The 288,358-nt window shown below is 42.4% G+C and overlaps 1 protein-coding gene across 1 annotated transcript; it reads left to right on the top strand.

Moving 5' to 3' along the window:
• Nucleotides 1–72,165: 72,165 nt before the first annotated feature.
• Nucleotides 72,166–201,871, top strand: LOC124788993. Its single transcript, XM_047256280.1, has 6 exons — nucleotides 72,166–72,313; nucleotides 147,201–147,358; nucleotides 168,789–168,945; nucleotides 174,138–174,284; nucleotides 189,643–189,789; nucleotides 200,069–201,871. The coding sequence occupies exons 1-6, from the start codon at nucleotides 72,166–72,168 to the stop codon at nucleotides 201,799–201,801; spliced, it is 2,490 nt and encodes an 829-aa protein (XP_047112236.1). The 3' UTR covers nucleotides 201,802–201,871.
• Nucleotides 201,872–288,358: the final 86,487 nt, after the last annotated feature.

The raw sequence follows: 288,358 nt of genomic DNA, 5'->3' as shown, positions 1-288,358 counted from the left end.
AGGTCGAGAAATCATCCCCGTGCTCATAAAACCAGCCGTTGACAATGTGAACAGAGCCCTGTTGTCTCCGAATACTGCGTGACCATTGGGGAAAAGTCCTTGGCAGTAATGCGACCTTGGAGAGTAACCATGGGGACCATGGATACACAAACCATCAACAATCGCCCGACGTGTTTCACACTTGCGAAGTAAACTTTGCCAGAAGACTGGTCCGACGAAACGACTTTTTTTTTACGTTGCTCTATAGTCTAGGTTTTATGGATTCAGTGGCTCGTTTTCCTGTCACGAGCATTTGCATTACAGATGAGTGGTTTTGGAATTCCAGCTTGCCCTGAAGATACCAATTTATGGAGCTCTCTTCGTGATGTTTTGGTGCTGACAGCATTCTCGAGTGCGCCAATCAATTCTGCAGTGAATTTTGCAGCTGTCGTCGTCCTACTTTTTTGTCACAATCCTCTCCAATTGCTTTTTGTCAGATTCACTCAATACAGATTTTCCTCCGCGTTGTTACTTAGCGGAAGATGATTTTGTACGTTCCCAGTCGGCGGAAAAACTCTCCAATACGGTGTCTCTCGAAATACTTCGGCTATCTTGGCTGCTGAAACATCGACCAAACGAGGTCCAACAGTTTGCCCACATTCGGAAGCACTGAACTCTGACCGAATGTCTTCACAGCTACACTGAACACAGATCTGACCACGACGGACAGTTGCAATGTATTGATATTCCACAGGTGTTGTTCGTGGTCAAATACAATTTTGGAACCTGCAGCCATGGCTAGCATCTGCATTTTTCTTCAATTACGCATTTCTCGCTGCGTTTGCATATGATTGTCCAATCCGTGTTGGTGCATTGTTCAAATGGCTCTGAGCACTATATGACTTAACTTGTGAAGTTATCAGTCCTCTAGAACTTAGAACTACTTAAACCTAACTAACCTAAGGACATCACACACATACATGCCCGAGGCAGGATTCGAACCTGCGACCGTAGCTGTTGCGCGGTTCCAGACTGTAACGCCTAGAACCGCTCGGCCACCCCGGCCGGCTAGGTGCATTGTTGCGGTACACTTCCACCACATCGGCATGGACAAATGCAGCGACGTTCCTTTGAAATACAAAAAACGAATAACCGCATGATATTCTATATTATAAATGTGTTGCCCCATTTTATTTTGGTTTTCCTTGCAGCGTGCCGCGCGGGATAGCCGCGAGGTCTGAAGCACCGTGCCACGGTTCGTGCGGCTTCCCCCGTCGGAGGTTGGAATCCTTCCTCGGGCGCGCGCGCGCGCGCGCGTGTGTGTGTGTGTGTGTGTGTGTGTGTGTGTGTGTGTGTGTGTTGTCCTTGGCGTAATTTTGGTTTGGATTAAGTAGTGTATAAGCCTTGGGACGATGATGGTTCAAATGGCTCTACAATGCGACTTAAGTTCTGAAGTCATCAGTCCCCTAGATCTTAGAACTACTTAAACCTTACTAACCTCAGAACACCACACACACATACATGCCCGAGGCAGGATTCGAACCTGCGACCGTAGCAGTCGCGCGGTTCCAGGCTGTAGCGCCTAGAACCGCTCAGCCACCCCGGCCGGCTAGGGACGATGAACTCAGCAGTTTGGTGCCATAGTAATTACCATAAAATTCCAAATTTTCCTTGCGGCGTGTTACAGTACGTTGTTGCGGGGATTTCAGTGCGTGTTCGGAGCTGTACCTCCAAGAAAAAATCTTTAATTACGTAAGTCAATTTTTTCGAGGCGATAATTACAACTTTATGATGGGCCCTCGTATTTCGGTTGGTCTGTCTTAGCTGGATAACCCTGCATAGCAGCGCAAATCGCGGCAGTCATTGCTTTTACTCCTGATGGCGATGAAGGGGAGAGCTGTCCAAGTCGCTAGAATTTTATTCGAAATAACGTGGGTTGAAAACCGACGAGACTCCCATTGTTGCCATTGCGGCGCACCCCTTGTGGCCGGCGTCGCCCTGTCCCACCGTGAGCCCGCTCCGCCGCGAGCTGTCTGGCCCGCAGGCCGTGAAGAGCGCGCAGCAGATCCACCGCCAGCCGAGCGGCGTCTCCGCCGCCGGACAATGCGTCGTCTGGCGGCGAGCTGGCGCCGGCGCCGGCGACGCTTTTTATTCATGAGCAGCGCCAGTAACGACGCCGCCGCCGGCAAATCCGCTGGCGCTGCCGGGCGTTAATAATTCTCTCTCGCGCTTGTGCTCCTGCATCTCGCAGCGCCGCTAGCACTCATTCGCATCAGCGTTCTCCTCGCGGCGCCGCTTATAACGAGGAGAAAAGGCCGAGAAAGTTCAAACATTCGGAACGTCAGTCGCGATTGTTCAGTCTTCTGACTGGTTTGAAGCGACACGCCGCGAACTTGAAGAGTGGAAATGTGAAGCGTTCCACACGGTCCACTCATATTAATGTGACCACCGCCTAAGATCGACGTCAACGTGCAATAACCTCTCGAAGACGGCAGATGGCAGCACTAGCAGAAGAACGTATGTAAAGTGAATCCAGGAGACGCGGCAAACAGTGCAGACGTTGTCGTTATGCGGAAATGAAGAGATTCATCGGACGTCCAAAAGGCCATGATCATTGGCTTTCGGGGCAAGGGTGGAAGAAATTCCGAAACGGCTAAATCTGTAAACTGTCCGCGTGCGTCCGTGGTTAAAGGATACTGTCTCTACATCTACATTTATACTCCGCAAACCACCCAACGGTGTGTGGCGGAGAGCACTTTACGTGCCACTGTCATTACCTCCCTTTCCTGTTCCAGTCGCGTATGGTTCGCGGGAAGAACGACTGCCGGAAAACCTCCGTGCGCGCTCGAATCTCTCTAATTTTACATTCGTGATCTCCTCGGGAGGTATAAGTAGGGGGAAGCAATATATTCGATACCTCATCCAGAAACGCACGCTCTCGAAACCTGGACAGCAAGCTACACCGCGACGCGGAGCGCCCCTCTTGCAGAGTCTGCCACTCGAGTTTGCTAAACATCTCCGTAACGCTATCACGCTTAACAAATGATCCTGTGACGAAATAAGCCGCTCTTCTTTGGATCTTCTCTATCTCCTCTGTCAACCAGACCTGGTACGGATCTCAGACTGAGGAGCAATACTCAGGTATAGTTAGAACGAGTGTTTTGTAAGCCACCTCCTTTGTTGATGGTCTACATTTTCTAACGACTCTCCCAATGAATCTCAACCTGGCACCCGCCTTACCAACAACTAATTTTATATGATCATTCCACTTCAAATCGTTCCGTCCGCATACTCCCAGATATTTTACAGAAGTAACTGCTACCAGTGTTCGTTCCACTATCATATAATCATACAATAAACGATCCTTCTTTCTATGTATTCGCAATACATTACATTTGTCTATGTTAAGGGTCAGTTGCCACTCCCTGCACCAAGTGCGTATCCGCTGCAGATCTTCCTGCATTTCGCTACAATTTTCTAATGCTGCAACTTCTCTGTATACTACAGCATCATCCGCGAAAAGCCGCATGGAACTTCCGACACTATCTACTAGGTCATTTATATATATTGTGAAAAGCAATGGTCCCTTAACAAATGGTTCAAATGGCTCTGAGCACTATGCGACTTAACTTCTGAGGTCATCAGTCGCCTAGAACTTAGAACTAATTAAACCTAACTAACCTAAGGACATCACACACATTCACGCCCGAGGCAGGATTCGAACTTGCGACCGTAGCGGTCGCTCGGCTCCAGACTGTAGCGCCTAGAACCGCACGGCCACTACGGCCGGCGGTCCCATAACACTCCCCTGTGGCACGCCAGTGGTTATTTCAACGTCTGGAGACGTCTCTCCATTGAGAACAACACATTGTGTTCTGTTTGCTAAAAACTCTTCAATCCAGCCACACAGCTGGTCTGATATTCCGTAGGCTCTTATTTTGTTTATCAGGTGACAGTGCGGAACTGTATCGAACGCCTTCCCGAAGTCAAGGAAAATGACATCTACCTGGGAGCCAGTATCTAATATTTTCTGGGTCTCATGAACAAATAGAGCGAGTTGGGTCTCACACGATCGCTGTTTCCGGAATCCATGTTGATTCCTACAGAGTAGATTCTGGGTTTCCAGAATCGACATGATACGCGAGCAAAAAACATGTTCTAAAATTCTGCAACAGATCGACGTCAGAGATATAGGCCTATAGTTTTGCGCATCTGCTCGACGACCCTTCTTAAAAACTGGAACTACCTGTGATCTTTTCCAATCATTTGGAACCTTCCGTTCCTCTGGAGACTTGCGGTACACGGCTTTTAGAAGGGGGTCAAGTTCTTTCGCGTACTCTGTGTAGAATCGAATTGGTGCCCCGTCAGGTCCAGTGGACTTTCCTCTGTTGAGTGATTTCAGTTGCTTTTCTATTCCTTGGACACTTATTTCGATGTCAGCCATTTTTTCGTTCGTGCGAGGATTTAGAGAAGGAACTGCAGTGTGGTCTTCTCTGTAAAACAGCTTTGGAAAAAGGTGTTTAGTATTTCAGCTTTACGCGTGTCATCCTCTGTTTCAATGGCATTATCATCCCAGAGTGTCTGGATATGCTGTTTCGATCCACGTACTGATTTAACGTAAGACCAGAACTTCCTAGGATTTTCTGTCAAGTCGGTACATAGAATTTTACTTTCGAATTAACTGAACGCTTCACGCATAGCCCTCCTTACGCTGACTTTGACATCGTTTAGCTTCTGTTTGTCTGAAACGTTTTGGCTGCGTTTAAATTTGCAGTGAAGCTCTCTTTGCTTTCGCAGTAGTTTCCCAACTTCGTTGTTGACCCACGGTGGGTTTTTCCCGTCCCTCACAGTTTTACTCGGCACGTACCTGTCTAAAACGCATTTTACGATTGCCCTGAACTTTTTCCATAAACACTCAACATTATCAGTGTCGGAACAGAAATTTTTGTGCATGGCAAAATAACGCTGTCCAAATTCGACGCCGTGGTAACTGTGGTGCTCCACGGGCCGCAGATGACAGGACTGAATGACAGCTACAGAGATGCATACGAGCGAAGAGACTTGCAATTTTCGACCAACTGACCACCCAGATGAGCCAAGGGGTTACCAATTGCATCTCCTCAACGACGGTTCAGCGAGCGTTGCTGCGTATGGGCCTCTGCAGAAGGTGACTGGTTCATGCACCCACTCTGACTGCTGTTCAGCGGCGACGAAAACTGTAATTTGCACGGTGGTGCCGTAACTGGACGTCCACTGAATGGCAACACGCGGTCTTATTAAATAAATCGCGTTTTATGGTCCATCGAACAGATCGACTTTGGGGCGTACGGCGTGAAACATCGGAAAGCGAACAAGAAAGGAGCATTGTGGTCTGTGGAATGTTTTCGTGGCATTCCCAGGGTGATATCGTCATTCTGCAAGGCACAGTAGAGCAACATGTCTATCCTTTCAGACTATGTCCAGCCTTTCATCCTCTTTGTTTTTCCTTGGCGTGGTGGCATCTACCAGCAGGACAATGCAAGGTGTCACACAGCTCGCAGTGTACGTTCGTGGTTCGAAGAGCACCAGGCTGAATTTACCGTACTCCCCTGCTCACCAAACTTCCCTGATTGAAACCCAATCGAAAATCTATAGGACCACCTCGATCGCGCTGTTCTCACCACGGATTCTCAACAGAGAAACCCGGCGGAGCTGGACACGTCAGTGGAGTCGGCATGACTGCACATCGCTGTCGATACCTTCCGCAACCTCACTGACTTACTTTCTGCAAGTCTCGCTGTAAAAGGTGGTTATTCAGGCTTTTGACAGGTAGCCACATTAACGTGACTGCACATGTAGGTGCCTAATCTCGCATTTGTCAGGAGAATGAAAATACAGTATATACCTTTATCTACATTAGTTATTTGTATCTAAATAATTTAGATGATAATATAGAATTATGATGCTCACCTCATCACTGCAAAAAATAATGAAACAAATTAGAAAATAAATAATCTATAAAGAACGTTCTATGTGCCATACCAGAGAACCGTTACGAAAGTTTTTGTTTCAGTGCTGTTAATATTGAGGCACTACGTTTAATTTATCATAATACATGTGCAGAAATACACTACTAATATTTTGACTAGTACGAATGTCGTCCAGAAAAAGCATTTCTTAGATCTTTTAAATCTCGGAACTACAGAGAAAATCACTGCTTGGCACGAGGGCCATGCGGCATCGAGTAATTAAGTCTGAAACATGATTTGTCACTTGGGGCAAGTCTAGTGACATTCTACAGAGTGTGAGAACACGACAGCACTGAAAACGCGTTTCGTGAAAAAAAAATGGCACGTAGAACGTTTGACAGTTGCACTTTTCAGTTCCTGTTTATCTTAAAACGGCTCTTGCACCCCACGTTCTCAATTATTTGTCGGACACATTCCACTCTCTGTCTTTCTCTATACATAATATTGTATGGATGTATTGTATGTTAACCGGGGACCTAGAAACGGCTGAGAGGCTCCGTCCCCCCCGCAGCCGCAGTGGTCCACAACCCCACGACGACTACCGCAGTCCACTTCACCTCTCCGCCGCCCCACACCGAACCCGGGGTTATTGTGCGGTTCGGCCCCCGGTGGACCCCCCAGGGAACGTCTCACACCAGACGAGTGTAACCCCTATGTTTGCGTGGTATAGTAATGGCGGTGTACGCGTACGTGGAGAACTTGTTTGCGCAGCACTTGCCGACATAGTGTAACTAAGGCGGAATAAGGGGAACCAGCCCGAATTCGCAGAGGCAGATGGAAAACCGCCTAAAACCATCCACAGACTGGCCGGTTCAGTGGACCTCGACACAAATCCCCTGGGTGGATTCGTGGCGGGGACCAGGCTCTCCTTCCCGCACGGCCAACCGGGCGGGCATACATAATATACTCTACAACTCTCTCCCGTACCATCGAAGTTATTCGCTGATGTCTTCATACAAGTCCACTCATCATGTCTATTTCCTCGTCCGCAGTTTTGGTATCAAGTTTATCTCCATTCTCATTTCCAGTACTACTCATTGTTTATGTTTCTCTTCGGTTTATTCTCAAAGCGATGTTTACGCTCATTAGATTGTTCATTCTGTTCAACATCTCCTGCAATTCTTCCTCACTTTCATTGGGACAGCAATGTCATCAGCGAATCTTATTATTGTTATCCTCCCGCCCTGAATGAGTAACTAGTCTAGTTACTCACCGTGTTTAGCCACGTCTCAAGAACACAGACGCCTCTGAGGCTGATGTAACAAAATGTATTGTGGTATACGACAGTTGCTTACTATAGTAAAAATGGTTCAAATGGCTCTGAGCACTATGGGACTTAACATCTGTGGTCATCAGTCCCCTAGAACTTAGAACTACTTAAACCTAACTAACCTAAGGACATCACACACATCCATGCCCGAGGCAGGATTCGAACCTGCGACCGTAGCAGTCGCGCGGTTCCGGACTGAGCGCCTAGAACCGCTCGGCCACCGCGGCCGGCTTACTATAGTACTAAAGTTTACCTCATAATTTGCGAGTACATAAAGCGCAAACTAAGAAGCAATGTACAGTTAGGATGTATATTCATGTCAGCGGCGACAAACAGCCACCCTATTTGGAAGGTCATGTCTCTTCGCGCGCCAACAGTTTTTTTGGAATTCTCCGTCAACGGTCGCATCGTACGCCATCTAAATCACCGTGGCCTGGAAGCGACAAAGTCTTCGCCCAGAGAAATCTGTTTTGTAACAAATAGAAATTTTATCAGGTTTGATTCCATGTGGAAACAGACGTGCACAGGGGTAAAGCTGTACTCTTTCCAGCCGGCCGCGTTGGCCGTGCGGTTCTAGGCGCTGCAGTCCGGAACCGCGGGACTGCAACGGTCGCAGGTTCGAATCCTGCCTCGGGCGTGGGTGTGTGTGATGTCCTTAGGTTAGTTAGGTTTAAGTAGTTCTAAGTTCTAGGGGACTGATGACCTAAAAAAAGTCCCATAGTGCTCAGAGCCAATTGAACCAATTGTACTCTTTCCCATTTGAAACGATAATCATCAGCAGCAACAGAGTAGCTGCACTGGGTATTTGCAAAAACGATCATTAATGTCCGAATGAGCCTGTTACCAGTTGGTTTTTGATATCGCTATCCAGCAGGCTTTGAACACAAGACCTCCACACTTTCTCGCAGGCACTTTGTCCGTAGCGCGGAACGCCCGACGTGATAACTCGGACTGGCCTCTTTTGCAGTCGCCCCACGTCCCTGCCTGGAAGTGTGTTGGGGGCTGAGCGCGAGACACGAATGTGTAATTGTGTGTGGTGGTAAGGCTCCTATCCGCTCTAAACTTTTTCTGTGACCATTACGTTCTATCTTTCTCCGAACTGTTCTTTAACATTTGTGGTCCTCAGCAGTGCAACCTAGAGACCACGAGAAGAGTAATGGTGAGATTATGAAATTATTCCGAGTGAAATCTATTCCGTTTAAAAGTAATACAATCAAGCAAGTGGCGCGACCCATACAGATGTCATTTGGAATTATCTCCAAATCTGCTCTTTCAATATATATTGTTTTAGTATTAATTTCACTAAATCCGCTCTCTGATCACAACTGTTTCACCTCTCGTGAGAACCATATATTCAACAGATTTATTGAAGGATCTAAAGAGTCGCCGTCCATAATTTTATTTTTGACACAGATTTCGTGTAAGGATGTTGTAATCTATGTAAGGAACTAAGTAATGTCCCTCACTGCTATTATGAAGCTACAGCCGATTTAATTGCAAAAATTCTGTATATTCTAACAGTTGCCTGTCTGCGCTCGATATTACGTTGTAAGTGCATTTCACTATGTCGCAATTACCAGAACCGATCGGTAGTGCAGAATAAACCAAAAATATTTATTCCAACTGAACTGAATGAATACTTTGGTGCCCAACTGTAAGAAAATAAAATTCTGCTCTCTTCACATTATGCGTTACGGAATGTACACTCATGCTCATAAATTAAGGATAATTGCAGAATGTGGTGCCACACAACGTGGCACTACACAAAACTGGCGCCAATAGCATAGGCACATAGGGAACACACACGACACGTATCTGTAAGTCCACGATATTGGTGATAAGTTGAGAAAACCATCCCGAAACACATGTACTACAAAACGCTACTGTTTCCTGCGCATGTACCCCGACATCAAGATGGGATATGATCACACGTACACAGGCCGCACAACGGGTTGGGATACTCTGGATCAGGTGGTCGAGCAGCTGCTGGGACCGTGAGCATCCCAGACGTGCTCTATGGGGTTTAGGTCTGGAGAACAGGCACGCCACTCCATTCGCCTGATATCTTTTGTTTCAGGGTACTCCTCCACGATGGCAGTTCGGTGGGCCGTGCATTATCATCCATCAGGAGGAAGGTGGGACCTACTGCACCCCTGAAAAGGCGGACATACTGGTGCAAAATGACGTCCCGATACACCTGACCTGTTACAGTTCCTCTGTCAAAGACATGCAGAGGTGTACGTACACCAATCATAACCCCACCACACACCATCAAACCACGACCTCCATACAGGTCCCTTTCAAGGACATTAAGGGGTTGGTATCTGGTTCCTGGTTCACAACCAGATGAAAACCCGGCGGCAGTCACTGTTCAGACTATACCTGGACTCGTTCTTGAACATAACCTGGGATCACTGTTCAAATGACCATGTACTGTGTTTCTGACACCAGGCTTTACTGGCTCTCCTGTGACCAGGGGTCAGTGGAATGCACCTTGCAGGTCTCCGGGCGAATAAACCATGTTTGTTCAGTCGTCTGTAGACGGTGGATCTGGAGATAATTGTTCCAGTGGCTGCGGTAAGGTCCCGAGCAAGCTACCTGCAGTACTCCGTGGCCGTCTGCGGGCACTGATGGTGAGATATCAGTCTTCTTGGTATTGTACACTGTGGATGTCCCGTACTGTAGCGGCTGGACACGTTTCCTGTCTGCTGGAATCGTTGCCACAATCTTGAGATCACACTTTGTGGCACACGGAGGGCCAGTGCTACGATCTGCTGTGTTTGACCAGCCTGCAGTCGTCCTAGTATTCTACCCCCCATAACATCAGCAATATGTGTTCCTTGAGCTATTTTCAACACACAGTCACCATTACCACGTCTGAAAACGTCTGCACGCTTACTCGCTGCACCGTACTTTGACATGCACTAACACACCTCTGCGTATGTGGACAACTGCCAGCGCCACCGTGCGACGACCGCAGGTCAAATGCACCGCACGGCCATACCTCGAGGTGATTTAAACCCGCAAACCGCCCACCAGAGCGTTGTTTCACCATGTATCAGAGTTATTCTTAATTTATGAGCGTGAGTGTAGATACCGGTATCAGAAGGATTGATGTAAAATGCTACTGAATGGCGGCTGTAGTTGTTTGCAATATATTGTGGGCGTCACGACGACAGAGGTCGTTAATCTGTACGCAGTCAGCTGCTTACCAAAATTCGCACCAGGCTTATACAAATGGAGCAGGTAACTGTAAACGATCCGTTAACCGACAGCCGTAAAATAATGACCTTGAGCTGGTTCCTACAAGCAAACTTAACGGCTACTTACGTTTTATTCACGAAGTGTAGTTCCTGCTGGACTTTTATTCAGAGGACAAAATTGACCCGTAACAGCTTAATAAGCACCGCTAAGCAGTCACTGCAGTTCACGGAAAGGCAAACTTCATAATCCACCTCCTGCTGGTTGAAGATACGTTTATGGCGTGGATCATGCCTTTTAACACAATGACCGTGAACAAAAGTTTCCTTCTCTGATTTATGAGCTCTTTCTTTCAGGAACTGGATCCTCTTATGTACTTTGAAAGTCACTTTCCATTTTCGCTTGAACTGTGGAAATTCAGATGAGTAACAGCCGACACGGAGTCAGTCATTACGGCTGCTTCATTAGACCATGTACGGCTACTTGTACTTTCTAGCAAATCATAACTCATCATCGAAAGAATCCAGCTAAATCGAAGCGATTCAGTCGCATAAAAACCAAACGAAGCAGAACAGAGGTCGGGCAGCTGCTGCCAAAATTGCACTTGGTGAATAAAATCTTCCCCACTGGCTGCTAAAATGCTTTAAAAAATAATCCTGTGAGCAGTCAGCTCTCATTGATATATGACGTTTTATGGTAGGACACACATTTTTAAACCCACTGTAATTCTTTATGGGCAAAGTTTCAATTTCTTGCACATATCAGCTGAAGATGCATCTCCACTGATGCGAAAGAGGTCGTGATTTTTTATTAAAAGTATTTTTACAGCCAGTGCGGAAGATTTTATTCAGAATAGGATACATTCATCGCCTACATGAAAAACTGAAAAGCCTACTACAGGTTGACCACAGGAACATTTCAGTACAGTGTGACATCTATCATCCAGTTACGTAATGATCCAATTCTAGAGTAACGATAACACCTACGGAATGTATGGCTTTAACATTATTAGCTGCAGATATGGTTAGCTACAAAATATTTAGTGAACACTAACATACGCATCTGTCAGCGGGAATCGTGATGTCCATGCAGCGTAGTCCATTCGAGAGAAATTTATGACACTGTTGCACATACAAACTACGTGAGGGACTAAATCGATATGCCAATCCGGGACTCGAACTTGGAACCTTTGTCTCCCGCGGGCAAGTGTTCTACCAGCTAAGCTCCCGGAGCACGACTCACAGCTTTGCTTCCGCTAATACCTCATCTGCATCCTTCCAAATTTCTCAGAAGTTCTCTTGCAAACTTTGCGGGACTAAATTTCTAATCAGCGCACACTCCGTTAAAAGGTGAAAATTCATTCTGGAAACAACTTCCTAGGCTGCCACTAAGTCATTTCTCCACGTTATCCTTTTTTTCGGGAGAACTTCTGTAGAGTTTGGGAGGTAGGAGAGGAAGTTCTGGTGGAAGTAGAGATGTGAGGGTGGGCCGCGACTCCTGCTTGGATAGCTCAGTCGGTAGAATACCTGCCCGTGAGGTGTGTAGGTCTCAGTTTCGAACACGGTTTGTATCTGTTTATTTGTTTAAAATATACACTATTTCAAGTTTGTTTGCACTTGATTCTAGTAAAATTCTGACACATATGCAATACATTTCATTGCGCAATATTATTATCAATAGCTTATGTCTAGCGTCTCGACTTATTCTCCACGCAGATGTTCGACAACGGCATTTTCATAATATCGGAGTTTTGATGTGTCTGATATTGTATAGTCCAAAGTGTGACGCACATCTGAAGATGACCAGTAGATCTGCGCCAAAATATCGTGGCAGGGAGTTACCAATATTCGTTAGTTCTCCAGAAATATAATGGGACTGTCCCAAAGCAGCACGTCCACACTCAGAAGTCTTGCCAGCTTCACAGCATGCGCCGGCCGCTGTGGCCGAGCGGATGTAGGCGCTTCAGTCCGGAACCGCGCTGCTGCTGCGGCCGCAGGTTCGAATCCTGCTTCGGGCATGGATGTGTGTGATGTCCTTAGGTTAGAGGTTTAAGTAGTACTTAGTCTAGCGGACTGATGACCTCAGATGTTACGTCCCATAGTGCTTAGAGCCATTTGAACCATTTCTCAGGATGCATGATAGGTAACCAGATATTAAATAGAGTCAGAGAGTAGCAGCGTCAGGAACGCAGTCCCGTTAGGACCGGCTGTATCTGACTAATCCCACTGCACTGTGATCCATCCATCCGACTGTCAGCTGTATTCGGCCGGGTTGGTTGTAGATAGTATACGCTTATCGTTGCTTTTACTTGTCTTCGACTTTATCTCCAGCTCTCTCTGCATGAACTGTCTTCCCATGAGACGCCTGCCATACGTGTCACTAAACTGCATGCGAAACAGAGATCATCAGTGAAAGTGAGGAAGAACTGCAGGGCCTGCCGAAAGGAAAGTTATAATGAGTACACACGAGGGATTGTGAGTAAGCGGAAGAAATAGCAGAGTAGTGTGGAACAGCAGAAATGAGATTAGTGATCTAATTAATATCAAAATTCAGTGTCATGGAGCAGATGAATTGAAGGAATTCTTCTACCTTGGAACTAAGGTAAGGCAAGATGAAAGAAGCAGACTATCACATGTTAAGAGGTCGGTTCTACTAACAGCAAACGCTAGCCTTAATTTGAGGAAAAATGTTCTGAGAAATTTTGGAGCACAGAAGTGTAAAACCGAAGGAATGAAGAAGGATTAGGTTTAACGTCCCGTCGACATCGAGGTCATCAGATACTGAGCACAAACTCGGATTGTGTCAAGGACAGGGGAGGAAACCGGGCGTGCTCTTCCAAAGGAACCATCCCGGTATCTGCCAGGAGCGATTTAAGAAAATCACGTGAAGCCTAAATCTGGATGGCCAGACGCGGGTATGAACCGTCATCCATACGAATGCGAGTCCAGTGTGCCACAGTAGTGTATGATACTGAATCGTGGACGGTGGGAAACCCATAAAAGAACAGTTTCGAAGCGCTAGAAATGTGGTGCTGTGGCGTGGTGTTGAAAACGAGTTGAACAGATAAGATAAGAAATGGGGTTCTCCGCAGTGTCGGCGAGGAGAAGTACTTGTCGAAATCATCGCCAAGAAGTAGGGGCAGGTTGACAGAACGCTAGTTAAGATACGAAGCAGTAACTTAGATGGTACTTGAGGGAGCGTAGAGGGTAAAAACTATAGCAGAAGGCAAATATATCCAACAAATAAGTGTAGGTGCAAGTTCTGCTCTTAGATGTGTGCCGATTTTCGGCACGATTGTGTTCCGGTCTTCAGTGTTAAGGTCGATATTGGCCTCGCCAAAGATACCGGGGCGCCGAGCTGGCGGCTAGTGGCCCTCTGGCGATTAGACAGTACCGAGCGAGGAGGACAGAACGGCAGAGGGTTGGGGTCCGGATGGTCCGTATTGTGCATTTAATAATTTTGGCACTCTGTCGTTGTGCACTGATGGTGAAACCGAGACGCTTGGGAACTCAACGCTGCTGTTGAACGATAAGCCGTGGGCTCTGCAATTGTGTGGACGCAATTACGGCGAGCTGTGGCCGATTTCGTTTGCGTGTGTTTTGCCACGGCAGATAAAGAAGACAGCGTGGGCCCAACCTGAACACGTTGTGCCGTAGCATGTTCGCCCACAATAAGGATGTCATGATATTTGAGAAGCAAGTAGTGGAATACGGTACGTGTATTAACCTTCAGTGACTTCTGCGGTGTGAGTTTGGTTAACTGTGTGGAGATTGAGCAGTAATTGCCACTTTTCAAAGGAAATGACGAGTGTGTAAAGGTGTGACCAATGCCGGCTGGGCGTTGTCATGAAGTTATTATATTTATTATTTGTCAACATAATTTTGTCATCAGGATTACTCGTTGGATAGATCTCAAATTCAGTTCTGCGCTGTAGTTCAGCGGGTCATAAATACTGCAATTTACCATATCTGCTAACTGTGACTTTTGTATATGTTTTTATATCTGCGTGTTGATTTTGAAATTTGAAAGGTACCTTTCTACCATTACGAGTCTAAGTTTTTATTTGGAAGTGATGTTGTTTGCTACTGTTATTGGCTGAGAATTTATTACCCAAAGGTACAGTTATTTAATCAGTCTTTCATTAAATGTTTTAAGATTTGTTGTTTTTTGTGAATTATTACTAATAAATTACGTAAATTAGTAATGTTGTGTACGCAGTTATTGAAGGCACCCCTCTCCATTAGCCAATCAACCATGACCATTTGGGAACTAGAGACTATTTGTTAAGTTGTGGCAACGCTAATCCTGTTGTTTGTTGTTATTTTTGAAGTATCTAGTCGCCCCTAAATTAAATAATAATTCTGCACAGATGAGAAGCGTGGCACAGGAGAAGAGATCATGCTGGGACACGTCAAGAAAACTGATGACCCAAAAAAGAAAACAGTGGTGGTCCAATAAGCCGTAACTGCGAGTCCAGTGTAATTCATTTTGAAAGTACAGAAGGCACACCATCGTTTACATTTAATTTTCTCTAAACAGGGCATTCGGCCATTTCAAAAACTGAAATACACTGCTGGTCATTAAAATTGCAACACCAGGAAGCATAGCAAAAAACCAAATTTAATTTATTGTGCATATTGCGTACTGTAGATTGAATAAATGTGTAAGCGATTTAGGAATGTACAAGGTGCTAAATGTAGTCAAAAGAGCTGCCACCTCAGGCAACCTCTGGCAACAACAACGGCCTTAACCCGGTTGAAAATCAACTGTATTCAGATGACAGATATATGCAGGTCATTCCACACTTCTATGTCAGAATTTATCATTTCTAGTGGCTGCGACGGCCGGAGTGGCCGAGCGGTTCTAGGTGCTTCAGTCTGGAGCCGCGCGACTGCTACGGTCACAGGTTCGAATCCTGCCTCGGGCGTGGCTGTGTGTGATGTCGTTAGGTTTAAGTAGTTCTAAGTTCTAGGGGACTGATGACCTCAGATGTTAAGTCCCATAGTGCTCAGAGACATTTGAACCATCTAGTGGCTGAGGAGTGGTGGCGTGCCTGTCTGACTGCAATCCTTGGCCAGTGGGTAAGAAACCTAGAGAATGTCTTATCCAGGCCAACGGACAGACCAACCGTATCGACGTAAGTAAGGACAACACGTGCAACATGCGAGGTTGCATTCTGTTGCTGAAAGAAAACGTCACAGAGACTTCGAAGATGCGGCGCAGCTATCGCCCTTAACACATCAGAAATGTAGGCGCTACTGCCCGAGTTATTGGTTATGTGAACTGGAGGTGATCATGAAGTGCACGCAATGGCACCCTCGTACCATCACGCCAGGCGCTGGATCCATAAGAGACGACGAATGCGTCTGGCAATGTTCGTTCTCTTTAGGACCTCCATACGCGGATACGTGCATGGTGGCTGCAGTTCAGGGTGTCACTAAGAAATATGAAACCATTTCACGAGCACTTACTCAATAAAGATGGTGCGAATTCTTATAAGTCAACTTTTGCAGAACTTCTTAAAATTCAAAAACACTTTCCACTGCCATCTCTGTAGCACATGGTAATTTTGCACATAGTCGACAAAGGGTGCAAAATGAATCTTTTAGTATAAGATAGATTTATAAACATTCCCGCCTTAACTCTAAGAAGTAACATCGGCGTTCCGACATATCGTGTATCCAAGCATCTTGCTTCTCTGTTGAGTCCACAAGTAGGACGGTGTGAACATCATATCAGGAACTCAGTTGATTTTTTACGTCGTTTGGAGGGACTGAGGCTGAATGACTCTGATATTTTAGTGAGTTTCGATGTGGTCTCTCTCTTCACTCGTGCTCCTCTGTCTGATTCGTTGCGGTTAATTGAAGCCAGGTTTGGTGCTGATTTAACTAATCTCTTTAGGCATGTGTTGACATCCACTTACTTTTTATTTAATGACCAGTATTACGAGCAGACAGATGGAGTTGCGATGGGTAGTCCGTTGTCTCCTGTGATCGCAAATTTATTTATGGAAGACTTCGAGGAACGTGCATTGGAGTCGGCGCCTTTAAAACCCGCCTCTTTCTTTAGATACGTTGACGATACCTTCGTTGTTTGGCCTCACGGTAGGGAGAATTTGAATGTCTTTCTAGAACATCTGAACTCGATCCACCCGAACATTCGTTTTACGATGGAGGTGGAAGAGGATGGTTGCCTTCCCTTTCTCGACGTGTTGTTTAGGAGGAAGGATGATGGATCATTGGGACATGCAGTCTACAGGAAACGTACTCACACTGACTTGTACTTACAAGCTAATAGTTGTCACCATTCGGCTCAGCGTGAAGGGGTACCTCGTACCTTGGTACACAGGGCACATGTCGTTTCTGACGCTGAGACTTTGCCAGCTGAGCTGTCCCATCTTGAAGTTACATTTCGTCAAAATGGTTATAGTGATAGACAGATTGAACGTGCGTTGCGCTATCGACCAACTGTACATCGGGTGATTGATGATAATTCTGAGTCAACACCTAAGTCTACTGCCTTTTTGCCTTACGTAGGAAACACGTCCAATAAGATCGGTCGTATTTTACGGAAATACGATGTGAAATGTGTTTTCCGACCTCCATCTAAAATTAGAGCACTTTTGAGTTCCGTTAAGGATGTTCTTGGACTGCGTAAGGCGGGTGTATATCGTATTCCTTGTAGCTGCGGCATGGCATATATTGGTCAAACTATCAGGACCATGGAGGACAGATGTACTGAGCATAAACGGCACACACGATTACAGCAGCCAAATAGATCTGCTATTGCCGAACATTGCTTGGATACTGGTCACCCCATGTTATATAATAACACCGAGATATTGGCATGCACGTCCAGCTATTGGGACAGTGTCATTAGGGAGGCAGTTGAGATTAAATTAGCGAGCAACCTCGTTAACAGGGATGGAGGTTTCTGTTTAAACTCTGTTTGGAATCCGACTCTCTCCCTTGTCAAAAAACAGAGGAACAGAGTCAATGCTGCCTCACCTGCGAATTCATAGTCTCACTATCGATAGCTCTGACTTTGGTCATCTTTGGTGGCACTAGTGTTCAGTGTGTGTGTGTGTGTGTGTGTGTTATCTTTCCTGCTTCTGTCGGAGAACCGAGGTATTAAATTTGCATGTACGCCGCCTGTCCGTTGCAGTTTGCGTTGAAAATGGCGGGGTGTTCTCCCGCCGAAATATCGGCGGTCGCTGAAAGTGTTACCTGGCTGAATTCCCGGAAGTTATTTGAAAGTTGTATACGCCAGGAGAAACTCAGGTCTCAGATTGTTTTTAGTTTGTATAGCTTCTCTGTTAAATGTTTTACAGTTAACCTATTTCACGTCCAACTCTCGTTGTGTATGATTACACATTCCAAGCTAGCTGTTCACAGATTTTAAAGTAATTTTATTTTATCGTTGCTATCCAATATGTGCTGACAACTCTTAGCTAACATAGACTTTTTTTATTTTATGACGATGTCTTCTTGGTACCTATGAATTACTTTTTGTTTTTAATGTGTAATTGCCACACGCTGACTTGCTAAAACGCCTACCAATGTTTATTAGTTGTTGTTCAGCTGCCTTCAGATACTAATGATGTTATTTTTTATACGTCTGTTTGCTTGACACTTGGTCCACGGTTTATTGTCTGTTTATATGCTTTTGTTAATCACTTTACATAGTTTTATAAGGTTTAATGCATACTTGTGCTTCAGCTGTTGCAGATTTTATTAGAGTTTATACGTACACTAGCTCTCCTACTTTGTATATAGGAGTGTTCAATGCCCTACCCGTCACCAGTATGTTGACTGACTTTCGTTGCATACGCTACGTACGATTTGCGATATGACGATTGATTGATTGTTGCTCATCGCACATATCATATTTTTAGGGACGTCACTATTTTATCGATTCTGTAGCGAAGGTATGTTGTGGTTCTCAAGCTTAACTATTTTATATTCGTTTCAACAAACTTAATTTACTTCTGCTGTTCCATCTTTGTTCATTTATTTTTAGATTAATTGCTTTCAAATGTATTTTCCGCCAATCCTTTGTAAGACACTACAGTCCTATTCTTATTCTGACGTTGCCTTACCAATGATTTGAGCCTTTTCCCTTTTGAAGATGTCCGCCCCTGGTAGCTGCGTGGTTAGCGAGACGGAATGTCATACCTAACGGCCTGGGTTCGATTCCCGGCTGGGTGTTGTGTTGTCCTTATCATCCTTTCATCCCCATTGACTCGCATGTCGCCTAAGTGGCGACAACTCGACAGACTTGCACCAGGCGAACGGCCTACCCGACAGGAGGCCCTAGCCACACGGCATTTCCATTTCCATACTTCTGAAGATCACAGTTTAAACTGTTGAAACTGGTAAAGTGAATCAAAGGTTGTCTTCTGCAGCTGACGACTGTTTACCTTTGTTGAAATATTCTGCTGCTGCCGCTACAGCTATGGGCAAAATCATGTTTGATTTTGTAGACGGAGTCAAGAGTTCACCTCTGTTTGAACCGCTTCGTCACTAGTCCTCGAAGGTGTTCTGTAAGTTTTGGAAACAGATGAAAATCCGATGACTCCAAGTCGGGACTTTATGGAGGCTGATCGACGACAGTGAATCCAAGGCTTCGGATTGTTGCAGATGTCGCAGCGTTCCTGTGTGGTCTGGCACCGTTATGATGAAGGAGAGGGTTTTCCATGCCTGGGCGAACTCTTCGAATTTGAAACTTGATTACAACACACTGTTTCTCACGCAGCGACATAATTGTGTAACACACCGCCATGCTACACGCTACTATTCGGATCCCTCTAGCGGTAGAAGACTTCAAATATGTAGACATGAAGATTAAAGATGTAGAATGTTAATTTTTAGCACGCCCTCTATGAAGCATTACATTCTTGTAACGGAAAGATCAATATAATCGCATTTTTGAAGATTTTCTGTTACTAGTAGAAAGTTGAAGTGGGTAAGGACAGCACAGAAGAAGTTACAGCGGAGAAGCAGCTGACTGTTAAGAAGTAGCACACGGTTATTCTGGACGTTGAATCAATAAGCAACAGTTCAGAATTAAAAAGTAACGGCGATCGTAATCGAAACACACGTATTCTCAAACACGGACACTTCAGTCTGTCTCAGTTCCGTGACAGGACTCAAAAAATGGCTCTGAGCACTATGGGACTTAACATCTGAGGTCATCAGTCCCCTAGAACTTAGAACTTCTTAAACCTAACTAACCTAAGGACATCACACACATCCATGCCCGAGGCAGGATTCGAACCTGCGACCGTAGCGGTCGCGCGCTTCCAGACTGAAGCGCCTAGAACCGCTCGGCCACTCTGGCCGGCCGTGACAGGAGTAACACTTCAGCATTTAATACACTTGACTTGTTTGCATGCCGTCTCCATGGTGTTCCTAAAGGCCAGCAGTAATATTTTATTTACAAAATAGTCTACGTCGATCATTCATCATTCCACGTAATTATGCATTAACAGTGCAGATGATATTGCCTGTGGCATTTCTACAGATGACAGCAGCTTCTTGCTCACTGCAAGTAATCTTGTTCGTGTCTCTTGCGTTCTCTCAGGAAAATGGAGGTGCCACCTCTTTGTGTCACCAGCGCGCTGTTTGAGCTGTCATCGGATACGCGCAAAACAGCGTCCCGTGGCGTTTCCCCCCACCCCCTCACTCAGCGGTATCTCCGACTCCCCCGCCGCTGCCCCTGGCTCTCCGCCGTTGCCGGCGCTGTTTGCACCACCCCCTCCCCTCGCCCTCTTCAGCCCACCCTCGTCCACTACCCCTACCCAGGCGCCACCCTCGCGCTTATTAAACTCATGCATTTTAAACACGGCGTTTACACGGCAGCACCCGTACAAAACGCCTTCGTTATCTCTGCCACAGGACAAAGGCTGCGGGCCAAGACGGGCTGGGCTAAAAAAGGGAGGAAGTCACTGCCAGAGAGGAGTGGAGGGGAGCAGAGCGGCTGCACGCAAGTATCGGCAAACGGACCGTTTTCCAGGAAATTCTGTATGGGTGCACGGGTCTGCTGGCGCTCGTACCGTATTTCAGCCCAACGCTTCAGTGAAATTCTCGCTTTCGACTTTTTTACGGTACTCTTTTTACTACCTCCCCTCTAGTTGTCTCCAACGCGTGCTAGGGAGACAGATTTAGGCCCATACACAGCTGTTCGAAGTACACACTCCACAAAAAATTCACGGAATCCAGGTATTGATGGCTCCGGTTATGCTTGCATCGATGTATCTGATTCTCTACACATATGGAGCCTGAAGATGGCATTATGAGGTGTCGAAACTGATGATTAAAATAAATAACTTCTGAAAACATACGGCTTGGTGGTTTTTCTTTACTATATATCTGATTGGGCGCTCTCCCATATACGTGATGGATCAACAGAGGTCTCTTGTATGGTCTCCGTACATTTCTTCTTCCAGTGCATTTATAATTGGGAGTCTTAACCGGGAGTCTTTCACCGCCAATACGATCTAGATGTTTCTTCCATTTTGTACTATTTTGCTTTATTTTTTCGTTTAGTATATAAATGTCTAAATCCTTCCTTACATCTTCATTTCTTTCACGATTTTCTCTTTTACATTATTATTCATTTCTCTAGCCTGTTTTCTACTCTCTTGGTGTATCGTTTCCTTTTGTTAAGATATTTGATTGTTAATAGTTTAGCCATTCTCAAGTGCATGGAAAAACGTTAAAATCTGCCTGACCTGTCTGCGACATGTTACCTTATCGTCAAAAAACATATTATTGCTCTTATATAACAGTTGTACTACAGTGTACGAGTACATATCGAAGGTACATAATATGGGTGACACTGTGCACAGTGAAAAACCGTTAACACACAGTACGGCGGATTTTACAGCTAATATATCCCTGTTACCTGTATTCGTCAATTCTGTCACAAATGCATGTCACAGGAACATATTAGGTGTTAAATACCCCATACTGTGTGTTAATGACTTTTCACTGTGCACAATGTCATCTATATTATGTCCCTTCGATATGTACTCGTATACTGTAGTGCAGCTGGTTTATTAAACCAAAAATACGTTTTTTTCGACGATGACATAACGCGACACAGACAGGTCACACATACTTTAACATTTCAGCGTTATTTTAAGAATAGCCATAAAGCCAAAATCATGATTCTGTAAAATAAATGAGCAAATTAACAGTCAAATGGCGCAAATTTCTTTCAAAAAATTCTATATCTTGTCCCCCATGGAGGAAGTATCATTTCTATGATAGCTCCACAAATAGAAGTAAATTTAATTTTAGGTCCTGTCCAGGTTCATATTCATACGTGAACTCGCGTCATAGGTATTTAACGTATCTAATTTCACCAATATTTTACTATTCATGAGTATTTTTTATCTTACCTGTGGTATACCCTGAAATGGCATCATTTTCGTTTGAAGTTCTCTGCTGAACTTTACATCGTAATGAGTTTTGGTGGTAATAGAGGCTTAACACGATACCTAGAATTTTACATTTGTTTGTTTGTTTGTTTGTCTTATTTGGCTCCCAGAGTATGTACTCCATGTAGCCATCGAAATCAAGTGCTTACATACACAGCATAATTGTACAGGAAAAACACAGCAATGCATATTTACAGAATTGAAAGCTCAAGCCGTCATTTTTTCCCTGTCAGTTAACATTACTTCTCAAATTTAATAGCAAGTGATAAGGATAATGAAAATATGAGTCCTATTGAAATCTACAAGTTTTTTCCTATAGTCATAAAAAATTGACAATCGCTTTATACGCTTTTTTCTTGGAAACCAAATGAGAAGATGGTGATTGAGGGACGAGATAAACCATATTGATCAAAGACTTCAAAAATTAGATCGTTCATTATCAGATTTGGAACACGAAAGTAAGTTGTGGTTTACATCAGCGTCTGACTCAGAATCACACTCACAAGCAGATGTACAGCAAATAAGACACGGTTAAAGCAGAATCGAATAAAGGTGGAAATCGTAGATCGCTTCAAATGCCTCATAAATCACGGCCTTGTAGGAATTTTAGATTGCAATGCCGCATACAATCCACCTCTCTTTTGTGGGACACATACATCTCTTGGCATTGCCTTATTTTACGTAAGTAGTCTGAATACGATAATTTCACATCGAGAACAATTCTTGTAGATACAGCTTGCTAAAACATCAACTTCCTCGTTATAGCGGATGCCAGCGTGGGAATGCACCCATGGCAAGATCATTGTCTGCAGTCTCCGTTAACAGCGAATATATCCCAATATCACATCTACAACATAACGAATGGTTGCTTTATTCGACCTTCGGCGTTTAATACACTACCGGCCATTAAAATTGCTACACCAACAAGAAATGCAGATGATAAACGGTTATTCATTGGACAAATATATTATACTAGAACTGACATGTGATTACATTTTCACGCAATTTGGGTGCATAGATCCTGAGAAATCAGTACCCAGAACAACCACCTCTGGCCGTAATAACGGCCTTGATAATCCTGGGCATTGAGTCAAACAGAGCATGGATGGCGTGTACAGGTACAGCTGCCCATGCTGCTTCAAGAAGATACCACAGTTCATCAAGAGTAGTGACTGGCGTATTGTGACGAGCCAATTGCTCGGCCACCATTGACCAGACGTTTTCAGTTGGTGAGAGATCTGGAGAATGTGCTGGCCAGGGTACCAATCGAACGTTTTCTGTACCCAGAAAGGCCCGTACAGGGCGTGCAACATGCGGTCGTGCATTATCCTGCTGAAATGTAGGGTTTCGCAGGGATCGAATGAAGGGTAGAGCCACGGGTCGTAACACATTTGAAACGTAACGTCCACTGTTCAATGTGCCGTCAATGAGAACAAGAGGTGACCGAGGCGTGTAACCAATGGCACCCCATACCATCACGCCGGGTGATACGCCAGTATGGCGATGACGAATACACGCTTCCAATGTGTGTTCACCGCGATGTCGCCAAACACGGATGCGACCATCATGATGCTGTAAACAGAACCTCGATTCATCCGAATAAATGACGTTTTTCCATTCGTGCACCCAAGTTCGTCGTTGAGTACACCATCGCAGGTGCTCCTGTCTGTGATGCAGCGTCAATGGTAAATGCAGCCATGGTCTCCGAGCTGATAGTCCATGCTGCTGCAAACGTCGTCGAACTGTTCGTGCAGATGGTTGTTGTCTTGCAAACGTCTCCATCTGTTGACTTAGGGATCGAGACGTGGCTGCACGATCCGTTACAGCCATGCGAATAAGATGCCTGTCATCTCTACTGCTAGTGATACGAGGCCGTTGGGATCCAGCAGGGCGTTCCGTATTACCCTCCTGAACCCACCGATTCCATATTCTGCTAACAGTCATTGGATTTCGACCAACGCGAGCAGCAATGTCGCGATACGATAAACCGCAAACGCGATAGGCTACAATCCTACCTCTGTCAAAGTCGGAAACGTGATGGTACGCTTTTCTCCTCCTTACACGAGGTATCACAACAACGTTTCACCAGGCAACGCCGGTCAACTGCTGTTTGTGTATGAGAAATCGGTTGGAAACTTTCCCATGTCAGCACGTTGTAGGTGTCGCCACCGGCGCCAACCTTGTGTGAATGCTCTGAAAAGCTAATCATTTGCATATCACAGCATCATCTTCCTATCGGTTAAATTTCGCGTCATCTTCGTGGTGTAGCAATTTTAATGGCCAGTATTGTACTTTTCTGAACTCTCTTGAAGTCGGACAAGATTAATTTATCATGTCAGTTTTCTTTCATTGTTGAAGTGCTATAAAGTAGACGATACGACCATTCCTCCTAGCGCCTACCTCTCACACCTCCACCCCCCCCCCTTTTCCCTCCCACGGTGGGCACTGCATTTCCCTTCAAAGTAATATTTCCTCGCACCATCAACGCCGAGCGAGCGTTCCGGACGGCGCGGCGCCCCTAACAGGCTATTCCGGTGTCGGTGGGAGCAGATTGCCTCCCGTCGCGTTCCGAAGCTGGGGCTCGGCTGTTCCCGAGACGTGTACATGACAAATAGCTCGTGCAAGCAGAGCCAGCCCGTAATCTGGCCCGCGCCGCGGTCTGTTGTCGTCCCATCAGTGCGGCTCAGCGAGCGTGGGATGAGCGGCGTAATGAGAGTCAACTCTGGGGTCAACGGCCGCCTACACTTCTCAACAGGGCAGAGTAGGCACCGGCGGGAACACAGGCGCGTAGCGTTCTGACCAGGCGTTTCATTGTGCTGGCGTATGCGGACCTGGTGTTGAGACAGGTGGTCTCATTAATGCGACTGAACAGTGGATTAATTGTACTGAAACGTGCTGTGCGGATGTATGGTTGCCATCCTTAAACGTGCCTGCGTAGGCAACTTCTTAATAACCGTGTTGAAATCAACATTTCTTTTGAAGAAAGCTCTGAAGATCTACTTACCGTTAGAAAATAATAGTAAGATACAGATCTATCATCAGCCTGAAGGTTGGTTGAACCCTACTATGTTTTACTAGGCATGGTGCTATCGAAAGTGGTATGCTTTGCTTCTCTCCGATCTTTCGCCTGAAGTAGCCATGGAATTTAACATCAAATTACGGGTCAAATCATCTTTTTTTTTTTTCAAATGAACAAACGTTACCGAAGTTAGAAGACTGATTGACAACAGTTGAGCGAGAATCGATCTCCAGAATTTTGACTCCGTAATCGGCCACCTAATAACTGTGCCATCCAATATCAGAATCTGGAATACAATCCTGGGAACAGATATAATCTCTACTATCTATTCTTTATCTGTACTCCTAAACACCTCCCTTACAGAGGTTCAGGGCTATCTCTTGCCCGTGTGGTGGGAAAATGCCTCCAAAGACAGATGAATCAGCAATGATCAACGACATGAGGACACAGAAGGTAATGGAAACCACTGCATTAAAAAATAATGTGTAGCCACAGGACATATGGTTCTAACATTCTGCGTGGTTTCCGTTGTTCTACATCGTGTCTCCCTACCACTTTCGCGCAACGACGCTCTGAGCGTGTTTTTTTAGGGAATTGACTAGTTTGAACCTGGGACCTGTTGCTGGTAAGGAGACGTCAGACCACACATGACATGTAGAGTTCAGAAGATTTCAGTGAGACTAGCGATGATATAACCAAATACTTAATGATTTCACCGAGCGAGGTGGCGCAGTGGTTAGCACACTGGACTCGCATTCGGGAGGACGACAGTTCAATCCCGTCTCCAGCCATCCTGATTTAGGTTTTCCATGATTTCCCTAAATCGTTTCAGGCAAATGCCGGGATGGTTCCTTTGAAAGGGCACGGCCGATTTCCTTCCCAATCCTTCCCTAACCCGAGCTTGCGCTCCGTCTCTAATGACCTCGTTGTCGATGGGACGTTAAAAACTAACCACCACCACCACTTAATGATTTCAGCGTCAGCTCCACCGCACTCCCTGTAAAAGAATCTTAATACTAACTAAATTTAGTGGAAGGGGTTCAAGGCTTTCCTACTTTTATTTAGCTGGTAAAATAACGTCGAAAAAGCAGTTAAGTTTACCATTGGAAATTTTATTCTACTCACAAAACATTGTTTATAAATTGCACTATTGATAAAAGGAAATGTTTTAAGACAGGATGATAAAACCCAACTGCGTTCAACAAAAATGTGAACGAATATTCCCTGGATGGGTTTCCAAGTTCTACAATGGATCGAAGGATGACCTATGCCATATCACATCTATAATCTAGGTTTAAATTAAGTTTCACAAAAGAGAAAACTATCAAAATGGTCTACAGTGACCCTCAATTAACTGTAATTACTTATCTAACTTGTCGTAAATTACAGTGGCTGATGTGGCTTCTCAATAACTATACAACAGAAAAATCATCGCGTTTCAGATTTTTACTTCAAGTGGCAAATGTGAACACCATGAGCTTTAATTGACGATCGACAGTAGTATTACGCAAACATGGGGTGTAACAGATGAGACTTCTGCAGTTCTGAGTGAAGCTTTATGCGCTGTTATGCGGCATCGCGTGCATTCATTACCTTGTCGGTGTTCGTCAGGGGGTGGCGGACAGCACAGCTCCGCTCACCTCGCCGTCTCAGAAGCAACTCTCTCCTAACTTCTCCTTACTACAATTTACTGAAGTTGGTTTAAAAAAAAATTATCTGGCTGTGTTTTCATCTGACCAATCAGGGTCTCAATGTTAACCTTAAGCTCCGCCTACAAAAATTCTGTCTATCCAATGAGAAACGTTATACTTTTCGTGGTGGGGCAATGTTTTTAAAGTTTGCAACGTAACAGAGACGCGAAAAAGTCTCACGCTAAAACTTGCGGCTGGGGTAGCCCTTTTTGTGTTATCGTAAGATCTATACTGTTCTTCTGGAGGGCTCTAGCTTCTAACCCCCCAGGTGGTCCTAGCGGTTAGCTGGCGACGTGGGTGTCCGTCCCTTATCGTAGGGCCTTCCAGCTTAACACGGTTCTGCTCTCGGCTTCTGTCGTCGTTTCTCCCCTCGGAACTGTGTCTGTCTCTCAGTGGAAAGGTATGACATGCATTTAGGCATTCTTGTGTTAGTCTGTGGTATTCTATTTGCTCACTCGTTACTCGTATTACTTTGGTTAATTTAATGTCATGATTTATTTGGAGCTATGTGACATACTACTGGATTTGCTTATCATGTCAGGGTTTTCATGGAAGGTGTTGGATTTGCCTGACTCCTTAGATATCACCACCCTTCGAACTTAATTTTTGTACTGAAGGTAGGCAATGATTGAATTGTTGTGTAAGCCAGTCAAAAATTATTCCGTTATCCAAATTTTGTTGCCTACTGTTCAGCCATGTTATTCTATTCTATGCTAGTTTGTATTACTAATTTATATTTTTATATTCTTGCACATTATTATCAAAATATGTTTATATTGACAAGGGAAGAATATTTTTATTCTATTATAATTATTATTTTTTAATTATTTTCTTTCTTTATTTAATTGTGAAGTTTGTTTTTTAAGAAGTTTGTTATCGAAAGTGAGGAGTCTTCCACATCGATTTTCTTAGAAATATTGTTTTTATAAATGTAGTAACTAAGTAAAATCTATTCCTAACACCTTTTCTAAATATCATGTACAAGTAAAATGTTTTTGTTTCTAGACACTCATTTTAACATTGTTACACTAACAAATAAGAATTATTTCCAAGAATTGCTTTGACAAAGAAATATACATACACAAGTATTGAGATATTATCCTAACAAATGGTATAAATGTTAAAAAAAAAGGGAAAACATCCAACAAGATAATTTTTTATTCTTTGTTTTTATAAGGAGAAAATAAGTAAAATATAGTTATTCTTTTATTTTTATGAGGAGAAAATAAGTGGCATGTAGTTTTAGCGTTTATTATTCCTTACTTTTGTTCTTTATATACTGTCCATTTCAGAACTAATGACTTATTTTTATCGATAGTCTATTTTTTACTTAAGTCCATAGTCAATGACTGTTATTTTGTAGTTTATTAGCTGTCTGGTGCACTTAACTTATTTAGTTTTTCACACGTTTCTTTTGCACAATTCCTACAGCACGTAATTTGATTTTACACAATCCTATGAATGTTTAGGCATGAGGTTGGCGAATGTTTTTGCATGAAGGTGATGGACTTGAGCGAGATGGATGTGGGCAAGTATTTGATGTACAGCTTCGTTCGTCGTTCCTTGTTGGCTTTGCAAGTGTGTGTTGCTGTTGTGGAGGTCCCATAATGGAATGGAGCTGTGAGTGCAGAATTTCGTGGTTTACTGGCTTTGTATGCATGAAAGTCATCGTTATGTGTCGCTGAAAGCGGTCGTTTTTCGTTGTAATACTTCGCAGACGACTAGTCTACAATAGGATAGGGATTTGGGAAGGTATGTCGTCTATGCTTCACCCATCTTCTTTCTTGGTCTCAATCTTGCGAATCTTCAACTTCTGTTCTTCCTGCTTTTTCTCTGCTTCTTACTTGCTTCTTGGTTCTTCTCTGGGCAGGATATGGAAATATTTATTGATAACTAGTCGCTTTGATGTTCTCCTCTTAGTAACAGTTTGATAAATGGTTTGGGCATGTCATTTCTACTTTGTGGACGTTTTCTTCAGTTTCGTGCATCAGCGTGCTGTTTAATAGTGGTAGTGTAACTTTTACACATAGTTTTTGCCAGTGGTGGCTTGCCCAAGCCGTCTTCTCGTCAGGCCGTTTTTTGCTCGCTCTGCTGAGTCCGGGCGTTCTGGGGTTTACGAGGGGTGAAAGTCCAGTGTTTGCTTGTCAGACCCTGCACCGGTCCCTTCTGGCGTTCGGTGTCCTGTTGTGTCTCTGCAGGCTTCCGCCACTGTGTGGTTCCGTGTTCTGTCCTAGCAGGGTTCTGCTTAGCGGGCAGATTTACAGCCCACTTCTGATACAAGGGCCTTCTGTTGGTCTCGCTGTCCTTTCCTTTCTCTCGACGCTTCTGTCTTGTAGGAATCGTGTCTTGCTAATTACGTCCTTTTCTTTCTTGATACTTCTCTCATTGCAACTAATGGGTCATTGCATCTTGTCCTTGCTGGAGTTTTTACAATGGTTCTTACAAAAAGTTTTACTTATAATCATCTAACATATGTCTAGTACCTACATAGTTTTACGCCTTCTTAAAAAGCTTTACAAATTTCGGCACCCTTTCCATGTTACAATTCTAAGATATTTTGAGTCTTAACTTCTACAAAAATCCTCAAATTCGTTTTTTTATTTTTTGTGTAATGTCGTGGTGTATAGCATTTTAGTATTTCATGCTGTTAGACTATCTACGCTTTATCTATTCACCTTAATCTATGGTACTATTGGTGTTATTTTTGTTTTTGTTTTTATTGAAACTACTTTATTTTTCCCACCTTCCTCTCTCTTCATTCTTCTTTCTCCTGACGGTCGTATCTGCAACATAATTTTGAAATATTGTGCTGATTATTTACCAGTAATAAAATTAATATTCAAACTTGTACTGAAAGTATTTAATACTGCCAGTCTTAGGTAAAAATACCTCTGCTTTATCTCGTAAAATACCCTCTAATTCTCTTTTACTGTGTTCCGAAATACCTTGAACTTCTTGCAATTTTTCGTCGATTTCTTCATGAACTTCTAACATGAGTTGAGGCGATTCCCCCTTTCGTGCATACCATTCTAATTCTTCATCCTCTATATCTCGCGTCATTCTTAATTGTTTGTTTATAACTGGTATTTCCTCTAATTTTAGCTTTTGCTCAAGAGAAGTGTGACATTCCCGAATGTTACGCTACCTTTCCCCATATCTATTATCGCTCGTCTCTCATTTAGAAAATGTGCACCTATAATCAAATTTACAGTTAGTTTAGGTATAATCACAAAGTTGGCTTCGATCTTTTGACCTTGACATGAAAGAGTTAACCTTGTTTGTCTCGTAACTTCCGCAGCATTGTTTCTAATAGGACGTCTTACTTTAATGTTACATGTTTTCAGAACTGGCAATTCCTCATTGGCATTACACTGCATGAATAAATTTTGTGAGATCGCAGTCAGTTCACTTCCGCTATCAATTACAATATTGACTGGGATATGCTTTACCATGGCCTTCACAATTGGTTGAATTTGAAAGGGTTGGTTCTGTTCTTTTTCTTCTTGCATCAATGAATCCTCCACTGAATCATACATGAGTCTTTTTAGGAATTTTTCTGTAGGATAAGCTTCGACTGCTACTTCTCTCTCTTTTATTTCCTCTTCTCTATTTCTTCCTTCATTTACGCTTTCTTCAACATCCTCTACTTTTCCTCATCCTCGTCTATCTTCTCCTTCTTCGTCGCTGCTTCCACATAATCGCATCTAAATGCTCTAATTATCGCTTCATAACTTCCTTCATTATATATGTTGGGTTGTGTGCCCACTAGTAACTTATTTTCAACTTCTGTCGACTGCGCATTATGCTCATTGAATTCGCTTTCCCTGGTTTCCATCTCAAATAGCTCTGCAATACTCATTACTTGGTCCTTTCCTCCTACATTCGTTGTGCATGCCTCTGGTAATTCATCTTCCTCGTCAGTATTCTCCGAATTAATTTCGTCCCAACACGATATTGTTATTTTCTTGTCTTCGTTTTCATCTGGTCCCTGCGGATTTGTTTCTTCCTTCTTCTCTTCTCGTGATAAGATTTTTACTTCTCTGTTCAAGGTGCTGCAATTGTCCTGGGTCAGTGCGTCATTCACTTTGGCATGGGCGCTTAGCTGTCAATTCGAACGTTTATCGGGGTTTGGTGGTCTTACCTCCACCTCTTCTATCTGTATTCTCTTTTCTTGTTCAGCTTGTTGATAGTGGTTTCTTTGTTGATAATTTGTCGGTCTATTGGTTCTCCAGTACCCGTTCTGGTTGTCGTTATTCCCTCTGTAATAGTTGTTGCCGTTCCTGGGTGAATTATAGTTATTGCCATATTTTCTTCTAATTCCATAACCGGTTCTTTGTTGAAATCTATTGTCGTTTCTTGGTGCGAAGTTATCACATGGTTCGTAATTATTGTTTCTTCGTACTGTGTCTTGTGGATTCCACTGCTTTTTGCTTTTGTTTTCGCGTGCGCTTCGTCTTTTTCTTGCGTCATTTTCCGAAAATATGAACTCTGGTTCCCTTAGAATACCTTTAAATGCTTCGACGTCATTGCCTCCGCGACCTACTAATGATTGCTGGTATTTCAATGGTAGCTTCATCGCGCATAATTTAATCAACTCTCCGTCACTGTATGGTACATCTAAGCATTGATTTTTCTTTACCATTAATTCGAAAAATTTCACGGGACTCTTCTCTCCTGAATTTTCAAAATATGCGTTCTGTAATAATTCGCACTTCACTCTGTTCTGTGCTTCGCTGGACCAATATCGTGAGAGAAACTTCTCTCTGAAATCTTCGTACGATCGGCATGTCGCTGCAACATTCTGCATGGTTTCTGCGACTGTTCCTGACATGCGTGCACATATAAAGTCTAATTTGTGTGCTATCGTCCAGTGTTCTGGTAATCCTACTCGGAATTGATCAATAAAAGTTCGTGGATGTAATGAGTTTCCTTCTCGAAAGTGTTGAAATTTTCTGACTGTGAGGAAATGATCGTTGTCGTACTTCGTCATAGTTCCATATGAAATTCGCGATTCTTCGCCACTTTTGTTTCTGATCATTTCTCCCGTCGTTCTTTCCGGTTGTGGTATATCCATTGGATATTGTCCACTGTAACTTTCGCCTACCCTTGCGTAGTATCGTTGGAGTGGTACGCAATAATTTTCTTCCATCGGTTGTGAACGTGTAGCTGAATGCATTGCACTGTACTCTTCGCGACCTGGCTTTCCATTGTCAGGTATTGGTTCGGTATCTTGTCTGGCTAACCTTGCTGCTTCATTGCACGATCCAGACTGTCTTGAAACATACATTTGTGGTTCCGCATGTGTTTGTGATGACGTTGTTCATCAAGAATTTCGAAACGTGTTTTTTGCTGTGCAGGCTGTCTGATTTCACGTATGTTACTTTCCGCCTGTGATTGGAATCGCAAATGCGTAATATCTTCGTTAATTGCTTGTTTTTCCGATGCTGTTACAGATACGGATGTGGTTGCAGACTCTGTGCTTGTTCGATCCTGTTCACTACGCTCTTCAATGGTTTGCAACAACTCTGTTCGCAATTTCTGAAATTGTCGCTTCGTTTGCGCTTCTATTTTGACTATGCGGTTATCATATCTTTTCAGCGCTGCTTTTGTGATACGTTTGTGTAACGCACTGTTTTCAACAACTTCACGCGCTGTACCTGCTGCTTGTCTAGTAATTTCGTTTATCTGTTTCTCTAGTTTCTTGACTTCTCCCTGGGTGTTGTTACGTAATGTTTTGACCTCGTCCTGAATGTCATTACGCAATGTTTGTACGTCCGCTTGTACCTTGTCAGTGTCTGTTCTCAATTGATTGTGACCTGTTATTAAGTTTCCTATCACTTCTCAAGATTCTTTTGCCTAGTCTTCAATATGACTTAGGTGTAACTGAATTTTTTTGTTTTGTTCTTTAATCGCACACATTTGTCTCGTGGTTTCTGCATTCTGAATTTTAATTTGGTTCGGTATGTCTTTATTTTGCCTTGTCATGGTTTCCGTAATTTGTTGTAATAATTCTGCCGGATTGATGGGTCCTATTGCGTTTTCTTTCGACGTCCTACGCTCTGTGTTTTCGCCCAAGTGTTGGTTCGCAACCGATTGCATTGAACTGTGCTGTGACACGTTTCTGCTCGCAGTCCTTGTACTCTGTGGTGAGGGAGCTCTGATTACTTGTACTATGGGTTCTACGTATTCAAGACGCAAGTTAGAATCCTCATCGACTGTCTCTCTACTTTCCTGCTCCTCTGTCGTATGGTGACTTACGTTTTCTATGCCTTGACGTACATTAGCCTCGTTATGGTGCGTTATATGTCCTATTTCTCGCGATACTGCATCGTCTGTTGTACTGTCCTATATTCTCTGTCCATTTTCATGCTGGGTCTCTACCTCAATTCGGTCAAGGTCTCGATTTGCCATTGCTAATCTTTCCGAATCCCTTATTTTCTGTTTTAAAAGCAATTCACGCGCCCTACTTCGAGTCAACATGCGCTCATACGATCTCACGCGTTTCATAAACTTTTAGTTCACACGACTTGACACTTATTATACCCAAGACTGACAATCCATTCACTTACTTGTTGGGTCAGAACCAACTTGTCAACGATGTATCCGCCACCTGTGCGCCTGCATTGAGGAGAAAACTTAATTCTAACAATTTTTAAAATTCATAACTTAATTATGCTATTGTCTCTGCTAGAATGTCTTACTATCTATCGCTGCAGCTACTGTTTTCAACTATTCATGCCTTTCAAAAAAAATTTTTTTTTATTACGAAAAATTTTTAACAGGATATTTTTCTACCTAGTTAGGCATGTGGTACTTTACCATCCTGGCAGGGCCGCCATTCTCTAACATTCTGGGTGGTTTCTGTTGTTCTATATCGTGTCTCCATACCACTTTCGCGCAACGACGCTCTGAGTGTGTTTTTTAGGGAATTGACTAGTTTGAACCTGGGACCTGTTGCTGGTAAGGAGACGTCAGACCACACATGACATGTAGAGTTCAGAAGAGTTCAGTGAGACTAGCGATGATATAACCAAATACTTAATGATTTCAGCGTCAGCTCCACTGCACTCCCTGTAAAAGAATCTTAATACTAACTAAATTTAGTGGAAGGGGTTCAAGGCTTTCCTATTTTTATTTAGCTGGTATAATAACGTCGAAAAAGCAGTTAAGTTTACCATAGGAAATTTTATTCTACTCACAAAACATTGTTTATAAATTGCACTATTGATAAAAGGAAATGTTTTAATACAGGATGATAAAACCCAACTGCGTTCAACAAAAATGTGAACGAATATTCCCTGAATGGGTTTCCAAGTTCTACAATGGATTGAAGGATGACCTATGCCATATCACATCTATAATCTAGGTTTAAATTAAGTTTCACAAAAGAGAAAACTGTCAAAATGGTCTACAGTGACCCTCAATTATCTTTAATTACTTATCTAACTTGTCGTAAATTACAGTGGCTGATGTGGCTTCTCAATAACTATATAACAGAAAAATCATCGCATTTCAGATTTTTACTTCAAGTGGCAAATATGAACACCATGAGCTTTAATTGACGATCGACACTAGTATTACGCAAAAATTGGGTGTAACAGATGAGACTTCTGCAGTTCTGAGTGAAGCTTCATGTGCTGTTATGCGGCATTGCATGCGTTCATTACCTTGTCGGTGTTCATCAGGGGGCGGCGGACAGCACAGCTCCGCTCACCTTGCCATCTCGGAAGCAACTCTCTCCTAACTTCTCCTTGCTACAATTTACTGAAGTTGGTTTAAAAAAAATTATCTGGCTGTGTTTTCATCTGACCAGTCAGGGTCTCAATGTTAACCTTAAGCTCCGCCTACAAAAATTCTGTCTATCCAATGAGAAACGTTATACTTTTCGTGGTGGGGCAATGTTTTTAAAGTTTGCAACGTAAAAGAGACGCGAAAAAGTCTCACGCTAAAACTTGCAGCTGGTGTGGTCCTTTTAGTGTTATCGTAAGATCTATACTGTTCTTCTGGAGGGCTCTAGCTTCTAACCCCCCAGGTGGTCCTAGCGGTTAGCTGGCGACGTGGGTGTCCGTCCCTTACCGTAGGGCCTTCCAGCTTAACACGGTTCTGCTCTCGGCTTCTGTCCTCGTTTCTCCCCTCGGAACTGCGTCTGTCTCACGGTGGGAGGGTATGACATGCATTTAGGCATTCTTGTGTTAGGCTGTGGTATTCCATTTGCTCACTCGTTACTCGTATTACTTTGGTTAATTTAATGTCACGATTTATTCGGAGATATGTGACATACTACTGGATCATGTCAGGGTTTTCATGGAAGGTGTTGGATTTGCCTGACACCTTACATGGTCTGCAGTTGAAAAGTGTAATGATGTTCTCTCCATTGGTAAAAGACTCCGGAATAGTCCCCCATTCGGATATTCCGGAGGGGCTTGCCAAGGGGGAGTTGACCATAAGAAAAAGACTTAATAACCAACGAAGGGATAACGATCTACGAGTCGGGGCGAGCAATGTTAGGATTTTGAACGTGGTAGGGGAGCTAGAAAATCTGAAAAGGAAAAAAACAAAGGCTCATTCTAGATACAGTAGGGGTCAGTGAAATGAAATGGAAAGAGGACAAATATTTCTAGTCAGCGCAGTATAGGGTAATATCAACAGCAACAGAAAATAATATAATATGAGTAGCATTCGTTATGAATACTAAAGCAGGACAGAGAGTGAGTTACTGTGAACAGTTCAGTGATATGGTTGTTCTCATTAGAACAGACAGAAAACCATCACCGACAGCGGTAGTTCAGGCATACATGTCGACGTCGCAAGCCGAAGATGAAGAGGTAGAGAAAATATATGAGGATACTGAGAGGGTAATTCAGCACGTAAAGGGATTCGAATGTGGTTATAGGGGAAGGAGTAGACGAAAGGGCTATGGGAGAATATGGGCTTGGGACAAGGAATGAGACAGGAGAAAGTCTAAGTGAGTTCTTCAATAAATTTCAGTTAGTGGCAGCGAATACTATGTTCAAGAATCAGAAAAGAAAGGAGGTATACTTGGAAAAGGCCGAGAGATACCGGAAGACTTCATTTAGACTACAACATGGTCAAACAGAGATTCTGAAATCAGATATTGGTTTGTAAGGCGTACTCAGGGGCAGATATAGGCTCAGATAACAATGTAGAAATGATGAAGAGTAGGCTGAAGTTTAAGAGACTAGTCAGAATGAATAAGTACGTAAAGAAATAGATATTAAGTACTAAGAAATGAAGACATACGCTTGAAGTTCTCTAAAACCATAGATGCTGCAATAAGGAATAGCTCAGTAGACAGTACAGTTGAAGAGGGATGGACATCTCTAAAATAGACAATCGCAGAAGTTGGAAAGAAAAACATAGATACAAAGAAGGTAATTGCGAAGAAACCGTGGGTAACAGGAGAAATATATCAGCTGATCGACGGAAGAAGCAAGCACAAAAATGTGCAGGAAGATACAGAAACACGAGTCACTTAGAAATGAAATAAATAGGAAGAGCAGGGAAACTAAGAGAAAATGGCTGCAAGAAAAAGTGAAGAATTCGAAAATGAAATAATTATCGATGGACTGACTCAGCACACAGGAAAGTCAAAACAACCTTTGGTGAATATAAAAGCAATGTTGGTAACATTAACAGTGCAAAGGGAGATACGCTGGAATACAGAGGAGAATCGGATAGATGGAAAGAGTACATTCAAGGCCGATATGAGGGCGAAGACTCGTCTGATGACGTTACAGAAAAAGATACAGTAGTCAATATGGAACAGATCTAGAACCCAGTATTAGAATCAGAATTCAGAAGAGCTTTGGAAGACTTAAGATTGAATAAGGCAGTAAGGGTAATAACATTTCTTCAGAATTTCTGATATCATTGGAAGGTGGCACCGAAACGACTATTCACGCTGGTGTGTAGAATGTGTGTATCTGACAACAGACCATCTGAGTTTCTGTAAAACATCATCCACACAATTCCCAAGAATGTAAGAGCCGACAAGTGCGAGAATTATCGCACAGTCAGCTTAACAGCTCATGCATTCAAGTTACTGACAAGAATAATATACAGAAGAATGGAAAAGAAAATTGAAGATGTGTTAGACGACGATGACGTTGCGGTTTTTAATGGAAGCAAGGCTAAAGAAAAATGAGCACACACTCATAGGATTTGTCGACCTGGAAAAATCATTCTACAATGTCAAGTGGTACAAGATAATGGAAATTCTGAGAAAAATAGGGATAAGCTATGGGGAAGACGGGTGATATGCAATATGTACAAGAACTGAGAGGGAACAATGAGTGCAAGACCAAGAACGAAGTGCTCGGATTACAAGGGTGTAAGATAGGGATGTAGCGTTTCGCCCCTACTGTTCAGTCTACACATCGAAGAAAGAATGACAGAAATAAAAGAAAGATTCAAGAGAGGAATTAAAATTGGTGGTGAAAGGATATCATTGAAAAGATTTGGTGATGACATTGACATCCTCAGTGAAAATCAAGAATAATTACAGGATCACCTGAATGGAATGGATAGGCTATGAGTATAGAATACGGATTAATAGTAAATCGAAGAAAGATGAAAGCCATAAGAAGTAGCAGGAATGACAACAGCGAGAAACTTAAAATCAGAATTGGTGATCATGAATTAGATGAAGTTAAGGTTCAAATGGCTCTGAGCACTATGGGACTTAACATCTGTGGTCATCAGTCCCCTAGAACTTAGAACTACTTAAACCTAACTAACCTAAGGACAGCACACACATCCATGCCCGAGGCAGGATTCGAACCTGCGACCGTAGCAGTCGCGCGGTTCCGGACTGCGCGCCTAGAACCGCTAGACCACCGCGGCCGGCTGAAGTTAAGGAATTATGCTATCTAGGTGGCAAAATAAATATGATGGACGTAGCAAGGAGGACATCAAAAGCAGATTATCACTGGTAAAAAGGCATTCGTGGCCAAGAGAAGTCTACTAGTATCAGACAAACGCCTCAACCTGACGAAGAAGTTTCTGAGAATGTACTTTTGGAGCACAGCATCGAATGGTAGTGAAACATGGACTGTGGAAAACCGGAGAAGAAGAAAATCGAAGTATCTGAGTTGTGATGCTACGGAAGAATGTTGAAAATTAGATGGACTAATAAGGTGATGAATGAGGAGGTTCTCTGGAGAATCGGCGAGCAAAGGAATGTATGGAAAACAATTACAAGAAGATGGGACAGGATGATAGGACATATGTTAAGACAACACGGAATAACTTCCGTGGTACTAGAGGGTGCTGTAGAGGGTAAAAATTGTAGAGGAAGGCAGGAATCAGAACACATTGAGGATGTAGGGTGCGAGTGCTACTTAGAGATGAAGAGGTTGGCACAAGAGAGAAAATCGTTGCGGGCTGGATCAAATCAGTAAGAAAGCTGTTGTCTCAAAATAAAAAATAGAATTAAAGATGAGCTGCACAGTACGTGACAGATCAGTTTATTTGATGTGGGAGTGTCACAGAGATGATCAATAAACTCCACTGGCAGACGTGAAACGGCAGGCGACTGCGGGAAGCCGCACTCTCATTGGTTAGAGTATGCATTTCCCGCGAGGGAAACGTTAGGGAAGTTCGACCTTACATATAGAGTTGCACCGACAATAGGTTTACCTCTGTACGAAACGCAAGTGGAGTGGAGGTAAGTGGATCTGGGACACCATTTACCCTTTTGCAAAAGCCATACTACTGTTTACGGAATACGGAATCCAAACAGCTGCGTTTCTGTGATCAAACGACGATTTAAATCTTCCCTCTACCTTCCCCCCCCCCCCCCCCCCCCTGTCGAAAGCAACTCCAATTTCTTCGATAGTCCCCTGTCTTGTTCAATGTCGAAATACACTATGTGTCTTTAAATTACACGATGACACGTAAAGATATAGTGTAGATTGCAAAATTCCTCACATTTGTCGTTTAAAAGTAAATTAATAATACCTACTTCCGCTGACATTGCTTATAACCTATCAAATCACAGAAAAAATACTTCGTTAGTCAGTATGTCAAGACAGTGTGTTGCGTTCCATCTGTAATGCCCCTCCTTTGATACAGCAATTATAAATAAGTTCTTTTTCTTCAAGATAACATTGCAAAATAATGTAAACCCCTAAACAGGCACATCTTTTCATGTTTAAGGAAGGTTACATCACACAAAATGTAAAAAAAAAAAAAGGTTTACTGAACTACAAGATGGCTTCAGTTCATCTAGGGGTCTGCATCGAATGAATTCCAACGATAATTCCTGGGTTGCTATTGCGACAGGCAAGAAGCAGTCATATGTATTTCGCAATACGTGATTTTATTTTCATTATTCGTAAACCAACCCACAGTCACAATCACTGTTCCATGTTACATAAACGAACTCAAAATCACCATCTCCACAGAGCTTTACTTGATGATAATGCTTTCAACAACAAAACGAGTTTAGACGACTCTGACGCAAAAGGCGCCAAGCGATGATAATAGAAGCTCTGCTAATTATTCTTGAACCTTCCAGAACGTTCTACGAGTCAAAACAGTGCTAGTGTGACCTCAGATTTTATATTATAATACAATTTTATTTTATGAGTATCAAGAGTGTCGATTCCTTTGAGGATTTTTGAGAGCAAAATCTGATGTTAAAGTTTTCAGAATACTGAAAATATTCGTAATGCTGTTGACTTTATGTTGTAATGGAACGTCAGCTGTGTGTGGATAGAACTGCAGTAAAAATACGAACATGAAAGTATGACTCGTCTGATATCAAAAATTACATGGTAAAATAATAATAATAATAATTGATAGAGTTTAGTTTTATTGTAATTGCTGTCATGCATTTACAAAATAATTTTCATAATGTATCCTCACAGTGTGTGACCATATCGACACAAAAAGGAAAATTATATTTACTGCAAAATTGCGCCCGATGACTAAAAAACTCTATGAACATCCACAGTTATGGATTTTATAATTTACGAATGAAAATGGATCCAAATCTGGCCAGAATTTAGGTGATGTCACATAGTGCCTGCATTATTACACATCCCGAGGGAAGCGGCCAGGGACAATGTTCTACTGTGGAAGGATCTCTTCTGCTGAAGATACTCCTGTTCATTCGCAGACACAGATAAAAAAGGGGATGGGGCGACTGAAATAACTGCTGTGTGGGTAAAAAGCAGAACGCAGTGGTGGGTTAGAAGAGGAGGAATGAATGAGAAGGTAGTCGTGAGCCGAACAAAGACGACAAATACACCTTGGACAAAGCGCCGTGCGTGTGCTCTTCATTGGTATTCACGAAAGCATTGTGAGGACGCGTCTCTTTTTGAAGAAGGAAAACACACACACACACACACACACACACACACACACACACACACACACACCTTGTAACAGTCAATGCCCAGCATTCTTATTTTCACCAGAAATACTTTTGTCTGGCGCTATTGTCCGGAAAAAGTTCAGAGTTACTGACTAATTCAACTACGATGCGATTCTCGTCTTCAAATACTTGTGTGTTCAGTATCATTTGTATCGACTATGTAACAAGATACTAAACAACGGCGTAATGGCACAACGATAGATGCTGTAGTGTATACTTGTAGTTAGATTACGGTTTGTTTTTAGTCCTTGTCGAACGCTGGGTGGAGTACTTTAATTGGAATCTTTAACTAAATATATTAATGTGGCCCTGTAACATCTGACACACATAAATCATCACCATCCAAATCAATGATAATGAAATTCATATGACTTCGAAATTAAAGAATAATCTCAATGAACTAAGTAAATTACACGTACGTACTCAGATTTACAAGAAACAAACTGAACGATCAGTGAAATGAGTGAACTAATGCCTTGGAAAACTTAGATAGGAGATCTAGAATGAGATTCACGTGAACGCACATCAGGACAAATACATTTGCGGAAGTCGTACTGTGTAGTGTAACGACGTATAGATTTGTTTAAATGATTTTCATTTGACATATGACCATGTGCAGACTTAGTCACCTACGTCAGTTACAACACACTTCAAAATTATTTAAACTCTTTTTAAAATTTGTCTCTGAATGGTTCTTGAACGAAACTGTAATTAAAACATCATCATTTGATTCGTATGCGCAGAATTACGTCACTCAGTCCTATTGGTTTGCGCAAACTTTTTCTCAATTTAGATGTCGTTTTGTTTCTTCTCAGAGACTCGCGATGAACGTTGTCAAAATTAATGATCTTGTCAAATAGATTATTAATTCATTCACATAATTCTTCATAAATAAATTCTCGGAACACGTATAGTAGTATACACTACTTTATTATCTTCATACATATAGACGTGAACCTGAGCCTTGACAAGATAGGACTGAACATTTACACATTATTGAACTTTCTATGACGTCATTGTTGTACAAAACATTAAAAAATCACAATTTTTCAATTTTTAGAAGCACGGCGCAACAACTCGGTTTCAGGATCTTCTGTTGCTCTTTGGCTGTCGGCCCGCGACGTATAGTGGCCAGCAATTTTCTCTCTGGTCCCGGCAACGAAGATGCTGTCTCCGTTCGTTGCGCCGCCCTCTCCGTACATGAAACATAAAAAATAAATACAAACCCACCAGATCATCGATGTTTAGCGCTGTCGGGCTTGGCTAGCAATTCGATGGGTGACCATCCGGTCTACCGGGCGATGTCGGCAAACGGTTTTCAGTCAGCCCTTCTGAGGCAAATTGAAGAGCTACTTGATTGAGAAGTAGCGGCTCCGGTCTCGGAAACCGACATACGGCCGGGAGAGCGGTGTGCTAACCACATGCACCTCCACATCCGCGTCCGGTGAGGCCTGTGGACTGAGGATGACACGGCGGCCAGTCGGTACCGCTGGGTTCACCAGGGCCTGTGGACGGATTTTACATTTTAAGTTTGGTTGAAGTGTCAAGTCACGGATTAACACTGCATCAAGTTAAAGAAAGGTTCCTTGGCGTCAAAAACATTTATTTTCAGTTGCAGCATCTGTCACATACACCTGCATCTGTATGTGACAGACGCTGCAACTCTATTTGACCCCGAGGAAAAGTCTTTAACTTCATGTAGAGTTAACCTGTGACTTGTCGCTTCAGCGAACAGGTGGTCTGTGCAGAAGTGCAAATCACAGCATCTTTTGGTGGTTCCATGATGCCATTCTTTAAATGCTTTTGAGTGTGCTGCACTGATCATACAAAATATCTTAACGCACTGAATAAAATTACTGATGTGTTTCCTCGGCGCTACTAATGCACTAGATGTGTTTGCGGATTTTACAGGTGTGTGTATGTCGCCTGTCGTCTCGATGACCTCAGTGGACAATATATCGGAACATTGTAGCGCATATGCTACAATGGAAATGAGACACTTAAAGTAGTAAAGGAGATTTGCTATTTGGGGAGCAAAATAACTGGTGCTGGTCGAAGTAGAGAAGATATAAAATGTAGACTGGCAATGGCAAGGAAAGCGTTTCTGCAGAAGAGAAATTTGTTAACATCGAGTATAGATTTAAGTGTCAGGAAGTCGTTTCTGAAAGTATTTGTATGGGGTGTAGCCATGTATGGAAGTGAAACATGGACGATAATGGTTTGGACAAGAAGAGAATAGAAGCTTTCGAAATGTGGTGCTACAGAAGAATGCTGAAGATTAGATGGGTAGATCACATAACTAATGAGGAGGTATTGAACAGAATTGGAACGAAGAGAAATTTGTGGCACAACTTGAGTAGAAGAAGGGATCGGTTGGTAGGACATGTTCTGAAGCATCAAGGGATCACAAATTTAGCATTGGAGGGCAGCGTGGAGGGTAAAAATCGAAGAGGGAGACCAAGAGATGAATACACTAAGCAGATTCAGAAGGATGTAGGTTGCAATGAGTATTGGGAGATGAAGAAGCTTGCACAGGATAGGGTAGCATGGAGAGCTGCATCAAACCAGTCTCAGGACTGAAGACCACAACAACAACATGCTACAAATTTGTAACGTAGCTACAACCAATATGGCTTATGTTCGTCTGTGAAAATGGACTCAATTAACAACCTGAGCTATCAGTAATCGGAAACTAACCTGCATAACACTGTGTGCGTGTTTCACTGTCATTTAAGCCCTCACCAGATCGTTACATGAAAAACTTAAAACTAACATTTGGACAAGCTATCTGACTGCGTATTTGAATAAGAATTTTGAAGTGATACAGAATCTGACTTATGCAACGGAGTCTACTGGACTAGAGTGCATGACATGTTGTGGTGTGTGAGTGTGTCTGTTTTGGCCTAAGTTTTGTACTCACCTTTCCCATGTGGTTTACAGCAGTTCGCAGCGGCTTGCAGCAGCAGTGGCTAAAGCTTATTGTTACTAAGAATGAATTTAATAAAAAGGAGTTTGCTTGGGTACTGCTAACTACTACATAACTTTTGAGAAGGGATTTCATTAATTAAGTCTATTTAAAACTTCAGAATCATCATGAACAAATGTTAATAATGACAATGATAAATGACACGTGTCAGTAATGGCTGGGTGCCAGATTAACAAATTATTTCAGTTTCAAAACTGCATTAACATTTAGTAACCACAGCATATTCTTTAGATATAGAGACTAATTATTATTATTTTGAGGATAAGGAGGTTTCTTAAAATGACAAGCAAAACGTGGGATTATTGCAAACTCGGACTAACAATCACGTGCCTAACCCTGCAATTGCTTTTGCGCTATGCAATTCCATCTCCAAGCGAAGTTAAGCCATCTAAATCTCTTCTGGCTATATAAATGAAATCAGGCGTTGAGTGTGCTAAGATCTGCCAATCTGCCATCACCGACGTGAGGGCAGCGTGACACGTCTTCTGTCTCAGAGCTCTTGACCGACACTACTGCTTACACTCTCGCAGACAGACCTCGTCCCACAACATTGCTTCGAATCGCGCTCACATGTTTCGCCTTAGATTGTTACTATTGATATCTGAGAGCTTACACAATGCAAAAAATAGCGTTAAGTTGGACGTCTTGTTTTATGTAATGTAGAGTTCTGACACTCATTACAACATCTAGTCCATATCGTAGTCATGACAGATTAAGGAAGGAAATTGATGGTAGCGTTTTGTAAGAAGCCATCCAAGCTTTCAACTGAAACGAAACAGGTAAATCACGAAAGACCTGATTCAAGGTGACCGGAAAGGGAATCTGGACCTTGGACCTCAAAAAGGCTCGTTTATCATCTCAATCTTTTGTTTCAGAAGTAGGCTGTAATAGGCGAACGTCTATTGTTGGTCTATGTTTATGTTCTACTTTGGATTACATGGCTCAACTATCGTTTGAAACGGCAGCAACGCCGGTGTTCCGTTCTTTTTAGGCTATCTTCCGTCCTCTTCAAAAGATATTGACCATTTTACGGGTTTCAGTAACTTTCAAAGCGGTGAAGAAAGCCATCGGTGACAGTAACAGTGCGCGAACGGAAGACAAATACCAGGGTATGTCGAATACACGAGAGGTAGGCCTTTCCGTGGGTATAGCACCATTGCTTACTGAGCATGGCATCACAACGCGGACTGCGGTGGCGCCGACTTCGAATCTCGCATATTGTGCGCGCACACGTCACATTATTTACACCTATATTTCTGCAACTCGGCTCGCAAAATACCGTTTATTTTGTCATTATTTGCAATTACGAATACATGTAATATATTTATTTTCCTCTTGGATAATAAATCTATATTAAATAATCGCAGGCGAATTGAAAACGCATGGCTTTACTTTGCCCTTCTTTCGTGAATTCCGAATATTGTCTGCTTGAAGAAAATATGTTTTCACTATTACAGTGTGCAGCTGGAAGCTATATTCATTACACAGATATTAGAAAACATGAGGACGGCGTATTCCTTACCATACAACAGTCGCTCTGCAAAGTTAACTTGTGGTTGCTGAATGTGCCGTCATCGAAGCTGGTTCATCTGTACTGTTTTTTTTTTTTTTTTAAACTGTCTCTACTGTCTCCAATTTAGATCGCCTGTTCAGATATCTAATTCGGATAAATTTCCTTGTCATTGATACTGATATTATTATAAACTGCTATTGATATTAAAAATCATTTCTGAAACGGAAGCAGACTGCATCTTTTCCTGCTCGCATAGTTGAACAGATTTCAAAGATGTAGTGTGTACCTTCTTGAATTTCAAGACTGAGTCCATAAGCACTTCAGAAGAGTCTTTTTATCCTTACGGAATCTCGGGTTAGCACATTGAAAACATCATTTACTTATTCTACAAGATCAGCCTCCCGCTCTTGAGAACAAAACGTACAGCTTCTGCAATACGCCTTGTAAATAATTGAGCAGCAATTCCGACATTTTGACGAATACGTCCAATGACATTCACATACGTTCGCAATATGTTATGTGCAGTTGATAGACGACATGCGTCACGACTCCAAATTTTTCCTCTATTAGATGCTTATCAACAATTGTTTTATCGGACAGCGAAAATCCTTCGTCGAGAAAATGGTTTCGGAGTAGCTTCAATAAGTGACGCACGTCATTGCATACGCATATTTTCCGATCACTGTCCACACGATTTGAGAAATATGTTTAGTCTATTGTTATGTTTAGCAGTTTCCACACCCTTAGAATTGTGGTCCCTATGTCTCAAGTAACGGTAAAAATCCGGTCTAGCTTTTTAAAGGTCTTTAATTATTACGAAATAAATCTCGGGTGAACAGCCTGGTACGAGTGTGCATAGGATACAATATTTCGGCAATCGACCAAGTGAAAACCATCTTCCGTCCTCCAAGCAAACTCAAGAGCCTTCTTGGAAGTGTCAATGACAACCTTGGTCTACGTAAATCTGGGGTTTATCAGATACCTTGCCAGTGCGGTAGTGTATACATAGGGCAGACCATTCGTACCACTGAGGGCCGATGCCGAGAACATCAACGGCACACTGCAACAGCCCAGTGAGTCGGCAATCGCTGAGCATTGCCTGTCGGAACTCCACAGCATGGATTATGACCAAACCAAATTCCTGACACAGACTTCCAAATACTGGGACTGTGCCATCAGAGAAGCCATAGACATCAGAGTAAGGGAGCCACAACTAAATCGTGACAGCGGTTACATCCTTAGCAAGGCTTGGGAATCCGCGATCACCCGGATTAAGAAGAAAAAGGATATTTCCCAGATTGCACCGACTTCGGGGGAGGAGGGAAGAATAACGAGGGCGGTGCCGGCAGACGCTCCTGAACGAGAAGACCTAGGGCGCAGCCCCAAGACGGCGGGAGAACGGACGCTGCACCTGGACCGCGCGCGGGGCGCGGACCGCACCGACTCATAGGAAGCGCCTGAGGGAGGAGCGGGAGGGGGATTGTCCTATATATACATGGTGCCGGCCCACCGCCGGTCAGTACATCAGCCCACCTGATGAAAGCAACGTGGTCGATTGCCGAAATATTGTGTCCTATGCACACTCATGCCAGGCTGTTCACCCGAGATGTATTTCGTCATAAAATACGCCTGGAGAAATTGAAGAATCACATCTTTAATTATCGTCTGCGGAAGCTCCTTTGTCATCGTTACGTCAAAATCGTAATATACAGACTGCTTCCATGTTGAAACTAAGCAGCCGACCATCACCACCCGAATATTCTTGTATGGACCGAGTATCACATCATCAGATGAATCGTAACTAATTCTTCCGTCAATGTTCATTTCGTCGAAACAGAGAACAGCCATCGTTTCATATGTTTTAAGCAGAACTGCTCTACACTCAATCAAATTTATCACGCCTTTCAGAATTCGCAAATCGTGTAAGATGGAATCGGCAACATCCGAACAAGAAGACACAACATCATTACACATTTGCCAGGGATAACTGCTGCACGCAGAAGGATTTCTCCACATAGTACAGAAGCAATTTTTTAGGAAGCAATTTTCGCAATTGAAATACTAACAAGGTGCATACCAACAGTAAGTTGCAAGAAGTGAGAGGCAGAGTGAAATAGACAAACCAGACTGAATATCAACAATTAAATCTTGAAGAATTGAAAGCGTTTATTGGCTTTTGTTCGTTTTAGCTATACTTGAATTAAATCATGAAAGTTGATAAGCATTGATTGCAATAGATGATAAAATTCAGGAGATACTGAAGTGTATAACGTCCTTGAAACGTATAAATGTAATTTTAGTTTGCCTTCGTTTCGATGATGCCAGAAATTGAAGAATTTGATAGAACAGCAGCCATTTCATGGATATTCCAGAAGGCTGTGAGAACTGCCAAGAAACAAATTTCATCGGCAAATCAGCATGCATAGAGGAAATGCAAAATGGATTTCGAGGAAGATGTAGATTTAAAATTTACATGTCGAAAAAGCCTAGAAAGTATGGTCTCAAAATGGTGATTTTGAATTATGCAGGAACATGCCACTTTTTAATAGATACATGTATAGTGGAAAAGGTATCGAATGAGAAACTCAAGCCACAGAAGAAAAAGAAGAAAAACATCTGGACATCCCAACGCAGCAGTAAGTGATCACTCTTCAGTCCACTTCAATCCCGGCAAATTTCAGTTCATCTGCCAGATAAGCAACACGCCTCCCTCCCCCCCTACCGGATGAAACAGCAACGATAGAGACATAAAAAAGTAGACAGAATTACGAACACCGGAAATATTCTTGAACGTATAGCGTCAAGAAAAGACGGCCTCTCTCAGTAGGTGGAGTTGGCAAATTGAAGAAGCAGTATGACTACGTCAGTCAGTCGGCCTGATGATGTGAAGCGGAAAAAAATGGATATGTGTCGGAATTTTGCCTTTTAGAATCGTTCTCAACTTTTTACCCAAGCTCAAAAAGGGTTCCATCATTAATTTTCATTACAGTCGCAACCTCACCCCCATCCCGTCCCCTCACCACCACCTTACGGTTCCAAAGCAGTCCCCTGCTGCTTCGTGAAGGGAAACGTGTATGATGTTAACATTTCCGCGGTCGACAGCTTGTGGAGTGCACTAAAAAGTTACGGGGTCGCCCAGTTCGTTCCAATCAGGCTCACGTAACGCGACCTTCGGAAAGAAAATTAGTGAGCCGACACTCGTTAGCGGAAAACCGATAACCCCGGGGTGTCGCTTGCAGAGTTATTTCCCCGGCGGGCATCGACTGGATTTCGCTGTAACCGGCGCGGCATCAGGAGCCCGCAACGCCAAGACGCTAATTGGAACGAGGCGACGCGACAGCACAAAGCGGCTCTGGCCACGCTGATACCCGGCTGAGCGGCGGGTAAAACAACGCCCTTAGTGCTGACCGGCGATGTCTTTCTTGCTGGCATCTCTGACGAGCTTTGAGGCCTGCAGGTGGGCGCTAGGTGCCTGCTGCTGAGGATACGCTGGGATCAGACGATAACAACACTGCTATCTACAGGATGACCTTAAGGAAACCGCTTGTATTTAACGTCAGTCATTACCATCAGTATCATCACATAATCGTCACCTAAAGCTGGATAAATGTCTCTTCTAAGCTTTTCCAACGCATTTGGGTCTTTACTATTGGTGCTCCTGTAATCTTTTCCTACCTCTTGCAATCTAGCAAAGTATGGAGGAAGCCAAGAAGTTTTACAAAATTGTTAAGGCTTTCGTGGCCACTTGTTGACAAACTGCCTATTGGCTTCTGTCTCGGGTTCTTCGGTTCGTCTGATGATTTTAAGGACGTTTCCCCAGCACGAGTGGCTGGCATTGTCAAAGCTTCACCACCAGCAATGGTGGGTGAAGCTTTGACAATGCCAGTCACTCATGCTGGCGAAACGTCAGTGAAATCATCAGACGAAAGTCGACCAAAGAACCCGAGACAAGTGTCAATAGACAATTTGCGAAAAAGTTTTAATTATTACCTCAAAAAAAATGAAAAGGTTACGTCTTTTTGTTTTGGCTCCACTAGCGGCATCATACGATACTGTTGCATGGAGATTTCAGTGGTTGCAGAAGAGAAAGTGCATCGGCTTACGAACAAAATATTAATTACACAGCTATTAAAAGATAATTCCATTTTCCATCGTCGCCATTATACAGGACGAATGAGCTAAAATTTACAACATAAATATTACCGAAATGGAAAGAGCTATTGATGGGCAGTTTTTGCAGAATGATGTCGCACTCAGATGCTCGTATTGTTAACCAATCAACAGACTGTAATAACACTTAGTGTATTTTTTGTGCAAACATAGACTTTTTAAATGAAACAATGCCTAACGATATTAACAAACAAAAAGTAGGGTAAATTAGAATGCCATTGCCGTTTTTTTGCAGGATTGTAGTGCGAGCTATTTACGAGTTATCGTTTGTTGAAAAGTTCCCACGCTGACACTTGTACAACACCTGTATTAGCATACACTGAAGAACAGCAGAAGTGCACACACTAATTATGTTGATTCTGAGCGGTTCTAGGCACTACAGTCTGGAACGGCGCTGCTGCTACGGTCGCAGGTTCGAATCCTGCCTCGGGCATGGATGTATGTGATGTCTTTAGGTTAGTTAGGTATAGGTAGTTCTAAGTTCTAGGGGACTGATGACCTCAGAAGTTAAATCCCATAGTGCTCAGAGCCATTTGAACCAATTTTTTTATTTTTTCTCTGACCAAGAACGAGACAACTGACCATCACAGGGTGTTTTCAAAATGACCACCGGGAGCGCCAATGCACGCTTCCAGTCTGGCTCGCTTCCAGTCTGGTATGGAACGACTGCTGTACACACGCTAGCATTTCAGAGGAGATGTCCGAGCAGGCTGCAGTAATACGCCGTTGCGTAGCATCGGGCGTAGTTGTTATATCGTCGTAGACAGCGTCTTTCAGGTCTCCTCACAGAAAAAAGTCTACAGGCGTCAAACCCGGGGGAACGGGCCAGCCAAGGTACACGTCCTCTGCGTCCAGTCCAACTTTTTGGAAACATTTTTTTAAAGTCGGTACCAGTGTTACATTTACACGATCATGATTTCGGCTTCAAAGTGCCATTATCAAGTGTTTTAAGTGTTATACAGTGTCTTAGATGGCATACTGTCGTATTTAAAATACACTATTAGACACATTGTCTAAGGGTCGATATTTTTGCCATCTTAGGCACTGTATAACACTTAAAACACTTGATAATGGCACTTTGAAGCCGAAATCATGATTGTGTAAATGTAACACTGCAAATAAAAAACAGTCTAATGGCGGTAGTGACTTTAAAGAAATATATTATGACTGTGGCCCCACATCTTGCAACAATGCTGGTTCGTGCCCGAGGAGATTTTCGAGATTGCAGGTCAAGGCTTATTTGCTCGTCCCGTAGCTCATAAGTTGTCTATTTAGCCGAACAGAATATAAGAGGGTCCTTGTAAGAAGATATCTGAGAAGGAAAATTGCAACCGAGAGATGCCAAAGCAGACAACACAAAGATTGACGTTTCGGAAGTAGGTTAGAGGCCCGCCTAATGGGCTTGGCGGAAGCCTTGTGGAGGTGGCGACGGCACCAGTCCGGCTGGGCCTGAGACAAAGAAAGCGACGGCCGCACAAAACACTGGCGCCAGTAGACACTAATGGCGGCAGCGACACCCCGCCGGCGGCTCGCCAGGCCAGCGCACCCTTCGAACCCTCACTGCCGCTCGTTAGCTGCTTTTCCTTACTTGTACGGTACGACGACGTAAAATACGGTGAAACATGTAAACTAGGATTGGGCAACCTGAAGATCACGGGTCGCCTCGTAACGTGATGTGAAGCAGAACAGCGCTCCTACTGTATAAAATCAAGAGTATAGCATCCGTGACAATGTTCCTCGGTAACGCAGCAACATGAATGGTACCCTTTCCCGACACACTACGTCAGCAAATTATGCCGTAAAACTCGCATTTTTATGTTCTTCAGCGGGCCGGATTGAAAGCCATCACGTACCGGTTGCGGCCCGCGGGCCATTAGTTGCCGCACGTGACGTAAACTACGCACCCGTTTTACTTCCCGAACGGTACGAGACATCAGGAACACGAAGTAGGTTTGCATGGCTAATACCCTTAACTCTTATATCAACTGATATATATTGAAGAAAATGTGGTTTCTGTAATGGAACGACATAGGCCTACTGTTTGTAATTCGGAATGTCTTGTAAGGACGAGTACAGGGATACAAATTTCGTTAATGTTTTCATTGAAACTTTTTGCAAATGTATCCGAAAAATGTTAAACTTGAATGGCGAGGCGGCGGAAATCGGCTAGTTCTGTGTCAACTTCGCCAAGTACGACTTCCATGCGGGGATCCGTCACATATAGCAAGAAGATAGAACAACGCTACTAAGATAAGACGTCATTCCACTCTGTCTTATTTTATAAAACGTAGATGCAGGTTCAGCTAAGACTTTTTTGTAAATGAAACTGTGCTAATTCCTAACATATCAGAAAAGTCTTAGGAAAAGTGTTTCCCGTGGTTTGTGTAGGTGGTGCAGAACAGATTTTAGAAAAGCAAAAAACTGCGTTACAAAGTATGCATCTGTACCACTATCTTTTTATTTAATTGAAGACAGTCGATTTCGGTTCAACATCAGGCACTGGGATCTCACAAGCACCCGTTACCAATTCTAATTCAGAGAGTATTCCATTACTATTATTAACTGTCTATGCGCAGTCTTTAGGCCCTGACAACATCACAGACGGCTGTGTATGCAAAGTTACCACGTTTTTAACTGAATAGGCCAAAGAGGCTGTACTGTGCTGGATCAGTTGTTGGCAACATAGCTCGGCTTGGCTAGGCTTTAGGCATGATTGGCTGACAGCCTGCCTCGGTGTATGGTGGCCACTGGGTGGACTAGTTGCTGGGAAGGCGTCAGTTCGAACCTCAGCCCATCGGTGCTGTGGCTGCATCCACAGGCATGTGCCCCTGTCAAGATGGCGGTTAAGTGATGAAGACGTCGCAGCGAAAGCGAACTCTATAGCAAACGCCGACTCGATTTGTTGATTCCATCCCCACCCTCGCTAGGCGGTCATAGCTATATACACTACTGGCCATTAAAATTGCTACACCACGAAGATGACGTGCTACATACGCCAAATTTAACCGACAGGAGGAAGATTCTGTGATATGCAAATGATTAGCTTTTCAGAACATTCAACGAGGTTGGCGCCGGTGGCGACACCTACAATGTGCTGACATCAGGAAAGTTTCCAACCGATTTCTCATACACAAACAGCAGTTGACCGACGTTGCCTGGTGAAATGTTGTTGTGATGCCTCGTGTAAGGAGGAGAAATGCGTACCATCACGTTTCCGACTTTGATAAAGGTCGGATTGTAGCCTATCGCGATTGCGGTTTATCGTATCGCGACATTGCTGCTCGCGTTGGTCGAGATGCAATGACTGTTAGCAGAATATGGAATCGGTGGTTTCAGGAGGGTAGTACGGAACGCGGTGCTGGATCCCAGCGGCCTGGTATCACTAGCAGTCGAGATGACAGGCATCTCATCCGCATGGCTGTAACGGATCGTGCAGCCACGTCCGGATCCCTGAGTCAACAGATGGGGACGTTTGCAAGACAACAACCATCTGCACAAACAGTTCGACGACGTTTGCAGCAGCTCGGCGACCACGGCTGGGATTACCCTTGACGCTGCATCACAGACAGGAGCGCCTGAGATGGTGTACTCAACGACGAACCTAATTGCTCGAATGGCAAAACGTAATTTTTTCGGATGAATCCAGGTTCTGTTTACAGCATCATGATGGTCGCATCCGTGATTGGCGACATCGCAGTGAACGCACATTGGAAGCGTGTATTCGTTATCGCCATACTGGCGTACATCCCGGCGTGATGGTATGGGGTGCCATTGGTTACACATCTCGGTCACCTCTTGATCGCATTGACGGCACTTTGAACAGTGGACGTTACAGTTCAGATGTGTTACGATCCGTGACTCTACCCTTCATTCGATCCCTGCGAAACCCTACATTTCAGCAGGATAATGCACGGCTGCATGTTGTAGGTCCATTACGGGCCTTTCTGGATACAGAAAATGTTCGACTGTTGCCCTGGCCAGCACATTCTCTAGATCTCTCACCAATTGAAAACGTCTGGTCAATGGTGGACAAGCAACTGGCTTGTCACAATACGCCAATCACTACTCTTGATGAACTGTGGTATTGTGTTGAAGCTGCATGGGCAGCTGTACCTGTACACACCATCCAAGCTCTGTTTGACTCAATGCCCAGGCGTATTAGTGTCGTTATTACGGCTATAGGTGGTTGTTCTGGGTACTGATTTCCCAGGATCTATGCACCCAAATTGCGTGAAAATGTAATCACATTTTAGTTCTAGTATATTTGTGCAATGAATACACGTTTATCATCTGCATTTCTTCTTGGTGTAGCAATTTTAATGGCCAATAGTGTACATGCCAGGGCTGGCTTGCTGTTCAGCAGCCACCCCCGTTGTCACGTACATCACTAGCCGCAACACCGTCGAAGCATTCCGGGTGACGATAATACCATTAGTAATTGACTAAACGTAGTGCTTGTTTTTGACAAGGAACCCCTTGACTTTGAGGTCAGAAGTTCAATCTTTAGGAAACCTCTTTTAAAAGTCTTGTGTTAACATTAATGAGAGGAAAAATATTAGATGCTAATGACTTGCCATGTGCATCAGGAGGAAGACAGAAAGTAAGTCGGTGATGTACAAAAATCACCGTCTACGGGATGTACGGACTACATTTCACAAAATAGGGGTCGTCGACATTCACGAAATGTTCAGAACGATTAACTTTACCAAGAACGCCGAATGAGAAATGGCGCACCACAGTGTTCACGAAGGTTCGCACCATCAAAATCGAAGGCGAAGTCCTTGAGAGCCACAAACCGTGCAGGACGTTCAGCTAGGTACCAACGCTTAAGGAACGCATACTGAACCATGTTGGAGTAACGAGGTATGAGAACTGATGGAATGTGATGGCATGCAACCGAATGCGAAACAGTCTGTCGTGGAGCTTATCGTGAAACTGGCTATCCTTTAAGGCATAGCTGCGAATAATGCGATATTAAGTTTTATAGGCAAGGAAAAACAAACATCCAGAGGCTAAATTTGTCCAGTGGTTCCAAGTGGTATGAACTGTGATGTCGCACACTTTTCGGGAGGGATAGTTAGCCCTAAAGGAGAATAAGTTTTAAACACAGACGAGGAATCAACCAAAGGTAAGTTATTTTGGCCAAAAGCAATGCTCATGCCATACTTGTTCTCTTACGCCCATTTTCCCACTTTTGCTTGCTGTGACGTAAATATTCCCTACTGCCCTTGAAAAATCACGCACACGAGGAAGAATCGAAGGAGGCAGAGCACCTCCAACTTATCGTAGCACAGTAAATAATTTTACAGCCAATTTACCGTCCAAATTAACATTCAGCATAATTGTATAAGAATGCGTTAAGGCACTGATGTTAGTTGATCTTGATACAATTCTGTTGGTACCTCTAATTTCCAGCGTTCATTTCATATACATTTCCTCTCCAAACCCTGACTGGCCGGATTTAAAGAACGGTGGGACACGTTTCTTATCTCATCTACAAATTTTCAGCCAGATTCTGCAGTTCGTCAAGTTGTCGCTTACTTTGACATTTCGTTACTGTACCTCTTCCAGTTCTGTAGCACTGGTTGAAGTTACGCAACCACTCACTGCTTCCCTTGAAATCGGCGCAATCTGTGTAGCGTGCAATTTGATATACATAACGTAGTAGATCACTATCATATACATGCCATAAACTGTATCGAGGATCCTTGAAACGGGCAAGTAGCTTACCAGTTTTTGTTATAAGTGCGCCTTGTTGTCCCTTGAATATACACACTGCTAAGTATACACGGTCATATTGCTCCGGATTTATTCGAAATCTGTTCACAACTTTTTTTTTACTGTTTTGCGGATGATCTTTCAATGTATGCAATCATGTTTAGTACCCGCTCCTTAGACAACGATTGTTCTTTACTACGTTTCTCTGGAAACGGCATCTGGGCTCCCTGTCCGACAGAGATGATGAACTACATCGCTCGACTTCTGTTTCAGTTTTTTTCCGCTTATTAAGCACGTACCATCGTCAGTGTAATCCTCACGTAGATTGTCCGCTCATTCGAACGTATACGACGCCACACATTCCACTGACTCACCCTGCAGAAACGCTCTGCTTTGTATCAACACCACTAGCATTCTTTCTTTCTTTCACTGGTGCCATGTCCCGCGCTGACGCAGGGTCGGAATTGTTAGGAATCGATGTGGCAAGGTGAGTGTAAAGGGGTGGCTGGATGCCCTTCCGGCTGCCACCCCGTACCCCCCGGGACGGAATTAGTGTACGCCTGCTGTCTGCGTCTAGTGTAGTTAATGGAATACTGCGAACGTGTCCAGACGTCTGCGAGTTGTGTAACTGAGGCGGAACGTATGGAGAGAGCCCGCTATTCACATAGCGGGATGTGGAAAACCGCCTAAAAACCACATCCAGGCTGGCCGGCACACCGACTGACGTCGGTAATCCGCCGGGCGGATTCGACCCGGGGCCGGTGCGCCTACTCGAGTCCAGGAAGCAGCGCATTAGCGCTCTTGGCTAACCTGGCGGGTTATCACGACCACTAGCATTGTAGGGAGTCAAACGTCGACTAAGCAGTTTAAGTAAGCTCACGCTTTTCTCACGCTTTTCACGCTTTTCTCACAATTGGATATCTCCTTTCCCAACCCCTGTTTCCATTAGCGCCAATATTGTGGTTGCATGGTAGTAAATATGTGGGGCGTCGAATGCCGTGAACATCATTGGTTCTTTGCGATCTCGCACTCAAGGGATCGCTTGTGACACAAGCGAGGGACGAAATGCTGCGCCAAATGGCTACGTAAAACATCACGACTATGACAAATAGTCGTTGCCTTGCTTATGTCGCTATGAAGTAAACAGTCGAAAGGATTGATACCACCATGAAGACTAGCAAGAAAGCCATCCCTAGCACAGTTTTCATCACAATAGCCGATTGAGGCCCCCATGCCATTCAGCTGCAACATATTTCTCAGACTGTTCTGCAAAAAGTTTCAAAGGAAACATTAACAACCATTGTAACAATGTACTCGTGTTATCTGCGGCTTTTGGATGACGTTAAAAAAGTCCATCGATACATTTAAAAAAACATTACTTGCTTCAATATCTCGGTAACACTGCGATATCGGCTTCGTACAGACCGTCGTAACCAGCCGAAGGATATGCAGGCCAGTCACCCACACTAAGGTGACAGAATTCATGGGGTACCTCCTAATATCGTGTCGGACCACCTTTTGCCCAGAAAAGTGCAGCAGCTCGACGTGACATGGACTCAACAAGTCGTTGGAAGTCCCTTGCAGAAATATTGAGCCATGCTGCTGTCCAAAACTGCGAAAGAGTTTTTTAGCCTTGTTTTTGTATACAATTTCTTGCAAGGCTAGAAGGGACTTTGATATTTTATTATGATTATTTTCATGTCTTCTTCTCCAGAGCTTAGCTTGCGATTGTGTCCTCTGACAAGCTCCACGAATGTGGAGTGATTTCTCCTATACTTCCAAGTTCTCATGTATTATTTGTTTCGGACTTCGAAAGTTCTACCTGTTTGCCTCACAAACCTCCTAAAACATGTACATTGTAATTATTATACACCTACTTTCTAGTATAAGTCTGAGTCTCTTGTCAGTTTTTTCTATTGTGTGTGCTATGTTTATGGCTTGCTTTTTAAAATATTGATGACCTTATGTGTGTGTTTGTGTTGGTATGTCATTGTGTAGCATATTGCACCATCCCTTACATCTTCCTGATCGTTCTCTGTTGTTGTTATGGTATAGACACTGTGTGTTTGTGTTGGATTACGTTGTGTTGTTGTTTGTGATTTTGTGTTGACTGTTGTTTGAGTTTTAATTTGGTTGTTTAGCTTTGAGATGTTGCTATTGTATCCCTTGTTTGTGTGGCTACTTGCATTATGATAACTAGTTTTTTTTACAATTTTCTTTGGTCAGTGGCGCTGTCTTTGTATCTGTGGAGCATGTGCTGAAGTGCTGCTTGTTTTCGTTGGTTTGGATAATTAGAGATTTGGTATATGAGTGTGTTAGTTAATGTGTGTTTATCATAAATTTCAAATATGTGCTGTAAGTAAGTATGTGCCTGAACATATCGAACAATATTTAGAGAGTAGTAAACTGAATGCCAAATAAAATAAATTTTTAAAAAAGAGGGTAGTAAATAGCTCCTTTATTTTTTCTACAATTTTTTCTGTCAAATGCTGAATAACATCGAAAATAATTTTTCTAGATAAATAGATAGCTAAATAGATCCACTGTCCAGAAGAACAAAATGGATAAATTAAGGAAAGGTGAGGCGAGGAATAATTCTGATTCAAGACGCCCTTTTTAGACCGAATAAACATATCCAACTACAATGGAACGGGCATGTAATGAGCTTGCAGACTACAAAAAGAGTCCAAATAAACTTGGAAAGAGAGGGGGAAGGAAAACGTCCAATAGGAAGACCTAGAACACATTAGTTGGATATGATCCAGGAATATCTCACCTTCAGAGGAACAATAATGGTGATGTTTTCTGTGACTGCTTGTACATGGACAGAAGAAAATGGAAGAGACTTATTAACAGTACAAGGGGAACGAATTATACGATGAGGCAGATGATTATAATGATAATAGATTTGACTTTTTCATTGTTGAACCAATTCTCGCTAAGAAACAATTATATGTTACTTTCTTATTTATGCATAGTGTAGGCTTTTTCTTTGCTCAGGAGTAGTGAAATCTAAATACTTTCTGGTTTTGAGACAACTTGTCTCTCTTGCGAGAGAAAGCTAGTAGTAAAAATACCACTTTTGCAGTGTGTCACGAAAACAAAGGAAACAACACATTAAACATTAAGCAGACCCAAGATCACAAAATCCATTACTGTAATAGGCGTGAATTCGTCGAGAATATGCGAACTTCCGATTTTAGCAGACAACGTCTTAATTCCATGTTTCAATGTCTCCGCAGTCTGCAGCCTACTCAAGAGCTTGCAACTACGCACTCAGCACAGACATTTGCTCACTGACGTCACTGACTCACTGGCGTAACTGGCGGTTGATTTACGCCTAAGCAGTTGACACAAACCACGAGTAGTCGATTTTGACCTGAAAGGGACTCGTGTAGAACGGTCTAACATGTATCACGGGTTGTGGGAAAAACCAGGAGAGCAGAGAAGCGAAGCGATGGGGTATAACAGAAGGATGTTGAAAATTACATAGAGTGACAATCAAACGAGGAATTGGTGAAGGGAGGAATATGAGAAACACAGACTAGAAGAAGGGACAGAATGACAGGACACGTGTTGAGACATCAGGAGTGGTATTGGCGGGAGCAATGGAGGGCTTCAACTATAGGGGAAGATCCAACGAAAGCTGAAGAAGTTGTGTGTATGTGTTACTCAGAGATAATAAATATTAAACAAGGAGAGGGAGTCGAGGGAGCCGAATTCTAACGAGTCAGAAGACTAATGAACAAAAAAGAAAACTTTATAACTACCTCTCGTGGGTAGAAATGACAAGTGTGTGTTCTGGCCCTGGAGAGCCCTTCGGCGGGCGAGAGGTTTTATTGACATAGACGCAGTGAAAACAGGAAAACGCATGTTTTTTGGCAGCGTTCCTTTCAAAAACGGTGCCGGGTGCGCGTGCCGAAAAGCTGCGTGTTGGCAAGTGCGTGTCCGCGTAATTAGCCGGTGGTCCCCGGGGGCGGCGGCGGGGGCGGCAGCGGCGGCTTCATTAGACGGCGTGGGCCGTGTGAGTCGGCACCTCGCCTCTGGGTCAAGTGGTGCTGGCTCCTCAGCCTCGCTGCTCCGCCCCCAGCGCCTGACGCTTGACGCCTGCCGACCCCCGTGCCGCAACCCGCCACGCACGTGCTAACCCATGCCGCACTGCTGACCTGGTTTCGTAAGGAGAGTCGCTTGCTCTTCCACAAGAATGCTCTGGTCAATTTCTCCGTACGTCATAACGAAAGCAACTCACAATGCAAGTCGCACTTTTGTTTTGCTTGTCACAATAACCCTGTCCTGTTGATGTGTTGCTATCTCTGCGTATAAAAGGCAATGACCCGATTCACTCACGCGCATTCATCATCGTCGAGGCAAACAATTAAGGATAGAAACGTCGGATTTGGATAGGGTGTTGATCATATACCATGGCATCGTTTGATAAGGGATTGTTCGAAGTTCCACTCCTATAGAGGAGAAGTAGGGGATGGAAGGTTTTTGTGAGAATATATCGCTATTGAGGCAATTTTGAAGCTAGAATTACAAAAGTCTGTATTTGAATTCTTTGCCAGAAATTAGAGTATATGCCTCAGGATTTCTAGAAATTCAGCCGCTAAGAGGGTGAAATATGGGATGAAATTTTTTATGAAAATATTTCAGTATGAAAGAGTTATTTACGCTAAAGCTAAGAAAATTTCTGTTCGACTTCTTAGTTAGGAAAAAAAATACGTGTTTGAAAACTCAACACTTAAGGGGATGAAAATTTTTATGAAAATATTTCGTTATACTAAAACATTTTTAAAGCTAAATCTACGAAAATTCTGAATAAATATGTGTTAGTGGATGAAAGTTTCTGTGGAAATATCACCACAAGAACTCAGACCGCAAGGATTAACAAAACTCTCCGGCTCTGCCAGAATAGCTTTTTGGTGAGAAGTAAATTCGCAAAAGAACATATTTCTATGGCCTTAATTGGCGTGCAAGGTTTAGAAGATGATGCAACTTGTGAAGAACTTAAAAATTCGATTAGAGGAAAACAAAAGAAATCTGTGCATACAATCAACGCGAACAAAACAACGGGCACTAAGCTAGTATAGGTATATAGAGTGAATCAGAACTGCACCGACAAACTTTCACAGATGGTACTATAGACCAAAACAAGGAAAATGCATACCGTAACACCATGAGCTCTTTTTCATCTTCGCAACTGTGGAACATCTCTTTTACTGAAAGCTCTTTGTTTTCCATATTTTGTGAGGTGACAGTATGGACCAAAACAAGAAAAAACTGTCCAGTAAGCATGGGCTATGAAGTGCATACCTTAAGAACTATGAGCATTTGTTCGTCTGCGATGCTGTGAAACACATGTTACCGCAAGATGAAAAAGAGAGTTAGGGAGAGAGGGCGATATACAAGTGCGTAACATAAACCCATTCCCCTGGAAATTTCTCTCTTTCATACCTTCTCTGTGTCACCACGTATAACATGTCACTCATCTCATTTGTACTAAGGTTGCAGTACATGCGAGGTGCCACTTTCTTCCACCACCCTGAGTGGAATGCATAACTTCTAATTAATGCTCGCCAACATGCAGTCTTCTATAGTTGTTGTCTCCTGCACAGAAAAACAGCATGTAGGTCTTGAATCCACTATCTTAGGCTGTAATGAATTCTTAGCTTTTTATTAGCAGAATACGAGAAACTGCACAATTATATTCCACTTTATGAGTCACGAATAATTTCCATTCTTCACACGTTCATAAGAAATAACAAAATAATGAATTCCGTATTGGCGTAGATACCATCAAATAGTTCTCAATTACACGTCCAAATAACCAGCGATTGCTCCACCCGCCATCCAAGTTAGGGGCGATCTGAAGATCTCCGAAGTGCTTTGTCTGCCTTTTCGTTTAGCAAATGTTTATTATTCTGCTGGTAATTAACAGTTTTGAAATAATGGAATGATAGCCCGCTAATGAGAGATGCTCTTAAATTAAACGCAAGTAAATACAATGTTTGTTTTTTCTAACATTAATAGCACAAATTATCATTTTGGCGCGCTACACCCGAACGTAGCAACCAATCGCGGACAAGGACTGGACAAATCATGTGTCTTCGGTACTTCACACCACATTACGTCATCATTCCACTGCTGCTTTCTCATCTGCTCTAAAGAGAACTTCTTGATGCCAAATATGATGGCTGAACCGCCAGAAGTATTAAAATCTCTTCTACTGATGTTCTCATAGCCTTTAAGGTATGCATTTGAGAGTCCATGCTTATTGGGCATTTATTTCTTGTTTTGGTCCATATTACCTCCTTGCAAAATATGGAGAGCAAGGAGCTTGTAATATAAGAGATGTGTTTCGCAGTATCGAAGATGAACTAGCCCTCAAGACCTGTTCAGAAACGTGTCGCAGTGTACCATTCACGTAAACAAGAGGTTATTAAAAAGGTAACACAAAATTAGCTTTGAGTCTCCTATGTTAGTACACAGTTCAGGTACTCGGGATAACGTCAACCGTCTTCTTGCTGAAGTTGACAACAAAGGGAAGCCGGCCAGAGTGGCCGAGCGGTTCTAGGCACTTCAGTCTGGAACCGCGCGACCGCTACGGCCGCAGGTTAGAATCCTGCCTCGGGCATGGATGTGTGTAATGTCCTTAGGTTAGTTAGGTTTAAGTGGTTCTAAGTTCTAGGGGACTGATGACCTCAGATGTTAAGTCCCATAGTGCTCAAAGACATTTGAACCATTTGACAACAAAGGAAAACACACCAGTCACTCAGTTAACCGTCCTCAGTTGAACGTTTGTTTGAGTAGAATGTACACCAACGAAGAGAATGTACAAATGCCACTCATGTATGGAGAATGTAACTCTGCATTTTCCTTTATGTCCATTATTTTACTGTCAACTCAATCGAGTAGATGAGTTGTGTTACAACTGATACCTACAATGTGTGCTAACACACGAGAGCCAAAGTTAGTTTTGCTTCACGTTTTCAATAACGTCATTTTTCTGTGAATGGTGCACTTTGATACATTTCTGAACACGTCTTCAAGAGAGGAAATGTCTTAACGAATAAAAAAAATATAGAGTGCTATTTAAAGAAGGTGTACTGCTGATGAGATATTCGTATCAAAGTTCCAAGCAAGGTGACCACTCTGGTTAGTGTCCCTCAGGAAGATAAACAAAATTTGCTTGAAATTATTTTAGGTGATCGAGATAAATGGGACACAGTGTATTTAGGCGTAAGCCCGCCCAGTAGTGAGTATTATTATTTATTTACTGCCTGATTAGTATCGGGCGCACTTGCCCGTTATCAGCAGCACCTGCATTACAGAATACAAGATAGTTTTGAAAATTGATTTATCTCTAGCGTATAGTGTTATGTCTGACTACTATGAGCCTTTTTTTCGTATATGAGTGGCGTTCAATAACTAATGCAACACTTTTGCCACGGCCAATTACCGTTGTAAAAACGCTGATTTTGTTGTGGGAAATCGTGGAATATCCCCACTCCAGCCACTAAAGTTTCGTGAATTTCCTACAGGTGGCGGCGCTATATGTATCCTTCCAAAACGGCGTCTTTAACGGAGGTGCATTCCAACCAGAGAGCTGTCGTTGAGTTTCTTTTAGCGGTAAACCAGAGCATCGCAGATATTCATAGGTGCTTGCGGAATATCTACGGTTTTCTGGCAGTGAACAAAAGCACGGTGAGTCGTCGGGCGAGGCGTCAGTGATCATCGCAACAAGATCGCGCAAACCCATCCGATCTCCCGCGTGCTGGTCGGCCGCCCAGAGGTATGACTCCTGCAGTGTTGGAACGTATGGACACTCATTCGAAGTGATCTACTGATCACCATCAAGCACTTCACTCCACAGTTGGACGTCTCTGTTGGTAACGCTGACCCACTCATCCGCAGGGTACTCAAAGGTGTGTGCCTGTGGGTTCCTTGCCGCCAACAGAAGATAATAAAGAGCAACGGAAGATCATCAGCGCAGTTGCTTGTGTGTTACAAGGCTGATAGTGACAGTTTTTTTTTGTCGAACGTCGTCACAGGAACATTTGTTTATTGCTTCGAACCGAAAAAAGCGGTAATCCATGGAGTGGCGCCGCACAATCTCTCCTCCGAAGAAAAAGTTCCAAGCCGTAGTCTCAACCGTAAAGTCATGGTGACGGTCTCCTGGGACGCTGAAGGGGTTATTCTGTTCGGTGTCCTCCCACAAGGTACAATGATCAACTCTGAAGTGTATTGTGCTACGCTCAGGAAATTGAAGAACCATTGCAGCGTCTTCGACGCCATAAAACTGCAGACGAATTGCTCCTTCCCCATGACAACGCAAGGCTACACAAAAGTCTACGCACCCGGGAGGACCACACAAGCCTTCATTGGACTGTTCTTCCTCAGGCACCCTACAGCCCAGATCGCACACGTTCCGACTTCCGTCTGTTTGGCCCACTGAAGAATGCACTCCGCAGGAAGCAGTACGTGGATGATGAGGAGGTTATTGACGCAAAACGACGTTGGCTCCGACGTCGACCAGTACAGCGTTGCCATGCGGGTACACAGGCCCTCCCAGGAAGGTGGAAATTTTGTGGTAAGGTCTTATGGTACCAAACTGCTGAGGTTGTCAGTCCCTAAGCCTACGTGTTACTTAATCTAAAACTAACTTACGCTGTGGACAACACACACACCCATGCCCGAGGGAGGACTCGAACCTCCGACAGAGGGGAACTGCACGAACCGTGACAAGGCGCCTCAGACCGCGTGGCTACACACAGGAAGATGGCATAAGGACACTGCATTTAACGAAAATTATCTTAATAGATAAGGTTTTGTAGTCAAAATAGTGGAGAATAATATGATGTATTGGAATACTGAATAAAACTAATCTGCTTTCAGGAAAAAAAGGGTTGCAATAATTATTGAACAGCCCTCGTAACCGAACTTCTCTTATATCTACATCTACATCCATACTCCGCAAGCCACTTGACGGTGTGTGGCGGCGGGTACTCTGAGTACCTCTATCGGTTCTCCCTTCTGTTCCAGTCTCGTATTGTTCGAGGAAAGAAAGATTGTCGGTTGCCTCCATGTGGGCTCTAATCTCTCTGATTTTATCCTCATGGTCTCTTTGCGAGGTATACGTAGGAGGGAGCAATATACTGCTTGACTCCTCGGTGAAGGTATGTTCACGAAACTTCAACAAAAGCCCATATCGAGCTACTGAGCGTCTCTCCTGCAGAGTCTTCCACTGGAGTTTATCTATCATCTCCGTAACGCTTTCGCGATTATTAAACGATCCTGTAACGAAGCGCGCTGCTCTCCGTTGGATCTTCTCTATCTCTTCTATCAATCCTATCTGGTACGGATCCCACACTGTGGGCGAACAAACGTACTGTAACCTACTTTGTTTTCGGATTGCAATGAATCTCAGTCTGGCATCTGCTTTACCGACGATCAACTTTATATGATCATTCCATTTTAAATCACTCCTAATGCGTACTCCCAGATAATTTATGGAATTAACTGCCTCCAGTTGCTGACCTGCTATTTTGTAGTTAAATGATAAGGGAACTATCTTTCTATGTATTCGCAACACATTAGACTTGTCTACATTGAGATTCAATTGCCATTCCCTGCACCATGCGTCAATTCGCTGCAGATCCTCCTGCATTTCAGTACAATTTCCCATTGTTACAACCTCTCGATACACCACAGCATCATCCTGAAAAAGCCTCAGTGAACTTCCGATGTCATCCACAAGGTCATTTATGTATATTGTGAATAGCAACGGTCCTATGACACTCCCCTGCGGCACACCTGAAATCACTCTTACTTCAGAAGACTTCTCTACATTGAGAATGACATGCTGCGTTCTGTTATCTAGGAACTCTTCAATCCAATCACACAATTGGTCTGATAGTCCATATGCTCTTACTTTGTTCATTAAACGACTGTGGGGAACTGTATCGAACGCCTTGCGGAAGTCAAGAAACACGGCATCTACCTGCGAACCCGTGTCTATGGCTCTCTGAGTCTCGTGGGCGAATAGCGCTAGCTGGGTTTCACACGACCGTCTTTTTCGAAACCCATGCTGATTCCTACAGAGTAGATTTCTAGTCTCCAGAAAAGTCATTATACTCGAACATAATACGTGTTGCAAAATTCTACTACTTCTACTTTTCTAGTCCCCAGAAAAGTCATTATACTCGAACATAATACGTGTTCCAAAATCCAACAACTGATCGACGTTAGAGATATAGGTCTATAGTTCTGCATATCTGTTCGACGTCCCTTCTTGAAAACGGGGTGACCTGTGCCCTTTTCCAATCCTTTGGAACGCTACGCTCTTCTAGAGACCTACGGTACACCGCTGCAAGAAGACGGGCAAGTTCCTTCGCGTACTCTGTGTAAAATCGAACTGGTATCCCATCAGGTCCAGCGGCCTTTCCTCTTTTGAGCAATTTTAATTGTTTCTCTATCCCTGTGTCGTCTATTTTGATATCTACCATTTTGTCATCTGTGCGACAATCTAGAGAAGGAACTACAGTGCAGTCTTCCTCTGTGAAACAGCTTTGGAAAAAGACATTTAGTATTTCGGCCTTTAGTCTGTCATCCTCTGTTTCAGTACCATTTTGGTCACAGAGTGTCTGGACATTTTGTTTTGAGCCACCTACCGCTTTGACATAAGACCAAAATTTCTTAGGTTTTTCTGCCAAGTCAGTATATAGAACTTTACTTTCGAATTCATTGAACGCCTCTCGCATAGCCCTCCTCACACTACACTTCGCTTCGCGTAATTTTTGTTTGTCTGCAAGGCTTTGGCTATGTTTATGTTTGTTGTGAAGTTCCCTTTGCTACCGCAACAGTTTCCTAACTCGGTTGTTGTACCACGGTGGCTCTATTCCACCTCTTACGATCTTGCTTGGCACATACTCATCTAACGCATATTGTACGATGGTTTTGAACTTTATCCACTGATGCTCAACACTATCTGTACTTGAGACAAAACTTTTGTGTTGAGCCGTCAGGTACTCTGTAATCTGCTTTTTGTCACTTTTGCTAAACAGAAAAATCTTCCTACCTTTTTTAAAATTTCTATTTACGGCTGAAATCATCGATGCCGTAACCGCTTTATGATCGCTGATTCCCTGTTCTGCGTTAACTGTTTAAAATAGTTCGGGTCTGTTTGTCACCAGAAGGTCTAATATGTTATCGCCACGAGTCGGTTCTCTGTTTAACTGCTCAAGGTAGTTTTCAGATAAAGCACTTTAAAAAAATTCACTGGATTCTTTGTCCCTGCCACCCGTTATGAACGTTTGAGTCTCCCAGTCTATATCCGGCAAATTAAAATCTCCACCCAGAACTATAACATGGTGGGGAAATCTACTCGAAATATTTTCCAAATTATCCTTCAGCTTCTCAGCCACAACAGCTGCTGAGCCAGGGGGCCTATAGAGACATCCAATTACCATGTCTGAGCCTGCTTTAACCGTGACCTTCACCCAAATTATTTCACATTTCGGATCTCCGTCAATTTCCTTCGATACTATTGCACTTCTTATCGCTATAAACACGCCTCCCCCATCACTGTCCAGCCTGTCTCTGCGGTATACATTCCAATCTGAGTTTAGGATTTCATTACTGTTTACGTCTGGTTTCAGCCAACTTTCTGTCCCTAGTACTATATGGGCGTTGTGCCAGTTTATTAATGAGAGCAGTTCTGGGACCTTTCTATAGACGCTCCTGCAGTTTACTATTAGCACATTAATAACGTTATTCCCTGTTGCATTTTGCCCACTCCTACCTTGCTGCGTCTCAGGAGGCGTCTTGTCGGGCCTAGGGAGAGAATTCTCTAACCTAAAAAACCCACTCCACACGTACTCCGCTACCCTTGTAGCCGCTTCCGGCGTGTAGTGCACGCCTGACCTATTCAGAGGGACCCTACATTTCTCCATCCGATAGCGAAGGTCGAGAAATTCTCAGAAAAAGCGAAAGACGTTTGCCATTGACATTCATACTGTAATTATATCACTGCGGTATATGATACTGGAAATAAAATTATAAATTTGGATATTGCGTAATTGTTAATGCCGATGTGATTTACATAACCTATGATGTAAACAACGCAATCATTATCTTTGGATATAATGCACACCTCCATTGACGTTTACGCAATATCTTACTTTTTATACTGACTGTTAGTGTACCTGTTATCGGCAAACGTATTTTGCGTGTTCTACGAAACTAGTAAGTGTACAACCTAATTTAAATTATATGAAAAAATAAATGTCACCTAAACTAATACGAAAAATGTGGGGTCGACGTACACCGCTGGAAGGCGCCGTAACGGCTCTACGATACGTGAATGCCATCCTCCGACCGATAGTGCAACCATATCGGCAGCATACTGGCGTGGCATTCGTCTTCACGGACGATAATTCGTGCCCCCGTCGTGCACATCTTGTGAATGACTTCCTTCAGGATAACATCGCCCGACTAGAGTGGACAGCATGTTCTCCAGACATGAACCCTATCGAACATGCCTGGGATAGATTGGAAATGGCTGTTTATGGACGACATGACCCATCACCCATTGTCAGAGATCTGCGCCGAATCGCCGTTGTGAAGTGGGACATCTGAACCAACAGTGCCTTGATGAACTTGTGGATAGTATGCCACGACGAATACAGGCATGTATCAATTCAAGAGGACGTGCTCCTTGACATTAGAGGTACCGGTATGTACAGCAGTCTGGACCTGAAGGTCTCGCTGTATGGTGATACAATATTCAGTGTGTAGTTTATAAGAACAATAAAAAGGGCGGAAGTTATGTTTATGTTGATCTCTATTCCAATTTTCTGTACCGGTTCCAGAACTCTCGGAACCGAGGTGACGCAAAACTTTTTGTGATGTGTGTATATTCTTACCACATGACTCGTATTCTGTAACCAGTGTATTGTTTGACAATTGCCAAGACTTCAGAAGGAGAACATATTCGTCAGTGACTGGATGGGAAATTCATAATTGTATGAAAACATTGTATATATGGGGCACGAGGGAGGTTTGAACACGGACCTCCCGCTTGCTGTCCAACACCGTGACCACACAACCACGACGCTGGGGTTCTTGCAATTCATTTGATGTTGCACATCTTGACCGTGGACAGTTCAATGTTTCTATTTTGCTTCTTTTTTCACGGTTCAGTACACCTTTCTGTTTTCATGCTTGATCTGAGTTCAGTTTTTGACGGGCTATCCACTGCCCCATTTTACCACTAAATCTGAGGGGTTGCGGTAGGGAGTGTCCCATGTGAGAAAACATGGCTTTATCGAAAAGCAATTTGAAAAGAGCTTGGGCGGTACGACGTCCAATATTCTGATGTGTAGTCAATAAAAGTGCACTCCTAGCCTGAGGATAATGTAGATTGGCACCTGAGATGAATGTTAGAGTCGAGTTTAAACAAAATTTAAGTGGATTAATTGACAATGTTGATTGGAATACTCTCTTTCAAATTCTGAAGGTGGCAGGGGTAAAATACAGGGAGCGAAAGGCTATTTACAATTTGTACAGAAACCAGATGTCGAGGGGTATGAAAGGGAAGCAGTGGTTGGGAAGGGAGTGAGACAGGGTTGTAGCCTATCCCCGATGTTATTCAATCTGTATATTGAGCAAGCAGTAAAGGAAACGAAAAATTCCGAGTAAGAATTAAAATTCATGGAGAAGAAATAAAAACTTTGAGTTTCGCCGATGACATTGTAATTCTGTCGGAGACAGCAAAGGACTTGGAAGAGCAGTTGAACGGAATGGACAGTATCTTGAAAGGAGGGTATAAGATGAACATCAACAAAAACAAAACGAGGATAATGGAATGTAGTCGAATTAAATCGGGTGATGCTGAGGGAATTAGATTAGGAAATGAGACACTTAAAGTAGTAAAGGAGTTTTGCTATGTGGGGAGCAAAATAACTGATGATGGTCGAAGTAGAGATGATATGAAATGTCCTCTGGCAATGGCAAGGAAATCGTTTCTGAAGAAGAGAAATTTGTTAACATCGAGTATAGATTTAAGTATCAGGAAGTCGTTTCTGAAAGTATTTGCATGGAGTGTAGCCATGTATGGAAGTCAAACGTGGACGATATTTAGTTTAGACAAGAAGAGAATAGAAGCTTTTGAAATGTGGTGCTACAGAAAAATTCTGAAGATTAGATGGGTAGATCACATAACTAATGAGAAAGTATTGAATAGAATTGGGGAGAAGAGGAGCTTGTGGCACAACTTGACTAGAAGAAGGGATCGGTTGGTCGGACATGTTCTGAGACATCGAGGGATCACCAATTTAGTATTGGAGGGCAGCGTGGAGGGTAAAAATCGTAGAGGGAGACCAAGAGATGAATACACTAAGCAGATTCAGAAGGATGTAGGCTGCAGTAGGTACTGGGAGATGAGGAAGCTTGTACAGCATAGTGTATCATGGAGAGCTGCATCAAACCAGTCTCAGGACTGAATACCACAATAACAACAACTACAAGAAAAATACATCTGGAGGACCTGATGTGTTATGAACACATGGAAGGGATACAGACTGTCCTAGTAAGAATATGATGAAGTTAGACATGAGGAGAGGCGAATAAGTCAAGAAATGCATGGAGATATTAGGCAGCAAAAATATGGCAGGGTTGTTTTTTACCACGCAGTAGATGCTGTTTGGGAGGGTTAAAAGTGACTTCTTAAATTACATTTATGCGAAATATTAACTGAAAACAGAACAAGAAGAAATCGTGTATATATCTCTAAAGAAGTGTAACATCTCCTGTAATTCACTCGGATTGTCGTCCACGTTCACGAATTCTTTCTACGATATTTGTGAGCGTATGTTATTATATTTTTTATCTGGCTTGTCGACGACACTAGCGACACAAAAAAATGCGAAATGTTTCCCTCATTTCTCACCCCACAAATGAAAAGCAATGGTTCCTACGACGTGTTAAGCTTCTTTACAGCTCACATCAAGATAGACACTTCTAAGTTATTGAGCTGTACAAAAGATGCATTTTACAGCACAGGCTACGAGGTCATTTAGACAACTATTGCTCCGCCGTCTTTCATTTACTTGTCATCAAGAGTTTCAGTCACGGTGCGAAAGGCGGGGAAGTCATATAAAGCAATATCTGGACAGTAAAGAATGCCACAATTATAAGCCGTGATTCACCAACAGGCAAGCTGTATAATGTCATATAAATTTTATCATAACACGTCTTTATTGTGTTGGTCTTGCGTGGTTTGTGTAGCAGTGAAATGCACTATGTTAGTGATTCCTTTTGATAGGAATTCCCGGGCCGAAACTCCCAGCTGGAATAAAAAGACCAATAGCTTTCATTGACTGGGAAATTACATACTTTATTCGCAGTGGCAGTGCCTCTAACCTTCCTTCAGAAGGGAGAACATCCTGAAAAAGGCAACAGTATTATGGCACTCGATCTTACATTTCGAAATGTGTGAGTGATTCGGTGAGCCAATCGTGCATACATGTAGTCAATAGATTTCCCCCCTGCTAATCCTGAACCAGCTCTTCTACTTCAGGCCAAGGATAATCATACAAAGATCTTTCCAGATTATAGCTATCATTTAACGCATGGTGACCGTGTCAGACGAGGACTCTGACCGCCCAAGACAGAAAATGAAGTTCGACTACGTTTGAATTCTAAGTAATATCTCTTTATTTAAATTTCTGTCATCGTTGCGCGTAATTTATACTGATAAATAGTTTAGAGCGCTGACATTCATTTTCAAACTAAACATGCACTAAAAGTGCTTACCAAAGCAAAATTCCACTGTCTTATTTCGGAAACGCCCACACACCACACTGTCATACAACAGATATTAAGTGATACGTTGGATAGATGAAACAGCACTCAATACTTGTACTGCATCCAGGCATCCAGTGCAATTTCATCTGTTGAAGGCCTCACGCATGTGACAAGATCGCTCCATACCTGTTGCATGACTGTGTGGTGTGTGGACGTTGCCCAAATATGAAAGAGGAGTTTTGCTTTGGTAAGCATTTTTAGTGCAGGTCTGGTCAGTAAACGAAATAGTCACCAGCGTTATTAACACGCAGTTGTGACAGAAATTTAAAGAATTATCAAATCTAAGTTGTTTGTCCTTCCCCAACACAATGCTGGAACTGCATAAAATTATATCCGTTTCTTCTGTGAGCTACTTACTCATTTTCACCTCATCAAACTCCTTTCGTGCAGTTCATTCATATAAAATAGGAATGCGCTCATCATTCGGCAGTAATTAACTGTCTCGAGTTCATCCCGGTAGCTGTAAAATAATTTACTTTAAGTTACTGTCTTGTGTGTAAGTGTACACCAGCAGCTTGCGCTAATCACAAGTGGTAGAGAAGAGAGTATCATTCATACACTACTGGCTATTAAAATTGCTACACCAAGAAGAAATGCATATGATAAACGGGTATTCATTGGACCAATATATTATACTAAAACTGACATGTGATTACATTTTCACGCAATTTGGGTGCATAGATCCCGAGAAATCAGTACCGGTATCCAGAACAACCACCTCTGGCCGTAATAACGGCCTTGATACGCCTGGGCATTGAGTCAAACAGGGCTTGGTTGGCGTGTACAGGTACAGCTGCCCATGCAGCTTCAACACGATACCACAGTTCATCAAGAGTAGTGACTGGCGTATTGTGACGAGCCAGTTGCTCGCCCACCATTGACCAGACGTTTTCAGTTGGTGAGAGATCTGGAGAATGACCTGGCCACGGCAGCAGTCGAACATTTTCTGTATCCAGAAAGGCCCGTACAGGACCTGCACCATGCGGTCGTGCAGTATCCTGCTGAAATGTAGGTTTTCGCAGGGATCGAATGAAGGGTAGAGCCACGGGTCGTAACACATCTGAAATGTAACGTCCACTGTTCAAAGTGCCGTCATTGTAAACAAGAGGTGACCGGAACGTGTAACCAATGGCACCCCATACCATCACGCCGGGTGATACGCCAGTATGGCGATGACGAATACACGCTTCCAATGTGCGTTCACCGCGATGTCGCCAAACACGGATGCAACCATCATGATGCTGTAAACAGAACCTGGATTCATCCGAAAAAATGACATTTTGCCATTCGTGCACCCAGGTTCGTCGTTGAGTACACCATCGCAGGCGCTCCTGTCTGTAATGCAGCGTCAAGGGTAACCGCAGTCATGGTATCCGAGCTGATAGTCCATGCTGCTGCAAACGTCGTCGAACTGTTCGTGCAGATGGTTGTTGTCTTGCAAACGCCCACATCTGTTGACTCAGGGATCGAGACGTGGCTGTACGATCCGTTACAGCCATACGGATAAGTTACCTGTCATATCGACTGCTAGCGATACGAGGCCGCTGGGATCCAGCACGGTGTTCCTCCTTACACGGGGCATCCAAACAACGTTTCACCAGGCAACGCCGGTCAACTGCTGTTTGTGTATGAGAAATCGCTTGGAAACTTTCCTCATGTCAGCACGTTGTAGGTGTCGCCACCGGCGCCAACCTTTTCTGAATGCTCTGAAAAACTAATCATTTGCATATCACAGCATCTTCTTCCTGTCGGTTAAATTTCGCGTCTGTAGCACGTCATCTTCGTGGTGTAGCAATTTTAATGGCCAGTAGTGTATTTTGCTAAGCAGCGTCATGCGCTTGTAAACGTTGGGACCGCGGCTGTGGCTGAGACGTGTTGTGTTGATTGCTGTCGCTGCAGGAGGCATGTGGAGCGCGGTGACGGCGGCGGCTGACGGCTCGGCGCCCGCGTCCCGCGCCAAGCACAGCGCCACGCTGCTGGGCGCCCACGTCTACCTGCTGGGCGGCCGCAACGGCAACCTGCCGCTCAAGGACCTCTGGCGCTACAGCCTCGGTGAGTTCAGTCGCCAGCCCGGCATCAAAACTGTACGGTTTACCAATCACCAACCCCAGCATTAAAATTGTGTGGCTACCTTATACCAATCCAGCATCAGAATGGTATTGTCACCAAACACCAGTCCAACGTCAAAATTATAGTCACTAGCCTCCAAACCGAGATCAAAATGGTATGGGTACCAATATATCATCAAAATGGTGTGGTCACCAAAGCAACATCAAAATAGTATCACCCCGGCCAGCAACCAGTCATCAAGATAGTATCATCACCAACCACCAACCCAACATCAAAATGTGATCACTAGCAATCAATCCAATATAAAAATGGTATGGTCACCATGCACCAATCCAACATCAAAATGGTATGATCATCAGCCACCAATCTAATATCAGACTGGTATGGCCACCCATAACCAATCCAGCATCAAAATGACAACATCGCCAGTCACTAACTCAAAATCAAAACAGCATTATCACCAGTCAGTAACACCAAAATAGCATCATCCACCACTGCAACAGCAACCTGCCGCTCGAGGATCTCTGGCGCTACAGCCTCAGTGAGTCCAAGCGCATCACCACCAGTCGTCAGCCCGGCATCAAAACTATATGTTTTACCAATCACCAAATCCAGCATTAAAATTATTTGGCTACCTTATACCAACCCAGCATCTGAACGGTATTGTCACCAAACACCAGTCCAACGTCAAAATTATACAGTCACCAGCCTCCTAACCAGGATCTAAATGGTATGGGTACCATTACCAATATATCATCAAAATGGTATGGTCACCAGTCACCAAAGTAACATCAAAATAGTATGACCCCAGCCAGCAACCAGTTATCAAAATAGTATCATCACCAACCACCAACCCAACGTCAAAATGTGATCACCAGCAATCAATCCAGTATAAAAATCGTATGGTCACCATCCACCAATCCAACATCAAAATGGTATGATCACCAGCCACCAATCTAATATCAGACTGTTATGGCCACCCATAACCAATCCAGCATCAAAATGATTTCACCAGTCACCAACTCAAAATCAAAACAGCATCATCACCAGTCAGTGACTCGACACCAAAATAGCATCATCATCCACCACCTACTCAGCATCAAAATGGCGTTATCACCATTCACAAACTCAATATTAAAATGGCATTGACTCCAGTCACCAACCCAACATCAAAACAGCATCATCAGCATATTTCCGAATTTTTTCTCGAATGGGAAAGTTCAGAATATTCACTCAGGCTTGTGAGTCCAAGCTGAAATATTATCAGACAAACACCATTCCATCATTGCCAATAGCCGTTCTGGTACTGTAATATCTCCGCCCGTTTTCAACATCATGTTAGCACATCATGCAAGGCAATAACATAACGACGGCATATCACCTAAAATCAGCCTACATTTACCAGCTGTCGATACGAGTTATGTAAGTCAGTTCCATCAACCATCCTGGCAGACAGTCAACGGCATGATTGCCATCAACATTTCTGGTCAACGAGTCCAACAGCAGTTTTCAGACGTGAAATCAAGTCAATACTAACGACACAAACACTTTCTGAACGCTAGTGTCACAGAAAACCACACGCCTCCGTAGCACAGGACACTAATGCGCCATCAGCTCTATGTGAGTAGTTAGATCAGAACTGCCCATCACTAACACCACAACATTCGTCAGTTTGACACCAGGCCAGCGCAATCACTCTCCATTCGCCACCAGACCAGCGCCACTATTCATCAGACCAGCATCACTGGTCGACCACCTTACACGAGTCTGCGTTGTCTACTGTGACAATTCCGCTTCCATAACATTGTGATGATAGCCATACTGTTTACATTAAGTTTCCACTCATCTTATGATAGAAAGAAAATATCCATGATCAGTCATGTCATTTTTGTATTAGGATAAAGGTGTTCTTTTAAACATAACATGTTACGTACATTGTCAGTTACAATTAACATAAGAAAATCTGACAAGTAATTAGGGATGATTCTGCTTCAAATATTTCGGGGTAACGTATAACAAGTTTGAAAGAAATGTTCGAATGTGTGTGAATTCCTAAAGGACCAAAGTGCTGAGGTTCTCTATCCCTACACTTACACACTACTTTAAATTATGCTAAGAACAACACGTACACCCATGCCCGAGGGAGGACTCGAACCTCCGGCGGGGCCGGGGTGGCCGAGTGGTTCTAGGCGCTACAGTCTGGAACTGCGCGACCGCTACAGTCGCAGGTTCGAATCCTGCCTCGGGCATGGATGTGTGTGATGTCCTTAGGTTAGTTAGGTTTAAGTAGTTCTAAGTTCTAGGGGACTGATGACCTCAGAAGTTAAGTCCCATAGTGCTCAGAGCCATTTTTGAACCTCCGGCGGGAGGGGCCGCGCAATCAGTGACATGACACCTCTAACCGCGTGGCCACTCTGCGCGGCATAACAACAACCTAGGCACACAAGAATGTCAGTTTCGTGAGTGGGGAGGTAAATGTCAAAGGCTCAGCAAAAAAAAATGGCTCTGAGCACTATGGGACTTAACATCTGTGGTCATCAGTCCCCTAGAACTTAGAACTACTTAAACCTAACTAACCTAAGGACATCACACACATCCATGCCCGAGGCAGGATTCGAACCTGCGACCGTAGCAGTCGCGCGGTTCCGGACTGAGCGCCTAGAACCGCTAGACCACCGCGGCCGGCAAGGCTCTGCAGAAATCTCTCTTAGTTACTATGCTTTAATGGCGCCAAGAGGGAGAGAGAGTCGTAATCATAAGCAGTACGTCTCTCAGGATTAAAAGTGATAATGAAAACGGGGAAAGTGGGTCTATAAATACTGACTTTGGTTATACTTCATTATCTCTAGAATATAAAATTAGTGAATAACTAGAACATAAATGCAGACTGTGAGACCTCATCATTAATATTTTTAAAGAAACTAAACTGTAAAACTATATTGTGAATCTGCTCAAGTTCTCAGCTACAATCATTCTTAAAATTACTTCCTTAATTAGTATCAGTCTTATGTATGTGTATTCCATGGTTTCCATAAATTATTTAAGGGACTGCTCGGATCTTTCCTTTGGGAAAGGCAAAGCTTATGTCCTACACTATTCTTGCTCCTTCGGATACTGTGACCCGCCTCTAATGGTCTCATCGTCAATACGACATTAAACTCGTTACACTCTTTTCTAGGTCTATAAATGGCTTTTCGGGTTCTAAGACTTCGATTTACTCGCTCTTTGTATCGAGATAGGATGCGGATACTCCACGAATTTATTCACACATGTTTTCCGAAAGCCGTATTGGAAAAACTGCTCTAATTCTGCAGTTTCCGTACACCCCCCCCCCCCTGATTTATCATTATCTTGTTCTTTTTTCCGGTCAGAATATAATTCCTATGATATTTCAGTGTGACAGTGCCGCAGTTTCTTCATTTATTCATGCTTACATTGAAATGTTGATACCGTAACAGAATAATTATACAGAGAGAGCCATTCAGCATGCCTCCTATTTTTGTAAAAAAGTATTATTTCAAAAGTTTAGCACCTAGTTTTTAACGGATTTCGACGTATGTTCAGAGATAAAAAAAAAATATAAAATGGTTTATTGGTTTCGGTTCTTTAGTATTTACAGTGACAGGCAACCGAAATAGTTGTACCTGTGACGTTACTAAAACAGGACCTCTGGTGCCTCGATAAATGTAACAGGAACGTGGTAACTGCGTTGATCTTGCCAGAATTTAATCTGATCGCTCCAGCGATACTCACCCACAAGGTGACGAAGACACGAGATCATATCACGTTTGATCGTGGGCAGATCACATGAAACGCTGCATTCGGAAAATCGTGCAGGCACGACTTTTCACAAGAGCCAGAGCGTAAGTACCTATAAATCCTGGGGAATCGTCACCGCCAAGGTCAACTGTCGTGGTCAGCATGGGGTAGATGCGGGTTTGGTTTGAATCAAACGATACAGAGGTGGCAGTGCCTACGACCAGTCAGTCAATGTTGAAGAAAAAAATTGGGGATACAGAGGGCAGGCTTCATTCACGAGCTCCTCTATTATCTACTACCATCATAACAGCTCACTGACGTTACAAAGGGCACAGAAACAGGCATGTTGGAACATGGAACTAGTCGCTTAGGCTAATGACTCACGGTGTTGACGCACAGCTCTCTCAAGACATGAGGCATCGAAACGCTAGTGAGTCAGTGGGTCTCTCTTTGTAGTAAAGTAGGTACAGGTCAGGCTGGTGTAGGGATACTCGTATATTCCCATTTACCTGTGATGAAGCTGACACCTCGAATGTAGGCCATTTTCGCTCGTAGACGTACAGGTGAAGGCTTCTGTGCATATTCTCTTTCGGCAGGAGCACTTCGATGAAGAATTGTTCATTCAACAAGCCACTGAACCAGTGCTGTGCTCCCTGTGACATAAATGTTGTAAGTGTGTAGTACGTGAGATGGGTACAAAGTAACCCAAATATCGCTTGCTTCTCGAAGCTCTCAAATACAATGGAAAACAGACTCCCGTGATCATAGAATGAAGGCTTTCACGGCAGGTGTTGTCATCACTTAATACTTCCGGTCTGAGATGCCGTGGTCCATACATAAGACTCTCCCCTGACGTTTCACGTTCGACTGCGGAAGGCATCTTCTGAGGACAATCGGCGAACTGCAACGAGAGCGCGAGTGAGCGCCGTATATATAAGCCATCCAGAGGGCGCCGCTGTCAATCACGTGACGTCGACTGTGCTATGATCTCTGATATTGCCAACTTATTAAAATTATTGCAGTGTTTGGCAATCTCAATGGCCTCTCTGTACATTCGCGCATTATAATGTGACGTCTTTGCTATGACGGTCGTCTCACTAAACTTTATTTCATGATCATCTTCCTGAAACACATGTTTCGAGGTGGCAGTTCCTTTTATGTTCACCCAGACGGGTGTTGACGCTTCTTTCTTTTTGTACCTATATAGACCTGTAGACGTCGCATTATTATGCGCAAATGTACAGAGAGGCCATTGAGATTGCCAAACACTGCAATAATTTTAATAGAAAAGATGACGGCATTAAGCTGGATAAGATATGGATGTCAACATTGCAGCAACAGCGTGACAATAGATTAATTTCAATTGAGAAAATTGGAAATGTCAGAGATCATAGCACAGTCGACGTCACGTGATTGACAGCGGTGCCCTCTGGATGGCTTATATATACGGCGCTCACTAGTGCTCTCGTTGCAGTTCGCCGATTGTCCTCGGATGATGCCTTCCGCATTCGAAGGCGAAACGTCAGGGGAGAGTCTTATGTATGGACCACAGCATCTCAGCCCGGAAGTGTTAAGTGAAGACTCCCTTGCGTCCACGCATAACAAGACACAGTATATTGATGTGAACGGAGCCTTGAAAAGACACAGAAGAGGAGCCAGTTAGCGTTGCTCCGCGCATATACCGGGTGATCAAAAAGTCAGTATAAATTTGGAAACTTAATAAACCACGGAATAATATACATAGAGAGGTAAAAATTGACACACATGCTTGGAATGACATGGGGTTTTATTAGAACCAAAAAAGAAAAACCATATTGCTAGACGCGTGAAAGATCTCTTGCGCGCGTCGTTTGGTGATGATCGTGTGCTCAGCCGCCACTTTCGTCATGCTTGGCCTCCCAGGTCCCCAGACCTCAGTCCGTGCAATTATTGGCTTTGGGGTTACCTGAAGTCGCAAGTGTATCGTGATCGACCGACATCTCTAGGGATGCTGAAAGACAACATCCGACGCCAATGCCTCACCATAGCTCCGGACATGCTTTACAGTGCTGTTCACAACATTATTCCTCGACTACAGCTATTGTTGAGGAATGTTGGTGGACATATTGAGCATTTCCTGTAAAGAACATCATCTTTGCTTTACCTTACTTCGTTATGCTAATTATTGCTATTCTGATCAGATGAAGCGCCATCTGTCGGACATTTTTTGATCGTTTGTATTTTTTTGGTTCTAATAAAACCCCATGTCATTCCATGCATGTGTGTGTCAATTCGTACCTCTCTATCTACATTATTCCGTGATTTATTCAGTTTTCAAATTTATACTGACTTTTTGATCACCCGGTATATGTGTGATACACCAACAGACAGCGCGATGGAGACATCGTCGCGCGCACGGCTCCCACAAGCGGCCTTCAGTGGGCAGCCCGCGGTTATACAATTGAGGCCGATTCAAACATGCACGCTCGGCGACAAAACACTCGGCGCACACACAGTAGTTGCAGGATGTAGCACACTTCTCCCACGTGCGAAGTGGACGCTCAGGTGACGGAGAAGCCTCTGGCGGCCTGACAAGATACACATCCATCGAGTCCGGAGCAGCGGCAGCAGCTGGTGCCGACGGCGGGGGGCGGGGGGGACTATGTGCCGGGCGGGCACAGGAGCAAAAGACCATAACGCGCAGGAAAGCGGGCTCTTCCGCGGCCGATGGGCCTGTGCGGCGCCCGACCACATCACCGAAGAGGAGGGTGCTAACGCCAGCTCGACGTCGTCATCAGCAGGCAGGTCTCAGTGCGGAGGCGAGGTTGGGGGGGGGGGGGGGGGGGTGGCATGGCTAGACCCATCAGCGACGATGGCTGATATGATGGACAGGGGGCCGCTGGAGGCGGCCAGACCAGAACTGCAGGCTGCAGCAACGGACCCAAGGCCAGAGACAGACTGGTACTTGGCGCCGGCAAGCTGGAACCCAGAATGTCACATCTGCAGAAGGCAGCCAGTGGGAGGGGGGGCGCCTCCACAGCAGGCGACGACGGGCTCGAGGCAGAGGACAGTGGGGCAGGCCGCGGCGATGCCGGACACAGCCGCAAACAGAGAGCTTCCGGTGACAGTGGGTGCACGATTTATCAAGGTGGTACGACACCAGCCCATCGTCCATACGGACATCACACAGACGGCAACACCGGCAGTGGACAACAGTAGCTACTATTCACTCGGGCCAGCGACCAAACCTCGCGCCCATACTGGCGATCCTGGTGCGAAGCGGCTGGACAAACCTGATCGCGGCAGAAGGTGGAGGAACATGTGTGACTGCCGGCCGTAAAGCAACTCAGCCGGGCTCCACTCCCCAATAGGCGTAAAGTGATAGGTGCTCAGAAAACGGAGAAAGGCGTCGATCGGAAAAGAACCCACAACAGACTTTTTCATTTGGGTCTTGAATGTACGCACTAGTCATTCTGCCTCGCCATTTGATTGAAGATTGAATGGCAGAGCCGTAACATGACGAATGCCGTGACAAGAACAGAACAGTTGAGAAATGTGAGAAACGAACTAGATCATTATCGGAAACTAAGGTGCAAGGCAACCTCGCAATAGCAAACACCCTCAAAAGCATACGAATTTCGACCCCAGTCGATGTCGACACACACCGGAGAATGTAAGGAAATCAGGAAGCAAGAGCCAGCAGGAATTCAAGAAGGGACCTGCAACGTCTACGTGAATGCGTTCCCATGGCTGGCGTAGGACAGGCCAGGGGGACAGAGACTCCCTGGGAGCCCCTTTTTGTCGGGCGCACTGCTCACAAGCCGCGACAAACCGGGCAATTTCGCCATCAATCCCTGGCCAAAAAACATGTCGCCCAGCTGACGGTTTAGTGATAGAAACTCCTCAGTAGTCCTGATGGAGAAGATGTAGATCCTCGCGCCGTAACGCAGTGAGAATGCCCTGGAGGAGAGGTCTTCCGCAGACAACAGTAAAGCACCGCCAAAAACATAAAGACGATGCCGTAAGGAAAATTAGTTGCACAGAGAGCTCGAAGCCTGACCCGGTGGTTTATCTGGCTAGCCCTGTCGAACAAACCGAACTACCCGTTGGGGAACGGGGTTGGCGGCAATGGTAGCTGCTATGCCCGAGCTTGTAGGCTACTTGGGAAAACCCCGAGCGCGGCCTGCGTTTCAGTGTCAACATGGAAGCAAAGTAGCTCTTCACGATCAATGGAATCAGGTCTCAAAGGAAGATGGGACATGAGATGTTTAGACATGGGTCGAAAACGGATTTCATAACTGTAGCTAGACCGGAAGAGCGCCGAGCGTTGGAGACGATACGCTAACGTGTCAGGCAAGAGAGTGCGAGGGTTAAACAGGGAAACCAAGGGTTTATGGTTAGTAATAAGGTACAACTTGGAGCCATACGAAAAAACCTGAAATTTCTTGACAGCATAGATGATGGCAATAACCTCTTTATCCGCCTTAGAGTAACGCTGCTGGGCCGCAGTGAGAGATTTAGAGGTAAAAGCAACAGGTCGTTCAGAGCCCCCGGCATATCGGTGCATTAGGACCGCGATGAGGCCATACTGTGAGGTGTCAGTGGCCAAAACTATGTGCTGGTCCGAAGAGAAGTACACTACTGGCCATTAAAATTGCTACACCATGAAGATGACGTGCTACAGACGCGAAATTTAACCGACAGGAGAAGATGCTGTTATAAGCAAATGATCAGCTTTTCAGAGCATTCACACAAGGTATGCGCCGATGGCGACACCTAAAACGTGCTGACATGAGGAAAGTTTCCAACCGCTTTCTCATACACAAACAGCAGTTGACCCGCGTTGCCTGGTGAAACGTTGTTGTGATGCCTCGTGTAAGGAGGAGAAATGCGTACCATCACGTTTACGACCTTGATAAAGGTCGGATTGTAGCCTATAGCGATTACGGTTTATCGTGTCGCGACATTGCTGCTCGCGTTGGTCGAGATCCAATGACTGTTAGCAGAATATGGAGTCGGTGGGTTCAGGAGGGTAATACGGAACGCCGTGCTGGATCCCATCGGCCACGTATCACTAGCAGTCGAGATGACAGGCATCTTAGCCGCATGGCTGTAGCGGATCGTGCAGCCAAGTCTCGAGCCGTGAGTCAACAGATGGGGACGTTTGCAAGACAACAACCATCTGCACGAACAGTTCGACGACTTTTGCTGCAGCATGGACTATCAGCTCGGAGACCATGGCTACGGTTACCCTTGACGCTGCATCACAGACAGGAGCGCCTGCGATGGTGTACTCAACGACGAACCTGGGTGCACGAATGGCAAAATGTCATTTTTTCGCATGAATCCAGGTTCTGTTTACAGCATCATGATGGTCGCATCCGTGTTTGGCGACATCACGGTGAACGCACATTGGAACCGTTTATTCGTCATCGCCATACTGGCGTATCACCCGGCGTGATGGTATGGGGTGCCATTGGTTACATGTCTCGGTCACCTTGTTCGCATTGATGGCACTTTGAACATTGGACGTTACATTCCAGATGTGTTACGACCCGTGGCTCTACCCTTCATTCGATCCCTGCGAAACCCTACATTTCAGCAGGATAATGCACGATCGCATGTTGCAGGTCCTGTATGGACCTTTCTGGATACAGGTAATGTTCGACTGCTGCCCTGGCCAGTACATTCTCCAGATCACCAACCAACTGAAAATGTCTGGCCAATGGTGACCGAGCAACTGGCTCGTCGCAACAAGTCAGTCACTACTCTTGATGAACTGTGGTATCGTGTTGAAGCTGCTTGGGCATCTTTACCTGTACACGCCATCCAAGCTCTGTTCGACTCAAAGCCCAGGAGTATAAAGGCCGTTATTACGGCCAGAGGTGGTTGTTCTGGGTACTGATTTCTCAGGATCTATGGACCCACATTGCGAGAAAATGTAATTACATGTCAGTTTTAGTGTAATATATTTGTCCAATCAATACCCGTTTATCATCTGCATTTTATCTTGGTGTAGCAATTTTAATGGCCAGTAGTGTAGCTAAACAAAGGGCCTTAAAAGTGGAGATGTGTTCTGGCAGAGGTCGAAACTCAGCCCGCATGACCTCGAACACAAAATAAATAACAGAAGGCTGCAAAAATTGATTTCGCGAGATTGTGCCGTAAGCTCGCGGTTTGCAAGTCAGAAAACAATATGTGCAGATTTTGCAAGTGATCAGCCGTGGAGGCAGGCTCTAAAAATGGTTGGATAACTGCAGGGGCGCTAACCACATCAAAAGGAGGGCGCAAATATTGATAGAGATCAAAAGGAGTATTGAGAACCAGAACTCGCTGAGATTCTTCGTCCGCAGGAACCTGCAGATGCTCTTTAGACAAATCAATTTTAGAAAGTACTGGCCTCTCAATAATTTCGCCAACAGTTCCTGCTGGAATGGGCGAGGATACTTAAGCACGATTGACTGTGCATTGACAGTAGTACTGAATTCGCCACAGAGGCGAAGTTTCCCCTACGGTTTCCGAACTACAGCCAGCCGAGACGACCATTCACTAGCCACAACAGTTGCTCCACCCCTAGAGATTAGCGTCTGTTAGTTCCGTTTTCATTTCATCTTTTACGGCGACAGGAATGGGACGTGTACGTCAAAAACGAGGCTGAGGCGTGGATTTCAAAGAAATATGATCGAAAAAATTCGTAGCGCACCATGCACCTTCCGAAAACTCATCACACAGTGTTTCCAACCGGGAATACGGTTCCTGATCGGCCGCAAGATGAACGGCGTAGGTGACAGAAAATCCAAAAGCCTGAAATGCGTACATCCCGAAGAAGTTCTCAACACTGGGATCAGCAAGCACCGAAAATGTGACTGAGCGAACCATTTACTTGTAAGAGTCAGATGCCGTAAATTGTCCCAACAGCGCAATGTTCTGTTTACTATAACTGGCCGCCTTCCAAGTGACTGGTGTCAACAGCGGAGAGCCTAAACTCACATAGGTTTGAGAATTCCTTAACGTCGCTGTAGCTCCTGTATCGACCTGTAGCCCGATCACTTAACTCGATAATTTGGGAGAAATCACGAGCATTCGAGCCTCACTATTTACATCAATTTCCATATCCTAGGTAATTGTCGATGAACGACACACAGAAGCGATGAGGCCTTTCTTGCATTCTAGGCGCTCAGTCCGGAACCACGCGACTGCTACGGTCGCAGGTTCGAATCCTGCCTCGGGCATGGATGTGTGTGATGTCCTTAGGTTAGTTAGGTTTAAGTAGTTCTAAGTTCTAGAGGACTGATGACCACAGATGTTAAGTCCCATAGTGCTCAGAGCCATTTGAACCATTTGAACCTTTCTTGCAGCAAGCATTCCAAGCAGCTCGGCGCTTAGGGCACGCCGAATGTTCGTGCTGGACAAAATAGAAAGGATAAGGCGGAAAGAGATAACTCTGACGCTGGATTTGTGGTGGTTGCCGTTGCGACTGCAGCTGCGGCTGCTTTGCCCGGCCGCGTGTTTGCCGCCGCCACTTCTGCTTCCTCGTGCAAGCTATCTGTCGCCCTAGTTCAAAAAAAGGCTCTGAGCACTATGGGACTTAACATCTTAGGTCATCAGTCCCCTAGAACTTAGAACTACTTAAACGTAACTAACCTAAGGACATCACACAACACCCAGCCATCACGAGGCAGAGAAAATCCCTGACCCCGCCGGGAATCGGGAACCCGGGCGTGGGAAGCGAGAACGCTACCGCAAGACCACGAGATGCGGGCGGTCGCCCTAGTGGGCACATTTTGTGACACGACTGCCAGATCGCACCGCGCTTCAGTTTGGTCAACCACTGCCCGAGAAACTTCAAAAGACTGTGCTATTTGCAGAACTTGAACCAACGGGAGTATTCCCAGAGTAAAGCCTTCTGGAGCATTCCTTGTCCGGAGCCAAGCAGGTATTGCGTTGCGCACCATAAAGTCTGCATAAGAGTAATTATGGGCGTCATTAACGAATTGACATTTACGACTAAGGCCGTGGAGTTCGGCTGCCCATGCCCTGTATAACGGGTTTTGTTTCTTGCGGCATCAGTAGAGTTCGACTCGCGCCGCTATGGCATGCGTTTGTTTGCGATAATAGTTGGACAAATGACACATGTGATCAAAAGTAAGGGTGCCGGTTCTTGTAAAGAGGCAAGATTACACATTAAGGTATGCACCTTAGATAGAAACCATGAGAGGTAGAAGTCTTTACACAAATTCGAGTCTGTCACACCGAAAGCGTCCCAATTCTCGGCTGAATTATCATATGGAGGGAACGCCGGTGTATTGATCGATGCAATGGTACCCTTTCTGGAAGGAGATTTTCACTCTGTAGCGGAGTGTGAGCTGATATGAAACTTCCTGGCAGATTAAATCTGTGTGCCGGACCGAGACTCGAACTCGGGACCTTTGCCTTTCTAGGGCAAGTGCTCTACCATCTTTTTTTTTAATCTCACTTTGTTCGTTTTCGTTCGTTTCATCTGGTCGGTGCGGACGTCGCAAAACACCCGTTTCAGTTCGTCGTTGATCCATTAACTCAGTTTTTTTATTATAGACGGCAGCTAACCCTCAGACCGAACACGCTGAGTTACGTGCCGGCAGCCATTTGAGCTACCCAAGCACGACTCCAGCCCCGTCCTCACACCTGTATTTCTTCTCGGTCCGGCACACAGTTTTAATCTGAAAGGAAGTTTCACATCAGCGCACACTCCGCAGGAGAGTGAAAATCTCATTCGGGAAACATCCCCCAGGCTGTGGCTAAGCCATGTCTCCGCAATATCCTTTCTTTCAGGAGTGCTAGTTCTGCAAGGTTCGCAGAAGAGCTTCTGTAAAGTTTGGTAGGTAGGAGACGAGGTACTGGGAGAAGTAAAGCTGTGAGGATGGGGCGTGAACCGTGATTGGGTAGCTCAGATGGTAGAGCACTTGCCCGCGAAAGACAAAGGTCCCGAGTTCGAGTATCGGTCCGGCACACAGTTTTAATCTGCCAGGAAGTTTCTTGGTACTCTTCCTGTTAACGGGTCTGTTAACGGGAGCCGACGAGGTGGACACAGCCAAAGTAAGCTGTTTAGTCAATGCCGGTAGCAGGCATCCATAATGAATAAACCTGATGAAACCGCCTTAAAGAATGCATACGTGGAAACTATTCCAAGCTCGTCGCCAGTTGTGTCGTAACTACGCAGTACACAAGATCGGTCCAAAGTAATTCAAATATGGCTTTATTCATGAAGCACTCAACTACAACGGGAAATAGACTCCCAAAATAACTAACGATGGGCGACGAGAGGAGGATAGAAGATTCACAATGTCAACAACGAGAAAAACATTCCTGAAAACAGAAATTTGTTAAGGCTGAAATAAAATTAAGTATTGAAAAATACTTTGTGAAGGTATTTATCTGGTGTGTAGCAGTGGGCGATAAACAGTTAAGAGAAGAATATAATCTAAGCTACTGATGGGCAGATTGAATAATTAATGAAGAGGTACTGAATCGAACAATAAAAACAGACATTTATATCACAACATGAGGAAAAGAATGGGTATGTTGATTTGAAACATCCAGAGGCCTCAAGGATTCGTCAGCAGCAACAAACTGAAGTGCGTATATTTAAATACTCGGTACCGAACAAAGAATGTACTGTTGTAACTGCGTTAAGGAAGTAATATGTAGTAATGCGGCCAGCAAAATGGCAGAGTTTGTAGAGGGAGAGCGGGGTACTCACGGAATTAGAGTTCTCGTTTTCGCAGCGTACCAAACCGGAAATGCTCCGAGCGTGAACGAGCTGCGCCTGATGGTGACGCTGATGTCACTGTCGCCATGGCGACAATTTCCGCCGCAGCATGCGAGGAGCAGACTTCAAATTCCTTCGCTATTCATTCGACATTATAATTTGCATGCTTTATAATCATACGATGGCGTACTGAAAAGTAATGCCTCCGAATCTATGTGAAAACTCTTAAAGTATTTTAAATAAAACAAACTTTATTAATGTTCTACATCATTAGTCTTCATGTCTGCATATTAATTTATCAACATAGTCACACTGGCGGTGAACACATTTCTCCCGACGAGAGATCAAATGGTTCAAATGGCTCTGAGCACTATGGGACTCAACTGCTGAGGTCATTAGTCCCCTAGAACTTAGAACTAGTTAAACCTAACTAACCTAAGGACATCGCAAACATCCATGCCCGAGGCAGGATTCGAACCTGCGACCGTAGCGGTCTTGCGGTTTCAGACTGCAGCGCCTTTAACCGCACGGCCACTTCGGCCGGCCCGACGAGAGATCAATTTGTTGATACCGTCACTGCAGAAGATCTGACTTTGTTGATGGGGCCACAACCTCACCTCTGCTTGCACCGCTTCATCATTATCAAAGTCCTCGAAGGTCTTCTTTAAGTTTTGGAAAAGGATGAAAATTTGATGGGGTCAAGTCGCGACTATATGGAGGGTGATCGAAGACACAGAACCCAAGGGGTCGGATTGTTGCAGATGTCGCAACGGTCTATGTGGTATGGCACTATCGTGCTGAAGGAGACGAACTCTTCGAATACGTGCTTTCAGTTATCTGGGGGCCTCTGACCCACCGACATCGTTACATTAAACACCGCCGCGTTACACGTACAGTTCGCAGCTCCCTACCAGCAGACGGAAATTGACCGAGTAATACGCAGGACATGAAGTACCTCAACCGATATTGACAACAGAATAAAAAATTCGGAGGCATTACTTTCCAGGACGCCCTAGCAATATCCATGTCTCCTAAAATATCATCTTCACTATTAAATACAGCTGAAACGACAGAGTTTTCTCCCTCAGGCTATTTCATATATTTGTACAACAAAATACTCACTCTGTCATACGACAGGCCCACGGCTACCTGAGTTACTGTCTCCCTTTTTATACCCACCGTAAATTTATTCCGAAATAAAGCTCGTATTACGTTTATATGCCTAGTTGTGATTCTGATTTTTGACTGGTCCATATACCGCACAGTGGTTATAGCTTTCAACCTAACTGAGTAAATAATTCTGTTTGAACTTATATTACAAAAAGTAGGGAAAATACGAAAATACACAAACTGAGTGGTTTTTCGTGTGATACGATTGACTATATTTTCTGTGCTATGAGTCTTCTTAGCAGACCTTGTAAGTTTTAGATGATGAGTTGTGGATCATACAATATATGAGCAACGTGAATTCATGAACCCTAAACAGAAAAGCTTAACTCTTGGTCTAGGTATAGTTCAAGAATGCACATCCCTCTCAACAGTACCCAGTTGATGGGAGATCGTGGGCGATTATCGTCAGACAGTAAGGGACAGTCAAATCAAAATGAGACAGATCGATAAAAAATCAGTCATATTTGTCCCAGGATTGCACCTCTTCGTCCCAAGGAAATCGACACCTCGTAGTAGGTCCCCCGGAGAGAGAGAGAATGAATTTTCGTTATCATGAAGACGTTCGTCGTGCCGAGTAAGCGATGGAGCTGAGACATTTGAAGTATGAGTCTATCTTGAGTCATGTTCGAGATTTATAACGTCCTTCCGTAGTAAGTTATATTTAAAAAGGCATAGAGTTTTTTAGTTATATTCACTAAATAAACAATTTTCAGACAGCTGTTTGAAGCAAAACCAAATGTCACGTCTTACCCTGTATTGCTTAGTGCGAACAGACTACTTGCTTCTTACATGTCCAGATTCCGTAATATTTTGTTCAAATGGCTCTGAGCACTATGGGACTTAACTTCTGAGGTCATCAGTCCCGTAGAACTTAGAACTACTTAAACCTAACTAACCTAAGGACATCACACGCACCCATGCCCAAGGCAGGATTCGAACCTGCGACCGTAGCGGTCGCGCGGTTCCAGATTGTTGCGCCTAGAACCGCTCGGCCACCCCGGCCGGCCCGTAATATTTCTAAAATGTGGTATTTAGCGACTTCTCATATCATTTTTGCCATTCAAAGTCTCCTTCGTTCTCTTTTTAATTGTTCTTTGTGCGTATTTCCTAAATATGTTTTACAGATTGCTTTCAGAAGCTGCTGTAACGTTACGACATAGTTATCGAATGGAGCGAGCTTATTCGCAAACTTCAAAATTGTTTATTTCACTAACTTTCTCTTGATCTTATTCTGTTCTTCACTCTTGCGGTGTAAAAACTAACCGGTTCAGTACTTGCTCTCTTGCTTTGAGGAGGTCACGAACGCATTGCTAATTGGGTTGCACTTGAGTTGCATGAAACCCGTTCAAGTTCTGATGGTGGTAGAAATTTCGTCAGCAATAACTGGCCGACAGTGAGTGGACACATCATCGTAATGTCCCGGATTAATTTCCAACCCTTTTCGCGATCGTTCGTATAGTTGAAGATGAAGGGGCAATGGGGGAAGGGCCGGTGGGGGGAGGGGGGGAGGGTCTAATAGTGACCCATCCATCTGAAAAAACGTTCACACCTGGATATCAAACAAAGACGTCCACTCTGTCCCAACACTTGGTCTCGTTCTGACCCCTCTGCATCGTCTTCATCAGTAACATTGCATTCCACTGCAGACGCGGACAACTCTGTTATCTGGACTCAGAAAACATACGTTTCGAAGGAAATGTGTCAGTGCACGTGGAAGAGCGTGAACCTTCCATTCTATGGCCGAGCGGTTCTAGGCGCTTCAGCTTGGAACCGCGCGACCGCTACGGTCGCAGTTCGAATCCTGCCTCGGGCATGGATGTGTGTGATGTCCTTAGGTTAGTTACGTTTAAGTTCTAGGGGACTGATGACCTCTGCAGTTAAGTCCCATAGTGCTCAGAGCCATTTGAACCTTCCATTCTACACGGCTAATACTGTCTTCCATCCACAATATCATAAGACTTTGTTATTAAAGGTCAGGTAGTGGGAGTACAGTCCCATCCCACCAAACAACGTCCATTTTTCGAGAGGCCAGGTTTGATCTCTTCAGCACTATGTTTACCTGTTATGGGAACTTGCATCACTGATTGGTGGGTTTGAAATTCCAGTTCGTCCTGCAGTTCCCTCCTTATGGAGCTCCCTTCGTGTTGTTTTGGTACTGACAGGGTTCGTGTGTGGAACATTCACTTCTGCAGAGATTTTTGCTGCTGTCGCCTCTTGTTTTCGTCACAATCCTTTTCAATGAGAGTCTATAACGTTCATTCAACACACACATTCGTCCGCGTTGTGGCTTAGCAGAGCGACGTTTTTCCACTTGCCCTGTATGCCGTGTAGATCTTCGATATGGTGCCTCTTGAAACACCAAACACTCGGGCTTCCCTGGTTACGAAAGTACGCAGTATACGGGTAGCAACAGTGTAGCCACGTTAGAAATCACTTAGCTCCGATATAAGGCACTCATAACTAGACCACCGCTGACACTTGCAAGGTATTCAGGACACTGCACACTTGCCGTTCTTGGGAGAATAGAACAGCGTCAAATGCACGCTTGGCGAGCATCAGCTTTCACATCTGTTGCTGCTGTTGTGGTCTTCATTCCTGAAACTGGTTTCATGCAGCTCTCCGTTCTACTCTATCCTGTGCAAGCTTCTTCATCTCCCAGTACCTACTGCAACCTACATCCGTCTGAATCTGCTTAGTGTATTCATCTGTTGGTCTCCCTCTACGATTTTTACCCTCCACGCTGTCCTCCAATACTAAATTGGTCATCCCAGAACATGTCCTACCAACCGATCCCTTCTTATAGTCAAGTTGTGCCACAAACTCCTCCCCAATTCTATTCAATACCTCCTCATTAGTTATTCTTCTGTAACACCACATTTCGAAAACTTCTATTCTCTTCTTTTCTAAACTATTTATCGTCCTTCGTTTCACTTCCATACATGGCTACACTCCATACAAATACTTTCAAAAACGACTTCCTGACACTTAAATCTATACTGAATGTTAACAAATTTCTCCTCTTCAGAAATGCTTTTCTTGCCATTGCCAGTCTACATTTTACATCCTCGCTACTTCAACCATCATCAGTTATTTTGCTCCCCAAATAGCAAAACTCATTTACTACTTTAAGTGTCTCATTTCCTAATCTAATTCCCTCAGCATCACCCGTCCTAATTCGACTACATTCCATTATCCTCGTTTTGCTTTTGTTGATGTTCACCTTATATCCTCCTTTCAAGACACTGTCCATTCTGTTCAGCTACTCTTGCAGGTCCTTTGCTGTCTCTGACAGAATTACAGTGTCATCGGCGAACCTAAAAGATTTTATTTCTTCTCTATAGAATTTAATTCCTACTCCGAATTTTTCTTTTGTTTCCTTTACTGCTTGCTCCATTTACAGATTGTATAACATCGGGGAGAGGCTACAACCTTGTCTCACTCTCTTCCCAACCACTGCTTCCCTTTCGTGCCCCTCGACTCTTATAACTGCCATCTGGTTTCTGTACAAATTGTAAATAGCCTTTCGCTCCCTGTATTTTACCACTGCCACCTTCAGAATTTGAAAGAAAGTATTCCAGTCAACATTGTCAAAAGCTTTTTCTAAGTCTACAAATGCTAGAAACATAGGTTTGCCCTTCCTTAATCTTTCTTCTAAGATAAGTCGTAGAGTCACATCTAGTCACATATATGTGACCACCGCCTATGTTCGACGACGACGTGCGACAACCACTCACAGACGGCAGGTGGCAGCGTATCGGAGGGATGTGGACAAACAGTGCATTCCGACTTCCAAAAGGATATGACCATTTGCTTTCAGGCTAAGGGTGGAAGCTTTCCATAACGACTAAGTCTGTAAACTTGGAGTGCCGCAGTGGTTGAAGTATACCACGCACGGCAAAATGAAGCAATCCAAATTTTTTAAATATGATACTATTTCTTCTGCTATGTAGTTGTTTTTAAATTAACAGTATACATAACGATTTAAATGTAATTTCTATCAATTTTCGTTAGGGACCTAAAAACGTTCAAAGTCTTAAGGGTGGATACAATGTACTGTACACAATTGAGGACGTTCATAGGGATATTCTGGCGGCGGAATGTACGTTCAAGAGCCGTGTTCAAATCACTGCCTATTTTCTTGAATGCTCAACGTAAAGTGCCTTCTAAACAACTTGTAGATGAGATATGAAGTAGTTGGTGTCACGGAGCCACAAGCTTCGGTTACAATGCAGAATGTATTTTAAACTGCCGTATACAAGACAGATCGGAATGCAGAAACAAACTAAGTTCGGTCTGCCAAAGATAACGACGTGGAAGACAAACCTGAGATAGTATAGAGTGTATCCTACAGACATGGTTTCGGTGTCATTTTATAGCAAGATACATCACGTTTTTACGATATACCTAAAAAGGTTTAAAGTGACTTGGATTGGTTATGTGACACACATCTCGTCTGAAGTCGATTACATGCTAAACTCAGTGGAGCATGTCAGGCGTGAATTTTCAGTTGCGAGTAGACTCTAGCTCTGAGCTCTGATAGAGAAGCTGATGAGGGTGGAACAAACTAGATGTTCTTGATGATTCCCCGAAAGAAAACGTGAAAAGGTGTCAGGTCTGGTGAGCGTGGGGGCTACGCAATTGGCACTCCTCGACTCATACGCTTATGTGGAAAGCGGACATTTAGGAAATCTCGGACGTAATCTATTTTTCTTTAAGACGACTCCAAGACTAAGTCTGTTAGTCATATCGATACGTTTGTACGAATTTACAATTTTTAAGGTCTTTTTTGATTCACCATATATAGCGCTCCGAGGAAGCTTGTTTCTTCGTGGTGCCAGCAGCTTTACGCCTCGTCCGCATGTCATTTAGAATGTGCAATGAGGTTGCGCATCCAGAAAAATGGGCACCGATTTCAATATTTAAACTGAATGAATATTCCGCCACCTTGAGTACAGCATTTTGCATCCACCTCTAAAACTCTGAACGTTTCTAGCTCCCTAACTGAAACTGAATTGTACCAGCTGGTTTAAATATAACAGGAATTCGACAGAAAAAAATATTGTTCTATTTAAAAAGTTATAATTTGCTACTGTAACTCTCTGGAAAGTAACTAAATAAACTATGTTCATAGTTCCAGAGTAAATATAACGTTCATTACTATTTATGGAATATTCCATCTTTTTAGGAGGAATATAGACATATTAAAAACTTGAGTACACAGTGTTGGATGTTCCACAATTGTATTTATTTGACCGCTCATTATCAACCGGATATCGACTTTCAAGGCCATCATCAGACAACTTAATACTAACGAGATAATCCACACACCATCAGTGAGAGTTCAGGGCTGTAAAGAAAATTGTTTCTCAAAGATATATTGCATATTACGGCTACGTATAGATAAAAATTAACAAGCATAACGCAGTTCACAAAGAATCTCTGACAAAAATCAGAAGTTATTTTACGCTCTAAGATTAAATTATAGGAATTTCTGAGCCATAAAAGATGTATACTTAAGTAATGACAGAGACTACACTACTGGCCATTAAAATTGTTACACCAAGAAGAAATGCAGATGTTAAACGGGTATTCATTGGACAAATATATTATACTAGAACTGACGTGTGATTACGTTTTCACGCAATTTGGGTGCATAGATTCTGAGGAATCAGTACCCAGAACAACCACCTCTGGCCGTAATAACGGCCTTGATACGCCTGGGCATTGTGTCAAACAGAGCTTGGATGGCGTGTACAGGTACAGCTGCCCATGCAGCTACAACACGATACCACAGTTCATCAAGAGTAGTGACTGGCGTATTGTGACGAGCCAGTTGCTCCGCCAGCATTGACCAGACGTTTTCAATTGGGGAGAGATCTGGAGAATGTGCTGGCCAGGGCAGCAGTCGAACATTTTCTGTATCCGGAAAGGCCCGCACAGGACCTGCAACTTGCGGTCGTGCGTTATCCTGCTCAAATGTAGGGTTTCGCAGGGATGGAATGATGGGTAGAGCCACGGGTCGTAACACATCTGAAATGTAACGTCCACTGTTCAAAGTGCTGTCAATGCGAACAAGAGGTGACCGAGACGTGTAACCAATGGCACGCCATACCATCACGCCGGGTGATACGCCAGTATGGCGATGACGAATACACGCTTCCAATGTGCGTTCACCGCAATGTCGACAAACACGGATGCGACCATCATGATGCTGTAAACAGAACCTGGATTCATCCGGAAAAATGACGTTTTGCCATTCGTGCACCCAGGTTCATCGTTGAGTACACCATCGCAGGCGCTCCTGTCAGTGATGCAGCGTCAAGGGTAACCGCTGCCATGGTGTCCGAGCTGATAGTCCATGCTGCTGCAAACGTAGTCGAACTGTTCGTGCAGATGACTGTTTTGACTTGTAAACGTCCCCATCTGTTGATTCAGGGATGGAGACGTGGCTGCACGATCCGTTACAGCTATGCGGCTAAGATGCCTGTCATCTTGACTGCTAGTAATACGAGGCCGTTGGGATCCAGCACGGCGTTCCGTATTACCCTCCTGAACCCACCGATTCCATATTCTGCTAACAGTCATTGGATCTCGACCAACGCAAGCAGCAATGTCGCGATACGATAAACCGCAATCTCTATATGCTACAATCCGACCTTTATCAAAGTCGGAAACGTGGTGGTACGCATTTCTCCTTCTTACAAGAGGCACCACAACAACGTTTCACCAGGCAACGCCGGTCAACTGAAGTTTGCGTATGAAAAATCTTTTGGAAACTTTCCTCATGTCAGCACGTTGTAGGTGTCGCCACCGGCGCCGACCTTGTGTGAATGCTCTGAAAAGCTAATCATTTGCATATCACAGCATCTTCTTCCTGTCGGTTAAATTTCGCGTCTGTAACACATCATCTTCGTGGTGTAGCAGTTTTAATGGCCAGTAGCGTACGTGGACAAACTGGTGTAGGTGATGATGAGGCCGAAAAAAGGGGCGGGGTGGGGGGGTGTCGGGTGGGAGCAGAGGGGAGGAAGGGGTCTATGGAACGTGGGTGTGGAACAGTTGTAACACACACATTATCTAACCGGCTGCTCCTACATCAGTAAGGGTGAAAAAAACCGGTCCATAATAAACTATTTAATAAATATTATTTTGGAACATCAGTAGAGTGTATTCAAGTTTTTAGAGATAAGTGTGTTATCTGAAATTCCCTGTATATGCACAGTTCAGTGTTTAATTCAACGTTTCGTATTCTTACGAACACTGGTAGAATACGGTTTTGTAAATGATCGATTATCCGAAAAATTAGTTACCCGAACTCTTCCATCCCCAGCTATTTCTCATAACCTGTGTTGCGCAGTACTTATAATGAGGATTGTAGTTTTTCTTCTTTGAAGTAGATATCGACGAATACCAGCCACCTCGGGATCGTGTCCCCTTACGCGCGGCATCTACGGAAGCAGATTTACCATTTTGCAGGCACGCTATTTTGGCTTCTTCGGAATTGCCTCCCCCTGTGTCGCATTGCACGGGTCTCTGCCGCAAACAGCGGCGCTGTCAGGGGACCCCATGCACGCTCTGCTCCCTGCCCGTTCTCTGATCTGCTCTGTAATCCACTTGCCACACCGTTGTGTCCTTTGATGTGATTACGGCGGAAATCAAATCTCCGTTCTCTTTCAAATAAGACGTCCTTGTCAAAGTGAGCCACTCCTCCGCTGGCTCTCCGCTGATTTCTCGCTACAACTGTTCGATTTCCGAACTTCATCAGCTTGTGCGCAAAACATGTCTGTACTGGAAAATAAGTTAGCATACTTCTATCACACATCATGTCATTATAAGCTTACAATTCATCCTTTATTATAAATTCACTGGTCGTGTGGGAGCGCTGCGGACTGGTAATAACTTTGGTACCAGGCAGTCGTGCGACCCTCCACTGCTTGCGTCATTAATGGCATTGAAGTGATCTGTATATGCCAGTCTCTCGTACGGAACCAGCGCAGTAAGATGAGGCGGAACAGGAGGGCAGAAAGAAGCTACGATCAAACCTACATCTACATCTACATTTATACTCCGCAAGCCACCCAACTGTGTGTGGCGGAGGGCACTTTACGTGCCACTGTCATTACCTCCCTTTCCGGTTCCACGTATGGTTCGCGGGAAGAACGACTGTCGGAGAGCCTCCGTGCGCGATCGAATCTCTCTAATTTTACATTCGTGATCTCCTCGGGAGGTATAAGTAGGGGGAAGCAATATATTCGATACCTCATCCAGAAACGCACCCTCTCGAAACCTGGACAGCAAGCTACACCGCGATGCAGAGCGCCTCTCTTGCAGAGTCTGCCACTTGAGTTTGTTAAACATCTCCGTAACGCTATCACGCTTACCAAATAACCCTGTTACGAAACGCGCCGCTCTTCTTTGGATCTTCTCTATCTCCTCTGTCAACCCGATCTGGTACGGATCCCACATTGATGAGCAATACTCAAGTATAGGTCGAACGAGTGTTTTGTAAGCCATCTCCTTTGTTGATGGACTACATTTTCTAAGCACTCTCCCAATGAATCTCAACCTGGTACCCGCCTTACCAACAATTAATTTTATATGATCATTCCACTTCAAATCGTTCCGCACGCATACTCCCAGATATTTTACAGAAGTAACTGCTACCAGTGTTTGTTCCTCTATCATATAATCATACAATAAAGGATCCTTCTTTCTATGTATTCGCAATACGTGACATTTGTCTATGTTAAGGGTCAGTTGCCACTCCCTGCACCAAGTGCCTCTCCGCTGCAGATCTTCCTGAATTTCGCTACAATTTTCTAATGCTGCAACTTCTCTGTATACTACAGCATCATCCGCGAAAAGCCGCATGGAACTTTCGACACTAACTACTAGGTCATTTATATATGGCGTGAAAAGTAATGGTCCCATAACACTCCCCTGTGGCACGCCAGAGGTTACTTTAACGTCTGTAGAAGTCTCTCCATTGAGAACAACATGCTGTGTTCTGTTTGCTAAAAACTCTTCAATCCAGCCACACAGCTGGTCTGATATTCCGTAGGCTCTTACTTTGTTTATCAGGCGACAGTGCGGAACTGTATCGAACGCCTTCCGGAAGTCAAGGAAAATGGCATCTACCTGGGAGCCTGTGTCTAATATTTTCTGGGTCTCATGAACAAATAAAGCGAGTTGGGTCTCACACGATCGCTCTTTCTGGAATCCATGTTGATTCCTACAGAGTAGATTCTGGGTTTCCAGAAACGACATGATACGCGAGCAAAAAACATGTTCTAAAATTCTACAACAGATCGATGTCAGAGATATAGGTCTATAGTTTTGTGTATCTGCTCGACGACCCTTCTTGAAGACTGGGACTACCTGTGTTCTTTTCCAATCATTTGGAACCTTCCGTTCCTCTAGAGACTTGCGGTACACGGCTGTTAGAAGGGGGGCAAGTTCTTTCGCGTACTCTGTGTAAAATCGAATTGGTACCCCGTCAGGTCCAGTGGACTTCTCTGTTGAGTGATTCCAGTTGCTTTTCTATTCCTTGGACACTTATTTTGATGTCAGCCATTTTTTCGTTTGTGCGAGGATTTAGAGAAGGAACTGCAGTGCGGTCTTCCTCTGTGAAACAGCTTTGGAAAAAGGTGTTTAGTATTTCAGCTTTACACGTGTCAGCCTCTGTTTCAATGCCATCATCATCCCGGAGTGTCTGGATATGCTGTTTAACGTAAGAGCAGAACTTCCTAGGATTTTCTGTCAAGTCGGGACATAGAATATTACTTTCGAATTCACTGAACGCTTCACGCATAGCCCTCCTTACGCTGACTTTGACATCGTTTACCTTCTGTTTGTCTGAGAGGTTTTGGCTGCGTTTAAACTTGCAGTTAAGCTCTCTTTGCTTTCGCAGTAGTTTCCTAATTTTGTTGTTGAACCACGGTGGGTTTTTCCCGTGCCTCACAGTTTTACTCGGCACGTACGTATCTAAAACGCATTTTACGATTGCCTTGAACTTTTTCCATAAACACTCAACATTGTCAGTGTTGGAACAGAAATTTTCGTTTTGATCTGTTAGGTAGTCTGAAATGTGCCTTCTATTATCGTGAATGAAGTTGCCCGATTTGTTGGTATATTATCGCAGACTGTGCCAATGTGTCTAAAAAGAATGGTGTACCACTCTCAGTCGTTTAACATGGCGTTAGAATAGTGGAAACACGAACCGATACAGAAAGGAAACACGTGACTATTTGGAACAGCAATCAAAACCCCCGTAGTTCGATAGCTCTACGGGATCTAGTCATCAGTGAGTGGCTTCAGTTGGTAACGGCACAGTGTCAATGACTTTCTGTAAGGTACTGACAGAGATGTGGAGCCTTGCCGATACCAGCGTCGTGGCCAGCTGCATTAGGTTTCTTGGTTTATAATCCATGAAGTGTACAGTCCTATCGCGGTGATCCCACAAATTCTCGGTTGGGTTTAAATACGGGGAGAGGGGGTTTGTGGCAAGGGGTTCAAAATGGTTCAAATGGCTCTGAGCACTATGGGACTTAATATCTACGGTCATCAGTCCCCTAGAACTTAGAACTACTTAAACCTAACTAACCTAAGGCCATCACACAACACCCAGTCATCACGAGGCAGAGAAAATCCCTGACCCCGCCGGGAATCGAACCCGGGAACCCGGGCGCGGGAAGCGAGAACGTGTGGCTACGGGACTACGGTCAACTCATCCTGGTGGTCTTCGAACCATGCGCGTACACTGCGAGCTACGTTACACTTTACATTGTTCTGCCGGTAAATTCTATCGTGCCAAGGAGAAACAAACTGCATGTGGCCGTGGCCCTCAAGGATAAATGAATACTTGTGCTGATTCACTATGCCTTCCAGAATGACGAGCTCAAACAGGTTATTCCACGAAAACATTCCCCAGAACATAACGCTCTCCACCTCGCCCCCTCCTCCACCGGACCGGACCCTTGCAGTGACTGTAGCGGGGTGTTTATTTTCTACATCTACATCTAGATCCATACTCCGCAAGCCAATTGACGGTGTGTGGCGGCGGGTACTCTGAGTACCTCTATCGGTTCTCCCTTCTGTTCCAGTCTCGTATTGTTCGAGGAAAGAAAGATTGTCGGTATGCCTCCGTGTGGGCTCTAATCTCTCTGATTGTATCCTCATGGTCTCTTCGCGACATATACATAGGAGGGAGCAATATACTGCTTGACTCCTCGGTGAAGGTATGTTCTCGAAACTTCAACAAAAGCCCGTACCGAGCTACTGGGTGTCTCTCCTGCAGAGTCTTCCACTGGAATTTATCTATCATCTCCGTAAGGCTTTCGCGATTACTAAATGATTCTGTAACGAAGCGTGCTGCTCTCCGTTGGATCTTCTCTATCTCTTCTATCAACCCTATCTGGTACGGATCCCACACCAGTGAGCAGTATTCAAGCAGTGAGCGAACAAGTGTACTGTAACCTACTTCCTTTGTTTTCGGACTGCATTTCCTTAGGATTCTTCCAATGAATCTCAGTCCGGCATCTGCTTTACCGACGTTTAATTTTATATGGTCATTCCATTTTAAATCACTCCTAATGCCTACTCCCAGATAATTTATGGAATTAACTGCTTCCAGTTGCTGACCTGCTATATTGTAGCTAAATGATAAAGGATCTTTCTTTCTATGTATTCGCAGCACATTAGACTTGTCTACATTGAGATTCAATTGCCATTCCCTGCACCATGCGTCAATTCGCTGCAGATCCTCCTGCATTTGATTACAATTTTCCATTGTTACAACCTCTCGATATACCACAGCATCATCCGCAAAAAGCCTCAATGAACTTCCGATGTCATCCACAAGGTAATATATGTATATTGTGAATAGCAACTGTCCTACGACACTCCCCTGCGGCACACCTGAAATCACTCTTACTTCGGAAGACTTCTCTCCATCGAGAATGACATGCTGCGTTCTGTTATCTAGGAACTCTTCAATCCAATCACACAATTGGTCTGATAGTCCATATGCTCTTACTTTGTTAATTAAACGACTGTGGGGAACTGTATCGAACGCCTTGCGGAAGTCAAGAAACACGGCATCTACCTGGGAACCCGTGTCTATGGCCCTCTGAGTCTCGTGGACGAATAGCGCGAGCTGCGTTTCACACGATCGTCTTTTTCGAAACCCATGCTCATTCCTACAGAGTAGATTTCTAGTCTCCAGAAAAGTCATTATACTCTAACATAATACGTGTTCCAAAATTCTACAACTGATCGACGTTAGAGATATAGGTCTATAGTTCTGCACATCTGTTCGACGTCCCCTCTTGAAAACGGGGATGACCTGTGCCCTTTTCCAATCCTTTGGAACGGTACGCTCTTCTAGAGACCTACGGTACACCGCTGCAAGAAGGGGGCAAGTTCCTTCGCGTACTCTTCTACATCTGCATCCATACTCCGCAAGCCACCTGACGGTGATTCAGCTGAAAAGACTACCTGTCGATACGTCAGCGGACGTCCAAATGCGGTACTGCTGTGCAAATTCCAGCCTTCGTCGCCGATGAACAGCAGTCAGCATGGGTGCACGAACCAGGCGCCCGCTAAGGAGGCCGAGACGCGACTATGTTCGCTAAACGGTACCCCCTTGGTTCATCTGGACGGTCAGTTGCTCAGCATTTGCACGTCTATTCGCCCGTTCACGTCAAAGTTCAAATGTGTGTGAAATCTTATGGGACTTAACTGCTAAGGTCATCAGTCCCTAAGCTTACACACTACTTAACCTAAATTATCTTAAGGACAAACACACACACCCATGCCCGAGGGAGGACTCGAACCTCCGCCGGGACCAGCCGCACAGTCCATGACTGCAGCGCCACAGACCGCTCGGCTAATCGCGCGCGGCCCCGTACACATATCCAGAGCCGTCGTTCACCCCTATCCTCTATGGCCCCTGGTGCACCATATTTGCTTCGGCTCCGGTTTTGGATTGCTTCATTTCGTTGCTGTAACTCTAGAAAAGAACTAAATAAGCAATGTTGATAGATCCCCAAAAACAGTAATGTTTATTTCGTTAACTTATAGAAATAAACATTCCTTTAACTTATTTTGTGAGCGACAGAGAAATGACCTTATCTGAAGCAGCTTCCATACTTTATATAAAAGTCTTAGAAATAACACAGCAAACTGACTGCGTACCCTATTTTGAAAAGTTCAAAAGAGCAATTCAAGTTTAGAAAAAAATTCCAAAATTTATGTTTTGTTAGTGCTGAAACACTTTTTTTGGCACCAAGTTTCACAAAGACTTTAAAGGCAGCTACTGGACAGCTTCTCATATTACTTTTTCTGAGTGGTTCAGAGCCATTTTAAGAGTGAAAAGCTTCCTTACTTGATGGTCCAGCATAGTGGTTGTCACTAGGCTCTATTTCCCCGTCGCGAGAGTCTGAGTCATCAGTGTCAATTATATCATCGCCCGCCTGTACATCACATTCGCGCCAGGCTTGCATATTTTCCTGATACCCTTCTTCTAAATCTGGAAAGTAACCAACTCAGCCACTGCGAATACAAACTTCCTAGTTACTCTTCAGCTCATCTGAAGAAAGTAGCTTATTCCAGTCTTTTGCTAGCGTAATATCGCTGACAGTAGCCCAAGTTTCTGCTTCCATATACACAGCATCATCCAAGTCAGTATTTTTTTCAGTTTCTTCTAGCATCTTCCCTTAATTGATCTATTATTTTAAGTGCATCGTAAAGACTAAGAACAAGGTGTTCGCGTTTACTCGCCTTAAGAATGGCATGTTGCATCCACCCTTAAAACAATCTGTCACAAGAGAGTGTTCAGACGTCAACAAGCAATAGCAACAGTGTGAGGGAAAACCGGCAGCGGAATTTTTCCATGGTGCACGATCAAGTTTTAAATTGCCGTCTGAAAAGTCGGTAAACCGATGTTTCGGTTGATCGATATTTGGATAATAGATACTTTTCCGTATTCTATTCGGTATAGACCTCAAGCTGCAATAGAAAAAATTCTGCTGTACTGTGAAGAATTTATGGAGGTAGTCATTCTAAAAGGATCATTCTGATTGTGGATACGGTTTTAGAAGTTGGTAGGTTAAGCGAGTGATCGATCTTCTGCAAATAACAAAAAATAATTTCGTAGAATGTATTAATTGTTTTACGATAAAGTGAAGTACGTTTTGACATACAGTGCTATACATGTGTTTACGCTACGTTGTACCGTCCCACGTTCACATGTTTTGTGGCTTGTAACGGATGTGCGTTTGTATTGCAAGATTGACGTACATGAATAAGTTGATAAGGACGAGCCGTCCGAAACTAGTCATCAGTGAATAAATAAGACTATCTACGAAACCTAAGACGGTTCGTTTAACAGTTATTGTAATCACAGACAAGTTGCTGACGTGTTCAGCCCCAGCATTCTGGAGATACAGAAGCGTGTATTTTAACTATCTATTTTTAATGAGATTTGACATGCTTATATCTTTTATGTAGCTGAAGGTGGAGGGGGGAGAAAGGAAAGGAAAGGGAAGGGAATGAGCTGACGGTATCAGCTACGTACATCGGGACTACGTACTGAATCGACGGTGACGAGTGATTTCCCTTTGCTGTGCGAAGAGAATAGGGCACTTATGTAAACGGCGAATGTAATTCATCACTTTTCAGGGAAAGTATACGTCGCAAGGTTGGCAAAACGGCTTACACTGTAGCGGAATTACTTTTGTGGAACATGTCGGTATTCTGAGTTCGGCCAGAAACACCCCTTCGTATAAGGAGATTGAGATAGTAGAATTTATATGGTTTTCATTTCCAGTTACTGTTAATTATATGAAATTCATGAAGCTAAAATCTATTTTTAATGAGATTTGACAAGCTTATATCTTTTATGTAGCTGAAGGTGGAGGGGGAAAAAAGGAAAGGAAAGGAAAGGAAAGGAAAGGAAAGGGGAGGGAAGGAACTGACGGTGTCAGCTACGTACATCGGGACTATGTAGGGAATCGACGGTGACGAGTGAAAATGTGTGCTTACTAGGCAGTCCATTGGGGCACAGTGTTTATCGCAAATACGTGGACTATCTCGTCACGCTCCCCGGCCGACTCATAATCCCAATCAGCGCCACCTATCCACAGTCCCCAGCCCAAGCCCTCTGTGCTCTCTGATTTTTAGATTCCCGCCAGGGATCGGACGAAGTGTGAAGACTATGGATTTCTTGCCCATCGAGGCGAGTTATTGGACACGTCCGAAAAAGACAGGCACCACTCATTCATATAAATAACTCATTTCTTTTGACAATAGTTCCACTATGTTTCAGACAAATGATTCAAATGATTCTGAGCACTATGGGACTTAACATCTGAGGTCATCAGTCCCCTAGAACTTAAAACTATTTAAACGTAACTAAACTAAGGACATCACACACATCCATGCCAGAGGCAGGATTCGAACCTGCGAGCGTAACGGTCGCAGGTTCCAGCCTAGAACCGCTCGGCCACAACGGCCGGCCTCAGACTATTACAAAAAATATTGATATCACACACTTTCGTAACAACAAAATATAAAGATAAAACCAACATAAGATTGGATTTCAACACTGCGTGCTGTATTTCGAAACTTCGCTCTTAAGTACTACACTACACTTCGTTTTCCGTTGCACAAGCGGACAGATAAAGTCGCATCGCAACTTTAACCATCATTTACCCGGAAACTATTGAGTGTCGGCACCTAATCTAAAACAGGTGTCACTTTAGCTCCGCCCTTCTTTCACTCTGCTCAGTTTCGCCTGTATCACAAGAAACCTAAGGAGACTTCGCCTGTCAGCTGTTTGGACGATTAAGACGCGTTCGGCAAGAGTGGATCTCCAATTCCCGTCCACCCTCCACGATGAGATTTTTCCCGTTATTTTCCTCAAGGTCAATTGAAAGATCGCTTCTTCAAGAGCACCACAACTTCGTTCCATGCTTCTGATGTTACCCCACGACGTTTTCCTTCAAACAATCGATCTCTTAAGAGTCATCAGGAATATTCACTCTGATAATGGCAGTGTGTATTTGGAATCAGCTCAAAAAATTAAAAGACTTCTCAACATGTGTTTTTATTACTTGTTACCAGCACAAGGCTTATTGCATCGCCATGTTCCAAAATGAGTGTAGAGTCATATTCAGTGTAACTATAAGTATATATGTGAACAGGAACAGCATCATACGAAGAATAACTTATGATGCAGAAGCTAGCGACTGCCGCTGCTGAATCGCGGTCGGTGGCGAATGTTGCAACAGGCTCTTTTGGAACCGCCTTATCAAATGATATTTTAAAATTGCACTCTCAGTGACGCTTTGTTTGTAACCAGAAACAAATCGACACTTTCCGTTAACAATGGGCGTCGCATTGAACACGCGAGGCGCAATATTTTCTGGACTGACTCAAGCTATACCATCCAAAAATGAAATTGTAAATATCTGTCGAAATTACATACGAGAGTTTGAACTTTAATAGTGGCAACTATTTATTTACAGCTCGTACAAAATAGATATGTGTTTCTAAGTTTTACTGACCTTCAAAGTAGTCACCAGCATTGTATATAACCCGTTGCCAGCGATGTGGAAGTCGAAGGATACTCTTAACAGTGCCAGTTGTGTTGACAGTTCGAGCGGCACGGTCTATTGCCCAACGAATTTGTAGCAATTCTAAAGCGAATGCCGTGAAGTGTTTCCTAGAAATCGAGTTGAACTCGCGAGACCTTAAGTCATGGGAGTGCAGTAGGTGGTATAGCACTTAGCAGCCTCATCAGTCAAACAAATCAATAACAGCTTGCACTGTACATGCTTGAGCATTGTCCTGCAAAATGATGGTCATGTCCTGCAGAAAGTGCCATCACTTCTGTCGTAGGTCGTAGGTTGTGTAGGTTGTGTTCCAAAATGTGTTTAGTGACGGGTTGGGTTCGTCTAGTCAGCGCAATAGCTTCATAGAAGTAAGTGCTCAATATACTCCAGTAACAGTACAAAAAATACGTTGCGCATCAAAGGATTAATCTCATTATTACGAGGGCTTGCTTTCCTACAAGAATATATCAACATAACACTTTCTACTGCATAAATTTGCGGTGTTAGGCGGCTGTAGAAGTCATCTGAATTGGCCTGAGCTACATTTCCGCTGGTGCCTCAGTTCGCCAGGCTTTTTGCAGTAGTGCGATCAGTCGCAGAACGCAGCTGTCGTCAAGTTTCCTCGTGTTCAAAATGTCGCGCAAGATGTTGAAAAATAATCCATGACAGATTTTCATTATTTCCATCATCATCTTGATTGTAGTATGCCAGTCTTCGAGCACCATGGTTTTTATATTGGGATTCCCGCCTCTTCACAGAGCCATTCTCTGCTACTTCGGTTTTTCGTCATTCAGATTTGTTTGACCGCACTGCATGCGTCTGCAGCACATTACACTGTGTCATATGATGGTACATTGATGTCCTAGACTTTTACCAACTCACCATGAATTGTTACAGCGTTGCTTTCCTTCAAATAGAGAAAACGAATTGCCGCACGCTACCGACTTCACATTATCAGTATGGCGCGTCTTGTAGCGTCGTGTTGCGGTACTGTGACGTACCTGAAAACACACAAAACTTTAGTTACGTAGCTTTATTTTTCCAAGGTCTAAATAACAACTGATTATCCGTCACATATACGCGAACACAGGTGGAGCAGAATTAGTGCTTTTCGCGGACGATACAAGTGTCGTAATTAATGGTCTTGTTGTAGTTAATCACAATTCGGAAGGAATAGCAGTTTGCGAAAATACGATACCGCAAAAAATTGGCTCCATTACTGTTCGCAAAATGCCTCCTTGGTTTGCGGAATATGCGTTGCATAGCCATCAGAATAGATGTTTGTTTATTTAGTAACATAAAATACGTAGATAAGAATCCAACTTTAAAATTAAACTCCAATCGATTTTTCTGATTAACCCATGTTCTGTAAAATATTTTTCTGTGTGTAAAGCAGAGGCATGATATGATTGTTTCCTCTATGGAGTTTTCATTATGGTATTCACTAATCTGTGAACGGCCTCGGCGTGAATGAATTATTTACAGGTATACTGGTATTCGATTTTACTCTCTTAATCGCGATACAGTACGTGCAAAATGATGTACGAAACGTGGAATTAGATGATTAGCCACGTTAGTACACAGAGTAATTTTTTCCACTGTGTACGGATTATAGGGACTGATCGCTGAGAGGATACGGAACAAAAAAGACTAATGAACTAGTCTGGAAATGCATGTTTCCGTGCTAGAGACCATTTATTCATACACTGTGACAGAGCCTGGTTCTAATACTCGTTGTACCGTGAAACCACAGTTACAGTATGTGTTGAAAATGGTTTCCATGTTTATCAATGCATGCGTGTACGCGCCATAGCAAATTCTGTCTCACATGTTCACATCGGCCAGGCTGCATCCGAACAGTGTCAGGCAGCATGAACACGCTGCTCCGTTGTCTCCACATGCATACGCGATACTTTTGAGACGGCCTCATAACCAGAAATCGCACGGGTTGGAATCCGTTGAACGAGCAGGCCATGCAACTGGACCTTCTCGCAGTCTCAGTAACAAAGTATGACAATAAATAGTCTCTAGCATTAAAACCATGTGTTTCCGGACGTAAGTTCATTAGACCTTTTTTTGTTCCGTGTCCTCTAATCTATCAATCCCCAGAGTTTGTACTCGGTGGACAAAATCATCCTGTATACTGCACCCGCTGACAAACCCGGCATTTCCCGGGTGTTCACTTTGCCAGTTTCTATTAGAAACGGCCGGCTGGTGTGGCCAAGGGGTTCTAGCCGCTTCAGTCTGGAACCGCGCGACCGCTACGGTCGGAGGTTTGAATCCTGCCTCAGGCATGGATGCGTGTGATGTCCTTAGGTTAGTTAGGTTTAAGTTGTTCTAAGTTCTAGGGGACTGAGGACCTCAGATGTTAAGTCCCATAGTGCTCAGAGCCATTTGAACCATTTTTATTAGAAACGAAAATAAAAAAATGAACTCTGTTTATAAATATCCCGGACAGTTGGACAGTTTCTATACGCTGCACGCACCTGCTTCACCAGTCTAAAACGCGATTTTGTAAACGTCTCTATAGCAACCTCTCTTCATAACTCTATAGATGGCGATTGTTATCTCTACAGCCGTTTGCGCATCGCAGTTGAACGCTGTCAAAAGCGCAGCCAGATGTCAGGAATTTTCTTGACTCGACTGTTGGAGTGTCTTAGTAGTAAAGAATAAATGTATTAAAATTTCATGCATGATGCGCCATTTTTTCACGTATCTCAGTGTTTATGACGTCATATCTCTTGAACTACATATTGTACACAGCTGGCCACCGTAAATGCAACACCCTGAAGGAAGCATCCGAATCAAGTGAAATTTACACCATGAGTTTGCAACGATGAGATATGCAACTGATTAGAATTTCAGCGCAGACGCACATCACGCGCGCCTGTGGCGCCACCTCATAGCGCCATTTAACGCTTGGCGATTTCGACGAGTGTACGTTCGGCACGTGTGTTTACCTTGTGGTTGTTTCACAAGACATCAGTTATGCCTCATAGACAACAGCGAACATCTTTTGATCAAGTATCCGAGTTCGACAGAGGAAGGATAGTGGCTTACCGAGATTGTGGATTATCATACAGAGAAATCGTTAGTCGTGTTGGACGAAACCAAACAACTGTTCAAAATGGTTCAAATGGCTCTGAGCACTATGGGACTCAACTGCTGAGGTCATTAGTCCCCTAGAACTTAGAACTAGTTAAACCTAACTAACCTAAGGACATCACAAACATCCATGCCCGAGGCAGGATTCGAACCTGCGACCGTAGCGCAAACAACTGTAATGCGGATATGTGACCGTTGGATGCAGGAGGGTACGACGGACCGACGTGGTCGATCGCATTCACCTCGGTGTACCACTGCACGTGCTGATAGGCAAATTGTGCGCATGGCAGTGACGGATCGCTCAGTGACATCCTGAACCATAGCACAGCACATTGCGTCTGTAACGCATCATCCAGTGTCTGCGCGTACCATTCGACGCCGTTTACAGCAGAGTGGTCTGTCCACAAGACGTCCATTGCTTCGTGTACCATTGACGCAGAACCACAGACGTCTCTGTCGCCAATGGTGTGATGACAGACGGATGTGGACGGCAGAATGGAATGGCGTTGTCTTTACTGACGAGGCACGCTTCTGTCTGCAGCACCACGATGGTCGGATTCGAGTGTGGAGACACCGTGGAGAGAGGATGCTGGACAGTTGCATTATGCACCGCCACACTGGTCTTGCACCGGGTATTATGGTATGGGGCGGTATTGGATATTACTCTCGCACGCCTCTAGTACGCATTGCCGGTACTTCAAATAGCCGGCGCTACATATCCGAGGTGCTGGAGCCAGTTGTCCTTCCTTACCTTCAGGGCTCGGCCACAGCCATATTTCAACAGGATAATGCGCGACCACACGTGCACGCATTGTCCAAAGGTTCTTCGTCAATAACCAGATTGAATTGCTTCCCTGGCCGGCTCGCTCTCCGGATCTTTCCCCGATAGAAAACATGTGGTCCATGGTTGCTCAACGAGTGACCCAGATTACATCCCCAGCTGCCACACCAGATGATCTTTCGCAACGTGTGGAAGCTGCTTGGGCTGCTGTACCCCAGGAACACATCCAACGTCTCTTTGACTCAATGCCGAGACGTGTGGCAGCGGTGATCTCCAACAATGGCGGCTACTCTGGCTACTGATTCTGGCAGGAACCACATGTCACAGACGTCTGTAAACGTAATCATTTGATACTTGGTCAACATGTTATCTACAAAATAAATTTTGTTGTGCTACCTCTTGTCTTTCTTGGTGTTGCATTTACGGTGGCCAGCAGTGTATAATGTTATATTTCTGTAGGTACATTCAGTGGCATATATGGATACTGTCTGCGAAATATGTTACGAATATAATTAGTAACAAAGAAGTAATAAATTTTAACGTCATACATGATGCTGCAGTTTTTCACGCGTCTACTTGTTCATGACGTCATATCTGTTGAATTATGACAGGTGGTTCTTACACGAACATTGATAGTCGCCAGACAGTAAGGGATATGTGTACCAAGTTCGGTTGAGATCGGTCCAGTAGTTTAAGAGGAAATGTGGAGCGCACACACACACACACACACACACACACACACACACGCGCGCGCGTATTTGTACAACATTTACGGATTTCCAGTGTGAAAGGTGCATGCACGGATGCGGTCAACAGCGAGTTTCGATTCACCATATTGTGCCTGCAGACAGTTTCTCAATGAAAGGGACAGTGTGAGCTGAGTTGCTGACGTCAGCCACCGCGCGTTTTGGGGATTCCCCATCGCAGCGCCAGTGTTAAAGTCGGGGCAATTTGTGGTGGAAAAATTCCAGGCACCCCTTGCGAGAGAACCGTTGTTGGGGAGAAACGTTCTACTGTTGGGGAGTAGTGCCTGAAAGGAAAAGGAACGAAATTATTAAGGACTTTAATTGAAATTCCATTCAACGGCTTTATTTACGATCATGGATCCGGACTCAGTATTGCATTGCAGGCTTTCCACAGTAGCCAAAAATGCTGGGTTTAATTTTCGGAAATGAACGTCTCTAGTTAGGAACAAAGTGGAAAGTTAGTACATCTATTACCCGCAGGCCGCCGTGTGGTGATTCTGCACAGAGAGCCACAGCCATTTTGTCCGCTACGCAAATAGCAGACAGATCACGCCAATGTGCCGCTGGCGATACGTCTCCGTATATGTCCGACTTTCTTCTAGTTTTACGAACCTGCTCAAAACACATCTCTGAGTGGAGGGGGAGAGGTGGAGGAGTAATATTGTTCTTAGAATGTCTGCCCTTCCCATTTTAAGGATGATACGCAGTACCTTTTTAACGTCAATGTAGCAGACTGACAGTATTTCTGTATTTCTGCTCATATCTTCTCTCAAATTCTCCCCCTCCTCCAACTCTATTTTGTCATATAGTTTGTGCAGATCCATAGCTAGCGAACAATACCCAGTCGGCTGATAGCCTTCCCCGCGACCTTCTGTATTACAGTTCGTTAGAGTTCTCCCACTAAATCGCAGTCTGACGTCTGCTTTGTACATCTGACTGTCTATTAGCTTACTTACCAGAGAGTATAAGTTCTGATGTTTCTGATTTATTGAGTATTTTAGTTTCATATGCCAATCTTCGACAGCATTCGAGGTCTTGTACCGCTTGTTGAAAACATTCCACGTTTCAATTGGTATACTAGGATTTACGATCCACTGATTGACCATATAGCCTGCCAATGTCATGGTATTTTCTCCACTACGTATTCCCTCCATTATAACCACCCACGCTTCATCAACACTGTTCCGTGGAGGATATGCCACTGCAGCACGCATGCGGCAAAACAATCGGACTTCTATGTCCTTTTAGTCCTTCAATAGTCCCAGTTCCTGTATTTTCTTCCACAGACTTTGACTGAAGTGAAAACTGCAACCGGAAAGGGATGTTTTGGGGAATGCCGTTTTCATAGCTTAAACTGTAGCAATTTCAAAGCGTTTTCGGTGACCACCCAAGCATCTTATTTTTCAGTCTGGAAAAAGGTTTTTCATATGTATTTTAACTTTTGGCTGGGAGCAAAGCAAACAAAACAGGAAACATCTTCCTCTCTTTTTCCGTGCTTTCCTTGTTAACGTGTGTAGTGTACAGTTGTTTGGATTGTTACGAACAATTGTCAAACGTCCCGTTACAAGAAGGGTTCCATTTTCACCCAGGATTTTCTCCGCTTCTTCACAACTGAACAGCAGGACTCTTTTTTTTTTGCGAAGAGCTCCATCGTCAGTTTTCCAAAAACTTTTACCTTCAGTAAATTTCAAAATGTCGTGATTAATTTGAATTTCCGAACTAAAGTTATTGTTCTGGATCGTCCGAATGGCTCCTCTTCTTGCTATACACAACCCATCCTCGCAGCTCTCATAATTTGGCGTATTTTCGACAATATCTAAACCTATCTATCCCAAACCTTGAAATCCCTTCTCAAAAATTTGGAAAAAAAGGCGCTGTCTTTTCCTCGCGGTCTCTTTTTCCTGCAGTTATACGTTGATTTCTTAATCTGCACATCCGCTTCGTCATGGGGGTAAGAATTTCCCTGTTCAACCATGATTCTTGCATTTCCAGTTTTTAAACAGCCTCGCCACTTACTCCTTTCAGACTCAACCACAACTAGCTCGTATGCACTTCACATTTTTTTGTGCACCTGGTAACAATGACCATCTTAAGACACGGTTTCCAATTTGTTGTTATAACTATTACCATTACCGGCAGTGTATAGAACACAAGTGGCTCAGGCTTACGAAACTATACGGAAACGAAGGCTGACGGCGAGGGCACTCCTTACAGTAAATACTATGAGTAGTAATAGGAACAAGTGCCTATCTAATTACCAGAAAAGCCTCCACGTTAAAATAGTTTTATGAAGCGATTTGGTAGCTCGATAAGCGGAATTGTCAGCAGACTATCCGCGCAAGGGTAGGAGGGGAGTTGGGTCCTATGGGACAGAGCTGAGGTTTTAAAAGTTATGCGTGTATGAAGTCACGAGTGAGCGATCCTCAGTGATCAGTATACCTCTTTTTCAGTTTTTATGATAAAGGTACCAACTTAATCATCGATAGTTCGCTGGGTGCACAGAGGCCTCTTATTAGAATCTTGAAATAGGTTCGCAAGTCACAAAAAATCATACTTCATCCAAAGAAAGACAAATTTATTTTTAAAAATTTCAAATTCTTAGTGAATTTCCTTTAAGAAATGCATTTTAACAAACGCAAGAAAATGCAAAACGTTGTCAATAAATCACTGATATTTGGAATTTAAATAATTTACAGTTAATGTTTGAAAGACTGGCTTGCTTAGAGCTTCGGGTGAAATAATTTAAAAAAAAAGCACATTATAAAATTCAGACATTATTATAACAGACGCAAAAAGATTTCAGTTGACATATGCTCCAAAGAAAAATACGAAGCCATCACTAAACAGTCGTCCGCCACCCGTAGATGAGTGATGCCGACACAGTAGCTCAGCGTGTTCGGTCAGAGACGTGGCTTGTCTCTGTAATAAAAAAGCTGAGAGAAATGGTCAACAACGAACTTCAAGGGATGTCATGAGACGTTCGCTTCGACCTAATACCAAGAAACAAAAAAAACAAAACAAAAAAACAAAAATGTGGTCAGCGGCGTGCCAGACTGTCAATCCTAAGGGCCCGGGTTCGATTTCCGGCTGGGTCGGAGATTTTCTCCTCTTAGGGACTGGGTGTTGTGTTGTCCTAATCATCATCATTTCATCCCCATCGACGCGCAAGTCGCCGAGGTGGCGTCAAATCGAAAGACTTGCACCCGGCGAACGGTCTATCCGACGGGAGGCCCTAGTCACACGACATTTACATTTTACTAAACAGTCAGGCAACACATCAGTTGATACCTGTAAGCCCAGAAAATCAAACTACCAATGGACAATTATAGAATAATGCGAAATATAGGACTTACCTAGATCAGAGAAATATTATGTGAGCTTTTTAAGTAGAATGCAGACCTCAACCTACTTCTATAAAAGAATGAATAAATAATTTTTAACAATAACGCCCATAAGGTTTCAACTAAAACAGCAAGCAGTAAAATTAATTCTGACTATAAAAATAAATTACGCAAAGCCAACAGAAGTAACATTCGTTAATTACAAATCAGTCTCAAACACAATGGGCAGGAATTACTGTGGCATAGGCAGACAGAAATCTTTAGCAATGTAAAGTAAATAAGCTGGAACCGGCAATTTCGATGGATAAATTCGGTATTAACTCAGACCTAAACCACATAATACAAGGAACCCTGTGTCACAGCGGATAGCACTGTATAATTGTTCATACTGTATGCACACTGAGGTGCTCACCAAACAAGTCCAACAAGTGCCAATGGCTACTGCTCAGTACTCCCATTTGATCCTCGAAAGCCCGCATCTCGTGGTCGTGCGGTAGCGTTCTCGCTTCCCACGCCCGGGTTCCCGGGTTCGATTCCCGGCGGGGTCAGGGATTTTCTCTGCCTCGTGATGGCTGGGTGTTGTGTGCTGTCCTTAGGTTAGTTAGGTTTAAGTAGTTCTAAGTTCTAGGGGACTTATGACCACAGCAGTTGAGTTCCATAGTGCTCACAGCCATTTGAACCATTTTTTTGATCCTCGAAATCTGTAGCCACGAATAGCAGTCTATGTCTGAGGACTGTCTTCCACCAAATGTGAGCGACATGCTTCTTGAGCATAACTAAATTGATAGAATAGCGACACACTCACCCAAAATGATATTCAATTTGGGCAGTTGCTCATAGCGTCAATGTCCCAAACGATTGCCAGGACTCTCCCCTGGATGACCGACCTCCAGTTTTCTGTGGGAGACGATTGAGTGCAAGTTCACGCTCATCGCCATTAAGTCGGCGCGGTGGGGAGAGCGCATGTCACCTAGTGAGATGCGAAGGAGGCAGGCTGCATACTATATAGCGAAAATGAAGTGAAATAATCATGTGGCCTTATTTGTCATGTTGGCCGCCTGATACAAGTCTTTTTATTTGATGCCACAACGGTGACTTGCACGTCGATGAGTGAAATGAAATGATGACGAGGACAACACACATACACAGTCTCAAGCGGAGAAAATCAGTGACCCGGCCAGGAATCGAACCTTGGGCTCTGTGATCGAGTGTCAGCACACAGCCAAACAGATTACTTCACCATTTCGATAGGATATCGTAACACCGCACGGGTTAATCCTCTTACCCTAATAGACAAACCTGTGGGGCAGGTTGTGGCTGGGGGGGGGGGGGGGGGGAAGAGATGGCCTGAGTGGCTTCCTCTACCTTTTATTGAGCTACGCTGGCCTCACAGTCATAAGAAGGAGTAAAAACATTGGCATGAGTAAGATGAACCCTATGCAGTTTACCGTTAGCCAAATTTTTAACTACGAAACTAATCGGTATGAGCATCCTTAGAATCCAACATAGTCCAAGAAAACGCGGCAATAGATTGGCGGAAAATTTTTTTCCTTCTTAGCTCTGGTCTTAAAAATTCTTTACAAAAACAAGAACTCCAATCCTCTACGAGGTATGCCGTTTACTGTTGTTATATCAGTGGACTTCCCGCATGCGTGCAAAACGAATGGTATTATCCGCCTTACTCCAACTTCTTTTAGTGGCGTCAGAATTAATTTCCGTGGGGAGGAGGTTACTTGTAGACTAATGCTTGGATATCTGAGAGTTAATAGATTACGCAAGCATTAATTTTGCAGAGGTGGTCTTTTGTGCCCCATGCACAGCGAAATTGAAAACAAAATTAAGCCAATTGATGGATTTATGCAAATGATTCTGAGACTGGCTACGAGAAATAATAAGCGCTGATTTAAGGTTCTGATTACTACGTTCAGCGAACGATGTTTGAGTATGCTATGGGGTGCTTACAATGTGCGATTGGCGCTACCATAGCAGAATTTCCTAAATTCCCTAGAAGTGAATGTAGGTGCATTAAGTAATATGTTGGGAGTGCCAAAATGAGAAAATATTTTATCGAGATGCTGAATTTTCAAATCCACAGTCAACGCCCCACTTGGAACAAGCCACACAAACTGTGCGTAAGCATCCATCGTTATAAAAATATACTTATTACCACTCTTGGTCCTTGGGAGCGGCCGTAGATAATCAACAAACCATTTTTTTCATCAGCCCCTGTCCCCGACTAGAGTGCAACAAACCACAACGAAACCTGTGAGTGGGGGCTGACATTCCTGGACTAACTTTCTGACGTCTCAATTACGAGATGGCCAAGTAACGTGCGCTTTAGTTTTCATTAAGGTCTTAAAAGTACGTAAATTACTCCCACACAAGTAGTGATGGAAGTAAATACCGGCGTGATTAACTCTTTTGGAAGACAAATCTTTAATTTATCAGTTTAGGATGATATCCAGCTCTTCCTACTAAGGAGCTTATCGTTAATACTCTTGATTGCTTGATCCCGCTTCACTTCAAATTTCTGAAAAGTGATGGAATCTCGATTAGAATAACTGCACTACGTTGATGATTATCATTTGATGAAACTCTAACTGCACAGTGTGCTTTCCTGCCACTTTTATGGGGGCCTAACCAGTACCCAGCTTAGTACCTGGTTGTCTGCTCCTGGTGAGAAGTGTCTATGCTCCATATATAATTTGAATTTCCCCTGGTGGCAGGGGTAATGTGTAGGGTGAACTTACTGATTCCCCTTACTGGCTCCACCCCTTGAGTGGCAACTCTGTTCACTTTCACCCAATCCATTTCTGAAAACGTCATCAGTTATTAATTTTTTCACGTGTATCTGGATAGCCCAGAGCAAAAGGTTCCAGTTGATTACATGTAAAACGATTTCCACTATCTTGTCCACGTTGGCAATCACAGCGACATTGAGGGGAAGAGATTCCAGGCAAGATACTCTTTTGTAACTGCTAGAGGAAACACCTTAAGTTGCATTATTGTAATCACATAAAAGTTGCGACCTGTTTCGATCCCAGCAAGCCGAAGATACAGATGTTACTCTGCTCCTCAGTAACCGTCCTTTTCTGATCAGCAAGACCAATGCTCTCTATATTTCATGCACGTTCATCCAAGTCAAGGAAACTACTGGGTTTATTAGCTACTGGGTTTATTAGCAAAAAGGACCCATGAACGGTCTTCCAGCTGCATTCCTTGCTAACGACCTGATTTTCACTTACCTCTAAACAATGGTAATTGATCCCATCTAATATTAACAACATATCTCACATAGGTTCTTTGTTGACCTTGTACCCAAAAATAATGTTTGTTTATTAATTTATTTCTCGGCCTGTCTGACCAACTTCTAGCCAACCGCCCATTATTTAATAGGTAAATAATCGGAATAAATACAAGATAGAGAATTTGAAGGGCACTGGCTTGCTGTTGTAACTTAACTGGCAAATACAAAAATTCTACATTAGTTTCATTGACAAGCTAGTAATCTCTTGTACAACAACCGTAATAAGGTTAAGTAAAGATTAAAATGATTCCATATCTCTATACCAGCACCACTCTGCAAAATACATTTAGACTCGCAGTCATCCTCTACCATTATGTGAACGTCAGAAATTTCTTCTCGCTGCAACAGGTTGGCTCGATGCTAGAGTTACCTAATCTTCTCTTGCAACTCTTTGATTTCTGCGCATTGCTTTAGTTCACTATTAATTTTACACAAATCCTGTATCCAAATAGTTAAATGACGGATTGGCATGCACCCGAAATAAATGAGATTGTGACAGATAACTATCCTGAAGTAGGTTTTTAATGTGTTGCACACTGGCGACAGACTTGAGACCTACAACAATGGTTTGACTTGCTGAGAAATGCGAGTGCGCTGCGCCAGTTCACTCACGCTGCCCTTGACCACCTGGCTGTAGATTTATAATTAATGCATCAATCTGTTTTCCTTCAGATGCCCAGTACTGACCTCATCTCTTACAGCTATAGTTGAACATGGAATCACCTGGGAACAAAAACACCTGAATGGTACACAGTACACAAAAAACTTTACTAAAAGAGTTTTGCATTTTAATGTCTTTTCTGATATGACACGTCACTTACGTCCCTGTAACCGTACTCTGATACCACTGAAACAGATTTGAAAGCAATGAGCTGGGAATGGTAAGGTGTCAGGCCATGAAAAGCGTAAGAAATGTGGAGATTTCAGGTAACTTGATAGAAAGATCCAGACTTGGTTAGGCCATAGAAGACATTGAATTCCATTCGTTTCAGTGGAAACTTGCGGTGTTTTTGTGTGTGTCCTTTACTCTTTTAACATTAGACTGTTATTAAGCCTGTATCATAGATCAAATTTAATGGTATACAGGATGTGACGACAGCTTGTAAGATGACTTCATACGATTTCCCAATGCTGTGGAAACGTTCCAATAAAAATTCACAAAACCCGTTTCAGTAATTACGACAGACCATTGTCAGTTGCGGAATGTAACAGTATTGTGACAGGCTTCTTTTTATGAAAACTAGCTGAGTACCCAGCGTTGCCCAGGCATGTATTTATTCCAGTTCTGTAAGCTCAACTCCTAGTTCAACCTCTCTCTGTCCTTCGGCTCTCTCCACTCTTTCTGTCCATCCGCTCCTTCCCCCTCTCTCTATCCACCTCCTCCTGCCCCTTCTCTGTCCCTCTCCTCCCACCTACCTGTCACCATCTTCTCCTTCCCCATTTCTACCTGTTCATCTCCTACTCCGATATTCTCTCTCCACGTTATCACCACCACCTCAATAGGAGGTTATTGGTTCTTACCCCCACAGCATTTCTTTCCAAATAGTGAGTAATACGTGAATCAAGCTTAGCTGAAATCGAGCAAGGGGTTTAGGATGAGCTTTTTACCCTTGGTTTTGATGGCTTTGTCCATGTACACATACGTTACATATACTTCATGTATATTTAAGATATTTCACACATATTTGTATACGCATTTCACCTGCATCTGTAGCGAATTTCGCCCTGCAGTTTCGTTTTCAGGCAGCTGCCACCTTCCGGTTGTGAGTTGTTACTGCATGTTGACACGGATCACAGACGTTGGTCACATTAATGTGACTGGACTGTGCGTTATTCTTGGGAGCAAGTTGGATACATGAGCTGTTAAGTTTCCAACCGATTTCTCATACACAAACATCAGTTGACCGGCGTTGCCTGGTGAAACGTTGTTGTGGTGCCTCGTGTAAGCAGGAGAAATGCGTACCATCATGTTTCCGACTTTGATAAGGGCGGATTGTAGCCTATCGCGAATGCAGTTTATCGTATCGCGACATAGCTGCTCGCGTTGGTCGAGATCCAATGACTGTTAGCAGAATATGGAATCGGTGGGTTGAGGAGCGTAATACGGAACGCCGTGCTGGATGCGAACGGCCACGTATCACTAGTAATAGAGATGACAGGCATCTTATCCGCATGGCTGTAACGGTTCGTGCAGCCGCGTCTCTATCCCTGAGTCAACAGATGGAGACGTTTGCAAGACAACAACCATCTGCACGAACAGTTCGATGACGTTTGCAGCCGCATGGACTATCAGCTCGGAGACCCTGGCTGCGGTTACCCTTGACGGTGCATCACAGACAGGAGCGCCTGCGATGGTGTACTCGACGACGAACCTCGGTGCACGAATGGCAAAACGTCAGTTTTTCGGATGCTGTTTACAGCATCATGATGGTCGCATCCGTGTTTGGTGACATCGCGGTGAACGCACATTGGAAGCGCGTATTCGTCATCGCCATACTGGCGTATCACCCGGCGTGATGGTATGGGGTGCCATTGGTTACACGTCTCGGTCACCTCTTGTTCGCACTGACGGCACTTTGAAGAGTGGACGTTACATTTCAGATGTGTTACGACCCGTTGCTCTACCCTTCATTCGATCCCTGCGAAACCCTACATTTCAGCAGGATAATGCACGACCGCATGTTGCAGGTCCTGTACGGGCCTTTCTGGATACAGAAAATGTTCGACTGCCGCCCTGGCCAGCACATTCTCCAGATCTCTCACTAATTGAAAACGTCTGGTCAATGGTGGCCGAGCAACTGGTTCGTCACAATATGCCAGTCACTACTCTCGATGAACTGTGGTATCGTGATGAAGCTGCATGGGCAGCTGTACCTGTACACGCCATCCAAGCTCTGTTTGACTCAATGCCCAGGCGTATCAAGGCCGTTATTACGGCCAGAGGTGGTTGTTCTGGGTGTAATTTCTCAGGATCTATGCACCCAAATTGCGTGAAAATGTAATAACATGTCAGTTCTAGTATAATATGTTTGTCCAATAAATACCCGTTTATCATCTGCATTTCTTCTTGGTGTAGAAATTTTAATGGCCGGTAGTGTACAACCATATGAAAACTGAGCTTGTTGGCATCCACTACTACACTAAAAAATTATCTGCTTCAGGTAATTGAAGTGCTTCCGAATTAATGATGTAATGTCCAGGACATTTTCTTCTAATTTGAAATAGATTTATTCTTTCACGGAACTGTAATCACATTGTAAGGGGAAGCCGGGAGAGCGACGAATGAACACAGATATATCTGGGGCAAGGGGCGCCGATGGGGTCCGCCGAGCCTCCCCTTGTTTTCCTTCCGCAGCTGCGGTAATTTGACAAGTCGCGCCAATCAGCCACCACGTTGCCAGTCAATTTTTTGCGAGGACACGCCGCGGCGTGTTCGCCACAGCAGAGAGGGTCGCCAGCTAATGGAACACGGAACGGGGGACGGCGCTGCAGAATAAATAAGGGGCCGACTGCTGGCCGACGGCAGCAGCCAGGCGCATCCAAAGGGCGGCGAGCCGGCGCCAGCGCCATTTCCGGCTGCTTCACTTGTCAACACAGGGTGGCGCGCCACCGCAGGTCTCTGTGGGTAAGAGAAATGCTGTCCGCAAGTCCCTTATCTGCATCAGCATCTCTGACACTTTTGCCTGCAACCGTGGATATTAGAATTTTGTAAACCACTGTAAGCCGCTCGTTGCGCTACAGGTCTGACAGCAGGCTGGCACACGATCTGAATTTTGGCTGTTGAAATTGGACCTCGAAATTTATAGTCCATAGACCAAAAAAAGTAGAAGCCAGACATGACCAAATCCATACATACCCTAATAAAAATGGATGTATGTTTGTTCCAAATCTCTTCCTAAATCACTCAATCGATTTCAACCAAATTTGGCACGCATATAAAATACAGCTTAGAAAAAAGCACTGAGGATGGGAGGGGGAGGTTAAGGACCACCCAACTTCCAAAGGGTTGTGGGTAGAAAGGAGTGTAGTTCACTATGTGGTAGCAGCCACATTATGTTTGAGAATGAAAGCACTTGGTGATTTGCAACAAACTTTACACATGCTTCCAGAATGAGATTTTCACTCTGCAGCGGAGTGTGCGCTGAATTGAAACTTCCTGGCAGATTAAAACTGTGTGCCGGACCGAGACTCGAACTCGGGACCTTTTGCCTTTCGGGGGCATGTGAACGGCTTCGTGTTGTTTCATTACTGTGTCTACTGTTTGTTGTCCACCGTTATGTTATGTTACTTCTGTGCCTTCATTGTTTTTCTCTCTTTGTACTACCTGTGGCTGAAGAGCGGCGTACAGGTGTAAAATGACAATAAAGAAAAAAAAGTGCTAATTAATCTACATAGTAGGCGCCAGTGCTGCAGTGAAGCCTAAGCACGATCCATCTTGCAAGTCGGCTATCGCAGAAGAAGCACGGTCCCCAAGGACAGGTGCGTACTTCAGTTGATCCACTGTGCCCTCCAGAATGACGAGATCACGCAGGGAATGCCACAAAGACATTCCCTAGATCAAAACACTCCCTCCTGCGGCCTGGACCCTTCATACGATTGTCGCAGCGTGTCTGCTCTCAGACGTTTCACGCTGTACTCGCCAACGGCCATCTGTCATCTTGAAAGGTCACCTGCCCCCACTCAGAGGACGTCCAGCTGCGTTATTAGTATACAGATTCCAGCCTTCGTCGCTGATGAACAGCAGTCAGCATGAGTGCATGAACCAGGCGCCTCCTGTAGAGGCCCATATGCAGCAACGTTCGCTGAACGATCGTTGAGGAGACACCGTTGGCAGCCCCTTTGTTTATCTGGGCAGTCAATTGTTCAACAATTGCACAACTATTCGCCCGTAAACATCTCCGCAGCCATCGTTAACCTCTGACATATACGCTCCGTGGTGCACCACAGTGCCTCGGCGCCGGTTTTGCCAAGCACGGTATACTTTAACCATGGCAGCACGGGCACAGTTTACAACTTTCGCCATTTCGGAAATTCTTCCACCCTTGGCCAGAAAGCTAATGATCATGCCGTTGTGGACGTCAGATAAATCGCTCCATTCCCGCATTGCGACCACGTCTACACTGTTTTTCGCATCTCCCTAACACGCTTCATATACCCTAGACTACAATACTCTTTTCACTCTGGTCAGCAGTTCAAGGTTATTCGTCCCGCACTCTGCACCTCACGTGATCACTCCCTCTGCAATGGCTTTTCTGCTTTCTCCCAGTGCAATATCCATCCCTTCTGTAGCACACACCAGGTGATCAAAAAGTCAGTATAAATTTGAAAACTTAATAAACCATGGAATAATGAAGATAGAGAGGTAAAAATTGACACTCATGCTTCGAATGACATGGGGTTTTATTAGAACCACCCCATATTGCTAGACGCGTGAAAGATCTCTTGCGCGCGTCGTTTGGTGATGATCGTGTGCTCAGCCGCCACTTTCGTCATGCGTAGCCTCCCAGGTCACCAGACCTCAGTCCGTGCAATTATTGGCTTTGGGGTTACCTGAAGTCGCAAGTGTATCGTTATCGACCGACATCTCTAGGGATGCTGAAAGACAACATCCAACGCCAATGCCTCACGATAACTCCGGACATGCTTTACAGTGCTGTTCACAACATTATTCCTCGACTACAGCTATTGTTGAGGAATGATGGTAGACATATTGAGCATTTCCTGTAAAGAACATCATCTTTGCTTTGTCTTACTTTGTTATGCTAATTATTGCTATTCTGATCAGATGAAGCGCCATCTGTCGGACATTTTTGAACTTTTGTATTTTTTTTTCCTAATAAAATCCCATGTCATTCCAAGCATGTGTGTCAATTTGTACCTCTCTATCTACATTATTCCGTGATTTATTCAATAATTTCTAAATGTGTACTGAATTTTTGATCAGCCGGTATATGTCGTGTGACTAGGCCTCGCGCTGCGCGGGATTAGCTGAGCGGTCTCAGGCGCTGCAGTCATGGACTATGCGGTTGGTGCCGGCGGAGGTTCGAGTCCTTCTTCGGGCATGGGTGTGTGTGTGTGTTTGTCCTTAGGATAATTTAGGTTAATTAGTGTGTAAGCGTAGGGACTGATGACCTTAGCAGTTACGTCCCATAAAATTTCACACACATTAGAACATTAGGGCCTCGCGTCGGGTAGACCGTTCGCCGGGTGCAAGTCTTTCGATTTGACGCTACTTCAGCGACTTGCGCGTCGACGGGGATGAAATGATGGCTAGGACAACACAACACCCATTCCCTGAGCGGAGAAAATCTCCGACCCAGCCGAGAATCGAACCCAGGCCCTTAGGATTGACATTCTCTCGCGCTGTCCACTCTGCTACCGGGGGCGTACCCTTCTCAACAAAAGTGCGGGAGTGAGCCTATGCGTTTACGTTTAAATTGTGCATAATGTCGAATCTGAGTGGTACGAGGCGACAGTCTAAGGACAGCATGTACAAAGTGTGTAAGTCCTTCAAAGCGCTGGAAAACTGCCAGGAAAAGGTTTGTGATTCTTTCCTCTGGGGAAAAAAAAAATAAAATAAAACGCAGAAGCATGTCATGTCTCGATAAGAACAATGCAATGCATCTGTGAGGAAGCCAATAAAAGTGTAACCGAAACTAAAGGTGCACTAGGGACAAGCTTTGCCTGTCCAACAGAAAACATTACACGCCAGAAACCCGTCACATCGTTAGATGGTTTCCAGAAAGACATAATTCGTCGCTCAGTTCATGAAATTTTGTGATAATGGCTATTACCCAACGCTTAGAAAACTTGAAGCAGTTTTAAAAGCAAAAAATAGACTGCGCAGGAGGTATTACTTCTTACACCCGAAACGCCTGTTAGAGCGTTAAATGATTTCCAGAAAGATGTAATTCATCGCTCAGTTCAGGAATTTTACGATAAGGGCGAATACTCAGCACTTAAAGACTTAAAGCTGTTTTAAAAGCTAAAATAGACTATGCGGGAGGTGCTACTTCCTTGTAAACGGTTTTAAGAAAGCTTGGCTTTAGATATTGAAAAGCTAATGACAGTTGGAGATTTTTGACGGAAATTATATTGTAGCTTAAAGTGCCTCGTCTTAAGAAGAATGCATGAAATAAGGATTCGCGTCGATGAAACTTGGGTCAATCAAAAACATTCTAAGAATTTTATCCGGCAGGATTCTGAAAGAAGCGGTGGTCTAAACGTCCTATTTGGTAAAGGTTCAAATGGCTCTGAGCACTATGGGACTTAACATCTGAGGTCATCAGTCCCCTAGAACTTAGAACTACTTAAACCCAACTAACCTAAGGACATTACACACATCCATGCCCGAGGCAGGATTCGAACCTGTGACCGTAGCAGTCGCGCGGTTCCGGACTGAAGCGCCTAGAACCGCTAGGCCGTAAAGGATCTCTTCTCATAGCCTGCCATACCGGAACGGTCAAACACTTGTTTCATAGAGAGGGAAGAATTGGTATTTCAATCTAAAAGCGGTGTTGATTATCATCAAGAGCCGAATAATGTGTTTATGGAATGGTTTACCGATCTCCTTCGAAGTCTGGAAGAAGGATGTGCGATAGTCATGGACCATACATGCTAACATTTCATGCTTAACGAAAAATTTCCCAACACAAATTTCAAGAAAGCTGACGTTTTAGAATGGCCATCTGTGAGTGGTTATTGCACGTTGTCATCGAACATAGCCGGTGGTCACATTAATATGACTGGTCTGTGTGCGTGATCAGCAGCATTTATTTTGACCGACTCCATCTACACTTTGCAAAAAAGAATCCGGCAATATCTGCCTAAATACCAGAGAAAATGGGTCTGACGACTCTTGTTTATAACCTTATTACTCCATAGGGTTTAGTGTAACTGTCGAAAAACCCGTTTCCCTGGCCTAATCTTATTTTCAATTAATTCTTGAGTTCTTTAACTTTCTTGTACTAGTTTCTGATACTGTTTTAGTGGCAAGTGCGTTAGCCAGGTATTGCACGTGCGTCCAGCGTTGGAATTTTTTATGGTGGTGTTGTGTCGACGTAAGTTCTACGAGGCCAAGGAGGCGGAAACTGTCAGCTGCGCGTAATGAACGAGGCCGGCGACAAAGCCGTTGCCCGTAATCAGTGTGTGCGCTGACTCCGAGGAAGGGCGGACCGGCGATGTCAGATAGCGCGCGTCGTGCCCTCGGCAGGAGGTGCTTGACCTGTCTGCAGAGGAGGCGCCGTCCCGGAGACCACCGGCGCTGCTATTGTTCCAGCTGGAGAGCCCGGCGGACGTCGCGCGCCCCATTGTCCTCGCCAGACTCGGTTCAACCAACACTCTTTTCTGTCCACTCTTCTCCTCTGCGCCTCAAAGCAGTAAGCGAGAAAAATGCGAATTGTCACTGTTGGAAATGGAAAGTGTTACACTACGTTCCTGTCACGTATTTATCAAACTTCGTTGACATGTTCATCACATAATGGACAATAAACACTAAAACCTTCATTCCATTGCTAACTAATGTCCACCATCAACATCTGTATGAAGTATGACCCCTATAAAGATACAAACACTCACACAGGTGAAGGTGTATCGAATCTTACCCATACCTATCTGTGCTGCATCCAAGATCACAGGTGTGTGTAGATGTTCAAAAAAGCAAGCATCTCTGCACAGATCTATTAAATGTGATAAGCTCCTTTCACAAATATGATACCCATGTTCAGAAAGCAATTGTCGTCGGATTGGCAAGTGGAATGGCCAAGGATATCTCAAATCAATGGCAGCCACTACGCACTAATTCATCTCACGACACCAAAGTGTCATGGTATGGTAAGCCACAAACATCAAGGAGCTTCGTGGTCGTGCGGTAGCGTTCTCGCTTCCCGCTTCCCGCGCCCGGGTTCCCGGGTTCGATTCCCGGCGGGGTCAGGGATTTTCTCTGCCTCGTGATGACTGGGTGTTGTGTGATGTCCTTAGGTTAGTTAGGTTTAAGTAGTTCTAAGTTCTAGGGGACTGATGACCATAGATGTTAAGTCCCATAGTGCTCAGAGCCATCAAGGAGCTTCACGACAGTTATAGCACGGTTGAAATTTAATCACTGGAAGTTCGACAAACGCCTCAACCTAAGCGCCACCCCTCAAAGCGTTTACGGAGAAAAAGAAGATCCAAACCATATATCCCTACTGTGTCCTCGGAGCATGTATCACATCAACGTAATTACAAGTAATCTTCGGGCTCTTGGTCATCAGTTCCCAAGTAGCCTCAAAACTTGTTAGCATCCAACGATAGAGCAATGTATAAAAATACTGTACGAGTCCGTCAACAGTGCCAACATCCCGATAGAGCTCACTGCGCTGCTACTCTAAAGCTCTTGGTAACTGGAACGGAAGGGGAAGACCAAAGCACAAGACTGACAATGTTCCCACGTGCTACTCAGCAGGGTACGGGACGCTCAGCCTAGAAATGTATGTCACTATTTGTATGTGCCTCCTCTAAGTATGTGGCTGAATACTGGTGTATCTATACGTATGGCTGTAACACCCAAATCTGGTTCCTGTGTGCTGTGTCTCAAGTTCTGCGTATAACAGGGGTATCTCACCCTTTAGCTTCTGTGGAACTCACTGGAAGAAGACGAGTATTTTTGGACCGACGTAATTTACTTGACAATAACGGTACTCGCTGAGCAAAAGCTACGTTTTCGTCTTGTTTACTCGTTTCTATATACTGTGGATGTAAAATTTGTTTTATATCTAAATCTGTCCTCCGTTAAGCTCATGTAACTTCGTACCAGAGTATCTCTTAACTAACGTATACTCTGAATTGTCAATATAAATTATAGTACAACATTTTCAGTGATGAGATGGCCGTATGGGTACGTTCCGAAAGCCAATAAATTAAAAAAGAAGAAAGATTCACAGGTGGCACGGGAAGCCCCATGACTTAGGGATTGGGGCGAGCTTTCGGAGGCTGTGGAAAAGGCGCTCAGGCAGTTATTCTGAGGAGTCGGCTCACGAAGTGAACAAGTAAAAGTCGGGGTTCGAAAGATGTTACGGCGAATAGGGGCACGAAGTAGTTATTCTGTGATGAGTACAGTACAATACTGAACAGCATATATTTCTTTACGGCGACCGGACGGAATCAAAAAGGGTAATGAATAGCTCAATGCAGTCATGGCTGCTGAGGCTGGTCCCGGCGGAGGTTCGAGTACTTCCTCGTGGCATGGGTGTGTGTGTTTGTCCTTAGGATAGTTTAGGTTAAGTAGTGTGTAAGCTGAGGGACTGATGACCTTAGCAGTTACGTCCCATAAGATTTCACACACATTTGAACATTTATGAATAGCTCAAATGAAAATGTGAATAATGTGCTTATTCATATAACCTCGGTGGATTTTAAATCGACGTACTGACCTTAAAGTGAACTCAAGGCGCAGTAAATGCAGCGTTAATCAGAAACATTGCCGTTATTGTATAGCGGGTAGAGCGCTAGGCTCCGGGTGCAATTCACGAGAGTGGATGGAGTTCTCCTCGTCCTAGTCCGTCCAAGACCGCTGCAGTTCGACTCATCCTGCTATCAAATGAGCGCCGGAGACCTTTCCCGCTGGTAAAAGACGGTCAGGGTAAAGAAGAGCAGACAGGCCAATAGTCCAGTAGTAGATTCTGTCTATGTGCGAGTGATGGACGTAAAAGTGTTTGCCGTAGACCTGGTGAGCTGCCCATACCAGAGTGTATTCGCACATGACATTCAGGTCCATGGCGTCGGGAGCCTTCAGTCACAGCTCGCTGACACAGTTGATCTTTCTGCAGGGTAAAGTAACCACTACCCCTACACTGTACAGTTTGTTATCCCAGCACTACTGCCATTTCTTCAACAGGGAGATGATTTTTTTTCAGCTGGAAAATACACGTCGCATATGGCTGCTGTGGCGCAACGTGCTCTTTATGGTGTACATCTGCACTGGCCCAAGATCCCCAGATGTCTCCCCAGTGGGACATAATGAAGCTGGAGCTTATTCGTTCTTAGGGCCTGCAAGAACCGTTTACGAATTGCAAAGAAAGGCGTAAGATTCTTGGAACAATTTATTAGGCACCTTTATGATCGCACGTTGCCGCCAGGTCGATGCACGAGTACCTTGTGTATTGATGCGACGGTCTGGGCATTCTTTTGTGAAATATGTGTGTTTCATATGGTTTGAATTTGTTATCACATACTCATGCAATGACGAATTACCTGTCACCTCACTTGTCAATAAAATGACTCCTTGAGGGTGTTGCATTTTTTGCCGGCAGCACTTCAGCAACAAAACAGCAGCAAAGAGCAATATGACTGCGCCAATGGACGGTGTATAAAATGGTCAAAACGACCTGGTAGCTTAAACCCCCATAGACATGAATGCACACATATATTCGCTCTGGCGTGGAAGCAAACAGAGCCGAATGTTATTGAGAGCAATTTCTTGTCATGTCCGAAATACGTGCTGTGTCACTTCAGCAAGATTTCGGGATAGAGGCTGATATGGGAAGATGCCTGTCTTTTCCTCGCCTCTTGCACTTTCTCTACGGTTGTAAAATCAAGGAACGAAGCTGAGCAGCCAATGATCTGTACACTCGCCAAGGCGTTTGTGGTTTTAACTGTAGTGTAGGGTCTTGCAGTATTCTGCTGAAATTGACCATTTGAGACCATGTTTGCCTAAAGGGTTTATCGATCTTACCACATACTGGCGAACATTCCTCCGCCCTTCAACAATTACCAAAGGAGTTGTCTTGTATCCAACAGCCACACACACCACGATTGCAGCAATTGCAGAGGCATAAATATCGAGAATTTCCACGGAGACGTCTACAAATCCGTTCGCATCGATGACCTCTACAGAAAGAACCTAAGTCACCGATAGGTGAACACTACATAACACAGTTCAATGGCCCAGCTGATTTTGCTTCTCCACCATGGAATTCATTTCTGTACGTTGTATATTGTTGTCGAGAGACGAAGCATGCCAACTCGAGATCTTATCTCCCAGTAACCTGTTCCCGACGACCCGTGCTAACAGTCCGCAGCTCGTGGTGTCGCGGTCGCGTTCTCGCTTCCCGAGCACGGGGTCCCGGGGCGTAAGTGAGCTTCAGCACAAGCAGGGAAAGGCGCTCAAGACGAAAACGGAATTAACAAAACACATCGAGGACTATTTCCGAGACATGTTCCGTCGAGAAGCGACAGACGACGCGGCAACTGCTGAAATCCTCCAGCAGACGAGGAGCGTGCTCACAGACGCAGACAGGGCGCTGCTGACAGAAAATGTCGACGTTGATGACATCAAAGAAATGATGGAGACCAGCGCCAGAGGAAGAGCACCGGGCGCCGACGGCATCCCGTTCGAGTTCTACCTCGCATATTGGGACGTGCTACGAGTGCAATTCACGGAGATGGTGAACGAGATACTCGATGGGGCGGAAATTCCACCGGGCTGATCGAAGTGATCATAACCCTCATCCCTAAGAAGAGTGCCGCCCGTCGCATTGAAGAGTTTCGTCCGATTACGCTCCTCAACGCCGACTATAAAGTAATAGCGAAATGCATCGCGAATAACCTGAAATCGGCGATGAGGAAAGTCATCAGTCCATGGCAAACATGTGCGGTACCAGGGAAAAATATATTTGACGCCACATGCACCTACAGGGACATAATAGCACACGCAGCCACCACCAGAAGCGCAGGTGCCATAACTTCGGTGGACTTCAACAAAGCCTTCGACAGGATCGATCACAAATATCTCGTAGAGACACTAAACAGACTCGGTTTTGGGCAAAAATTCATCACAATCATCCAGAAGATACTAAGTACTGCGAGATCGACAGTAATAATCAATAGTTGGAAAACAAAACAGATAAAACTGGACAGATCCGTGAGGCAAGGCTGTCCATTGCCAATGGCTCTATTCGCTATAGCACTGGACCCGCTGCTGCGGAAACTCACAAATGACATCAGAGGATTCTCCGTAGGAGACAAAGCAATAGCATGTATAGCCTACGCTGCGACCTAGGCATCTTTATTGAAGACCAGGAAGATATTGGGAGAGTAGAAACCATCGTGAACACATTCCAAAAAGCGTCAGGCGCCCAAACCAACCCCAGAAAAACAGTGTTACTGTCGATAGGGAATCAACGACTCAAACCAGACAGCCAGTGGTATAAAATAGCAGAAAGCCATAAAGTTCTTGGAATATATATACAGGCTTGTCCACTTAGAATGGCCGCATACAACTGGAGGGACGTGCTACACACCATAAGAGATCTCTCCAGACAGCACGCGATCCTGTCGAAAGCATGGTACCTGGCGCAAATCTTAAGCATCCCGACAGAAATTGCGCGAGCACTAACGAGCGCAGTGTACTACCTGTTGTGGCGTCGAAATATATTCAAAGTGGCGCAAGCAACGTGCTCGCTGCCAACGAAAGAAGGGGGACTAGGTCTAGTTGATATAAAGACCAAATTTGCAGCCCTTCTACTAAAACGAACGCTCGCCATCCAGGACAAAAACCCTGACAGCGTCACAGCCAAGATAATTGGAAGATACAAGCCCGCATCTCAAGAAGCGCCGGTAGACACGAGGCACATTCCCTTCAGAATGCGACACGTCAGACTGCACTACGCCAACAGAAGTTACGTTCTGGACACCGTGGCGAACCCCAGCCACAGAACAGCCAAGAGAATATACTGGGCCCTCAGGGGGAAGCCGGTAAATAACAAAACTGAACACAAACTCCCACATTACAATTGGAAACAAATATGGGGAAACGTCTCGGAAAACGTGTTGCCTAAACATGCGAAGGAGACATGGTACAAAATAGTTAACAGAACGGTTCCAACCAACCAGACTGGCGGAGATAAAACTCGTCGCAAGTGACAAGTGCGACGTATGTGGCATGACCGACACCCTCGAGCACCGATTCACCTGCGGGAATGCCATCAGCATCTGGGAAGCGTGCCAGCAGATGGTGGCCCACATCAACAGAACGGCGCCGGGAAGCATCACAGTGGAAGCAATCACTCCCCCAGACTGCAACCCATTTCCACGACCCAAGCGACTGGCGACTCTCTGAATCCTCGCCATGATGGCACACGCCATCGTAGCGAGGACGCAGACCGACCAGCTGGCCTTCCTGATGGACCTCTGGGAGGAGAACAAGACGGCCCAACAGCACAGGCGCTACCGCGAGAACTTCAGAAACTTCCTGCAGATTCCACTGCAGACAGCGATCGCCAGAGTCCTCCCCAGCCTGTGACCTCAGCACCGCCACCAGCCACCTCACCACACTCACCACAAGAATAACGTGTGCAGTGATAGTGAATAAGTGCGGCAGAAAAGATAAAGTGCTTTCTCCTCTCGCCTCAAATAGAGAAGTATAGTAGTATAAAGTGTTTCTTCTTAGTGATATCAGTGATACAAAGTGCTTCTCACCAAACATCTGTCATGCTCGCAGCCAAAGCAGTGTCAAAAGTATGCACAGTAGTACTACCAGTCTTTTAATTAATTTTTTTCATTATTTGTACTATATTGTCTAGGAGACAAGCATTACTTAGTGGAAAGTGCCAACTACTCATAATTTTTTAAAAGTGATTTCCTTTACTTTGTGCCTATAAAATTCTATTGTTTACTCACACTCTCCTTTCTGCTTCTCTTATATAATATGACAAACATTTCTCTCTTCTTCAATTTAGGTATAATCTGTAGTATATGTAAAAAAGTTCCTTCCACTTCTGCTCCATCTATCATGGTGATGTTCCGTCGTACTGTCCCACCTAACAGTGTAAACTAGAGGAAGAGATCAAACCAGAATCACAATGTGCCTGTGGCATCACAAGTGCATCACATACAGAAACATGAACTCAAAATCAAAGCGTCGATGCTAAATATAAACTGTTATGCCTGTCCTGCAATGTCTACCCAAAAAAAGATGACAAATGCCCATGTGAAAGTGTTCAAGGAACAACAATGAGAGAAAACCGAAAAAGGAAAAATATAAAAACGAAAACCTATAAAATGGCAGTAATATTAACCAACACTAGGAATATAATAGGTTAATAGAAAAAATGTCTTTTTTTATTTTAAATGCATCGTTGTTAATATATTTAAATAAATATATATGGTTACAAAAAAAAAGGTTCGAATCCCGGCGGGTTCAGGGATTTTCACCTGTCTCGAGATGACTGGATGTTTGTTTTGTCCTCATCACTTTCATTATCATTCATGCAAGTGGCGAGATTGGACTGAGCAAAGGCGGGGAATTTGTACGGGCGCTGATAACCGCGCAGTTAAGCGCCCCACAATCCAAACATCATCATCATTATCATCGTGGTGACAGCCTGTAACCTCTGGCTGTATTTTGGCTGCTGTCATCCATCTATTGGTCAGAGCCAGTCGAACAAGCCTACGATCTTTCTGCGGTGTTTTCTTTTGGAAGGACCCGTGTCTTCTCTTCTTGACTCAGAGCTGTCCTTGGTCAATCTCGTCGCCACTCGTTCTGCAGTGATTGCACAGCAGTCAGCTGTCTGTGCAATTTCCCGGTATGGTGCGCAGTCTATCTTCACTTCATCAAAGCGATACGCCATTTTATTTCGGCCACTCTAGTGGCGTGCTACGGTAGTGTGGAGGCGAAATTTTAATGTGTACCACAAATGCAGATATGTACTCAAAAAATAAAACATGAATTATGTTAACGTTATTTTTTCGACAATATGTTTAAAACTTTATTATTATTTCTCGTTAAGTTCTCTAGGTTAATTTTATTGCTTATGGAAATAGAACAAGATACTTCACGCACTATACTAGAAATGGTCGGCTTTTGTTGCGTGGCGTCTTCCTGATATTGGAATTATAATTTAGAGCAGCATATTTTTACCTTTTCCGTCACGAAAAATGTCACTGAGGCTACGTCTTCAACTTTTTTACTTGACATGATCAACTTTCTCTCACAAAAGCGGCCACGATTAAAGGTTCACTTCGCGATATGACAATAGCTGCGTTATAACTAATAAAATATATGCGGGAGATGCGAACGCCCCAGCGCAACGCCAGTAAGACGTCCGCCCACTGTCGGTCTGAGACAGCGACAGTGGCTTCATCAGTCTCAGAAAATTATAGTCCCGCTTATTCTAAAAATTCTGGACTTCCGGACTCGTCTCTCTTGCCACCTCGGCCGCTAGGAATGTTCCCCAGAGCACAGTCCCAGTAGCGACTCGCCCGCTGCACGACACACGTAGAATCCACTCTTTACCAAAGCGTTACAGAGCCCAGTGTTAAAAGTGAAATAAGCAAAAATGAAATAAAATTAGACCTGTAATATTAGAAAATGAGAATTACTCTAACGTCCCTAACGCCTACCTTCAAATCCTTTCAACTTCCACATTCCGTGCTTTTTTCTTTGGTCTTCGTTTCCATTGTACCCATCACAGATGTAATTAAGTTACTCTGACGGTTGCCAAGTCCTACAATAATTTACATTCAGCTGCACAATCTCCAGAAACGCCTATTGGGGCTTTCGTTCTACGTCGGTGGATGCGCTATGCGTAGAGCTCGCGATAACCCGACAGATATAAGTATTAAATATCATATGGCAACATATTGGCCGAATCGGGCAGGCCAGACAGAGTGATACAGACATTGATAGAGCTATGAACCTAGAAAGTGATTTGTGGCAAAGTGTATAGGACAACTACGAAAAGGCGCGCAGGGTAAATGCCTTCTTCCCCAACATCAGGTAACGATTGAGGATGAAACATGTCAATCCCAGCCTCCGCGTCGTTCATTTATTAACGGCTGTGGGTCATACCCCACACGCATTTGCTACGTGTAAACCTCGGTCAGTAGGCTAATAGTGCCTGCGGAGAGAGAGGAACCTCGCGAAGACATGCTGCTGCACTGTGACTGTTGGTCGCACAACAACGTAACACAACCACTTGGAGACCTGGCCTTGGGGGCCGATCTTAACGTGTGTGCAGGCAGAATATCTGGAGCGCTGTATAAAGAGTACTTGCAGCGACTAGAGTACAGGCGGCAATCAACACCGGCGACAAATGATGCCTCCACAGACAATACTAGCGAAACAAACGACAGCGGCACAGGAGACAAGTACAGAGTAAGGACAAAATGTATAGTCACCAGAATGTGACGAAAATAGCTGTTCATTAGTCAGTAATATTAGATTGAAAGAGAAACGAAAAAATACGCTGCCATGTAGAGTAGCCTCATGTACATGCAACATCACGCCATGTGTGGGCGAGGGGCTCAAAGTTTTGCTGAGATCCTCAGCCCTCGGATGGTAAGAATTAGTAGTTTGGGTGATGATTGCTTAGAAGAGAGAGGATCAATGTCCTTGTGAGTTACTCTCTCCTGGACAACATCAGGGGATGGCATTCTATGAGCCTAAACTCTTTCCTAACTGCCTATCGTCTTAAAACATAAAGCGTTAATTTTAAGTATCTTCGTTCCCTGTTTAACACTAAGTTTACAAGCATTAAAAGCAACAACATTTTTAAATTTTGTTAAAAAACAAGAAATAATATAAGCATCATACTGTATATACAATTTAATAATGTGAAAACACGGCCTTTCTTAGTAACTAGGCGCCAGATCACTTGTAATTGGCAGCAAATAAAATAAAAATAAATGAAAATAATAAATATCCAGAAGCCTCATATATTTTTCCCGTCAGGCAACAACTCTTCCTTGCGATATCTTCTGAGATATGACGCCACCAGGTATCCACAAAACTTAGACATCTATCGGAGTACGCTACTGGTCATTAAAATTGCTACACCATAAAGATGACGTGCTACAGACGCGAAATTTAACCGACAGGAAGAAGATGCTGTCGTACGCAAATGATTAGCTTTTCAGAGCATTCACACAAGGTTGGCGCCGCTGGCGACACCTACAACGTGGCCGGCCGCGGTGGCCTCGCGGTTCTAGGCGCTCAGTCCGGAACCGCGCGACTGCTACGGTCGCAGGTTCGAATCCTGCCTCGGGCATGGATGTGTGTGATGTCCTTAGGTTAGTTAGGTTTAAGTAGTTCTAAGTTCTAGGGGACTGATGACCAAAGATGTTAAGTCCCATAGTGCTCAGAGCCATTTGAACCTACAACGTGCTGACATGAGGAAACTTTCTAACCGATTTCTCATACACAAACAGCAGTTGACCGGCGTTGCCTAGTGAAACGTTGTTGTGATGCCTCGCGTAAGGGGGAGAAATGCGTACTATCACGTTTCCGACTTTGATAATGGTCGTATTGTAGCCTATCGCGATTGCGGTTTATCGTATCGCGACATTGCTGCTCGCGTTGGTCAAGATCCACTGACTGTTAGCAGAATACGGAACGTATCACTAGCAGTCGAGATGACAAGCATCTTATCCGCATTGCTGTAACGGATCGTGCAGCCAAGTCTCGATCCATGAGTCAACAGATGAGGATGTTTGCAAGACAACAACCATCTGCACGAACAGTTCGAAGACGTTTGCAGCAGCGTGGACTATCAGCTCGGAGACCATGGCTGCGGTTACCCTTGACACTGCATCACAGACAGGACCGCCCGCGATGATTTACTCAACGACGAACATAGGTGCACGAATGGCAAAACGTAATTTTTTCGGATGAATCCAGGTTCTGTTTACAGCATCATGATGGTCGCATCCGTGTTTGGTGACATCGAAGTGAACGCACATAGGAAGCGTGTATTCGTCATCGCCATACTGGTGCATCACCAAGCGTGATGGTACGGGGTGCCATTGGTTACACGTCTCGGTCACCTCTTGTTCGCATTGACGGCACTTTGAACAGTGGACGTTACATTTCAGATGTGTTAGGAGTCGTGGCTCTACCCTTCATTCGATCCCTGCGAAACCCTACATTTCAGCAGGATAATGCACGACCGCATGTTGCAGGTCCTGTACGGTCCTTTCTGGATACAGAAAATGTTCGTCTGCTGCCCTGGCGCCAGCACATTCTCGAGATCTCTCACCAATTGAAAGCGTCTGGTGAATGGTGGCCGAGCAACTGGCTCGTCACAATACGCCAGTCACTACTCTTGATGAACTGTGGTATCGTGTTGAAGCTGCGTGGGCAGCTGTACTTGTACACGCCATCCAAGTTCTGTTTGACTCAATGCTCAGGCGAATCGAGGCCGTTATTACGGCCAGAGGTGGTTGTTCTGGGTACTGATTTCTCAGGATCTATGCACCCAAATTGCGTGAAAATATAATCACAAGTCAGTTCTAGTATAATATATTTGTCCAATGAATACCCGTTTATCATCTGCATTTCTTCTTGGTGTAGCAATTTTAATGGCCAGTTGTGTAATACGCACTCTGTACCTCAGAAACGAATAGAGATCCTTCTTTGCCATTTGCCGATGGTCTTACGTCAACTTGCGTTAGCCTACTTAGTTGTAGAGAATATGGTTTCTTTAAAACGAGGAGGTAGCGTAGTCGCTAAGACAGTGGTCTCGTAGACGGGAGGACAGCGGTTCAGATCCCTGTCCGGGTTTTCAGACTCAGGTTTTCCGTGATTTCTCTAAATCGCTCGAAGAAAATGCCTGGATGGTCTCTTTGAATTGGATGCGGTTGGTTTTCTTCCCCATTTTTCCCTATTCCGAGCTTATGCTAAGTCTCTGGCGAAATTATCTTAGATTTCATCTTGCTGCCTCGACTCTGTATCAGTGATTTGGTTGTACTGATTTGAAACATCGTTCACGTGTACCATTATTGTGGAACCTAGTCTTCTCCCGAGTATTTTATCTTCAAATAACTTACGGTAATGCAGCCAGCTAACAACGGCGGATATTTTCAAGGAATATTAGTTTTACGTATTTATTCCCTACTCACGAGAGTAGTCTTTTCAGTCAAATTCCCAGTAGCTGGAGTGAGGCACGGGGTTCCCAATTAAATGACTGAAGCGAGTGATGTCTGTACACGGCAGTTTAAACCATTGGTGGGCGGAGGTACGCTAACAAGGAAACCAGAAATACAAAACACGTAAACGTACACAACTTACGCCACCACTCACGCAAAGACGGCCCCGAAACCAGGCATGGAACTGAAAATTTGTGCGGTTTCTTTTAGAGAATCTCGGTTGAACCCACTTGAATATGGAGGTGAAGGAGGATGGCGGCGTCTTGATGTGCTGGTCATGATAAACGATGATGGCGCTTTTGGAAATGCTGTTTATTGGAAGCCAGCTCACACTGATTTGTATCTTCAGGCACATGGTTTTCACCTCCCGGCTCAGCTTGGAGAGGTGCTTCGTTCCTTGGCCAGTACGACACACTTTATCTCAGTAAAGTTTATGTACTTACGTTAGCCTACTTTGAGGCTATCTGTCACCTGAAGTGGTTTAGTGGGAGGCAGATCAGACATACGTTGCGCTTTCGACCAACCGTGAGTCGGGTGAGTTGGGAGAATAATGAGGTAGCGCCCAAGTCTACAAATTTTTTTGCCTTACACAGGGTAGTATTTAAAATAGGATTGATCTTGTTCTGAGGAAACGCGGTATGAAATGCGTTTTCCGATCGTTTATGATTAATGTCCTTTTAAGGGCTAAAGAGGACGGTCTTTGATTGCGTAAGGCAGGTGCCTACCTTATCCCATGCATTTGTGGCATGTCATACATCGGTCAGACCATCAAAACTCAAGATGACTGGTGTTCAGAACAAACCTTCTGGCACTCTTATAACAGCTGGGTAAATCTGCTATTACAAAACATTGCCTTGGTACCAATCATCTGATGGAATATACCAACACAGTGATTCTGCTAGGCACTTTCATTTATTGGGATAACGCTATTAATAGAGATGAAGGTTTTTGATTAAATTCAGCTTTGAACCCTGCTCTCTATCTGGTTCAGCAACACGTACCACCAGTTGTTGATTAATATTGCGTTATCGAAGACGCCTGACATTGTTTACATTTATTGGTGTGGTATTGCCGGTGGTTTATTGTCCGTTTTGTCTTACTGCAAACGTCGCCTTTGGGTTTCCTGGCTAGTGTAGCCCCACTTAACGAGGGTTCAAATAGCTCTGAGCACTAGAGGACTTAACTGTTGAGGTCATCAGTTAGAACTACTTAAACCTAACTAACACACACATCCATGCCCGAGGCAGGATTCGAACCTGCAACCGTAGCGGTCGCGCGGCTCCAGACTGTAGCGCCTAGAACCGCTCGGCCACTCCGGCCGGCACTTAACGAGGGATTAAATTGCCACCGACAGCGATCTTTCGTTTCATTTGTGCCTCCAAAATGACGGACTGTTAACGAGACGAGAAACTTACGTTACCCTGTCGTATTCCAGTTATCTTTACCCTCATTATTTATTCGATCACCTTCATTCTGTTTCAACGATTTCTTCATATTGTCCCATTTCTTTTTCTGTTAGAGTGCGGCAGAAAAAAATTTAAAAAGAAGAAAGGTTAATCGCATTCATATGTACCAAGCAAACATGCAGAAGCCCAGCACAAAGTCTCAAGTGACGGGAAATAAGTACATAAGCAAGGTAAAAGAACGGACCCACAAAATTGCAGATCTATATTCCTAACTTCGGTTTGCTGCAGAATCCTTGAACATATTCTCAGTTCGAATATATTAAACTTTCTTGAGACTGAAAAGCGTTTGTTCACGAATCAGTATGGTATTAGAAAGCACTCCTTGTGCGACACTCAGCTTGCCCTTTTCTCACACGATATACTGCGAACTATGGATGAAAGGCAACAGTCAGATTCCATGTTTCTAGATTCCGGAAAGCATGTGACACGGTGCCCCATAACAGGCTATTAACGAAAGGACGAGCATATGGAATAAGTTCACATATACGTGAGTGGGTCGTAGTAATAGGACCCAGTATGCTGTCCTAGACAGCAAGTGTTCATCAGAGACAAGGGTATCCTCAGGAGTGTATAAGAGAAGTGTGACAGGACCGCTGTTGTTTTCTATACACATAAATGATTTGGCTGATAGGATGTGCAGCAATCTGCGGTTTTTTGCTGAGGATGCTGCGGCGTTCGGTAAGGTGTAGAAGTTGAGTGACTGTAGAAAGATACGACTTAAGCAATATCTCTAGTAGCTATGACGAATGGCATCTAGCTCTAAATGTAAAAACATATAAGGTAATGCGGAGATTAGGAAAAATAAACCTGTAATGTTCAGATAGACTAGTGTCCTGCTTGACACAGTCAAGTCGTTTAAATATCTGGGCGTAGCGCTGCAAAGCGATATGAAATGGAACGAGCATGTGAGAACAGTGGTAGCGAAGGCAAATGGTCGACTTTGGTTTATTGAGAGAATTTTAGGAAAGAGTGGTTCACCTGTAAAGGCGACCGCATATACACTCCTGGAAATTGAAATAAGAACACCGTGAATTCATTGTCCCAGGAAGGGGAAACTTTATTGACACATTCCTGGGGTCAGATACATCACATGATCACACTGACAGAACCACAGGCACATAGACACAGGCAACAGAGCATGCACAATGTCGGCACTAGTACAGTGTATATCCACCTTTCGCAGCAATGCAGGCTGCTATTCTCCCATGGAGACGATCGTAGAGATGCTGGATGTAGTCCTGTGGAACGGCTTGCCATGCCATTTCCACCTGGCGCCTCAGTTGGACGAGCGTTCGTGCTGGACGTGCAGACCGCGTGAGACGACGCTTCATCCAGTCCCAAACATGCTCAATGGGGGACAGATCCGGAGATCTTGCTGGCCAGGGTAGTTGACTTACACCTTCTAGAGCACGTTGGGTGGCACGGGATACATGCGGACGTGCATTGTCCTGTTGGAACAGCAAGTTCCCTTGCCGGTCTAGGAATGGTAGAACGATGGGTTCGATGACGGTTTGGATGTACCGTGCACTATTCAGTGTCCCCTCGACGATCACCAGTGGTGTACGGCCAGTGTAGGAGATCGCTCCCCACACCATGATGCCGGGTGTTGGCCCTGTGTGCCTCGGTCGTATGCAGTCCTGATTGTGGCGCTCACCTGCACGGCGCCAAACACGCATACGACCATCATTGGCACCAAGGCAGAAGCGACTCTCATCGCTGAAGACGACACGTCTCCATTCGTCCCTCCATTCACGCCTGTCGCGACACCACTGGAGGCGGGCTGCACGATGTTGGGGCATGAGCGGAAGACGGCCTAACGGTGTGCGGGACCGTAGCCCAGCTTCATGGAGACGGTTGCGAATGGTCCTCGCCGATACCCCAGGAGCAACAGTGTCCCTAATTTGCTGGGAAGTGGCGGTGCGGTCCCCTACGGCACTGCGTAGGATCCTACGGTCTTGGCGTGCATCCGTGCGTCGCTTTGGTCCGGTCCCAGGTTGACGGGCACGTGCACCTTCCGCCGACCACTGGCGACAACATCGATGTGCTGTGGAGACCTCACGCCCCACGTGTTGAGCAATTCGGCGGTACGTCCACCCGGCCTCCCGCATGCCCACTATATGCCCTCGCTCAAAGTCCGTCAACTGCACATACGGTTCACGTCCACGCTGTCGCGGCATGCTACCAGTGTTAAAGACTGCGATGGAGCTCCGTATGCCACGGCAAACTGGCTGACACTGACGGCGGCGGTGCACAAATGCTGCGCAGCTAGCGCCATTCGACGGCCAACACCGCGGTTCCTGGTGTGTCCGCTGTGCCGTGCGTGTGATCATTGCTTGTACAGCCCTCTCGCAGTGTCCGGAGCAAGTATGGTGGGTCTGACACACCGCTGTCAATGTGTTCTTTTTTCCATTTCCAGGAGTGTAGGACGCTGATGCGACCTGTTCTTGAGTACTGCTGGAATGTTTGGGATCCGTACCAGGTCGGATTAAAAGAAGACATCGAAGCAGTTCAGAGGCGGGCTGCTAGATTTGTTCGAACAACACTCAAGTGTTACACAGAGGCTTCAGGGACTCAAATGGGAATCCCTGGAGTGAAGGCAGCGTTCTTTTCGAGAAACACTATTGACAAAATTTAGAGAACCGTCATTTGAAGCGGAATGCAGGATGATTGTACTGCCGCCAACATACATTACGTGTAAGGACGACAAAAATAAGATACGAGAAATTAGGGCTCATACAGAGGCATATAGACAGTCGTTTTTCCCTCGTTCTATTTGCAAGTGGAACAGGAAAGGAAGTGGCTAGTAGTGGTACAGGGTACCCAATTCGAAGCACCGTGCGGTGGCTTGCGGAGTATCTATGTAGATGTAGATGAAACTGAAGGAGATGAAACGCCACTGATAGCGCTCTGGAGCACAGGGGCCTCAGCAAAGGGCGGTCCGCCCTTCCGCGCGTTACTTGTTATTCACGTGATAGCACTTCTCTCCAGAAGTTTCCGACCCTCTGCATCCCATCCCCCCCTCCCCCTCTCCCCCCCCCCCCCCCTGTGCACGTGTCACCATCTGTTTATTAACATCGCACCTTCCAAGTCCCCATAATGCTGTCCCCACGTAGAAGCGGTTTCTCCCAGTCAAGCACCTCAAACATGGTCGCCAGCACAGTTGGCGCACGCTCAGAAACGCATTAGTATATCCATACAGAACATGATCCTCAGTGTGATTTGCAACCGCAGCTCTTTCCTGCAGCAATTTTCAACTATGTCTGGTGGTCAAATCGCATAGTTTGTTTACGAGAATGGATAAGCGTAAAATGTCTATTTAGCTCTGTTACCGGTCGTCGAAGAAATTCTGAACACGTCGGTAGACGGAACAGCGAATTTCTGGTAGAGGGACACAGACGTGTTGCACCCCGTTCATTTCTGTTCACCTTCCCTAAGAATGATGTTACTAGTATGTTACAGTCACTACGTACTGCAACGCCATAAGAACCGCCACCCAGAATAAATTGTGAGCTCTGCATGGATATTACAAAAATAGGAAATTGAATTCGACATCATGCCTTTCCGTCGTTTGAACGACAACGTCAAGCAGTATCATGAATTCTGAAAGACATAGAAAGCGTTGGGAAGGCATGGTTTCCAACACATTACTACCGACCAGAACACAGGCATACTGATCAGCTTAAGGCCAATTCACTCTGGTCGTCACGCCACCGTCACGTCACGCCACCATCACACTGTCGTAACGTCACGGCACGTCAAGTCAATTCGGGTCACGTGGTATCTACTCGCATGGCTGTCCTCAACCCTTTTTTTTCCCGCGGGGACTGTGATCTTCGCAAGAGGATTTTCAACAGTTTTTACGCGTGAAGTTCACATACACAACGCGGTTGCTTATATACGTGGACGCTGGAGTCGACATTTGTATGAAAATGGCATTTATTTGTACTCAAATGCTTTGCAGCTTGCAGGGATAGTTTGTTTACTAGAGAAGGAAGACAGAAGTACAAAACAACGCAAAAAAAGAGTGTGGGTCCGGAAAAGGCCATTACGTGGTATAGAAGGGGAATTTCATACACTGTACAAGGAGATCGAAGAAGAGGAATCTGCATTTTATACTTATTTTAGAAAGTCGAAGCACCATTGTTTTCGTTTTTTACGTCAAACTGTAGCCAGATTTAGTGAAAGGAAGACGCCAGAGCTATGTTGGCTAACATCATTTTCATTCCAGTCCTTTCTGATATGTATCGATGATAAGGAATATCACAAAACTTGTTCTCGTTCTTTTTCTTTACTGGCTTCAGAATGATTCCCTTCCATGCTCCCCTAGTATTTGTTTATTCAGTTTCTCAATTATAAACCCTGGGTATCCATTACACGTGGTTATATATTTTATCTAACTTCCTGGAAGATTAAAACTGTGTGCCGGAGCGATACTCGATCTCGGGACGTTTGCCTCTCGCGGGTCGGTAGAGCACTTGGCTGCAAGAGGCAAACGTCCCGAGTTCGAATCTCGGTCCTGGCACACTGTTTTAATCTGCCAGGAAGTTTCGTATCAGCGCACACTCAGCTGCAGAGTGGAAATTTCTTTCTGGACATATTTTATCTGTTCAGGAAGGACCGGTGGGTAGCAGTTTTATATTTAAAAGGGTGGTTCGATGCTACATTCAGTTCATGTTTTTTGAGTGTGTTTAGGTGTTCAACGGCAAGGTTATCAGCGCCACTTAAATTCAGAACTAAATCAGTAATAGAATCTTTTCTGCAGATGTCAAACTCCACCTTGCCGCCATTTAAGGTGATCCTAAAGTCGACATATGGTAAGGCTCCGTCAATCTGTGAATTAAGCAATTGTTGAGCGGTTTCTTCATTTTACAAAATGGACTCACTCAGTTGCAGCTGCCCCATAAGAAGAATTCTAAATGTAAATGGTTCTGTAGGTTCAAGTTACAATTCCGTTAAGATACAAGCTCTAAATCTAAACGCCGTACGTTCGTTTTTGAGGTGTACCCGTCATCTTAATGTAGAAGGTAAAGCTGGCACCAACCTAATATTGGTTTAAACACCTCCGTGCTTCAGTAGGCATGGTTCTATTCGAGGTCGTATGCTTGTGCCTTCCTCCGATTTTCGAACTGGCATACCGAGCCAGAGGTGAAAGAAGCAACTAGGGATCAAACCGCAGACTTTTGGATTGGTAGTCTGTCAGTTAATCACTGATCCACCAAGACTCATATCGTCCTGAGGGTGCTCATAAAGTAGATAGTTCTGCCATCTACTTTTTGTATGTAAGCAAAGATTACACAACGGTCTTTTTATTCAAAAATCACATTTGAATGATTGTTGTTTGTGAGATCTGGCTATGCCTCATTCAAGAAGGGCATATGTCAACCAGCACTTAAAGGAATTCTGCAGTAGCAGGATCGTGGTCTCAGACTGTGAGTTATGCTCGCATTGGTCGGGGTCAATGACTGCCATGAGAATATGGAATCAGTGGGTTCCACACAAGACCTCAATGGGGCCATGCATCTAGCGCTCGAGAGCACATATCTATGTTCCGTCAGCCGTGCAGGATCATCTAGCCATTACACGCACTTTGAGTCAGCAAACGGGCTGGTTGACGGAAAGGTAAACACAAAGTGCGGCTGTCCTTGACGTGGCAACAGAGAGAGGTGCCCCGAAAGTTGGGCGCCCAACAACACTGGACACAGGAGTGGCACCGTGTTCTGCAGACTCCAGGCGGGAGTATCCGTCTGTAGAGGCTCCAAGGAGAATGAACATTGCCAGGCGGCATTCCTCATCATCGTACTGGCTCCTTACATGGCATGATTGTATTGTAGTAATTAGGTACACAGACCCTCACTTCTGGTTCGTAAAGCCAGTCTTTTGGACAACAGGCAATACATTTCTGATATGTAAACGCTGGTGCCCGTGACCTACCTTCGTGGCCTCCGTGAAATGCTAACACGAAATCTCATGCTGCCCGTTCTGTTCTGACCTGCCTCGATGCAGAAGGTCTTCGGCTGTTGCCTTGACCGGCTCATTCTCCAGACCTCTCGCCCACTGAAGACGTCTGTTCATGTAAATAACGCCTCAGGCTGTGCTGCCGAGTTGTTTCCATTTCATGCAGAATATTTCGACGGCAGGCGCAGCCGTCTCTCCATGCGCTGCGAGCTCTGCTATACTTGTACTCGCTGCCTGGACTCCAACCAGACTATGAACTATTCTTGGTCTCACGCCGCTATTTATATCCGATTTCGATTCCCGACACAACTGCGCCTTTTGATGCTCTTTTGTTTTTCAGATGTCGCACTGGTAATCAGTCAACTGCATATTCTCTCAGCGTTTTCTAGTTCTGGTGGACGTGATAAACGAAAAGATTTTAATAAATTGAGTGCCGGACTACAAGTGTTGTTTAACCTGATACTTCCCTCCCTGATAATAGGTTTGGTTCAAATGGCTCTGAGCACTTTGGGACTTAACTGCTGAAGTCATCAGTCCCCTAGAACTTAGAACTACTTAAACCTAACTAACCTAAGGATATCACACACATCCATGCCCGAGGATAATAGGTTTCCTGACATCTTTATTACCATGGGTTTCTTACTTACGCTGTCCCACAAACTTGGCGTTTGCACCACGATACTGGTCTCATCGTATTTCACTTCCTTTCATAAGGCAGTGCTTGGTTGTTTTGATCAGGCGTGTAGCTGATGTTTCTTGCATCCCTCCTCAAGTGCTCTAATGGTCTGCCCCAGGTAAGAATGCCGCATTCGCATGGAATGCGATACACACTCAGATTTCGGAGACTTAAATCGTCTTTAATATTATAAAGTATACTTTATATTTTAGTTAAAGGGAGCGAAATACACTGGATGCCATGTTCTCGTAGGAGTCTACCGATCATTGCGCATATTGGGCCAGCATAAAGTAGATAAATTTTTGGCTCCTCTTCATCGGTCTTAGTCTCAACCTCTTTCTCGGGCATTCTTAATTTTGTCTGCATCGCCTGTTCAATTTGTTGAGCTGGGTATCCATCACTTCGTAACAGTAATTCGCAGGTGTGCCGACATTCTTCGGCGAGGCTCTCCTTGTCAGAAGATGTAAAGAGTTCTATGGATAAGAGTCTTTAGCAATGAATTTCTTTCTGGCGGTTGGTGGTGCTGCGAGATGTGGCGATAGAGGTCAGCGTGCGTAGTTTTTCTATATACGCTGTGACCCTGGGATCCGTCCGTTCCTACCAAAGACCTCGAGGAAAAGTAACTAACCCTGTTTTTCATATTTCAACATGAATTTTATATTGCGGTAGCTAAAGACATCGTGAGAGATCATATCTGATCATTATTTGTCGAGAGAGTTGCACGGCAAACCATCACTATTGAAGAAATCTGGCGTGGAGTAGCATGCAATGACGTATTTTTCATCCAAACTCTGTTCGACTCATTGTCCAGACAGATTAAAATCATTATTGTTACCAGACGTGACAGGACTGTGTACTAAATTTTACACCTTGTAGCCTTAGGAGGGATCTAAAACTGGTCATAAATGTTGAAATTTTTTGCCACCACATAGCTCCGTAGCATGTTAGAAACATTGTGTCTAATTTTCAGAATTTATTTCATGCTGCAAATGACACAAAAGAAATGTAGTTTCAATCAATGTGCAGTGTCACGATACTCTTCTACGCGACCCTGTCCTTGTTTGCGGTATTTAATTATTTTCTGCCATCAGAGAAGACAGCTGTATAGTATAGAAGCCTGTGAACCCGTTTACCGTGCGATTAATTACGATTTGTTAAAGAAACGCACACATGATGGAGAGCAAAACCTGAACGAAAACTTTAATAACCTCATTTAGAAGAGACGCGCAAAGACAATATTTTGCTCATCTGCTGTTGTTAAAATTTGCTCTTATGATGCTTGTCTCGTGTTCAGTGTTGGTAACACTGGAAGAGTCTCTTATGAGACTAGGATTTGATGCATGCCGCTTCACTGAAAACCTACTGAAGAAGACTGATGATGTGCGTATTACTAGTTCTGAAATGCCAGTAAAGGATATTGCCAAAAAGGCACGTCAGAATTGTCAGACTAGCAGAGAAAACCTACACGAATAAAGAGCTATATGGAGACCAGAAAGACCATATGTGTGGTTATGGCCAACATTAAGGTACTTATTTCTGTCATAAACGCCAGTAAAATATTTTTTCTGCATTTGCCGCAACTTTAAATTTTGAGTGAATAAGGAACACTTTCTGCTTAACAACCATTGCAGACAAAAAGGCCAAATTTGCTACAAACTTTGTATAAACTATAACACAACTTACTGTGGTACAGAATTTTGAAAGTGCGTTACTGTCAAATTTATTTAAACTCTTGTGAAATAAAAAATGCTACGCATCACGAATATAAATTTAAAAAATTGTTCGAGAGTTCTAACACTGATACTAAGAAACTGGTCCACACATTTGTTTATCTAATTACTAAGAATAGCTTACCACGTTTTGAAAGCGAAAATGTTTCTCATATGATAGTATGTGTTCTAAAAGTATCCAGCAACGTCGTGACCAAATTATTTGACAAAACATTGAAAAAATAATCCATATTATAGCCAATAACATAGTGACAACATCTACAGAATTTGATTCAGTTTTCTCTCAAACAGGAAAAGCTACATTAGGTTATATATACAGGGTGGTCCACTGATCCTGACCGGGCCAAATATCTCACGAAATAAGCGTCAAACGAAAAAACTACAAAGAACGAAACTTGTCTAGCTTGAAGAGGGAAATCAGATGTCACTATGATTGGCCCGCTAGATGGCGCTGCCATAGGTCAAACGGATGTCAACTGCGATTTTTTAAATATGAACCCCATTTTTTATTACATATTCGTGTAGTACGTAAAGAAATATGAATGTTTTAGTTGGACCATTTTTTCCCGCGTTGTGATAGATGGAGCTGTTATAGTGACAAACATATGTCTCACCACTTTGAGACACAGTTGGTAACAGGTAAGTTTTTTAAATTAAAATACAGAACGTAGGTACGTTTGAACATTTTATTTCTGTTGTTCCAATGTGATACATGTACCTTTGTGAACTTATCATTTCTGGGAACGTATGCTATTACAGCGTGATTACCTGTAAATACCACATTAATGCAATAAATGCTCAAAATGATGTGTGTTAACCTCATTGCATTTGGCAATATGTGTAACGACATTCCTCTCAACAGCGAGTAGTTCGCCTTCCGTAATGTTCGCACATGCATTGACAATGCGCTGACGCATGTTGTCAGGCGTTGTCGGTGGATCACGATAGCAAATATCCTTCAACTTTCCCCACAGAAAGAAACCCAGGGACGTCAGATCCGGTGAACGTGCGGGCCATGGTATGGTGCTTCGACGAAATATGATATTCAATAACGCTTCAACCGCACGCGAGCTATGTGCCGGACATCCATCACGTTGGAAGAACATCTCCATTCTGTCATGCAGTGAAACATCTTGTAGTAACATCGGTAGAACATTATGTAGGAAATCAGCATACATTGCACCATTTATATTGCCATCGATATAATGGGGGTCAATTATGGTTCAACTGGCTCTGAGCACTATGGGACTTAACATCTGTGGTCATCAGTCCACTAGAACTTAGAACTACTTAAACCTAACTAACCTAAGGACATCACACACATCCATGACCGAGACAGGATTCGAACCTGCGACCGTAGAGGTCACGCGTTTCCACACTGAAGCGCCTAGAACCACGCGGCCACACAGGCCGGCTGGGGGTCAATTATCCTTCCTCCCGTAATGCCGCACCATACATTAACCCGCCAAGGTCGCTGATGTCCCACTTGTCGCATCCATCGTGGATTTTCCGTTGCCCAATAGTGCATATTATGCCGGTTTACGTTACCGCTGTTGGTGAATGACGCGTCGTCGCTAAATAGAACGCGTGCAAAAAATCTGTCATCGTCCCGTAATTTCTCTTGTGCCCAGTGGCAGAACTGTACACAACGTTCAAAGTCGTCGCCATGCAATTCCTGGTGCGTAGAAATATGGTACGGGAGCAATCGATGTTGATGTAGCATTCTCAACACCGACGTTTTCGAGATTCCCGATTCTCGCTCAATTTGTCTGCTACTGATGTGCGGATTAGCCGCGACAGCAGCTAAAACACCTACTTGGGCATCATCATTCGTCGTGGTTGACGTTTCACATGTGGCTGAGCGCTTCCTGTTCCCTTAAATAACGCAGCTATCCGGCGAACGGTCCGGACACTTGGATGATGTCGTCCAGGATACCGAGCAGCATACACAGCACACGCCCGTTGGGCATTTTGATCACAATAGCCATACATCAACACGGTATCGACCTTTCCCGCAATTGGTAAGCAGTCCATTTTAACACGGGTAATGTGTCACGAAGCAAATACCGTCCTCATTGGCGGAATGTTCCGTGATACCACGCAGTTATACGTTTGTGACTATTACAGAGCCATCCTATCACAAAGCGAAAAAAGTGGTCCAAGTAAACGATTCATATTTCTTTACATACTAAACGAACATGTAATAAAAAATGGGGGTTCCTATTTAAAAAAAAACGCAGTTGATATCCGTTTGACCTATGGCAGCGCCATCTAGCGGGGGAACCACAGTGCCATCTGGTTTCCCCCTTCAAGCTAGACAAGTTTCGTTCTGTGTAGTTTTTTCGTTTGACGCTTATTTCGTGAGGAATTTGGCCCGGTCACTATCAATGGACCTCCCTGTATATACAGTCGTGTATTTTCTCATACGTCGCCCTTAACAAATCTCCTACAGATTTAATCTCGTCTCCTTCCTAGAATATTCTATATGAACAATAAATAAAATTTCGTAGTTTGTTATCCTCTCTGATGTCACAGTTTTGATGGCCGGCATTATAAGATCGGTAGTAACGCTGCTTGTCTGTGTGTGTGGTGTGCAGCAGAGGGCCGGTGGACGCAGCTGAGCCCGCGCGGGGACTGCCCGCCCTGCCTGCAGGAGCACACGGCAGTGGCGCACCGCGACTCGCTCTACGTCTTCGGCGGCGAGCTGGGCTTCTCAGGGGGCACCGAGACGCCACTCTGGGTCTACCACGTCAAGGTGAGTCTATAACCCACCCCCCCACCCCGCTGATTCCCTGGATTGCGAAATTACAAGTTAACAATGCCCGTGAATTGTGAATTTTGACCCGTGTCGGGATAAGGCATCCGAATCCGAAGTAAATAAGGAAACAGGAGACGTTATAACTTGATCGGTAAATGAAATAATGGAATTAATTTGGAAATATATTTTGCCAGTGGAAATTTTGCCGAAAGAAATGATTAAGTTGTAAAAGCAATTAAAAAATCGGTCGCCACCTCAACTGATGAGTGACAGTACTGTTAAGTACGTGAATAATTGTGTCAAAAATTATGTTTACCTGTTTGTAGCGCAGCAGGTGGAACAAGAACTTTTACGTAAGTGCTGTGTCAGGCTCAGTAGTCATATAAAACAATGTCATAACAATCTAACTACACTTAAACATTAATTTTTATAATTATTTTGTTCATAATTGGCAGCGAAGTGCAATGCTGATAACACAGATAATTACCCATCGATATTTTGAATAATGGACTGTCATTCTGTCTTTAAAATTAGGTACTTTGCACAGTTTAATCTACTGATAATGAAATATATTGCCAATAATTGATTAACTATGTTTTGAATGATAATAATTCATTAATTGGGCGATTGTAAGGTGGAATAAGCTTTATAGTTTCATGAATATCTTTGAACTAACTTCAGCTGAATATGAATTGAAATAAATCGTAATAATCAAGTTTATTACTTCAGTCTATTATTAAGTTACTACAGTTGGCGTAAGCTTATTAAATGCAATGATTAACTACGATAACCAATCGTTCAAAACAGTCTGAAATTTACTCTTCACCGTCTATGCAAATAATTTGATAATTAACATATTTTCTCTTGATAATGGCGTGACATACTCGGTTCAGTAAGGTAAGGATCGGAAGGAACCTACTTGGTGATATTGACGGGTGGAATGTAACTGCAACACTTCGATTATAAAGTGCTTGTTATTAATTGTTCAACTTCAGAGAAAAGCACAGTCACTGGCAAGCCTTCTACAATTTTATCTTACGAAAATTACGTAGATCTTACTTCCCTCGTTGTCGGTAGATCGACGGAAGTCCACGGCGGCGACATAATGTGGCAGCGAGCTTTTACTGTTGCGACTTGGGCCCACAGTGAGCTTCACATTTAAGCCCTCGTTTCTGCAGCACTATGCCCATTAATCCATAACTTGCCCGGCCATGCTTCCAGATATGCCGACCATTACTTTCCCGTCGTACTTAGATCCACACACTAGCCGTTAGATGTAACACAGCTAGGAATAGCAGCACTCGACTGTACGTCTTACTCCGAGCACGGCGTCTCCCCAACTGCCCGCTGGCGCGCTCCCGCGCCCAGCGGCACGACAAAACAATCTCTCTGACTTCAACGTTAACTAAATATACCCTGACTTGCCAGTGTTAAATATTACATAATTTAAACATAGTATTTATAATACATATTTACAGTAGACAATACATCGTATACAAACAGTTTCATGTGTTAAGTAAGCGAAAAAATTCATAGCAAGGACTGCGTTGTAGCGCCACAACTCTGCCGGACGCACGAAAGCCAGGCCTGCGTCGCTTACAAACTGCTTTCTAAAAGAGCACAAAACTTTCTTCGGTCGCCGTTGGCGTAGCTTCTCTAGTACTAGGAACCTATTCCTACAAAATCTCGTTTTTCAACCTCACCTTTGTTCAATGCGACTGCCTGTATGCCCGCGTGGTACCACTCTACTCGTCGACGTCGGGGCGTCAGTAACGTACCCATCATCCGCTTACTGCTTCCTGTGGATGCATCCGTCATTGGGCCAAACGAGTGGAAGTCGCAAGGTACGAGATCTGGGCTGTAGGGCCGATGAGGAAGAACAGTCCAGTGAAGTTTAGTGGGCCCCACGCGGGTGCGCAGACTTGTGTGAGTTCTTGCATTTTCATGGAGAATGTGAAGTTTGTTTGCATTCTTGCGGAGACGACCACATTGCAGAAGTCGCACATGTGTGCGACCGGCCGGCACGTAGGAACTCGGAAAGGTTTTCGCGACCTCGTTGCAATGATGAGAGACGCCTTTGAGCCGTTTGCGGCTCGCGTTCATAGCTTGGCATCTTGTAACAGCGATAGTGCCGTCTCGTTTTCTTAGTGTGTTCACTGGCGCCACTACGTTTGCTCGCCTTGTCTGCCTGTTAGTGGCAGCAGCAGCGCTTATCGATAGCGCGCGCTGTGGATTGGCCTCTAGTATTTCCGGGTCGCCATGCGTCGAGCGAGTTGAGTTGGGACGGAGCAGTAGTGAGGTCTGGACAGCCAGTTCTCTCCCGACCGCTGGCGACACACATGCACTGTCCGACGGAAGGATGTGGTCGCGAGAGTGCATGACCATGTCAAGTACCGGATTCAGCGAGTAGCTGAATGGACCGTGATATTCGAATAGTGTGTATGTGTCCGCTCTTTGATGTGTCCTCATGGCAATAAGTTGTCAGTCGACGATTTATACTGGGATCTTTCCCGTGCCTGACTTGAGTGGGGACGACCGTTGGTTGGTCGTTCGGTCGGTAGTCGCAGCGGACGACGTGCATTTTGTGCCGACTTAAAATTCTTCCGTGTTGTTTCACAGTAGCTGGTTTTAGTATGGTGAGTTGTTGGTGGAATTGTTTTCCCGCATCCGTGTGTGTGTCTTGTGCTTTTGAATGAGCACTTCTTTTAATGCTGTCTGCGTACTGGATTTGGCGAGGAGTGGCGAACGGACATCAGGTCGGCTTCGGACGGAGCAGCGAGGAGGTCCGCAGCATGAGGGCAGGATGGGACCGCTGGCCGCGTGCAGGCACTGTCGTGAATTGGTTAGTCAGTCGGTTGGCGCTGAAGCTACCCCTAGTGTGAGTTGCCATCCTGTTACGTGACTACAACTCTTGGCTGCCTGTCTCACCGCTTACATAGCTGTAGACACCTTCCTCTGGTCGATCCAAGGAGCACTGTCTGTGGATAACTCTGTCTTATTTGGACAAGTTGCCATAATTGTTTAAAATTTACTCTAATATTTTAACATGTTGTTGCCTTCCCACTTGTAATTCCGACCTTCAGCCGTTAATTTACCTGCTTCGTGAATTTATGTTCAAATGGTTCAAATGGCTCTGAGCACTATGGGACTTAACATCTATGGTCATCAGTCTCCTAGAACTTAGAACTACTTAAACCTAACTAACCTAAGGACATCACACAACACCCAGCCATCACGAGGCAGAGAAAATCCCTGACCTCGCCGGGAATCGAACCCGGGAACCCGGGCGTGGGAAGCGAGAACGCTACCGCACGACCACGAGATGAGGGCGTGAATTTATGTCTCGCCTGTTTTTGGAATGGGGGACTGATGACCTTCGCTGTTTAGTCCCCCTTAAACATCCCAACAACCACCACCACCGTTAATTGTTTGTAACATTTTTTGTGAGCTTCAGCCGACAGATAATTTTCAATCCTGTTTTAGTGAGGCCTTCAGCCGTCACTATAGCTTGTTACGAGTTATTAAGACTATTAGAAAGGGTTTTAGTATTTTTAAAGTGTAATTGTCCACCTTATTCGTAATTCAGGCCTTCAGTCGTTGTGTATTTTTGAAACTGCTTCTGGCCTTCAGCCGACGAATAATTTTGAACCTTCTTAATCAGGCCTTCAGCCGTTGATTGTGTGTAACATTGCTTTTGGCCTTCAGCCGACAATAACTTGCATTTCTGCTAATAAGGCTTTCAGCCGCCAGTGTAGCAAAATCTTTTAAAAATGATTGTTGAGAGTTTTTTTTTTAATTAAGTGTATATGTTTTCTGTGCAACCAACGGTAACTGATTAGGCCCTGTCCACATCTTTCCTGCTTTCCCTAAGTTCCACGTCTCAGCCTCTCAACAGTTCATCATGCTTCACTTCACTGTCTGGTCTCTGTAACCATTCTCCAAGCGCCTACGAACACAAGCGATCCTCTGATTTTATGCCAAAAGTAAGTTAATGAGAGCTCTTTGCTTGGAACGAGGCTCCGTTACAGACGCCATTTTGAAGGCTACGTTTAGGATCTCTACCTATCGAAAGCGGAAGACCTCAACTTCTGCAGAAAGACGTCTTATATCTACACAAAAAAGTGAATTTTTGATCGTTACACTTCCAACCAAATCAATGAATGTGACATGTAGGAAACTTTTTTGGAACACAGTACTTACATTATTTAACCCTAGATTACTAAACCCTCATAAAATTACGATTATAGTTAGTACATCTCCGCGGATCCCGCCATTCTGGGCACATGAGTGACACATGCTCTTGATTACCTTTGTGGCAAACATTGTTGTTAACAATGGCTGTACTATTTATTGCCTGTCCCCAGCAGTTTGCTGACACTGATTCTCTTTTAAATATTATGAATGTTTAGAAATAGTGTCTCTGTTTTCCAATAGTAGGCATATTTGCTTTATTGTTTAAAATTTATCTTAGTGTGGCATCTTGGGTGAAATATCAAGAGTCAAGGTTAGAAGAGTAGTACTTTATATCACAAGGCCCCTAAATGCTAAGCTCGCCTTTTGCTACTGAATTTAGCACAATATGGATGGAGCTGAGTTTGATTTTGACACTAATATGTTGGGTGACTTGCTTGGGGAATGTCTCCTGAGTAGCAGCAACAGAACCTACAACTACCTCATTCTGTCTAAGCAAATGAAGAATATACTCCTTTTTCGAGTAGAATACGGTACTCTCCGAGTCATAATAATTATACTGTAATAACTTGTTCTAGTACATAATATAAATTATGACTTCTTTTCCAATAATGTTCTGAGCAGTAAAATTGTTATTGCGACGGGCGTTTGAAAAGTCCGTGCAAAGTACGAGAGATGGCACCACCGGCGCGTATCGAGGTCATGTTTAATTAGTAACATCTTTGGAAAGAACGAACACCAAGTTTCAGCGATTGGTCTATTTCTTTGTGTTTGGAATTCCTGTGAATCAAGGAAGTCGAGTGATTGCCAAAAAATGGACGAAAAAGAACATTACTTTACGAAAAGCAAAACGCCTCACGAGACTAAAGAAATGGAAATGAGCGTTTGGCGTCATTGGCGGGGAGGCCCTTTGTGGGGCAGGTCCGGCCGCCTTGGTGCAGGTCATATTACGTCCGACACCACATTGGGCAACCTGCGCGCCGGATGGGGATGAAATTATGAGGAAGACAGCACAACACCCAGTCCCTGAGCGGAGAAAATCCCCGACCCAGCCGGCAATCGAACCCGGGCCCTTAGGACGGCAATCCGACATGCTGACCACTCACCTACAGGGGCGGACAGAGACTAAAGAGAAGATTGATAAACAATACTTTGACTCTGCACCTTCGATTAGAACAGTTTATAAGTGGTTTCAAAATTTTCGGAGTGGTCATATAGGCACAAGTGATGCTGAACGTTCTGGACGCCCTGTGGAGCTTACGACTCCAGAAATCATTGATAAAATCCATGATATGGTGGTGGATGACAGAAGAGTTAAGGTGCGTGAGATTGCTAGTGCTGTGGGCATCTCGAATGAATGGGTACATAATATTTTGCGTAAACATTTGGACATGAGAAAGCTATCCGCAAGATGGGATACGAGATTGCTCACGCTTGACCAAAAACGGAATCGTGTGAAGCGTTGCAAGGATGGTTTACAGCTGTTCAGGAAGAAGCTGCAGAACTTTAAGCGTCGTTTCGTCACTGTGGATGAAACATGGATACATTACTATATTCCTGAGACCTAACAAAAATCTAAACAATGGGTTACCAAGGGAGAATCTGCACCAAATAAGGCGAAGACCATTCCTTCCGCCTGAAAGGTTATGGAGACTGTCTTTTGGGATTCGCAAGGGATAATCCTCATCGACTATCTGGAATAGGGTAAAACTATTACAGGTGGATATTATTCATCGTTACTGAACTGTTTGAAAACCGAGTTGCAAGAAAAACGTCGGCGACTGGACCGCAAGAAAGTCATTTTCCATCACGACAATGCACCAGCGCACACCTCAGCAGCTGTGGTCGCAAAATTAATGGAAATAGGATTCCAACTCTTTTCACATCCCCCCTGTTCTCCAGACTTGGCTCCCTCGGACTACTATTTGTTCCCCAATTTGAAGAAACGGCTGGCGGGACAAAGATTTTATTCAAACGAGGAGGTGATTGCAGCAACTAATAGCTATTTCGCAGGCTTGGACAATTCCTATTATTGAGAAGGCATCAATAAATTAGAACAGCGTTGGACGAAGTTTATAAGTCTAAAAGGAGACTATGTCGAAAAATTAGAAGGTTTACCCTAAACACGTAAGCAGTTTTTATTTTTGCACGGACTTTTCAAATGCCCCTCGTATAGGGCATAGAACAAAACATTTTGTACTGGAGATCTAATAACTGTAAGTATCTAGTGCATATCCTACAAATTAAGACTTCCTTTGAATAGAATTTGGAGTAGTACAATTCACGATGGTTTGGTAGCAATGTAACAGTTTCCCCCTTTTAGTGCCCCATGGTTAACTTACTAAATAAGCCAGGGCCGACCACGGCGTGCCGAACTTTTACGCGTGCAGCGTGTGCGGACCAAGCCCCGTCCTGTCACTCGGCTTTACTCGGTCCTTGTCGGAAGTACTCGGAACAGCGCGACGTTCCGTTTAGCTTTGCAGTGCGGCATGTTTGGGTTGGCAAAACTCTTGAGTTCGGCAGAATCCAGTGAAAGACTCTGCAGGAGAGATGCTCAGTAGCTCGGTACCGGCTTTTGTTAAAGTTTCGAGAACATACCTTCACCGAAGAGTCAAGCAGTATATTGCTCCCTCCTACGTATATCTCGCGAAGAGACCATGAGGATAAAATCAGAGAGACTAGAGCCCACACAGAAGCATACCGACAATCCTTCTTTCCACGAACAATACGAGACTGGAATAGAAGGGAGAACCGATAGAGGTACTCAAGATAACCTCCGCCACACACCGTCAGGTGGCTTGCGGAGTATGGATGTAGATGTAGATGTAGAATCGTCGTATTATCGCTGTTAGTTCGTGGTGCGAAGGTCCAGTGGCTGTTTGCACAAAAAGAGGCAGTCTAGTGACCTATCGTTACAATCCTTTAAAATGAATGGGACTGACATAGGAGAGGGGTGAGATTTCTCAGTTCGCATAAGGGACGGGTACTGCATACTGTATTTGGTATGAAAAGACATTACAGTACCATGCAGAAAGAATTTGAGGATTTAGATGACAATGAAAGAGCCAAAAATTACACCGATCGACAATCGGGATTCATGTTCTGCACATCAAGAAGTACTTTGTGCTACATTTGCTCGTATGGAGCACGTGCAGAAATTGGTGGTACTAACAGCAAAATATCGGAAGTCGCGCGCATTATTCCATTGTCATTTCTAACAGTTTGTAGTGGAACGAAGAGTAGGGAGACTTCATGTATTACTGCAAAGTACATTGGTTACGTCCAGGAACATGCCTGAAACGATTTTTCGATCTAAAACTGGCTATTTTTGAGTTCATGAAGTAAAAAGGAGTGCAGGAACGAAAATTAGAACATCCGGAATGGATAACAGACTTCGCATTGTTAGTGGGCTTACCTGCACACTGCCCACAATAACACGTTGGAAGGTAACTTTTCTCTGATTTTACGGGGGTGCATTTAAAAGGAAAATCGTGTTGTGCAAAGGACACGTTCTGACAAAAACAGTTCAGTTCCCTAACCTCACTGGCGTTAAAGAAAACACAAGGTTTGAAGAAATCGTTGTGGCCTTGAAAGAATTACAAGTTGGTTGGTTGGTTGGTTGTTTGGGGAAGGAGACCAGACAGCGTGGTCATCGGTCTCATCGGATTAGGGAAGGATGGGGAAGGAAGTTGGCCGTGCCCCTTTAGAGGAACCATCCCAGCATTTGCCTGGAGTGATTTAGGGAAATCACGGAAAACCTAAATCAGGATGGCCGGACGCGGGATTGAACCGTCGTTCTCCCGAATGCGAGTCCAGTGTCTAACCACTGCGCCACCTCTCTCGGTGAATTACAAGTATAGTTTTATAAAGATTTTGAGGACATTGTAGTCTTGCATCTGTTTTCAAGCTGTTTTAGAGACCGTTTGCCATTTCAGTTGAACTATCCCCTGTGCACAAGCTGATATAACCGACTGACCTGCAAGGTAATTCCAGTTTTAATGACAAATATTTTTACATCAAAACTGTCCAGTACGTCTACATCGCTTTCCTCAGGTAGTCTCCATAATGAGGTTACAAAAGTGCTACAATATTGCGATCGACATATTTGTGTGAACGACCTTTTTTCTGTTATGAAACTCAATAAGTCTCGATTACGTGCAAACTGACTGCGAAACTCTGGGAAATTTTGTGTGTCTGTCCGTATGTCGACGGTTCATATCAAATAAAAATTATGTCTTCGGCACATCAAAAGTAATTAAATAGCACTGAAAATTTGTTTTATTGTGCGAGCGGTTCTAGGCGCTAGTCTGGAACCGCGCGACCGCTATGGTCGCAGGTTCGAATCCTGCCTCTGGCATGGGTGTGTGTGATGTTCTTAGGTTAGTTAGGTTTAAGTAGTTCTAAGTCCTAGGGGACTGATGACCTGAGAAGTTAAGTCCCATAGTGCTTAGAGCCATTTGAACCATTTTTTTTAAATTAAAAACAAACATAAATCTCACGGTTGGTTCTGTCGCTGGTAGGGGCGTTAGTGTCGTTCTGTCAAGCACACTGACAAGGGAATGGTCCAGTCCGACATACCGAAACATATCCTGAAAGTTTTCACACAGGAAGAATACACCGAAAGAAATGCGATGTCAAAATTTTAGTTTCTAAAGTGCACTGCAAATATTTTTTTATGTTACAGTTACTCAATTTTGTCGCACGAAGAACCGCTTTTAACAGCAATTTGAGCAGCCCTTCATGCCTAGCGCGCGATTTGGCGTATAAGCAGACGCAGAGAATATAGCGCGAAGTCCAAAGTGTAACCACGCAAATTTTAAACACTTAAACCGAATCAAAAACGTCTCAGGTCATTACTTTTTTGAATAACCTGCAGTCTATAAACTGTTGCAGATGTAATTATTACACAAGTGACTGGCAGAGGAGAGAAAATCAGGGTAGTGTATGATGTTACAGGCGACTTTAATTTTGTGCTATGAAATATTTTAAAACAATTCCTGTAGCACAGTTCTTATGATAATTTTTCAATACAGTATGTTTTACTAGTAATGAAACTTTCCTTGGTTATTCGCTGTAGTCATCACTTTTGTAAACCCTCCTGTCCAGTTTTGTAAAGGCCTCGTCGATACTATTGCGGAGTTCGAGCTGCTACTGTTGTTATGGTAGGTGAGTTCGTGAAAATAACAGCATAGGCGAACGAAGGTTCTACCAACACTCCAACAAATTAATAACAAAGTCACACAAATGAGTTAAAATATTTACTTATCTTTGTGACTAGTCGAATACTGAAGTCTGTAACACTGCTTGTAGTATAACACAAAAAAGGCCCTCAATGGCTAAGTGCAAATAATCGTAGGTAAACTTCACAGTACATAGCAAATGCAACAACTGTCTGTACATTTCTAAAAGTTCACTAAACGATATTCCATGTATAAGTCAGTCCTGGACGATGATCTATAACGGGGCGAGAGCTGCTCTACTATCTTCCGAGTAGGCTTCTCTCTGTTGTCGTCCGGTCATTGGCGGATTGTACTCGGCCGGCAGTTGGCCGAGGCGAAGTCGATATCTTCATCCTCAGCGCCGCCCGTGGCGCTGGTGTGTCTATAGCACTGGCACCAGCTTACATCTTTGCACCTGTGGTGCTTTTGCCCTGGCTGTGTCTTGTTCGGACCACACAGCAATCACAAAAATGTGAAGTGTAGTACTGGATTATTGAGAGGCTGAATCACAGAATTAGTTACGGGTGGAATTCTAATTATATTAACAGAATTTTGGTCGTCTTCTTAAACACGGATGTTCTGACCAGGCCAACAGCCCAACAAAAACAGTAAATTTTTCTGCAATTTGTTCAAATCAAATGGCTCTAAGCACTATGGGACTTAACAAGTGGTTCAAATGGCTCTGAGCACTATGGGACTTAACTGCTGTGGTCATCAGTCCCCTAGAACTTAGAACTACTTAAACCTAACTAACCTAAGTACATCACACACATCCATGCCCGAGGCAGGATTCGAACCTGCGACCGTAGCGGTCGCGCGGTTCCAGACTGTAGCGCCTAGAACCGCTCGGCCTCCTCGGCCGGCGGGACTTAACATCTGAGGTCATCAGTCCCCTAGACTTAGAACTACTTAAACCGAACTAACCTAAGGACAACACACACATCCATGCCCGGGGCAGGATTCGAACCTGCGACCGTAGCAGCAGCACATTTCTCGACTGAAGCGCCTAGAACCGCTCGGTCACAACGGCCGGCTCTGCAATTGGTAAGAAGACCTTTTTGTTGTAATATTGGACATTATTCTCTCCCATCTTTTTCTGATTTTGCTGCGTCGAATACTAGGTTTTTACAATTCGACAGTCAATTTTTAAATTTTTGGTCGTAAAGTTCATTGAAATTCCTGAAGACAGATATAAAGCTGCCGAAACAATAATCCACAGACATTATCACTGGCATTGTTGTACACGAATGTGTCATAGTATTCATCGACTGCACAAGCGCCACAGTCTTTTTTCGCTCGAAATGATAAAGTGCGGTTCTTACACGAAACTTGATTGATTGGCTTTATACACAGCATTTTAAGGGGTAACAAGAAGTTTTATCTTCACCTCAGCAATAAATTTCTCTGTAGTATTACCTATTAATGACAGCACGTCTACACGTTTTATTGAAGTAAATTTCGTAATTTTATCACTCCCTTTTCCGTATAATTTCGTGACTGTTTAAACAAGCCGAAGAAGACTGGAATTCAGTCATACGCAATTCAGATGGTCCAGTCTCGGAGATCTCCCTAGGTAACGGAGCACTGACTCTCACGGGAAGTTCTAAATCTTTGGAATAATTTTTCTCTCACACTTTTACGAGTTTCATTTTGATGCGAATTTCGTACTTCATGTAAGTGTTTCTTCCATTTATACAATTCAGTCCAGATGTTACGAAACGAAACCCGCTTTGTTTTCTTCCTCGTTCGTTTAATCAAAAAATTTACAGCCTTTTCTTTGTCACCGGAGGCTATTACTGAACTTCTTTTCTTTGCACTAGGAAGGTACTGTATTTAATTAGAACTACAATCATCATCTGAGCCACAGTTCACAGAATTGCCAGAGTCATTTCCTGTTTCTTCAATGTTTCCACATTTTCTAAAGAAATATCGACATCATTTGAATGAGTGTCCAAGAAATTAATTAGCAAACAACACATAATGAGGTCTTCAGCAGAAGTAGGTGATTTCGACTGCGTACCATGTTCTTCATGTTCTGACGAGGCCAAAAAATTGAAAACATTAACTGGATTCCACAGTACTGTGAAACTCTGGAACCTGCAGCAAGACAGATGCTATTGGCAAGCACATACGAAGAAAATACAAAGCCAGTTAATTCAGTTTTATCTCCTTTGTCAACTCTTAGCGATAACGCAGAAGCAGCTGCTAATTATTATAGATATTAAATGAGTTGCTAATTGAGCTAATAGTAACTGTGAACGACTTAGTCAACGAAGCTATCAAAGGAAAATGAAATTCGCTTTACAAATTACAATCGCGTTGTGCTGTTTTATCTGCTTACCGTTGTTGCGTCAGTCGCAGATGTGTCCCCTTAGTGTTGGGCATGTGCTGTCTGTTACAACTATGGTAGGGATGTACAACTCTCCAGCCGCCTGGCGAATTTGGCAATTTCTGGCTTTTTTTTATGCTTGCTGCGCGCCTTAGCAGCTAAACTTTTCACAGTGAATTTCTTTCGGTTCAATCACCCTGTGTGAAAAATTTCCAGGGTACGTTTCGATATGTCGGACTGGACCATTCCCTTGAATGTTGTGAATGTGGTAGAATGCAATAATTTGCACTGAGGTGACAAAAGTCATGGAATACCTCATAATATCGTGTCGGACCTCCTTCTGCCTGGTGCAGAGCAGCGTGGCGTGGCGTGGACTCAAGAACTCGTTGGAAGAAATATTGAGCCATAGCCGTCCGTAACTGCGAAAGTGTTGCCGGTGCAGGATTTTGCGCGCTAACTGACCTCTAGATTATGTCCCATAAATGTTTGATGGGGTTCATGTTGGGCGATCTGGGTGGCCGAATCATTCGCTCGAATTATCCAGAAGGTTCTTCAAGCCAACCGCGAACAACTGTGGCACGATGACGCGACGCATTTTCATCCACGAAAATTCCATCGTCATTTGGGAACTCCCAAGAAAATGATGAGCTGCAACAAATGAACGCATCAGTTTCACATAAAACAGTTTCTTTGTGCTTTGTTAAAACATATGTTTTTAACGTTTTTGAAGTTGCCTTTCGTTTTGGAAGTTTGGACTCTTGAATTCCTTTGTTGTAACATAGTTCACACCCGTTTATTGGCTGTTTTCATTCCTGTGAGACGCCTATGTGTTATCTCGCCTGCTCACACTATTCATCACATTTAGAAGCGACGGTATTCTTACCACATGAGTCATATTCTGTATCCAAAGAATAGTATGACAACTGCCAAGATTACAGATAGAGAACAAACATTTCAGTACCGAACGGACAGAATATATATAGAGGGTGAGTCAAATGAAAACAAATTTGCAATAACAAATCGAAATTTCGCCCCATTATCCTGTAAATTGGTAAGCGTGCTATAAACAGCGTGCAGAATGGCCTGTAGATGCCTGCATAGTGCAGATGCACGTATACCATCGCAGTATCAGTATGAAGATGGCCGCCCCACTTGCAACTTGCACCAGGGAAGAACAGCGTTCTGTTATTCGGTTTTTGCGTAGTGAAGATATGAAACCTATTGAAATCCATCGACGAATAAAGGTTCAGTACGGTGACTCATGTTTGTCATAGGAGCAAGTCTACGAATGGAGTAGGAAGTTCGCAAATTGTGTGACTTCAGTGGAAGATGCTCCTCGTCCAGGTCAGGCACAACGAGTTGTGACTCTACAGAACATTGCAGCAGTTGAAGCCATAGTGAAGGAAAACCGCCGACTGACACTGAATGACATTGCAGCATGTTTATGCAGGTTGCTGTCAGCAGGTGTCCTTTTGCAACATGACAATGCAAGGGCCCACACTGCCCGTACAACAGTTGCAACAATCACAGACCTGCATTTTGAGTGTCTTCCTCGTCCAGCATACCCACCAGACCTTGCCCCAAGTAATTTCCATATGTCTGGACCATTCAAAGACGCAATGGGAGGAAAGAAGTTCCGTTCTGATTAAGAGGTACGCCACGTGGTGCACGAGTGGTTGCGCGGACTACCAAAAGAATTTTTTTCTAAAGCAATTTATGCACTTTGTAAGCGCTGGAGGACTTGCATTGAGCATGGGGGAGATTATGTTGAAAAGTGTTATATAGCTTTGGACCACTTCTGCACTATAAATAATATTTTAAAAAATACTTAAAGTTTTCATTTGACTGACCCTCGTATATGGCACGAGAGAGTTTTGAACACGGCTCGCCCGATTGTTAGTCCAACACCATGACCACTTACCCATGACGCCGTTGCTGTTTTGGGCTGCCCTTTATTGCACTTCTTGTTCTTAGACTGTTCACTGTTTCTATTTTGCATTTTTTTTTACAGTTCAGTATACCTTCTTCCTGTTTTCATACTTGATCTATGTTAAGTTTGTGGCTGGCCAATCACTGGGCCATCTTACCACTAAAACTGAAGGGGGTACAATGGGGAGTTTCCCTCATTATCAAAGGCACTCGCGTCGGTCGTCTGTTGCCATAGCCCAATAACGCCAGATTTCGCCGCACTGTGCTAACGGATACGTTCGTTCATACGCATCCAGATCGCCGGAAGGATTTCCAGAGTCCATGTAAAAGACACAGCATCAGAACCATTCACCCCAGAGGCAGGCGTCCCACAAGGAGCCATATTATCTCCAGTACTGTACGCGCTGTACATACCTGACGTCCCGACCCCAAGAGACGCCAACGAAAAATTGGAGCTATATGCGGACAATACCGCCTACTGGTGAGCAGGCCTCCGGACAGACATCATACAACGAAAAGCCACAAGATACTTGACCAAACTCGAAGACTGGATGACAAAATGGAGGATAAGACCAAACCCCACAAAAACACAAACAGTGCTATTCCAGCACCGAAACCTGACTCGAAGACGACAACAAAAACATACCGACATCACCCTCAGACTCTGTAACCAACCCCTACAACTCACAGACTCCGCAAGATACCTCGGGGTATTCCTTGACAAACACCTAAACTGTAAGACTCGTCTTCAGCACCTACTAAACAAAACAAGAAAAGACAAAAAACCTCATGAGACAAGTCCATGGCCGACTTTATGGATGTTCCACCAGGGCAGCCACACACTTACAAAACATACATCAGGCCTATTTACGAATACGCCTCAGCGCAACTAGGCGGTATACCCAAGACCGTAGCGAAAAAACTATACGCATCAGAGCGACGACTATTGCGCAGCATCGCAAAACTAAAACCTCGCACCCCAAGCAACGAAGTATACGAGATCACAGACATGACACCGCTCCAGAGAAGACTCGTCAAACTCAGAGCAAGATTTTGTTGTTTTTGTTGTTTTCTTCAGTCCTGAAACTGGTTTTATACAGCTCTCCATGCTACTCTATCCTGTGCAAGCTTCTTCATCTCCCAGTACTCACTGCAACCTACGTCCTTCTGAATATGCTTAGTGTATTCATCTCTTGGTCTCCCTCTACGACTTTTTACCCTCCACGCTGCCCTCCAATGCTAATTTAGTGATCCCTTGATGCCTCAGAACATGTCCTACCAACCGGTCCCTTCTTCTTGTCAAGTTGTGCCACAAACTCCTCTTCTCCCCAATTCTATTCAATACCTCCTCATTAGTTATGTGGTCTACCCATCTAATCTTCAGCATTCTTCTGTAGCACCACATTTCGAAAGCTTCTATTCTCTTCTTGTCCAAACTATTTATCGTCCATGTTTCACTTCCATACATGCCTACACTCCATACAAATAATTTCATAAACGACTTCCTGACACTTAAATCTATACTCGCTGTTAACAAATTTCTCTTCTTCAGAAACGCTTTCCTTGCCATTGCCAGTCTGCATTTTATATCCTCTCTACTTCGACCATCATAAGTTATTTTGCTCCCCGAATAGCAAAACTCCTTTACTACTTTAAGTGTCTCATTTCCTAATCTAATTCCCTCAGCAGCACCCGACTTAATTCGACTACATTCCATTATCCTCGTTTTGCTTTTGTTGATGTTCATCTTATATCCTCCTTTCAAGACACTGTCCATTCCGTTCAATTGCTCTTCCAAGTCCTTTGCTGTCTCTGACAGAATTACAATGTCATCGGCGAACCTCAACGTTTTTATTTCTTCTCCATGGACTTTAATACCTACTCCGAATTTTTCTTTCGTTTCCTTTACTGCTTGCTCAATGTACAGATTGAATAACATCGTGGACAGGCTACAACCCTGTCTCACTCCCTTTCCAACCACTGCTTCCCTTTCATGCCCCTCGACTCTTATAACTGCCATCTGGTTTCTGTACAAATTGTAAATAGCCTTTCGCTACCTGTATTTTACCCCTGCCACCTTTAGAATTTGAAAGAGAGTATTCCAGTCAACATTGTCAAAAGCTTTCTCTAAGTCTACAAATGCTAGAAAAGTAGGTTTGCCTTTCATTAATCTATTTTCTAAGATAAGTCGTTGGGTCAGTATTGCCTCACGTGTTCCAACATTTCTGCGGAATCCAAACTGATCTTCCCCGAGGTCGGCTTCTATCAGTTTTTCCATTCGCCTGTAAAGAATTCGCGTTGGTATTTTGCAACTGTGACTTATTAAACTGATAGTTCGGTAATTTTCGCATCTGTCAACACCTGCTTTCTTTGGGATTGGAATTATTATATTCTTCTTGAAGTCTGAGGGTATTTCGCCTGTCTCATACATCTTGCTCACCAGATGGTAGAGTTTTGTCAGGACTGGCTCTCCCAAGGCCGTCAGTAGTTCCAATGGAATGTTGTCTACTCCGGGGGCCTTGTTTCGACTCAGGTCTTTCAGTGCTCTGTCAAACTCTTCACGCAGTATCGTATCTCCCATTTCATCTGCATCTACATCCAGCACAGCAAGGCCGTTTTGGTTAAAAAAGAGATGGGGCCCCTCCACGCCCGCACCAACGTGGTGACCAAACCAAAAGTTCTACTGTCACCTCCGTAAACATGTTAGTTGTCTAGTATGTGGATCACAGGATGCTGGGCTGTGACGTTGTCCGTGCGTCTGGGTAAGTCTACGCATTAACACGGTCCATCAGGTGATAGATAGTGGACGAAACGCGAGTGAGGGTAGCGATTTGAAGAGCAGAGGAAAAAAAGTGCCAAGGCTCGTGCCGTGGGAAAAAAACCTCTGCGACAGTGGGATGGGTAGTAAGAGCAGTAGTGGCTTACTAGCTGCTATAGTTCATGCAAGGTTGGATTTGTTAGTATAGGTATCATGCATCATTACCATGACAAGCGATGGCGATGTGTCCCAGTTGTTGCTGCTGCTGCATTCCTGGAACAATCAAGATCGTTATACAGTAGTGGGAGATCGGCCATAGATCATCTCACTGTGTGGGGGATGTGTGGAGCTTGTTTGCATGCAGTGTACGGTACGGCTTCCCTGTGTGGTGCCAGTTATTCGGCAGTGTACTCCAATCCAGCTGGATATCCAGTAATGGGTCTGATAAACAGGGGCTCGCCTGTGCCGTTATGTTTGCGTATGCTTGGCCATAGATGTTATGTCCTTACAAGTATGTCTTTTGGTCTTTTATGTTTCCATCTATGGTTGTGGTCGTAGTTCCCCAGATTCAGAATAAACGGGTTCTGCGAATGTCTGGAGTTTCTGTATAGTCTTGTGGTGAGTTTGTGGATTACCTCCGTGAGAGTCTCAAGTCGGTATTCCCGGTGAAGGTCCGCGATGCGTGTGTATCGTGGAGCATTGCTTATGATTTTGAGTACTTTGTTTTGTATGAGCTGCAGACGGCGCAGACGTGTAGGCGCAGCGTATCCCCAGACAGGAGCTGCGTACGTCATCAGGGGTCGGATAAGTGTCATGTACATGGACCTCGACACCCTTCTGTTCAGTGTGCTACGCCTGTTGAGCATAGGATAGAGCTGTTTGAGCCTCGCGCTAGCTCGGTTGGTCATGTGTTGTATGTGGTCCCCCCAGAGTAACTTCCGGTCCAGCCAGACACCGAGGTATTTGACTTTCTCGCGGAAACGTATTGGGCGTGCATGTAGAGTTATTGGTCTGCAGTAGCGGTGTTTGCGCAGTTGCTTCGGTCTTCTAGTGAACAGAACGGCTTCGCACTTGTCGACGTTTACTCTAACACGCCATTTCTCCAACCAAGGCTCGGCCACTCTGAGTGCAGTCTGTAGGCGTGACGTAATGTTTGATGGTTTCCAATCTTGCGCAAGGATGGCTGTGTCATCCGCGTAGATTGCCATCATTGTGTTGTGTGTGGTTGGGAGATCGTTTATGTAGAGGTTAAACAGCAGGGGCCCTAGGATGCTTCCCTGGGGTACTCCCGCATGTATACCGTGTTGTGTTGATTGTTTTCCCTGCACGTCAGTGTTGAAACTCCTGTCTGTGAGGTATGAGTGTATTAGACGCAGCAGCCCGTCAGGGAATCCCGCTTCGCTGAGTTTGCGGATGAGGCCGTTGTGCCATAGACGGTCGAAAGCCTTTTCGATGTCCAGGAACACTGCCCCTGTAGCTTTGTTTATGTTGAAGCCATGTGTTATATGTTCAACGACCCGTAGGAGTTGTTGTGTTGTGGAGTGGTGATTCCTGAAGCCGAATTGCTCCGGTCTCAGGATGTTATTTGTTATGCAGTGCCTAGTGATGCGTTTGAGAATCACCTTCTCAACAATCTTACTGAGCGAACTCAGAAGGCTGATGGGTCGGTAATTTTGTGGGAGGCTGTGGTCTTTCCCCGGCTTCCTGAACATCAGGACCTTGGCCGTCTTCCAAAAGGCGGGGAAGTGTTGGTGTTTTAGTATGGCATTCGTTATGTGTGTTAGGTACTCAGTTGCTTTATCCGTGAACTCCTGGAGGACACGGTTTTGAATGCCATCATGACCAGGGGCTTTCCTAGCAGCGGAATGCATTATAGCCCAGGAGACTTCGGCTGTGCTAGCATGTCGAATGTCGTCGCGCGATGGTTGGGCTAGAATGCGTGTAACCTCTTGGTCAGTAGCAAGTGTGAACACTGGATCTGATGGTACCAGGTTCGGTGTGAATGACGCTGCGAGTGTTCGAGCCATTAGTTCTGCTTTCTCTTCCGCTGAGTATGCAGGTCCGTCAGGCCCTTGAAGCGTTGGGGTGTATATTTTCTCCCTGGTGAAATGTCGGGCTAGCTGCCATACGCCAGGTCGTGCGGTGTCCAGCCCTTCGAGTTTTTGATTCCACTGTTGTGTTCTATGTGTTTGTATTTTATCGTGTATGATGCCCTGTAGTCTGTTAATGTGCCGTTTGAAGTACGGACGCCTGGTGCGCTGCCATTGTCTCCTGAGGCGATTCCTCATTGAGATTAGGCCCAGGATTTCCTGGGGCAGGGCCGCACTGCGTTGTTGTGAGGTGCGATCAGGTATGGTGCCTGCCATTGCGTCCCGGACGGCGTTAGTGAGGGTTTCCACTGCCTCGTCAATTTGTCCTGTTTCGTTAATTTCGTGTATAGGTGGGATGTGGCTATCAAGCGTTTGCTTGAACAATGTCCAATTCGCACGCCCGTAGTCCAACATCTTGCGTTGTTCTGTGTGCTGCAGTGTTTCCTCGATGTATAGTATTACAGGTTGGTGGTTTGAAGGCAGATCGTTTTCAACGGCAACGTTGAGTGTCGCTGTGATGCCCTTGATGAGGGCCATGTCTATCACGTCTGGCCTGTGTCCCCTCTGATAGGGAATGTGCGTCGGTTCAGCCGGCGCTAGTGTAATGTAGTTTCTACCTAGCGAATGTTCGTACAGTTTTTTGCCGTTGGGATTTCGTATGCGTGAGTTCCATTCTGGGTGTTTTGCGTTCAGATCTCCAGCGACTATTACTCGCGGTGAAATGTTGAGTAATGTGCTGATATCGCGTGTTGAGATGCCTACAGGGCTGTTGTATACCGATATCAGCGTGGTGTAGGCTCCGTTGAACTTGACTCTGACGGCCGTAGCCTCGATTTTTTCCAGTTCAGGGAGCTCTATGTTTGTGTGCTCAATGTCTTTGTGTATGACGATTGCAGTTCCACCTGCCACTGCAACTACTGAAAAGGCTGCTGCCCCTCTTCAGGAACCACACGTTTGTCTGGCCTCTCAACAGATACCCCTCCGTTGTGGTTGCACCGACGGTACGGCCATCTGTATCCCTGAGGCACGCAAGCCTCCCCACCAACGGCAAGATCCATCGTTCATGGGGGGTAGGCAGAGCAAGATATGGATCCCATATCCTCCACAAAAGACCAGACATGGAAGACATGCTGACAAACAAACCACCAACGACACGACGATCAAAATTCAAATACATATACCCAGCGCGTACAGTAGCTCACAACACCTCCAGGATATTCCCCGACCTAGCACAAACAATGACACAACTGACTCATCTTGAAACAACCCCACCACACATAGACGAAAGACCATAGCAAAAGCCAATGACATGAAGTATAACGCACCAAAATCCACATCCAAAACACCGCAACGGCTCCACACCACACAAAACACACAAGTATGATACAGAAAAACACAACATCAACACACATAAAACACAACAAAAGAGAACAAGAACAGTCATAGACTAAGGAAAATATTGTAGTACCCAACTCCGAGTACTGTAGTAAAAGGAAAGGAGAACCTTAACTGGAAGTAAGTAAAGACACAAAAATACGAACACCACAACAAACACGACACCACAACACACAACACTCCTGCACAAGCAAGCAGAACAAAAAGGAAAAAGAAAAAAACACGCACCACTCTCATAGTACTAAAACTATGATAAAAATCGCAGCCACCCTAATCCCTAATATAAGCACCCTAAACAATGTAAACCATTACTTAATGGTAAAAATCTTATTTATTTTTATTTATATTTCAATTATTTTAATTTATGATGTTACCAAACACTTATTTATGTGTTAATGAACCTAAAAAAACAATATTATGTATAGCATGTATTCAAAAATATAAGTTATGCAAAATAAATAAAATAAAGATGTAAACCTCTGGCTGAAGAAGGGCACTGAGGTAAGCCTTAAAACAGCCCGCCTTCTCCCCCCCCCCTCAGGAGAAGGAGTGAAACGTACTAAAAAAAAAAAAAAAAAAAAAAACAACGTTCGTCGTACGTACGTCCCACACAGATTTCTGTGCTTGTCCGTCAGCACTGACAACTCTATGTAAACACCGCTGCTCTCGGTCGTTACGCGAATGCCGTCGGCCACTGCGTTGTCCCTTGTGAGGGGTACTGCCTAAAATTTGGTATTCCCAGCACACTCTTGAGCTGTAGATCGGGGAATGTTGAATCCACTAACGATTTCCGAAATGGAATGTCCCGTTAGCTCCAACTCCCATTCCGCCTTCAAAATCTGCTAATTCACGTCATTAACGTTTTCACTTGAATTAGTTGAGTACAAATGACACCTCCGCTCTTGCACGGTCTTTTTATGCCTTGTGTACGCGATATCGCTATCCCATGAGTTTTGTTACCTCAGCAGTGTAGAGCAGGGATCCCCAAACTATTCTGGACAAGTGACCCCTTTTCCAAAGTGAACTGTTACCTCAGACCCCCATGGCCAAATTACCTACTTTTAAGATCAACCCCCTTATTCATAATGGTCCGCTAACTTAAAACAGCTGCTACAGAGTGTTATTTTTCATTCTGACTTTGGTCAATAGAAGAAAACAGATTGAGAATTAGCAATGCTTTAAGTTAGCAGACTATTATGAATAAGGGGACCTACCTTTAGTTTTTTCCTATTCTTCGTACACGTAACACAACATAAACAATATAGTACCTACATATCTTGAAAGTTTTAAATAAGAACTTGTGTTAATTTAATAGGGGTAGCTTTTTAGACCTCGTCGACCCCCAAAATCAGTTTTCGTTTGTGTCGACCCCTAGGGAACCGATATCGACCACTTTGGGAATCCCTGGTGTAGAACGATGTTGTCGAGGATCGACCAGGTTGACTCGTGGCGCAGAAAGTCCCCAGTGTCTGGTGTTGCAGAGGCAGGTGATGTGAGACGTGTTACCGTGTTGCAGACGAACACTTGGCGGAAGGTGCGCGCGGCCAAGGGCCAGGCAGCCCCCCGGGGACGGCGCGGCCACACGGCGCTGGTGCAGCGCGACCACATGCTCGTCTACGGCGGCTACCGCGACCTGCGCGGCTCGTCGCCCGAGCTCTGGGCCTTCCACTTCGGTAAGGCGCCGCTCCACTGCCCGCACTCTGCGGGTGCTTCGCAGGGTTTTGCGTCTCTCATGGGACGTAGTTTTCGCCAACGAGGGCCAAGTGACAATTTAAAGTCCTCCTTATTTGCCCTTTTCCTCCATTTTTCACCACGTCTTTTCTTTGTTCTTCTTCTTCTTCATCATCTCCTCCTCCTTCCAAACCCCCTCGTTCCTGTTCTCTTACCGCTCCTGCCTTGGAAATCTCCTAAATTTAACGCTTTCCTTCTGAAAATACACTACTGGCCATTAAAATTGCTACACCAAGAAGAAATGCAGATGATAAACGGATATTCATTGGACAAATATATTATGCTAGAACCGACATGTATTTACACTTTTCACGCCATTTGGATGCATAGATCCTGAGAAATCAGTACTCAGAACAACCACGTCTGGCCGTAATAACGGCCTTGCTACGCCTGGGCATTGAGTCAAACAGAGCTTGGATGGCGTGTACAGGTACAGCTTGCCCATGCAGCTTCAACCCGGTACCACAGTTCATCAAGAGTAGTGACTGGCGTATTGTGACGAGCCAGTTGCTCGGCCACCATTGACCAGATGTATTCAAATGGTTAGAGATCTCGAGAATGTGCTGGCCAGGGCAGTTAGTCAAACATTTTCTGTATCCAGAAAGGCCCATACAGGACCTGCAACATGCGGTCGTGCATTATCCTGCTGGAATGTAGGGTTTCGCGGGTATCGAATGAAGGGTAGAGCCAGGGGTCATAACACATCTGAAATGTAACGTCCACTGTTCAAAGTGCCGTCAATGCGAACAAGAGGTGACCGAGACGTGTAACCAATGGCACCCCATACCATCACGCCGGGTGATACGCCAGTGTGGCGATGACGAATACACGCTTCCAGTGTGCGTTCACCGCGATGTCGCCAAACACGGATGCGACCAGCATGATACTGTAAACTGAACCTGGATTCATCCGAAAAAATGACGTTTTGCCATTCGTGCACCCAGGTTCGTCGTCGAGTACACCATCGTAGGCGCTCCTGTCTGTGATGCAGCGTCAAGGGTAACCGCAACCATGGTCTCCAAACTGATAGTCAATGCTGCTGCAAACGTCTTCGAACTGTTCGTGCAGATGTTTGTTGTCTTGCAAACGTCATCATCTGTTGACTCAGGTATCGACACGTGGCTGCACGATCCGTTACAGCCATGTAGATAAGATGCCTGTCATCTCGATTGCTAGTGATACGAGGCCGTTGGGATCCAGCACGGCGTTCCGTATTACCCTCCTGAACCCACCGATTCCATATTCTGCTAACAGTCATTGGATCTCGACCAACGCGAGCAGCAATGTCGCGACGGTTCAAACTCGTGTCCGGCCGCCCTGATTTAGGTTTTCCGTGATTTCCCTAAATCGCTCCAGGCAAATGCTGGGATGCTTCCTTTGAAAGGGTACGGCCGACTTCCTTCCCTAATCCGATGAGACCGATGACCTCGCTCTTTGGTCTCTTCCTCCAAACAACCCAACCCAACCCAATGTCGCGATACGATAAACCGCAATCTCGATAAGCTACAATCCGACCTTTATCAAAGACGGAAACGTGATGGTACAAATTCTCCTCCTTACACGAGGCATCACAACAACGTTTCACCAGGCAACGCTGGTCAGCTGTTGTTTGTGTATGAGAAATCGGTTGCAAACTTTCCTCGTGTCAGCACGTTGTAGGTGTCGCCACCGGCGCCAATCTTGTGTGAATGCTCTGAAGAGCGTATCATTTGCATATCTCAGCATCTTCTTCCTGTTGGTTAAATTTCGCGTCTGTAGCACGTCATCTTCGTGGAGTACCAATTTTAATGGCCAGTAGTGTATCTCGTTCTGCCGCTTCGTCATTTGCTTTTATGTTGTGTACTAGCGGAAAAATGCTCCTATCAGAGCACAAAACATCCGATTATGCTCCTGTTTAAATTTAAAGACTTTGACTGAAACGTTGGGTACTAGCTGCCTCGTTCTGCCTTCCTCAGCACCTTTCAATATCCTCCCAAAAAAATTGGCATGCGAACGTATTCGCGAAGCTGCATGGGCAGCTGTACCTGTTCACACCATCCAAGCTCTGTTTGACTCAATGCCCAGGCGTATCGAGGCCAGGGGTGGTTGTTCTGGGTATTGATTTCTCAGGATCTATGCACCAAAATTGGGTGAAAATGTAATCACATGTCAGTTCTAGTATAATATATTTGTCCAATGAATACCCGTTTATCATCTGCATTTTTTCTTGGTGTAGCAATTTTAATGGCCAGTACTGTATAATCTAATTCTCCTTCACATAAGTTATAACAACAGTTATGGTAATCAGTAGCGCCACTACTGACAACATCTCCATAGACACATGGAGTTAATTGCTATAAGACTAATGAATAAAAAAGAAAATGAGGACTAATAAACGTAAAACGAATTTTATTAGCACATTGGAAAGATGTACACAAGCTATTTGGCGTCAGTGAAAAATGTAATATATTATGTAAAATACTCTACAATTCCCGAGAAATGGGTTTCAAAACAGTTTAATAAATTATATTTCTCGTCTCTTTTAAATTTATGTTTTGTAAGTAACCTTGGGGATAAAGAAATCAATTGCAACACTAAAAGCGCAGATGTATGCTGAGCAGATGAGGCAATCTAGTAATGTTACCAAAACAGTGTGGAGCATAGTAAATAAGGAAAGACGAGGGAGCGACAATGCAGTGTGGTATAATAGAATAATAAGTGACAATGAAAAATTGCTGAGTGACTCAAAGGAAGTATGTGAGAGATCCATAGACCAGTGTAGTAAGATGAGTAGAGAGGACGTGATCGACCCCCACAGGTGCTAAATCCCTGTAATGTCAGTAATTCATTCTTCTTGAGGTGGGTTATAGAACTGGAAATCCTGAAAACTATTTCCAACTTAAAAGCAAATACATCCAGTGGTTGCGATGACATCTCAGCGAAATTTCTGAAAGAATATAGAAATGAATTAATATAGCCACTACAACCTTTAACAAACGGCTCTTTCAGCCGGGGGTCATTTCCTGACGTGTTAAAAGTACTGAAAAAGACGGGTGCATAAAAAGGGAATAATTACAGATACACAAAATTATAGGTCTATTTCATTGTCATTAATGCTTAGTAAGCTAAGCTTCTTAATCAACTTGATTCATTTTTCTGTAAGTACAATCTATTAAAAAACTGTCAGCATGGTTACAGGAAGGGCCCGTCTATAATAACAGCTGTAGATACATTTTTGCAAGCGATACTGAATAAACCTGAAGATGGAGACAACGTTATTGGCACCTTTTTACACCTATCCAACGCTTTTGACTCTATAACTCATTCTGTTGTTATACATAAATGAGAAACTTTTGGAGTCAGAGGAGCAGCATTAGATTTGTTAAGATCCTACCTTGCTGACAGGAGAAAATGTGTAAAGCTGTATTATACAACTGGGAGACATACACAAATACACAAATTCTTAACTGTGGAGTCCCTCAGGGAAGCATTATCGGGCATTTTTTGTTCATTGTGTACATCAATGATATAATAATTCCACAAAATTCAAACCTAGTAAATTATGCTGATAATATCTCCTTCATAAGTTGGGGTTATACCAAACAGTTAGCAGTGCAAAATGATGCAGAGAACATTAGCCTCATCACAGAATATCTCACCAAAAACAAATTGGCACTAAATAAGGACAAGACAATTCTGATTGAGTTTCTGATAAATTATAAATCAAGACAAGTGGATACAGAACCGGAGTTGTCAGTTGAAACAATTGATAAACGTAAATTCCTTGGTATTATAGTAGACGAACATCTTACATGTGTAAAAAAAATAAAATCTCCTGTAACACCTAGCCGCTAAAACGCCTTTCTATCATAATAGCGCGACTTGTTTTAAGACAAATCTATTTTGGAATTGTACACTCCCTCCTGCAATATAGTATCGAGATTTAGGGTGGGCACCAACGGTATACATGGATAGGGCTTTTAGAGCTCAGAAAAGACCCATTAGGATAATAGCTAATATTAGTAAGTGTCAGTCATGTAGAGAATATTTCATTAAATATAATATACTAACAGTGTATTCATTGTATGTTCTCAGAACTATACTGTTTGTAAAAGAAAATATGCAGGTAGTGTAATCAATAGTGAAAATCCATAATTATAATACAAGAAAAAGAGAGGATTACCACATAAAACTTTGTAATAAAAGGGCAACAGATCGCAGTACGTTTTCTGCTGAAAGTTATTTTTATAACAGACTGCCAAGTAATATAAAATTGTCCGCCGCCGATAGCTGAGTTGTGCCGGGACGGTCAGAGGGTAACGTGCCCTCTGTAATAAAAAAAACTGAGTTAGATCAAACGGATGTCTTACGACGTTCGCCCCGAGCAGATACAACGAACTAAAGCGAACAAAATGAAAATTTTTAAAAAAAAGTGGTCATCGCGACAAAATGTAGATCCTAAGGGCCCGGGTTCGATTCCCGGCTGGGTCGGAGAGTTTCTCCGCTCAGGGACTGGGTGTTGTGTTGTCCAACTCATCATCATTTCATCCCCATCGACGCGCAAGTCGCCGAAGTGACGTCAAATCGAAAGACTTGCACCCAGCGAACGGTCTACCCAACGGGAGGCCCTAGCCACACGACATTATTACAATATAAAATTGTAAAAAGGAAATATATTTAAGACAAAATTAAAGCAACTGTCAGCTGATAAATGTTTGTACTCCATCAAGGATTTTTAATGTTATTGTGTATAATTTATCTTTACTTCTAAACTTTTTTTAATGCTCTTGTGGCCGGCCGGAGTGGCCGAGCGGTTCTAGGCGCTACAGACTGGAACCGCGCGACCACTACGGTCGCAGGTTCGAATCCTGCCTCGGGCATGAATGTGTGTGATGTCCTTAGTTTAGTTAGGTTTAAGTAGTTCTAAGTTCCAGGGGACTGATGACCTCAGAAGTTAAGTCCCATAGTGCTCAGAGCCATTTGAACCAATTTTTAAAAATTAAAAACAAACATAAATCTCTCTTTTCTTTGTTTTTTGTTTGTCTACCACTAGTTGTTGATTCAAAACCACTTTCCCCTGGGGAACATCAGAAGCGTGTAATTTTGGACATAGCAGTGTATGGCGCATAAGAACAGTGTGGTGTGTTTGCCGCAGACAGCGAGACGTGGTCCTTGTTGAGCCCCGGCGAGTCGCCTCCCGCGCGCCACAAGCATTCCGCCGTGTTGCACGACGACGCGATGTGGGTGTACGGCGGCATGACGGACCTCAATGAGCGCGCCGACCTCTGGCGTTGGGACACAGGTGAGCTGCTCTTCTCTCAAGTGCTTTGGCTCCCAGAATGAGAATTCAAAAGCTTAGTAAATGTTAAACCCTTTAATTGGGCGCGATGGTCTGCTCGTTCTCATATGTTCGACAGATATATCCAGTGCTTGATTTGTGACGGAAAGCAGTGGTATTCCAAACTGGTACTCTTGACGAGAAAAAATCAAAACTGCAGGTTTTGAAATGTGGTACGGTAGAACTTTATTTTTTATCAGTACAAATGTTGTATTTGTACTTTTAAAGCACTCAGAATAGCGTTATCAAGCAGTGGATATAGCAGCCCGCTGCTTTCTGTGGCTTGTAGCTAATGGGAATGACGAGTTTCAGGTCGGCAGGTGTTACAATGATGTTAGTCAATGCTTTCTCCGCTAGGTGATACCTCTCGTCAGTCAAGATTAGAAAAAGAGAGAGAGAGTAGCCAATGCTCTTTAGACCATAGATAATATGGACAGGTGACCGCCATTTTTTGCCAGAATTCGCACGGAAAATACTGTCGCCTGTTTACTATTACAAAGCATAAATTTGGCACATTATAGCAGAAATTCTAAGTTGTTATTTAGTATATGACTACGGTGCATTTAATGTGGAGAAAAGAGCAATGTTGTGTATTCCATTATGTACTAGCCACTTATAATTGTTGAAGTTAGTAGCTGTAAGCCTCATACAGTTATTTCCTCCCCAGCTAATATGTTTTACACCGAAAAATCCAGAAGGGATACTTCTGTAATGACTTTATGATAGCTAAATCATGGTGAAACAATTTCACAGTAGCTGATTTTCGAAAATGAAACTTCTGTTGTTACAGATATTCGAATTTTAATGCGATTAGTGACTACACATAAAAAGATTGCAACCCAGTACTTCCCCCCAGGGGGTCCACAACTCTTTTGTGGATACGTGCGTAGCGAGCACGGGACCCCGAGCTAATGTGGCCCTCCTTCCTTTCCGGGCTGCATACCCTCCCTTTCCGCATCCTTCCCCGTCCCCCATCTTCGCCCCCCCCCCCCCTCACCCCTGGCTCTTTCCTTCCCTTTCTGTCCCTCTGGGAGTATGGTTTGTGCCTACGTCCGGAGACGGACGCTCGAAACTGTTACAAATTCCTTGCTTTCTACACTTGCAAGTCTTCGTCCTTCCTCTGTCCTTCTCTATTCCTTCCCTCTTCTCTTTGCCCTTTTCTCCGCTGCGGCGTTTGAGACCCCTCTTCTTTCCTTTCCCTTTCTCTTTTTTCCTCCCTGTGCGTGTCTGAAGGCCGACCCACGCACTTCCATGCGTAGCCGGTGACGGGGTAACGCGTAATTCCCCGCCCCGGGTAGATAGGTAGGACACGTACGTACCCCCTGGTAACGGCCAGTCCCAGGGAGGGGTGATTACCCGAGCTGATACCTTCCGAAAGTGCCGATTGGTCCCTCCGTCCGTTTGTCGGGAGGTGTGAACAATCACACAGAGTACGCGAAAGAACTTGCCCCCCTTCTAACAGCCGTGTACCGCAAGTCTCTAGAGGAACGGAGAGTTCCAAATGATTGGAAAAGAGCACAGATAGTCCCAGTCTTCAACAAGGGTCGTCGAGCAGATGCGCAAAACTATAGACCTATATCTCTTACGTCGATCTCTTGTAGAATTTTAGAACATGTTTTTTGCTCGCGTATCATGTCATTTCTGGAAACCCAGAATCTACTATGTAGGAATCAACATGGATTCCGGAAACAGCGATCGTGTGAGACTCAACTCGCCTTATTTGTTCATGAGACCCAGAAAATATTAGATACAGGCTCCCAGGTAGATGCTATTTTTCTTGACTTCCGGAAGGCGTTCGATACAGTTCCGCACTGTCGCCTGATAAACATAGTAAGAGCCTACGGAATATCAGACCAGCTGTGTGGCTGGATTGAAGAGTTTTTAGCAAACAGAACACAGCATGTTGTTATCAATGGAGAGACGTCTACAGACGTTAAAGTAATCTCTGGCGTGTCACAGGGGAGTGTTATGGGACCATTGCTTTTCACAATATATATAAATGACTTAGTAGATAGTGTCGGAAGTTCCATGCGGGTTTTCGCGGATGATGCTGTAGTATACAGAGAAGTTGCGGCATTAGAAAATTGTAGCGAAATGCAGGAAGATCTGCAGCGGATAGGCACTTGGTGCAGGGAGTGGCAACTGACCCTTAACATAGACAAATGTAATGTATTGCGAATACATAGAAAGAAGGATCCTTTATTGTATGATTATATGATAGCGGAACAAACACTGGTAGCAGTTACTTCTGTAAAATATCTGGGAGTATGCGTGCGGAACGATTTGAAGTGGAATGATCATATAAAATTACTTGTTGGTAAGGCGGGTACCAGGTTGAGATTCATTGGGAGAGTCCTTAGAAAATGTAGTCCATCAACAAAGGAAGTGGCTTACAAAACACTCGTTCGACCTATACTTGAGTATTGCTCATCAGTGTGGGATCCGTATCAGATCGGTCTGACGGAGGAGATAGAGAAGATCCAAAGAAGAGCGGCGCGTTTCGTCGCAGGGTTATTTGGTAACCGTGATAGCGTTACGGATGTTTAATAAACTCAAGTGGCAGACTCTGCAAGAGAGGCGCTCTGCATCGTGGTGTAGCTTGCTCTCCAGGTTTCGAGAGGGTGCGCTTCTGGATGAGGTATCGAATATATTGCTTCCCCCTACTTATACCTCCCGAGGAGATCACGAATGTAAAATTAGAGAGATTAGAGCGCGCACGGAGGCTTTCAGACTGTCGTTCTTCCCGCGAACCATACGCGACTGGAACAGGAAAGGGAGGTAATGACAGTGGCACGTAAAGTGCCCTCCGCCACACACCGTTGGGTGGCTTGCGGAGTATAAATGTAGATGTAGATGTAGATGTAGTGCCCTCAGAGAGGGCCCCCACAAGGGAGGAGCGCGCCATCGGAGACGCCGGTAATCATGGGGGATTCTTCCGCAATGGTTTCCTCGCCTTCCACTATGTCTGCTCACAAGCGTAAGTTCACTGAGTCTCAGCCACAGACAGTTCTTCCATCGTTGCCACAGTTCCTTGTTGTTTCTCGGTCTGACGAAGGTCACGACTTCTCCACGGTCAACCCTTTCATTATTCAGAAAGGTGTCGACGCAATTGCAGGTCCTGTAAAGTCTTGTTCCCGATTACGGAATGGCATCCTGTTGTTAGAAACAGTCAGTGTCCTCCAGGCACAAAAATTGCTGCGTACCTCACTACTACACACTTTCCCTGTCCGGGTGGAACCGCACCGTACTTTAAATTCCTCACGTGGAGTCGTTTATACACGCTCCCTCCATGGATTATCTGACGACGAAATTCAGCACTACCTGTCTGACCAGGGCTTAAGGCTGTTCATAGGGTTATGAAAAGGGTTGACACGAACATCATTCCAACCTGCACTGTCTTCTTGACATTTGACAAAGTTCAACTCCCATCGAAAATCAAAGCAGGCTATGAGATAATTACCGTTCGCCCTTACGTCCCAAACCCTACGCGTTGCTATCAGTGTCAGTGGTTCAATCACACCAGCCAGTCCTGTTCCAATCCGGCCAAATGTGTTACGTGTGGCAAGGATGCCCATGAGGGTGCTTGTCCACCTCCATCCCCTCGCTGCATCAACTGTATGGGTGACCACGCTGCTTCCTCTTGAGATTGTCCCGTTTTTAAGGACGAAAAGCTCATACAGGAAATTAGAGTAAAGGAAAAGGTGTCGACCTTTGCTGCTCGAAAATTATTCGCCAGTCGACAGCCCACCGTGCCTCAGACAGGAAAATACAGCACTGTCCTTCCTTCTCCTCGGCCAACAAAGGAGGCAGCCACGCAGACTTGCGACCTCACCTTTAGTGCCACGGTCGTGAAGAGTTTTTACGTACCGCAACTTCCCAACCATCGGTTCCTCCTTCCTCTAAACATCATACTTCCAAGAAGGCTACCAAGAAACCCAGTTCCTCTCCTTCTCTGCCAAGGCGTGTCCCATCTACAGCACCACCTGGCGGAAATCGCCCTCAGCCGTCTTCTGTGTCGCCGAGGCGCACTGCTGGCGGCCGATCAATCGGCCGATCGCTGGTGGCAGGAGCTGCTCTCCTGACCAACCTATGGATAAGGATCTTCTGCCTTCGGCTGAATGCCATTCCATGCTGTCGGTCGCAAGCTCTGAGCAGTCGTTGAGTTGACAGCGACCTTGGTCACATTCCTCCATTTTCTGTTCACCCTATGTCCATTATCCACTGGAATATCCGCGGTATTCGAGCCAATCGGGATGAATTGTCGATCCTCTTACGATCCTACTCGCCGGTCATCTTCTGTCTTCAGGAAACAAAGCTGCGTCCCCATGACCGCTTTGTTCTCCCTCATTTTCAGTCCGTCCGATATGATCTCCCCTCTGTTGAAGGCACTCCTGCACATGGAGGACTCATGATTCTTCTCCTTGAAACTCTCCATTATCACCCAATCCATTTAAACACTTCCTTCCAAGCTGTCGCCGTCCGTCTTTCCCTTTCCGGATACACGTTCTCTCTTTGTACTGTATGCATTCCATCGTCGACACCAATGGCACGAGCTGATCTCTTTCATCTTCTTGGTCAGCTTCCACCCCCATATTTGCTGGTTGGGGACTTCAATGCCCACCACCCGCTTTAGGGATCTCCACATCCTTGTCCACGTGGCTCACTATTGCTAGACGTCTTCCGCCAAGCAGATCTATTTTGCCTCAACACTGGGATCCCTACATTTTTGTCTGCCTCCACGACAAATTTATCTCACTTGGACCTTGCGGTCGGTACTGTTCCGCTAGCTCGGCGCTTCGAATGGTTCGCCCTTGATGATACACACTCGAGTGACCACTTTCCATGTGTTCTTAGACTGCAGCCTCAACTGCCCTACATGCGCCCGCGACGCTAGAAGTTTGCCCAAGCTGATTGGACACTTTTTTCGTCTCTAGCGACATTCGATGACCGTCACTTTCCCATCGTCGACGATGAGGTCACACATATTACCGACGTTATTCTTACAGCTGCGGAACATTCAATACCACGCACCTCCGACTTGCCCCGGCGCCCCCAGTTCCTTGGTGGAACGAGGCATGCCGTGATGCAATACGTGAGCGGCGACGTGCTCTCCGCGTTTTCCGCCACCATCCTACTTTGGCCAGCTGTATCCGCTATAAGCAGTTCCGAGCGCGATGCCGTCGTGTCATCGGCGATAGCAAGAAGGCAAGCTGGAAATTCTTTACTAGCTCATTTAACAACTTCACTCCCTCCTCGGAAGTTTGGAGCCGGATTCGACCGTTATCTGGCGCGCCCAGTTTCTCCCCGGTCTCTGGGCTCACTGTCGCGCATGACACATTAGTGGACCCCGTCGCAATTTCTAACTCGTTGGGTCAGCACTTTGATGAGATTTCGAGCTCTTCAAATTACCCGCCAGCGTTTCTCCCGAAGAAACGTGCAGCGGAAGTGCGACCTCTTGCTTTCTCCTCTCAAAATCGCGAAAGCTACAATACTGTTTTCTCCATGCGGGAACTCCAACATGCACTCTCTTCTTCTCGCTCCTCCGCCCTAGGACCGGATGGTATCCACATCCAAATGTTGCTGCATTTACCAACCCATAGTCTGCGTTACCACCTTCGCCTTTATAATCGAATTTGGACCGACAGTACTTTTCCCAGACGATGGCGAGAAGCTATCGTCGTTCCTGTTCCGAAACCTTGAAAGGACAAACATCTCCCCTCTAGCTATCACCCCATTTCTCTCACGAGTAGTGTCTGTAAGGTTTTGGAGTGTATGGTGAATTACCGTTTAGCGTGGTGGCTGGAATCCCGCAGTCTTTTAACACCTGCCCAATACGGATTCCGAAAGCATCGTTCTGCAGTTGACCATCTTGTTGCTCTCTCCACTTATATCATGAACAATTTTCTCCGGAAACGCCAAACAGTAGCAATATTTTTTGATCTGGAGAGAGCATACGATACCTGTTGGAGGAAAGGCATCCTCCGCACACTGTTCTCTTGGGGCTTTCGAGGTCGGCTGCCCCTTTTTCTTCGCGAATTTATGACAGAGCGCACATTTAGGGTGCGGGTGAACACTACTCTCTCCCGTACTTTCTCCCAAGAAAACGGGGTACTCCAGGGCACCGTGCTGAGTGTTGTACTGTTTGCCATTGCCATCAATCCAATTATGGATTGTCTCCTTCCTGATGTCTCGGGCTCCCTCTTTGTGGACGATTTTGCGATCTACTACAGCTCTCAACGGACCAGCCTTCTTGAACGACGTCTTCAAGGAAGTCTCGATCGCCTCCACTCTTGGAGTATCGAAACCGGCTTCCGTTTTTCTCCCAGTAAGACCTTTTGTGTTAATTTTTGGCGACGTAAGGAATTTCTTCCGCCCTCCTTACATCTAGGTCCTGTCAACCTTCCGTTTTCCAACGTCGCTAAATTCTTGGGTCTTATGTTTGACAGAAAACTGTGCTGGTCCTCTCACGTTTCCTATCTTTCGGCTCGCTGTCTGCGATCCCTTAACACCCTCCGTGTCCTGAATGGTACCTCCTGGGGAGCGGACCGAGTGGTCCTTCTCCGCCTCTATCGCGCCTTAGTGCGCTCGAAATTGGACTATGGAAGCATAGTCTGCTCCTCTGCTCGGCCGTCTATTCTTCGGCGTCTCGACTCTGTCCACCACCGTGGATTACGTTTAGTGTCTGGAGCTTTTTACACCAGCCCTGTGGAAAGCCTTTATGCTGAGACTGCTGAACCTCCGCTGTCCAATCGGCGAGCAGTCCTTCTGAGTCGTTATGCTAGTCATCTGTCTTCCATGCCTGCTAATCCAGCCCATGACCTTTTTTTCGACGCTTCCTTTGATGTAGGGTATGCAGGCCGCCCCTCCTCCCTACTACCACCGGGAGTCCGCTTCCGTCAACTGCTCCATTCTCTTTCCTTCCGCTTTCCTAAAACCTTGACAACTTGGGGTACAGCACCGCCTTGGCTCCGTCCCCGGATCTGCCTGCTCCGTGACCTTTGTCGATTTCCCAAGGATGGTACCCCTTCACTTGTTTATCGTCGGGCATTTGCTGCTCTATGTGCACAAATGACGGACGCCACATTTATTTACACCGACGGCTCGAAAACATCGTTAGGTGTAGGGAGTGCCTATATTGTTGGCGACACCCCAAATCACTTTCGGCTTCCCGACCAGTGTTCGGTTTATACTGCGGAGCTTTACGCTGTTCTCCAGGCTGTCCACTACATCCGCTGCCATCAGCGGATACAGTACGTTATCTGCTCATATTCTCTCAGCTCTCTCCACAGTCTCCAAGCTCTTTATCCTGTGCACCCTCTGGTCCACCGGATTCAGGACTGTCTGCGCTTGCTCCACCTGGGGGGCGTCTCCGTGGCGTTCCTCTGGCTCCCGGGACACGTTGGTATCTGTGGAAATGAGGCGGCCGATATTGCAGCCAAGGCTGCAGTCTCTCTTCCTCGGCCAGCTATTCAATCGATTCCCTTCGCCGATCTACGGAGCGTTTTATGTCGACGTGTTGGTCATTTATGGCACACGCATTGGTCGACACTTACCCATAATAAATTGCGGGACGTGAAAGCTCTTCCTTGTGCTTGGACCTCTTCCTCCCGAACGCGTCGTCGGGAGGAGGTAATTTTAACTAGACTCCGGATAGGGCATTGTCTTTTTAGCCATCGACATCTTTTAAGCGGCGATCCTCCCCCACTCTGTCCCCACTGCTCTCAGCTGTGGACGGTAAGACACCTTTTAATTGAGTGCCCCTATTTTAATCCGTTACGCTCCCGTCTACAGCTATCGCCTGATATATCGTCGATTTTAGCAGACGACGCGCGCTCAGCCGACCGCGTTCTCAAGTTTATTAGTGCCAGTGAAATGACGTCAGTCATTTGAACCTTTTTTTGGGGACAACCAACCCCTTTCTGTAGTGGATTTTTAAGCCTTCCTTCTGCTTTTAGTTTCTCCAATTTTATGACTTTCGTTCCCATTGCTGCTGGTTTTCAATTTCGGTTTTTTACTGTTTCCTAAGTCACAGACCGGGCGCTAATGACCATAGCAGTTTTGCGCCCTAAAACCAAAAAAAAAAAAGTACTTATTGACATTTCAGTTCGAGAAATGGAATTCAAATAAAAGTTAAAAATATAATCTGGCGACAGAGAATCAAACTGTCGACAGCACCGTTTATAATCTTGAATGATTCAGAACTACATGCAACGTCGCGACGGGCAAGCGAAATGTTATTAGCGCCCCGAAATATTCGAAGTCAGCTGATTTCTTCCCAGTGCAAGGAATTTGTAGACGCCGTATGCTGTAGACGGAAACAGTTTTCCAAAAGAACTTCAAAACAATAATCCAACCCCAGAAAGAATAGACTCTCAAGTCACGATAAAGCATTCTCGTTCATTTACGAACCGTGCTGAAAGGTAGTGACTCCAAACTATTTATGTGAAAACTCTTAAAGCTTTTTAGATAAAACAAACGTTATTAACATTCTACAAGTACATCTTCAGTCTTCATGTGAACGTATTTATTTCTCAACACAGTCATCCTGGCGACAAACAGATTTCTCCCAAAGAGAGACCAGTTTGTTGATACCATCAGTGTAGAATGTTCGACTTTCTTCGTGGAGCCACAACCTCATCTCCGATTTCAGCGTTTCATCACTGTCAAAGTGAAGTCCTCGAAGGTGTTCTGTAAATAATGAAAACAGATGAAAAACGGATGAGGCCAAGTCGGAAATGTGTGGATGACGATCGATCACAGTGAAACCAAGGTGTCGGATTGTTGCAAATGTTGCAGTGCTCGTGCGTGGCAAGGAACGTAGAATGGAGTGTGGTCTGTAGACTTGGCCACTGTTTCTATGTTTCGATACAGTGTGTCGATACGTGGAACTGTTTCAGTGTTTCGGAACGGCTGTGGTTCACAGTTTCGAATTAGTGGTGTTTCATTCCGCCCCTGTCTCGTATAACCGGACCAGATTCGATCTCGAGCCAGACACAGAAACAGTATCGTTGTTTCAAAATAAGGCTGTTTCAGTCCATCTGTACTTGGAACGGACTAATTGTATCGAAACAGGGATGTTTCATTCCGCTCTGTGTCGGGCGAGATTTGGGATCGGCACAGGTACTGAAACACAACATACCACTTCATGAAACACTTTCAAGAGTGTTTTGACCATGAAGCTTAAGATATCCGAACATAAAGCTTCATTTCTAGCTGACTGTCCTATTCCGAAATGGCGTAACATCTGCTTAACAAAACAATAGACCAAAACACACATTCAAAGGAGGTTACAGCAAAATTAGCCGCCATCCCAGGCTATCCCAATAGCAAAAACGATGAAAACTCAACACTAGTAGAAGTAAGAGTAACATCAACAAAAATAGAGGCAGAAACACCAGCACAACTGCCACCAGTGTCACTAAAAGCAGCAGTACCAGAAACAGCAGACACAGCACCGTCAGCAGCAGCACAATCAACAGAAGCAGTACAGACAACAGGAGCAGCAGCAGTTCCAACATCAGCAGTGGCAGAAAAGTACACAACCTCACATGGAGCAACAAGCAGACGGAAGAGAGTGCCTCCCTCCCATCTGCAAGATTTTTTAGTCACAAGCATGATGAAAAAGAAACCTCCAAGATAAGTAACATTAAATCTCTAACAGTGCTTCACCAAAACATTCAGGGTATAAAAAGCAAAGTGCAACAGCTAGAAGTTGAGTTACAATCCTTAGACAGTCCAGTTATCTGCATCACAGAGCACTGGTGCAAAGTCAATGAAATTCAATACATAAATTTGCCCTCATATGTACTAGCTTGTTCTTATTGCAGAAACTCAATGAAAGGTGGAGGATCACGTATTTTTGTTAAGAGTGGTATTTCATTTAAAGTCAGGAATGATATTATCCTACTAAGTGTAGACAAGCATTTTGAAGTGTCAGCAGTAGAGATACCAGCTGTAGATATGCCCAAAAAACTAATTGTACTATGTGTATACTGTTCTCCCAGTGGTGATTTAGAAACATTCTTTTCAAAACTTATGCAAAGACTAGAACAAGTGTCATCCCTGAAAAGTAATATACTCTTGTGTGGTGACTTAAACATTAACACAGCTAAGGCAGATGAAACCAGTAACACTTTTCTGAATAGTTTTGGCATGTCCTCTTTAGTTAATTGTGCAACAAGAATAACCAAGCACTCAACATCTACCATTGACCATGTAGCTACAGATATAGGTGGGGAAAACTGTGTCATAACTGTCAAAAATCTTGGACTGTCAGATCATTTATGCCAAATCATAAAAGTAAAAGCTTCTGTAGAAAAACCAGTAAACCTCCACATGTTTAAAAGAGTCTACTCAGACGCAGCAATACAAAAATTTTGCTTACAATTAAGACATGAAAGATGGGAAGAAGTATATTCAGAAAATAATGTGAATCAGAAATTCTCCAAATTCATGTCGGAGTTTAAGATAATATTCGAAGAAGCCTTCCCCAAAGCACTAAGTTCTACTGGAACATCCACCAAAAATAAGTGGATTACCACAGGAATTAGAAAATCTGCCCAAACTTTTAAATACCTAAACTCTATAAAAAACAACAACAGTGATCCAGATTTTCTTCATTACTACAGAAACTACAAAAAAATCTATAGGAAGGTGCTCAATGTTGCAAAAAAAAAGGCCAATGATAGACTAATAAATCTAGCTAAAAATAAAAGTAAAGCTACATGGACTATAGTGAAACAAGAGACAGGAACAGCAACACAAAGGCAAATAAACACCCAAATCAGGAACAAAGAAAACCTAACAAGTACCCCAAAAGAACTAGCAAACTTTGTTAATTCTTACTTTAGTAGTATAGCTACAAAGTTACAGGAAAATTTTTCAAAATCTCATAATCCACGAACACGGGAATATACATCAAATTCAATGGTATTGCTACCCACTACTGAGGAAGAAGTATGTAATGTGGTAAGGAAATTAAAGAGCAAAAATTCAGCAGGTTTAGATGAAATTCCAATGTCTGTGCTGAAAAAATGCATAAATAGTATCAAAGCCCCCCTAACCAATATCATAAATGAATCTTTCAAAGCCGGTTGTTTCCCTGATTATCTGAAACATGCAAAAATTTTACCTCTACACAAAAAAGATGATGTAGAAAACATTGAGAACTACAGGCCAATTGCCCTACTGTCATCATTTTCCAAAATAATAGAGTCCATAATGAAGAACAGACTTATGAGCTATCTAAACAAATACAACCTTCTTTCAAATGACCAATTTGGTTTCAGACCAGGCAGAGATACAGAAATGGCAATAGCACATTTCACTAAAGTGGTTCTAGAAGCACTGGATGAAGGCAACTATGTATCTGGCATATTCCTTGACCTGTCAAAGGCCTTTGATACAGTTGACCACCAGAATCTATTACTTAAGTTAGAAGCACTAGGAGTAAGAGGGGTAATCAACAAATGGTTCCATTCATACCTTAAAAATAGAGTACAGTGGGTAGAGATCTCGCATGTCTCCAGTAGATCAAAGTTCATAGAAAAACACCTGTCAGATCCACAGCATATTAATATTGGGGTCCCTCAGGGAAGTGTGCTGGGTCCGGTGTTGTTCTTGATTTATATAAATGACTTTCCACGATATATCCGACATGGAGAGAAGATATTGTTTGCCGATGACAGCAATATTATAATCACCAGTGAGACATCAGCACAAATGTTGGAAAATTGTAATGAATCACTGAAAGATGTCTACAAATGGTCTACAGAGAATAAAGTGACCTTAAATATTAAGAAAACAAATAGCATACGCTTTAGAATAAACAGAAAAAACAGTCCCCTAAAGTTAAAGCTACATAACACCGCTGTAGACAAAGTGCCCACCACAAAATTCCTAGGGTTGCATATTGACAGCCAGCTTAGGTGGAGTGAACATGTTAAAAAACTCACAAAAAAGATATCTACAACGTGTTACGCACTTAGAGTTCTCTCCTCAGTATGCAGCGATGAATGTCTAAGAACTGTATATTTTAGCTATGTACATTCAGTCATAAGCTATGGGATAATTTTCTGGGGAAATAATGTACTCAACTTACAAACAGTTTTTAAAGTGCAGAAGAGAGCAGTGAGAATTATAACTAAAAGCAGTAAGTGGGCTCACTGCAGAGAACTATTCAAAATACTTGGTATTCTAACTGTTCCCTGTTTATTTATGTTCCACACTATAGTATATATAAAGAAAAATATAGTGAATTATAGTACAAACAGCATTTTACACAGCTATAGCACAAGAACAGGCCACTGCCTTCATCTAGATAGGAGAAACAAGCATAAGACCCAAAAAAGTTTCTTGTATCAGGGTGTAAAATTGTATAACAAGCTGCCACAGGAAATCAAAGAAATTAACAGCATGTACTGTTTCAGAAAAACTCTTAAACTGTATTTTCAGGAACACTGTTTTTACACAGTAAGTGAATATTTAAATGTTTGAATGTAATTTAAGTGACATAATGACATTGTATTGTATATTCTGTAAATGTATAACAAGCTGCACAGGACATCAAAGAAATTAACAACATGTACTGTTACAGAAAACCCTTAAACTATATTTTCAGGAACACTGTTTCTAAACAATAAGTGAATATTTAATTGTTTGAATGTCATTTAAGTGATAAATGTCATTGTATTTGTATACTCTGTAAATGCATATAAAAGTGTCAATGTATCTGCAAAAATCACTGTATCCAAACTGACAACATCCATACATTGCAAAATGTCTACGGATGGCTAATCAAATAAATAAATAAATAAATAAATAAAACAACGCATACTATTCACATTCAAAATAATAAATATATGAAAATCATTTAGTTAAATCACACTTTTTTTATAACATACGCTTCTCTGTTCATGTGCAATAATCATATTAAGAAACACAAGTAAGCCTACAACATTTTGAATTAAAACAGGCGTAGAGTGACAGTTATTAGACACACACATAAATTTGATGTAGGTATAATTGCAAGCAATTTATTTGACATACCACTGATAGTGTAATGGTGAACGAGAAGGGCTGGGAAGCATGGTGAATTTATAGTAACGGTTCGAAACACCTTGAAAGACAAAATTTTTTTCTGTTATATTTTGTTATTTATTCGAATTATTTGGCGTTATTTGTGAGTCTATAGTCACTGTGCCTATTATCCACAATGATTCCCTTTATGTGCATGGAAATTAGCAGGATGGGTATATTACCCATACTAACGGAATGTGGGATTCCCAGTAGCATATCCGTTGTTTCTGCAGTTTGCTCCCACCTCCAGTTCCATTCGTGGTGGCTCTTCTATCTTCAGCTGCGGCTGTCTTCAGCCAATTGAAAAGTATGAAAGTCACACGACACGAAAGCAGCGCATTTGCTGCAGGAAATACGAAAGTGCCAAGACATCTAAGTGATAGTTTCATACTCTCTGCGATATGATTAGGGCTCTCGCACCTCATTTGTGTTTATATGTACATACTTATACAGTAGACATTCAAGATGATAAAATGTGTAGGGATATTAGATTACAAAACACAAACTGTTTCACTGTTTCGAAACAGCGTATCGAAACATTGCATTGTACTGTTTCATTTGTTTCGAAACAGTTACGTGTTTCAGTTTGCCCATCTCTAGTGGTCTGGCATTTTGATGCTGAAAAAGAGGGTGCTGCATGTGAGGACAAACTCTTTGAATTCGAAACTCGATTACAGCACGCTGTTTCTCACGCCCCAACGTAGTTACGTTACACACCGCCACATTTTAGAGCCCTCTTGCAGTAGATGGCTGCAACTAAGTTGATATGGAGAATAAAGACGTAGAACGTTAATAAAGTTTGTTTTATTTAAAAAGCTTTAAGAGTTTTACATAAAAAAATTGGAGCCACTACTTTCAGCACACCTCAGACAACATTTTTCGTTGTTTATACTGATAAAGACATAATTTATGGCTGTTATTATCTGGAAGAGCAGATAACTTCTCGAATTGTTTTGGAGTTTCCTCTTGATTTACTCAGCAACAGTTACTGTGTTTACCTCACTATTCCAGATTTGACTGACAAACCAGAATGTAAGAACACCAATGCTGATGACACCATGCGACGAAACGGGAAGGAGTTTCCTGACTGCATGAAAAATGGAAAACTGAAGAAGGGCTAATAAGTAACTTTCTACAGAAACTAGCAGTTGTTTATGAAATGGGAAGACAAGAGAGCATGTTCGATGTTGACACATTTGTAGAGGGAAATTCAAAGAAAAGTATCATGCAAAAGCCAAGAATTGTCATGGGTTACAATAAGAATGCCGAAGAAGTGAATGGAGCGTTTCACTGTTGGAAACCAACAAATGGCCAGGAGCAGGCCGAAAAACTAATATTGGAATAGTTTTCACCTTTCGCGGGACATTTCTTGCTTCAGTGCATATGTATTAAATGGGCAAACTAAGTTGACACTCGGGCAGTGGCTGGTGGGAATGACTGTAAATGGGAAATCCGCCCCACGTGTCAACTTAGTTTGCACATGTTGTACTGTATGAAACACATGGCAGCAATGAGAGCAGATTTCAATTCATTATTAGTCTCGGGGAAGAGTTAGACATATCCTCTCCACAAATGTGACCTTCACTGTATGATTTCCACAACAAAGATCATCAATTTGAATACCCACCTCAAATAGCAAAAGTGGCTCATAGCCACCCATTTCCCTGTATTTTTGACTAGCGCAGCAAAGACCAATAACAAGGTGTCGGGTAAGAGCAGAGGCCTTCAAGAAGAGGCATCTTATTTTTATGTAGAATGTAAAGTTCCTCTCCATGCAGCACCATATTTTAAACTATTTCACACAGAAACAGAACTGTAATTATACGAAAATAAAATTTCATTCTTTTCTTTAATACATTTTGTTTCATCATAATCCACATTAGTTTTGGTCAATAAACTAATGTTGCAATCTCTATGAGTGAACAAAAACATGGTGTGAGTGGAAATTAACCACTGAGGCAGAGGAGCAGGCACAAAAAATAACCCCTGCAATGATTAAATGTTTAGATTGTGTGTGTGTGTGTGTGTGTGTGTGTGTGTGTGTGTGTGTGTGTGTGTGTGTGTGTGTGTGTGTGTGTGTGTGTGTTTTGTAGAAAACTGTTCTCATATAACATGTTAAAAACAGCTTTATTAATTTATACCACACTTACAAAATTTGAGTAAGGGCTCTCAGGAACCAGTTGTCAAGCATCTCACAAGTTATCACTACGTGCAGCCTAATGCCTGCCTGTGTCATGCCATACAGTGTCGCATGCATGGAGCCTGGTGCGTGCCAAGCCGGGCCCCGGGCCACTTCACTCGCATGCTGCCTGCCGGCTGCCCTCGTCCATGCTACTGTTTGGTGGAGAGCGGGACGGACATCCCACCAGCGACCTCTGGAGGTTCCACTTTGGTAGGGAAGCACTGCCTGTGCACTCAGTGCCATATTATCCACTATGCCAGCCTTTAGCAGCTCTACTCATGGGTACAATTGTGGTAACTTGTCCAATTGCCTTCCACATAGTGATCACACCATATAAGAGTAAAAATTCAAACTGCATAAAACTAGCTAATTTGCAAAGAATTTTATTTCCAATGTATATGTATAATAGCTACATATATTATGACTGAAACAGTATAATAAACATATTATTCATTGCATACATCATACCAGTTCAGCACCATACACCAATTAGTACTATAAGTGGTAGTGAGTGTAGTGCATGTTTTTGTTCTAAAGAGTTTTTGATATTATTCTTGGAATTTTTTTTAAAGAAAACGAATGACAAATTACCAAGTCTCTGAAACTCTCTGACCACCTGGGAATCAAGCACAGGACTTAGAAATCTAGAGGCAGTGAAGCCAACAACTATTGTGTCACAAGCTGCAGGCAAGCAGTTTGATGACATTTTACATGGCGATGGATGACATTTTATGTGGCAATGAGAAGGTTGCCTGGGAAAGTTTCATATAGATTAAAGAGTCTCTTGGGGAACTGTTGTCATGTTATGAAAACATTAGATGTAATGTCTCTCTCATACACTTCATTCATATTCACCTCAATTTCTTCCCTAAAGTTTGCAAACCAGTTTCTGATGAGCATGGCTAGCGATTTCATCAGTATGTTGCACACATGGAGAAGCAGTATGCAGAGAAATGCTTCCTCCTATTTTGACAAACTATTGCTGGGCTATTGTTGGGGTACTCTAGTTGTAACTTATAAGCTACAAATTAAATGGAAATAGGCAACTAATTTATAGTTTGATCTAATATTCTTCAAAATGTCATCAGAACACTGATGATAGTGAGAGTACGGAATATTTTGTATTCTAGCACTACCTACTTTTTTCTTTACTCATTATAAATTAATTAATTGTTTTTGTACATTTGATATTTTCTACAAGAAACAGTAACAAAAAAGGTGACGAATTCTACAGTTTCGTTTTGTTTAATGTAGTAATTTTGTGCATTGGTATTGAACTTTATAAGTTCAAGTGTCTCATACTATTAGAATGAGTCTTCACCTCATGGAGTCACAAATGTTAGTAAATTACTATACTAAAAATTTCTGGGGTAAAACTGCTGCATGAAAAGATTTGTATATTGATAGTATGAAACATATTTTAACAATTATTTTCATTATATTATGTCTACTTAAACATAGAAAACCTTAATGTAAGTAATTTACAAATTTTCAATGAAAATTGTGTTATGACACTGTTTGATATTTAACCCTTCTATCATTCATTGACCTACTCCTAAACTGAGATGTAATTTTGACAATGGCAATTGGGCACTACTGGCTTTCACAATGAATTCTTTCCTATGGTACGTCACAGAGACCCACCCTTTGTTCTCACTACTGTCGTGTTTTTGTCTGCAACCTCCACTCTCACTTTCTCCCACTGTAGATCCAGCCAAGACCATGAACTACTTTTGCCTCTCTACGGTCAATGTCTTCTTAATCACTGTATCATTCTGCAGCCTACTATCCACATGCAAATTGCAATAGAATCCTCAGCACTCCATCTTTATAAATAATTATCATCATTTTCTGTGTTAAAAAACTATGGCTAACTTTCTATGATAATCTTTCCTTCCTAAACGTCTGTGTTATACAATACTGGAAGACTATCTAGAGCTGTCTCTAATAACCATGCTGTTGATGGGACATTAACCCTTTCGGTCACGAATAATTTTTTTCCTGAAAAAAAGAAAATTGTGGCTTTTCTATCCCGTTCTTTGAATTAAATTATGATTTTTCAGATATATAAAATATTCTAAGGTGCCCCCCAAGGGGGAGATACAATGCATCCCCAAATGAGGACATTGTGTTCAAGTGGGTGCAGTATAAGTCGAAAAGTCAAAGTATTTTATTTGATTTTGTTTCACCAAATTACATAAATTACACAAAGCTTACTTAATGATCATATATATATAAACTATGGTTTTATGCTTGTGAAGAATGATAATCAAAGAAATAATTTTTTTTTCTATTCAGACATAAGTGAATGTTAGATTTTACACAGTAAAATTTGGTTTTGCTTTTGCAACACGGTTTCTTGAACCTGTCAAATGGTTTTTGGTCACTGACCATCGGAAGATGTCCAACGTTGTCCAAACAAACGTCAGCTTCTGGATGAACTTCTGCATCAGCTCATTTTTAAGTACTTGGACTCTCACTAGTGTGACGTCCCCTTTGCTGGCAGCTGGCTTATCTATTATTGTCAGTACTTCAGCCACACTTGCCCTAAAGTGAAGCAAATCAAGGGTCTTATTTTTAGGAGCACCTAATTCTGATGCATTTTTCTGGATCTCAATCCATGCATTTACACATGCAATATCAGTTGCATGAGCAAACATGCATCCACGTTCACACTGCAAAATCGGCTATAAACTGTCGAAAAGGGCTGTTGAAGATCATGTTCAGTTTCAAAAGCTGCTAACTGCATGTTGTTTTCTTGTGCAAAGCCTGCTAAATGCCCAGTAGGCATGGCTGGGGCCCTGCCATGTCCGGATACAAAGCACCTAAACAGACATCAGACTTACCAATCTGGACATTCAAAGCTACCTTTCAGTCTGATATGATTAGCATGGATATTTTTCTTATTCAGCTTTAGGTTGGCTGCAATGTGACAAATTCATATGCAACAATAACATTCTTGCTGTCAATGCATTGTAGTTTGGATGGGACGAGGGTTTCGTGATTATCTCTCTGTCACTTATCATGCAGTTATTGGGCTTTGTGTCTAGCTACTCAGCTTACAATACACCATATGATGTAAAACGTCTAACTTTACCTCTGTCATTGTCCTCTTGTTCAAAATTATCGCCAGGATCATCGGATAGATCATAAATTTCAGATGAAGTAAAGAGCTGTATAACTTCTTCTGTAAGTGGCCTTTGTCTGTCTTGGACACAGGACATTGTGAAATCACCGTAAGACAGCGAAATAATGTCCTAAATTTCTATGCTATTACAACCTTTCAGTCACAATGTCCTCACTTGGAGACCTGTATAAAGCTATAAATATGTTACTTACCTTTCATTCTGAAAGACATCTTTAGTTTTCATCTTCAACAATGCACCTCTCTACACACAAATAATTTTTTTTTACCTAAACTCAGAAGATATTACCTTGGTGATGGAAGTAACAAAGATTACTGGGAAGTATCCATGTGACTGTGCACATTCAGTTTTGTTTTGTGGTACAACAGATTGACGGGAGATGTCAACACTGTTTTCAAATGTACTCTCTGCTTGTGATAATATGAGGACAACAATTACAAATGATAAAATTTAAATAATATTAAAATATTAAGCATATATTTGGTACACTATGTGATCAAAAGTATCTGGACACTTGGCTGAAAATTACTTACAAGTTCATGGCACCCTCCATTGGTAATGCTGGAATTCAGTATGCTGTTGGCCCACCCTTAGCCTCGATGACAGCTTCCACTCTCGGAGGCATACATTCAATCAGGTGCTGGAAGATTTCTTGGGGAATGGCGCTCATTCTTCACAGAGTGCTGCACTGAAGAGAGGTATCGATGACCGTCGGTGAGGCCTGGCATGAAGTCGGCGTTCCAAAACATCCCAAAAGTGTTCTATAGGATTCAGGTCAGGACTCTGTGCAGGCCAGTCCATTACAGGATGTTACTGTTATGAAACCACTCCGCCACAGGCTGTGCATTATGGACAGGTACTAGAACATGTTGAAAGATGCAATCACCATCCCTGAATTGCTCTTCAACAGTGGGAAGCAAGAAGGTGCTTAAAACATCAATAAAGGCCAGTGCTGTGATAGAGCCATGCAAAACAACAAGGGCTGCAAGCCCCCTCCATGAAAAATATGACCACACCAAAACACCACCACCTCCAAATTTTACTGTTGGCACTACACGCACTGGCAGATGATGTTCCCCAGGCATTCACCATATCCACACCCTGCCGTCGGATCACCACATTGTGAACTGTGATTCATCACTCCAGTCAACGTTTTTCCACTGTTCAGTTGTCCAATGTTTATGCTCCTTACACCAAGCAAGGCATCGTTCGGCATTTACCAGTGTGATGTGTGGCTTACGAGCAGCCGCTCGACCATGAAATCCAAGCTTTCTCACCTACCACCTAACTGCCCTAGTACTTGCAGTGAATACTGATGCAGTTTGGAATTCCTGTGTGATGGTCTGGATAGATGTCTGCCTATTACACATTATGACCCTCTTCAACTATTGGCAGTCTCTGTCAGTCAACAGATGAAGTCAGCCTGTACACTTTTGTGCTGTACATGTCCCTTCATGTTTCCACTTCACTATCATATTGGATACAGAGGACCTAGGGATGTTTAGAAGTGTGGAAATCTCAGGTACAGAGGTATGACACAAGTGACACCCAATCACCTGACCATGTTTGAAGTTCTTGAGTTCTGCAGAGCACCCAATTCTGCTCTCTAATGATGTCTAATGACTACTGAGGTTGCTGAATCGAGTACCTGTCAGCAGGTGGCAGCACAATGCACCTAATATGAAAAACATATGTTTTAGGGGCGTCCAGATACTTTTCATCACATAGTGTATGTCCTTATATGAGGATGCCACGAGTGAAAGGATTGAACTCTAACCTCTACATCTACATCCATACTCCGCAATCCACCATACGGTGTGTGGCGGAGGGTACCTCATACCACAACTAGCATCTTCTCTCCCTGTTCCACTCCCAAACAGAACGAGGGAAAAATGACTGCCTATATGCCTCTGTACGAGCCCTAATCTCTCTTATCTTATCTTTGTGGACTTTACGCGAAATGTAAGTTGGTGGCAGTAAAATTGTACTGCAGTCAGCCTCAAATGCTGGTTCTCTAAATTTCCTCAGTAGCGATTCACGAAAAGAACGCCTCCTTTCCTCCAGAGACTCCGACCCGAGTTCCTGAAGCATTTCCGTAACACTCGCGTGATGATCAAACTTACCAGTAACAAATCTAGCAGCCTGCCTCTGAATTGCTTCTATGTCCTCCCTCAATCCGACCTGATAGGGATCCCAAATGCTCGAGCAGTACTCAAGAATAGGTCGTATTAGTGTTTTATAAGCGGTCTCCTTTACAGATGAACCCCATCTTCCCAAAATTCTACCAATGAACCGAAGACGACTATCCGCCTTCCCCACAACTGCCATTATATGCTTGTTCCACGTCATAGTGCTCTGCAATGTTACACCCAAATATTTAATAGATGTGACTGTGTCAAGCACTACACTACTAATGGAGTATTCAAACATTACAGGATTCTTTTTCCTATTCATCTGCATTAATTTACATTTATCTATATTTAGAGTTAGCTGCCATTCTTTACACCAATCACAAATCCTGTCCAAGTCATCTTGTATCAAAATGGTTCAAATGGCTCTGAGCACTATGGGACTCAACTTCTGAGGTCATTAGTCCCCTATAACTTAGAACTAGTTAAACCTAAGGACATCACAAACATCCATGCCCGAGGCAGGATTCGAACCTGCGACCGTAGCGGTCCTGCGGTTCCAGACTGCAGCGCCTTTAACCGCACGGCCACTTCGGCCGGCTCATCTTGTATCCTCCTACAGTCACTCAACGATGACACCTTCCCGTACACCACAGCATCATCAGCAAATAGCCGCACATTGCTATCCACTCTATCCAAAAGATCATTTATGTTGATAGAAAACAACAGTGGATTTACTACACTTTCCTGGGGCACTCCAGATGATACCCTCACCTCCAATGAACACTCACCATCGAGGACAACGTACTGGGTTCTATTACTTAAGAAGTCTTCGAGCCACTCACATACCTGGGAACCAATCCCATATGCTCGTACCTTAGTTAGGAGTCTGCAGTGGGGCACTGAGTCAAACGCTTTCCGGAAGTCAAGGAATATGGAATCCGTCTGGTACCCTTCATCCATGGCTCGTAAGATATCATGTGAAAAAAGGGCAAGTTGCATTTCGCAAGAGTGATGCTTTCTAAAGCCGTGCTGATGCATGGAAAGCAACTTCTCTGTCTCAAGGAAATTCATTATATTCAAACTGAGAATATGTTCGAGAATCCTGCAACAAACTGATGTTAAGCATATTGGTCTGTAATTTTGAGGATCCGTCCTTCTACCCTTCTTATATACAGGTGTCACCTGCACTTTTTTCCAGTTGCTCGGGACTTTACGTTGGGCAAGAAATTCACGATAAATGCAAGCTAAGTAAGGAGCCAATGCAGTAGAGTACTCTCTGTAAAACCGAATTGGAATCCCATCAGGACCTGGCGATTTATTTATTTTCAACCCATTCAGCTGCTTCACAACCCCAGGGATGTCTATCACTATATCCTCCATACAGGAATCTGTACGAGACTCAAACGGTGGTATGTTTGCAGGATCCTCTTGCGTGAAAGATTTCTCAAATGCTAAATTTAAAATTTCAGCTTTCGTTTTGCTATCTTCCGTTGCCAGGCCAGTGAGTGACTGGATGGAAGCCTTCGACCCGCTTACCGATTTGACGTAAGAACAGAATTTCCTTGGGTTTTCAGCAAGATCTTTTGCTAAGGTGTGATGGTGGTGGTGGTGGTTGAATGCTTCGCACATCGCTCTTTTTACAGCAGCACGAATCTCTACTAACTTTTGCCTGTCCTCATTCTCCCGATCTTTCTTGTACCGCGAGTGCAACTGCCTTTGCTTCCTGAGCATTCTCCGAATTGCGCTGTTAAACCACGGTGGGTCTTTTCTGTCCATAACCCACTTTTTTGGCACATACTTGTCCAATGCGTGATTTACAATGTGTTTAAAATTTGCCCATAATTCTTCCACATCCATCGTACTGGAAGTAAATGAAGTCAATTCATTTACTAAGTGGGATGCTAACAACTGCTTATCTGCTCTGTCTAGTAAGAATACTCTCCTAGCCTTCTTGACCGACTTTTTAACTTTCACAACCATAGTCATAATGCCAACATCATGATCACTAATCCCTGTCTCAACACTGACACCGTCGATGAGGTCTGGTCTGTTCTTGGCTACCTGATCTAAAATATTTCCATTACCCGTTGGCTGTCAATTTAGCTGCTCAAGACAGTTTTCGGATAATGTCTTCAAAAGTAATTCACACGACGGCTTGTCTGTACCACCTGTAATGAATCCATAGACATCCCAGTCTATACTAGGTAGGTTGAAGTCACCTCCGACTAATATAGCATGATCCGGGTACTTCTGCGATACAGAATGTAGACTCCCTTTGAATGATTCTAGAACTGTCACGGTGGAACCTGGTGGCCAGTAATAACACCCCACAATTAACTTTATTCCCCCTAACCCTGTTAAACGTGTCTAGATAACTTCACAATCACACTCTACTTCAACCTCAGTAGACACAATATTTTTGTCAACTGTAGTGAAGGCACCACCTCCTACGGTGTCTAATCTTCCTTCCTTCCTTCCTATGTTGTATCACATATAATGCTGAATCCATCAGTAGTACACATTCAAAATGTCTTTAGTAGCAATTTCCCACTTTTCATAATGTCTCATGGAAGCTCACAATGTTCCAAATTCATTTAACCTACTTCTTCAATACACTTACTTTGAATTTCAACAGTGCATCTTAAGTAATAAACACACTTAATGATACTGTACATTCTGTAGATCACAGTAATTATTAAAATGAATATTTCATTTAATGCTAATCAAAATAACACTGTTATACTTACAATGAATGTCATCATTTATACTTTATGGTACAAGGTTCCATATGGTGTGATTTGCTATTAAAATTGCAAGAGTGTGCTTTCATGGAAGAGTCTACCAGTAGATTATTTCCACCGATGTACATCTTGTGAAAGACCGTGAACACAGAGAAGCATGTGTTACTGTGTCCTGTGTAGAATGAGCTAACACATTGTCATAGAGCAAAAAGACCTCCTGAGAGAGCTTACTATGATGCTTCGCATTTGATTGCTGCCAGGAGATTTCTGTGGTTCTCCTGTATCAATTTGCCCCTTATAAGCATAACCTACAAGCACCACACCTGGCATTCTGAAGAAGCATTCAGGATCGCCATATCCGAAGGTGTTAGGCCTTCCCATTTTTCAGCAGTGCTGAATAAACATATCTTCACTGCCTGCAACTCTCCTTTGTCTTAGGGGTCATTGTGACACCAGCACTCATCCATGGCAACTACGTGGCTGAAGAAGTCTTCTGGATTGACCTGACACATCTGCAACATTTTCTCTGCTGCCTTAGTTTGGTGGACCTTTTTAATGGATGTGAGCAGTCATAGACTCCAATGTATGGCAACCTTTGTTATGTTCCAAATGTTGCAGAAGATGCAGAAAACTGATCCATGACTTATTTTCAGTTTTCCCACGATTACCTCAATTGTGAACACAAGACTCTTCACTTCTCTTGCAATTTCGAGTTCTTCATAGAAAGATGGCCTGCCACTTCATTCTGTGCCATTCAGACTTGCCTAACCAAACTGAAAGCATCTGCATTACCTAACCATGGTGTTATATATGGTCATTTGTAGTCATACATTTCCACTAACTCAGAATGGATTGTTGCCGTGCGTTTTTTCCCTTCAACCTCTGAAAACAAATTACCACTCAATACTTCACTTTATCAGTGGGCTTTAGACTACTGGAAACTCACTGAGACAGACTAGATACTGTGATCTTTTTCAAAATTCATGGACATTTCACTTCTCACTGAAAGAGGCTCCCCACCCCCCCCCTTTCTTGAACAAGTGAACTAGTGTTTTATCTCCACTGATCTTAATTGTGATAATATATTATGCTCTGGTCTTCCATCATTCATTTTTTCTAATCATCATAGACAAAATGATGTGATTGCATGAAAAGGCATGAACCTTGTGGTGAGTAAAACTGGATCCCATCCAGATTTACATTACCATTTATTTTACTGATTACTAGAATTTAATGATTATTAGCGGAAATATCTGATGATGCTTGAGGCTATGGAGTCATTTTATTTATTTATTGTTGTTTGTTGATTTATTTATACTGAAAAGAGTGGAGCCACTAAGCACTCTCTTACTCCTAACAAGACATTCACCATACTTTACTTTATGCTGACATAATGACATGGGTGGTATGAAAAAACTAAGATTTAATAAAGAATACAACACTTAGAAGTGACTGTAACATAAATAGTGAGAATCAGTAGTAGCTATAGTAGAAGAAAGCAGAGTTCATATTAGGAGAAGGAAGCATAACTCTGAGAAGACAGAGGCATTTCCTTTATATTTTGACAGTTTTTTTCTTTCTTTTTTTTTGGGGGAGGGGGGAGGAGGGGGGGTGAGAATGAGAGAGAGAAAAAGAGAAGTGCTTCAACTTTTTTGTAAATACAACTGGCCACTGAATAATGTGCAGAACACAGGGCACCTTGTTCACGAGTTGAACAGCACCAACAAACTTGGGCATACCCAGTGTACACAGACAGGCAGAACATAAAATGGATACTCATAAGTAGCAAGTATATGGTACCTTGAACAATTAATTTATCATTAAATAGAAAAATAATTTTATCATTCCCAGAGACACTGATATGCTGCACCTCAACCCCCCCTCCCCCCCCCCCCCCCCCCCCACACACACAAAAAAAATCAACACAAGTCACAGCCTTCATTTAAGTATAATCAATAGTTTAATCTGTGGTCATAGATAAATTTTAAGCTTCAGTAGGCTAGTGAGTGCACCCTCTTTCATAGGCAGATGGTTCAATCAATGGCTGCAGGAAGATTTTGACAAAAGTAGCAGCATGATCATCTCTTCGCCCGTGGCTGTGAGGGAAATGTGTGAATAGTATAGTAACTAATGTGTTTTATTAAATGCATTCAGTGTGAGTGGAACTTTACTTAATGTACCACAACAGATATTCAACAATTTGAAAATGTTTATTGCTTGTTATTTTAAATCATTGACACTGCCCTTAGCTCAAGTCTTGGGTGTGCTCTTGGCCCACAGAGGAAATAAAAAGCAGAATTAAAGAAAGTAACTGATTAATCCTCCTGTAGAGTGTGGTCTAATGCAATTTGTGTACTATTACAAACTGTAGAGCATTGAGTAATGTGCGTGTTTTAATATCTGCACTTTGTTTTTGAAATTCCTTGTATTGCAAAGGTAACTGATAACATCTCATATTGGTTTTTTCTAGGAACCGAAACGTGGGAACGACTCACCGTTCTTTCAGGACCTAAACCACAACCAAGGGCAGAGAGTGTTGCTCTGGCAGTGTCTGACCTGCTGCTACTGCCACCTAGTGATGGCCACCACAACCATACTCAGCATACATCCCAGCAGCAGCAGCAGACTGCTCCACTGACAGCAGCAACAGCAGCAATGGTGCATCACCAGCGTGGTGGCTCTGTGGACCGCAGTGTGCGCCACAACCGTGTAGCACCTTCAGAGGCACGCAAATATGCCTTCCGGCCTACAACAGTGAGCTATGCGGCAGCTGACACGAGTGCCGGAGGAGCGGGCAGCTTTCTGCGCGAGATCTCCAAGCTGTCACAGATCAACCTTTCACGGCTAAGCCACCACAAATGCAGCTACAGTGTGCTCAGCCATGAGGATAGCACTGAGAGCCTGCTGCTATCGAGTGCCTCCTCATCTGCCACTGATGACCGCCGCACCGCCATGGTCAAGTCACAGAGTGCTAATGTGATTGCACGCAAAAGTGAGCCAGCCAGCAATGGCTACGGTGACTCCCCTGAAAAGGAGGACTGCCAAGACACTGCCATGGAGACCATATGTGGAGACTACTTGACTGCCAACTACGATGAGGGCAGATCCTGCATCACGTCTTCCTGGGGGAATGGTGGCAATGGTGGCTATTCCATGACCAGAGATCCTGTGTCCGTCCCCAACTTTGGTGCGCTGACTGCTGTCCCTACCCCAGCACTCACACCTGTGGAGGTCACTAAACTTGTCTTCATCGACCCAGAAGATGAGTTTGATGCTGACTGTGTATCGCCAAAGGAAGCTGCTGTGATTGTTAAGCACGTGAGACCGGTGCCACCAACAGTGGCAACTCCCACAGGTGACTTTCCAAGACTGCACCGTCAGTTCCAGCCACAGACTCCCGATACAGGTGCCACGCCTACTGCAGTGGATGGTGCAACAAGGTTTGGTGGCATCTGTGGTCCAATACCGAAGTCAGCATCCGTGCGCTTCAACACAGGGCCCAATGGGGGCACCACAGATGATGATACAGGTGCTCTGCTGTCAACATCTGACTATGCCAGTCTGGAGACTGTGAACCGCAGCAGCTACAGTGTCTACACCAACCGGCCCAGTCCTGCTGAGGGCCACCATCCATGCTGTTCCCAGCAGGGGGACTCCCCGCCAAGTGAGTATCCACGTCCAGCCTGTGCCAAGACTGGAAAGGCCAAAACCCCAGTGCATGACGGGCCTTTTGGTTTCTGTAATCCGAACTACCTTGGCCCAGACATCCAGACAATACTGGCACAGCGCAAGTCATGGCACGATGGAACTGGGAATGGTTCGGGAACTTCTTATGCGCGGCTACTCAACAGTCCCCATGACAGCCTGCTGGAGGAGACATCGACGTCACCCTGCTGCCCCGCAGCCACTGCTACTGCCACTGCCACCACCACATCTGCTGCCAACAGCAGTGGTCACGAGGCACTGGAGATGCGCAGCCTGTCACCGCCCCCTGCACTGGCCGCCACAGAGAAGCGCCGACTTCAGGCACCGCGAGCCAGCAGTGCAAGTCGTGCCCAGCAACAAACCAGTGGCTTCTGTACACCAGAGCCCCATGTCCCACTCTCAGTCTTTGTGCTTGGAGGCAAGGAGCAAGGCCAGGTCACAGTCTTCAAACGGCCCATGTCCGTCTGGAGACTGCATCTCACACCGGACATTTTTTGAACATTGACATTGTGCTTTCTGCAATAATCCCAAAGAAAACCTCGCTCTGTGTGTGGAATCCAAAGAGTCTCTTACACAACAAGGAGCATGTTCAGTTATTACACTTGATAGCAAGTCTGGGTTTACGCATATGCTACTGTTTGTTCACAACTTTTTGAACCAGGGCTCCCTAGTTCTCACAGTAATTTTCTACAGTTGGCAATCTAACAAGGCCTTACCCCTGTGTACCATGACCTTTACAAAGTAATTTTCATACCATGCCATGCCAAATAAGTAAGCACATGTGTAGTTGTTAACAGTACATGATAAATGAGTGGCTTGGTTCTTCCATTCTCTCCATTTGTTCAGGAATCTGTGAACAAATTACAGGTAAGAGCACCAAGAGACCTCAATCAACACTTGTGTTTTTGGCAATCTCGGCCACAAAAAAAGTAAATAAAAATTTGCAAGTAAATTTGAAAACATGGATGGCAAGCCAACAGCACTGTTTTTAGCATAGCATTTGCTTCATTTTTCAGTCAAGCTGGAGTGTGATTGTTAATATCGCGGGTTGTAACATCTGGATAGTTGTGTTTCCCATCAATTCATCCACGAGGTGACACTGCTTTGGTTGTTACCTGCCATCATTGTGTGTGTTAGTGTGTGTTAGCTATTCTTTTTCTTCTTTTTTTTTTAAGTAGTCTATCTAACATAATGAGTGGTGTAAAGAATCTAAGTCATGTACAAAATAGGAAATGAACTATCAAACTGCATTCAGGAGAACAACAGTTCAATCCTGTGTCCGGCCATCCTGATTTAGGTTTTCCATGATTTCCCTAAATCGCTCCAGGCAAATTCCGGGATGGTTCCTTTCAAACGGCACGGCCGACTTCCTTCCCCGTCCTTCCCTAATCCGATGAGACCGATGACCTTGCTGTCTGGTCTCCTTCCCCAAAACAACCCAACTATCAAACTGAAATGGAAGGTGCCATTCAAGTTAAAAAACATGGCAAATATAAGTGGGGAGTCCTTAATATGTTTGTTTCAAGTAAGTCCCCTAATTAATTACATCTTTTGTAATGCTGAAAATTAATTTTCTGGGGGAACAAACGTATGAAAATTATAAATGTTGACTGTCAAAAAAAAAAAAATGAGAATTTTTTATGAGAAAACAGGTTGGGCAGGTGCATCCTGCAAAGACTCTTTTCTAGAATACTGCTGTTTGTAAATCCAGTCCACCTGATATTTGTAACTGTCATTGTAAATTCTCTCCCAAACGTTTTATTCTTTCTACTGTTTAAATATTTCACAACACATTAAATACTGTGCAGATCCTTGAATGTTCTGTTGAACACAGCATCTGAAACAACACAATACTTTGACGAGAATTTGTATGACATATTGAGTATGTTTCAGTTACTTCAAGTCTATGTTCAGTTGGATCCAGTGCTTTCCATATTTGCCACATTTCTGGGGCCTTTCTGGAGTCTTCCATCAAAAGTCATCAGCAGTGCCTGAGCATCTTGGACAATTTTGGAGAAGCATCAATTTCAATAAACCACATGTCTTGGATAGACAACCCTGGCTGTTCCACAAAAGTCCATTAAGCACTGTCTTTCATTGAGGCCAGCAAAAACAAAGTTCAACAAAGAAGACATTTCAGAATGCCCGCACTGTGTCTTGAAGCCCTCATCATAATAAGGAACTGCAGTATATGACATTTTTATGTATAATCAACATAAAGCTACCAAAATCTGTAATGTTCTGAAACTAGTTTTGACAGTAAACCATCATCTGGCACTTAATAATTTTAAAATGACATGTGTCACATGCCCATAATTTTTAAATATGCTATAAAATCTACTTAAAACTGTGAAAGTAGTAGGTGAGGCTAGATATGGCATATCATCTAGCCACATCACAATGCTGTGGTATATGTGTATGTACCATGCCAAATGACAGTCTGAGCTTTTGGACCAAATGCAAGCACTCACAGAAAGCAGCTAGCTCCAAAGCCTAGTAGTACAGTTGCAGCTGACAGGCTGTTAACATAAAACACCCAAATTTCATTCCTGGTGACTACCTCATATTTTGCTGACGTATGAAGTCAGGAACAAGATATGCTTAGACTACTGAGGACTTATGAACACCGTGAATAAATGGAGCATCACAATTGAAATGCAGGTCACACAAGTTACATTAGATGAAACGATTTACACACGAAAGGGAGTCAAATGACACACATGCAGGCAGTTAAGGAAAGTCTGGTAACTATCTTGTGGTGATTCCTTCATTTCCTAAGATAAAATGGAATATTTTTGAAAGCAGTAGTAAAGATTCTTTTCCATTCACACTACTTGTGATCAAAGAATTCGTTTAATCTTTCCTTAATATTTATTTCATGTCTAATACTTAGAAGATATAGCAGAACCCAGTCAAGTATACATGACTACATCATGATGTAAAATTAAATAGTAATGAACATTTCATCTATTCTCCCCCCCCCCCCCCAACACACACACACACACACACACACATATACACACCTCCCTTCAAGTAGTCATGTGATGGGATCTTTTTGACATACCTTTTGTTGATTGGGCAATGGAATTAAGGAGTAGGGAGTTAAAGAACATTATTGATAAAAGTTTTGAATCTAGTTGTTATTTGCCCAAATACATATACAGCTCCACTTCTAAAACACCTAGTTATCATGAAGGAGACTGCCTGTGTAAGTAATCAGATCGTATAGTTCCCACAGAAAGCAGTGGCAGGAGAAAACATAAAGATTAAAGAAAAGTGCAAACTTTCAGAACGATTGGCTCCTTCTTCTGGTGGTAGGGTTGAAGGGGAATGAAAAGGTGATGAAGGAAAAGGGCTAGTGAGGTTTAGAAAAGGCAAGAGTTCAAAAAACTTGCCCAGGGGAGACTAACTGGACAGGATGAGAAGAAAAAACTGATTGTTAGGGACTGCACCATGACATATGCTAGAGTTAATAAGAGTGGAAAGCTAAGTGTATTGTATTTGGTAGAGAGGGGGAGGGGGGTGGGGGAATAGACAAGGCAGAAAATAAAAGACATAAAAAACTGAAAGGGTGTGGAGAAAGGAATAGTACGCTCTCTTTTAGTTTTGTATAGCTGCTATTTTCTGACCTGTCTATACACCCCCCTCCCCCAAACACCTCTACCACAAGTAGCACACTTAGCTTTCCACTCTTTTAAACTCTCACATGATGTTTTGTCCATTCCATAATCTCAATCTCGCTTATTATCCTACCTTCCACGTTTAAGCTCTCAGTTTTTCAGATCTCATGGTGCAATCTCCAATAATCAGTCTTTCCTTCTCATCCCGTCCAGTAAGTCTCCCTTGACCTGGGGACCTAGGCAAATTTTTCAAACTCTCCCGCTTTCCTAAACCTCAGCAGTTCTTTTCCTTCATTCCTCTTTGTTCCCATTCAATAGTCCTTCCAGAAGAAGGAGCCACTGGCCCAAAAGTTTGCACTTTCCTACACCTTTATATGTGTTTCCTCCTGTTGCTGCATGGTGAGTAGATTTTTTATCTATTCAGTTATGTTATATTTTTAAAAATTGGTTACTCTGTTTAATATATTAGTTCACACAAAAAGAATTGTTTTACTAAATCACAGAAACAAGTCTTTAACTAAATGCTCAAAGATTTTTTCATAACATGAATTTCTCAATACAAATGTATTTTCTGTTATGGAAAGCAAATCAAACCCACATTCCTTGTTTTTGGGTGTCAGTGCCTTTCCCAATAATTTCTTTCAAAACACATCTGTTGCATGTAAAGTATCTCCTAGTATATCATTGGCATGCTCTCTTGATCTGTGCAGTATTTGTTTGGCATGTGATTCACGTAAATTGTAACTGGAATGCTTATGATTAACAGCATGCCCACTGAAGCCAGTCTCATCAATATTCAAGCCAAAAGTCTTTATTTCAGTCTCAATTCTGAATGGAGTTTTAATTAACAGTCAATATTCATATCAGCAAACAACCCCCATTTGGTAAAATATACTCTTCAGGGACGCACATACTTTTTTCCTGGAGCCACTCCTTTCTGATCTCTATTGTGGAATGAATGTATGAAGACAGTTCTCTTCAGCCTGATGGATTAAGAGGAATGAATATTCTTAGAAGCACCATGAGGTATTTTGTGGAGCCCTTTTGTAGAACACAGATCATGAAATCCAGGGATCTTAATTCACATTGGACTTCAGGATTTCATTTTACAGTGCTAGGAAAGTAAAAGTTTGAATCAGCTATCAGTGGCTTTGAGCTGGTCATAGACTCTTTATGAATGAAATACTTCCTTCAATAAACTTCGGAATATATGTACATTCCAAGGAAGATGGCAAGAAATGAGTATCAAAAAATACATAGATCTAAAAGGCAACCAGTAAACAATTGTTAAAGTTAAAACTACTGGGCATCTTGATGACATATTAAATTTCAAGCTCTTGAAATTAATATGGAGCAAAACTGTAATAAGTAAAATGAAAAGGTGTTCATGTAGTGTTGCGATTCAAATGGCCCTCAGGATTCTGTAAAAGAGAGAGACATGGTCTATTTAATTACAAAACTTACCTCTCTCTCAAACTGAGGTTAAGTAACAATACATACCTACATTTCTTACATGCTTTGTTTTTTAACTTATGTTCTAGCTTCTTTCTCCTGAAAAAGGCCTGAAAAGACATAAAGAAAGATGATGCCTGCATTTGAAACCAAGGTTAACATGATCACTGTTACTGTGAAAAACGCAAAATGTGGAGAAATCCAGAACCCTGCTTCCTCTTGATTAAGGACAGTGAACACTGTACACCCCAGGATAAGAGAGACCCACCTATTGTGCCTACAAGGAAGATACTAAGAGTTCCAAAAGCTAGGAAATTTTATGCACTTTTGCATGTTTCATTGGCAGTACTAACAATTTAATATCCTGATTGCATATACCGGTCAGTAATTTTGTCCAAAATTTTACAGTTTTCTCATGTAAATTTTCCTTTTAATACAGTAAACAGAAATTTATATCATAATTGGATATAGTTTGTGGTAAAGAGATTATTATTCAGCAGAACAAGAATACTTAATTAAAAATTAGTCACCATGTTGAGATTCCATGTCTTTTATTTCATTAGGGCACAGGAATCCACCCAAACTAAAATATCAGGAACCATATAAAAATACTTTTAGAACTTTTGCTTTTAATGCTCTGGAGAACTTGCAGGGTACAATTGTGTTAAAATCAGAATGGTATGATAACCACAATCAAAACTTACAATCATCTGAGCTAGGGGTTCGCACAAGCAGCTCAAAAGTGTGTTGGACCTCTAAGAAATGTTTAGAGAGTAGTTTTTGTGCCCTCTGGAAATGCTTATTTCATGTTTTCCAGAGGTTTCCATCTGTGATCTCCAAAAAACTGGAAAGTAATCTTCATAATTAAGAGACAATGATAACAAAAGCCAAAGCAGTGTCCTAGTTCCTATTCTGCACATCAGATATGTTGTGTGCATACATTAATTAATGGATTTCATGATTAACAAATTGGTATCTTATTTTATACTGGTATTAGTTTTATTGTTATTATTATAGTTGTAACTCTCTGTTGTTATTATTATTAGTTTCTTTAATGATTAAGGCATTTCCCATAGAGTTATGTGTATAAATGTTGCCTGGAAGCAGCTTTGTATGAAATATAGTTTGACACATATGGAAACACCGCTAGTTTTTTCAATTATGTTTCATCGTGTAACATCTTTTCAAAAAAATTTCCGTGCTACTTTTATTCAGTGAATTAACTGAGCAAATTGCCATGATTAGGGAGGTGACTTGAGATTTCTATTGCAGTCTTGCATGTAGCTCCAGTTGCACATTACAGCTGACATATCACAGAAAAGTGTTTGGTGCCATTCACTTCAAGAAGAAACATTAAATGACAGATCTTACAATTGCAGTACAGGTTATATGAGGTAAAAGCTGAACTGAACTCAACGAAGAAGCAGTAACCAGACTGACATGTGCAATCAGTGAAAGAACATTGTTTGTATGGTTTTTGGATCAGATTTAAATGAAAGAATATCACTTCAAAAGTATGAAAGAGAGAAGGGCAAAGAAGTTGCCCACACTACGTCTGAACTTAATCTAAAGAATGTGGGGCAGGAGAATATCAAATAATCTTTTTCATTTCAACACATCTTTCTTTCATCTCTGACCAAGTCAGAAAGATGCAGTCTTCCTTTTCCCCCTTCTTCCTTCTAGAGATGATAATTTCTGTCAAACTTTGGATGTTCTGTGTCCCTTCTTTATAGAATACTAATTTCTTGAGCTGATAAATATTTTAGGAGAAATGTGTGAACAGGGTGTTGACTTTGTGTCATCAAAAGATATCCAGGTTTCTCACGTTAAAATTCGAAATTTTGCTGAACCAGCTTTTGTTTCACACGAGAGCAAGTATTGCCTTACTAGTTTTTGAGTTTGCACATCACTTATTAGTGATTATTTCAAGTTTATTTAGTACTGAAACAAGATACATGCGAAACTGATGATTTTATTGTTGTTCAAGGAACACTGCTGAATCATAATATTTTGTGACACAGTTACATTAGTATGAGGGTCATTTTTAAAGTAAGAACCAATTTTTAATGGAGTAAGAGAGACTTCATTTATGAGCGTAATTGCATCACAGACTACAATATGCACATTTTTTCACTTTTCAACATAGTCACCATGAACATGAACATTTAAACATTGGTCAAGTCTTGGCACCAGATTTTGGATCCCAGTATCAAAAAAATCTGCCACCTGGCCATTAAACCAGTTAGTAACAATTTCTTTCAACATGTCATCATTTTCCAAGCACTTTCTTCCAAGAAGCTGCTTCAGTTTTCAAGCCACTGAAAGTCTGATGGTGCTAAGTCAGCACTGTATGGTGGAAGTTCCAGAAATTCCCAATGAAACTTGTCCAGTTGCATATTTGTTCTTGCCGTAACATGAGGTCAAGCATTGATGTGGAGCAGAACGATGCAGCTAGAGAGCAGTCTCCACCAGCAATTTTGAATAGCGCGCTTAAGTTTTAATACTGTTTCTCAGTAATTCTCAGCATTTATTACTATTCGTCTTGGAAAAAAGTCTAACAGAAGAATAGCGTTTTGGTCCTAAAAAATTTTGGCTATGATTTTCTTTGTTGAACGGTCTTGCTTGAATTTTTGTGGTTTCGTCAGGGAGTTTGAATTGTTGCCACTCACTGGATTGGTGTTTATTCTCAGAAGTGTAGTGCATAATCCATGTTTCATCACCTGTCACAATGTGACTCAAGAACTCATGACCATACTTGTGATAGCACTACAAAATGGACAATGAATGTGACACTTGCTTTGTTTTGTGTTCTTCTGGCAAAATGTTTGGCACCCATCTCACACACATTTTTTTGTGGTGAAGTTTGTCAGTAACAATGTGAAAACCTACTGATATTCAAACTTGTGGAAATTTCTGGTGAAGCCTATTAGTAGTGAAGCATCCATTTTGATGAATTTCCTCATCAACTTTTTGTGCCAAGTCTTCATTCACAATGGTAGGCCATCCAGATCATTCTTCATCATGAAAATTTGTCCCTCCTTCAATAAACAGCCTATATTGTTTATGCACATTGCCATAATTCATTACACCTGCTCCGTAAACTTCAACTGCTGCTCGTGAATTTCAGCAGGACGAACTTATTTTGCATTTAAGAACCAAATAACAGTGCACACTTCACAGCTATCGGTTCTTACTTTAAAAATGACCCTCATAAAATCTTCTTCTCCATTGTCCACAAAGAATGCTAGACAAGAAGAATCAATACCCAGGCCTGATTCAAACTGGTGACTTACAGTCTGCCACCATGGTGCTTGAAACAAAGCCGACATCTGATGTTAACTGTTTCAAAATAGCTGCGTGAGGCAGAGCAGTAGCTAACCTGTTCTGAATATGATATAGATTTATTTCTTATTAAATGAAGTGAAGGTAACCCTTCTGATGATAAATTTACTGGTGAATAACTCCACACATTCTACTGTGGAAAAAAACAATACAAATATTAACACCAACAGTAGATCATCTTTTTTACAGAAAAGAGGAAAATGAAGAACCATATGCAATTTCCAAAATGAAATACTTTCTGCAGCTGAAATAGTGGAGTGAGCACTTGAAAACATGCATTTATGAAAATACCATAGTGGCTGCTTCTGGTTCAGCTGCCAAAGCTTTTCAGTCTCATTGCCAAAACTGATGACACTAGTTACACAGATGTAAATCCTGTTCTGATGGAGAGTTTTGTGGCAAAATTACTGGCTAGACATGGAAACAGTGTAAAGAAACAACAATTTATTTACAGTTTAGTCAACAATCACATAAATTATAAGTTCTTGCCACCCCTGGATATGTTTTTTATCTTTGTCTCACATCATTCCATACCAGGCCATGTCATTTTGTGATAACCTCAACTAGATATGTAGTCCTGTTCCTGCAGAATATGAACTGTTGTCACAAGAATGTACTATCAGTAGACTTGATAACAATGATTCATCATGTTTGTTTGAAACCGGGTATTCTTTGCATTGTGGTCATTGTTGACTTGTGGTTAGCACAACGGACTTGCATTCAGATGGACAGCAATTCAGATCCCTGTCTGGCCATCTAAATTTAGGTTTTCTACCATTTCTATACATTGTTCCTGGAAAATGCTGGAATGGTTTCTTTGAAAAGTGCGTGACAGATTTCCCTGGCCATCATTTCGTAAACTGAGCATGTGGTCTATCTCTAATGACCGTGCTGTCAATGGGCTGTTAAACTCTAATCTTCCCCCCTTCACTGTTGATTTTAAGCATTACACTGCAAGGAAGTTGGTAAAATATTACTTAAAACTAATCAAAAAAAAACTTGAAGTTTCTCAGAGTTCTCTGAGATTTTTAGAATATTTTTAGATTTCTTTGGCTGTTCCAATAAATTCAATGTACCCGAGGATTCCCAGTTTTCCAGGTTTTACGGACAAGTCACCACACTGGTAGAGGAAATGCCAACTGTGATATGATGTAACCAATGTAGGTAAATCTAATAAATGGCATACCTTTGATGTAACTGTGAAATACATCAAAATCTTGGCAGTTTGATTATTTCTCTGACACTATCTTGTCCAGAATTTTTTTCTGGTGACTGTTACATAACATAGTGTATTTTTAATGCAAACCAGCACCCAGACACAATACAATTTTAACCAATTTATGTTAAAATAGTATGTCCCTATTCTTAAATTTGAAATATTGTGTAATAATTGATTACTAGAACAACATAAGTCAATCTATGATTATTTCTATCATAATAATACATTAACAAACAACAGCTAAAGAGTCAGGTAAAAGATTCTGTGTAAGGTGAAATATAGAAATTTGAGAAGGTGGACTTTTTATGACTTTAAGGAGTTTATATAGGCAAAGCAAAACTACCTTTGCTAACTATGAATGACAATTTTTTTTAATCTTGTTAGTGAGAGATGTGTTTATATCCTTGATCCTGCCTTTCTCTGTTCAGATATCTCTGAGAGAAATATCTACTGCAGACTGCATAGAATATTAAATAAATGTCAAGCGGTATAGAAGAACTTTATAGCTTGATCTTGCTCTTGTGTCTGAATGTAATGTTCAGACTGTCATACTATGTGCAGAAAATGAAAAAAGTAATAAAAACTAAAACAAATAACTTTTTATGGGACATAGCCTAAGAATCCTTGTCAGAAACCCTTCAATGTTGGAGGGATAAGTTAATTTTGAGTATGAGGCTTGCAGTGTTTTTCACTTTCCAACATTTCAATCATAAAGCTGTATACTGACTGAAACTAGATAGTAATGCTGTTAATGTGAACTTTGTAACGTAAATACTGAACTTTTAATGGACTATAATGTGGTAAAATGCATAAAATAGTGAAATAGAGACTGATCAACTGAAAGAAACAACTTTTGTACTATTGTTATGTATGGAAATTTACAGTGAATTAGTTCTTCTTCAGCATGAAGTAGATAAGGAAATTCAGAGTAAGAAACAATAAAGGAGTAACTATATGTGGCATCTTATTTATAATGTGACACCATATTTAATTTTTGAATCTATTTTGATAATTTTCTTTTACATTTGTTCTGTAAAAAGTGTGTTAAAGGTCATTCCTGTTCAACAGTTTTGATTGTTATATGTGGATAGTTCACTTTGTTCTTTCTTTTTCACCCTGTGCCATAATTAAAATAATTACATATGGGTGAGATTTCTTAAGCTTTAATGACTAGCCAGTTGGGAATCTTATTGTTTTTCTATTAAACTTGAATCCCAGAAATCTGTAGCAGTGAAATTGTGTACTAATCAGAGAGATGAAAAATTAGGTATAATTGATTGCATAATTTGTACTTGAGATTCCTTTTATTAGCCATAAATTACTGATAACAGATTAAATTTGGGAATATCTCTCTTAAATAATTCTGAACACAATAATTTGGACACCACAGTGTCTTATGATGACAGATGACAGCTTTCTAACTGAACAGTATGTCTTAATATTATGGGGCATTAACACATTACGTTAAGTCACACCAGAGCTGAACACAAAAATAGGTTTGGATGAGTCTTGTATAACTAATTACTGAACATCTAAAGCAGAAGTGTTGTAAAGTGATATTGTTCTCAGTTGAAATTTAAAGACTCATAAAATTCCCCAACAGATGTTTCCGCTCCATGTTTGACCGGTCACGGCTCGCCTGTTGACGGGGGGACCGAGCCGCTCGTGTCCGGCCCCATACGACTCAGCTCGGTCACGTACTCGCGCCATGTCTGATGTCCGGATTCCGGACACGCGGATAACCGAGCATGACCGGTCACCGTTGATGTCTCACCTCGCCTCGCCACGGCTCGCTGCACTGTACTGTACAAATCCAACGCGTCTCTCTCTCTCTCTCTTTTAATACTAAAGTAACGTTTCAAAGAATGGGTACGTTACACAGCTAAATTCATAGAGCACTTTCTTTTATAATATTTACTCCCGTCTTCCTAACGTCCAGGAATTTTGTTGTAAATAAAACATTGATCACAAGAGACCAATCTGTGTTAATGTAATGAAATGTAAGCGTCAAATAGTGCCCCTGATTATGCGAATCAGTCCACATATCAGCTGTCGCAGCACATGTTTTATTAATAACTTCCACAATAACAGAAGGCATTATACTGCTTCGTATTGCATCAGCTTGTTCTTTGACATGTCTGCTTATAGTAGAGGGATGTGGCATGACATCTGCCACGTTAACTTTTCCATAATGCGCACCTAGATGTATTAATTCTTGGCCTAGTTCTCTGAAACCTTCACCGCAAACAGCATTAAAAGGTCTCATATCTTTAGCACACATTGCAACACACTTTGCTGTAATACTATTTTTTATTACTGCCGGTATTCCTGAAGGAGCTGTATCTTTGTGAGGTTTCTTGCAACTGTGTTTCTTTAAAAGAGTGGTTCGCGATTGGAAACACAATAATGTGGAGCAGTTTATGCATGATACGTACCCAGTAGACGCACTGTTTTCGTCTACAACCACCAAAAATATGCTCCGTACTTGGCTTTTTAGACCTTCCTGTCTCTTCAACGTGCAAACATTGATTTCAATCTTACGTCTTACTGCACTGGTTTCCTCGCACTGCATGATTACAGAGAGAGAGAGAGACACCAAAAATGAGAAGCCCGTACTGGCTGCAGTCTCACACGGATAATGACACGTGTAATGTGTTTGAAGTTACGTGCTACGCATTCGGTCACGGCTTCTATGCTCGGTCACGAGAACTAGTGCGGGCAGCCTATCCAGTTAGGGTGTGCTCGCCCCATCTCGTATTTTGTGCTCGCGTACTCGGTCATGCAGGACTCTATTCCCTACCCACATGAACTCATTAAAAAAGGGTGTATATTAAGTTTTATTCTACTTGTTTAAAAAATTGGTTTATATGAATGAGGTATATGCCCTCTTACAATCCCAAATGAAGTTATGAGTAGTAAAATATGTTAAGCTAAGCATAGTGGTTAACTATGGAAATGGCATTTGGAGATTCAAACTAAAAGCAATCTTTCAGACTGTATTATCAGAACACAGATGGTAATTGTGTATTTCTGAATTAATCTTCATTTATTCAAAGCATTTAAGCTAATTATTTTGTTAATGCATCAGTATGTATTATTGTAGTAGCAGAACTTTAATTTCTTGCCTGGAAAATTATATGATAGTCTGAATCTAACTTACTAATATGGTAGACTGAGACTAGAATGTACCTGGCCATGGTTATGAGGAACTTATGGCTATTTTAGTGATGAATTCAGTGAGAAAATTATATTTTTAAAACTATTGAAACTGCTACTAAGCATGAAAAAGTACAAGGATTTATTTTACACGGAAGTGTGGAGTATGTAGTGAATGTGGACACTCTCCCAGAATGGAAAAGACAATTACATTGAATATACTGTAGTTCTACTTTAACTTTGAAATATTTGGAACTGTGAAACTATTCTGTATAACATTTTGTACAAAGAGCTTATTTCCTTGTGTACAAATGTAGGTCTATATTTTTACAATTTTAAATGGTTACATGAGAGCAGTCTGTTTGCACTTCTGTTATCAAAATGAATTTTGAAACTAACTGCTGAGATTTTAGCACATCTCAGACAGTTTCTGAGGAAGAAAAATATAAGGGCTTTACAAGTCACTTGTATCAAAAGAAAATATTGTAAATAGAAATGGATGAAGTCAATAACAAGCTGTCAGAAGAATGTCAGAAATGTGTAAACACCTTCTAACAAATTACAAGCATTACAGTAAAATTGAAAAATGATAGTAATAGTGAACTAAATAAAATTAACTCGTATTTTTAATGAAATGCTCTCTTCATAAATCACTTGGTTGTTCATAAATAATGAATCCCTTCCAAACATTAAACTTATTGACAATGTAAAGATAAAATAAAATATTCAAAAATGTGAATATATGATATAATTAGTTACTGTAACATTAAATTTGTAATGTACACCTAAAGCCAACTAATGCTCCCATCACTTTTCTGTGGGTCCCTTTCCAGACATTTTAAAGTGGAGCTATTTTTCAATATTACAGCTATTTTTATAACATATCAGCAGAAACAAAAAATATTGAATTGCTTAATGCACTGTATTCTGGCTGAGTGATTGGCAAGGATCTTAAACGCCTTCATTGCTGTGAAATTGTCAATTGATACAGTTGTTACTGCTAAACTGGAGTTGTTCAGTTGTATAAACAGATCATGCCATAAAAGCAAACCTCCACAGCGAGTAGCAGAACATTCTGGAGTACATTCAGTCTTGATCATAATGTGGTAAAATGACTGAAACGTTCAATGCAACAGCAGAAAGCTTTCTTAGTTTGCAGAGCAAACATTGAATTCCTATTTTACAGAATAATTTCAGTCTGCTTAACACTGAAAAAAATTACTATAAAATCCTAACACTGTCATTGATGACACCGGTCCTTCATGTTAAAACTGTTTATTGGCAATATTAACATTTTTTAGCATCCACCATTCTGAGTGAGAATTAAAATATTCAGTTGATATGAAATATTGAATCTCTTCCAATTTTGGGGCTCATGTTTTACAGAAGTATTCCATTTGATAAACAGTGCTACCAGTGAAATTGTGCTTTCCAATTATATCTGTGATCTACTGTCTCTGTGACCAAAAATCCACATATAATAGCTTATACAGGACGTCTGATGGCAACCTGTTGCCAGTTCCTCTACTTTTGGTCTATATGGTTGTACTGGCAATCAAACAATAACAATGTAACCATTATAATTTGCGCTCTTCATTCCATAATTTTCATTTTCCCATTAAAAATCAAAGTTCCCATTTACAAACTCTGGACCTCGAGAAACTGAAAAAGCAAGTGAAGTGTTCAAATGTGTAAAAGTACACAGCAATAAAGTACTTGATTTGACACCTTGTGTGTTTTTATTGTCTGTGTGTGTGTGTGTGTGTATGTGTATGTGTGAGTGTGTGTGTGTGTGTGTGTGTGTGTGTGTGTGTGTGTTACAATAAAAATGAGAAAATCTAATTTTAGCTTTAATCTAAAAGTTATATTTAATTTTTTTAAAATTTAATAAGAAATATTAGACATGCAAATGTAATTACAAGCCATGTCATCAGCTATCTGACACTGTGAGTATTTGTTATTATGTGTATTTGTGATTCTCTATCATTGTAATTCTATCTTTCCCTGTCTTTCCTATTTTGTGTTGGATCATAAATCTTGCCTGTCAGTGCATTTATTATTTTTCTGTATATTTACTGCAGAGGGAACATTTGATCATATAACCTCTGAACTGAGAAGTACCTTTTGGCTTTTAACTATTCTAATTTTTCGTTTTAGTGATTATTTTATTAATTTTATAGATGAATTAGAATTAAAATTTTGTACCTACATCTATAATAATGAATCCAGTCATTTTACAAAATGAATAAGATGTGTTTACAAAACTAATAAGGTGTATGTCCACTAGCAAGCAACTTCCACAAGTAAAACATCTGCAAGAACTTGCTGACGTGCTTACATTATAACAAAAACTTGAGAAAGTTTACATCTGCAAGTCACTTGGGCAAGTTTGTTTCAAAACATGCTACAAGTACTTGCAGGAGTGTTTCCACCAAAATCACATTGCCACCATTGTTGCATTCTTGTTACTGAATAAAAACTGTGATGAAAAACAAAAACTTAAGAAAAAAAGAGATGTTTGGCTGAAGAAGTGGGTACAGAAGGATACATATTTAAGTTATCAAGAGACAGTACTGAATGAATTAAAATCTGAGTACTTTGCTCAGATTCAAAACTTTCAGAGAATGTCAAACACTAGTTTTGAACATTTCTTGTCTATTGTACAATCCAATATTCGAAAATAGGACATAAAAATATAGCAAGCTATATCACCAGTCACCTTTTAATTAACACTAAAAAATCAGCTAAAATTTAAAGTTGTCTTTACTGCCATTCTACTTGCCCTTCTGGTGAAAGTCAGTAGATTTGTTTCATATTTCCTTGGCTGACAGTGGCAAGTTATATATGTTTAGAGGTTCCAACGGTAAATTTGTTTTGGTTCACCTGTATCTGCAACATTCTCCTTTTCAATACCAACATTTTCATATGGGTACTGAACACTCATAACTCCTGCAAGTTTGCGTGAAACTTCCAGCAACTGGCAAGTTCAATAAGTGATTTGTGGAAGTTTACTTTGTAGTAGACAAACATCTTCATATTTAATCAATCCAAGCATGCCGAAAGCAAACTGAATAATGTTTTCAAAACTGGAAAGTCGTGGGTGGAATATAAATAGTTGAAAGAGGAAACGTAACTGATCACTGTATAGCTGAAACATTGGCATATAAACAACATTTAAATCATTGCTTAAACTTTCAGACAATGCCCTTTCTCAGTGCTAACAACTTAAAAGAGCACACACACACACACACACACACACACACACACACACACACACAATGAGGTGCAGCAATGGTACAATAGAAATCGGTCTGATTTTTTGTGTGTGTGTGTGTGTGTGTGTGTGTGTGTGTGTGTGTGTGTTTTAGTCTTCTAACTCTGAGGGAGGAAATTGTCTGAAAGTGTAGTAAAATGTTTGATCTTGTAATTGTGCCTGTCAACCACTCAGCAACTCAGGTGTTTTTTAGTTCACTGCCTGGGAGTCCACTTTTACAAGAACAAAAATCATGCCCCTCTGTTCCTCTCATTACTATTAGAACTACATTGCCCTTCATTCTTAACAAATTTGTAAATTTATTTTACTGACAGTAAAGTAAATAAGGATTTGTATCCAATAACTGTGCTTTGTAGCAAATCTCTTTGCATGGGGAATATAAGTTGAAAAAGGAAATGTGAACACTGCTTATGGTTACTGTTCATAGTTGATGTTAGTCAGTTTATTGTAATACTGAGAGTTTACTCAGTTAATTTTTGTTATTGAAAATGTTATTATTTACTTAATCATTGTGACCATGATTTCAAAACAAGAAAATGTTCGAATATTTGGTTCTTGAAAATGAACATTTCAATTTTTTTGATATTTTTCCTTGTTGTAGAGTAGGGGAATAATGTGACATGTTAGAATAATAATCTCTTTTCCCTGTAAGTGTGCTACCATTTTGTAAATGTGTAAAATTTTGTTACTGATCTCATGTTAAAATGAGTGCACACTTTCCACCGTGAAGAGACACTTTAAATTCAAGAAGATATATTTTAAGATTACCTGCTGTTAATAAATGTTAAATAATTGACATGTGGCACATTCGTGTTGCATCTGTGGATTTACTCTCAAAGTGTGATGTTTTTGAAACTGTATGTGATATATGGCAGACTAAGTACTCCATTTGTAAATGTAAAATCATACTATGAACTCGACATGATGTCAAGAAATGCAGGATGTTGAAATTCCATCCATGAAGCTAATACAAGTACTGCCAAAGTAGTGTTTGTTATGAATAAATGCTTGAAAGCAGTTATGTAATACAAACAACAAAAAATGAAAAATCTAAGTGCAATAGATCCTTTGTAGACATGTTCATTCAGGCATTGTCCTGGTGAAATATTTATGACTTTCCTATATTAATAAACCATTGTGAAGCCCTACAAATGTCAAAAAACATTATAAAAGTCTGCTGTGCTTTATTAAGAATTTAAAAGTTCATAAACATTGATTTCAGTGATTTTTATCAAATGTAAGATAAACTTGTAAATTTCCTGTATCACTTGTTGTAATGATAAGTGCACATTTAACAGATCAGACAACTCCTGTAGAAGGAAAGTATGGTAAGATCGTGTGACACAACATATGATATCATTATATGCAGCAGTTTTTATTCAGTATTACGTGAAAGTTTATTTCAGACACACACAATAATATTCATTTCATACATCAAATATGGACTTCCTGATAACATAAATAATCTTTCATTATGTCTCCATCTAAGTTAGGACGCCAGCAAAGAAATTTTTAATGCATACTCTGTTAATTCGTATGTCTCTATTCCCAGTGTAACTCCATTTCTATTTCGCAACAGTAACTATGGCACCCTTAGTGCTTGCCTCACCCAGCTACAAAAGAAAACAGGGTGCAGAGCAGACTGGTGGAAAGAATATTTCAGTCAAGACCATAAGTATAGATAGAAAGGAAAAGAAAAGTCATGCTGTTAGGCAGTACTAATGGCAAACAGCTGCAGAAAATTTAGGATCTGGGTATTCTGGGTAACAAGCAGTTTGAAACCAAATGCCATACCCATGCTTCGTAAAGTCATAATGAGCACTGGAATACTTCTAAACATAATATAGATGAGTATTAAGTCAAAATTTCAGTTCAAAAATATTAATTATTTGCAGTGTCCACATCATATCATCATGATTTTTGTAAAATGAAGAATGTTTGTTGGAAAATGATACAGATGGAGGCTTATGTTTGCTGTAGAAATCCTGATGTGATTTCCTGATTTTTTTTTTCATATTCTGATGTTGTTGCACAGATTTTGCTTAATGAAAAGTCTTGAAACAAATCACTTCCTTTCTTAAAGGATATTCATTTACTCACACAAAACTTTAATGAATTCTACAGCATTATTACTGACAGATTCACTCATTCTTTTCTGGCTGTCTGATTCTTCACAATTAAGCCACAATCCCCTTTTATAAACTCAACAATGCTTGTTACTTACAATATGGTTATAATTAGAAAAATTTGTACAAAATTATTTAAGCATAACATTACACTATGCACAAAACATACACGTATCTTTCATAATTAGTTTCACTCAGTATAAAGATTTTCAATGTTTAACTCCCTCCAAACCCCCCCCCCCCCCCCCCCCCCCCACGCACACACAAACACTTGCACACACACACGTCTATACATGTCTATGCCCCTACCCTAGATGGTGCCACTTGGACTAATAGTGACAACGATATTTTCCAGCAGGCAGACTGGTTGTGTTGGGGTAATGTCAGACGGGGTAAGTAGAGGGAGGAGGAGGTAAAGAGATTGAGAGAGGGAATGGAGGTGAATGGCTGATGGGTCAGATGGAGGCAATTGCTTTACTGGCTATGAAGGTGTAGCAGATAGATGGACTGGCACTATTGTAGTGTCCAGTGGGAAGCAGCATACACTGAAGGTGATGTGGGGATGTGAATTGGAAGGGGATGACAGGACAGAGGAAGGGCAAACTGTTGGATGGAGGGTGCAGGAACAATGGGTTACCTGAGACTGAGATTAGGGTTTTTAAATTAGCAGAGAATGTGTTGTAAGGACAATGCCCATCTGAGTAGTTCAGAGAAGTTGGTGGTGGGGGAAAGTTTCCAGATGACTTGGGTAGTGAAGTGGCCATTGAAATTGTGCATGTTGTGCTCAACTGCATGTTATGCCACCAATTGGTCAACTTGGTTCTTGGCAACAGTTTGGCAATGACCATTCATCCTGATGGATGGCTGATTGGTAGTCATACTAACATAAAAAGCTGTGCAGTGTTTGCAGCAGAGTTTGTGTATGAAATGGCTGGTTTCACAGGTGGTCTGGTCTCTGATGGGGTAGGAAAGCCCATGGAAGGACTAGAGAAGGAGGTACTGGGTGGAGTGGAATGGGCAGGTCTTGCACCTTGGTCAGGAGGATATGACCCCTGTGGCAATGGATTGGGAGTGGGAGTGGCATAGGGATGGACTAGGATGTTGTGTAGGTTGGTCGGGTGAAAGAACACTATTTTAGGAGTGGTGGAAAGGATCTTGGATAGGATGTCCCACATCTCAGGGCAGGATGAGAGATAATTAAAGCTCTGGTGAAGGATATGGTTCAGTTGTTCCAGTCCATGGTGATACTGGGTGATGATGGCAGTGCTCCTTTATAGCTGATTCTTGGGGGTTGTAGGAGGATTGGGGGGGGGGGGGTGAGGATATAGCATTGGAAATCTCTTTGTGGACTAGATTTTTTTTGGGGGGTGGGGGTTCCTGCCTGTGATGACTTTTCTGAGGCCTTTAGCATACTGGGCAAGAGAGCTCTCATCACTTCTGATACATCATCCACTGGTGTCTTAGACTGAATGGGATGTATTTTTCGATGCCGAAGGGATGGCAGGTTTTGAAATGCTGGTACTGTGGGATAGACAGAGGTGTGGATGGAGCCATTGGGGGGGGGGGGGGGGGGCTGCATTAGTTAGAGGAGAAAAGGTGTTAAGGTTGTGAAGGAATGTGGATAGGGTGTCTTGGCCCTGAGTCTAGATCATGAAGATATCATCAATGAACCTGAACCAGACTAGAGGGTGGGAGTTTTGGGAGCCTAGAAAGATTTCCTCTAGACGGCCCATAAACAGGTTGACATAGGAGGGGGCCATGCAGAAGCCCATGCCTGTGCCACAGATTTGTTTGGAAAAATAGTCATGGGTCAGGATATAGTTGGGAAGGTGTATAAGGAATGAGGGGTTGTGTTTGGAGGCCAATGAACATTGGCAATGTCAACGGCATGACTAATGTTGGTGCATAGGGAGGTGGTATCAACAGTGATGAGCAGGGATCCAGAAGGTACAGGTGGAAAATTAGCGAAGAAAGTGGTTCGTATCTTTGATTTGGGAGGCTAGGGTTCAGGCAACTGGTTGGAGATGTTGTTCAACAAGGGTGGAAATTGTTTGAGTGTTATCACAATAGCCAGCTGTAATGACATGTCCCAGATTGTTGCTTTTGTGGATTGTGGAGAGCATTCATTTAGGAGGTGTGTGTGTGTGGGAGGGGGGGGGGGGGCTTGTTGCAGTGAGAAGGAAGATGGGCTCAGGTGAGAGGTTCTAGAAAGTGTCTATGGATTTCAGTATGGATAAGAGGTTGTGTTTGGCTTCTGGGATGGGACCATTCTTGCAGACTTTGTAGGTGGAAGTCAGGCAGTTAGCAGAGGTCTTCTGTCAGATAGTCACTGTGACTCATTGTGACAGTAGTGGAGCCTTTCTGCAGGGAGGATGATTAGGTGTGGATCTGTTTTCAGCTTGTGTAAGGCTGTCCTTTGTTCTGCCAAAAGGTTCAACAGTACCTGCATTTCCATACCAAAAAAATCTCTCTCATAAAGCCCAGCCACCTGTGTATGACTTATCTGCAGTGAGAAGAATTCCCTTGACCAGTGTGCTGAAGGCCTCACAAACGCCCTCACAGATGGGCAGTACCCCAAACTTAGTCCACAAACAGATTTCCCCCACATCTTACACAGCCCTAGTCTTCCCACAACCCCCAAGAATCGGCTACAAAGGAGCCTTGTCACACATTACCACCCTGCCCTGGAATGGAACAACTGAAACATATCCTTCGACAGTCTTTGATTATCCCTCATCCTGGCCTGAAATCGTACACAAGATCCTGCCAAGTTGGTGTTCCAACATCCATCTCATCTTCACAACAACCTAGTCCACTCTATGACACTCCACTCCCAATCCCTTGCCACAGAGATCATATGCCTGTGGCAGACCCAAGTGCAAGACTTGCCCTGCCCCCAACCAGTACCTTCTACTTCAGTCTTGTCACCAGCTTATACTACCCCGTGAGAGCCCAGACCAGCTGTGAAAGCAGCCATGTCATACAATAACTCTGCTGCAAGCATTGCGCAACTTTTTATGTCGGTATGACTACCAACCAGCTGTCTACCACAATGATTGGCATCCACTAAACTGTTTTCAAGAACCAAGTTGACCAACCAGTAGCACAACATACACCTGAATACAATTAAACTTGGCGTGATGTGATTGGTTGCCTTGTGATCCAAAGGACTGAACCGAAGAGGTATTGAACATCAGTTGTGGCACCAATAAGTTTTAAAATACATTTACTGAACATACACCAATCAAATCAGTTAAAACACTAGGCTTTCCTCCTCAATTATTATAAGGACCGACAAAATGAGGATCTCAAATGCAGAATAATGACAGTGTGTTTCACATCAAATCGAACCAATGCTTTGACATAAAACAATTATTAAAGGAAAATTATTCAAAATGTTAACTTTTGTGTGAATATCTAGTATTCTTGACATTTGCTTAAGGAAAATCACTGAAAACACTCTGGGACTAACTGTCAAATTTAGCAAAGCACATGGCAACAACGGGAAAAATATGTACATAAGTAAACTCTGGTTGCAAGTAAGACAGTCAGTGGCAATTAACATCAGTTGATGCCACCCAAACTTTTGGGACATCTTACAGTCACCAGAATTCAATAGTAGGAAAAGGAAGAGAAGGAAACATAGTAGGTGAATATGGAATGGGGGTAAGGAACGAAAGAGGAAGCCGCATGGTAGAATTTTGCACACAGCATAATTTAATCATACCTAACACTTGGTTCAAGAATCATGAAAGAAGGTTATATACATGGAAGAAGCCTGGAGATACTGGAAGGTTTCAGATAGATTATATATTGGTAAGACAAAGATTTAGGAACCAGGTTTTAAATTGTAAGACATTTCCAGGAGCAAATGTGGACTCTGACCACAATCTATTGGTTATGAACTGTAGATTAAAACTGAAGAAACTGCAAAAAGGTGGCAATTTAAGGAGATGGGACCTGGATAAACTGACAGAAACAGAGGTTGTAGAGAGTTTCAGGGAGAGCATTAGGGAATGATCGACAAGAATGGGGGAAAGAAATACAGTAGAAGAAGAATGGGTAAATTTGAGAGACGAAATAGTAAAGGCAGCAGAGTATCAAGTAGGTTAAAAAGACAAGGGCTAGTAGAAAACCTTAGGTAACAGAAGAAATATTGAATTTAATTGATGAAAGGAGAAAATACAAAAATGCAGTAAATGAAGCAGGCAAAAAGGAATACAAACGTCTCAAAAATGAGATCGAAAGGAAGTGCAAAATGGCTAAGCAGGGATGGTTAGAGGGCAAATGTAAGGATTTAGAGGCTTATCTCACTAGGGGTAAGATAGATACTGCCTACAGGAAAATTAGAGAGACCTTTGGGAAAAAGAGAACTACTTGCACGGATATCAAGAGCTCAGATGGATACCCAGTTCTAAGCAAAGAAGGGAAAGCAGAAAGGTGGAAGGAGTGTATAGAGGATCTACACAAGGGCGATGTTTTTGAGGACAATATTATGGAAATGGAAGAGGATTTAGATGAAGATGAAATGGAAGATATGATACTGCATGAAGAGTTTGACAGAGCATTGAAAGACGTAAGTCGAAACAAGGCCCCGGGAGTAAACAACATTTCATTAGAACTACTGATAGCCTTGGGAGAGCCAGTCCTGACAAAACTCTACCATCTGGTGAGCAAGATGTATGAGACAGGCAAAATACCCTCCAACTTCAAGAAGAACATAGTAATTCCAATCCCAAAGAAAGCAGGTGTTGACAGATGAGAAAATTACTGAAATATCAATTTAATAAGCCACGGCTGCAAAACACTAACACGAATTCTTTGCAGACGAATGGAAAAACTGGCAGAAGCCGACCTCGGGGAAGATCAGTTTGGATTCCGTAGAAATGTTGGAACACATGAGGCAATGCTCACCCTACGACTTATCTTAGAAAATAGATTAAGGAAAGGCAAACCTACGCTTCTAGCATTTGTAAACTTGGAGAAAACTTTTGACAATGTTGACTGGAATACTCTCTTTCAAATTCTGAAGGTAGTAGGGGTAAAATACAGGCAGTGAAAGGCTATTTACAATTTGTACAGACACCAGGTGGTAGTTATAAGAGTCAAAGGGGCATGAAAGGGAAGCAGTGGTTGGGAAGGGAGTAAGACAGGGTTGTAGCCTATCCCCGATGTTATTCAGTCTGTATATTGAGCAAGCAGTAAAGGAAACAAAAGAAAAATTCGGAGTAGGAATTAAAATCTATGGAGAAGAAATAAAAGCTTTGAGGTTCGCTGATGACATTGTAATTCTGTCAGAGACAGCAAAGGACCTGGAAGAGCAGCTGAACGGAATGGACAGTGTATTGAAGGGAAGATATAAGATGAACATCAACAAAAGCAAAATGAGGATAATGGAATGTAGTCGAATTGAATCGGGTGATGCTGAGGGAATTAGATTAGGAAATGAGATGCCTAAAGTACTAAATGAATTTTGCTATTTGGGGAGCAAAACAACTGATGATAGTCGAAGTAGAGACGATATAAACTGTACACTGGCAATGGCAACGAAAGTGTTTCTGAAGAAGAGAGATTTGTTAACATTGTGTATAGATTTACGTGTCAGGAAGTCATTTCTGAAAGTATTTGTATGGAGTGTAGCCGTGTATAGAAGTGAAACATGGACGATACATATTTTGGACAAGAAGAGAAGAGAAGCTTTCAAAACGTGGTGCTACAGAAGAATGCTGAAGATTAGATGGATAGATCACATAACTAATGAGGAGGTACTGAATAGAATTGGGAGAAGAGGAGGTACTGAATAGAATTGGGAGAAGAGGAGTTTGTGGCACAACTTGAGTAGAAGGAGGGATCAGTTGGTAGGACATGTTCTGGGATGACCAACTTAGTACTGGAGGGCAGTGCGGAGGGTAAAAATCGTAGAGGGAGACCAAGAGATGAATACCCTAAGCAGATTAGAAGGATGTAGGTTGCAGTAGGTACTGGGAAATGAAGAAGCTTGTACAGGATGGAGCAGCGTGGAGGGCTGCATCAAACGAGTCTCTGGACTGAAGACCACAACAACAACAACAACATAGTCACCACCAGTTCCCAGGCTCCCTCTCTATTGTGAATTGTGTTTCATTCATCTCATGATGTACATTTGCAATCCATTTGGTTTGTGGATAGGAAACATGTCAAAAATTTATAATACATTTACAGTGATTTTATGTTAAAAATAATATCACTACAATAAATAATAACACTATAAGGATATTTCTTGGAATACGTAATGCACTGTATCCAGTTCAAATTTCCAGTTTGTCCTGCATGAGTTCATCCACTGAGTAATAACATTTCAGTGTCAGTACCTCATATAGCTTTTTTTAAGTGAACCTAAATTCATCTCATCAACTTGTTCCTTTTTAATTTATTACAAATTTTCATTCCCATGTATTGAGGTCCCTGGGCATACAGTCTGAGTCGGTGGGTGGGGAGCATATAATTTTCTTGATTTCTGGTTTCACGTGAATGGACAAAATGGTTGCCCTCAAATAATTCATGTTTGGTGTACAAAAATATAATAAACTCATACATGTATAAGGATGGAAGAGTTAATATTTTAAGTTTTCCAAATAGTGGTCGACATGGTTCTTTGCGATTTGCAGTGCATATTTCGAATGATTTTTTTCTGTATTTTTAGTATCCGCACTATGTTTGTCGAGTTACCCTAAAAAACATAACCATACCTAATAATGAATTCAAAGTAGCTTGTATATCTTACTTTCCTGTGTACATGTTGGTTGCAGTTGATAATATTTGCATTGTGAATGCAAAGCTGTTCACTTTGTTTGCTAGGTATTCAATGTGTGCCTGCACTGAAAGACCTAAGTCAAAACAAGGTCCTGGGAGTAGACAACATTCCATTAGAACTACTGATAGCTTTGGGAGAGCCAGCCCTGACAATACTCTACCATCTGGTGAGCAAGATGTATGAGACAGGCGAAATACCCTCAGACTTCAAGAAGAGCATAGTAATTACAATCCCAAACCTAAGTATTTGGCTGAGTCAACTTCTTCTATACCTTGGTTTTGAACTGCATCAAGTGGGTCTTATATATGTTTATATTCAATCCATTTAGCTGAAACTAAGTTTCTAAGGTACTGAGGGTTCTGATCAAAGATTTGGGAATTTTTTTCCAAATCCTGATCTTTAACTAAGACAGAAGTATCATCTCCAAACAGAACTGATGGGGAGCGTATATTTCATGGTAAGTCATTAATAGACCACGGATTTTTAGGTCATAAGAAAGTGTGTTTTAGGCACCTAAAATAGGCTCCTTCAGTAGTTCATTTAGGCTATATAAAACCTAAAATTGTATCTAATAAAAATGATGCATAGAAAGTAAAAATAAACTATAATACACAGTGTTGACAGTATGAACATCTTATTAGTCATTAAAACAAGGAGAATGAATATTTACACAGTTACAGAGCACAGCAATTTACAACATTAATGTTGAACATAACTCCAAATATTTTTGAGTTCCTGCAAGATAAAGATCTCCGTAAAAAAGATGTGGCCATGGTTTAATTAATGCATTCGTAGTTTCACATATTCTGACCATAGTTGGCTTCACAATTAATAACCAAAATCTTTTCTAGGTTTTCTAGTGAAAAAATGTCGCGCTTGTCAGTCAGAATCAATTTATACTCTGAAAAAGAACGTTCTACATCAACAGATGTGACAGGGGCATACTTCATTTTCGGCACATGTTGGACAGAAATGCTGCAGTCAGGAGTGCTGGATTTTCCACTAAGTATGTCGGCAGCTGCACACAACTCCTTCAGACCAGTGTTCTTCTGCAAAACCGTTTGCATTTTTGCCCATACTTTTTCCCCTACTGGCACTTCATTAATTTTCATTTTGACTTCTTCAAGCAAAGAAATATTGTCGCAGATAGGTCTCCCTGAGCCTTCTAATTTTGAAATTATTCTTGCCATAAATGTGTAGTGGGCCCTAATGTAAGATAAGTCCTGTCTTAAAGAAGAATCTTTGAGTAACTCCATTGCTGCAGTTACGGATGCAGCATACTCCGGTATATTTTCAAACACCTTCTGGACAGCTGAGAGATGCGTACTATAGTATTCTGCTGCTATCAGCCACGTGACAACAGGCTCTGGCGGCAATGGGACATCTGGAAGCTGTTCTTTGAATGCCTGTATTCTTGATGGTGCCTTAACAAAAAATTTTCTTCACCATAGATATTACTTTATTTACTTTAGGAAATTGTAGCCTTACTTGCTCTGATGCGGTTGATCCCACGCACTATACAAGTTACGTGCAGCATCAATGGGGTAGAACAGTTTTAATAGTTGAAACACTGGTATCATATATGCAGCAGCATCAGTGATGGGCAGAACCACCTTATTCTCATCCACTCCATTTGCGTATAGCACCTTAAGCCCATTGTTCACAAACTGTGCTATTGTTTATTGGTTAGTTTTAGCAAGCTGTTTTGAGTAAATCAAATGAGCCCTGGATGGAGCATCTGGATCTCGCTTGCCAATAATCAGGTTTGCAACATAAAGGCCAAAACTGTCAGTAATTTCATCCACAGAAATCCATATACAAGATTCTCCAACATCTTCTTGGATTCTGTACAATGCAGCATTGTAAGCTGAATCCACATAATTCTTGTGTAACGTTGACTCTGCAGGAATAGACTGATGGCAGTACTTCTCAAGAAAACCTCTGAAAATAGGGTTTTCTAGTTTCCGAAAGGGGATGTTTGCTGCCACAAGTGCATGACACAAATCACTGCAGAACTTGTTTTTTTTTCGGAGGATTCATCAGATTTATTGATTAAAAGAGTTTGCTTCAATTTTGACTTTCGTTCAACATTAGCTTTATGTGCGATTCCATCTGAATGCTGAGTTAAGTGAGATTTCTTAACACTCGAAACCTAAAGGGAAATGCAGTTTAGAATCGCATATAAAGAGTATTTCGTATTACTAAAGGATAGCGATAAAAAAGAATCTTACGTGATAGGAAAATAAGAAATCTAAGAAAAACATCAACTAACCTCCTTGTTGCATGCTTGGCATAAAATAATTTTCCCATCTGTTGTATAATGCGGAAAATCTTGCAGCCACTGCCTTATATGAGTAGACTTTGAACTAGCTGTTTTCGGCATGGCGTAGTATTCTCACACAGAAACTAGAATTTATTTTGCACTTAGAACGTCATTAACACTTACCACGTCGGTCGCTATACAATGTACTGATATGTTTTCGCTGGAAAAAGTGAACGATGACCTGTTATTTTATTTATTTATTTATTTATTTATTTCATTTTACTGCGGTGCATGGGAGCAGTAGGGGAAGTACCGTACTCGTTGCTGGACATATGGCACCTGACAGATGGCCGCCCCTTCTGAACAAGCGAATGGAATCTACCGGTGCTTCAGATGAAAACATCTCACTACTGGCAAATTATTTTTCGAACCGGAAAATTCACGTATAATACCTTTCACGAAACAGAGTAGTACGATAGGACTGCCTGTAGAGAGCAGCGAGAAAATGCGCGAAGGCTATAGAGGGCGTCTACGATTAACATTGGGATTTTTTAATCCGTGCTCAGCTTAAGACATATGAAACCGTTTCTTTGCGAAAATACACAGCTGGCCAGAATCCTACGAGCGAAATATTTTCAAATATAACATTAGTACTTCCACGTTCGATTGTAATGTGTAACTCCAATCTTTGACCGGTTCCCATTCGCTCACTGAAGTTAAGCACTGTCGCGCTCGGCGCGTACTTGGGTGGATGACCATTCAACCGTGCCGAGTGCTGTTGGTAGTAAGGCAAGCAAAGGAATTGTAAACAGTCTCTAACGACCTTCGCCTTCGACAAGACGTAAAGCCTTAAGTTTACTTACTTTTCCTAATCTTTGAAAACACAAGAACTCTTATGTCAGATTAACGAAATAGGTACTTTTTAGGATTTTGATGCCGAAATAGGCAAAATTAGGCGTCAACGTCGAAATGCGCAATTTTAGGTCCCATAGAACTAACGGTATTCAGTTTAGTTAGTAATGTAACGCGTAAGTACCAACTTATATGCAAATTGGAGCTTAGGAAAAAAATAGGTTTCAACCTAAAGATCCGTGATCTATTTTTTACATATGAATAATAAAACACCTGTAAAGAGTATTTGGTATTAACATGGATAGCGATATAAAAAAATAAAAAAAGACCGAAGTGTTAGGCAAATACGAAGCATGAGCGCATATCAACTAGCCACCTTCCTGCATACTGGGCAGAGAACATTTTTTTCCATCCGTCGTATAGAGTGGAAAAACTTGGAGGCACTGTCTTATATGATGAAATAGGCAAAAATAGCCACTAACACCGAAATAGGCTTTTTTAGGTCCTATAGAATTAACGCTATTAAGTGTAAATAGTCATGAAACGCGTAAGTACAAGTTTTTATGCAAATAGGAACTCAGGAACAAAATAGGTTTTCATCTAAAATCCGCGGTCTAGTCATTAACATAGAAGAGAAATAGGACTGGGCCTAATATGGAGCTCAAATGTTTCAAATGGCTCTGAGCACTATGGGACTCAACATCTTAGGTCATAAGTCTCCGAGAACTTAGAACTACTTAAACCTAACTAACCTAAGGACATCACACACACCCATGCCCGAGGCAGGATTCGAACATGCGACCGTAGCAGTCACGCGGTTCCGGACTGCAGCGCCAGAACCGCTAGACCACCGCGGCCGGCTAATATGGAGCCTTGTGGAACATCCTGAGATATATTTTTCCAATCAGAAAAATAATACGCACCATTTGAAGAGAGGCTAACTCTTTGCTTTCTGTTGGATAAGTAGGATTCAAGCCATTGTAGGGCACTGCCGCTAATTCCATACTTTTCGAGTTTGTAAACAAGCAATGTATGGTCTACAGAATTAAATGTCTTTGTGAGGTCGCAGAGAATCCCTACCACCCCATTACTTTTGTCTAATGATGTACTTATTTCTTCACTGTTTACTGCATCTATGGTGTTTCCCCCTGCTGAAACCCATGATCTCTCTTGATCCCTCCTTGAAGAGTGGTTTGACCTCAGCATATTTCAGTACCTCTGGGAAACACTCCTCTCCAAAAATTGATTTATTATTTGACTTTGTGAGTTTGCAGTTCTGTTGTGTACCACTTTAATAACTTTGGTGCGTATTCCATCCCAATGTGCAGATTTTTTTGTTTCTTAATGTTAGACTAGCATTTTCTACATCCTCCATAGAAACTTTAAAGAACTTTGTTAAGTTTTCAGAGTTTTCATCTAGGCCAAAGGAATTTACATTGTTGTGATAATCTGTTACATCTACATCAGACTTTGCTACATTTATAAATAATTCATTAAAGTACTCTGGTATTTGAGTTGGACTTACAATAGGATTTCCTACAATGCAATTTTCGAAATTTCTTGGTTACACCTAACTCAGATTTAATGACTGAGCACACAGCCTTTGTCTTATTTTTATGATTTAAAATTAGCCTGTTATTTGCCAGTTGTTTTATTGCCCTGACAACTGTTTTAAATATGGTTTTATAGAGTCTAACATATTTCATGAAATCAATATTTTTATTATATTTTAGTTCTCTGTGCAGTTGTCTTTTCCTTCCACTGGGAATTTTTATGTCCTGGGTAATCCACTTTAATTTATTTGTTCTTTTATTGCTGGAGAGTCTAGGTGGAAATGTTTCATTAAAGACACTAAGAAAACTATTTACAAATTTCTCAAAGTTTTCATCACCTGAGTTACAAACATAAATGCCAACAGATCACATACATGAATATTTACAGCCATTGGTGGACCAATCCCAAGGTCCAGTTAGCTTTATGTGACAACAAGCGGGAAAGCTCAAAGGTTGGCAAGTTTTCTTAAGCTCCAGACCAAAACAAAACAATTATTTCCAACCCAATTACATGAGTCGAAGGTATTTACAACAACAGTGCTTTGATTTTAAACATTATGGGACCCCACAATGGCAGTATTAACATAACACTCACACAAGATAAAAGCAAAACAGAATAATAACTATTTCAAAATGCAGTATCTCATTAAATAAAGGCCAGTTTAAAGATTATTGACACATGCAACCAAAAGTAGACATCATGTCATTAATAATTAACTTAAGCCTGGGGATAGAACAGTTCGTTTCACAATTTTAACAGGTCAGAATTACATTACAGCCAGAAACCAATATTAATACTTATCAATATTTACAATCTTAAGTGGTAATATAAGCACTGCCCAACCAATAAGGCAACACAGGAAAATAGTTATCCCAAATGCTTAAAGCATCTATTAACTACTTTGTACAAATGTGTTGGGGACATTAATATTTTACTCTTTGATGTGTTATATGTATGGTAGTTTATGTTTTCTCCTTGATCTTCGTTATGTACATCGCTGAATAAATGGTCTCTAAAAATGTGTGTTCCTAGCAATATGGTGTATTGCGTATTTGATTAAAAGGTCAACTTTATAATCTCACAGAGGACTAATTAGAGTCAATATCTAATAGGTTATGGGCCCAGGAGAGATTAGTGAACTTTCCATACCAAAGAAATAAACTGATAAATCAAGGTTACATAATTTTCGCGCGTGTTCAACTTGTTGTTATCGTATTTTTTTCAGAGAAACTTTCAAGATTTTTTTTTTTAACTATCTGAACGTATTCAAGATGGCTTTGGGTGGACAATCACTGTTTAATTTTGAAAAGTTGACCGGTATGACAAACTACAACGATTGGAAATTCACGATGGAAATGTACATGAAACATGAAGGACTATGGGACACAATTGCTGGCACTGACGAAGATGAGAAGAATGTACAGAAAGCATTATCCAAATTATCTTTATCTGTGAATTCATCTGTGTATCCAAAACTTCGTGGTGCAACGACTGCTAAAGAAGCATGGCAAAATTTACAATCCGCATTTGAAGATAAGTGTTTATCTAGTTATATTGGGCTGTTACAATGCTTAATGAATGTACGATTGGCTTCTGAGAAAAATATGGAGGCGTATTTGTCGAAAATGATGTCACTTGATGAACAAATTCGAACCATTGGTAAGAAAATGGACGATGATTTCGTAGCTGCCATTATGCTAAGTGGACTTCCAGCACATTTCCAACCCCTTGATTATGGCAATTGAGAATTCGGGTGTCAAGATTACTAGTAATTTAGTAAATCAGCGATTAATTCAAGAATCGACGAAACGTCAGTTTGCATCCACAAATGAGACCACAGATTCGGCGCTGGCGGCTAGTAAGCAGGGCAGTAAACACTAGAAGACGAATATCCAACGTGATGTGCGAAATATCAAGCCTTTTGAGTGTTACAAATGTCAGAAACCTGGTCACAAGGCGAATGAGTGTAGAACAAAGAAGAAACCAAATAAATTTTCAAATGCTGCGAATGCAGTGAGATCTGGAAACGAGACTGTGTCAATGGCTCTAACTGCATCTTAGCATCATAGTGATGGCCGGTATGTGGATTCACGTGCGTCTCGCGGGCCACGAGAAATCGCTTCATGACGTCATCAGAGAGGCTGAAAGCGTGACAGCGCTGCCTGGTGACTAGACCTGTAAACAACTCTGTTGACGTATTGTGACGTCACACGTTGGCCACAGCGTTTATACAGACTTGCCATCAGCTATTGTTTTGGAACTCATATCAATCCAAATTGTTTGAATGAAGCTTCCATTAACAGAATTAAATGTAGAAAGAAGGTTTGAATGCGAATAATCTGGATTATGGTGACATAATAATCCGCAGCGTAGTCAAAGTTACACATTAGAGTCTTACGTGATTGATTGAAGCCAACTGATAACAAATTATTGGTCGAAAGGCAGAGTGATTTATAGCATAACACATATTACGCATTGAGGACAATGTGTATAAATGTTTTTAACGCATTAACTGCAGCTTTGAGCTTACCAATGTAGGCTAACTACCACTGAGACGTTTGCAGCACGAATTTGTCTTTGAACCCATACCAGCAGTAGCAAATGCGGAAAAACAAATCAAATATGGTAAAGGATACGTAGTGGAACGCCCATTGCATTTTTCCAGTTTGTGTACGATATCTGTAAGTAATATGCATCAAAACACGTCGGATAATTGTTCATTTTCTAATGTATGTTTTTTGGGGATGACCCAGTAGTTTTATTTTTTTATTATGAGAAATGCATTAAATGTGGGAAAGTGCATTTAAATACGCCGCAAACAAATATTAGGCAAAGCCACACGTCTGTCTGTTATCATAACCGTTATTTCTCATTCGCTGTGTTCCACAACTGTCGAAAAAATTATGGCTTTTCAACTTAATGTAGACCTCAGACTATGCTACAAATAGTTATTACTCCAGCCAAGGTTTCTAGGGAAAGGGGGAGAAGGGGGCGAAATCCAGTATAGTGCTCTAGCCCAGATATGTGCTCTTGCCCAGTGTGTGTTACCGATATGCTTAAATTTTGATCGCTGTTTTTCTGTAAACAAACAGCTATATGCCAATCACATCTCCCTGTATGTAGTTTCTCAAAAATCCAGTTTATGTGATCTTAAGATAAAAAGAGCTCAATGAGGGAATATTAATAGATCTAAGCAGTAAGCCTACTGACATCTCCAAATTGTAATACTGCTATAGATGCAAGTCACTGATTGTCAGAGTGTATCAGTGGGACAAAACATTTGAAGTAAATCACAAAGCTTAGGTTAGTTCAACTATTACTTCTTAATGTAGTAGGCAGTCACAATTTTCTTCCGTATTTTGATGTACATACATACTACACAAGCAACCAAATGGTACCTGGTGGAGGGTACCTTGTACCACTACAAATCATTTTCTTTCGTGTTCCACTCGCAAACAGAGAGAGGGAAGAAGGGCTATCTACCATCCGAGCCGAGATTTCTCATGCCTTCTAAATTTTCTCAATAGTGTTGTACAAAAAGAACATTATTTTCCCTCCAGGGATTCTCACGTGTGTTTGCCAAGCATCTTCATTATACTCGCACATATTTTGAAACTATTGGTAACCTATATAGCATCCAGACTCTGAGTTGTTTCATTGTGTTGCTTAAATGTGACCTGGATCTCAAACATTGGAGCAGTACTCATGAATGTGTCACATAATTGTTCTATACGGATGGTGTAAGTGATCTTCCCCTCATTTCCAGTCACAAACTACATTCATCTTCCCAGAGGTAGGAAGTAACAATCCTGAAAGCTAGAAAGGTTGTGTTTTTTTTTTTTAATTCAAGTGCTGTTTTTCTCTCATACTTTGTATAAGTCATTTCATATTTTTACAATGAGTACTGTCAGCTTTACATATAATGGTTACATTAAAATCCTGTTAATTTGAACCTTAGTGTTAACATTAACTAGCAATTCCATTCGTGAGTCGAAACATTATGTTTAATTATAATTATGGAAGGAGAAGCTAATGAAATATTTTTTTTTTACTTTGTATTTTTTGATTACCTTAGGATTTTCAGTTTTCTGCCTTATGTCTAGCAGCGACCTGTTAAAGACTTTCGATCAGAATGTGATATTCCATTCTGAATCGTAGGCAGGGATGTTTAGTCTACATGGACATTGTTTTTACTTCCAGAATTTTGCAAGCTCATTTCACCGAACAGAGTAAAATTACCCCTATTATGAACAACAAATACTATTAAGGAGTAAATATGTTGACATGTAAGTGAAAGACTCCGAAGGGCCCTGACTCACTGCGCTATCAATTTTACACAATAATTTTACTCACATGGATAAAAAGTTTTGTTAACTTGCCACATCAGATTTGAATAAAATCGCACGCTTTTCATAGCAGCCTCCATCACCGTCACCAGTAATGGTACTGGTGTGGTGTACTGTAGCAGCACATTAAAAGTGAAACTTCCTGGCAGATTAAAACTGTGTGCTCGACCGAGACTCGAACTCGGGACCTTTGCCTTTCGCGAGCAAGTGCTCTACCATCTGAGCTACCGAAGCACGACTCACGCTCGGTACTCACAGCTTTACTTCTGCCAGTATCTCGTCTCCTACCTTCCAAACTTTACAGAAGCTCTCCTGTGAACCTAGCAGAACTAGCACTCCTGAAAGAAAGGATATAGCGGAGACATGGCTTAGCCACAGCCTGGGGGATGTTTCTCATTCTGGAAACATTAAAAGTGTTTCAATTGAATTGATTCTGCATTATTTCTCTTCCTCATGTCCTTGACATTAATGCTACCAAGTTGTGTTCTTGTACAGTAATTAGTTTCCATGTTATAACATGTTAAATATAGAAAGTTTAACTGTAAACAAGCAGTAGTTTTCTTTGATGACAATATCACTTCCAGTGCACAACTGAATTTCAAAATCTGTCTTGTGGGGTGAAAATCCATTACTGCTGCTATCTTGTGCTGACAATGAGATGACTTTCATAGAAATACTGAATTATTTCATTTGTAATTCAGTTTCATAGTTTTTGTAGTTGCTCATGACCTTTACACTTGCATGCAATGGATGTAGCATCAGCATACAGAACTATCCTTGAATTTGGGGAGCATTATTTTGTCATTTACATAAATCGACAAAAGAAAGTATCCCAGTACTAAGTCCTGGGTACCCTGTATTACATATCAGTAATGTTAGATCAGTGTGTGCCACTCGCCATTCTTAAGAGTGAAAACTGATTTGTGTTATATAAGGTTTTATTAAACTGTGAACAATTATCAGCACTATTACCCAGCCGTTTTCCCAGAGTATTTACTATCTCTCTCTACAAGCAATTGATAGAGATTAGCTTTCCCATCTATAGCTTATCGCAGAAAGTTCAGTAACACCTTCAACACATAAGGAATTGAGCACCAACTATTGGCACTTTTTACAACATCACCATAAGGTTTGATATCCTTACTGAAAGACGAGCAGAAATTTTTTGTTAATTGGTGCATAATAAGGTTCTTTTTTGGTATACCAGTGCTCAGTAATAACTGAAACATCTGGTTTATTAAAACATGCTATTATGTCCAAATCATTGTGCTTACTTCCTAGGCTCGTAAAGTTTTGGAGGATGATCTTTGTTCGCAGGTTGCATTGTCACCACATGTTTTTTCTTTTTTCTTTGTAACCATAAATATCCTCATTAAGTAAATCAGATGTACTTGTCAAACTGGGAAGAGGACACAAAAAGGTCACACATGTACAAAATAATAATAAAAGGAAAGATTCCAAATGAGTTTCTTACAGCAAAATGTAAAACTTAATTGTTTTTGGATATATTACTTACTTATATCCTTCATTCAAAAACTTAAGATGGCTGTTAGTTTAGTGTCTTCAAGGCATAATGCTGTTTCATTGAGCATCGCAACAATCAAGCCTGAGATAGTAGTGTACTATGATACTACCTATGAAGAAATTGATGCACTGGATGTGAAGTGCACTGTTTAGTCTACCCAGCAGGTGTTCCAGAAGATAGCCCTGCACTATTCTATAGCATCATGAATATTTGTGTGGTATATACATTAGTGATATATTCATCACTGACAGAAAATTTAATAATCACATTTTTGCTTGAAGTTTCTGAAATGGCAGTTGATGAGATCATATCTGAAGAGACAGCTATCAACCCACACTTTCAGCATGAAGTAGGACTACAATTACCAAAATTATGAAATGTGGATCTAGTAAACCTAGAGTTGCTCTAGGAAAATAAGTAAGATGTGACATGTGTCCCAGATCAAAGATGAGAAAATGAAAGGTTGCTGTATTAGTTATAGCACACAAATATGCAGTGACTAAGAAGTGTGAAATGACTGTGTTCAAAGCTATGTAGACTTCTTTAATTCCTGGTTTAAGTCATTCACATTATTTCATTGCTGTATTAACTGCTGCCATCCATTAATACCAGAATGTCAACAACTACTTTGTTACTTTAAAATCTTCAACATTTTCACTGTGGCTGACACAAAGGTCAGTAAGAGCTACTAGCCACGAGCTTTTAAGTGTCAGCTGCAGTGAATGTGCAAAACAAGAAAATTTTTGCAATTTAATTTAAAGTCCTATTCAGCTTCCTTTTTCAGGTGTGTTTATTTTTAAATATTAAAACTGATGAGAGTTTCATTACAAGACCCCTAATTTTGAAATCTGGATGACATCATCCCAGCACTGCAACAAAATATGCACCATACACAACAGGTTCAATGCAATATCTCCTCTCCACAAATTTGCACCTCAGATGTGTTATATGTCATATATATGTTATACATCATATAATACTACAGTTAATTTTCCATATATCTGAGCAAAATGAGTTATTGTGTATCCATGTTTATCTCATCTAGGCATTGCATCTTTCCCTTAACTTCAGTGTGCTTTACAGTAAAATTTGTATGAAAAGTTTTCTGTGTAAATTACCTATTCTACACCTACAGCTAATGCTTGTGTAACCCAGTGTGCCATTCAGGTGGGTTTACTGGTGTGTCAATATAATTGTCAGGTTTGGTTTGAAAGGGTTTCTTGAAATATATTCCCACATAAATTTTTAAGTATCTATTCTCGGTTGCAAAATATCTTACACACTGTCAGTGCCATTTCAATGCAAAGATTTTAAATCTTGCTGGGGAATATACCAATAACACAGTTCCAGCATACCTCAGAAATTTAATTTTAGTTGCTTCAACCAATGACAATTACGGACTTGCCAGGTCTTGCACTGCCCTGTTTTGTGTATTAACCCGTTGGCTGGCATGAAGGTGCCGGTGGTCACAGCAGATTGCTCTGCTGGGGCCAGTGCTGATCTCATGGTAACAACCAGGTATCAGCAATTTTACACTTTAATCTTACCGAGGAAAAATATTTACTTATATTTGATATCCCTTACCATTTCAAGACGATTTTTCGGTTTGCGGTATTTTTATTTAAATGACTACGAAGTTATTCATGAATTCAGTTTTAGATACATATTTAACATATTATATTTAACTGTGTAAACGATAATTCCTGAAACAATAATTAGCATTCTAGCTGTATCTTTTTAGCCAAGGCTGTACAGATGCATATACTTCACACTAGTTCCTAAACGACTGCTTAACACATTGACTACCATGCTGCTGACAGCAGAGCAGCACACTTAATGCTGTATTCCAGACCTAATCATGTCAGGGCCAAGAAATGCAGAAGATAATCTCTCAGGGAGTACTATAATATAATAAACTTATAACTAAAAAGGCCATTTCTAATTATGTCTACCAAACAAATTATGCTTTGAGTCAGTGATTTCTTTTGCCATAACTGACTAGTGAACACGCATGCCAGAGTATGGTGAATATTTATACTTTGCCTGTGAGAAGCAGCTATGCACATAGTCCAATTTATGTTGAAATTATCACCTGGGTATTTTAATTAAATTTGGTCTACTATAAGCAACATGATAAAGGAATCAAAAGAAAGACACACACAGAATTAATTTCTTTATTAACAATGCTCAGATTTCCACATCACCATAGAGGTACCAAGCTGGATGCGTTACTCGTTTTTTTACATGGCGAGTTTCCCCAGTAGGCCTATAAACCATGAAACAGACAAAAAAAGCTACTTCTCGTTGTCTTCTCTTCCTTGGACTTTCACTTCAGAAGCTCTGAAACATCCATTACAAAAACACATTGCACCACTCACAAATCTGGATTCAGTCACTGCAATTCATATCTATTTTACTGTCAAAAATACTGACTATGATCAATGATTAATTGTGAACATTCAAAAGTTTTCAAATGTGCAGGTTACTGTTAGAATACAGTTACTACACAATTTTTGATCAGGAAAAAGTTACGATGATTGCAACTTAAATACCGAAGCCATTCGCAACGCCTTCAAATGGATGTGGTAACTTCTGTGAACTACGTTACTTCCCGTGTTTCGCTGTCGCTGTGGAACGTTGATTATTGATTTTGTGTTGCGGTAGTCCACCAACAATGTTGCGAAATCAGTCTAAACGCACCTTATGTTGAAACGAAAAGTTGATTTTCGAAAAAATATATTGATGCGTTTCCAAGTATTAAACGTGGAAGAAACGAACAAGAGGTTATTTGCAAAGTGTGTGGGTAAGTACAATGCAATGTAGGTATGTAACATTAAACAATGCCGATCATTTGTAGAAAGCATACAAATGAGTATTATAATTGATCAGATTACCCAACTGTACTTGTTTAAAAACTAAGTCTCCTGCAATTTTATTTTCTGGCGATAGTTATCAGTTCACTTCAGGGACTCACACCTAGTGAGTATGTGGCTGGCGACCACGGGGTCCTGAGCTGAGTCCTGGCATTGCTTCCACTTACTTATGCCAGGGGCTCCTCACTTTATCTTTCCTATTTGGCCACCCTCGGCCAACTCTTGTTCTTTTCCAACCCTGACGCTGTTAGGTTTCGAGGGCTAGGGGTCTTCCATTTCCAACCTATACGTCTACTGAGCCAAATATCTCCTGGGATAAGGAGATTACCTTCTATCAATTGCCAACGGCCTTCTAGGAGGGCAGATCAGCGGCTAGAAGGAAGGGCACTCTCTTGCCCTTGGGGTGGGAAACTGCTCCTAAAGGCGGAGGAGCCACAAGGTGGCCAACGGCATAGAATGGAGAAAGCAACGGGAAACCACTCCATTAAAGACCTGGGCAGGTATCCCAAGTATCAACAGCTTATGATGGAAAGCTCTTTGGTTAAATTCTCCGGAGGTAAAATAGTCCCCCATTCGGATCTCCGAGCGGGGACAACCAAAGAGATACCAAAATCCAAAAGCATTAATGTAAGAAGGATAGCACCATGGAACGTCAACTCACTTCTTAAATGTGGTAAACTGGAAAACTTGAAAATGGAAATGAAACGAATGGATATTGATGTACTGGGAGTCTCAGAAATGAGATGGCCAAACGCTGGTGACTTTTGGTCAGGGGATTACAGAATCATACACACTGGAACAGCACAAGACAATACCGGGATTGCAGGAGTGGGAATTATCCTCAGTCAAGAGATGGGGTTAAGAGTAAAAGGATTTGTTCAACGTAGTGAGAGGGTAATTTATGTCCGATTGGAAACTAAACCAAGAGACACAATCATAATCCAAGTATACATGCCAACTACGAGGCACGAGGATGATGAAATCGACATGATGTATGACCACCTTGAAGAAGTAATTGGCAGAATTAAAGGAGCTGAAAACCTTGTCATCATGGGAGATATGAATGCTGTTGTTGGGGAAGGTAAAGAAGAGGATGTGGCAGGGAATTTTGGATTAGGATTAAGAAATGAAAGAGGGGATAAGCTTGTAGAATTCTGCCAAAGAAATAAACTCTGCATTACAAATACCTTCTCTAATCATCATCCAAGAAGAAGATATACTTGGAAAATGCCTGGTGAAATTAACAAATATCAAATTGACTTCATATTAGTGAAGCAAAGATTTGAAAACCAAGTTAAGGACAGCAGATCATATCCAGGCTGTGATGTGGAAAGTGACCACATACTCGTTATGATGACGACTGGACTAAAATTCAAGAACATTAAAAAAAGAATTACATGTAAATGGGATTTGACAAACCTGAAAAACGAAAATACACTGAAGCACTATCAACTAGAAAGAGACAAAATACAAATACACAGGGCTGCAATGACATCCAAAGCAGCTGGGAAAAAATAAAAACTGGTACTTTAGAAGCAGCAGAAGAAGTAATAGGAAAAGAGAGGACAGAGAAAAGGAAGGACTGGATCACTAATGACCTACTAAATATGATGGAAGAAAGAAGGAAATTAAAAAATTCTGTGAAGAAGGAAGACCAAGAGAAATACAAGAGTCTGAAAAACAGAATCAACAGAGAGGCAAAACAAGCAAGAGAAAAATACCTTGATGATCTCTGTATTTCAGTTGAGGACAACATGAGCAAGGGAAATATCGACAAGGCCTATAAATGTGTGAGACATTGCTTTGGAGACAGAAGAAACAAGTGTAGGGCTGTGATGGATGAAAATGGCAATTGGATGACGATGATGAAGTTACAAGAAGATGGAAATAATATATAGGAAAACTGTACAGCGCACCAGACCTGTCTGAAAACATCATGGAAGAAGAAACAGAAGCAGATGCACACAACATAGATGAACCTATATTAAAGGAAGAGTTTGAACTAGCTCTGAAAAAATTGAAAAAAACAAATCGCCTGGTATAGACAATATCCCAGCCGAACTTCTGAAATCTGGAGGAGCAAAACTGAATCAAGAGTTGTATAATCTTGTTTTCAACATGTACGAGCAGGGTAAAATTCCTACAGACTTTGAGAAAAACATTATGATCCCCGTTCCAAAGAAGGCAAATGCTGCAAGATGTGAAAATTATAGGACACTCAGCCTAGTTACGCACGCCTCTAAAATATTAACCTCAATTATCCTAAAACGCATAGCACAAAAAGTCGAAGCTACACTCTCCGAAAACCAGTTTGGATTCCGGAAAGATAGAGGAACCAGAGAAGCAATATTTGCTCTAAAACTAATAATAGAGAAACGACTAGATAAGAACCTGAAAACATACATGGCTTTCGTAGATGTAGAGAAAGCCTTTGATAATGTTAAATGGGATAAGATGTTTGAGGTACTCAAAAAAGTAGGAATAGACCATAAAGATAGAAAAATGATATGGAACCTGTACAAAAACGAGACAGCAGTTATCCGTACACAGACAAAACAAGAAGAGGTGCAGATACGGAAAGGTGTCCAACAGGGTTGCGCACTATCCCCTGTTATCTTTAACGTATACATTGAAGAGGCGCTGAAAAAAGTAAGGGAATATTCACAGACAGGTGTAGTAATTCATGGCCAACGAATAGATATGATAAGATATGCCGATGATATAGCTGTCCTGGCTGAAAGTGAAGAAGATCTTGTAGTCCTACTGAATAGAATGGATAAAGTTATGGGTGAAGAATATAATATGAGAATTAATAAAGCAAAAACAAAAGTAATGGCATGCAACAAAGATCAAGTGAAAGTCCAGGTTCATGTAGGCAATGAACTGCTTGAACAAGTTGATAAATTTACTTATCTGGGCAGCAATATTACCAGGGATGGAAGGAGCAAGGCAGAAGTGAGAAGTAGAATAGCTCAAGCAAAGGCTGCTTTTATCAAGAAGAAAAACATATTAACATCTAAGAGCATCAGCCTTGAAATCAGGAAAAGATTTTTGAAATCATATGTGTGGAGTGTGGCATGCTATGGATGTGAAACATGGACTTTCAGGACAGAGGAAGACCAGAAGCTAAATTCTTTTGAAATGTGTTGCTATAAACGCATGCTCAAAATAAAATGTATCGGCAAGGTCACAAACGAAGTGATTCTGGAAAGAGCAGGTGAGCAGAGAAGCTTCTGGAGTTTCATTGTCAAAAGAAGAGTGCAATTTACAGGCCATCTATTAAGACATAAAGGACTCCTGAACACAATCATAGAGGGATATGTCGAGGGAAAAAGACCAAGAGGAAGACCACGACTGAGGTACATGGATCAAATCGTGAAAGATGTGGGATGTAACACCTATAAAGAAATAAAGAGAAAAGCTGAAAGACACACAGAATGGAGACAAGCTGCCATTGTAGCTGTTGCAAACCAATCCTTGGATTGACCACTACAGAAGAAGTTTTCAGTAATTGAAAAAAATATTTTCACTGTGCCATCAAATTTAGTTTTCAGGGTGAGCTGTCAAAAATGTGTTTTGAGGCATAAGAATTTAGCAGTTGTGACACTTCGAAACAAAGCACAATAGATTGTGCACGTTTACGCAATACTGTACATAAACTAAAATGTTAATTCGCGTGCTTTTTGCTACAATTTAATCGCCAGTGTAGGGAAACAAGCTCTCAATAACCATATGACAAGCAAGAAATGTACAAGAGCTGTGAATTCTGCTTCAACTTCCAAACAGTTGACCAGTTTTTTTAGTGCTAATCAGACAGAATCTAAAAAGGTTGCTGCAGCAGAAGCAACATTTGTGTTTCATACAATTCTTTGCCTTGTACATCAAAAATCATTAGACCTAGTGAACTTTTTAGTGATTCAGATGTAGCAGTTCAGTTTTCAAGTGCAAAAACTAAAACTGAAGCAATTGTTAATAATGTTATAGCACCTTTCATGAAAGACAATGTTAAAAATAGTCTCTCAAAAGTTAACTATGTTGGGATCAGTACAGATGCTAGTAATCACAAAAATGTTTCCTGTTCTGATCCAATACTTTGAAATTACACAATGTGTTCAAAGTAATTTATTACATTTGAATGAGTGTGACAATGAATTTGGTGGTGATGCATCATAAAAAGTGGGTTAAATTTATTTGAGGAATGTGTTTCTAAAGAGCCGTATTCAGAACTGCTTGCTATTGTGCAGTACTATTTCTCCATTCCAGGGCATAATGCCAATGGGAGTGTTTTCACTAGTGAATGCACAATGGACAGAAGAAAGAAACAGGCTAGCTTTAACATCAGTCAGTGCAATGCTCCAAATCCAATATAACATGAAAAACACAAATTTCACAGATTTTCATAGATTGATTCAGAATCAGAGTGAGTTTCTTTCTTCTGTCCAGGGCTCAGAGAAATAGGCCTATGACTGGTTTAAAGCATAAAGTGAAAGATATATATCAATTGTAGCAGCATGATTGTGTACATGTTAATAATTTGTGTTCAGTGCTTTAATTAAAAAATTATTTAATGTCAATTGCAATTAAATTTCTTCATCATTGACCACTCCTTTATAGACACCATTAATGCTTGGATTAATTTTCCTTGTTAATTACAACTTCTTTGCTGACAGAATTATTGTTTGAATTATGGTAATTATGAAGATTTGGCTGACGTGCAGAAAGGTGAATGGACATTGTGTGATCCAGGTTTCAACGACATCTTCATAATTATCACTGTAAATTAATGATGAAGATTCAACTGAAATGCAAACCAGTGGTCACTTGCACAACATATCGGTCTGTGTTTCAACCACATCTTTATAATCACCGAATTTTGTCCTTGATTTTCGTCTTTGGATTATGGCAACCCTGTCAACAGGGGTTGACAAGAGGTTCGTGAACTTACACCACTTATCGCCTGAACCGCCCGTTTATGACCCAAAAATATCCTTTTAGAATGGGAATCGTTACCACAAAAAATAATACCATATGACCCAATGAAAATAAGCAAAGTAGACTAATTTTCGTGTTGAACGATCACTCATTTCAGATACCGTTTGAATAGTAAAAACGACAGCATTAAGTCTTTGAACAATATCCTGAACATGGGCTTTCCATGACAGTTTACTATCTATCTGAACACCTAGAAATTTGAACTGCTCAGTTTCAGTAATCATATGCCCATTCTGTGAAATTAAAATGTCAGGTTTTGTTGAATTGTGTGTTGGAAGCTGTAAAAACTGAGTCTTATTCTGATTTAGCTTTAGTTTATTTTCTATAAGCCATGAACTTAGGCCATGAGCTGCACTATTTGAAACTGAGCCAATGTTGCACACAAATCCTTTACTACCAAGCTAGTGTCATCAGCAAACAGAAATATTTTAGAGTTACCCATAATACTAGAGGGCATATCATTTATATAAATAAGATCCCTGGGGCAACCCCCACTTGACAGTACCCCACTCAGACTCCACATCAAAGCCATTCTTAACATTATAAATAATGACCTTTTGCAGTCTGTTGCTAAAGGAAGAGGTGAACCAATTGTGAGCTACTCCCCATATTCCGTAATGGTCAAACTACTGGAGCAATGTTTTGTGAGCAACACAAACAAACACCTTAGTTAAATCAAAAAATATGTCTAGTATTCAAAAACTTTTGTTTAATCCATCCAGTACCTCACAGAGCAAAGAGAATACAGCATTTTCAGTTGTTAAATGACTTCTAAAGCTGAACTGTACATTTGATAACAAATTATGTGATATAAAATGATCAATTATCCTTCCGTACACAGCCTTTAAAATAACTTTAGCAGACACTGATGGCATAGAAATAGATATAAAATTGTCTCCATTATCTTTTTCTCCCTTTTTATAAAGTGGCTTTACTACTTAGTACTTTAATCGTTCAGAAAACTGACCACTCCTAAAGGAAAAATTACAAATATGGCTAAATACAGGGCTAACATGTGCAGCACAGTACTTTAATAGTCTGCTAGAGACACCATCAGATCCATGAGAGTCCTTACTCTTCAGTGATTTAATTATTGACTCAATCACCCTCTGTAGAAACTAAATTTTTATTTAATTCAACAGCAATGCTCAGAAAATGATTGTTAAATACTGTACAGTGTGTTAACTGTAAGACAGCGGAGTTGTGAGGGGAGTGTGGGGAGAGGAGGAAGCAAGCATTGGCTGGCGAGGGGAGGTGAGTGGACTCTTTTGGGGGGGGGACAAGGCACACCTACCAGTTGCAGTGCTGGCACTATAATTTGCGCGTCATGCTTACACGAAAGCAGACGAAAGGCTTCTTCTAACCGTAGGCCTACCGGTAGGGGTTGTTGGTGACTCCCGAGATGGGCCAGCAACTGCCTCTTCACTCATTTTGATAATGTTTAGCAGAACTGCACAATAAAAACACGCAGAACAGTACAGCACAAAACAATAACGAAGCAGATGACAATGGCTACCTTGTACAACACAGTCAGCTACGTAATGTTGGCAGCAGTCTAAACTGCGTGCCTACCGAAGCCTCCCGACGTTTACCGACTTCTACCGATTCAGGACTAGGGAAAGGTTTGCCATCTAAAAGTTTACACACTGTACATATATCTGATTTATCAGTAACTGAAATAGTTTTACTATGAACTCACTTTATATCATCGACCTTGTGCTGCTGATCAGAAACTTCCTTCACAACTGACCAAATGGTTTTAATTTTACCCTGTGAATTAGCTATTCAATTTGTATACCACATACTCTTTGCCTTCCTAATAACATTTTTAAGCACCTTACAATACTGTTTGTAATGGGCTACTGTAGCTTGATTGTGACTAGGCAATACTTCTAACATATTGATGTAACTCCCGCTTTGTTCTACATTATATCCTTATCCCACTAGTCAGCCACCCGGGCTGCCTTTTACTGCTAGTACCCAATTTAGAATGTTCTATTGGAAAGCAACTCTCAAAGAGCATGAGAAATGTGTTAAGGAAAACATTATATTTATCATCTATTTTATCGGCACTATAAACATCCTGCCACTCTTGTTCCTTGACAAGGATTAAAAAACTCTCTATTGATGCTGGATTAACTTTCCTACATAGTTTGTAATTACATGTGACACTTGTTTGAGTAAAAAAGTCTTTTAGTGTTAACATATGTGCATCATGGTATGAAGGGCCATTCATGATTTTACTAACAGAATGCCCACCTAGTAATGAAGAATGAATAAAATTATTGTCTATGGATGTGCTGTTGTTCTCCTGCACCCTAGTTGGAAAAAACACAATCTGCATCAGATCATATGAATTTAGGAGGACTACCAACATTCTTTTTCTTGCACCATAATATATAAAATTAATACTGAAGTCACCACATATAACTAATTTCTGGTACTTCCTACAAAGTGAATCAAGAACCTTCTCTAACTTGAGCAAAAATGCTTTTAAATCAGAGTTAGGGACCTATAAACAACAATAAGAGGTTTAGTTTCACTAAATTCAACTGTTCCTGCACAACATTCAAATATCTGTTCAGTGCAGTGCCATGATACATCTATAGGCTTAAATGGAATACTTTTTTGTGCATAACAACTCCCCCACCCTGCAAGGAACTCCTTGAAAAAACAGCCAGCTAATCTGAATCCTGGTAAAGGAAGCCTCTGAACTGTCAAGTAATTTTAAGTGGTGCTTCAATATACTAATAATTTTGGGGGTCAACGTCTGTAAGCAGTTCACTAACTTTAACTCTAATACCTCTTATATTCTGATGAAATATGCCAATTCCTTCTCTGCTTGGAAAGATGATGTCCTCTGAAGATGAGCCCTTAGTTAGAGGCACTTCCTTGTAGCAGGTATACCTATCAGCTGCCTTCAATCTAAAAAAGGTGTTGCTCTAACACCAACTACCCCAGGAATTTTTCCATTAGTGATCCCACCATCACCCACTACCTTGTCACCTAGAAGCTTTGCCAGCCTTTCCTTCTGATACCTATTGGGGTGCAGCCCATGCCTAATGAAACTTGATCTACTGATAAACTCAACTGGCACCACTGAAATGTAACCCATGTCCTCTGCCACCAGTGCCTTCTCCAGCCCCATGTTAACATGCCCAACAGCTGCATTAAGATGAGGCTGATCATGACGCTGAAACAGTTGCACGAAATGCACGTTAGTGCCACCACTTTGAGTAGCTATTTTGTCACCATCTACATCATATTCCCCATTCCTATCAAGACTGTTCACTGCTCCCTCCTCCGTAAAATTCCTACATAATTCCTCTATGCTGTCAGTCACCTGAGCCAACCCTGCACTAGGCTTCACAATGCTGGTCATCTGGTACCCATTCCCCAAAACTTCCTGCAACTGCTGGCCCACACCTCTACCGTGCGAACTACCTAGCAGCAGAACCTTCTTATTTCTGTTAGACTTTGCAACTGACCTAGGCCTCCTAACTGCTGAGGACTGCTGCATGTTCCCTACATCTGCAGCTGCAGGAGGCTCCTCTCCATTCAGCTCTGACAGTTGGTCTAATCTATTGCACGTACAGAAAGTATAACTGTCTGAATACCTCCTCTTCCTAGCTGCCTTCTTGCCAACTACCAGTTCCCATTCCCCACCACCCTTCACCCTCCTCAACCTATTTAGTTCCTCCTTTGCGCATTGTAACTGCACCTGAAGGGCACAGATCTTATGCTCCTGCTCCTCTATCAACTTATTTCTACACAGATGCTGCATTCCCAGGGAGGATTTCGCTAGAATGCCCACTGGCTTCCTCACTGCATTCCCCCCAATGAAAATACTGTGAACAAATCCCACACTGGGTTACACTATTCACGAACCTATGACAGAGTCCACACTTCTCACTCATGGTAAAATTTTACAGTTACTGAAAAAAAAACTATAAGTCTATGTTACCTGAGTTCAGTTACACCACTAGAACTATTTATAGAACTAACAATAGCGGTCTCAAAATTCTGTCTACTAAGAAAGCAACTACTTGTTTTAATACTACTTCACCACAGTTAATACCAATAACAACTAAACTTCACAAAATTATTAGCTAAAACCAAAAATTCAAGCAGCCACTGGAACACTCAACAAAGTAAAAACACTGAATGAAAATTTTACTGAAACATTTCACTAGTAACGGTAAGAAATGTCAGCTGAAAACTAAAACACAATATTTACTAAAGGACTTCAACACAAAAACAGTGAGCGAACGTTTCCAAAAGTTTATTAAATCATTATTTCACCACAAACAGCATGAAACACCGCTGAAAACTATTAAATTTAATGGCTGTATAACAGGGCACAAATAACTTTGTCAGTGCTTAGCTTTATAACTGTTACACCTACAACTGCACACCGCAAAATGTAAACACAAATCCAGCAAACACCTCACTGCTTACAATGGACAGGAAATTCCAGTGCTTGGACAGTGTAGTTTACCTGCCTCTTACCAATCTCACATTAGGACAGTGAATTTTACTGTGTCAAAGTCAAAAAAACAGTGAGAACACTTTCGGTTCAGATGCCTTTGATTACTTTGGCCTTAGCATCCAGGACAATGTACTTTCCTTACAGGCTTTTGATCTGAAAGCCAATGTAGATAGCTTGCTTACAGAATTTCCTGAACTATTTTCCAAAGGAATGAGAAAAGCTAATAACTTTGTAGTACATGTTACATTGAAAGACAATGCACAGCTTAAGTTTTTTCAGGCCCACCCCATTCAAATTGCTTTATGAGACAAGGAAACCATTGAATTGAAAGAATTGCAAGATAATGATAAATAGCTCCCATTCAGCCTAAGCCTTCTGGTCACATTCGCATTTGTGTTGACCTCAAGTCTAAAACCCACAGACAGTAGTTGGCACTTATCCATTACCTCACCCTAAGGAACTCATGGACAGGCTTGGTGCAGGATGTTACTTCTCTGAGATAGATTTGCATGATATCTATTTGCAAATTCCATTGGATGAAGAGTCACAGAAAGTGTTTGTTGTAAAAACACATTTAGGATTGTTCACGTATTTGCATTTGCCCTTCAGCAGTGCTTCCGCACCTGCCATTTTTCAATGTTACTTGGAACAGATGACTGCAAAAGTGTCATTTTGCTCAATCAACTTGATGATATTGTCGTCTCAGGTCGTACACCAGAGGAACACATTGCAAATTTGTGTGCTCCTTTTCGAGTGTTGTCAGAAGCAGGACTCTAGTGTCGTCTCGAAAAGTATGACTTTTTTCAAAGTGAACAACAATACTTAGGTCATGTGATAAACAGTCAGGGTGTGTATCCCCTCCAGTATCATTTGCTTGCAATCCGTGACCTGCCTGTTCCTCACAATGTGTCTGAATTGTAGTCAGCACTAGGCAAGATGACATACTACACTCAGGTCATACAGAATGCCACTCAGACCGTGGCTCCATTGCATCGTTTGTGTTGCAAAAATGTGCCTTTTGTGTGGTCTAAAGATTGTCAAGATGCATTTCAGAAACTCAAAAATCTTTGCTTAGTGACAGATGTTTAGTGGATTTCCAGTAGTTTTGCAAATCGGCACTATCCATTCACACATAATTGGTGCACAAGACAAACCTATTGCTTTTGCGTCAAAGTTGTTAACTCAAATTCAGTGCAGTTATTCTCAAATTGAGAAAGAAGCTCTCATTATTGTGTTTGGTGTGACAAAATTCCGTCTATTTGTATGGTCACAAGTTCTATTTAATGATGGATCACAAGCCTTTGCAGTCCTTGTTTCATCCATCATAGCCGGTTCCTACAGGCACTGCTCAGAAATTGCAATGATGGGCTTTGTTGCTTTCTCAGTTTCAGTTTCAGTTTATTGAGCACCCGTTTTATCATGTACAATGATATGGGATTTGTCATATGTTACATACAGAAAAAATATGAATAACAACATATTATGTAAAAACTATCAGCGAATAATCAGAATTAAATATATGGGCAAAACAATTATAGCTTACATGATATAAATTTGTAACAATATAGGACACAAATAGGTTACATATATTCTGTGTATAATGGACAGCAACAAGAAACAATGATTATAACACTCTATATTGACAGATTAATTAATTTTTGTGTGTACATAAAAGAGTCTACCCCACGACACAAGTTTGTATATGAGTAACTTATAAGATAGGTGAAGGCACGCTATCTTTCTGAAGAATTCATATATTCACTAACACTGTAAAAACTATTACTGATTAACATTTTTTTGAGTTCACTTTTAAAACTGCTCAGTTGCTGAATCCTTTTTATTTTTAAGGGAAGAGCACTATAGAGAATTTTTGGGTGGTATATTGCACTCTTGTTGTATTGGGCTTTCTTATGCACTTCTCTGTGAAATTCATTACTCTGTCTTGTTGTATAGTCATGGAACTCACTGTTTAAAGAAGAAAACTGGGGGTGAGACTTCAGAAAGCATATACTTTCATAGATGTAAATGGATGGAAGAGTCATGATTTTATATTCCTTGAAAATTTCCCTACATGGATCTCTAGGTGCAGCTCCTTTTATGATTCTTATCGCTCGTTTTTGAATAATAAAGGAGCGTTTTGCCTGACTTGAATTGCCCCAAAATATGACACCATATCGCAAAAGACTATGCATAAATGCATAATATGTACACAATACTGTTTGATCACTGCAGCAATTTTTGAGCATTCTAAATACATAGCAACATTTACTTAACTTTTTATTGAGCGCATCTATATGCTTGTCCCATTTTAGATGCTCATCTAACCAAATTCCTAAGAATTTTGTATTTGGCGTTTGTAGTATATTCTGTTGGCCTAGCTTCACAGTTATATTGGGCTTCATATTATTTGAAACATGTCTGTAATTCATCCATAATGTTTTCCCCTCATTCACAAATAAACTGTTGTCCCTGAACCATTTACTTGCTTCAACTGCTGTTGTTTCAATTTTGCTGTTAAGGTCTGTCTCATTCTGAGCTTTAATAAAGAGACTTGTATCATCAGCAAAAAGTACACAATCAGCTTGTGTTAAATAGTTTGGCAAGTCATTTATAAAGATCAAGAACAACAGGGGTCCCAACACCGATCCTTGGGGCACCCCATAACTAACTTCCTTATAACCAGAAAAGTATGACTTTCCATCATGAACTATTTCTACTTTCTGGGATCTGCCAGATAAATATGACTTAAACCATGCATGAGCAGTACCACGGAGTCCATACCAACTACGTTTTTCGAGCAGTAGTTTATGATCAATAACGTCAAAAGCCTTTGATAAATCTAAAAAGACCCCACAATTTACTTCATTATTATCAATGGAATTTAGGACAAGTTTTAGAAAGTTGTATATAGCTGTTTCAGTTGATCTATTCTTTCGAAAGCCATTTTGTTCATCGACCAATATTCCACTTTTTTTTAGGAAAGTAGAGAGTCTTCCATACATTACTCTTTCTATAATTTTTGAAAAACAAGATAACATTGATAAAGGCCTGTAGTTTTTTACATCATAATGATCCCCATTTTTGTATAATGGTTTTATAATTGATTGTTTCAGCTTTCTAGGGAAAGTGCCAGTACTGAAAGATGCATTAATTATATCTACAAGAAGAGGAGAAATATATCTGCTGTGTTTAATGATTTTGTCTGGAATGCCATCGGTGCCACAGGATAATTTATTTTTTAGTTTGCTGATGGCATTCTCTACCTCATGTACTGTTACAGGATACAAAAACATAGTTTCGGAATTCAGTGTGATGTTATGACTGATGTCTGTACTACTTTGGGTTTGTATGAGGTTTTGAACTACACTTGTAAAATGACAGTTGAATATATTGGCAATTTGTAATGGATCATTTATAGTTTTGTCCTCAGTTTTAATAACAATGTTGTTTCTTACTTTGCTTCTTCCTAAGTTACTATTGATCACTTTCCAAACTGATTTCATTTTTTTGTTGCCATTATTTCTACTGATATATGAATCATTATTTAACTTTTTTGCTGCAGTGATTACTTTCTTGTATAATTTCCTATAACACTTAACACGTTGTTTCAAAGCAGGATTTTGCCTTGCTGATTTACTTAACATTCTGAGTTGCTCTCCAGATTTTCTTATGCCCTGTGTTATCCATGTGTTAATTTTGCCTTTTACTTTCATTTTCTTAAGGGGAAAAGCAATTTCAAAGTTATGTTTGTAATCAGCTAGAAATGACTCAAACTTAATGTCTATACTATCATGTTTATCTAGATCCCAACATGTATTTTTTAACAAGGAATTAAAAATCCTAATGTTGTCCTCATTGATACATCTCCTGTGGATGTGTTTCTCACTTGGCCTAGAGTTTTTACAGAGTACATTATTTATACTAAGTTTTAGTGCTTTATGATCAGAGAATCCAGTGTCGATCACTTCTACAACATTGTCTAGTTTATGTAAGTCAAGAAATATTTGGTCTATTATTGTTTCAGAGTTCTTTCCATGTCTAGTGTATTCAAAGATAGTTGGTGCTAAATTATGTGAACAAAAGACATTGGTCAATTTTGTAACATTTAAACAGTTGATTTTGAAGTTGACATTGAAATCTCCAAGTACAATAATGCTTTCTGTAGAATGTCTTAACTCACTAAAAAGACTTTCAACACTGTCCAAAAATTCCATAAAATTACCTGATGGGGAACGGTATACACACACAATAATTATTTTAAGGTCTGTTAGTTTGCAAACGCAATATTCAAATACTTTTTCAATGTTTTTTATCTTACTAAACTTGATTTCTTTATATTCAATTCCTTGTCTGACATAAATGCATGTTCCTCCCCCTTTAAAAGTTTCTCTACTGAAGCTACTAACCATTTCATATCCTGTTATTCTGGCAGCAAAAGCTTGATTTTCTTTTAACCAATGTTCACATACACATAAAACTGAAACATCCTTTAGTTCATCAAGCAATAGTACTTCTAATTCTGGAATCTTACTAATTATACCCTGTACATTTTGATACAAAACTACTAATTTTTTATGCTTGGCATCTGTTGCAGTGCTCACCGCATTGACTGATTGGTGCCTGCCTCCAATAAAAAATCTTTGAGATGGCCTGGTGGTGACACTCTTCTTTTGCTTAAGGGGCGGGTGGTTTTCATTGCTTCTGCTTGGGTAGTTGGTACTGTTGTTGAACCTGTTAGTGATGTAAGTTGATCTGCTTCTACTGAAGATGGTGATAGTGGTACTGGAGAAGATGCTGTAGACTGGGCTACTGGAGGCAGAAGAACAGTGGGCTCACTTTCCTTAGTAGGTACTGTTGTTGAAGCTGCCAGCAGTGCAGGCTGATCTGCTTCTGTTGAAGATGGTGATTGTTGTCCTACACACGATGCTGTAGACTGGGTTACTGGAGGTGGAATAATAATGTGCTCACTTTTCTTGCATCTGCCTAGTGAACAAAGGAAGTCTCGGATTTTTTGTCCTAATACAATCTTTCCCCTGTTGTTTAAATGCAGGCCATGTTGGGTATAATGTTCTCTCTCCAGTGAATCTACACTAATGAAATGTGAGTTCTGAAATGCTTTGCATATCTCGGTATCGGTATGCAATTGTAAGACCAATGGCAAAGCACGGCAATGCAGACACCCTATCTACCCTTCCAATTGGCCCACACTCTGATTTTGATGCATCTGCCGCATCTTGTTACCAAATCAACACACAGGATTCTGAATTGCTGGAATCTTTTTCCTTGAACTACAGAAAAATAGCACAGGCGATGGAAGCAGCCCAGAGCTCAAGATTTTTTGCATTATATTTGCACATCTTGGCCTTGTTCATTGAACAGTGCCCAGAACTCAGTTGTGATCCAATATTTTGCACATCGGCATAGTCTTTCAGTTCAACGGTGCATGATTATAATTCAAAATGACAGTGAACAATCCCTTGTGCTTATTCCCAAAGTGTTGCAAAAGGATGTGGTGCGATTGCTCCATCAAGGAAATTGGGGAATTGTTTGCACTAAACAGTTAGCACACTGGCTCTGTACTTGGCAGGGCTTAGACGCCCACACATTGAACAGATGATGTCACAGTGTCATGCATGTGCAGAGAACCAATCTGCTCCATCACAGACATTTGCAGCTTGGCCTAAGACTTAATCACCATGGCAGCAAATGCATATAGACTTTGCAGGACCATTTTGGAACATTCATTGGCTCATAGTAGACTCTTTCAGCAAGTTCCTATTTGTGGTGCCTATGAACACTACCACATCACGTAGCACCATTCAAGTTTTGTCCTCAATATTTTACATAGAAGGTTTGCCAGAAGTATTTGTGTCAGACAATGGACCACAGTTCACTTCACATGACTCTGAACAGTTTTGTCAATGCAATGGCATTCGTCATTTAATGGGTGCTCCATTAAATGTGCAGCCCAGCAGAGAAGCAGAACGCTTTGTACACACTTTCAAGCAATATATGGCCAAGCTTTGCACCTCCCACACATGGGAACAGGTGCTGCAACTCTTTCTCACCTCGTATCGCTCCCACCCATGAGATGGACCATCACCAGCAGAACTTCTGTATGGCTGCTGCCATTGGACGCTGCTACACTTGCTACTATCACAGCAGCGGATAGTGCCAACAATGGTCCATAAATATTGCTTTGTGTCACACGATCTTGTTCTTTTCAGGGTTTATGGCAACCGTGGGCACTGGGAAAGAGGCGTAATCCAGGAACGCATTGGCCCATACATGTACTTAATTGCAGGTCCCGATCATTTGCTGCACCACCACCAGAACCAATTCGCACATGTCATTTGCCCCATTACTCTGCTGCTTTTCTTTCCCCAGATTCACGGCTAATGGGACTGCGCTTCCTTTGCAGCTGGCCTCTGGTGTCACCAGGGCACCCCAGGAGGACGATGCATCCTCGCCCCCACCGTCGCCACTTGCCGACCCCGTGGACCTAGACCCACCATCGCCATCGCCGTCAGTGCCCCAGCGCATGCCCTCGGGTCTGGATGTGTGTCCTGGCAGCAGTTTTCCGGATGGCGGGGTATGGTCGGGATTCCGCTGTCCTCCACCGTCACGGCTCGTGGCGCATCACAGTGTCCAGCATCTTGCCTCCCTCCTCCCCATTGTTGTTTGGAGCCTCACTACACGACAACAGTGTGGCATTTTGGGGGGGTGGGGGGGAAATGTGCTGGTGTATGCTGGTGCCAGCAGACCATGCGGTATAGAAGTTACAAGAGTATTGATAGAGGCCAATGACAAGACTCACAAGAAACATGCCGCCAATGCCTTCTCAGCCACCACAATCCTAAATCGCCGTCGCAGACTGGAAGGCCAGTTTAAACAGTTAGAGCCTGCTACACCGCCTAGTTCAAGTCTGTATGCTGTGGAGTTCCAGCATGTCACCAAGTTGGAGCCGCAGCACATAAAAACCTTATAGTGAACGTAGCAGACTTCTGCAGCATTGAGGCTATGAGGACTATACAGAAGAGAGCTTGTACCATAGCATAGCTTATTAATTGTGTTTCATTGTGAAACAACCAATAGTTTGTAGCAGTATTTTCTGGACTTCACACATTGCAAGATTTCCTTCACTGAATGTTACAACTAAGTCAAGGACATAAAAATGCAGTGTATTTATTGACACTGCTGGCGTACACTGGTGCCAGTGCACCATGTGGCATAGAGATTATGAGAGAATCAATAGAGGCCAACGATAAGACTCACTGGAAACACGCTGCCAATGCCCTCTCAACCACCGCTGTGTACCAGAGCGCCAGTTTAGCCAGTTAGTTCAAGTCTGTTATGCTCCTTAGTTCGAGTCTGTATGCCATGGAGTTCCAGCATGTAAAAAAAACTGAGAACCTTCTTTAAAAGAATAATGTACAAAAGACCAGTAGTAATAACAATAGAACCCAATGAAAGACACCAAAATCCTGTTAACATCAAACATAATGACATAATTATGAAATAATTAATGCAAATAGTCACTGCATTGTTACCAATGTATGCTTCATGAAATTTCAATGCAAGAACTGAATTATTTCAACATAGTAATTACATCAAGAATGTTACAATTTGTCAAGCTAAAATCTGTAACCAGTTTTATGAGAACACACAAATTTCTTTTGTAAGTTTAATTATGTTCAGTTTGAACAATATGTAGAACATTCTGTGATTGTTGGATGTTATATAAGGAGCAGCAGCAGGAGCCATGGTAAGTTAGATATGTGTTAGTTTTTCGTCAGTACTTAGTCAGTTTTAGTGCAGTATTAGACCAGTATTGTGTTAGTTGTGGATAATATTTGGTGTATGCCTTTGTAGAAATAAATTGGTCAAGGACTAACTCCATTATGTTGACTGCATCATTTTAATAATTACTGTGTCACAAAAGTCACAAGAATTTGGATACCAGCCATGTTTCATTTTCTGAAACATGATACCACCTGTCTGACAAAAAACAGCTATGAAACTTAAATATTCAAGTTTATTCCCAGAAGCAGAGGAACATTATAACTCCACTCTTGTGACGAATTGTGTCTTGGGCTCTGACTGGCTTGAACTTGGACTTGTAGGGAATAACAGAATTGAGTCATTCCATGTCAAATCAACACACTTTCAATAAAAATTTTACCTCATCCTCTTAGATTTTGCTGAAAGTTGGTATACTTATAGTGGGTGCTGAAACTAAGAAAAATACCAAATTTAAATTTTTTACCTCAAACCATTCCTGAAATATGGTCATGTAAACTTTTCAAAAACTGGCCAAAAATGTGTGAACGGACTTTTTTTAAATTGCCCTAGGAGCAGCCCTAATTGAGCTAGAGAACTGGGAAAGGTGTCATTTTGCAGCATTTTTCATGCTCTTTCTGGTGATAGACAAAAAAATAGCTTCTAATTAATAACCTTTTTCAAAATGGTAATTAATATTCTGATTTAATTTTTTTACAAAAGTACGTAATTGAAAATTTTCAAAATATTTCCATAACTACTTCATACTGTTGTAAATCACATGGCAAAATATAAATGTGGGATGATGATGGGTACATTGTTAAAAAAAAAATTATTCTGGACTCTTGTTTCTCACTAACGGCCCTAGTTTGACCAAACTGACCTTTAAGGTAGTACGTCAGTAGAGGACCGTACACATAGGGCTTGATGTCTGTTCAATAATTCAGAGACTGGAGCCATTGTTGAGATGATGTAGTCTGCATTGTTATCTTCTTTGTGTGCCTACAGCATTATTGTGCACTGTGGTTTTAGTGCAAATCAATTGTTACCTCTGTTTTAACCACTCTGTATCTATTATATTTTATAGTTCATTTTCAAGTAAATCTATACATTGAAGGACAGTTTATAAGTGGTTTAATATAATCCATTATGGAGTCGAGGTAGCAGTTGTCGTTATACTGGTTATCACTGTTAGCATTCAACCGCGATTCTTATACATGTATTTTAAAAGCGCGTTTCAAGTTAACCGGAACACTGGAGTATAAGTTCTTAACATCTAACGAAACCAAACGGGAAGTGTCAGTGACTGGCGTATCTTTAATTATTATTAAGATCACAGGTGAAGATACATAAAGATCTGCATCTGGTTCGTCCGATTGTTAACGGTCGAAATAGTCCAGCATATAAAATAACGAAATTGTTGGACCAAATTCTGAAAAAGACTTACGTGTATAAAAATAACTATTTGGTGCGTGGTAGTATGACCATGATAGGTGAAATTAAAGATACGCCAGTCACTGACACTTCCCATTTGGTTTCGCTGGATGTTAAGAATTTATACTCCAGTGTTCCGGTTAACGAAACTATAGAAATCATTAAGAGAAATTTCCTTAAATACGGTAAAATTTCAATGCAAGAGACAATTGAATTTATTGAACTCCTACAGCTCATTACAAGTTTCAATTATTTTACATTTAATAACAAATTTTATATTCAGGACAATGGGTTAGCCATGGGGTCCAGTATTTCAGGAACTATGGCGGACATTTTTATCAATGACCTTGAAGATAAAGTTCTAAATTCTGACGATAACATTATGGATAAAATTGTTTATTACAAACGTTATGTAGACGACACTCTGTTACTTGTGGATGGTTCTCATGAGGACATTGAGGAAATAGTCAAAAAGTTCAACGACGCACATAATAAAATGGAATTTACCGTGGAGTATGAAACTGACAATTGTTTACAGTTCCTGGACCTGAATATAAAAAAGCAGGGCAACAAACATGCATTCTCTGTTTATAGAAAACAAACTACGACTGACGCCATGATCCCGAATGATTCATGCCATCCGCAGGCTTATAAAGAAGCTGCTTTCCGTAGTCTCGTGCATAGGGCAATCAATATACCTATGAGCAAAAAAGATAGGGAGACTGAAATTAATACCATTAAGAGAATAGTGATGAATAACGGTTACAGAATAGATATGGTTAAAAAACTGTTACAGAAAAGTAATAATCGCAAAAAGAATAAACCTGATGGAAAGAAAGTGAAAATTATCACGATGCCATACTACGGAACAGTCTCACAAAAGATAGCAAATATTTTTAAGCCATACAATGTTAAAATAGCTTTTCAGACTAATAACCTAGTGAGGTACAGCCTTAAGCGCGATATTGGCGAGAAGAGAAATAAGTTTGAAAGATCGGGAGTTTATAAGATACAGTGCAGAACTTTGATGCAAAATATATAGGGCAGGTAGGAAGATCATTCGCGATCCGGTATAAAGAACATAAAGATGCGTTCATGTTAGGAAATTATGACAAATCAGCTGTTGCGAACCATATATATGAAACAGGCCATCCCCTTAACAGCATAGAAGACAACGTAGAAATATTGCATGTAGAAAAGAAAGGGAGGAAACTTGATTTACTAGAGGAATTCAAGATAGCTATCCATGAAAAGAAACAAAGCAATATTATAAATGCACAAGATAATTTTAAAGAAATGAGATTTTTTAGCGGGTTTTTAGAATTATTTTAGGGTAGGTATGCGATTTTAAACTTGTAGCGTGTCACTGACGGAGCTGCGAGAGACTAACAATGGCAGACCAATGCAATAAGGAAATCAGGCGCCCAATAGCATAGTGTTACCATCAAGCACACGGCTGTAACCATGCCACAACACCTAGGCACGTCAGTCCACAACAGCTCCCGAGCCGGCATAGTGCGACAGCATATTTGGTAGCTATGGGACGGCCATCGACTTGTGTCAACAACTTCAATGTAAGACGAGGTCCCACAGTCCAATATACTTTTAATTCTGTTTTACTCTATGGACTTCCCAACTATTTGTGATGGTATTTTGTCCTTTTAGTCCGTTTAATTTCATGACATAGATTTTACAACCTGATGATGGGAGCATTGTCTCTTGAAACGCGTTGTTAAAATACATGTATAAGAATCGCGGTTGATTGCTAACAGTGGTTTTTGTATAAATATGGAACCAAGTAAAAAGTGCAGTGCTGTAAGAGTGCAGTGTTGTAATCCACTGAAGAAGTCAAATCATTTTATAAGCAACAGAAAAAAACTGAGAAATGTCACAACATGGATGCCCAAATTATTTCCTCAAATACCAAGTGGTGCCAAGATTTGTGATAAATGTAGGAAAGATGTAACCAAATTGAAAAATACACCAGAGCCCATCAGTGATGAAAGTGTTGAAGAAGAGTCTTCTGGATCAGAGATAATCATCTGAGACCAAGACCCTGACTTCACTCCAACTTCAGTAGCTGTTAAAACATTTAACACAACACTTCAAGAACTAGGTGAGTCCCCAATTGACAAGAGAAAACTAACATCTAGGCATTACGCCAAATCAAAAGTGAAGAAAATCTCATCAATGACACGTAAACTTTTTGTTGCTCCTGAAACTTCTCATCGGATACTGATACTGATGAATCCGTTCTTGAAAATCTTAAAAGAAACTTTAAAAATTCTATAAGTAGAGCAAAAAAACCAATGATTCTTACAAGTTTACCTGAAAAGTGGAGTGTCAGGAAAATAATGAGGGAATTTAATGCTCCTAATTACATTGTTCGGCAGTCCAAAAAAATTTTGAAAGAGAAAGGATTCATGGAAGGTCCAAACCCAAAACCAGGGAAGTGTTTACCAACAGAAACTGTCAAAACTGTACATTCATTTTATGAAAATGATGAAGTTAGCAGGGCAATGCCAGGTATTAAAGACTGTGTGACAGTTACAGAAACAAGTGGAAATAAAACAAAAATATCAAAAAGACTTATTTTGTGTAACCTTAAAGAAGCTTACAAGCATTTTAAAGACAAGTTTCCTAACATTAAAATAGGTTTCTCTAAATTTGCTGAGTTGAGACCAAAACATTGTGTATTAACTGGCCGGAGTGGCACACACACTGTCTGCATGTGCACAACTCACCAAAACATAAAATTAATGATAGAAAATGCCAAACGAAATACAGTAACAAACAGCAGCTTAAACAATTATAAGCAGTGCATTGCAAAAATGCTTTGCAACCCATCATCAGTTGATTGCAACATGGGAAACTGTGAATACTGCCCAGGAGAAAATGTCATACGTAAAATTTTAAGAGACTCTTTTTCATGAAAACTTAATTGAACAAGTTCAGTTCCGACAGTGGATGTCAGCTGACCAATGTAATCTGGAAATTGTTCAGAAAACTTCTGAAGAATTCATAGATTTATTTTGTAGTAAGATGTCGACTTTGATTCAGCATGACTTCATTGCCAAGCAACAACGAACATTCCTTAACTCCACAAGAGAAAACCTTATGGAATCTGAATTTGTTGTCATATGTGATTTTTCAGAAAATTATAGTATAGTTCTACAGGATGAAGCTCAGAGTTTCCACCGGACAAGACAACAGATTACCATTCATCCTTTTGTTATATATTACAAACAGGAAGACAAAATTGAGCATATGAGCTTTGTCGTTGTTTCTGATTGCCTGGAGCACAATACAACTGCGGTTTACACCTTTCAAAAGAAGCTAATTTCATATCTAACAAATAAATTTCAAAAGATTCCAAAAAAGATATACTATTATTCTGACGGTTCTGCCGCTCAGTATAAAAATAAGAAACACTTCCTGAACATTTGTCTTCATGAGGAAGACTTCAACATAAAAGCTGAGTGGCACTTTTCAGCCACAGCACATGGGAAAGGGCCTTGTGATGGAGTGGGGGGTTCAGTAAAGAGACTGGCAGCTCCTGCAGGTTTGCAAAGGCCATACCAAAATCAGATCCAAACTGCACGAGATCTATTTGAGTGGGCAGTAGATAATATCACAAATGTTGATTTTGCATATTCCACTCAAGAAGACTACGCTGCTTCAGAAATATTCTTAAAAAGCCGACTTGAAGAGGCATTGACAATCAAAGGAACACAGCAATTTCACGCTTTCATTCCCAACACTACATCAAAATCAATAGTCAAATACTTCTCAGGTGATATGCAGAGCTGGGAGAGGGAAGTAACTACATCACCAGACAAACTGAAGTTACAAGATGTATCAGGCTATGTCACCACTGTATATGGCAGAAACTGGTGGCTTGGGTACATTTTAGAAAAAATGAAGAACTTGATGAAGTGAAAATAACTTTTCTTCATCCATGTGGACCAGCTAAGTCATTCTCTTATCCTGCACATGCAGATGTCCTGTGGGTGTCAGTTGTGGATGTTCTCACAAAAGTGAATCCATTTACTCCAACAGGGAGAACATATATTCTTAATGAAAGTGATGTAAACCAAACCCAGTCAGCTTTATTAAAATGTAATATGTGAAGTTCCAAGACAATTTATTGGGAAACTGCTTTCAACTCAAAACTTAATTTTTGTCTCAGGTTAGTGTTAATGTATATTTTATAGAAAGTTGTTTCAAAATTATTGTTAGTACCTATTGTGTTAAATTTAGCTATGAACAGATACCTGTTACTCAAAACAAGCATTACATATTTAATTTGTTTAATAGTTCCATTTCAAACGTCATGGACCAGAACTATTATGTAAATACTTGTACTTATTTGCACTTTATTTCAGTTTGTAGTTAAATGCTCAATTTCTTGTTTTTGTTATATTGGTTTATATACTGTTACTGAAGTTGTATGAAATCAACTTAATTATAAAATATGCTGATTAGTTTTGGTTTAATAGGGTGATGTTTTGATATTTCTAATACTTTTTTACTTACCATTCAGTATATTGTAAAGAAATTCCTGTTTGTTAAAGGTCAATTTGGTCAAACTATGGCCGTTAGTGAAAAACAAGAGTCCGGAATAATTTTTTTTTAACAATGAACCCATCATCATCCCAGATTTATATTTTTCCATGTGATTTACAATAGTTTGAAGTAGTTATGGAAATATTTTGAAAATTTTCAATTATGTACTTTTTGTAAAAAAAAATTAAAATTAAATCAAAATATTAATTAGTATTTTGAAAAAGGTTATTAATTAGAAGCTATGTTTTGTTGTTTATCCCTGGAAAGAGTATGCAAAATGCTGCAAAATGACACCTTTCCCAGTCCTCTAGCTCAATTAGGGCAGCTCCTAGGACAATTTAAAAAAAGTCCGTTTGCACATTTTTGGCTGGTTTTTGAAAAGTTTACGTAGCCATATTTCAGGAATGGTTTGAGATAAAAAAAATTGAAATTTGGTATTTTTCTTAGTCTCAGTGCCCACTATAAGTATACCAACTTTCAGCAAAATCTAAGAGGGTGAAGTAAAATAGGTGTGTTGATTTGCATGGAATGACTCAATTGTATTCACATTAATATGGTTAGAACTTTGTGCATGTTCTTATTCATGTGTGGAGTTACTGGTACTAAACAAGTGATTATGAGGGCAGTTGGACTTTCACATGTGAACATTGCCAACACGCAATGACAGTAGACAGGTCTATGCAGATGGTGCTTCAAAATTTACTGCAACAGCAGCTGGAAAGCCAAAAATGTTTGGAATTGCAACAACAGGAATACACAGCCATATTGGTCAGGGTTTGACCAGAGTGCTGAAAAAGCCCCACAGCATTAACACATGGTACAGGATGCAGTAGACAGTATTTGAGGAACACCATTTCCATCCCAAGCCTAATTTTTCCACTCACATGTGGTTGCCTGTTATTACCACCATTTTGTGTATCCCATTATTCCGTAAATAACATTTAGATTTCCAATTCCAGTGCAATTTATTTTGCAGACTCAAGCAAGCAGTGACTTACCTCTGTCTTTTATGATTGACATTACTCTAAAATCTCTCTAAATGCTGGCTGAAAAACTAAAAATAATCAAATAAAATTTTTATGACAAGAAAATTATTTAGAACTGAATAAATTTATGTCTTAACATTATTTATTTTATTTGGTCTTATTAACCTCAAAAATGAGATCAGCGACAACTGCAAAATGGCTAAGCAGGGATGGCAAGAGGACAAATTTAAGGATGTAGAAACTTATATCACTAGGAGCAAAATATATGCCGCCTATAGGAATATTAAGGAGACGTTTGGAGAAAAGAGATCCACCCGTATTAATATCGAGAGCTCAGATGGAAAATCAGTCCTAAGCAAAGAAGGAAAAGCAGAAAGCTGGAAGAATTATATAGAGGGTTCATATTGGGGTGATGTACTTGAGGGCAAAATTATGGAAATGGAAGAGGACATAGATAAAGATGATATTGGAGGTACAATACTGCATGAGGAATATACACAGCACTATAAGACCCAAGTCAAAACAAGGCCCCAAGAGAAGACAACACTCGTTTAGAACTACTGATAGCCTTAGGAGAGCCAGCCATGATAAAATTCTTCCATCTGGTGATCAAGGAATACAAGACAGTTGAAATACCCTCAGACTTCAAGAAGAATAAATTATTCCAATTCCAAAGAAATGAGGTGCCGACAAGTGTGAAACTTACTGAAGTATCATGTGATTTGAGACTTTCTCGGCGTATTCCATTCGTGAAATCTTCTCGGGTGATCAGCCGAGTAAAGGCGTCGTCTTCTCGCAACGTTTCGAAGGGTTTCGTACCCATCATCTTCAAGCGAAGATGATGATGGGTACGAAACCCTTCGAAACGTTGCGAGAAGACGACGCCTTTACTCGGCTGATCACCCGAGAAGATTTCACGAGTTACTGAAGTATCAGTTTAAAAAGTTATGGATGCAAAATACTGACATGAATTCTTTACAGACAAATTGAAAAACTGGTAGATACCAACCTTAGGGAAGATCAGTTTGGATGCCTTAGAAATATAGGAACACGTGAGGCAGTACTGATTCTATGACTTATCTCAGAAGATAGTTTAAGGGAAGGCAAACCTATGTTTATAACCTTTGTAGACTTAGAGAAAGCTCTTGACAATGTTGACTAGAATACTCTCTTTCAAATTCTGGAGGTGGTAGAGGTAAAATACAGGGAGCAAAAGGCTATTTTCAATTTGTACAGAAACCAGATGGCAGTTATAAGAGTTCAGGGTCACAAAAGGGAAGTTGTGGCTGAGAAGGGAGCAAGACAGGGTTGTAGCCTGCCCCCAATGTTATTCAATCTGTATATTAAGCAAGCAATAAAGGAAACAAAAGAAAAATTTGGAGCAGGAAATAAAATCCAGGGAGAAGAAATAAAAACCTTGAGGTTTGCTGATGACATTGAAATTCTGTCAGAGGCGGCAAAGGACTTGGAAGAGCAGTTGAACGGAATGGACTGTGTCTTGAAAGGAGGATATAAGATCAACATCGAATGAAATCAGATGATGCTGAGGGAATTAGACTGGCAAATGAGACACTTAAAGTAGTAAATTAGTTTTGCTGTTTGGGCAACAAAATAACTGATGATGGTCGAAGTAGAGGGGATATAAAATGTAGACTGGTGATGACAAGGGAAGCATTTCTGAAGAAGAGAAATTTGTTAACACTGAGCACAGATTTAAGTGTCAGTAAGTCTTTTTTGAAAGTATTTGTATGGAGTGTAGCCCTGCACGGAAGTGAAACATGGATGATAAACAATTTAGACAAGAAGAGAATAGAAGCTTTTGAAATGTGGTGTTACAGAAGAATGGAAGATCAGATTGGTAGATCGTGTAACCAATGAGGAGATGCTGAATAGAAATGGGGAGATGAGGTATTTGTGGCACAAGTTGACTAGAAGAAGGGATTGGTTGGTAGGACGCAGTTTGAGGCATCAAGGGATCATGAATTTAGTATTGGAGAGAAGCGTGGAGGGTAAAAATCATAGAGGGAGACCAAGAGATGAATACGCTAAGCAGATTCAGAAGGATTTAGGTTGCAGTAGTTACTCAGAGGTGAAGAGGCTTGCACAGGATAGAGTAGTATGGAGAGCTGCATCAAACCGGTCTTTGGATTGAAGACCACAACAACAGTAACCATACAGCAGAGTGTTTGGTTCATCTTTCTGTTTCTTTTTTCTTGTTTAAGCATTTATGATTTTGAATACAAAGTTTGAACCCCAGACAAATCATTTGCTACTTTAATGGAAGAGAAAGAAAATTTTATTTAATAGAAAATGAAAAATTCTTGCTTTTTCAGTACCATAAAAATGGCTAAAGTTCTTTGTCATTTCTTTTTTCATATAAGCTGTTGTCTCCATATTAGCGCACTGCAGATGTTCCATCATATCAACCAAAAATGCAGTCATTTAAAGCCATGTAGTGGCATGTTTAACTGCCTTATGTAGCAACTGTGTTTGAGGCCTAGGCAGCTGCAGTCAGTCAATATGTAGCTTAACTAAAGCTCCATATATAGAGCTTTAGGCTTAATCTAATAGTCAAACTCCTAGTGAGGACCCTTGTCCAAGACAAGAACACTCGCCAGCCGCCAGTCCGGCAGATTCGCCGGGTTTGTAGTGACACTTTGTTTCTTATGATTGCTTGTCCACGGGACGACATGCCAAAACGACCAGCCCGGCTGCCGGATGCACCTACGGTTGCCCACTGCAAAGCTGGCAACCGGACTGTGTGCTGGGTTCTCAGTTGGACATGTTGGAACATGTCTGCGTGTCCACGAGCTGGCAGCTTGCCAGGTGCCGGGAGAGTTTGGTCGCGCCTGGAGCCATCATACGTGCTACCTGTTGAGTTTCAAGATGAATGCTGAACTGAATATTGATTGTGAAGTTTTGATTGCGTTGGTGGATGAACGACCAGTCCTGTGGGACGGGACAACCGAAGAATATAAGGATAGACAACGGACTTTGGAAGCGTGGAAGGATGTGTACACAACTTAAAGAAGATTTTAAAATGCTTGGAGATAAGGAAAGAAATGGTATAGGTATGTAGTTTAACTTCATCTCAAATTTATTTTGTTTCATTTTCATTACACACCACATTCCTTCTCTCCATAATATTGTTTTTCACATAAAATATGAATACATTAGGTGAACTTATCTTGCCACGAAATTGTGGTGTCACCGCCAGACACCACACTTGCTAGGTGGTAGCCTTTTAAATCGGCTGCGGACCGCTAGTATACGTCGGACCCGCGTGTCGCCACTATCACTGATTGCAGACCGAGCGCCACCACACGGCAGGTCTAGAGAGACTTACTAGCACTCGCCCCAGTTGTACAGCCGACTTTGCTAAGAAATGTTCACTGAGAATTACGCTCTCATTTGCCGAGACGATAGTTAGCATAGCCTTCAGCTAAGTCAATTGCTACGACCTAGCAAGGCGCCATTTATCCTTTGCCATGTATCTAATGACGCATATACTGTATCAACAAGACCAATGTTCACCAATTGTGGATTAAAGTTAAGTATTCCAGCAGCTACGTACTTTTCTTTATAGCATTCATTACATATCCTGTTTCAGACCTCACGCCAGCCTGCGTGAGTTTAAGCGCGTGCCTTTCAGTTACCCGTCACTGTGGATTGGCTGTCTTGCCAGTCCACAACAGAAATTTTCCTATTTTCAGAAACAAAGCAATTAGCAAACTGATTTCTGATAGTGTTCGCTGACATGCCATCTTGTACTGCTTGTGTACATGGCAGTTCTTGCAGGTCAGAGTCCACATCTATAGTCATATCCGCACACAGAGTATTAAGACCATCTCCTTTATGGATGAAATTTTGTAAATGTTAACAGCAACCTGCACCTGGGTTGGTAATTTCCTTGTCTGGCTGCTGCTAGCCTATGACAAATGGTGTAGGATGATACAGAATGTTGCACGGAGACCATAACTTGCTCTCAAATGGCAGGCACACGTGAAGGTATTAGATGTGCTTGGTGTACAATATGATGATCATCTCTTATAATAATCAGATGCGTTTGAATGCAGCCTTGACAACAAGTATGCCTGCTCTCACGTTCAAATCCAGTGCAACATCAGGCCACAGTCACTGTCACATGCAAAGCTGAATATTGCAAAATTTCATTAGCCAGCAAAATGAAGACCCACGGTGAGGCTTATTTCAAAATATGTTTCCCAAAAATCATGGCATCTCCATGTCCTTCTCACTGACCACTCAACATCTGACACTTTTCACATTCCTTATATGTCCTACTAGGCCTGGTAAAAACACTTAACATGAACGACACTAGTGCACTGTGGTGGCCAGAATTGCAACTCTAACCATTTACATTTCTGCCAGTGGTGTGTATATGTATGAAGTTATATCGACATTTGACCATGTTTTCTGAGTACTTTACTTTTTTTGTTGATCCATACCAGAAATACATGCTGACTTGAACTTGGCAGATTATTGTGTGTTCTTGTCAAAACATTCTATGTATGTTTTTGCCACTGTAGCTGAAAACAGGCTGTCTCTTACTGTCCAGTGAGTGTCTTTGGTTGAAACAGTGGAACATCTAAGGAATTCAGTGACACTCTGTGAACTCTCCACCAACTGATTACCCCCCCCGTATTTGTTAAAATATTATTTGGATTCACAGGTTCACTGATATTACTAACCATTGCTGTTAGAGGAAAGCTTTGACTTGTATATTTCAGAAAGCCCATACAGTTCTGGTGAGAGGCAGGCTCATAGCAAAAGTTCTTAATAATGATGTGTGTTAGATATGGAACACTGAGGACACTAATCATCATCATCTTATTCTGATGTGAAAGATGGAGAGCTATATGATAACAAAAAGGGTGAACATCATGTTATTGTAGCCCACATGTGGTATATGGCAATAGTGCTGCACTTGTTGGCTGACGTGTTTGGATAGCTTTGTCCTCCCTCAGACAAAAGAAGATCTAAAGCTGATGTGAGGAATCAAACTGATACATAAGGAGGGGTACATTATCAAAAGTAATCCATGTCTAGTTGCAATTCAGATAAAAAGCATGTCACCTGTAACACACAACTAGGTGAAACATCAGAATACATGCTCAAGAATGACGGGACACAGTAAATATGTTGCCTGTTAATGGTGATAGGAAAGTTATAGAAGTCACATAACTTTGGGCCGTGTTTGTATGAAGCATTTAGCATCTATAATATTGTACCCTGCCTGCGACTTAATAACATACTATTTTCTTTCTCTATCAAAGTATTAAGATTGAACTGTATAATTTAAGCACTAAGTCAATGAACTGCGCTTAAGTCAGCAAATATGTAAGCCCACAATAATGTGAGTGGTGTATCATTATTATCTGTGTTTTGTTCTATATAAGAATACACACCCGTCTTTTTTTCTCTCCTCTTCTTCTTCTTCTTTAATGGTGCGCCTTTCCGACAGCATCTTTCACTATGAAGAACCTATTTTCTTCCATTTTGTTCAAATGAACTAAAATTGTATTCCTGTTACGAATTTATTTAATCATTCCATTATTATCACCAATTGCAACTACTAGTAGGATCTTATTATGAATACGTCATTCTTTCACTCCAGAGTTGAGCTAACATTATTGTAATTTCCTAGTATTTCGCTGAAATATGGAACAATTCTTTGTTATGTTCAAAACTGTGAGAATTATTCACAAAATGTTAGATTTCAGTACAAAAAACTTATTTTGTTAAATATTAATTGTTTAATTTGTTGTTGTTGTTGTTGTTGTCTTCAGTCCTGAGACTGGTTTGATGCAGCTCTCCATCCTACCCTATCCTGTGCAAGCTTCTTCATCTCCCAGAACTTACTGCAACCTATATCCTTCTCAATCTGCTTAGTGTATTCATCTCTTCGTCTCCCTCTACGATTTTTACCCTCCACACTGCCCTCCAATGCTAAATTTGTGATCCTTTGATGCCCCAGAACATGTCCTACCAACCGGTCCCTTCTTGTAGTCAAGTTGTGCCACAAACTCCTCTTCTCCCCAATGCTATTCAATACCTCCTTATTAGTTATGTGATCTATCCATCTAATCTTCAGCATTCTTCTGTAGCACCACATTTCAAAAGCTTCTATTCTCTTACTGTCCAAACTATTTATTGTCCATGTTTCATTTCCATACATGGTTACACTCCATACAAGTACTTTCAGAAACGACTTTCTGATACTTAAATCTATACCCGATTTTAACAAATTTCTCTTCTTCAGAAACGCTTTCCTTGCCATTGCCAGTCTACATTTTATACCCTCTCTACTTCGACCATCATCAGTTATTTTGCTCCCAAAATAGCAAAACTCCTTTACTACTTTAAGTGTCTCATTTCCTAATCTAATTCCCTCAGCATCACCCAACTTAATTCGACTACATTCCATTATCCTTGCTTTGCTTTTGTTGATGTTCATCTTACATCCTCCTTTCAAGACCCTGTCCATTCTATTCAACTGCTCTTCCAAGTCCTTTGCTGTCTTTGACAGAAATACAATGTCATCGGCGAACCTCAAAGTTTTTATTTCTTCTCCATGGATTTTAATAAAAACTCCAAATTTTTCTTTTGTTTCCTTTACTGCTTGCTCAATATACAGATTGAATAACATCGGGGAGAGGCTACAACCCTGTCTCACTCTCTTCCCAGCCACTGCTTCCTTTTCATGTCCCTCGACCCTTATAACTGCCATCTGGTTTCTGTACAAATTATAAATAGCCCTTCACTCCCTGCATGTTACCCCTGTCACCTTCAGAATTTGAAAGAGAGTATTCCAGTCAACATTGTCAAAAGTCTACAAATGCTAGAAACGTAGGTATGCCATTTCTTAATCTAGCTTCTAAGATAAGCTGTAGGGTCAATATTGCCTCATGTGTTCCAACATTTCTACGGAATCCAAACTGATCTTCCCTGAGGACGGCTTCTATCAGTTTTTCCATTCATCTGTAAAGAATTCGCGTTAGCATTTTGCAGCTGTGACTTATTAAACTGATAGTTCAGTAATATTCACATCTGTCAACACCTGCTTTCTTCGGGATTGGAATTATTATATTCTTCTTGATGAGGGTATTTCGCCTGTCTCATACATCTTGTTCACCAGATGGTAGAGTTTTGTCAGGACTGGCTCTCCCAAGGCTGTCACTAGTTCCAATGGAATGTTGTCTACTCCTGGGGCCTTGTTTCGACTCAGGTCTTTCAGTGCTCTGTCAAACTCTTCACGCAGTATCCTATATCTCATTTCATCTTCATCTACATCCTCTTTCATTTCCATAATATTGTCCTCAATTACATCGCCCTTGTATAGACCTACTATATACTCCTTCCACCTTTCTGCTTTCCCTTCTTTGCTTAGAACTGGGTTTCCATCTGAGCTCTTGATATTCATACAGGTGGTTCTCTTTTTTCCAAAGGTCTCTCTGACTTTCCTGTAGGCAGTATCTATCTTACCCCTAGTGAGATAAGCCTCTACATCCTTACATTTGTCCTCTAGCCATCCCTGCTTAGCCATTTTGCACTTCCTGTCGATCTTATTTTTGAGATGTTTGTATTCCTCTTTGCCTGCTTCATTTACTGCATTTTTATCTTTTCTCCTTTCATCAATTAAATTCAATATTTCTTCTGTTACCCAAGGATTTCTACTAGCCCTCGTCTTTTTACCTACTTGATCCTCTGCTGCCTTCACTACTTCTTCCCTCAGAGCTACCCATTCTTCTTCTACTGTATTTCTTTCCCCCATTCCTGTCAATTGTTCCCTTATGCTCTCCCTGAAACTCTGTACAACCTCTGGTTTAGTTAGTTTATCCAGGTTCCATCTCCTTAAATTGCCACCTTTTTGCAGTTTCTTCAGTTTTAATCTACAGTTCATAACCAATAGATTTTGGTCAGAGTCCACATCTGCCCCTGGAAATGTCTTACAATTTAATAACTGGTTCCTAAATCTCTGTCTTACCATTATATAATCCATCTGATACCTTCTAGTATCTCCAGGATTCTTACATGTATACAACCTTATTTCATGATTTTTGAACCAAGTGTTAGCTATGATTAAGTTATGCTCTGTGCAAAATTCTACCAAATGGCTTCCTCTTTCATTTCTTTCCCCCAATCCGTATTCACCTACTGCATTTCCTTCTCTCCCTTTTTCTATTCTTAAATTCCAGTCACCCATGACTATTAAATTTTCGTCTCCCTTCACTACCTGAATAATTTCTTTTATCTGATCATACATTTCTTCAATTTCGTCATCATCTGCAGAGCTAGTTAGCATATAAACTTGTACTACTATGGTAGGCAAGGGCTTCATGTCTATTTTGGCCACAATAATGCGTTCACTATGCTGTTTGTAGTAGCTTAGCCACACTCCTATTTTTTTATTCATTATTAAACCTACTCCTGCATTACCCCTATTTAATTTTGTATTTATAACCCTGTATTCACCTGATCAGAAGTCTTGTTCCTCCTGCCACTAAACTTCACTAATCCCCTCTATATCTAACTTTAACCTATCCATTTCCCTTTTTAAATTTTCTAACCTACCTGCCCGATTAAGGGATGTGACATTCCACGCTCCGATCCGTAGAACGCCAGTTTTCTTTCTCCTGATAACGATGTCCTCTTGAGTTTTCCCCGCCTGGAGATCCGAATGGGGGATTATTTTACCTCCGGAATATTTTACCCAAGAGGACGCCATCATCATTTAAACATACAGTAAAGCTGCATGCCCTCGGGAAAAATTACGGCCTTAGTTTCCCCTTGCTTTCAGCCGTTCGCAGTACCAGCACAGCAAGGCCATTTTGGTTAGTGTTACAAGGCCAGATCTGTCAATCATCCAGACTGTTGCCACTGCAACTACTGAAAAGGCTGCTGCCCCTCTTCAGGAACCACACATTTGTCTGGCCTCTCAACAGATACCCCTACGGTACGGTCATCTGTATCGCTGAGGCACGCCAGCCTCCCCACCAATGGCATGGTCCGTGGTTCATGGGGGGGGGGGGGGGTTTAATTTAACATTTCTATTTTCATTTCATAGTAGCAATCATAAATTCCCAATTTATTAATGTTACAGTGTTTTTTTACTACATTTTTTCTTAACGATGCCAACGCCATACAAGATTAAATTAAACCATTCTGAATCTGTCGCAAGGCAATAACCTAGTTAGAAATTTCCTTGAGATTACAAAAATACAAATTAAACCCAATTCAGCACGCTACAAGTCTACTGACCTTCACTTCAAGTAATAAAAGGTAACAAAAAAAGAGTAGAATAAACTAAAAAGTGGCGTGCGTGAAACAACTCATTTACTTTTAGTGAATGATAAGAAGTGATAGCTCTAATTAAACTGTGTACCAATAGTTGTGTGTGATATTTAAGTAATAAAAATCAAGAATAATTGGGATACATGAAGTTGAAGAAATTCTGCTTAATAATCAAATATTTATTCAATTACTGAATTATTACAAATATATGAATATACTTAAGCTTATTTTACATCCATTACAATTTATGCTAGCCAAAGCATAAATTTCCATAATTCCTTAATCATATCTACCCATATTCAGAAAATACCGTAGTTAAAGCTTTAGGGTACATCTCATGGGTAGCTGCATGCAGTCTATTAACAGGCCTGTTTTCTTATGTTGGCAGAGAAAGTTTAAGTGTAAACACTTGTTATACAAGTAATGTTTCTCGAGATGTGGAAGAATTGTAGTTAATATTCAAGATGCATTCAAAAATAATTTGTTGCTATGAGAGAAAGAACCTGGCACCATCTATTGTAACACTGAAATAGTGCCATCACTGGCTTTGTAATATCAAAGAAATGCATAGTAAATTTAAGGAAAGAAGGTCCTGTAAGATAATAGGACAGATCTGTGTTGCACATTAGAGGAACTTCCAGGTAGCTGGAGGTGCAGTGTAGTAATGTAGTAGCATAGTCATATTCGGGAAGTAGTGCATTAATTTTAAGACAGAAATCTCAGGAGGAAGTGGGACAAAACTACATTGTGCAGTAAAGGAAGATTTAAATAGTTAGTTGTCTAATAGCATATGCAATGAGAGTAAACAAAAGAAAGATGAAACTTATGACAAACAATAGAAATGAGATTACTGATAAACTCAGCACCAGTAATCGGTGACCATTGTTATGTTCACCAGTGTTAATGGTTTATTTTGTAGAAGAGTGGCCTCTCTCTTTAGTGATAAAATGAAAGACAATGACTGTATAGCATTGATGGCTGGGAGGCCCCATCGGGGTAGTTTAGCTGCCGAGTTGCAAGTCTTATTTCAAGTGACACCACATTGGGAAACTTACATGTTGGTGATGATGAAATGATGATGAGGACCACATGACACCCAGTCCACAAGTGAAGAAAATCTCCAACCCGGCCAGGAATCAAACCTGGGCCTGCTGCATGGTAGACAAACACATCACCATTCAGTTAAGCAGACAGACTTCTTGAGTGGTGTTTGCTGATTGTGAGTTAGTTCACCTTTATTCTTGACTGTGGATAAAACTCAAAACTAGCAGTTTCAAATGTGAAAATTTTATAGGAACCGAGGTGAGTGATGCAAGTGTGATGCTTGGTGTACACAAGTTTTTAACAGTTGTGTTGAAACATGATATAACTGCAGTAAAATGCGTTTGTCATTCCATCCGTCTCTGTGCTGAAAAATCCTCCAAAGTTCTACCATGCTAATTAGAGTTTCTAATAAAGGAAAGGCATAACAGGTTTTCCTACATTCCCAAGAGGTTAGTCAGTACAGGGAACTGAACAGAACTATTAATGGAAACTGCACTCTAAACAAAATCATAGTCTTTGTGGCACGCACTGGCTTTCAAGATTTACAGTTATCAAGACAATTCAAGAACAGTGGGATAAACTGAAACTTCTCCTTTCGCTAGCAGAAAAATGCGGGTAAACGTTATGTGGCTGAGCAGCTGTATAACATAGTAGACTGCCCAACTGACAAAGCCTTCTTACTTTCTTTATGAAATAAACTAAAATCCATTCGCAAAAAGAATGTGATTTTCAAAAGTGACAGTACTGAGCCACATAAAATATTAAAAGATTTATTTCTCCTATTTCTGTGCTTAATGAAAATGTTGTCCCTTCTCAATTAGATCAGCAAAAGATTCTGACCTCACTCAATTTGACTTTCAGAACTACACAATAAATATTCCTGCCATTTACTCGGATTATGACATTGAATGTTAAAACCAGAAGAGTCTGCTGATGTACGTGAATGGCATAAGAAATTTTTGACGGTGACATGCAGCGAGCTGCAAAAACATGTACTAGCAGAAAATATTTCTATTTTGAAAATGACAGTTTTTCATCATTCTTTTGCAACATCACTGCAGAGAGCAGACTTCCTTCTGATCATCTCAAATTTCAGCAGACACAGGTTAAATAGAACAGCTGACAACATGGTGTCAATATGGAATAACCACGAAATAGATGTGAAAAAATACATTGGAAACCATACCATTGTGTGCTGAACTTCTAGCATGATAAATATACAGCTGGGAATGCCCGGTTTGATAACATCGCAAACTTCGCCGTAAGAATATTATCACTTCCATGCCAAATTCCACAGTGGAATGTGCCTTCTCTGTTTTTTAATGCCACAAAAACTAAAATTACAAATAGAAATTCTTTGGAACTGAACAATAGTGTTAAAGATATGCTACTATTTGAAAACAGAAAGATATGCTGTACAAACTTCCAGTCCTCAAGAAAAATGTTGACAAAATGTAATTTATCTATGTATGACCGAAGAAGGATGGAACTGTCAGCCGAGGAATCGGCCATTCTGGAGGACTCAGGAGATCTCGAAGCAGCAGGCTTCCAGATGTAAGTTGAGTTCAGTTAATTTCATATCTAAGTTTAAAGGTGCATGCTATACCAGTCCCCAGTAGTTACACAAAACAAACTAGGGGAAACTGTGGTGTCAACGTTGGCAACTCTGTCTCTATGCTCTGTGAACTGAGTTCTGCTACTGACATTGTTACTACTCACTGCTGTGGCATAGTTTTGGACTTGATGAAACAGCAGTAGCCCATTGTAATCATGATCACTTCTCAAATTTCTTTATTTGTAGTGCTTGTGTATTCTGTCATAATTATCTGCTATTGATAAGGCTGTCAATGGCAACAATGATAATTTAGGATAAATCTTCAATTAAAATTCACAAATCTCCTTCAATAAATACGTTCTTTAATATCTCTTTATGGCTGTTGTTGTTGTGGTCTTCTGTCCTGAGACTGGTTTCATGCAGCTCTCCATGCTACTCTATCCTGTGCAAGCTGCTTCATCTCCCAGTACGTACTGCAGCCTACATCCTTCTGAATCTGCTTAGTGTATTCATCTCTTGTCTCCGTCTATGATTTTTACCCTACACGCTGCCCTCCAATACTAAATTGGTGATCCCTTGGTGCCTCAGAACTTGTTCTACCAACCGATCCCTTCTTCTAGTCAAGTTGTGCCACAAACTCCTCTTCTCCCCAATTCTATTCAATACCTCCTCATTAGATATCTGATCTACCCATCTAATCTTCAGCATTCTTCTGTAGCACCACATTTCAAAAGCTTCTATTCTCTTAGTGTCCAAACTATTTATCGTCCATGTTGCACTTCCATATATGGCTACACTCCATACAAATACTTTCAGAAATGACTTTCACACTTAAATCTACACTCAATATTAACAAATTTCTCTTCTTCAGAAACACTTTCCCTGCCATTGCCAGTCTACATTTTATATCCTCTCTACTTCGACCATCATCAGTTATTTTGCTCCCCAAATAGCAAAACTACTTATGTGTCTCATTTCCTAATCTAATTCCCTCAGCATCACCCGACTTAATTCGACTACACTCCATTATCCTTGCTTTGTTTTTGTTGATGTTCATCTCATACCCTCCTTTCAAGACACTGTCCATACCGTTCAACTGCTCTTCCAAGTCCTTTGCTGTCTCTGACAGAATTACAATGTCATCGGCGAACCTCAAAGTTTTTATTTCTTTTCCATGGATTTTAATACCTGCTCCGAATTTTTCTTTTGTTTCCTTTACTGCTTCCTCAATATACAGACTTAATAACATAGGGGAGAAGCTACAACCCTGTCTCACTCCCTTCCCAACCACTGCTTCCCTTTCATGTCCCTCGACCCTTATAACTGCCATCTGGTTTCTGTACAAATTGTAAATAGCCCTTCGCTCCCTGTATGTTACCCCTGTCACCTTCAGAATTTGAAAGAGAGTATTCCAGTCAACGTTGTCAAAAGCTTTCTCTAAGTCTACAAATGCTAGAAACATAGGTTAGCCATTTCTTAATCTAGCTTCTAAGATAAGCCGTAGGGTCAGTATTGCCTCACGTGTTCCAGCAATTCTACGGAATCCAAACTGATCTTCCCCGAGGACGGCTTCTATCAGTTTTTCATTCGTTTGTAAAGAATTCGCATTAGTATTTTGCAGCTGTGGCTTATTAAATTGATAGTTCAGTAATATTCACATCTGTCAACACCTGCTTTCTTTGGGATTGGAATTATTATATTCTGAGGGTATTTCGCCTGTCTCATACATCTTGTTCACCAGATGGTAGAGTTTTGTCAGGACTGGCTCCCCCAAGGCTGTCACTAGTTCCAATGAATGTTTTCTACTCCTGGGGCCTTGCTTCGACTTAGGTCTTTCAGTGCTCTGTCAAACTCTTCAAGCAGTACCATGTCTCCCATTTCATCTTCATGTACCTCCTCTTCCATTTCCATAATATTGTCCTCAAGTACATCGCCCTTGTATAGACCCTCTATATACTCATTCCACCTTTTTGCTTTCACTTCTTTGCTTAGAACTGGGTTTCCATCTGAGCTTTTGATATTCATACAAGTGGTTCTCTTTTCTCCAAAGGTCTCTCTGACTTTCCTGTAGGCAGTATCTATCTTACACCTAGTGAGATAAGCCGCTACATCCTTACATTTGTCCTCTAGCCATCCCTGCTTAGCAATTTTGCACTTCCTGTCGATCTCATTTTTGAGACGTTTGTATTCCTTTTTGCCTGCTTCATTTACTGCATTTTTATATTTTCTCCTTTCATCAATTAAATTCAATATTTCTTCTGTTACCCAAGGATTTATACTAGGCCTCGTCTTTTTACCTACTTGATCCTCTGCTGCCTTCACTACTTCGTCCCTTCCTCTGCTGCCTTCACTACTTCATCCCTCAGAGCTACCCATTCTTCTTCTACTGTATTTCTTTCCGCCATTCCTGTCAATTGCTCCCTTATGCTCTCCCTGAGACTCTGTACAACCTCTGGTTTAGTCAGTTTATCCAGGTCCCATCTCCTTAAATTGCCACCTTTTTGCAGTTTCTTCAGTTTTAATCGACAGTTCATAACCAATAGATTTTGGTCAGAGTCCACATCTGCCCCTGGAAATGTCTTACAATTTAAAACCTGGTTCCTAAATCTCTGTCTTACCATTGTATAATCTGAAACCTGTCAGTATCTCCAGGTTTCTTCCATGTATACAACCTTCTTTTATGATTCTTGAACCAAGTGTTAGCTATGATTAAGTTAAGCTCTGTGCAAAATTCTACCAGGCAGCTTCCTCTTTCATTTCTCACCCCCAATCCATATTCACGTACTATGTTTCCTTCTCTTCCTTTTCCTACTATCGAATTCCAGTCACCCATGACTATTAAATTTTCCTCTCCCTTCACTATCTGAATAATTTCTTTTATCTCATCTGTACAGGATGGCGGGTATGGGCAGGCGGTGGGCGTTATGGAATAATAGTGTAAATTTTAGAGAAAGGCCATTTATTGGCTAAAGCATGATGAAAGGGGCTACATAGGCCTAGGGAGGTGAGGGTGAGCCAGAGCTTACAATTTGGCGAACATTGTTCGCGAAGCTACTGAAAGTGGTTGTCTTCCAAAACTAAGTCCACAGTGCCGCAGCACCGGGAGAAGCGGGAGATGTTCAATGCTACAGGGAGCGCATCCGACTCGTGGGTGAGCAAGAATACAAGAGAGGGGGCCCGGCGACGGGCGGCCGGGTATATTCGACGCACCACGCGGCTTCCTCCACCCTGATTGGTCAGGACCGAGCAAACCGTGCGGGCGGCATGGAACTTTCCAGAACGTTGCCTGCTAAGCGACGCCTGGGGCGGCGTTACTTCGTAAGCACATGAGAGAGGCGCGTGATTAAGGTGCCCTTCGTCGGTGCTGACTTCCTGTTACTAGACCGTGGGACGAAAGAATTTACAGGCAGCTAACACTGCCGGCCGTGGCTTGGCCGCAATGGAAAAATGAAGTTACCGTTTGGGTGCTCATATAATAAAGTAAAATCCCTTATTGTCTGGCTCATCCTTTACATTCCTCCCCCTTCCGTGGGAGCGGAGAACGTACGTGAATTCGGTCAATGTAATTATTATTTGAATGTAAACAAATTTATCTTGCAAAAGAAAGTGAACATTGGCTCTCACGGAAGACGGCAGGGGTCTTAATCTATGGGAGGGTATAGAGACTCTAAAGGGAGCTTACACATGTCAACAATATTGTGTGTATACAAGAATCATCATAAAACATCAGAACATCATAAAACATCAGAACATCATAAAACATCAGAACATCATAAAACATGAAAACATCATAAAATCATCACAAAATTAGAACAAAACATAACAGTGTGAATTAGGTAAACATGCCAAGTGTTCTTGTTGCTAAGTTGAAGTAAAAATGTCTTTTTTTTTGCTTTTGTTAAAATAAGTTGAAAATTTAAACACATCACCACTGATGAGTCACGGCGAGGGCGACAGACGCGAGGCGGCGTGGTGTGTTGTCCTCAGCGGGCAGCGCGCAGGCTGCCGGCAGGAAGGGGGCGTGGCCGTGGCCAGGGCCGTGCACTGGAACTCAGCGCAGGGGGAGTATGAGGGGAGATTCACATGTTTCAAAACACAGTTGAAAAGGGAGTTATCACTAAGGGAACACTTAACTACACTACACTAGTTTTTCCACATTAATTGATATCTCAGTTTCACTCTTAAAACTAAGGGAGGGCACATGCCTGATAGGTTCTTGTTTTCTCTTTTTTGTTTGGTTTAATTTGCGACTGTTTGCCATTCATTTAAGTGTGCCAACAGGCGAAGGTAAGAAATTTGTCCTTTTTTCATATTTTAGCAAGTCATCAATTGACGATAGGAGGTGAACATTTGATATGTTAGACAAAGCTGGCAAGTTAGCTGACAAGGGATCACGAATAAGCTTTCAGGTATAAAAAAAAAATAAAAAAAAATAATTAAAGAGGTGTGGATACTAAGTAAGCCGTAGTGGCATGAAAGATTATTAATGGTGTTCCAACAGGAACCGTTTGCTGAAGATCTGCGCGGAGGCTACGTCAGAGTGGCAGCTGACTGCAAGGCCAATCTCGCGCTACGTCAGAAAGGCGCGCGGCAGATAACTTCAAAAGCCAGCGCGTCGTCAGGGCTGCACGCGGCAGCTGAGGGGTCTACGACTGTCAAATGCCGACTGTCAAATGCAACAAAATAGAAGTGGGATTACGCGTGACATAAAGCTAGATGAGCTGTTACAGTGGGTTCTGTTTAAAATTACATTATGCATTAGTAAGTTGGTTCGTAACCAAGTTCCTATGAAATCCATTTTAGCCCAAACATAATTGTTATAAAAACATGAAAATATGAAAGTGAAGTACACAAATATCATATTAAATTTACTGCATATTCCATATCGGTAAACAAAGAAAGTTAGTTAAGTGCCTCTTTGGGCTGACCATCCAAATGCAATAACATTCACATTGTGAGAGGAAGTTTCTCATGCATCAATATATTTGCAACACCAAGTGAAACTGAGAAAAAAAAGTTACACCAGTATGGTGCAGGTGGGGCGTAGATTGTGTCGTTGGATGTCAAGGCAGTTGCTAACAAGAGGGGAAAAATAAAACTCGAAGGGAATCTAGAGATTTCCATAGTGGAGACAGAAAGCGTAAGAAATTGGATTACAATATAATTTGAGCGTAATTTCTGAAGGACTTTTCCTTTATGAAGGTACAGTGCAGGGCGCATCGTTTACACGACGTTATCGCCTACTTAACTGTGTATACGACAATTCTGCGATTCCAAAATAGCTGCTTCATACTACTTCCTCATACTCGACATCTCTTACATAAAAAAAACTTTACTGTGCTACCAAATTCGTCGTCTTTATCCTCTCAACATCTTGCGACTAACTTTACTTTGCGACCAAATTCGCCGTCTTTATCCTCTCAACATTTTGCGACTAAACTCGCCGTCTCTGTAACTCCGTAGTGTTGGCCTCCTCGGGCCCAGCTGGTTGCTTAAAACTCCGTCTATCCTTGCTTGTATCGCAGTGTCCTGGGACACGTCATACAGTTAAATGCTACTACTTCAATAGTCGGTATTTCTTCGGAAAATACAATGGGGAAAACAAAGAAAAAAAAATTCAGAAAATACAATGGGGAAACAAAGAAGGCTCAAGGTTTTGAACAGAGATTTCCGCTTACTGGCGTTTAGCTGCGGGCTAGACGCGGTTCGCGTCTGACGTTGCCTGATCAGCTGTCGTCAGAGAGCACGGAACACTGTTCTCGTGAACTCTTCTTCGAGATGAAAGATCAAAGTCTGGGCTGAATAGTTTTGTGTTAGGATACGCCCGGGTAATAGAATGCAAAAGGCGTTGTTCGGTTGAAAGTTGTCAGATGAAAGTGGATAGGACGGACTATGTCGCGAAATGGAAAAGTGAAGAAACGACACAGACAGCTGAGGGACCGCGCGGGTGCCAGCCGCGTCACGTAAGGTACGTGCCCCTGCGGGTGGTGCATAACTCTTCAAGTGTTGTTCTGTTGATAGTAGAAAGACGAAAGTGGGTAGGATGGACTATGTCGCGAAACTGAAAAGTGAAGAAACGACACAGACAGCTAAGGGACCGCTCGGGAGCCAACCGCGTCACGTAAGATACGTGCCCTTGCGGGTCAACCGGGATGTGTGTCTTGGGGCGTTCTTGATTTTTGACATCTATCCAGAGAATCTTTCCACTTCCGCCTTTTATCCTCACAGGGTTAGTGGTTTTTATCGCCCACATCTGCGGTTTTATGGGAGACTGTGAACGGCGCCTTTCGCAGCTCCCTCGCGTCTGACGGGGGTGCGCACTGCCAAATCGGTGAATTGCTTCGCCGAACTGCACAGTTCGCGTTCGATAATCCACTATCCCCTGATAACGGTGCAGGAAGTCATTCCCTAGTATGATGTCAAATTGACCCTTCTTTAGCCTCACTACCTCCATCCTCTGACTGTATTTACCACCGTATATTTGCAGATTCCCTACACACGAACCTGCAGGGACAATTACTTCCTCTCCAAAGCCACTGATATTGTACCGGGGTGGCTGTAACACCCTTCGATCATTTTTCTCCACAAACAATACACTAACTTGAGCACCAGTATCAACTAAAATTCTAACTGATTTGTTCCCGAGTACGCCAAATAGACTAACGTGTTCCACCTCTTTACATTTTTCGGTCCTAACCGGGTGTATTATTTTTGTCGGGGGCGCGGGTGGGTGGCGGAACCTGCCCCCCAAGCGTTTCCCTGATTCGACCCCGCGTTGCGGCGGTGGCCGCGCATCTGATTTGAAAATGGTGACTTTGTGGAGCAAACATTATTAGCATGACCTACTGTCTGGCAAATAGTGCAATACGGCGCGCGACAGCGCATTGTCGTATGGTTGGGCTTCCCACAACGCTGACAAAATACTTCTTTTGCTGGGACCGGTACTGGGTTCGTTGGGCGCGGGGCGGCAGCGCAAAAACGCAACACCTCTTCGCGTAGCATTGCCAAACGAACAGCTTCAAACAGAGAAGTGGGGGAGGCTGCTTTGACTTCTCCTCCGATGCGGGGGTCAATACCGCGAACAAATGCTCAATTGCACGCGCTTCGGCTTCTGAGCGCAAAATTCTGTTTTCACTGGCATTTTCACCTAGCTTGTAGGTACGACAAGACACTGCTCGTATGCAATCTGCAAAGGCATCAAAATCCTCATTAGGCTTCTGCCTAAGGGTTGATAATTGATCTCTGTAATATGCGGTACCTCTGGTATCGGAATAACGCGTAGTCAATCCGCGGGCCAATACTTCGAATTCGTGCGTGTCACGCAATTCGTCCACCGTTTCTATGAACATTCGGGCTTCCCCTGTCAACTTCAGTCTGGCTACATTGACCAACAGATCATCTGGCCAGGCACACGTGCGACCCACATCACGAATATTTTGTAAGAACATAGCCACATGTTCGTGGGACTTCCCAGAAAAGGTGGGAATGAAATCAGCCGCAGGAAAATTGCTTACAGTCGCCATGTTAGCAGAAATTGTGGCGTTTGTATTAGAGACAGAATTAGTGTTAGTTGCAGGGGCGGAGCTAGCCACAGGTATGGAAGTTCGCGCACTAGCTTCCAGCGTCTGTTTCAAGACGCGGTTTTGCTCAAGTAGCTCCTGATTTTGTGCGAATAACTGGCGCATTTGTGCATTTATGGCCTCGAGCGGGTCTTGCGAGACAGGTGCCTCTACGGGGGTATCCCGTTCCGTCGCTCGTGTTCCCATCGGCATGTTTACAATTTTATGGGACGCTAGTGACCAGAAAAAAGTAATGATTGTTACAAAAAAAGGACGGCCACAAAGATTCTCAATCCAGCGGCGGAAGATCGTCGAAGCTATAGTTGTAAGCATCGCGGCGACTTACATGGTGATGGCGGCGGTGCGACGCATTGGTGGCGGCGACGGCGTGGTGCAGTGACTGCGGCGGCGGTGGTCGGTGGTCGGCGGGCGGCGGCGGCGTGGCGGATGACGGCGGCGGATGACGGCGGCCCGGCCGGTCGCGCAGCGCAGCGCAGGCCCCTCCTCGAACTCAGGCAGCGGGCAGCGCGGCGGCGTCCGGCTCACGTGGCTGACTAGCGTGGGCTGCCTCGCTGCAGCGCGCGCCCTGTGCGTGTTTAGTGGAGCAGCCACGGCCCACGTGGAGCAAACGTGGCGGCCAGTTGGCGCATTCCATGCGCGAAGTGTACGGCGTCTTGCCGGGAAAAATTTTGTGTAGCGACAAAGTCACTACGAGAACGTATCCCACTTCTGACACCACTTGTACAGGATGGCGGGTATGGGCAGGCGGTGGGCGTTATGGAATAATAGTGTAAATTTTAGAGAAAGGCCATTTATTGGCTAAAGCATGATGAAAGGGGCTACATAGGCCTAGGGAGGTGAGGGTGAGCCAGAGCTTACAATTTGGCGAACATTGTTCGCGAAGCTACTGAAAGTGGTTGTCTTCCAAAACTAAGTCCACAGTGCCGCAGCACCGGGAGAAGCGGGAGATGTTCAATGCTACAGGGAGCGCATCCGACTCGTGGGTGAGCAAGAATACAAGAGAGGGGGCCCGGCGACGGGCGGCCGGGTATATTCGACGCACCACGCGGCTTCCTCCACCCTGATTGGTCAGGACCGAGCAAACCGTGCGGGCGGCATGGAACTTTCCAGAACGTTGCCTGCTAAGCGACGCCTGGGGCGGCGTTACCTCGTAAGCACATGAGAGAGGCGCGTGATCAAGGTGCCCTTCGTCGGTGCTGACTTCCTGTTACTAGACCGTGGGACGAAAGAATTTACAGGCAGCTAACACTGCCGGCCGTGGCTTGGCCGCAATGGAAAAATGAAGTTACCGTTTGGGTGCTCATACAATAAAGTAAAATCCCTTATTGTCTGGCTCATCCTTTACACATCGTACATGTCTTCATCATCTGCAGAGCTAGTTAGCATATAAACTTGTACTACTGTGGTAGGCATGGGCTTCGTGTCTATCTTGGCCACAATAAGGTGTTCACTATGCCGTTTGTGGTAGGTTACTCACACTCCTATTTTTTTTATTCATTATTAAAACTACTACTGCATTACCACAATTTGATTTTGTATTTACAAACCTGTGTTCACCTGACCGCAAGTCTTGTTCCTCCTGCCACCGAACTTCACTAATTTCCACTACATCTTAACTTTAACCTATCCATTTCCCTTTTTAAATTTTCTAACCTACCTGCCCGATTAAGGGATCTGACATTCCACGCTCCGATCCGTAGAACGCCAGTTTTCTTTCTCCTGATAACGACGTCATCTTGAGTAGTCCCCGCCTGGAGGTCCGAATGAGGGACTATTTTACCTTCGGAATATTTTACCCAAGAGGACGCCATCATCATTTAGCCATACAGTAAAGCTGCATGCCCTCGGAAAAAATTACATCCGTAGTTTTCCCTTGCTTTCAGTCGTTCACAGTACCAGTACAGCAAGGCCGTTTTGATTAGTGTTACAAGGTGTGATGTTACAAAATAAAAGTGATGTTGTTATTCAATGGAAAGTTGGAAATTGAGATTCAGCTTACTGTTTTATCAATCACAATTGGCGTAAGAATCATGGATTGACCATTGTCATAAAATATTGCATTATGAGATGTGATTAGTTTTTACTTGCAGTTTCGCGTGGCTTGAGGCAGTCACAACTAGCGTGCCATGGATTAAGAAATCGCATTATCGTCTTTCTAATTACTTCATGATCGTAGATACGATCATACCCGGTTGTGAAGTTATTGTTATGACAAAACAATTTCCTAAGGGACCAGAAAGTTCTGAAGGGCGCAAAAACAACTGTAACACCACACAAAAGGGAAATTCAATATTAAAGCTGATGCAAGAAGACGATAAAACAGTTTTCTTTTTATCAATGTAACACACACATTGGACTGCTGATCTCCGTGTCTGTAATCTTAGCAAAATGCATAATTAAAATGAAAATAATACTGAGGAGATAATAGGAATGAGCACTGCTAAATCATTCAGTATTCCCAGAACAAATATTTATTATAACTAAAACTTATATCGTACCTTAAACTTAATACAACAATGACGGTAGATTTTTATGTCCGTACCATGTCCATTGAGCGCTCTTTTATATAGCCATTGTCTTCTTTGAGTCGCTCGTGCGTCGTCACGGTAAGTTATAACAGTTCTTTACACTTCACTCAAACTTAGACATAACACGTTTTTATACATTTAGTAAAAAATTAGATCAGACTGCCACAAATCTGCGTCCGTCTTACTTGAGAAAAACAGTACAAGTCTTTTTAGCGCTCAAGGCTTCATTTGTTCTCCAGCGAACAAAATAGTGAAGGATCGCATATCTACCCGTATTTTTCTGTTTGCCGCCCAAAGACGACGAATTACATTATTTAGAAAATTCCACAGTCGCCATGCGACTCCTCATTATACATTAATCATTATTTACAAACAAGTATTTGCCTTCTGGCTGAAAGTATTAACTACTCGTATTTGCTGTTTTAATGAAGTCAAAAATTGCGAATATCACATTGCCTCCCATGAGGAGAGAGGGAATGCCGAAGGATTACCTCGATCCTCATGTCCTCATGAGATATTCGTGATTTTTGGTGTGACATTTACATAATGTTACTGGCGTACTATGTACATAAATTGAAATTACATTTATAAACATATATCAGATATTTATCATTTTTCAAAATAAAGTTTTTCATTCTTTGTTCATCAGTCACTTCATTCCATAATACCAAGATTACAGTTATGTGCATATTTAAGTTTGGTTCATATTTGCTTATAACAATAAGTGAACGTTCATTTCGCTCTTCATGGGATATGAAATTACTTTCTCTTGAGCTTAACAACTAATACATGAGTACAGTGAGTGCTTATTTTCACTAATTTGAGTGGACAATGTTCGAGCATCTGTTGACTCATTGTGGTTCAATTAAAGTTTAATAACGTAGCACTACACTTCGTGATGCTTTCACTTTCTGTGTTAACTGGCTACGGCGTTCATCATGCAGTACATCTGTCCTTTCCACTGTGGTGCCAGGAATTCAAGTGGTTTCCCGGGTTTTTATTTACAATATGAAACAGAAGAAGTGGAAAATTATTAGTATAACTTACAACCTATTGGATACATTTGTTAAGGATCAGGACTGGTCTGGAGTTTAGGGTCTTCCTATAGTGCACATTCATTTTCTTTGTCCATCAAGAGACAGGATTATAATTCATTTTAGCAGTGTTCAGGAGTGCCGGTATTAATGGCTTTAAGGTATGAGTAATCTAACAATCTACTTCTCACTCATCTTAACTTCAACTCAAGAAAATCGCTTAATTTACATATGAAGATGTAGTCACACAAGTGTACAAATGTCTTTCCTCCAGTATGTACGATGGAAGTCATGGCGGTTAGCAGTTTAAAGTTTGGATTGTTTCGTCACCCACACGTCAGCCACTCACAGCGGCTGCACAGTGTTGCGTGAGCTCCAACACTCAGTATCCGTTCGCGCTCAGGCTGTAACAGATATGCTGGTCGTCGAGTGCTCCTTTTTTTGTGAACTTCGTATCACACGAGTGCATCGATACAAACACCTCGCGCGCGTTTTCCATCGGAGGAGCCAGACACTGAAGCTGCCTCCATACTTCTCTGTCAACTGCCTCCCATGAGGCTCACAGGTAAGTGACGACGAATGTTTTAGCTGTCGCTGCACTTAGAACAACACTGAACTTTGCGTTGCACCTGTTGTCGTAGCCTTGACTTATTTTTACACTTGCAGTACAACACTACCGCTAATATACAGTGAACAGTTATTTTTATTATGCACGTCGCACTTTAGTGTGCGTCTTCACACAGCATTCGTGCTTAGTTCTTCGCCGATAGAGTTCATTTACAAAACAACCAATTTTGCAGGTTTCCTCCATTGGTACAGAAAGACTTATATTCTACTATTTACAAAAGATCACTTACGAGCTAATATTTACAATTAATGGTCACTCCTTTTGTTAAGTCCAGTGAACAACTGCTTTATGAATGGACTCTTTATATCTCAAGGTTTACTTTCACTAGTGAACCTAAAAATACTCTTTCAAACTTTCTTTTAAGGGCTCATCTCCTCATTATGAAAACTACAGGTTTCGCAACACTTGTTGCATTTATTCTTTAATGCACCCAAGATCATTTTCTACTGCCACGCAGCATATCTACTACTTAACGAGTACGCATTTAACGCTGAATCTTTTTTTTTGTGCTTTCCTTTGTGCTTGCCAATTTTTTTTTATTTTTTTTATTTTTTTTTTGTATTTGAGGGCAGACTGGATAACAATAGGTCTCCCTCTTCGCTTCATGTACTCAGCAATCGTTCTCTGTTAAAAAAAAATAGGGTAACGCGTGTCTACTATTTTTCGCATGAATGGAATTACCGACAGTTAACTGGGTTTACGCAACCGGTCCATAACAAACATTACCAAAGCT

Source organism: Schistocerca piceifrons, chromosome 3, assembly GCF_021461385.2.
Source record: "Schistocerca piceifrons isolate TAMUIC-IGC-003096 chromosome 3, iqSchPice1.1, whole genome shotgun sequence".
Taxonomy (NCBI): domain Eukaryota; kingdom Metazoa; phylum Arthropoda; class Insecta; order Orthoptera; family Acrididae; genus Schistocerca; species Schistocerca piceifrons.
The sequence above is the reverse complement of the archived record's forward strand: the minus strand, read 5'-3'. Positions and strand labels throughout refer to the sequence as shown.

What these genes read in the sequence shown, in the direction of transcription:
- LOC124788993 (XM_047256280.1), top strand. Translation starts at nt 72,166, where the DNA reads ATGTGGAGCGCGGTGACGGCGGCGGCTGACGGCTCGGCGCCCGCGTCC. An exon ending in CCTCTGGCGCTACAGCCTCG is followed by an intron (nt 72,314 to 147,200) that starts GTGAGTTCAGTC and finishes TGTGGTGTGCAG; the next exon opens with CAGAGGGCCGGTGGACGCAG. An exon ending in CCTCTGGAGGTTCCACTTTG is followed by an intron (nt 189,790 to 200,068) that starts GTAGGGAAGCAC and finishes GGTTTTTTCTAG; the next exon opens with GAACCGAAACGTGGGAACGA.